At 44.4% G+C, this 209,487-nt stretch overlaps 7 protein-coding genes and 1 non-coding gene across 23 annotated transcripts; 5 read left to right on the top strand and 3 right to left on the bottom strand.

The window, feature by feature from the left end:
* Positions 1–5,504: 5,504 nt before the first annotated feature.
* On the top strand, positions 5,505–54,322 carry Ap3s2 (adaptor related protein complex 3 subunit sigma 2). 2 transcript variants are annotated; one of them, XM_027920347.2, is made up of 6 exons: positions 5,505–5,655; positions 9,105–9,196; positions 9,577–9,688; positions 21,352–21,423; positions 47,958–48,065; positions 49,785–54,322. In XM_027920347.2, exons 1-6 carry the CDS (start codon positions 5,587–5,589, stop codon positions 49,911–49,913), a joined length of 582 nt encoding a protein of 193 aa, XP_027776148.1. In that variant the 5' UTR covers positions 5,505–5,586; the 3' UTR covers positions 49,914–54,322. The 2 variants fall into 2 exon arrangements, with proteins under 2 accessions (XP_027776148.1, XP_027776156.1); XM_027920355.2 differs by lacking the exon at positions 47,958–48,065.
* On the bottom strand, positions 16,113–16,185 carry Trnaa-agc (transfer RNA alanine (anticodon AGC)). The gene has a single exon. It is a non-coding gene; the product is annotated as a tRNA-Ala (tRNA).
* A 26,675-nt stretch (positions 54,323–80,997) lies between the features above and the next one.
* Anpep (alanyl aminopeptidase, membrane) lies at positions 80,998–100,021 on the top strand. Its single transcript, XM_027919789.2, has 20 exons — positions 80,998–81,772; positions 82,245–82,387; positions 82,478–82,617; positions 83,067–83,193; positions 83,275–83,429; positions 83,669–83,782; positions 83,880–84,023; positions 84,205–84,270; positions 84,391–84,456; positions 86,146–86,321; positions 86,586–86,665; positions 87,344–87,480; positions 87,582–87,637; positions 88,829–88,976; positions 92,690–92,781; positions 93,214–93,324; positions 93,466–93,633; positions 94,553–94,693; positions 95,121–95,202; positions 99,440–100,021. Exons 1-20 carry the CDS (start codon positions 81,168–81,170, stop codon positions 99,590–99,592), a joined length of 2,904 nt encoding a protein of 967 aa, XP_027775590.2. The 5' UTR covers positions 80,998–81,167; the 3' UTR covers positions 99,593–100,021.
* Positions 100,022–105,885: 5,864 nt separating this feature from the next.
* Positions 105,886–109,408, bottom strand: Mesp2 (mesoderm posterior bHLH transcription factor 2). The gene is made up of 2 exons (XM_027920834.2): positions 107,472–109,408; positions 105,886–106,582 (listed from the first exon to the last, which is right to left on the bottom strand). The coding sequence occupies exons 1-2, from the start codon at positions 108,300–108,302 to the stop codon at positions 106,316–106,318; spliced, it is 1,098 nt and encodes a 365-aa protein (XP_027776635.2). The 5' UTR covers positions 108,303–109,408; the 3' UTR covers positions 105,886–106,315.
* A 19,209-nt stretch (positions 109,409–128,617) lies between these two features.
* On the top strand, positions 128,618–129,924 carry Mesp1 (mesoderm posterior bHLH transcription factor 1). Its single transcript, XM_027955473.2, has 2 exons — positions 128,618–129,316; positions 129,613–129,924. Exons 1-2 carry the CDS (start codon positions 128,618–128,620, stop codon positions 129,685–129,687), a joined length of 774 nt encoding a protein of 257 aa, XP_027811274.2. The 3' UTR covers positions 129,688–129,924.
* A 6,660-nt stretch (positions 129,925–136,584) lies between these two features.
* Positions 136,585–183,205, bottom strand: Wdr93 (WD repeat domain 93). Of its 9 annotated transcripts, none has more exons than XM_071608627.1 (17): positions 183,121–183,205; positions 178,171–178,511; positions 177,300–177,492; positions 174,845–174,909; positions 170,531–170,609; positions 167,964–168,079; positions 166,793–166,831; positions 159,559–159,643; positions 155,768–155,939; positions 154,410–154,483; positions 153,777–153,863; positions 152,001–152,120; positions 150,591–150,804; positions 149,088–149,151; positions 147,072–147,228; positions 146,560–146,764; positions 136,585–136,915 (listed from the first exon to the last, which is right to left on the bottom strand). In XM_071608627.1, the coding sequence occupies exons 2-17, from the start codon at positions 178,471–178,473 to the stop codon at positions 136,798–136,800; spliced, it is 2,091 nt and encodes a 696-aa protein (XP_071464728.1). In that variant the 5' UTR covers positions 178,474–178,511; positions 183,121–183,205; the 3' UTR covers positions 136,585–136,797. The 9 variants fall into 9 exon arrangements, 8 of the variants coding, with proteins under 8 accessions (XP_071464728.1, XP_027778075.2, XP_071464731.1 ...); XM_027922274.2 differs by lacking the exon at positions 183,121–183,205 and adding an exon at positions 182,898–182,983; XM_071608630.1 differs by lacking the exon at positions 183,121–183,205 and adding an exon at positions 182,711–182,727.
* On the top strand, positions 182,824–190,489 carry Pex11a (peroxisomal biogenesis factor 11 alpha). Its single transcript, XM_027921710.2, has 3 exons — positions 182,824–182,977; positions 185,801–185,916; positions 187,773–190,489. Exons 1-3 carry the CDS (start codon positions 182,901–182,903, stop codon positions 188,339–188,341), a joined length of 762 nt encoding a protein of 253 aa, XP_027777511.2. The 5' UTR covers positions 182,824–182,900; the 3' UTR covers positions 188,342–190,489.
* Positions 190,490–192,737: 2,248 nt separating this feature from the next.
* Plin1 (perilipin 1) lies at positions 192,738–206,032 on the top strand. Of its 7 annotated transcripts, none has more exons than XM_071608634.1 (9): positions 192,738–193,059; positions 193,760–193,818; positions 196,212–196,416; positions 198,673–198,755; positions 200,033–200,297; positions 200,749–200,921; positions 202,799–202,990; positions 203,596–203,841; positions 204,829–206,032. In XM_071608634.1, exons 2-9 carry the CDS (start codon positions 193,774–193,776, stop codon positions 205,171–205,173), a joined length of 1,554 nt encoding a protein of 517 aa, XP_071464735.1. In that variant the 5' UTR covers positions 192,738–193,059; positions 193,760–193,773; the 3' UTR covers positions 205,174–206,032. The 7 variants fall into 7 exon arrangements, with proteins under 7 accessions (XP_071464735.1, XP_027777778.1, XP_027777783.1 ...); XM_027921977.2 differs by having other exon boundaries at positions 192,738–192,988; XM_027921982.3 differs by having other exon boundaries at positions 192,738–192,917.
* Positions 206,033–209,487: the final 3,455 nt, after the last annotated feature.

The raw sequence follows: 209,487 nt of genomic DNA on the forward strand, positions 1-209,487 counted from the left end.
TCCCATACAATCCACAAGGACAAGGCATAGTTGAAAGAGCTCATTAAACTATTAAAATGTACTTATATTCTAACAGGATAATGGAAAGCTCCTTACCCAGTGATTGTCTGGAGTCGGAGTTCTGTTTGTGAGTTTCCACAGGGAGAACAGCAGCCGATTTGGATTCCAGGGAGACTAACCAAAACAATTTCTACAGACCAAAAAGATGATTTGACTCAAATCCATAACAGCTGATATCCAGAGCTCCAGCTTGGCTATTCTTATATCTGTGACAGTGATTAACCAGGATGCTTTTTTCAATATCTATTTTATTATTGCCTTTTCCCACATCATAAAGTTCTATTTTATTTTTTGAGCTCATACAAACCTAGGTTAATGTTTTTCTGATCAGTTTCATTTTTTGACTGTGGAGTTTTTAAACATTGCAATGGAGATTTAACCTGTGTAAAGCTACAAGGCCTTTACTATTGTCTTATGTGTTGTACGTTTGTGTGCACTCTTGTGTTTTGTGTTGTATGTCTGTGTGTGCGTATGTCCATATATCATATATGAGGAGCACTCATGAAAAAATGGATCCGAATTTTTTTTTATTCATGTGATTTAAATGGTTTAATTTAAATTAGGTAAACAGCTGTTAAGGATTGTTTTTAAAGGTGGTAAACAGATCTGTTTGTTTACTTTCACCTTTCCTTTTCATTATATTTAATAATTCTGTTCAGGATAATGTAAATTGTTCAGAAAATTGTTTTCTTAGTACCTGTTGGAATGTTACATATTTTTTTAGCATTATTACCAGAATTCCTATCTTCATCCCAGTGCCAGTGAAGACAAAGATAAAACCAAACTGCAGCTTCTATGATAGCTATCACAGTAAACTGTATAAACTGATGCATCAATGAATAATAACTCAACAAGAAATGCTCAATCAAGGAGTTGATTTACTTTGGGAGGAAATGGACATATTGATAGATTCCTCCGCTTTGAACTGCTTTCAGAACTTGCCTGGACTATGTATCACTTTTATGCATTGTGAACTATCTGTTGGTGCAGCGAATTGTGGTAGTGCTGGCCTATCTTTGCTGATGGTGTCACCGGTGATACAATTTTTCCAAAGGAGCCGTCAATTGGCTTGGTGTCTTGGCATTTCTGTATCCTCCTCCCTTCTGCTAGTGATGGTCTAAAATTTGGGGGCCAACAGAGGTGAGGCAAAGAACCTCACCCCCCCACTGGCACCAAGGCCAAATTTGGGGGCCAACAGAGGTGAGGCAAAGAACCTCACCCCCCCTCCCACTGGTGCATAGGCCTATCCACAAGTATGGCTGTATGCTGGACTGGTTGTCAGTGACGGGTATGATCCAATTGCAGTGGTACCAACCTAAGACAGGAGGCTGACGCCTAGAGGTCAGCTCATCCGATGACGGGTAAGTACCATATGTTGAATTGGACAACCTAACAGGCAGGGTCCCTAAGCCACATTGCTTGTTGTTTATTTAAACAGAAGGGGGGAGATGCTGAGAGCCATAGCCAAGTAGGAATGACGCATGGCATTTTTGGGTTGAAAGGTGACCCTGCTCAGGGATTAGGGTGGCTCTGGGTTTAGGGCGGATCCTGCTGGGATTAGGGCATATCCTGCTGCCTCAGGCGCCCGCTCCTTGAGTTCCCGTTGAGTTCTTGCAGGGTTCTGAGAGAATTGGTACGCAGAGCCTGGTGGAGGGAGTGTATTTTTCCTAGAACATGCGCGTGTAGAGTGTCGGTGAGAGTTCGGGAATAAAGAGTTGCTGTTGGAATCTACAAGTTTTTGTGGTGGCTCGGTTATTTTGTTTCCGGACAGACTGGGGCAACTGGACTATTTTGTTTCCACAGGAGAAAATGGGGCTCAGAGAGGTTAAGAACTTGCAAGTGAAAAAAAATAGCAGAGTGGGATTCAAATCCAGAGCTGTCAAAGGTGAAGCTTACATGCCTTCCACTGTGCTCTGCTTCCTGAACCTATAGAAGAGTTTTGGATATAGGGGCCAGAGGATGTAGTAGCCACCTCATTGGTGGCCTATATCTGAATGGAACTGGTTTATAGGCAACTCAAGTTGGGCCCTCAGCCTTGGGGGTGGTCAGGAAGGTGATTGAGCAGGAGGTGAACTGGGACATTGACTGAGGGTAGAAACACCCAGTGCAGGTACCCTGCTATCCAAAGCACTGTGGTTGATGGTAAACTCACAAGCAGGCCACCACTGCAAACAAGGAGGCCTTTTGTGTCAGGTTTCAAAGACCATATTAACTACTGGAAGTCCTGAAGCAACAATCAGGATTCAGGGTCTTGGAGGGGACTGAGGAAGGGAAAGACCATTTTTGCCAGAGCTCAGAGGGTGGGAGTTGGGGGTGTGGGAGGTATATTTGAACTAAGACTCTTGAGATGGAGATCAGGTATGGTCTCATCTTCAGGTGTTTCAAAGCTCATTTGGCTGCAGAGAAACTGGCAGTAATGAGTTCATAGGAGACCCTCACAATTGTCTAGGTGTGAGGCTGACAATTTGGGGTCTATAGCACTAATTGGGTGGGCAGAAGAAAATGGTTCCAGGGGCATTCAGGGGCAGAATCAATAGGACATGGGGAGAGGATGGGCCCAAGAATGATGTCCAGTGTCCGGGTAAATTGTATTGTGATACGAAGGTTCTGCAGAAGCCCAGCCTGTGTCTAGGGAGTGTAGGGGAGGAGGAAAAACCAGGTTCCAGGCTCAGAGGGTAGGGAAACTGAGGCAAAATCCTCTTCCCCAAAACTAGGGCAGGAGAATGAAAGCTGCTATGCCTCAGCAACTGTGTGGGGACCCTGGGTTCATCCTAGCACCCTTGGATAAGGGGTAAACAAAACAAAACAAAACCCAGAATTTTATTCATTCATGTTTATAAATTTTTTTTAGTATTTTGTTTTTTAATATGTCTACACATAAAATCTGATATTACTTTTCCCATTAATGTTACATAATCACTTTTCATACTGCTACATAGTCTTTATAACCATCACTTATAACATTGATGACTGTTGAATAGTTCTATCATGGTCCAATTTTGGGGTATTTAAGTCTATCTCTATTTAGCCAACAAAAAATGTTGAAAAGGCTATGCCCTCAACCCTCTTCTCCCCCGCCATACTCTTGTTTTTTTTTTTTTTTTGTTATTTAGGAACAGATTCCCAGGAGTCACATTACTGGGAATCTCAGAATCTTTTGTAAAATTCTTGTTATCTTGCCAAATTGCTTCCCCAAAGCATTGTTCTAAACTGTAATTTCACTAGCAATGTAGGAGAGAACCATTTTCATGCTTTTTTTTTTTTTTTTGCCAGAATTGGATACAAAACATTTTTTAAGATGATATTTGATAAGGTGAAAATACACTTTAATATATTTTAATTTGTCTTTTTCCCCATTTATAGTGAGCTTAAGCATTTTTTTATCTCCTGTATCTATTTCCTCTTTTGTTACTCAGTTTCTTTACTCATTTATCTACTGTATTTTAAATATGATCATTTGCCATATTTCAACAACTATTTTTCCACTTTCAAAAATTCCCTCTTCATGCAAAATTATAATCTTTATATACATACAGTTGTTGACATTTTGTGATTTTTTAAAAAATTGCTTCTAAGCTAATACAGTCTCTTTTCAGATATTAGATATTCAGTGGCCAGGCATTGTGGTGCAAGCCTGTAATCCTAGCTATTCAGGAGGTATTCCAAGTTCCAGGCCAGCCTGTCTTAAAATAAAACAATAATAATAATAAAAAAGCATTGGGGATGTCTTAAAATAAAACAATAATAATAATAAAAAAAAGTTCAGTGGTTAAGTGTACCTGGGTTCAACACCAGTATATACCCAAACTGAAAGTGAGGAAACTGCTTATTTTCAAATTGCTAATCGGTTACCTTAACAGTATTTACTAAATTTCTTAACAATGTCAAATTACAATTTTTTTTTGTTTACAATTTGTTTTTATCATTGATTAAAATTATATTATATCTAAATTATCTATTATATTTCAATAAGTCTCCCTTTAATTACAAGTTAAACCATTCTAGTAGGATTTAGTAGTTGGTAGAGCTTGTTCCTCTTAATTCTGTTTTAGAGTTTTCTTGGATATTCCTCCTCATCACTTAAAACATTTTGTTAAGTTTCAATGGAATTACCTTCTGGATTTTTATTTATTAAAAAAAACTCTTGACTACAAAAGTAATATATATTTATTAGAAAAAAAATCCACAATCTGATCACCCAAAGATGTTTTAAAATCACTTATCTAGTACTCAATTATGTTCCAAATACTCTCTTCCAAATACTAACAAATATTAATTCCTTTTGTGTCTGGGGTGAGTAGAATCATTTCCCAGTATTCCAGGTAAGGAAACTTGATATTATGCCTGTTCTACAAATGAGGACACTTACCCAAGGTGCCAGAGCCATAATTTGAATCAGGACAGTATGGTTCCAGGGCCTGCGCTGAACAAAAAAACCCGCTGACGCTGCCATTCCACCAGATACAATTATTATTCATATTTTAGTGTATTTACTTTGTCTTGTGCAAAGTGAATTGTCCTGTACATATTCTTGTAATCTTTTCACTTAATAGATCATGAACATTTTACTGTATCATAAATCATTCATAAAAACCATTAGAATTTCTCATGCATGTAGAACAATGCATTTAACCAACTTTTCATTTTGGAATAGCTTGCCTCCCATTTTCCCCTGTAATAACACTGCTGACACGTAACCTTCTCAAGTCTAAATCTTTTTACACATCCACATTTTATTATAAATTCTGTAACTGGAATATAATGTTATATATAATACATAAAGTCTTTTGATTCACATCAAATGAAATGGTTCCCCTGTTTGCAGCAGAATAGATATGCAGTCACCTGCAGTGTAAGGACATGCTCCATCTCATCCATATTAGGTCATTAAAAGAGAAAACAAGAACATTATCAATTTGTGATCTCCGGTACCTTTTACATAGAATTGCATTAAATTAAATTAAATTAAAGAGCACCATCTACCGTGGAGAAGCAGCCTATTTGCACGATGAGACATTTATATAAATCACTGCAGCATTGTCTGTCTGTAATACTGAAAAATAAAAATGAACCGAAGAATGGCTACACTCAGCGGCTCTCCACTCCGAGAGCACTCTGCGAGCGTTATGGGGAGGGCAGGAATGCGTGTTTGGTGCAGATGGTGAGAAAGGCAAGGTTCCACTGTCTCTTCTCCACGGCAGGAGCGGCTGCTTCTGGATCAGCTTTTCCGAAGTGCTCTGCTGTGCGCCGGGATTCTGGAGTCTGCTGGGGGTGCACAGATCCGGAATCCGGTTCCGGTCAGGCTCCGACTGGCCAACTGATGCAGGCCAGGGAGACGCCGGTCCTAGGCGCCCACACTTGCCCTCCCCAGAGAGGCGGGACCCTTGGATAGCCGGGCTCCTGGGCGCTGGAGCTGAGTTTCCGGGAGCGGCTCTTAGCAAGGCACCAGCCGGAAGTGCCTGTATTGTGGCGGAAGGAGGCGCTTTCTGGTAGCAGCAGATTCCGAGGGAAGCGTCCCTGGCAAAGATGATTCAGGCGATTCTGGTTTTCAACAATCACGGGAAGCCTCGGCTGGTTCGCTTCTACCAGCGTTTCGTGAGTGCCGCCCGGTTCGCCACGCCCCTTCTGAACGCCCGCGCGCTCTGACCTCCCCCTAGGCCACTAGCCTTCTCCCCGCACTGCCTGCTGACCCCCTCGGGCTACTGCACTGTGCACGACCCTCACGCTACTTAGCCTCTTTCCCTGAACTGGGGGGGTGTCAGTCCTTTGGTTTCCAGTCCCGCTGCCCCCGCTCTTTTCTGAACCCTTTCTAGACTCCATATTTTCTGACATTTGCGTCTCAGCACCAGGTATAAGAGACGGTGGGGAGTGTGTCTCATTGAGAGCTTAAATGGTTTAAGTCACTTTCTTTAATCTTTTTGGTTGTTGACCGACGATTCTCGAGAAAATAGACATTCGGCTTCTTACAGTTTTTGTTTTTCAGGGGATCTGGAAAAATTCTTTCTTGGAATTTTTTTCCCCCTGGTGGTAGCTGGGGCTGCCTAGGGACTACTACCTTTTACTCAGTAGGATTGAAGAAAATCACTTTGAAAATGGAAAAATGATGAGGAATTATACATGCTGCCACGTGAAGACTCAATAAGCATTTCCTTTGAATTTTCCAAAAATGTTCCTCTGGAAAAACAGAAATATCGTTATTTGCTGTCCTGACCCTCAACATTTTATTTCTTCGCGGCTAGGTTTCAAAATTGTTATATAACAGGGAGACTGAAACCCAAAACTTACATTCAGGCCTCAGCTCCACCTTTTCTATTCTTGTGTTTACTGGCAAGTTAATAAACCGATTTCAGACTTTTATTTTCTCTTTTGTCAAATAGAAATGAAAAAATAATTTACTTTTTTTTTAAAAAAAATTTTAAAAGCTAGGTTACATTTTATTGAGTAGATTACATTGAGGTAAAAAAAAATTATGAGCATCCAGTATAACTTTTCAATTTATATTTGAGAGAAGCCCGTGTGTGTGTGTGTGTGTGTGTGTGTGTGTGTTAGAGAGAGAGGTAAGTCACCATAACATACAGTTCACCTATTTAAAGTGTACAATAACATCCTTCACAGTCAAGTTTAGAACATTTTTATCATCTCGCCCACCAAAGCAACTCCTATCCATTAACAGTGATTCCCTATTTCTCCTTCAACACTCCCAGCCCTAGGCAACCTTTTACATACTTTTTGTCTCTCTTGATTTGCCCATTCTGGACATTGCATATAAATGGATCCATAACAATGTGTAGTCTTTCATTTAGTAAAATGTTCTCAGTGTTCTATGTTGTAGCACGCATGTATCAGTGTTTCATTCCTTTTTATTATCATAATGTTCCATTGTATGGATAATATATTTTGTCCATCAGTTGATGTTTCTACTCTTTGCTCTTGTGAATGATGCTGCTATCAACATTCACGAATAAGTTTTTGCATGGACATATATTTTCATTCCTCTTGGCTACACAGCCACAAGTAGAATTGCTGGATCATGTGGTAACTCTGTAGTGTATTTTTTTCAGAAACTGCCAAACAGTTTTACAAGTGGAAGAACCATTTTACATTTCCATAAGCAGTGTATTAGGATTCCTTTTTTCTCCACATCCTCACAAAAACCTGTTGTTTGCCTTTTTAAGTAAAGTCGTTTTAGTGGGTATAAAGTGATTTTCATTTCTATTTCCATAATGACTAATGATGTTGAGCATCTTTTCTTGTGCTTATTGGCCATTTCTATGTCTTTGGATATCATAGGATTTTTATAAGAACTCATGAGTTAATGAGTGAAAGTCCCTTGAAAACTGCAGAGTCCTAAAAAGATATGAGGGGTTGTTAAAAATAACTGAAGCATGGAGGCAATTGGTAGTTTGCCTTTTTGTTGAACTAGAAATTAGTTGGTCTCATTCTTTCATACACCTTCTCACTGCTGCCACTTCCCCTTAGAGTCAGATGAAAGGCTTTAGTTTAAAAGATGTTTTTGTCCGTTTCAAAAAATGCTGATGTTTGGCATGTTTTGTATTTCTGAGCACACAGAGTTAATCTTTTACAACATTCTAGCATCTGTGAGCTTTGTGTGTTCTTTAGGTAGAAACCAGGATAATAGTGATTGATTTACTCTAATTAGCAGTGACCAGTGATTAGCAAGTTTGTATTAATCTATTCAGTAAATACTGAGCCACTCTATACCCACATTGAGTCAAAGTAATTTCCTCATAATGACATTTTCCCTGTTTTCTTTTTCTACTTAATAACTTTTTAAAATTTACTTGATCATATTATCTGACTCTTGGGGCAGGTTCAATCTGAAGATTTTTTTTCTTTTTATTTAAAAATTTAAAAAAAAAATGCTTTGCTACTTACTCAGAGTCCCCAATTCAGCAGCATTGACATCACCTGGGAGCTTGTTAGAACTGCAGTCTCAGCACCTAACCTAAACCTTGTAAATCAGAATCTGCATCTATACAGTAGTCCTAGCTGATTGCTTGCACATTAGTAGATTTGAGAACTTGGGACTAGAGCTTTTCATTACTTTCTGTCTAATTGACCGGCTTCTCCCTCCTATTATCCTTTTTTTATGTTACCGTACTAGTAATATTGTGAAACACATATGTAGAAGTGGAAGTAAAATGTGAGTTATCAAGTGTGTAGTAATTGAATGGTAAGTGCAAAAAAATTATTTGTAGCTCTGTTCAACTGTTCTAAATTCTCAACTGTGCAAAGAACTTTTTCAATAACTTTGTTGATAACAGCTTTCTTTCTTTCTTTCTTTTTTTTTTTTCCTTAGCAGTACTGGGAATCGAACCCAGTAGCACTCTTACCACTGAGCTACACCTCAAGCTCATTTAAAACTTTTATTTTGAGACAGGGTTTTGCTGAGTTGCCCAGACTGGCCTTAGACTTGTAATTCTCCTGCCAGCCTCCCAAGTGCCTGGGATTACAGGCATTCACTGCTTTACCCCACTGGTAACATCGATTTTATATGTAGTACCTGTGTAACCACTACAAACGAGGGCAAATTTAGTTTCTTAAAACATGTAAATGATTACATCTTGATCTTCATGGAGTGTTAGAACCATCGAGGTTTGTTATTTACTTGTCATAGATGTTTTCCAGTTGAAGACAAAATACTTTAGGATCAGGATTTTGATTATTCTTTGCATGAGTTTTTATTTATAAAGCTGTGCTGGGATCAGACTTAAGGCTCTTTATATTGCTAAGCAAGCATTTTACCACTGAGCTATGTCTGCAGCCCTGCAGCTTACTTATAAGATAGTTAGTGACCAAGATACCTAGTACATATACCCTGTCTTAATTCCTATAGCAAATTCTGTTTTTCTATAGTCACTGTTTTTTCACTACCCATTGTTTTTATCTTTTTGGGAAACTAGTACTAAATGTTGTTCCCAATTTTGAAGCACTTGTTTTCCCTGGCCATCCTCAATGATGGGATGTAGTTTTTAAAATTTGTCCTCTGATTTACCTTGTTATTGTTGTTGTTTTGTCCATAGCCAGAAGAAATTCAACAGCAGATTGTTCGAGAGACTTTCCATCTAGTCCTCAAGAGGGATGACAACATCTGTAACTTCTTGGAGGGTGGAAGGTAAACTGTCAGCTTCACTTTTCTCTCCATATCACCACTTTTGGGTGGCCTTCATCATTATTGCTGCTTCTGTCATACTCTAGTATGTGTGTACTTGATGCAACTTGAACATGATTTACTCAAGAGCCCAGTTCTGTTTGTGAAGCAGTTGCATTATTGTGCTTCATGTATTACACAGGTAGATATTTGGTGCCTAGGAGGATTGGCAGGAAAAAAGGTGAGTTAAGGTGGCTTTAGGTATCTCTACCAAACTTGGTTGCCATTTACATGGTAGAAATGGTCTGCTTCTAGCATTTAGCTTTCCCTTTTTGATTGGGCCCTTTCTCATTCCTTGGCAGAGTTTAAAATAAAGACGTTTAAATGTTTCCCATCTTCCACAGTTTGATTGGTGGTGCTGACTACAAATTGATTTACCGGCACTATGCTACCCTCTACTTTGTATTTTGTGTGGATTCATCAGAGAGTGAACTTGGGATCTTGGACCTCATTCAGGTATGTGTAGTCAGCTAATGATGCAGCAATTTTTCAGAGATTGCGGGTATTTTTGAAAAGTCCAATCTGTAGTTCCTTTTGTCATTCTCCTTATTGATAGTGGTAAAAGTTGCTGGATGTCCACTAGATGGTGCTGTGGGAAAGCTCAGTAGCAACCCTAAAAGACAGCTTTGGGTTTTATTTGTTTCAACCCAGCCTTTATACTGCACTTGGTCTTCATGTTTTAAATTTTCTTTCATCTATCAAATTAACGTGCCTCCCCCTTTTTTTTCTCTTGATACTAGCGTTTGAACCCAGGGATGCTTACATCCCTAGCCTTTTTTATTTTGTGACATAGAGTCTTGCCAAGTTGCTGAGGCTGGCCTTGAACTCGGGATCTTCCTACCACAACCTCTTGAGTTGCTGGGGTTATAGGTATGCACCCCCATGCCCAGCTAACATTTATGCTTTTTATTTTCACCTACAGTGGTAGCCTAAAGCAAGAAACTTGACACTTTAGTCTATGGAGTCTTGACTAAGTAAAAATCATTTTTGTTGCGCTTTTTGAAAATTAGAAATTACTTGAAGATTGATTTCATTGCCTTCTTAGAAACTGAAACATGGGGTTGGGGGTGTAGCCTATGATAGGTAATATGTGCAATATCCTGGATTCCATCCCTAGCACCAAAGAAAGGAAAAAAGAGAGAAGTGTAGTTTTATAATTTAATGGACATTTGTTAAGTATTTAGTGTGCATTGGATTTAGGATGATCAAATCATTAAGGTGTAAATAGAAACTAAGAGGTTTAACCTTTGAAAAACAGTAAAAATCAGTAAATAGTTGACTTAATTGATAATTTATGATATAAGGAATCTGAAAATCAGAATGATAAAACATTTTTAGAGGCTGACACATAATTATGTCATTAATATATTTGAAATAGCTGAAACAAAAAAATAAATGCCCAAATGAGGTCAATACAAAGGTACCTGGAATAATTCTATATTAGGATGAAATAAGAAATGTTTAAAAAAGAAAAAAAGAAGAAGAAGAAAGAACTGACTCTAGAGGTTTTTAAACCTAGAACAGCAACAAACCCATACTGCTTTTATGGAGTAAATTGTTTATCATTCAGAAACCTTACTATAAAAGGAAAATGTTTTCAAATATTACATATTGGTATTGGTACAAAATTAGTTAAAAAAAAAAACTTAAGCCAAATATTGAGCCAAGGGGTTGTAAGTCTTGGTTTCTCGTCCTTCAACAAATCATTTAAGCTTTATTGGCTTTAAATGTTTTTGTTTGCATTTTGACTGTTCTGTGTGTGTAGGTTTTTCTGATTTACAAAGATACCAGATACTCTTTTCTAACCCTAAAATTCCTTCTCTATCAGGAATATTAGAAGAATATAGATTGAGCATCCTGATCCAAAACCTAAAATCTGATATGCTCCACAATCCACAATTTTTGAGCACAAGTAGAAAATTCTATACTTGATCTCATATGATGGGTCACAGTCAAAATGCAGGTCTGCTAAAAGTATTATATAGTTACTTCAGTGGTACATGTATGAGGTATATATGAAATGCAAATGAATTTTGTCTAGACTTGGGTCCCATTCCCAAGATATCTCAGTATGTTTATGCAAACATTCTTTTTTTTTTAAAGTCCTAATTCTGTAGGACTTTTTTTTTTTTTAATATTTATTTTTTTAGGTGTAGATGGATACAACACAATGCCATTATTTTTATGTGGTGCTGAGGATTGAACCCGGGTCCCGCCTGTGCTAGGCAAGCGCTCTACTGCTGAGCCACAATCCCAGCCCCGCAAACATTCTTAAATCTGAAAAAATTCTAAAATTTGAAGCACTTCTGGATCTGGGCATTTTATATAATGATTACTCAACCTGTTTTTTTTTTTTTTTTTAATATTATTTATTTTTTTAGTTTTCGGCAGACACAACATCTTTGTTTGTATGTGGTGCTGAGGATCGAACCCGGGCCGCACGCATGCCAGGCAAGCGCACTACCACTTGAGCCACATCCCCAGCCCCTCAACCTGTATTGATGGTCAAAATTATATTTATCCTAGCTAGGTGTGGTGCCACATGCCTGTAATCCCAGAGGCTCAGAAGGCTGAGGCAGGAGAAGTTCCAAACCGGCCTCAGCCACTTATCGAGGCCCTAAGCAACTTTGTGAGACCCTGTCTCAAAATTAAAAGGGGATGTGACTCAGTGGTCGAGCATTCCTGGGTTCAATCTCTGGTAACAACAAAATTATATTTATCCTAAGAATACAAAGCAATTTAATAAAGAAAAATTCTTAAAGAGACTATTAGAGAAGCTAATATACATGTGTCGGGAGATGCTGAGAAGTGATTATACAGATTCTATTCCTAAGTCATATTCTAAAATTGGAATAAGAAGCATTTTTATTTGATTAAAAAGTATATATGTATTTAATTGGTATAAACTTTATTTTTTTAAGAAATAATACGTTTATATGTTTCAGAATTCCAAAGGTACATATAAGTATACAGTGAAAAATATCCTCCTTCCCCTCTCTCCCAGTAACCTGGTTTACTTTATAAATGCAACCAATTTTAGTTTAAAACTAAGAGCCAGAGCCTGTGTTATATCAGGGAACATCTATAGGTATTTATGAAAACAAGGGTATCTCATACATTTACTCCAATTTTACAAAAACAAATGATAAAAGAAATAGAAAGCTGGGCATGGTTGTGTGCACCAATAGCCCCAGCTACTTGGAAGGCTAAATGGGGGGGATGGTTTGAGACTGGCCTGGGCAACACAGGGAGACCCTCTCTCTCTCTCTCTCTCTCTCTCTCTCTCTCTCACACACACACACACACACACATACACACACACACACACCCCTGATAAAAAGAAATCAACTAGAAAAAACAGAAGAACATAATGAATGATATGAGCAAAATGGCAGAATATGAGATAAATCCATCAAGATTGAATTTCCTATTTCTATGAAAATGGAGAAAATTTGCAAAGAAATTTTATTACAATAGTATTTCAGCATTTAGACTACTACTGATGACAGTAGTCTCAGAGGTACTAATCAGTATATCAGATGGGAAATCAAGAATTGTTCCATCAGAAGGTCTTAACCCAGTAAAGGGAAACCTTATTAAGGAAAATGAGTGACCAAGAAATGCAAAAGAATATTTTGAGAAAAAAAGGATGGTAATGGGGGATAGGCTTTATTATTAGGCTTTAGAATATGTAAGAGTTGGAGGTGAATTAATTACCTAGACAATCCAAATCAACTGGAAACAATTAGAACCACTAATAGAGTTCAGTAAGATTGCAGGATGCAAGTTTAACTTACAGAAATTAGTAGTTTTCCCTTAGTAGTAAATTTGAAAACGTAATATTAAAGCAGCTTATTCACAATTGCAAAAAGTTGGATAAGTTTGAAATGTAGAAAACGTGTAAGATGTAAATGAAGAAGACTTAAAACTCAGCTAAAAATATGAAAAAAGAACAAAGTAAATGAAAATAATTACATTCCTTTCCTGTTGAGAAAGCTTTAAAATGTCAGTGTTTCCGGATTATAAATTTGTGAAAACCCAATCAGAATCCTAGTAAGATTGTTATTCTTAAATTAATTTTATTGTGAGATATATATGTAGAAAAGTAAAGATATACCTGTACAGTTGTATAGTTTAAAGAATGCTAAGAAAATATACATCTGTATACCTGTCTATGTAGAATATTACTAGTACCTTGAAATCTCCTGTGTACCCCTACTCAGTCTAATTCCCTTCCCTGTTTGGATTCCTCCTCAAATTCTATTTTATTTGTTGTTTGTTTGCTTGCTTGTTTCGCAGTCTTGGGATTGAATCCAGGGGTGCTCTACTGTTGAGCTACACCTCCAGCCCTTTTAATTTTTAGACAGGGTCTTGCTTGGTTGCTCAGGCTGGCTTCAAACTTGCCATCTTCCTGACTCAGTTTTCTGAGTAGCTGAGATTACAGGAGTGTACCACTGTGCTTACCTCCTCATATACCTGAGTTGATGATCATTCTTTTGCTTCTTTTTATGGTTTTATGATGTGATGAATATCCCTAAGTGATATTTTGCTTGGTCTGGCAAAACCAGATGTCAAGCACAGACTTAGCTGTATAAGAAAAGAGCAATTGCTTTCACAAGATCATGGCTGTGTTCCAATTTGGCTTCAGTGTCCTTTGACAGTTTATAGAGCTTCTTTGGGAAAAGTCAGAGGGCAAGATCATGTAAGTGAGCCCAGGAAAACCTACTGCCTACTACAGGTTCTGGTGTTCAGCAGAAACATGGACTTCACATTTTCTGCTTCTGAGTTTGTCATGACTTACCTCTGTATTTTAAGAGTAGGTCAAAGCAGAACATTGTGGTAGGGATAAAATGAATGTTCTCAACTGAACCAGTCAGCAGAATGCTTAGGGAAACAAGCACTACATACTTTGCAGTTTACTTTTTTTTTAAATTTTTTTCAGAGTTAGGAATGGAACCCAGGGCCTCATATATATTAAGCAAGCACTCTTACCACTGAATGCTTTTTAGCATGTTTTTTTAAAAAATAACATTTTTAAAAAATGTTCTATTAAGACAGGATCTTGCTGAGTTACTCAGACTGGCCTATGTCATGCAATCTTTCTGCCTCAGCCTCCCAAATAGCTGCGATTACAAGCATGGACTACCATGCTTGGCTTGATTGATTCCATTTTACTATTTCTTTAAATTAATATTTCTCTAATTCTTTATGCATGTTATTGTTCCTATTCACACCTCGTAAGAGCAGAATATCAGAATCAAAGAGAATTAATATTTCTAGTTATAATACATATTGCTAGATAGCTATTCAGAAAGACTATTAATTTGTAATACCTCCAGCACTATATAAGTTTGTGTTCTGTCTTAGCTCCAACACAGAAGTATGTCTTTTTAAATGTCTACTCAGAGATAGGCATACCTCACAAATAGTTGAATTTTTATTAGTCATGCTTAGTTTTTTTTTGTTTGTTTGTTTGGTTTTTTTAATATTTATTTTTTAGGTGTAGATGGATACAACACAATGCCTTTATTTTTATGTGGTGTTGAGGATTGAACCCGGGTCCCACCGTGCTAGACGAGCGCTCTACCACTGAGCCACAATCCTAGCCCCATGCTTAATTTTTCAGTGTGTACTCTTACATTGTTCTTTTCATGTCAGCCTTCTGTGATATAATTGAACCACTCGTCCACTGAAGTCTAGATCCTGGTTTGTAATATTGTATTTCATTTATTCTAGGAATGAACATTTATCACACACTTCAATAACTCTAAAATCAGGCTGTGTATTACTGTAGATGACATCTAATGACTATAATTGACAGCATTTTTTCTGTTAACACATAAAACAGTGGTTTGCCTTATAATCAATGAAAAAGTAATTCTTGGGCTGGGGATGTGGCTCAAGCGGTAGCGTGCTCGCCTGGCATGCGTGCGGCCCGGGTTTGATCCTCAGCACCACATACAAACAAAGATGTTGTGTCCGCCAAAAACTAAAAAAATAAATATTAAAAATTCTCTCTCTCTCTCTTAAAAAAAAAAAAAAGTAATTCTTTTTGCATTTCGGTTTAACACTAACTTAGCTTAGTGATAGAGTGTGCATGAGGCTCTCAGTTTAATCTCTAGCCATCCACGAAATATGCAAACTTATTTAAAATTTTTTTTTTCAAATTGATTTTTTTGAACTGTTATGGTAAATGTAAATAATCCATTTTTATCTCCCCTTGTTGAAGAAACTTTAATATATAATTTATTAAAGTTTATAGTGAAATCCAGATTCTCTATCATAGCCTGTAAAGCCTGATGTGGTCTGGCTCCTTTGTCTTTCTGACCTCACCATATACATTTTGTCCATTCCCATACTCTAGCCTCATGCTCTTCTTCAAACTCAAGAAATTTTTTGCCTCAGGGCCTTCATATTCTTTCTGTCCACTAGCATGCTTTTGTCTAGGTTCTTTAATTATTGCTCTTTGAATGACTGCTTTTTATTTATCATGGCCCAGTACTAACGTTAATCCTTATAGTGAATTTTTGGCACTCTGTCTCAAAGTGTAACTCCCATTCCACACATTCTATTTACTTTCTTTAAAGACTTTTTTTTTTTTTTTTTTTTTTTTATATCAGGGATTGAACCCAGAGACTCTTAATCACTGAGCCATGTCTCCAGTCCTTTTTATATTTTATTTTGAGATGGGGTCTCTCTGAGTTGCTTAGGGCCTTGCTAAGTTGCTAAAGCTGGCTTTGAACTTTTGGTCCTTGTCTTACCTCCTGAGTCACTGGGATTAAAGGTGTGCGCCACCACACCTGTCTTTCAAAGTACCTTTTTTTTTTTTTTAAATTAGTTGTAGATGGACACAGTACCTTTATTTTGTTTATTTAGTTTTATGTGTTGCTGGGGATTGAACCCAGGGCCTCACACATGCTAGGCAAGCGTTCTACCACTGAACTACAATCACAGCACCCCTCAAAGTACTTTTGACAAATAGAAAAGATCTGATTTCTTTGCCTCCTGTTCCATACCCAGAATATTAGCCAGATGAAAACATGACTTATTCACTGTGGTTTCCCCAGAGTAGAATGGGATGAGCCCAGAATGTGTAATCATTCCCCAAACAGTGCTTGATAGACTTTGAATATATAGTCTGATTAAGTTTTTACTCTTAGCTTTGTTCTACTGAGTTATGTTTTTCTTTCTACACTAATTTCACCTTGTTTTATTTATTATTGTAAATATAGGTTCACATACCTAGCAAAATAATTTATTCCTCTTGGATACAGTTTTTTATTAACATATTCCCTGGTATTTATAACCATTTGTTCATCTATACACATTCTTATATAATTTATAAAGGTATCAAAAGTCCCTGTTGGATTTGTAATTAGAAGTGAATTAAATGCAGCATTACTCTCAATTTATTCATTTTTTCTTTTGAATCTTGCATTGAAGCTTCATTGTTTTTATTCAGAACAGGTCCTAATATCACATGATTATTCTCAAGTTTCAGGATGGTAAGCTTTTATTATTATTTTCACAGACATTTCTTCACCACCACGTAACTTTTCTTTTAATTCGTAATTAGTTACTATTCATTATTTACATCTCAGTATAGTTGAAATTATCTACTTTACACTTACCTTTTCTACTTCTTCAATAGTTAATTAATCTTCCTGTCACAATTGGTTCTTTTTTTTTTTTTTTTGTATCAGGGATTGAACCCAGGAGTGTTTAATCACTGAGCCACACCTTCATTTTTATATTTTATTTTATTTTGAGATAGGGTCTCACTAAGTTGTTTAGGGCCTCACTAAATTGCTGAGGCTGGCTTTGAACTTGGAATCCTCCTGCTTCAGCCTCCTGAGCCACTGGGATTAGAGGTGTGTACCAGGCCCAGCTTCCTGTCACAATTGGGACAAAATTCTAAACCATTTATTTCCAATTTAAAAAATATGTATTATTAATCTGTTAAACACAAATCAGATTTCTTTTCATATATGCTAAGATATGGATCTAATTTAATTTACATTCTGTCCATCCCTTTATCCAGTTTCTCCAGTAATGATTGTAAATTATTCAGTCTCCCATTGTTTTGCTACTCCTAATTAAAGTTAATTTCTATATAAATTTAAGCCTGTTTCTAGAATTTCAACCATTTTTAAAATACCTTTATTTTACTTATTTATTATATGTGATGTTGAGGATCGCACCCAGTGCCTCACACATGCTAGGCAAGCACCTGCCAGTGAGCTACAACTCCAGCCCTCAAGTATATTTTGTTTTTATTTTGAGTTTTTAAAGTTACACGGATAGTGTATGAATAATTCTTGCTGTAAAGATTCAAACAGCTCATCTTATTGGGTAGAATGGAAAAGTTCTCACCCTTAGTATTCATCCTTTTCTTATACACCATTCCCCTTGTGAAGGTAATTACTACCAAGTTTTTTAATGCACGAATACACATGTACTCTCTATATATATTACATATTTTTAAATAAAAAGTAATCATACTGTATGCATAGTTCTACAGTTTGTTTTTTATCACATTAATAAGTCTCAGAGCTTTTTCTACATTTATGCATTCTTTTTAATGTGCATGATTTCCCATAATATGGATGTATCATCATATTTTATTTAGAACCCTACTTGTGGGCATCTAGGATTTTCCCAGTTTCTATTGCAAGTGATACTGCAGTGACATCCTGCAAATATATCTCTGTGCACATGTATTAATTTCCTTAGAATAGATTCTTAAAATCGTAATCATTGCTTTAATAAGGGAGTGATTTTTATTTTTAGTTTTTGTAACTTTTTAATTTTATTTTGCAATGCTGAGACTCAAACCCAGGGCCTTGATGCATATTGGTCAGTATTCTACTGTTGAGCCACAGCCCAGATGGGCTTTCCAAGTTGTCAAATATTGCCACATTACCTCCTAAAAAGGGATTTGCCTTTGATATGCTTACTAATGGATTATAATGTGCTTGTTTCCCCATAAACTCACAGACTTTTTTGAATTTTAAGAATATTTTCAATTTTTTGCCTATCTGATGGGTGAAAACAGTCAATTCCTTGTTTTTTCTAAAACTTTCCTGAAAACTAGTGAGGCTATGTATCTTTTTGTGTTTACTGGCCATTGGAATTTGGAAATGTCTGACTGCACCATTTATCCACTTATCTATGGCTCATTAGTTTTATTCATTTTTTATTTTTTATTCACACACAACCCATTTGTGTGTATTGGGTTTTTTCCCCTAACTTCATGGATCTAAATCATTTTTTTGTTACATTTATTACAGATATTTTCTTCAATCTATTGGTTTTTTAACTTTATGGAGTTAAATTTCTTGATCTTTTGACTTACAGCTCCTAGGTTATAAAAATGTTCTCCAGTAGTTTTGCCATTGCTTGTTTTTTTGAAAAAAATATTTTTATTATCATTACTGCCCAGCTTATTTGTGCTGGATTATGTGCCGAAGGTAAGATCTTCCAAAGAGTATCTACATAACCTTCTTTCTTGTTTAGGAGGTGGAAATAACAAACCAGCAGATAAAAAAAAAATTGTACATACAGTAGTTGTCCTATCATATCTTCAGAGGATTGGTTCTGCTTATAAAGTGGCATACTATTTGCATTTAACCCCTACCCCACCCTTCCATATACTTTAAATCACTTATAGATTACTTACAATATCTAGTAGAGGGTAATACTGTGTAAATAGTTGTTATAATGTATTGTTGAGGGAATAACAATAAGAAAAAGCCTGAACATGTTCAGTACACAGTTTTTTTGTTTTTCCTTCCACAGTTAATTGAATTTGCTGATAGGGAACCTGTAAATACAGAAGGCTGACTATGTGAGAGTTTATTTTACTTGTAGCTTTTATATATTTGCAAAGTAGATTACCCCAAGGAAGCAGCAGAGGGCTTCTGAGCCCAAGGAAGCAGCTGACAAGGAAAGCTGACAGCCTACCTGATAACGCGTTACAGAGTCCCAAAAGGACATAGAGCTTGCAGCATAATCTCAACAGGGGTGTGGGTGTGGAGTGAACAGAAAAAGCTGTTTGGGAACCAGTTAGATCCCTAAGTCCTATAGACATTTCCAGTTGTCTGGGCAATTACCTTGCCCCAAGTATGAGTCTAGAGGTTTAATTCTTACAGAGGGTTAAAGAAAGTGTCTCTGGGGACTGGGGCTTGTAGCTCAGTGGCAGAGTGCTTGCCTAGTGAGGCACTGGGTTTGATCCTTAGCACCACATAAAAATAAACAAATAAAATAAAGGCATTCTGTCCATCTATAACTACTAAAAAAAGGAAGTTCTCTGGTTTGGGGGATACTAGGCATAATCAGTAATGCAAATCAGAGGGATTAAATGAATGTATGCCTCTGATACTAACTTTCCAGCTCTTTTCCCCCATTGGCTCCCAAATTTCTAGCAGCCAGTGCTTTGCTTTCCAGGCAGAAAATAGAAAGAATTCACTGAAGAATTTGACCAATCTAAGCAAAAATTTTAAATGTTTGGGGAGTGGTCAACAAGTAGCATGATTGTACAGCATTTCCAATCTGTTTTTTGTTTTTATGAATGGAAAAAAAAAGTTGATTAGAGGAAGATAATGTGAAATGGAAGAAAGAGATGAAATGAACAAATAGTAAGAAAGCAACTTAGAAAAAGTGGACACCATTCACAGAAAAAAAAGTGAAATGGTAAAATGAATAAAACCTACAGAGAAATATGACAGACAAAAATGAATGCTAAATAAATGAAAACACAGAACAAAATGTTCTCTGAGAGGAAATGGAAAAGAAATAAGAACCTACCTCAGTTAAGTGTTAGAAAATCAAGGTAAGTAACTTTGAGAATGGACAGAGATAGAAAATAGGGGTGGAAAAATAAACAAAACAAAAACAAAAATCCAGAAGACTGAGCACTGGTTAGCAATCCCAGGGCAGGACTTCAAAAGCTTCTCTGTTCCCTGCATCTTGATATCAAGAGTCACCAAGGAAAATACAACTGTTGAGCATTGGATGTAACCATACCTTTCATGGAGAAGAGACAGAGCAAGATCAACCCCAGCAGAGTGCATTAGGCCCTAGTGGATCTCCCTAATAGCCACCACAGGACAGTTTGCCTATGTCACCTACCTTGGGCCACAGCAGAAAGACATTCCTGATTTGGGTCAGTTGGAAACCTCAAGTAAGACCTGTTTTCATGCAGCACTGAACAACTAATGACATTGCTGACTACAAGGCTATTGAAATTAGGTTATTCTCTGAGAGAGAAATCAGAAAGTAAGGAAGGACTGAGGATGTAGCTTAGTGGTAGCCTACAATGTGTAAGAGCTATGTTTGTTCCCTAGCACTACCACCAAAAAAAAAAAAGTTAAGGTATCTGGATAGTAGTCACATGATTATTTTCATTCTGAAAATTAATTAAGACGTGCCTTTATCATTTGAACACTTTTATATTATACTAAAAAGTTAAATTAAAAAATAGCCAGGTATGGTGGTGCATGCCTGTCATCCCAGCAACTTGGGAGGCTAAAAGCAGGAGCATTGCAAGTTCAAAGCCAGCCTCCACAACTTAATGAGGCCATCTCAAAAAATAGAAAGGGCTGGGGATGTGGCTCAATAGTTGAGCACCCCTGGGTTCAATCCCTGGTAACAACCACAACAAAGTGAAAAGTAGTGTAAAAGTTAAATGTGAATATTGTTGATTCATCAAAATATATTTTAAAGTTAATATTAATTAAAAGGAACAGACAACTATTGTTAACGTTGCAATAATGAAATTTTTTTTGTAGAGGTGTATACTGAGGCTTAGGAAAAGGACATGGAATTATAAATAGTTGATATTTTAACTTGTTATTATTTTATGCAATTAGCATCTTATAATAAAAAGGAAAGAATGCCACATGTGTCTACTTGGTTGTACTGTTGTACCAAAAATAAGGTTTTCCTGTCTTAGGTTGTCCCCCTGAATTGGGATAAATACGGCTAATTGTGGAAACAAAAGGGAGGATTTCTTTGTTTTTGAGATTTATCGTTATGCTCCTTTTACTTTGAAATGTAATATTTATATTAATCTGTGAATATGTTCTCATTTCTGTTCTTTATTTCTCCTTGTTTTCTAGGTTTTTGTGGAGACTCTGGATAAGTGTTTTGAAAATGTTTGTGAATTGGATTTGATCTTCCATATGGATAAGGTACATTCTCTCTCAAACCAGGGTTACTGAAAAACTGTGAGCCTATAGCATCTTTAGCCACCTTTACATCTTCATGTTCTTTCTCTTCGTTTTACTCTGATATAGTCCTATGACCTATTTATGTTTAATAACTTTGGTTTAGGGCTTTTTTTTTTTTCTAAGATCTATCAATTGTTTTAACATCTACAAGATTATCACTGGGCCTATATTGTGGTTCATCTGTTCATAGGCTTCTTGGTGTAGAGCAGTGATAACTCTAGAGTAAGTGGCCACATAGTTTTATATTGCTTATAAAATAAGTTTCATAGGCATAAGCCAAAATGATAATGAATCTTTGGAATAATTATAATACCAGGGCTTTGACTTAGTAAAATTTATATCTTTCCTAAGGGGTAATGTAGTGACTAATATACCTGTGACATAATTTGAGGTCAGGCAATACTCTGTAGGAAAGCACACTCCGAGTCAGAATTCAGAACAAGTAGTGTTCTTAGATTTTTTTTCTAGCATAACTGGGACATGGCCTGTGTCCTAGCATGCCAAGTTAAACATAGATGATAGCCAGCAAGGGGATAGAAACATTTCATCCAGCTGGGCATGTGCTGTCCCTAGTGCTGTTTGTGGTAAATTAGCTAATTGTTGTCACTGTGGTTCATGGCCCTTGGAGCAAGTTAGAACTTTGGGGAAACTACTGCTCATTGGCCATGATCCTTTATTAATCTGTTTTTATCATGACAGAGCAGTTTTGAGGTCCATCTTTGGTAGCAGCTGCCATCTGGGGGAAATCTCTTGTTTTCCAGTAGGATCTTCTTAAGTCTCAGTTGACTCGACCAGGCTTTGCAGATGCCACTTTTGGGGCTGTTGCAGTCAGTGGGTTCTTGTTTGGATGTTGGAAAGGAGTAAAGTTTTCTTTGAACATTCAGCTTGACTCTGGCTTCGGCTTCGGCTTTATCAGCAACTTGGTGCAGGAGAATCATGGAACCCTATTCCTTAGATAGACCTGACTTGGAACTCTGAGAGTTTGCAAAGTATCCAGAGCTCACTGATACTTTTGAGGTAGTCACTCTCCCTTTCATTTGAAAGGATCTTGGAAATTTCAGAAATCTCTTGGCCCTTTCTCTTTGCAAATACTAGAATTATTTTGTGCTTGTCAGTTATTAAATGTGCTACAATGTTGTACACTTTGTTAAGAAGAGCAAATAGTCCAAATCTAGTTCTCTTCTATACTAGTGACAGAAAAAAAAAAAAAAGAATAATATTAAGAAACTTGAGAATATGAGGGGAATGGAGCAGTGTCTCCATATGCCTTGTCATTATTATTTTAAAACACCATTAAAATGTAAAATGGGGCTAGGATTTTTAGGCTCTGCAGTAGAGCACTTGCCTAGCATGGTGAAGTACTGGGTTCGATTCTCAGTACCACGTAAATAAATAAATAAAATAAAGGTCCATTGACAACTAAAAAAATTTTTTTTTGTAAAATATGAGGTATTACCTTGATGGTTACCACCTGGTGTGCAAAGTGAGTTTCTTTGTGGATACTACCTGATGTTTATTAAGCCAGAGATGAATTTCTTCAATATCTTGAGCAAAGATTAAGGGATAGATTTTACTGGGTGAAAGGGAATTTTTCCAATCAAGAGAAGAGAAGGTATAGATCCCTCATCCTCCCATTGTCCCCCTGGATGTTTGTTGGGGCTAGTTTCTGCTGGAGTGGCTCCTCCTTGCCCGCTCCCCCAGTGTTCTTTCTTTATCAGGCAACTGTAGGGAGTACAGAGATACACAAAGTTCTAAAGACTCCAGACAGTCTGCATTTGTATATCAGTTGTTTTTTTTTTTAAATAGGAAAGAACTCTTGCTTTTTTTTTTTTTTTAAGAGAGAGAGAGAATTTTTTAATATTTATTTTTTAGTTTTCGGCAGACACAACATCTTTGTTTATATGTGGTGCTGAGGATCGAACCTGGGCCGCACGCATGCCAGGCGAGTGCGCTACCGCTTGAGCCACATCCCCAGCCCTGTATATCAGTTGTTTATAGAAGTTTGAGATGCTAGATACCTAAAAACTTGGGGACTTATGGGTTGTTACACCTTGAGGAGACAGTGGTAGGTATTATGGAAAGTTGAAATTGAGTGTAGCCCTTCTCATTTGGAAGAGAGGGAGCCCCCCAGTCCAACCTAGTTCATGAGAATGCTTTCAAGGTAACTTTCAGAATTACAAAATACTGTTTTATGTCTTAACTCCTTTGCTTGATGTTGGTTATAAGAATCCAATTTGTCATGAGTAGCCTTAGAAGGTTTCATTTCATTCTGCATAGGATTCCATTATATGAATATACTATAATTTATTTATTCATTGTGTGATTTAGATTGTGTATGAAATATTCTGGCATGAATATTATTAAAAGTTTATGATATCATACATTTCACTTGTAACAGTTATAACTCTTGATAATGGAATTGGTGGGTCATAGGTGGGGTCCCTAAGGAGAAGAAGGGGAAGCACAAGAGGCCCAAGACCTGATAAGCCTCAATGTAAGCCACAGTACCTGCCCCTTTAGTAGGTATTTCCAAACTTTTCCAGAGTGCTTTTATTAATTTATATTCCCACCAATGGGCTGAGTATTCCCATGCCTCCATATCCTTACCCGAAATTTATTCTCAGTGTGGTCATCATCAGAACCATTAATCAGATATTTCTAGGTCTTTCTCCTTCAGGACATATGGTAAAATTATAATTCTGTGCCCTCTTAAATTAACTATAGCTGTGTGATTTGTTTTAGCCACCAAAATGTGAATTTAGCTAAGGATATGTGAGTGAAAGTGATGCATGTCACTTCTAAGAACAACTTTTAAGAGCTGTACACAAGTTTGTCTTGTTTTTCTGCATTGGTAATCATGGATTAAGCATGGCCACGGAAGCTTCCTCTGTCTTGGTCCTGAGTAAGGGTGAAGGAGAGTGAGTGCCCCCAAGTGGACAATTTTGATCAGTGTAGTAGATGTGTAGTGTATTGCATTGTGACATGCCTGGAATTTCTCTGATAATTCACAAAGATGAGCATTGTTTCTTATGTTTATTGGCCACTGGGAGATCCTTTTTGGTGAAGTATTTATTACCTTGGTCTTTGTTCATTTTTATATTAGATTATCTGTTTTAAAATTCTATTTGTAGAAGTTCTTTTTTTATTTATTTGTTTATTTATTTTTAATTGTAATTACCAGGGGTTGAACCCAGGGGTGCTTACCCATTGAGCTACATTCCCCTTTTTATTTTTTTTATTTTGAGACAGGGTCACACTAAATTGTTTAGAGCCTTACTAAATTGCTGAGGCTGACTTTGAATTTGCGGTCTTCCTGTCTTAGCATCTCAGGTTGATGAGATAATATGTGCCACCCTGTCCAGTCATAGAAATTCTTTTTATTTTTGTGCCAGGGATTGAACCCAAGGGCATCTAACCACTGAGCCACATCCCTGACTCTTTTTACTTTTTTTTTTCTTCAATTTTGAGAAGAAAGCAATTAAGACAGTGTGGTATGGAATAGAACTAGAAAAACAGGACAGAATATAGAAACAGAGCCACATAGATATGGATTCTTACATCATTATAGAGGTGGCACTATTTGCGTAGGTCCTTGCTAAGTTGCTAAGGCTTTGAACTTGAGATCCTCCTGCCTCAGCCTCTCTACTAATTGGGATTGCAGGCATGTGCCACTATGCTTAGCTCTTCTCTTATGTTTATAATATCATTCCACTTCTGATGAACACAAGTTCCTAATTTGAATTGGGGAAGAATTTATCAGTTTTTTTAAGGGCTTTCACGTCTTTTTCGGGAAATCTTTTTCTTTCCCTATGGTTATAAAAATGTCTTTGGTGCTGGGGATGTAACTCAGTGGTAGAGCACTTACCTAACATGCGTGAGACCCTGGGTTTGAGCCCCAGTAATGCAAAAAATAAAACAACAACAACAACAAAAAAAAACTTCTGTAAAATCTTTAAAATTGCAATTCACCTTGAGTAGATGGTAAGGTCTAATGTCACTTTCTTCCCTAATATAAACATCTGAGGATTCTAGCACCACCTTTTGAAAAGATCCTCCTTTCTCAGGGCTGAGGTTGTGGCTCAGTGTTAGAGCGCTTGCCTAGCATGTGTGAGGCACTGGTTTCAATCCTCAGCACCACATAAAAATAAATAAATAAAATAAAGGTATTGTGTTCATCTGCAACTAAAAAAAATATTAAAAAATAAAGATTCTCCTTTTTCCTCTAGTGCCACCTCTATAATGATGTAAGAATCCATATCTATGTGGCTCTGTTTCTATATTCTGTCCTGTTTTTCTAGTTCTATTCCATACCACACTGTCTTAATTGCTATAGTTTTTTAGGATGTTTTTAAAACTGTTGAGAGAGAAATTATACCTCATCTGATTCAAATGTAAAAAAAAAAAAAAAAAATCTTAAAGAGAGGAAAACATACCCACTTTCTTCTTTCTTCTTCTTTAAGAGTAGCTTGGCTGCTCTTGTTCTCTCCTTTTTAGAGTCTGCTTATAAATGATCTACACACATCCCTGTTGGGATTTTGATTGGAATTGCATCAAATCCATGGAATGTTTAAGGAGAATTTACATTTTTACAGTATCAGATTTTAGCCATAGTATGGTATCTCTCTCCATTTCTTTAGGTCTTTGAAGTTTTTCAGTGAACATTTATAATTCTATCCCCATAGAAGTTTTACATATGTTTTCATAAATTTTACCCTAGATATATGTGGGATTTATGTTATATTTGTCTTTTTTTGTGAGTGTGGCGCTTGTGATCAAACCCAAAGCCTCACATATACTAGGCAAGTGCTCTACCACTGAACCATACCCCAATCCTAGATACCTGTTTGGTTTTTTTTAATATGGTACTTGGAATCATTTTTATTTATTGGTGTTATATAGAAAATAACTTTGTTTTTATTTGTTATCAAAAACAGAGTTCATATTTAATGCTTACGCTCCTGACATTTTATCTGTGACCATTTTGCTTATTTCTTTCCAGTCCTTGTACCTTTTCATCTTTTTTTTTTTCTTTTCTTCCTTATTCTGCTGACTAGGATCTCCAGTGTTGTATTGAATAGAAGTGGGGATAGTGGTCATCATGTCTTATACCTTTTCAAAAAGAGCTTTCATCTTGTCACTGTGAAACATAGTATTTGCTGTAGAGTTTTTGTAAATATTTTTTATCAGGTTAAGAAAAAAAAATTTCCTTCTCTTCCTGGTGGGTTTTTAATCTTGAAAGGATGTTAAATTTTATTAAAAGCTTTTTTTTTCCATCTCCTGAGGTAATCATGATTTTTTTGCCTCATTATTCTAATGCTGCTTTTTAAACATCTATGAGGATATCTGCTAAGACATAAAGTAATTCCAGTTCTATTTTTATTGGACATGGCTTTTAAAAGGAAATAAAAGGCCATAAAATTGTTGCTTGTTCTCATATGTCTTATCTTCAAATAAGTTCCATAAAGTATTTTGCTGCTGCTGCAAATTTAGCTTACTGTTTATAAAACTGTTTATTTTTAGTTTATGTGGCACTGGGAAATGACTGTTCATATCTTCTGAGGTTTTTGAAAAATGATGGTGCAAGGAGTCAGAATCTTCTCTTAGTCAGCTTTAAAATGTCCGAAGGTGTTTTTCAGCAGGTGATTTCCTTTTATGAGATTTCCAGCTTATCTTTGCCCTCATATAAAAGCAGTTCCTAATTCAGGTATGCCTTCTACTAATAATAGAACCTGTGTAGTTGCATGTGCACACACATGTGTGGTTTTTAAATTTTTACTTATATATGCAGAAGACCTGTCATAAGACAACAGGAGTATCACTGTGAGCTCTATCTTTCTTAGTTGAAGACTCTCCCCACCTTAGGGTTGAAAGGTGGGAATCAGTCCTTAGCCATAGGATATCTGCATTAACTAGTCCTGGGTAACTGCCTATCACCTTATGTGGATGTGGCTAGAGTAGCAGGCCTATGTAAAAATCAAATAGGACCAAATTCTTGCTGCTGTGGCAGGTTGCTTATTTCTCATCTTGTGCTTTGTCAGTTTCCTAAATTGTTTTTGTTAATATTCTTTTTTTCACAGCTTTTATCTTCTTTTTTTCTTGTCTCTTCTCAATGTATATCATAATCTTGCTTTTACAACTGGTTTTTGAGGTGTTTTTGTTTTTCTGTTTTTAAATCCCCAGATCACTCTGACCTCTCATAGACTACAGCTCTCCCTATGCATCTGTTGCTCCCTCCTAACTGTAGTTTCATTTCCATATTTCATTTAAGATAAATTTCTTGACTGAGTGGTTTACATTCAGTCTTTTGGTTCTCTTTCATCTATTCTCTTTCTAGAACTCTATAACCTGGTTTTCACTCCTGCCCAAAATTCTTGAATAATTTCCTAGTCATCAAATCCTATAGCTGTTTCCTGGTCATCATAATATGTTGTGTCTAATTATGCACTTGGGAAATTTAACATTAATAAAACCTGTTTTCCAATATTAGTTTATATTAAAACTTCCCCAATTTTCCTGGAATATTCTTTATATACCATATTTTTTTAAATCCCAGTTTTAATTATGATTCAAGTATTGCCTTTAGTTTTCACGTCTCTTGATTTCAATTGTGTCTAACAGATTTTGTAACCTTATTCTCCATTCCTTTTTTTTTTTTTTTTTTGGACTCTACATACTAGAATTAGATTCATTTTCCTGAACTATTCCTTATACTACCTTTGACCCCTTGGTCAGATATTCAAGGCTCTCCACAGTTTGTTCCTATCCTGTCTTGGCTTTATGTAGCATTGCTTCTTGCCAGATACTCTCTGCTTCTGCCAGGTCTTAATCACTTTTCTAATTCCTACCTCAGAACTCTCCCCAAATTTGACTTCACTTTTTTTTTTTTTTTTTAAGAGAGAGAGAGAATTTTTATTATTTATTTTATAGTTTTCGGTGGACACAACATCTTTATTTTATTATTATTTTTTTAAAGTGGCACTGGGGATCGAACCCAGCGCCTCATGCATGCCAGGCGAGCACACTACCACTTGAGCTACATTCCCAGCCCAACTTCACATATTTTCATATGCTGAATCCTGCCTATCATTCCAGCCCAGCTCAAATCCTACCACTCTAGAGCTTGTCCTCATCACCTAGCCCATTGTGATCTTTTTGGACCCTTGTATAGTAAAATTTCTATCCCTATGAGACCCTAATTTATATGTTTAGATTTTTATCCTGCTTGATTACACTGTTATTTTTTTTGTTGATGTTGTTTTTATCCTCGTATCCCCCACCAACTCTAACATAGTGTCTTTTATTAAGTGGGGCTACTCTTCAGGGGAGTAGTGTTCCTGAAGAGTTCCCAGGATTCTAGCCCTATAAACTTATTTGCAATTTAAACTGTCAGAAGTTAAGGTCTGATTTTATGGTCTTGGAGTAGCCATCAACTCTTGGACTGTGCTGTTTGGAATTTATCTTGCCCAGGGCAATTGATTCCCCTTTGCTTTCTGAATTCCCCAAACATAGTTCAACATCATGACTGAGTTGGGTGTTGGTGTTAATTGTGGTAAATTGAATTTTGTTTGAAGAAAACTATGTGGATGACCTAATATTCTAATCTACCATTGTCTCAACAGCTAAGTGGGGCTTGGAACTCAATTGGGCTTTCAAGATTTAGTCATCAAAAGTCACAATTCAATGGCTATGTGGAGGGGTTAGGCAGTATAGATATCAGTCTGCAGTGGGCTGTCTCAGGAGAGTAGGACCTATACTTCTGGGTAGACTTGTTCAAGATAACCTTGTAGTATAGGATTAAAATCTCTGCAAAGTATTTTGCTGAAATGGGAAAATACCGAGGATTCCAAACTATACTTGTGAGTGCTGAGATGAAGGATCATAAGCAGTAATAATGGATTGTATTCATCAGATGTCCCTTCTCAGGACAGATCTAGTGATAACAAGGCTCATTAATGCTCTCCACACCCTAGTGATTTTGAAACAGGTGACTTGATCCCTAGTCTCCAGAAATGGAAGAGTGAAGGACACATATTTTATTTTTAATGAAGGTGGAGGAGTTGTTTTGGCCTAGAAGAAGAACAAGACATTCTGTTTGAGTTTCAGTTCTTGTAAAAGGTGCTGGTTGGCGTGTCTGACCATCCCTGACCACCTCTGTTTCTCTAATCCAAGAGAGAAGAGGGGAGCCGAAGCCAACCTTGTGTTTTGTGACATCTCCAGTCCTTCTCTGCTGATACTTGGTAGATAAGAATTTTGTATCAGGATTGGGTTTTTTTGCTTAAGCATGAGGAAATTTACTATCTCATGCCCAAAGGCCAGCTGGAGGGGGGAATTAAAGGATGACTGAGACAATAGTTTGATATTGTCTTCAAAGACCCAGATACCATCAAACCATCTGTTATCTTCACTCCTTCATGATGGCTACAGATGTTTATGTTTCAGAGGCCAGTATCTTATTCCCTCAGGACACCTAGAAATTAGAAATAATTTCCAAGATTTCTATAGTTTATTTAAAAAGAAAAGATTGCTTCAAACTATACCTAATATCTCCCCAGTATACACTGTTGTTATTTCAACTTTGCTCAGCCTCCATGCAAACTCTCATTGGTTGCCTGCTACTTGAAATAACAGGAAGCCTCTTTGGTTTGTTTGGTTATTCTTTATTACTGGTTAAGAGCAGTAGGAAACCTAGTGTACACAAAACAGCAAAATTTGACTTAAAGCTATAAGTCAGGCAGCCTTTTCAATAAAATCTGGTGGTTGTCAAACCAGTCAAGAGCAAAGCTAATTACCAGCGGTATTGCTTCATGAGTTGCACATGAAATAAACTATATACCATGTTGGCTGCTGCTTTGTAAATGTCCTTTAAGGCTGGAATTGAGATTCGATTCTACTGTTGTTGCTCTTATTCCTTATATTACAGAAGAGGGTGAGCCGACTCTGAGACAAGGAGCAGAACTTCTTGAGCCCTAGTGAAAAAACCCTATGCTAGGCTTGATTTTTCTATCAGTCAGCCTAGACTCAATAATACATAACTCCAAAATCCCAATAGCTAGGGAAGTACAGTCCTATCTTGTCCCCAGGAGGGAGGATTTATATGTATCACTCATGTTTAGTGTCCACTGTGTTGTGTCTATTTAGTATAGTCACCTGGGAGTTCAGGCTGATGAAAGTCCTCCTCACCTTGTGTTTCTTTTTTTATATATATACCTTTATTTCATTTATTTATTTTTATGTGGTGCTGAGGATTGAACCTAGGGCCTGGGACGTGCTAGGCGAGTGCTCTACCACTGAGCCTCAACCCTAGCCCTCTCACCTTGTGTTTCTACCTGGGTACTTGTGTGTTGGCTCTCATAGTGATATAGCCCATCACCCATTTCAGTAGTCAGTTTAAGACAGATTGACTATGCCCAAGGGGCTAGGGAAGTACAGTCCTACCTTGTCCCCAGGAGGGAGGAGAACCTGGAATAGTTAGGTTGTGTGTGGGATTTTTTGTTGTTGTTGTTGTTCTTTTTAGTTATACATGACAGAGGAATGTATCTTGACATATTATACATACATAGAGTATAACTTCCCATTCTTATGGCTGTACTTGATGTAGAGTTACGCTGGTTGTGTATTCATATATGAACATAGGAAAGTTATATCCGATTCATTCTGTCTTTCCTATTCCTATTCCCCTCCCTTCCCTTCATTCCCCTTTGTCTAATCCAGTGAACTTCGGTCACCCCCACTCCATTGTGTGTTAGTGTCTGCATATCAGAGAGAACATTTGGCTTTTGTTTTTTTGGGGGAGGGTTAGCTTATTTCAATTACCATGATAGTCTCCAGTTCCATCCATTTACTGGCAAAGGCCATAATTTCATTCTTCTTTATGGCTGAGTAATATTCCATTGTGTGTGTGTGTGTGATTTCCTTAATCCACTCATCTGTTGAAGAGTGCCTAGGTTGATTCTATAGTTTAGCTATTGTGGATTGAGCTGCTATAAACATTGATGTGGCCTTGTCACTATAGTATGCTGATTTTAATTCTTTTGGGTATATGCCTAGGAGTGGGATAACTGGGTCAAATGGTAGTTTCACTGGAATAGTTTTGAATACTACTAATGACTGCCTCAGTTTTTTTCATATGTTCTTTCAGAGGGAAAGCTGATGTTTGATTCAGTAACACTTTATAGGTGGGAACCTAGAAATTATAGTATTAACAAAAATAGAGGAATGCTCTTATAAGAAGGAGATGTGGTTGAATCTTAAGGAAAGGCATCTCTAACAGAATATTTAGTATTTATTTCTTACATACTTCCCACATGAATTTAAGGCTACTCAAAAAATTAAAATTCCCTGACATAATAAATTGTTTCCCTGTCTGAGGAAAGATCCTCCCTCCTTGTGTGTGCTTTGTACAAACCATCTCACCTCACCTTTGGCTCTCCGACCTTGGTGAAGTACTGACTTCTGTTGAAAATGTTTTTGATTTTTCTCTCTGATTATCAGATAAAAAAACAAACATTTATTAACCATTCACACTGCAAGAAGGGCATTGCTAAATATTGAGATACAAAAATAGTGAAGATAGAGATAAAATTAGTCTTTTAGACAGATTCCTTACCTGCAAGAAGCTCATAGTCGGACTAGAAAGATAGGTCACTTGGATCTCCCTTGGTCTCAGAGTAGATAACACCTTCCCACAACACCTTTTGGAAAGGCGCTGCAAACTGATTGTCTTGTATGAAGGAGCTCTCGTCATACACTGCTTTTATAGAAGTGTTTACAAGCACTGCCTTAGTCATATATGTATAGAATATCTGCATATTGCATTTTATATAGCCAAAGGGCATGTATATTATTTTTACAAAATGATACAATACCTAGCCACAACCTCTTTTATTTAATAATATTGGTAAGAATTGGAGAAAGAAAAATGGTACTTTGAAGAAATAGCTATTTTTGAGGCCAGGCTCAGAAATGGAGGAGGGTGAGATAGATGATACCACACCTGCAGCTTTTTGCTGAGAATTTGGGGCCCTAGGTATGGGATCATTCAGGCAGATCCTTGGCTGAGTGCCTAGCCCCCCAGGTGTGACTTGCCAGATAGCTGGAGAGAAAACGCTGGCAATATGAGGTAGAAAATCAGTGCCAAGTGAGAAGAATAATGAAGGCCGCATAAATTCTGGTAGAAAATAAATCAAGGGAGGGGCTGGGGATGCTATTCAGTGGAAGAGCAGTTGCCTGGCTTTGATCCCCAGTACTGCAGAAAGCCAGGGAAGGGAATCACAGAAAGGCAAATTAATGTTAATTGGCAGCTGCCAAGTGCCAGGCATTGTGCTGGGTACTTTGTTCTTAGTTATTTTTATAAGATAGGTGATAGTATTTCTGTGAAACAGATGAGAAAAGAACTTAAGTTAAAAGTACCTGAAATGTTAAAACCCATATTCTAAGCCACAGAGTTAAGAATTTTAAAGCATGACTGTTAAGATAGATATATGTGTAAAAATGTATATGATTTGTCAACTTCTTTTTCCAAAAACCAAAATTTTAGGAGACAAAACAGTAGGAACAAAGGTATAACAGAAGGTGGGAAGGATATGTGTGTGATGGGGATAAGGGCCACAAAGATTTGAAGCTGTGCATAAAACCTGGCTAGACAGTGGGTCTCCTGGCAGAAACACTGTTGGCATTTTGGGTAGTATGATTTCATTGAATTGCTGGTGTTTGGTATCCCTGGCCCCTCCTGCTAAATATCAATGGGGCACCCACCTGATCCATTTTCAAAGACCCTCTGGGGTGGGAGTGGTACTGTCTTAGATTAAGTGCAGTGAGTTGGAACACTGAGTGTGGGAGTTTTGAAGAAGTAGACAACAGTGTGGAGAGCCTTGTCTCTGTGTTGCTGAACACTTTCCAGGGCCCATTTTCACAGAGCATTTCTGACGCTTCCTCATTCTTAAAACATTCTTTGTTCTTAGTTTCCGTGACATACATTCCACTTGGTATTTTTTCTCTTTCTGACCATTCTTTCTGGCCTTCTGGGTTTCTTATCTTCTAAAGGGTTCCTTTCCTCTTTTCTTTTAGATACTTCCTTCTCAGGAAATCTCCTACAATCCTATGACTTCACTTATCTGTTTACTGGTTGACTCCTCAGTGCCATCTGAACTCACTGCACTTCATACTCCAAAATAGAACCTCTAACCCCTTCATCTCCAAACAGTTCTGGCTTACCCTTCAAGGAAGGTTTGTCCTTAGAAAGCGATTCCTGGCATTCACCTCCCATACATAGATAGAAGTAGGCAGACTTGTCTGGTTTCCCCAGCACTCGTAACTTTTGTTGTGGCATCTAGGATTTTTTTTTTTTTTTTTTTTTTTTTTTGCTTATTTGCATGGTTAAGAGCACACACCCCAGAGCCTACGTGGCCAGGCTTGAATCCTGATTCTGCCACCTGTGAACTATAGGACTTGTACCTTGTGTGTGATATAAAGTACTTAGAATGGTGCCTACACATAATATTTCATTATTGTGTTGGCTTTCCCCACTAGATAGAACTCTGAAGATTGGGATTGGACTGTCTTGTTCACCACCATATTTCTAGTTGTTTCCACCATATTTTCAGTTGTCTTGTTAACCACCATATATCCACTAGTTGACACATACTGATCATTTAATTACTGTTGAATTCATATATCTATCTAGGGAAACAGTTAATAAAACATCTTCATGAATCTTCCATATGGTGTAAGAGAGAAAATAAACATGATAAGTAGTGGTAACTTAGGGAAGAAAGCACAGTAAGATAAGGGTTGGATAGATATGACTTGATGTTTTATATAGGGTATTCAGGGAAGGTGTCTGATTAGATAGCATTTGAGCAGAAACCTGAACATAGAGAAGTAAGAAATATGTGGCTCTCCAGAGAACATTCCAGCTAGATAGCACAAAGTCCTTGAGAGGCAAGGAGTGTTTGAAAGACAGCAGGCAAGCCATTATGGCTGGATCTTAGTGAGCAAGGTGGGAAGGAATAGAAGATGGGGGGAGAGAGAGGGAGGTCACTATAGGTCATGGTTATAGAAGAAACTGGTAAGGGTTATTGACTGCAGAGGCAAACTAGAGAAGTTCAGGGACTAACTTTTCAAAAATGTTATAACATGCACATGTTGTCTGTGTATCCTTTTGGGTTTTTTAGGCCCAATGCACTGAAGAGTACAGGCATACCTCTTCCCCCCCTCCCCCCGTCCCCGCCCTCTATCTCCCTCCCTCTTTCATCTTTATTGCCTAGCATAGCAAACAGTCAAATCACTCTCTGCTGCTGTAAAGCAAAGTCTGAAATTGGGGCCAATAAAATGATTGTTTACAGATTGTCCCTTCCCTGGCCTAGGACCTGTGATTAACTCCCAGAGCACAGGTGGGGAGGGCCAAGGGAGTGTGTGCACAGTGAAGGTAACGGATCAGAGTCCGCTTCAGGACACATTTTGAATCTGAGTTGATAGTTGATAGATTTACATACTTGGTGAAAACAGTACACCACATTTATGTCTTGGTCACTATTAAATCTTTGTCACTGAATGTTATCACTTCAAGAGTTAAGGTTCACATTCTGTAGAGTAAGTTGTTGAACCTTCTTTTGAAGTCAGCCAGGGCTGAGAGGGATGCCAAGCTATCCTTCCTTATGACTCCTGATAGCACTAAAGGGGAATCATCCTGGCAAACTCGAGCTATTTCCTGGGTTTTGGAAAGTCAGTACATAAATGTGCCTCTTTGGATTTTCAGAAGACACATGCCTGAATTTACCCTATTGGTATTAGGTTTAATGTTGGTTATAGAAGTGATAGGGAAGGACTGTTTACCAGTGTTGGGAAAAGTATAAACGGCAGCCATACCCCAGAGAAAAAAACCCCAACATGGCGCCTAAGCACCTCTTCTTCCTACCTTCTTCTTTTCTGCAGTGGCGCGAAAAGTTCCCGCCCGTGTGAACTCTCCCGCCGGCGCCAATTTCAAACCTCGCTGGCGGGGAACCTTAGCCCCAATGAGAACTAATTCCTGGGCTCCGGAGCTGATATCTGAAAGAACTTGCCAATAAACGGGTTGCCTGCCATTTATCTAAACCCTACCATCTCCCCCTTAGTTCTATATAAGCACACTGCTTTTTGCAATAAAATTGGAATTCTCCCGGCGAAGTGTCTTTGCGTGGGGAATTCTTTCAACCAGCCCTTGGGCTTTTCCTTCATATAGAACAAGTGGGAGTGTGGGCATATTCCCCATAGCTGCTAGCCCTTCTCTTTAGTTAGTCACCCTTGATTATTCATCCACTTTGACTTAGGGTCACAAATCCACATCTGATTCTGACCCAGCCTAAAGACTGGAGCTTCTAAGAGTGTGTAGCACTTCTGCTTCTGAATGACCTGACACTGCTGTACACCAAATCACTCATGTCTCCTGCCTGCTCTACCTCAATTCCTGCCTGCCCCATTTGCCTACTTAACCCCCCCACCCATCTTCTTTCCTTAACTTCCTTACTTCTCAGAGATACCATTTTTCTTCAAGGCATGAAATGTCATGGAGGCCTGCTTGGCTTTCTACTTCTAAGCAGTCACCAGACAACCTTGCTTCTTTTGGTATTTTCTTCAGTTCCACCTCTTCTGGGTACTTGAGTCCAGGCACCTAACCCACTTACAGGATCTCTGGAATGTGGACCCTCCCAGCCCTCAGGTGCTTTGCTCTTGGACACACACCCTCAGGCCCATCAGCTTTTTCCTTCTGCTTTCCATATATCATGCCACTTCTCATTCTGAAACATCTTCTCTCCCCCATCAAGTTTTCTACCTCCAAGATCCAGCTCAGGTTCCAGCTTTGGCAAAGCCTTCTCTGAATTCCACTATTGTAGTTCTCCAAATTATTTGTCTTCTTGCTCATAGTCTAATGTTTTTTTTTTTTTTTTTTAAAGAGAGAGAGAGAGAGAGAACATCTTTGTTTGTATGTGGTGCTGAGGATCGAACCCGGGCCGCACGCATGCCAGGCGAGCGCGCTACCGCTTAAGCCACATCCCCAGCCCTAGTCTAATGTTTTTAATCTGAATTCTTCCCAGTGGATTGTAAACTCCTTTGGAGCAACGTCTGTATGTAACCCATTAATTAACCAAACACTACATAGTTTACATAGAGTTTACAACTCTTGTACATAGTTAGTTGATTGGGTGACTCATAATAGATATGTTTTCTCATTCTGTGAGTTTATTTTCAAAGTATTTTGGGGGTATAAACTTTGATTGGCATAGCTAGAGGCCTATTTGAAAAACTGGATTCTAGTTAGATCTTGACTTTCAAGGTTATGACCTGTGCGTACTCAAGAGTCTCAGGGTAGTAGGACTTGCTCTTTGCCTTTGCTCCTTTGAGAGATGACCTGTGGGTGGACACAAGAGGAGTTGTGTGTTCCTTGCGTGAAGTAGCTTTATGGGCTTCCAACTTCACCAGATTCTAAGAAGGCTATCTTTGTAAAGACATTTTGGTTCCTCAATTTCCTTCGGTTATAAAATCGGGATGTCATATTTCATCAATTCTTAGGCTTGTTCAGGGGATAACATTTATAATTTTAACATCTCAAATCAAAAATTGTCTTATCATAGTTTAATTGGCAGAATTTTCATTTTATAGTCATATGTAATGATATGTTTTACATAAATCAGTGAAGTCTTGGATTTGATGAAATACAGTAACACACCGTTTTTGGTTATTTTGAGAGTTGAACTTAGTAAGTAATTGCTTAGGTCAATAAATGGTGAATTGTCTTTATTTTTACTTTTTTCCTACCAGTCTGTGTCCAGAATTGATCCCTTAAATCTACCCTTTACACACCTACCTAATGACATATTTTAAAATGTGATCTTGATTGTCTACCTTCCTCTTTAAATGATTCAAGGACTCTATGCCTGCAGTGATCTTAAGAAGAAGGGGAAGATGCCCTACTTCTCTTTTCTTCCCCCACTTCCTTGAAACTCTTACAAATGTTAAATGACATCAAATGGTTGAGTGAACTGTGTTATGCAAGTGAATTTCCATGAGTATAGAAAAAAACTGTTGGGACCACCACCAGAAGGATGAAGCTAAGGCCCTCAACATCATATACTACAAGGCCTTCACGAGCTCTCCTAGCCTGCGTTTGTGTCCTCATCTTTTGCCATTTCCTGCTGTAAACTTTGTGCTTCAGCAATACTGAACTATTTGTATGATTTGTCATTAGGTAAGTTATAGTTTTGTAAGTTTTTGACCCAGGTTGAGGAGATCGAGGGAGGCCCTGGGGTATTCCATGGGCTGTGATGTAGAAGGACAGAAATTGTGGGGATAAATGGGATTGTGGCAAAGGTTTGTGGATCCAGGCATTGCATTTAGAATTTCTTTCAATGGTCAAATACATTGTAATTTACTTATCTGTTTGCCATTTGTTCAGATTGGGCAGAATGATAAAATCCCAGGGTAGAGGACAGGGACATTTCCTCAGAGGACACAGATAAGTCCCAGGGATGGGAATGGTTTGATGTGCATTGTAGCTCAATACAGTTAAGAACTATCTGACAGTTATTGTGCTCAACATTGAAAAGGGTAGCTCAGAAATAGTAATGAGCTCTCTTCACCAAGGTGAATGATCTATCACATTAGTGAAGGATTTATTCCGTTTTAAGAGTCACAGAATAGTTTTTAGCATTGAGAAGGAGGTTGGACAAGATGGCTTTGAGTATAACTTTCAAATTCATTAGCAGCTATCAAATACTTCCTATGTATCAGGCATGTAGTAGCTAAGTGCATTATATACTGTATAGTTTATTTCCTGCTTATCTTTTTTAATCCTTAGAGTAGGCCTCGTGCAGCTGGGGTTGTGGCTCAGTGGTAGAGCACTTGCCTTGCATATGTGAGGCACTGGGTTCAATTCTCAGCACCACATATAAATAAATGAATAAAATAAAGGTCTGTCAACAACAACAAAAAATTAAAAAAAAAAAAAGAATAGGTCTTATAACTAAGAACTCTGATTCTCCACATTTTACAGATGAAAAAAACTGAGATTTAGAGATAGGAAGCCTCAGTTTCTCCAAGATCATACAGCTAATAAGTGACAGAGCCAGAATTCTGAGCCTGGACTCTTTGATTCTGGGCCTACACTTTTTCTCCACCATGCTACATCATCTACAGTGTCCCCTTCTGCTTTAAAAGATCTAATTGGGGCCATGTTTTGTTAGCAGATAACCAACCAAGTCAAGGATAAAATTCAAGAGGACAAGGTCTGGATTGTTTTCTAAACTCAGTAGTGTTTGGCATTTGAATCTAGTTCTGCAAACAGGCAGGAGATGAGGGGAGATCTAGGGTAGACTAGAAAGAGAAAGTCCTGCTAGAACATTTTTTAAAAATAAAAATTAGGGAATGTAGTTCAGCAGTAGAGCACCTAGCATGTGCCCTGGGTTTGATCTATAGCATTAAAGAAAAAAAAAAAAAAAATTACAGAGAACCTTAACTAATAATAGTTAATAGTTTTTCAGTTGGTTTGAAAAAAATAATAACATGCAATGAGTGTACTTTGCTGCAGTCAGCTATATATATTCAATACTCAAAGAGCATAAAACATTAAGCCACTGAGTGGTAATCCTTTATTAAAGAAGATTCCTAGAACATGAAGAATAATGAGATGCTAGGTAATTTACCATTCCCTCTGCCTGGATGCCTTTGCCAGTTAATTTCAACCACCCCCTATCCTGTCCCTGACCTAATAGAGTATATTATACTTGGGTCATAGTACTTTTCACAGTCTTCCTTTTATTATAGTTGAATCTGTACATATTTTATCTCCCTTCCTTAATTCCACACCCTTTGAGGACAGGGTTCACATCTTATCTTTATTTCCTCCTCCCATCTCTTAACACTGATGTTAAACATATTTGAAAATAGATGTTGTTACAGATTATGTTCTTTTGGTGAAAATGAATTAATGCCTTGACATCTGGAGAAAACTTGAAATATATGGTAAGAAGACTAGGAAAGATCATAAACATAGTTCAGGAGAAGGTGAACCCTTGTAATCCAGTGACTGAGGAGGCTGAGGCAGGAGAATCACAAGTTCAAGGTCAAACTCAGCAAATTAGCGAGACCTTGTCTCAAAATAAGAAGGGCTAGAGATGTAGCTCAGTGGTAAAACACCTCTGGGTTCAATCCCCTGTATCTCAAAATAAATGAATGAATAAATACAAAGCAAAACTTAGGCAGGTGCACACCTGTAATCCTAGCATCTCGAGATGCTGAAGTAAGGGGACTGCAAGTTCAGAGCCAGCCTCAGCAAAAGCGAGGTGCTAAGCAACTCAGACCCTGTCTCTACATAAAATACAAATAGGACTGGAGATGTGGCTCAGTGGTTGAATGCCCCTAAATTCAATTCCTGGTGCCTCCTAAAATAAAAAAATCTTAACAAAACAGGTTGCCTTCTTGGCCTGTTTTCTGTGCTTCAGCAGGGCTGCTTAAACTTAAAACCCCTCAAAACAGTCAAGAGTAGTTGTGATCTCTGCTAAAATGTCAACTCCTCTGATAAGACACCAATCTACTCTCACATCTCTGTGCTCTCCTCCCCACATACCTGAACACCTGCAATCTTTCAGTTTTCTTTTCTGGGTAGCTGTCACATAGAAAGGAAGAACATGTCTGGTATAGATTGAGGATTCAGTAGTGCTTAGGGGCAACTTTGGGGTTCCTGGAAGGTGTGAATCTCTTGAAAATCTTAAATCAGAGCTGCTGCTTCTTTAAAACAAAGACCTGATAAGCAGTTCTACTGTAAAAATACACAGAAACAGGAAAATAAGACTGTAATTCTTCAGAAAAGAGTTAAATAACTGTCTAGGGTTGAGGGTGTAGCTCAACAGTAGAGCATATGCTTAGTATGTGCAAGGAAAAGAGATAAGTGAAACTGTATGGCAGTACACTGAATTAATTAAGTGCCTCAGTAGACAACCATACTAGGCACAGCGGTGTCACTGAGAGGAAGGTGATTAACTGAACTTAGAGAGGCCTTAGCCTTTCTTGAAATTGTTGGCCCAATCTTTGAGTCTTAGCCTCTTAACCTGAAAGAATGTTAGCATGAAGTACAGTAGAAGGTAGTGAGGATTAGGATTAGCAAATAGCAGCAAGTTGGCAGCACTGTTACCTGTGTTCTAATTCAGAGACATGCTTTCCACCAAGATGTCCCAGCAGGTTAGACAGGTTTAGTTTCGTTTAATTTACTTTACAGTACTGGAATTCGAACCTGGGGTCTCTCACTTACTAAGCACACACTCTAGCTACATTTAACTCTCTTCTGATAACTTCCATTTTTATTTTCCTGTTTTGTGTGTTTTTACAGTAGAGCTACTCATCAGGCCTTTGTGGGCCACAGAAACTCTGATGTAAGCTTTTCAGGAGATTCATACCTTCCAGGAACCCTGAAGTTGTCCCTAAACACTGCTGAATCCTCATCCTACACCAGATGTTCTTCCTTTCATCTCTTAGTAAACTGGGTCACTGAAAGCAAAAGTAAAAAATTCTGTGTCCCTGTCCTGATTGGGGCATTCATACTGCCTCTAGGGAGTGTGATGAGGAGGGTCTTAAACAGATAACTTCTGTTGACAGAAAATAAGTAGGGGGCCATTTTGGATGCCCAGTGGATCCAGTTACAAAAGCATGCACCTTCAGGAGAGGGAGGACGCTATAATAACTTCCCAGAAATGAAAACTGAAAGGTTGCAGATGTCCAGGTGTGTGGGAAGGAGAGCACAGAGATGTGAGAATAGTTTAGACTACATAGTCTAGTCAGGAGTATTTTGGCCAAGATCACTCCTACTCTTGACTGTTTTGAGGGTTTTTAAGAGGAAAACCTAAATAGGACAGAAATATAAACACCAGCTTTTACTCCTTAAAGCATGACCATAAATTTATGCTTTTGATCTTGAAAAACATCACAACAGAAATTTTTACCTCTTACAATTTCAGCTACAGAGGGGAAAAAGAAGAAAAAGAAGAAGATTTCAGGTTCAGGGCGGGGAGGCAGCTCAGTGGAAGAGTGCTTTGCCTAGCATGCTCGAGACCCAGCACCACACACATTCACAAAAGATTTCAGATACACCACCCAGTGTTTTCTACTTTTCCTTCTCCTTGTATCAGGCTATTCTGTTAGTTTATTGGGTTATCTTAATCTTTATGTTAGGTAAAACTCTTCCTGGTTGTGATTTTTTTTATGTCAGATTACTATTGGATTTGCCAAAACTAAGAAATGAATGCACTTTTGTTTAAATTCTGTTAGATGCTTCCAAATAAATTTTGCTGGTGTCATTATTTTAGACAATTGCTGAGTTAGCAGAAAACAGAATAACCACTTAATAATTCAAATTTGTTCAATGCACACTGTTAGGCTGGTTTTCAGGCTCGTAAAGACTTTTGCCTTCTTGCCCTCCTCTGTTCCTGTGGTTTTGAGTGCTATCATCTACATGACTCCAATTCCAGATTTCCTTTTCTCCCAGCCCTGCTCTGTTAATCTGGTACTTTAACTCTCAGTGTTCTTTCAGGTATTTATCTAGATTTCCGCTGGCACTCATCAGTCACTCCTGCTCTTTAATAGAACCCTTCTTTGTGCTCCGATTATATCTCTAGTTTTTTAGGTACCTGAGTTCAGTTTCGATTCCTGGCTATCTGCTTCCCACACCCATGCTTGGCAACCTCCAGTTTTATCAAGTATTCTCTATCTCTACTCAAAGAAATTTTACCCATCTGTCCTGGTCCAGTCCACTTCATATTCAGTAGAAAAGGTCATAACTGATTTACAAGGTCTCCATGGATAGCTGCTTGCTCATCCTCTGCTAACTTATAGCAGTAGACTCATTGTGCTTATGAACAAAAGGTGGTTGTGATGTTTTCAAATCTGTTTATGCCAGTATACTGGTGCTAGAGTTATATAATTTAATTAAATAATATACAGGTGAATCAGCAGTGAGAAGAAAAGAATTATTCTATGAAAACTAATATGGAGGATGCTTTAGGAGGACAAGTTATTTAAAAAGGAAATGACGTAGAATTACATTTAGGCAAAGGAAAAAAAACACTGGGTGATGCATCTGAAACCATGAGGGGGTGGTGGGAGATCCTAATCAGTCTTGAAGCATTCTATGCTTACTGCTTCGTAGGCATTGAAATTTTCCTTATTCAGAGAAACTGGATATTGTAGATGATCCATTCTGAGTGAGTTTGTGCAATAATGGCATAGAATTCTAATCAGCAGAGAAAATCTTCTTGCCCTTAATTGGTGACTTTCAAATTTTTGTTTATAGTAAATGATGGTAGGCTTGGACTTTAATGGGGAAAGTCACAATATAAGTCATAATAAGTCTTCATTATTTGAGTTGTAATACTCCAATGGAAGTCATTGAAAGTGAGGAAATCAGTGTTCTTAGTCTGCCTCCTTCCTTTTCCCCACTTTTCTTTCTGATTTTTGATAGCTATGGTTTTCTACATTCGCAAGGCAAGTCATGGACATTGACATTGTTCTGTTGCCCTGATCCTATGTTATTCTTAGTCTTCTCATTAAATAGCTTTAGCGCTCACTGCCAGTCTTTTCTTGGTGCCATGATTTTTTTCAGTCATCTTTGGGTAGATTGTCACAAGTATTTCTTTCTGTAGATTGCTCAAGAAAGAAAGACTCAGCACAGTATTTCCCATCCTGTTACTTTTATTGGTACTCAACTGGTATAAAATCCTTGAGTCACACATCATCTTCTTGAGATTTTTTTTTTGTACCAGATTGAACCCAGGGGCACTTAACCACTGAACCAAAACCCCATATCCCTTTTCATATTTTATTTTGACTCAGGGTCTCATTAAGTTGCTGGGGGCCTTGCTAAGTTTCTGAGGTTGGCTTTGAACTTGTGATCCTCCTGCCTCAGTCTCCTAGCCACTGTGATTATAGGCATGCACCACTGTGCCCATCTTCTTGAGAGTTTTGTGAGCAATTGTCCTTTTTCCACTAACGTTAAATATTAATGTGGAAATTTTCAAGATCTTGTTTCTCTTTCAAGTGATTTGATTTTGCCTGATTGCAGAAATCTAGAAACCTTACCTAAAAGATATGTTTTGGCACTGGCTATTTGGGTGTTTTCCCTGGCATACCTGTGCCCTTGTGGTATGTAGATTCCAGACCTCTTGCAGTTGAGAAACATAATGAACTCTGTCTTTTTGTGATCTTTATGAACAAATCTTTACATGTATTTTCCTTTTGGTGTTCATTTCCTTCATGCATATGCTGCATTTCCTTTGCTGTCTTCTCTAACTTCATTTCTCCTTATTCCTTTTTTTAATTTTTATTTTTTTTAGTTGCTGATAGAACTTTATTTTTATTTATTTATATATGGTACTGGGAATTGAGCCCAGCGTTTCACACTTGCTAGGCAAGCACTCTTACCATTGAGCCACCACCCCAGCCCCTCCTTATTTCTTTTAATTCTTCTGTTTCATAACCTTTTTTCCGCTCTTCTCTTTTTGATCCTTATTGTGTTGTTTGTTTGTTTTTTAATTTTTTTAGTTGTAGTTAGTACAATATCTTTATTTATTTATTTTTTTTATGTGGTGCTGAGGATCGAACCCAGTACTCACACATGCAAGTGCTCTACCACTGAGCTATGGTCTCAGCCCCCTTATTGTGTTTTTTAGCAGTGTCTTTTCTCCCTTTTGCTCTTTCCAGTTTCACCTTCAATTCTGTAGTAGTGGTTTTTCCTTCAGCTTCTTCCTTGAGCTGTGCTAGTCTATATCTTCTCTTCTTTTCTCTCTACCTCTGCCCTAAGCTCTTGCATGTCTGCTTTGAGCCCTTGCTTCACAGAGATAGCTGTTTCATTCATTATGTATTGTCTTTTTAATTTTGCAGAATACTTCATTAAAATTTTAACTGCTCCATGTTAGTATTTTTCCAGTGTCTACCATTTGTTTTTTCTATTTATTTTTCTTTCTTTGTTTTTGTATATGTATATAGATCCTGTGCATATTTCTCTTTTATAACATCTTTAAATAAATTAGTTTTTCAGGGACCAGCTATTTCTAGGATTCCTGATTCTTGCTTGAGGGAAATACCAAGACTGTTTCAGGCTGGCTGCAGTATTCCTGTGATTAGGGTTTTGTGTGAGTTGACTTACCCTAAATTTCTATTCAGCCAATGAAGATACACTAAATAATTTTCACAATACAAAGACTTTCTTCTCTGCTGCCATAGAGACCAGCTCTGTGGGGCAAATAAAGCTTATTTATATGGTTTCTCATATAGCTCCAACTCTGTTCCAGGGAAGTTCCTGCCCTCCACAAACAAGGAATTTGGTAACACAGGACATGTGCTTTACCTACAGAAAGTATTTTTCTAGGCCTTTCTGACATCTTCAGCTCCCACATCCTCTCTTTATAGCATCCTTTCTTCCTTTCCTTCTATGAAGCAAAAGAGGCCTGGCCTGAGTTCCCTACTTCTGACACCTTTTCCACTTGTTTGGGGTTTGGAATTTGTATTATCTTTTAGTTTTGTTGGAAAAATGAAGTTTGCATTTTAATTTCTTTTTTGCATTTAGAACACATTTGAATCACTTTTTTGGTGGGCGATGGGTACCAGGATTGAACTCAGGGGAACTCAACTACTGAGCCACATCCCCAGCCCTATTTTGTATTTTATTTAGAGACAGGGTCTCACAGAGTTGCTTAGCACCTCGCTTTTGCTGAGGCTGGCTTGGAGCTGGCTATCCTCCTGCCTCAGCCTCCCGAGCCACTGGGATTGCAGGCTTGCGCCAACGTGCCTGATTATCAATTAGAAATCTTTAACTGATTTTTTTCTTCTAACCCACTGCTAGTCCCCGTGACATCATATATTGGATCTTTTACTACATTTTCTCCATAAAGCCTTCACCACCACACTGTCATAGGTATCTAAGCCCCTAAAGTTGAAGAAATATGCCACTCTGACATATGGAAAGCTTTCATTCATTCAGCACACCTGTTCTGCATTGGGCATTGTTCTAGGCCTTGTGGAGAATCATACAAGATCTTTGACATATTAGAGGCATATTTAAAATGATTCTCTATGGACTAGAGGTCAGGAATGAATAGAATAGAAGACAGTTTGGGATTCTGAGGACGTGCCATCTAAAGGGCAGAATGTGAGCTTTTGAGGAAGGCAGACCTAGATTCAGCATTCAGTCCTGCCATAGGAATAGTTTTATTGAATTCCTTATATATAAAATGAAGATTACTTTACCTACCTTAGATGAACATCGTAAAATTAATATAAATAACACTAAGTACTTAGCACATGGTCGACAACAGGTACCATTTTCTACTCGTGAAAAAGGGGTTGGTTAAGTAAAAAATAATAAATATTAGAAGTACTAGGATAGAAGCCTGTTTCTTTTTAAAATTATAATTAAATATACATAAAGTGTACTGTCTTTACCATTTTTACTTTCGAAAATCAGTAGCATTAAGCACATTCATGTTGTTGTGCAGCCATCTCCACCATGTATTTCTAGAGAGCTTTATCTTGCAAAACCAAATCTCTGTACACCTTAAAAAACAATAACCATTTATCTCCCTCCAGATACTGATGGCCTCCATTCTACTTTTTGTTATACGAATCCGATCACTCTAAGTCCCTATCCTACAGTGTTTGTCTTTTGTGTCTTGGCTTATTTCACTTAGCATAGTTACATCAACATTCACCCATGTGTAGCATGTGCCAGAATTTTTTTGCTTTTAAAGGGTGAGTAATATTCCATTGCATGGATACATCACATTTTGTTTATACATTCTTACTGTCAAATGTTGCTGCTGTGAACATAGATGTCCAATATCTCTTTGAGTTCCTGCTTTCAGTTCTTTTGGGTGTATGCATTCAGTTCTTTTGCCGAGTCATACGGTAATTTTATTTTTCATTTTCTGTGGAACCGCCATGCGGTTCATACATCCAAAGGCTACTTTTTGATGGGGAAGTGCAAACAGTATAATTCCCTAGGAAATAGTTTCAAAACCAGTCTTGTGTAACATTGCCTAGAAAGTAACTTGGCACTTAACTCAAGACTAGACCTTTGGTACTCAGCTGGGGTGAATGTGCCCCCTGGGAGACAATTGGCAATGTTTGGAGACATTAGGTTGTTATAGCCGGAGGGTGCTATTGGCATCTACTGGGCAGACATCAGGAATATGCTATAGTGCACAGGACAGCTCAGCAGATAATAATGGATCCCAAAATGTCATTAGTGCCCAGGCTGGAGATGGAAACTACCTTCTCAGCCTTGATTTCACCCTCTCTGTTACTGAAACTGCCCTCCCAGCCAGATCCAGCAGCTCCCACACCTGTCCATAGACCATCTGAAGTACTTCTTCAGGACCTTTCACCTGAAATTCTCTTTCTACTTCTCTGATATAAGAGCCACCTGTGCTTCTCACACTGTCTCTGAAGCTCGGTGCTCTCTCCAGCCATTGTTTTTTTCCTTCTCTTGCCTCCTATGGACTACTCTAATAATTTGGCACTTAGCTGACAATAGAAGGTGGTGCTTGTTTCTTTCCAACGTGACAGAAAGTAAAGTAAAGGCTATGTTAATATGATTTGATTTGAAATATGAACTGCTACCCAGTGGGCACCTCTGACTTAGCCCACACAGGGTTTTTCATGGTAGCTTTCCTGACACCCTGGGCTACAATGACTGAGACAGCTCTGTTCCATCACAGCAGTTTGAGTACCTTGGGATTAAGCTTTGTTTAGAGAACAACTAGCTGGGTGGAACCTGAGCACAAATGAATGTATAATTAGAAAAGTATGTAGAACCTACTTCTTATTTCAGTTATAAGACACTGGGTGAGGATGGTAATTCAGGAATGGGCTGTAGTTTGCCTCTGATCACTTCCTTCCAATCGAGTGCAGGCTGGAGGATCCTTCTTAAGGCACTTGGGAGATATTCCATTTCAGCTGTTCAGATAGTGACTGATCCACCATAGCTGGACCTGATGACTGCAGTTGGTGTTGATGAAGATGATATTAGTAGTGAAAACTGCCATAGAATCTGGTGTGTGCCAGGCATCAGTCAAGATGCTTCATTCACTAGTTATTTCATCCAGCCTCCAGTATAGCCCTGGAGGGAAGCTGAAGCTCTGAAAGAATAATTTGCCCAAGGCACCTGGCTAAGAAATAGCAAGCTGGAGGTTAAACAAGATGTATCTGACTCCAAAGTGTCAGCTTCCATCTCACTGTCTTGAACGTAGCCAGGCACCTTTGCTGCTGCTGCTGCTGGAAGTTATTTATGCTGTGTGATATGCCGTGTTGGGAAGAGACCCCTGTGGTCTCCCTGGAGAGAGGGCTTAGGAGTCTTGAGTTGTGAATCAGGACCAGGTGCCCCACTTGACCACTCTGCTGCTGCAGGACAAGGAAACCTCATGGGCTGTGCCCTGATCACTGGAGTATGCGCTGACCTTCTGATTTTTCTTCCCTTCTAGGTGCATTATATCCTCCAGGAGGTGGTGATGGGTGGGATGGTGTTGGAAACAAACATGAATGAAATTGTGGCTCAGATTGAAACTCAAAACAGGCTGGAGAAATCAGAGGTGAGCTGTGTGCTTGCCTGGGCAGAGAAAGGAATGTGTGCAAGTGCCAATTTGTGTTGCTGTGGAACCTTAGGAAATGGTTTATCCTCATCTTCTCATTCCTTTGTATCCATCAAAACTTATTGACTTGGAGGTTGGTCCTGAAAATTCAGCAAGTCAGGAGAGTTGAAGTCTTAGACTTTCAGGATGGAAGTGTGAATGGAAAAGACAGATAGCAGAGGAAGGCACACAGCTTCTGGCTTGGGGGGTGATGGCCTGTTTGTGGTTTGTAATTCTTCTCTTAAAGCCACATGCTCCCTGGAGAGATCCAGAATCCCATTCTCAGTACATTGTGGTTTATGTGCTATATGACTCTAATCTCCCAGCAGCCATTTATCATGGAAATGTCATGTGGCAATAAACTGGGACACGTGGATATGCTGGGACAAACTGGGACAGGTTGGGGACTTTGATGTTGATATCGCCAATGTTGATGTTCCGTGGGATCTCAGGCAGGTTGATGTTTTTCACAGCCAATATCTTCAGAGTTTCCAATGTCCTCATTTCCAGCTAGCCTGTTACAGGGCCACAGCAGAGTTGGGGACACATTTGAAAATATCATTCCCAATCCATCCTCATGGGGCTGGGTTTGATAAGAAGTTCTCAGTGAAGTTAGTTCTATCCCCTTGACATCTTTCTGTCCCCTTCCTCAGTCTTACCAAAGACAAGCCGTCACCTATGCAGAAATAGCAGAACAAATTACCTCTTAAATTATCTGAGTGTCTTAAAAAAGAGTTTCTTTGCTTTGTATGATGGAACCTGATCTTGCGAAACAAGGAATTCTCTACGTGAGGATTGGCAGTCCTGCTGAGGAAGCTTTTCCAGACCGCAGCTCTTGTGGCAGCTTTAGTTCTTTGAGAAAGGCAGTCTGGGAAACTTCCAGAAATAGTGAGTGAGTCAGAGGCAAGGGGTTTGGAAACCAGAAGAAACAGAGATTTGCTGGGTGAGGGTGGAATTGGAGTCAGTATCCTGAAAGTAGTTAATAGGGGAAATAATTTAGAGAGCCTAAGTTAGCTCTTCCCCTTCCCACACTGGGAGTGAGCCTGTAGGCCTGTCACAGATGTCTCTGCTATTTTTGTTTGTTACCAGTCTTCTGTGTCTGCTACACTCCACCTCCTGCACGTCCATGTGTCCCAACTTATTGCCACATGACATTTCCAAAGCCAGCCCTTTTCCATATTACATTCTTAGTTGGCAAGCAATTGCCCTAAAGCTGTGACATTCCATTTTTGAATGAACCTGTGGCTTTGCCTTTATCTATAAGATTGTCTCTTGAGGAAAGGATTTCGTTTTGTAACCAGAAAAGCACTATTCTCAATGCTCTTTACAGCTTGGATATACCACTTCAAGTTATCTCAGCCAATATCTATTAACACCCACCACGGACCAAATGCTGTTAGATTCTGAGGCTCTGGAACTGCATAAGACACAGCCCTATCTTGGAGGAGCTTGCAGTCTGATATGAGCGCAGGCTTTGGGTCCCCTATACCAAGCCCCAGCTACCTTAACGATTGTTTTGTTGGCTGCCTTTGAGGAATAAGGATGAAAATTTTAAAATTCTGTTGTTTGCTCGGTTTGGAATTTTTCTAGGTCTCCTTCATCTGTATTTTGTTTTATTTTGAAAGCATTAAGCAGATGTCACTGAGAATGGTCTCACATTCACCTCTCATTTTTCCTCAGGGTGGCCTTTCAGCAGCACCCGCGCGGGCCGTGTCTGCTGTGAAGAACATGAATCTGCCTGAGATCCCACGGAACATCAACATTGGTGATATCAACATCAAAGTCCCCAATCTGTCGCAGTTTGTCTGAGGGTGGAGGGTTGGAGACCTTAAGACAGACAAAGACAGTCAAGTCTGGAAACAATCCATTTTGAGCCTTAGAAGAGTCAAGCCTCAGGACCTTGAACCTTTCTGACTGGGAAGACCATCTGGCCTGGAATGGGGAAGGGATTCAGATACCACTGTGTGGTGCGATTAGTTCTCGCACATACAGTCATGCCACTGTATACATGGCACTGGTGATGTGAGTGGGCAGTCAGTGTGGCCAGGCCACTTGCACATTTACCTCCTGCACACAGCTGCTCCCAGGGACTGAGGACTGTGTGGATCAAGCCCACCTGTGGCCCAGAACCCCATCACTAGGGCTGAGTACTTTCTCTGACTAAAATTTTCTTCTTCAGTACCACAGGTTTCTGAGGTCCTCTGGCATTTACTTGTGGCAAGCCACATAGGGAAGAGGACCAGCCCTTCAGACCTTGGGATGTGGCAAGTGGCAAGTAAGGGTAGGGTATATAAGAACCACAGGCTCTCCTAGGGTTACACCCAGAATCCTTTTGTATAACCAAGCTGTCTGGTCATCACCTCCTGTTAAATACATCCCCTGTGGCTTCAGTTCTGTTCTCATAGGTGTTTATATGCAGGATACAATCTAAATCATAAGCCTGGCTCATTTCACCATACTTCTGCTGGTAGAGGAGGTACCTCACACCACAGAGAGATCCTCCTCCCAGAGAAGAGGTTCTGTGACTGTTAGAGGTTAAAGCTGCCAATGTGTGGAATTTCCCAGGATTATGACTCTTCCCAAGTTTAAAACACATTCCCTTCCTAACAGCAGTAGCTGTGTTGTGATAATGAGTCCCCCCATCAGTAGGAGACCCAATGCCACCAGTGCCAGCCTCTAGAACATGCGATCTGGGGCCCCTTGCAGGGTCCAGACCAGGAACACACTGGTGAAGACTGGAGCAGTGCTGCATCTTCTCCCTCCCTGAGCTTGACTTTGGACACTTCCAGTTCCCTCAGGTGACAGTCTCCCAGGGCTTTGGAGACCTGTAAATGTTTACATGCAAAGAGTCTTTCTTCCTGTGAATAATTTGAATTTAAAACCGCTGCTCATAGTAGGACCTCTAACTCCACATTGGCCCACCACACTGTCCTACTGGCCAGGTCTCAGGAATGATGAGAGCTGCCTTGAGATTAGGGAGCTAACTGCACTTTGATGGAAGTCTCCCAGCCTGGCGACCCAAACTGGTTCCTCAGGCCTCCTGAAGCTGTTGCAGAGCAGGCCTGAGATGGTGCCTAGCAGGACTCTGTGTCAGGGCCATATCATTTTTCTTTTTTTGAACAGTACTTCCCATGGTTTGTGCCCATTGTTCCTGGCAGCCTCCTGTCCTCACTCCTTCAGCACCACTGTGGTAACCTCAGTGATAGGCAGTTGACCAGAAGGTAGGCCTCTTGTGGGAAAAGGGAAAGAATCAATCTGATGACAAACCCCTCACACCACTCCCCTAAGGGGTTTGAATTTTTTTTTTTTTTTAGACATTTCTTTTTTTTTTTTTTTTTTTTTTTTTTTTTAATTTTTTATTGTGGGTTGTTCAAAACATTACAAATTTCTTGACATCTCATCAACACATTGATATCCCTTTCATGTTTGCCAACTGTGAAATAGGAATAAAATAAGGCAACTGATGCTGGGCATCATGGCATATGCCTGTAATCCTGGCAGCTCTGGAAGCTTAGGCAGGAGGATCATAAGTTCAAAGCCAGCCTCAGCAACAGCAAGGCACTAAGCAACTCAGTGAGACCCTGTCTCTAAAAAAGAATACAAAAAATAGGGCTAGGGATGTGGCTCAGTGGCAGAGTGCCCCTAAGTTCAATCCCTGGTACAAAAAAACAAAGGTAACTGATATTTACTCTGTACCTACCATAAGGTAGAATAAACAAGATTCTTAAACAGTTCTTACGACAGACTTTCTTATCCCCATTTCGCAGATGAAGAAAGTAGACTCAGGTCCAGTAACCTGCTTTAAAATTACAGGGGGCTAAGGTTTGACACCATCTGCCTGCCTGACTATGGAAGTCCTTTTTCCCCCCTCATTGCTGAAAGTGGCTTCTCCCAATTTTATCATCTTTATAGATAAGGAAGCTCAGTCTCAAAGGGATTAATTACCTTCTCACAAACTGATAAAAACAGGCTTGGTTTTCTAAGGTAGCCAGTGACCACATCATAAACTAAGAGCTGAAAGGGTCTCTGTCTCCCTCAGTTTAACTGTGTAAGCCCAGAGTGTTAAGTGTTGTGTTGAGGGTCACAAAGCTAGAAAAAAGTCACAATTCTTGAGTTCATTTATTAGGTGGCTGAATGCATTACTGCAAGACAGTCACGTGAACCGAATTTCCTGGGATAGTCTTGGTTTCAAATGTTTTGCCTACCAGAAACAGTGGTTCCCAAAAATCATTGACTAGCCATGTGGATTATAAAAGTAAGCATCCGGGCAACCTCCCTCATACCACCTCTTAAAATGCATAAAACTGATTTTTTGCTTGGAAAAAAATCAATTCATCTGGACCAGTCACAATACTACTGTTCATTAACTACTTGAGGTTGCCTTTAAATCCAACTAGCTTTTTTTCCTGCTATCAGCAAAGCCATAAATATCTTTTTTTTCCTTTTTTCGTAGTTAAAGAGAAAATCTTCCTTGGCTTTTTTTTTTATAGAAAGGAATAAATTTTGCTGCTAAAAGATGTCAGTTATAAAAGTAGGGGCTAAGTTGGGTACGGTAGTGCGTACCTACTATTATAACCTTAGCTACACTGGAGGCTGAGGCAGGAAAATCACAAGCTTGAGGCCAGCCTGAGCAACTTAGTTCTTACAATAAAACAAATGTGGAAAAAAAAAAATTTTTTTTTTTTTTTAAAGGACTGGGCATGTAGCTCAGTAATAGAGCATTCCTGGGTTCAATCCATATTACCAAAAAAAAAAAAAAAAAAAATCTAGGTTTGGATTTACTTTAAGATGCCTTGGCCCTTGATGGTTGGTTTATAATATTGGACTTTTAATGCTCACTGACACTAATTAAAATCTGAAATTCTTCCATCATGCAGTTTCTAGTTGCCTATTGAACTTAGTTCTAGGCTCTGAAGATAGAGGGAAATGAGGCCTTGCCTTCTTAGCTGCCTATGATTATCTGAGAGTACAACTGGAGCTGTGGAGAAATCAGTGATTGTGATAATGTGGAGTATTTAAATTACTGTATCCTATTTCCTACCCTTGGCTGGGCCATTTCATCCTTGGCTGGCCACATGCTGGCTGGGCCATGCCCAGAACAGCCCATCTTCTGGGTCTGGCCTTGGCCCTGTGAGTGCCACACCCAAGATGTCTTGAGTTCTGGAAAGTTCCTGTTTATTCAGGCCTTTGCCATTTGCAGAGCCAATCCTCCCTGTATACCACCTCCACCCCACAGAGCCAGCCCAGGGAAGTTCTCTCTAGCCCTGGCTTAACTGGTGGGGGCAGGGAGTAGGCACAGGAATGTGGCTAAAACCAGTTTGCTGGCTAAATCTTAATCCGTTGCCCAGTGTTCAGTGGGGATTTCCTCAGTATGGCAATATGTTCATGGCTTTCAGATAAGATGCAGCAGTGAGTGGTACATGAAAATAAAGAGAGGAGTGGGCCTAGTCCAGGTTTAGCAATAACCAAGGTAGAGAGCTGTGGAAATATGGGAGAGACCCAGAGGAGCATATTGGTTCTTAGCAAATACCGTTTTCCACCTCCTGAGAGAAGCCATCTCACTGTAGTGGCTGTAGGTCTTTGGTCTACCCACACTTGAACACCAGCACATGGCCGGTGCTCACAGATACTTGAATAGCAGTCCTTAAGGTTCAGGCTAAAGGCTCTGTTTGGGCAGTGTTCCCACAGAAGTGGCAGATGAGAAAATGGGCCCCTCAAGGGAGGTAGTTGCATGGAAATGATTAATTCTTTCTGATTTCAGTTTTTCCCTTTGTAAGGGGAAATGACATACAGTTCAAATTTTAAGAAAAGATTGGTCAGCAAAAAGACTGATCAGTACTGTCACTCTACCACTTAGCCCCATCCCTGGAAGCAGCAAGTATTTCCAAGTACAAAGAAACAAAGTCCCTGGGTCTTTATTAACCAAAACTGAGGGCATACCTTCTTGGAAGTTATATTCCATCTGGCCCTGTTGGTTGACATTAGCCCACCATAGTCATGCCAGCCTCTTTGGGGAGGAGGGGCCTTACAGATAACCCAGTGTAAAACAGCACCCCCAGTTAAGCACTACCTGTCACTATTCAGCCTTACCTTTTCCAGGGCGCTCTGAAATGTTTGGTTTTAAGTTTTTTTTTTTTTCTGGGATTAAGTTTGGGGGGTAGGGCAAAGTTTGTCTTTTTTCTCCTAGCTGCTCAATAAATAACTGTTGAATGAGTGAATGGTTGAGGCAGATGGTAATTAATTCTTACAATCCTTCAGTTGATGCTCTCCAGGGCCCTATGCACACTGGAAAGGAGAACCAGGGTGATGGCATTGGGAGCAGGAAGTGGAGAGGGGCAGGTGATGGCTGTGAAGGGTGAGGGAAGGAGAAGAGTGTGAGAGAGGGAGAAGAGTGACATTGGTTGATGTTGGCAGATGGAGGAGTGGCAGAAATGGTGCCTCAGAGAAGGATGTGGTGGAGGTGGAGTGTTAGTGTTCAGGGGTTTAGATGTTAGGTTGCAGTCGTCTAGGGGCAGATGTCCACAAACAATTTAATGGACAGGAGAGGAAGAGTGTTCATCCCCTCATGAGGGTGAGTAATGTTACAAGGGATGAGAGGGCTGGGGACAGCCCATGAGCAGGGGAAGAAAGAAATGTCTAGTCATTGAAGTGACTTCTAGTCAAGGGAGGACTCTCAGTGAGAAGAGGTGACCTCCTGGGCTTGTAGCTGCTCAGCCAAGCCCCCCTAAGTGAGCCAGCAAAAATGGAGAACATTGAAGAAGTGGCTGTAGCTAGTGGTGTGACAAGGTCAAAACGATAAGGTGGCTGCAAGGGTCACCATCTATCTGTGTAATGCAGCCAGAACCTTCCAAAGGTCAGTTTCCTCATCCATCAAAAGGGGGCAACCACTAGGCACAGTGGCATGCGCTTGTAATCCCAGCAGCTTGGGGGTCTGAGGCAAGGAGGATCATGAGTTCAAAGCCAGTTTCAGCAACTTAGCAAGGCCCTAAGCAACTTAGCAAGACCCTGTCTCTAAATAAAAAATAAGAAGGGCTGGGGATGTGGCTCAGTGGTTAAGCACCCAGGGTTTAATCCCTGGTACAAAAAGGTGAGGGGTTGGGGGGAGCAGTAATCCGTGCTTCAGGGTTGTTATGAGGGTTCACAGATCATGATGCAGGACCACAAAGAGCTCCACAAACAGGCTGCACCTTCATTGGGGTTTTTGCAGAGGGAATGGAAGTTGAGATAGAGGAATATGTGAGAAGTTAGTGGTCCCGGGAAGAGAGATGCCATATCTTGTGCTCAAGTCCTGGCAGAAACAGGAGGGGACAAAAGGATAGTAATAATCAAGGGGCTTCAAGGAAGGGTGCTTCAGAGAGAGGACAGGAACAGTGGCCACTGACCTGGTCTCAGTGGGGTTCCAAGCCAAGGTACTGTCAAAGGTCACCCTTTGTCCTTAGCAGTGCCCATGTGAAGGTGTTTCCCAACCTCTCAGGTGCTGGGCTCCAGGTGCCTGACACCCTTCCAACCCTCCAAGTGGCTCTGCAGCTGGCTTCAGGCCTCAGGGGCCACAAGTCTTCTTCACTGAAGCAAGGTTGAATTTGAACTGCCAACTGCTAAACCAGCTTTTCTGGAATTTGCTTTGCATAACTGGGAAGTGTAGCTGACTCCTCAATTAGCCAGACCCCCCAACCTCCATGTTGGACTCAGCCCTTTGGGGACAGGAGTTCTCTGCTAAGAACCCGTCCTGGGCTTCCCAGCTTGTCTGCCTCTTTGCACTGGTTGCACCTGCCTTGGCCCAAGAAACTGCCACCCAGCTCAGCAGCTGTTTAAAGTTCACGATGACATTACAGGGTTGGAAGGAAATCCCGTCCAAACTCTGTGCCAAACAGACAGGTTCTTGTGACGTTGCCTGGCATCACTACCTGAGCCTGGCACAGGTAGACACCTGAGATGGGCCATCTTTGTCAGGCCCCACCCTGAGCCACAGAGCTTGGGGTTACAACCTGTTCTGGTTTTGTTGTTGTTGTTGTTGCTTGCTTGTTTGTTTTAATGGACACAATACCTTTATTTTATTTATTTAGTTTTTATGTGGTGCAGAGGATTGAACCCAGTGCCTCATGCTTGCTAGGCAAGTGCTCTACCACTGAGCCACAACCCCAGCCTCTACAACCTGTTCTTGACATGTCACTCACCTCACTCCCAGCCCAGCCCAGCCCTGCAGAGCTGCTCTGGACTCCCTTGGCTCCAGACCAGGTCCTGTCTTCGGACCACACAGCTCCCCTGGCTTCCACGTGTCCCCACAGGTGGCACTGTTGCTCTGGCCCACAGCCCCAGCTTTGTCCCTCATTGGGGTCCAGGCATCCCAGCCCCTATCTTCTCATCCCTTCATAGCCCCAAGCCAAAGTTCTCTGTCCCTGAGAACTCGCCACCAGCCACAAATGCTGTTCAGTGTCAGTGTCCTGGAGCCCATGCCCTGCCCAGATACCCCACAGCCTTCTGCTATTTCTCTACCTTCACCTCAGACTCCTATCCCCCATCTCATTGCTTAACAGCCAGCACGAACCTTCTAACGCATTGATCAACCACCTATGACCTGGCAGCATCTAGAGCTTTCTGCAGGCTTCCTGCCAGCCTCAAAACAGAATTCACGGCCTTGCATGGCTGCCTCGCTGCCATTATGTCCTCACGTCATACCAAGCTCTGCCTCACTGCCTCCCTCCAGCCTCATCTCATGCAGTTCCTTAAATGTGCCAGGCTCACGCCCACTGCAGGGTCTTGGCCCTTGCTCTCTGCCTGTCTTCAGCTCCCCCTCGCTCCTCCCTTTGTTTAGTGCCTGCCCAAGTGTCACTTCAGAGGACTTTACAGTCCTGCCTGGCTAAAATGCCACCTGTTACTATTTGGATATGAGGTGTCCCCCAAAGCTCCTGCATTGATGAAGCAGTGTTCGGAGGTGAAGTGAGTGGATCGTGAGAGCTGGAACCTGTCCGTCAGTCCAGCCTATGTTGAATGGACCGCCTGGGTAGTAACCGTAGGCAGGTGGGGTGTGGTTGGAGAAGGTGGGTCACTGGGGGCGTGCTCTGGAAGGGTGTGATTTCTTTAGCCACTTTCCCCTTTCTTCTCTCTGCTTCCTGGGCCACCATGAGTAGAGGTGTGCTCCTCCTTGAGGCCCTTCTGCCTTGATGTTCTGCCTCACCTTGGGCCCAGAGCTACACATGGGACAAGCTCTGGAATGATGAGCCAAAATAAACTTTTCCTCTTCTAAGTGTTTTTGTCAGGTATTTAGGTCACAGTGACAAAAATCTGACTAACATGCCACTCTTCCCTAGGTACTCTCTGTCCAGCGCCTCACTTCATCCTTCGAGGCCCTATTGCCTGACATTGTAGGCAATACCAGCTCTGGTTTTTCCTCTCTCTCTCTTTTTTTTTTTTTTCCTACTGTGTTGCTGGTCCCTAATATAGTATCTGACCCATGTTGTCAGTAAATAAGGAATTGTTCAAAAAATACATGAAAAAAATGCAACCCCTAGTACTCTCTCAGGCATCTTGAGGCTCCACAATCACCCTCCAGGGCAAGAACTTCTGTAGGGTGGGGAGTCACAGGGCCTGACTCATCTTCTTGTTTTTAGGTACTGGGGATGGAACTCGGGGCCTTGCACATGCTAGGCAAGCTCTCTACCAATGAGCTCTATCCCCAGCGTAGGCCTGGCTTCTTGATTCACTGTGTGACCAGGAGTAAGTCATTTAGTTATGTACTTATAATTTTTAGGGAAAATTATGAGAAATCACTTTATAGAGACAAGGTTCTGAATGAGATGCAAATTTAGTTTGAATCCTAGCTCTGCTGCTTTCAGTTGTGTGACCTTGAACAACAGACCCAAACTTTCTGTGCTTCTGTTTCCAAATGGGAACAAAATAGCATCCTTGTATGAGTTGCAAACCATTGACCCAACCCAGAAATGACATTAAAGGGAAGTTCTCATAAACTCAGAGGGAAAGTAGAAAGCCTATAACAAAACTAGCCAGGTCACAAGTAAAAAATCTTCTGGAACACTCTATTGGCACTGCCTACACTGGACTTCAGGGCCACAAACCTGCCAAGAGGCAAACTCCTAGCAGATACCTCTGGTGAAGCTTGGGTCATGGACAAAACCTTTTGGTGACAAAGGAGAGGGAGGCTCAGCCCCAGGATCACACAATGGGGAAGAAACAGGACAGCTGTCCTTGATACTGCATGCAGAGGGTGGTTGTGAGAATTAAGTGTTGATCCAGAACTCTCATGCACAGCTGGTAGAAAACCTGAGAAGTTGTCTGGTGGAACCTATTGGAATTAACACTTGCTGACCCTGTGACTCAGTGAGACCAGAGGAGTGCATGTGTCCAGATCTTTTATCCACCAAAAGATGTGGACAAAGAGTCAACAGCACTATGCATACTCACCAAAACCTGTAAACTACCGAAGTGCCACCAACGATGGAATACCTCACAGCCCAGAAAAAGAACACACCAGGGCTACACACAGCAACTTGGATAAATCAACAACCTTGAGCATAAGAAGCAGGTGCACAAGAAAGGGGATTGTAGGATTTCATTTATTTGAAACTCAAAGACAAGCAAAATGATTCTGTGGCATTAGCTGCAAGGATAGTGGTGCCCCCTTAGAAGGATAAAGACAGAAGGGGATGCAAGCAGGATTCCTGGGGTGCTGAGGGCTCACTTTCTTCATCTGCATGGTGGTTTCCCTTGTATGTTCATTTTGTGAAGCATCAGTGAGTTCTCCACTTAGAATTTGTATTTTTCTCTAGGCATGCTATACTTCATTAAAGCAAATAAAATGCAGGTTTATGAAAAAAAAAAGTAGTGCATGAAAAGCAGCCAGGATAATGGTATGAGCTGGATAAGCATTAGGTCATCATGCCGGGCGGGGTGGTGCATGCCTGTAATCCCAGCAACTGGAGAGGCTGAGGCAGGAGGATCACAAGTTCCAAGCCAGCCTGGGCAACTTCAAGAGAAAAATAATAATAGGGCTGGGAGGATAACTGAGTGGTAGAGAAACCCTGGGTTCAATCCCCAGCACCCCCCTTAAAATTTTTTTTTTTTGGTCATTGATATTCTTATCACTGTTTTCTTTGTCATGTTTGTTCTCTCCCCCAACCACTCCCCTTCCACCATTCTCACGAGGCTGGAAGAGACCAATGTGTTCTCCACTCTCAAACTCTTACAGCAGAAAGAATGGATGCCCTGAGTACAGGTGGCTCTGAGCTTGTGTGTGGGATCCTTACTCTTTACTTTTCCCAGGGAAATGAGGAAAGACCTTCTGGAGAAAGTATATCTCTGGACCATGGAGGAGATTCGCCAGTCCAACAGGCTGTGGTATGATGTTGGGGTGCCAGGGGACAGCGCAGCAGACTGTCATGTCTGTGCTGCTGTAAGGGACTGCCACAGACTATAACTTACAAAGAATACAAATTTATTTCTCACCATCCTGGAGGCAGGGAAGTCCTTCACCCTGCATAAATCCGCGGAGGAAGATGGAAAGGCACACTGACTCTTAGAACAAACCCATCTTGATAAGATTTTATCTATCCACGAGGTAAAGTTCTTGTGACCATTTCACCTATTAAAGATCCTGCTTCCCAACACCGTTGCACCGAGAGTTTTAAGTTTCCATCTCACAGACTTTGGGAGACACAGTCAACCACAGCACAGACTAAGGGTCCCCAAGGAGCTGAGAGCAAGAGTGGGGAATTTGAGGCTGGGGGAGGTGAGGGATTTGGAGCTTACCCCGAGGGCAGCAGTGGGCCCTGGAAAGGTCTGTCTGCATTTTGGGGGGTTGAGGGAATGGTTATGTTTTCATTTTGGTATCTGGTTTCAGTGTGAAGAGAAAGAAAAAATTCTCAGAGCTGGGCGCCGTGGCACACGCCTATAATCCCAGTGCCTCAGGAGGTGGGGCAGGAAGATTGTGAGTTCAAAGCCAGCCTCAGCAATGGTGAGGCGCTGAGCAACTCAGTGAGACCCTGTCTCTAATCAATACAAAATAGGACTAAGGATGTGGCTCAGTGGTTGAGTGCCCCTGAATTCAACCCCTGGTACCCCCCACCACCACCACCAAAAAAAAGTTATCAGAACCCAATTTGTAGACCCTTGATGATGACCTAGAGCAGGTCAGGGTGAGACATGGGGATGGAGAGAAGTGAGTTTGGCAGGACCTTGACTGTCACTGGGCATGGAGGGAGGTGCAGAGGAAGAGGCAGGAAAGACCTTGGTGGCTGCTTGGATAATGGGCCCCTGCACTGAGTAGGTCACTAGGGGGAACAAGGGGAGGGATGCCCTGAGTTGGGGAGCAGAGTAAGAAGGGACTGAAACATAGAGGTCACCACAGCCATGGGCAGGCCTGTGAAAGGTGGGGTCAGGTGGCGGGGCCGGGGCGGGGGGGGGGGGCTACTTGAGATTAGAGAGGCTGGAGAAGCCAAGTCTGGAGAATACTGGGAGCAGCATGCTCAAAGAGGCTCAGTTAGGAGAGTGTGGGATCATGGAATGGGAGTGGTGGGCTCAGTGGAAAGGGAAGGGACTGTCAGGGAGTAGGTATGCAGAGTGTGCCATGGTCAAGAGTGACAGTCTTGGGCCCAGTGGCTTTAGCTAATCCCTAAATGTCTAACACATTAACCACTCATATCACAAAGTGCTGGTGGAGGACTCTGCCCCTGGGGAGGAGCCAGCCCAGCCTGGGATGATAGCGCCTGGGACAACAGGCTGGGACAGCGTGGAAGCCCCTTGCATGATTTCTACCTCATAGAAAGTATGAGTAATAACAATGATAATAGCAAGGCAGCTGGGGTAGATGTTATCACTGCCCAGAACTGTTATTGCCCCTCTGGGGGAGGGGTGCACGCCCCATACCTTTGACATCAGGCTCAGCCCATTTGCTTTGGTCAGTGACATGTGAGCATAAATGAGGTGTGCAGCTTCTAAAAGACACCTTGGGAGTCATAGAATGATGTGGCAGGGTTCACATCATCTCTGCCTGGAGCTGGGCAGTGCTCCAAATAAGGACGTTTCCTTCAACCTGTATCTTGGCTGGACCTGTGGCCAACCCATGACAGATAGGTAGTGTAAGCAAGAAATAATCCTGCTATAAGATACTAAGACGAAGGACTCTGTTACTGCTGCACAACATAGCTTCCACTGACTGATACAGCAGCTTGTGGATTTGGAGTGCACTGTGTAAGGAATGGATTTCCTCTGTTAGTTTTAAAACAACTCAATGAGTGAAAGCAGCCAGACACAAAAAAGTATACACTGTGTGATTCCATTTATGAAAAATGCAAACTAATCTCTAATAACAGAAAGGAGATCAGTGTCTGCCTGGGGATGGAGTGGGGAAGGGAGGGTCAGGAAAGAAAGATTACAAAGGGGCATAAGGAAACTTTTGAGGTGATCTCCCAGAAAGAGGGTGTAGCATGGCACAGTTGGGTGCTAGGCCCAGTTTCTACCTGCTGGGGCGGGGGGAAACAGTTAAAATTTCAGGAATTTGTTGGGTGAGATGGCACACACCTGTAATCCCAGCTATGCAGGAGGCTCAGGCAGAAGGATTACAAGTTCTAGGCTGTCCTTGGCAATTTAGCAAGACCCTGTTTCAAAATTAAAAATAAAAAGAGCTGGGGTTGTGGCTCAGTGGTACAATACCCCAGGTTCAGTCCTCAGTACTGAAAAAAAATCAGGAATTTCACCAGTTATTAAACATAACCATTGTCAAAAGTTTGAGGTAAGCCTCAGCCATTTAGTGAAATGCTGTCTCAAAACAAAACCCTTGGGTTCAATCCACAGAACCAAAAAAAGTAAAGGTGGAGCTGGGGAGTAGCTCAGCATGTTGGAGGTCCTGGGTTCAACCCAGCACCCCCACCCCAAGAAAGGCAAATTAACATTCAAAAGACATCACCTTATAATTATTGTGCCACATTTGACACTTACTGAGGCCCTTGAGATTATCAGCCTGTTACCTCTGTCCAGTGGGGATTCCACACAATGGTGTGCTATTAGCAGCCCTTTTCAACTCCACTTCCTGCAGTAGCTTGAAATAGGACAGTGTGTGTGGGTGGGTTTACTTACTCCATGGCAATGGGCAAATGCTAAGGGCTCTAACCCCTCACAACACGCCCTGCCTGTTAAACATTTTTGCCATTACACCGCTGAGCCCTAGGGTCTTGAGCCACCTGCTGGGGTGGTGGCAGGATAGGGGAACAGGAAGTTCAGGTCTGGAGCTGAGAGGAAGGATAGAGAGAGCCAGTGGCCTGGTTGTCCAGGGCTGCCTGTAACCCTGATGATGAATGGCTGGTGCACACTGAGCGCTACGCCTGATGAGTTCTTTGTGTAGTCGCTCTACCCTATGAAGCAAAGCACTATTGCTGTCTGCAGATGAGGAGACTGAGACAGAGGTGTTATTTACCTAGGGTCATCTGCTAGTCTCCACAGTCACCTGAACACTGTGAAGAGGAGAAATTCCTGGAACACAGAAGCCTGAGGGAATTTGGTATGGGAACCCTCTGAGTACCGCCACAGCCATCTAGCCTGGCAGCAGGCATGTGCCAGACTCTTCGCTGAGCAAGTTCTCTGTTCCCACCCCAGGGAGGGACTAGATACAGTGTGTGGTGCCTGTCCATCAGCCCCCTGTCAGGGAACCACTCATGGTCCAGAAGGTGACAGATGCACCAAAGGTGGGAGATGAAGCAGACGCATTCATTGCCTGGAGTTTGACCCTGGCAATGGTTCTACTCTGAAGGATTATAAACAACTAAGGAAGGAAGAGACAGAGACATCTCTAAAAGGTCCACCCAGGGGCAGTGGGCAGAGGTAGTGATGAGGACAGGGGCCACCATGGAGGCCAAAAGGGCCAGTAAGGGAGTGCCAAGTGCCAAGGCCTCCCCTAAGGTAGGGTTCAGGGCATGGGGTGGCTGGTGCTGAATTGAGCAGGTCAGGGGTTGATTGAACAGGGAACAGGGAATGAAAGGCCTGGCAGCTGGTGGCTCCACTGGCCAAGGATGAGGATTGATGGCAGTCAGCTTAAGGGCAGGAACATGACAAAGTTTGTTTGGACATGTACTTGCAGAGCGTCCGGGGTGTTCCTCTGTCTCAGGAAGCTGGTTCCAGGGGTGGGGCGGGGCGGGGCAGGATATACTGGGTCATAAATGAAGAAGTGGGATGGTGTCTCCAGAGGCAGGGAGCCCTTGGGAGGGGTTGGGACATCCCTGATGGGAAGAGAGGGGATTCCACCCAGGCAAGATTGAAAGGGGTGCTCTGGTGGGCATGACAGAGAGATGACAGTGAGCAGGAACAGTGGGGTCAAGGGAGCTGGTGGGGGAAAGAATTCAGAGGAGTGGCTAGCAAAGCAGATGTTCCAGGGGAGTCCAGAGAATGAGGCCCCAGGTGGCTCAAGGGAGTGAAGAGGTCTGTGGGCTGAGGAGGGAGTTCTGGAAAAGGTCTCAGACTGCCAGAAGTAGAGGAGGAAGCATGGAGGGGAGCACAAGTCTCCTGGGTACCCAAAAGGATGCCTGGTGGTTTTCTCTCCTGGGAGGCTGCAGTGGGGTAGGGGGATGGGCGAGCCGCAGTGGAAATGGTCAAAAACTGAGGGGGGCTGAGGAAGGCCATTACACTGTCCTGGGGATAGTGAGCTGAATGGTGCCCACCAAAAGATACGTCTGCTTCCTGATCTTAATTTGACTTGGTGAAAGTGCTGGTAGAATCAAGGATCTGGAGATAAGGTCATTTTGGATTATCTGGGTGAATCCTAAATGCAATGGCAAGTGTCCTTACAGTAGATACAGAGAAGCCCTGGTGACCACAGAGGCAGAGACTGGGGCCAAGGAATGCTGGAGCCACCAGGAATTGGAAGATAGACTTACCCAAGGATCTTCCCTTGATCCCCAGGAGAGAGTACAGCCCTGCAGACAGTTGGATTCCAGATTTCTGGCCTCCCTGACAGTGGGAAGCTAAATTCCTGTTGTTCTAAACCCTTTCAGTTTGTGGTCATTTGTTCCTAAAGGCCCAGGAAACCAAAAATACAGGGATGAAAAATAAGTATATTACAGAGCTTCCTCCAGCAGCCCTGGGTAGCCAGGGCAGGAAGGGAGAGGGGCACGGACCGGCCCAGGTGGGTGCATTCAGGGAGTGCCAGGGCGGGCAGAAGGAAAGACTCAGAGGGGACAGAGGAAAAGGGCTGGGTGGGACCTTGGGGAGGGGCAGCAGCAGAGCTGGGGAAATTGCAGGAGATGGCAGGTCCCTGAAAGGGGCTGAGGGCTGCAGGAAGAGGCATGTAGGGAACCTTCCAGCGCTGTGGATTTATGGGGAGTGAGGCCATCAAGCCCAGGGACAGGTGTGTTTGAAGGGTACTAGGCCAGTTTCAGTCCTCCTGGGACAGTCTTGTCTTGTCCCAGGAAGAGGCTGGGTTCTGTTCTGCTCACTGGGTCACTTCGGGCAGGACTCCTGCCATCATGCCAGAGCTCTGGGTCTTCCCTTCTGGGAAACTTGACCTTCCTCTGTTTGCCTTTAGTATTGCTCAAGTGCACATTAAATGCCTGGGGAGATGCTCTTCATCTCAAGGCTAGCTACATAATTTGCAGGGCCCAGTGTAAATGAAAATATGAGGCCCCTTGTTCAAAAAATATGAGGAATTTCGAGTGCACAGTGTTAAACCATACTTGGGCCAGGAGGCGAGTGTGCATGGTCAGTCCTTCCTTGTTTTCCTCCCCCAACACCCAAGAGGCTTTGCTGCCCTGACCCTGCGGCAGTGCCAGGAGAGATCACGATCATGCATGCAGGGCACAGCATGTGCCAGAGTGTCATAAGGGTCTGGTGAATGTGAGTTATTAGAATTATCATTATGGTTGTGAGGTCAGCCTCCTGGCCCTCCCCCAGTGACCTCAGGCTAGTCACTTGATCTCTGTAGGCTTAATTTTCTCTGTGATGGATGATCTCCAAGCCTAGACAGCCTAGTGGGCCTGCCATTTGGCCTCAGTGTGGGAGGTACAAGACAGTGAGAAATAACTGCTGCAGACTCTTCCCCACAGTTGTTACTCCAGTTTGGCAGTCACTGTCAAGCACTGGTCCTCCTATAACTCTCTGAGGAACCTTCCATCTAAAGCCAACACCTTAACTCTGGACGGTCATTGCAGGTACACCGCCATAGAGGTTTGACCCTGGTCCCAGCTGGAACCTGCTGCCCAGCCCCCTCCCCAGAGGGAATAGATGCCTTGGAGGTGTGAGCCATGCCAGGCTGGTGAAAGACAGACTCTTCCCTTGAGATGAGATCCACCGAGTGGATCACTGAGTGCTTCTTATAAACACTACACAATCTATTTCATTTGATTCTCAAAACAGTTCAGTGAAGCTTTGTTCCATTTCACAGAGGAGGAAGCTGAAGCCTGAGGGAGCTCCAGGAATGTAAGTAATGACCCAAGACACGTTTCCCAGCTTCTAAGTGTCCTGAGCCACATCTGTGCTGGGCGTGGTGGAGCACTCCCGTAATTCTCAGCGACTCTGGAGGCTAAGGCAGGAGGAGCACAAGTTTGAGGCCAGCTTGAGCAACTTAGTGAGATCTTGTCTCAAAATAAAAAATAAATAAAAGGGCTAGAGATGTGGCTCAGTGGCAGAGCACCCCTGGTTCAATCCCCAGTGAGACACACACACACACACACACACACACACACACACACACAGCTACAACTGTGTTCCTGCAAAACTGGCCTCCTACTAAGCATCCTGGGGGCTCCTTGACCTGCCACTAGAGCCCTGGGAGAACCACAGTCTGTGGGAGCCTGTGCCCAGTGCGCAGGGGTGGGGTCCTGAGTATTCTGTAGGAAGGAAGCCCACCAGGGCTCCAGGGCTCAGCTCTGCCTTCCTGTCTTCCCTATCTTGTCGTGCCAGCCTCAGGGACTGTCCCTCCCACTGGGCTCTGGGTCCATTCTATCCCCTCCACAGCCCAGGACAGCAACCCCTTTCCCACTTCTTGCCTCTTAGAGAGCGTGTCCTCTAAGAGCTGCTTTGTCTTTTTTTTTTTTTTTAAATGTGTTTTTAATCAATTTCGTAATAAAATCCAAACCAAGTTCTTGAAAACAACAATAAAAAATAATTTAAAAAAAAAACTTAGCTCAGGAAACACTGACTCTCCAGCCTTCCCCTCCTAGCCCAGAAGTAGCCCTAGGGACCTCTCTGCTTGTCCCCTAGTTCCTGGTCACTGGGCTTCTTGTCTCCTAAATATCCCCAAACTGTACCTTCCTAAATCCCCCTTCCATGGCCTGGCCTGGCTACTGAGGCTTTTCCCTCTGGAGAGCCCCTTCCTGACCCATGCCTGCCTTCTATCTGGCTCCCTTATAAGCTGGTCCCAAACTCTCCCCAGGGGCTCTCTCTAAAAGACAAATCTGACTCATGAGGGTCCTTTTCTCAAAATCTACCAGTGCTCTCCAGGGATAGAGCCTGTATTTCCTAGACCAGCACTCAAGGCTCCAACATCTAGCCCCTGACCATCTCAGCCTCTTTTCCTACCACACAGCTGACCCCCCGGCCTTTGCACATGTTGGTCCCTTTGCTCCAGACACTGTTTCAGAAAAAGCTGGTGCATGAGAGCTGGCCACTGAAGGCAGAAGGTGCAGAAACATTGAAGTAAGACGTGGACAAATCCAGGATTACAGAGTGCAATTTATTAGGAGCTTATGAACAGAAGTGTATCTTGGGATAGGAAGACAGAAAGGTACCTTTACCCTAGGGCACAAGGAAGGGGTTTATATGCTAAGATAGAAAAAGGCGGGCTGTGGCCAACTGGAACATACCTGGGTTTTCTCAAAAACCAACATGTCCAACATCGGTGTCTGAGTCTTGCAAACACACTCTGCCAACTATCTTAACACCTTTGTTTATCCCATGAAGTTTTGGGATGCATGTCAGGGTCAACTGGTGGGCAAGATGGCAGTTAGGACCAAGATGGCCGTAGCAGGTCAAGATGGAGCTATTCCTCCCTGTTCATCTGGTCAATGCAACTCATTCTTCAAGACTCAACTAGGTACAGTGAGGGACCCCTTCTGCTGTCATGACCATTGTGTGGAACTCGGTTCATTGATCTGATATGTGTCAAGTCTGGGGGACACAGAACAGACAGAGTCCCCGAGCTTTCTGATTTATTATTCCTACACTTGTGGCCAGGTAGATCTGGGTCCCGAGGACAGCTACCACCTGCATCCACAGAGCCCAGCACAGAGCCCGCCGCAGTTAGGGCTCCCTAAATGCTCAGGGATTGACTGACCACCACCAAGCGGCTTTAATTAACCCTCTTCTTCCTCACTGTCTCTGGTCCTGGGCAGCAGCAGTGGCAGCAGCAGCCTTAAGTTGAATCACCAGCATGAGGCAAGTGCTCAGTTCTAGGAGAGGAACTCCTGACCCTGGGGAGAGGGAGGTATGTGTAGGCAAGGGACAGAGATGGGGGAGAAAGTGAGGGTTTAGTGTCCTAAGGCTGGGGGTGCCCAGGAGGGGAGACCCCTCTCCTGCTCCCACCATGTTATTTCTTAACTCTTAGGGGAGGAGGTCCCTGTGTCCACTAAGGGGCTCCAGCCTGGGACAGGGGACTGTGGGGAAACTTCCTCATGAGTACCTCTCAAAGCTGGCCCCTGTCACACTGACATCTGGCACCCCCCTACACCAGGTTTCACCTTGCTTGGCTCAGGGCACTGTGGCCAAGATCAAGTGGCACTGAGGGGCCCCATGTAGAATGAGCAGGTATAATTTCCAGCCCCATCACCCACTCATTCTCCCCTTCCCCAATACCTTGTCCATCAGCCCTTCCTTCCTTCCTTCCTTTCACTTTGGTGCTGGAGATGGGACCCAGGACCTCATGCATGCTGAGTACACACTCCACCACTGAGTTACACACTCCACCACTGAGTTACACACCCAGCCCTGCTTTTCCTAAAGAGTATTTATTTTTATTTACTTATTTATTTTTGTAGTTGTAAACAGACAGAGTGCCTTTGTTTATTTTTTTAATATTTTATTTTTTAGTTGGACATAATACCTTTATTTTATTTATTTTTATGTGGTGCTGAGGATGGAACCCAGTGCCTCCCACATGCTAGGCAAGCGCTCTGCCACTGAGCTACAGCCACAACCCTCTAAGTATTTTAATGGTTTGGATGGTGTACCTGTTTGCTACAAAATAGCATAATTGTTCTAACAATTCAAAGAATGCACAGGTGTATAAGGAAACAGCTGGTAGTCTCTCCCTTCTCTCCTTCACTTAACCCAACCCCTACACCAAACCCACAAAGAGGGTTCACAGTGTGTCATGTTTCCATTTTGTACCCACCCGTAACCACAAGCCCCATAGGGAGCCCTTTCTTATGAGAATGGGGTAATAGGAAATGTATGACGTCAGAACATGCATTTTTTTTTTCTTTTTTTTTGGTGTTGTTGTTGAACTTGCCTTTTAAACTTAAAAATATACTATGGATATCATTCCAGGTTGATCTATACAGTGGTGCTCATTCTAATTGCTGTAGTTTCCCTGTGGGCTACCAATAGCTTAGGGGCATTCTCTGGACAATTGGGTCTTTTTATCTTTTGTAACAAAGAATGCTGCAATAAACCTCCTCCTATACAGTCTGTAAGTATTGGCTTCCTTCTTCCTGGATTTAGGACAAATTCTTCAAAATAGGGTCACTGGGTCCAAGGGCATATGCATTAAATAGGTCTTGCCATTTTACTTTCTCAAGCTAAGTTCCCCTGAGGTACAGGGAAATTCCTCACACCTGGCCAAATCTGGATATGTCTAAACTTTTGTCAGGATGGTGGGCAAAATCTTGTTTTGAAATTGTGTTTGCTGAATATGATTAAGGACCAACATCTTTTTCTGTGTCAATTGGTCTTTCTTATTTCTTCTTCTGTGAATTTTTGTATCTAATCCTTTGTTCAGTTTTAATCATGTTGTTTGAACATTATCAGTATTATCTTCCCCCACCCACAGTGCTGGGGATCAAACCCAGGGCCTCATCACATATACTCTTCAAGTGTTCTACCATGGAGCTACACCTCTAGCCCAGGTACAAGTATTATTGTCCCAAGTAATATTTGTCTTCTGCCATACTGAAGTCGATGTTTGTATATACAGAATGTAACTTGTTCTTTACCTGTTATTGCAGATATTTGAAAATATACTCAGCTGGGCATGGTAGCTCACACCTGTAATCTCAGTGACCCAGAAGGCTGAGGCAGGAGAATTGCAAGTTCGAAGTCAGCCCCAGCAGCTTAGTAAGATCCTCAAGTATCTTAGCAAGATCCTATCTCAAATTAAAAAATAAAAAGAACCGGTGATGTAGCTCAGTGGTAAAGTAACACTGTTCAATTCAAAGAAAGAAAGAAAGAAAATACACTAAAAAATAATTTAAACAATATAGTGAATTTCCAATACACCTATCTCTGAGTTTAAACAATTACCAATATATGGCTGTGTGAAGTATTGCTTTTGATTTTGCTTGTGACAATTTTTGCAGTGAAGAGATTTTAGCTTTTACATAGGCACATGCACCAGCCTTTCTTTTGCAACTTCTGGGTTTTGTATCATACTTAGAAGGGTTTTCCTACTCCAAGATTAGTAACAGCAAAACAAAAAATATATTCTTCAAGTACTTCTGAAACATGCTCTATGCTGGGCGTGGTGTTGCATGCCTATAATCCCAGTGGCAAGGGATACTGAGGCAGGAGGATCATGAGTTCAAAGCCAACCTCAGCAACTTAGCAAGGCCCTAAGCAACTCAGTGAAACTCTGCCTCTAAATAAAAAATATAAAAAAGGGCTGGGGATGTGGCTCAGTGGTTAAGTCCCCCTGAGTTCAATCCCTGGTACAAAAAAAAAAATACACTATTACTTTTTAAATCATAGCATAGTATTTTTTCATATGGAACATCATAATTTTTTAAACCAAATTCCCAAATACTTAATATCTGGTTGTTTCCTATTTAAAATCATGCCATACAGAGCATCCCTGACTTCTCTACCCTGTTTGGACTATGTCAAACAGACCCCAGTCATCAAATTATGTCCTATATAAATATAAAAGCCTTAAATTTTTATATTCTAAAACATGTTATTCTTCTGGTCTTTTTATTTATCTGACATTTTATTTACATTTTGACTAGACAGGGTATTCACACGGCACAACTCTCAAAAGTATAAAAGAATACATTGGGAAATCTCTTTCTCCTCCTGCTCTCTGGGTATCAGTTTCTCGAGCATCACTGAGTCCTTATACATATATATAAAAGCAAATTATGTGCCTGTGTGCTTTTTCCCTTTCAAATCAAAGTACAATTGATAATCTGCCTGAGCACTACTCTACATCCAGCTTTTATTACTTAACAACAGGTCTTGGTGATTATTCCAAGACAATGTATATATTTTGCATTCTGATATATATATATATATATATGTGTATATACATATATATATATATTCGAAAGGGCAAACAATAATTATTCATTTATCTTGTCTCTACTGATGGACATTTAGGTTATTTCCAGCTACAAACAATACTGTAGTGAAAAGCAATTCCTCATCTCAATTATGTGTGAGTATTTAGTACAATAAGTTTCTAAAAGTGCTGAATCAAAGGGAAGACATGTTTAAACTTGTGGTAAGTATTGCCAAACTGCCTCCAATGAGGTCTAATCTGTTGACACACCAACCACCAACCAGCCAGGGGCTATCTGGAGTCCTTGTAAACAGCATGTTATCAAATTGTTTTTATCTTTGCTGATCTGATAAGTGATAAATAGTATCTTTTATAGTAATAATTTTCACTTACATTATTATAAGTTATTGAACATCTTTTTACATCTTTGTGAGGTCATTTGAATTTCCCTATTAACTGTCTCTCTATTCCCTTTGTCCTTTTTCCCCCCAGTTTGAGTCATTGCTTCACTTTTTAATGATCCACGGAAACTCTCTACATACTAGAGAAATTAGGCTTCTGCTTACATTAAGGGCTGTAGCTCCTTCCAACCCTCACCAAATAAGAGTTTGTCTCTTGACTTTAGTTTTGGCAATGCAGAATTTTGATTTTATTTTTGAGACAGTCCACTAAATTTCTCAGGTTGGCTTTGAACTCCTGATCCCCCTGCCTCAGCTTCCTGAGTAGCTGGGAGTATCATCATTAGTCACAGTGCAAGATGAGAAATTTAAATTTTTTTCTTTGGAGGTTTCAGGTTTTCTAAAATATTAGAAAGCCCTTCCCACTGAGTTGTTCTTTTTAATTCTCCTATGGTTTTCTCATTAAGTAGCTACAGAATGCTTTTATTGATTTTCTGTCCAGGGGATTGAACCCAGGGCCTTGTGCACATTAGGCAAGTGCTCTACCATTTGAGCTTTGAGAATATATCCTTTATTTTGAAATAGGGTCTCACTAAGTTGCTGAGGCTGGCCTCAAGCTTGTCCTCCTCTCTTAGCTTCTTGAATTGCTGGAATTGTAGGTGTGTGGCACCACACCGGATCACTTTTGTTTTGTTCCATTTTGTTGTTGGTTTTGGGGTATTGGGGATTGAACCCAGGGACCCTTTACCACTGAGCTACATCTCACTCCTTTTCTTCTTTAGACTGGATATGGCTAAATTGCTGAGGCTGGCCTTGAACTTGTGATCTGCCTGACCACTATTTTTTTTTTTTTTTTTAATACCAGGGATTGAACCAGAGGCACTTAACCACTGAGCAATACCCCCAGCCCTTTTTATATTTTGAGATAAGGTTACACTAAATTGCTTAGGGCCTTGCTAAATTGCTGTGACTGGTCTTGAACTTTTGATTCTCCTGATTCAGCCTCCTGAACTGCTGGGAATTACAGGTACATCCAACTAAGTCTGGTTGGTCACTTTAAATATACTTCAATTGCAAATGTATATAATTTAATTTTTGTGCCACTGTGCCCAATTATAGAACATAATATGCACACACACACACTTTTTTTTTCTTTTCCTTTTTTGGTGCTGAAGGTTGAACCCAGGGCCTTGTGAATGTTAGACACAGCTGAGCTGCACTCCCAGCCAAAACAGGAACTATGTTTAATGGTGGCATAGTGTTTCATCATATAGAAGGAGTATAATTTACTTAGTCAGTTTCCTACTGCTGAACACTTAAGCTATTTCTAATTTTCAAGTATTACAAAAAATACTACAGAAAAAAAGCCTTGTACATAAAGACTCACTTAGGCTAAATTCCTGAAAGTGACCTTTGTTCCTATCCCCAAATTGCCCTCCAGAAAGTTGGAATGCACTTCTGCCATAGCAGGATGACTACTCCTCCCAGTATCCCAGAAGTGCTGAGGTGAGACAGATGGAGACCAGGGTGGAAGGCCTGACTTAACCTTTTCTTTGCTGGTCAGCACAGGCAAGTTTATGCCACTTATGATGGAGTAGGTAGGCAGGCCTGGGACTAGAAGAAGAGAGAAAGCCTAGAATACTTGGGCTTCTGTCAGAGCCCACTGACTCTTACTTTGTACACAGTTCTATATTCCACTAACTTTGGCCTGGTTTTTAAGCCCACAGCATCACATTAGGAAGGGGAAGCAAGGCTGTGTCTCAGCAGCACCTGGACCACAGCAGTTTCCAAGGAAGCACAAGTTCAAGTGTGACCATAAACACAGTCAAAAAGAAATGAATCTTGACTCGCACAGCAGGGCTGAAAGTCTCATACGTTCCAGCAAGGAATGGGAAGAGCTGATTCAATCTCTACATTGCTTCTGAATCTGAGATTCTGGGGATTGTCTTGAATATTTTGCTAGGCACAAATCTCTCCAAAGATGCACTCGTCCCAAAGCCCAGAATCCATGATAATGTTGTGCTACATGGCAAAGGGGAATTAGAGCTGTACATGGAATTAAAGTTGCTAATCAGTTTATTTAAAATAGGAAGATCATCCTGGATTATCTGGGTAGACCCAATGTGATCACATGGGCGCTTAACAATAGAAGGGAGAGACAGAATAGTCAGTGTCAGGGTGATACAATGCCAGAGACTGGACCATTCACTCCTGGCTTGAAGATGGAAGCAGGGCATGGAGTGGCAGAATAAACGGCAAAGAAAACTCCTGCTTCCAGAGAGCCTCCAGAAGGAGGACAACCCACCACCACTCAAGATTTTAGTCCAATGAGACTCATTTTTGACTTTTGGTTTATAGAACTGTCAGTAATAAATCTGTGTCGCTTAAAGTTTGTGCTAATCTATTACAGCAGTTATGGGAAATGAACACAAATGTCATTTGGTACTGCTTAATAAAAAGATACCCAGAGACGGGCAATTCCCTGTCAGTGACCGCACAGTGCTTGGAAGTAGAATCAGGGTAAGAAGCCTATACTCCAGACTGCGGTCACTCCCCGCCCCCGCGACCCCTCCCCCGCGCAACCGTGACTTCTTAGGGATGGGCCCCAGGTAACACGACAGTTAAAGGATGTCCTGGTGAGCTTCAATTATCTCCAAAAGTTATCTCCAAAAGATGCGCTAGCTTTTTTTTTCCTGGAAGAGCGGAGACTTTGTGCCCCTCCCCTAGTGGCAGATGCGGTCCAGATGTGGAGGGGCGGGGGACCTGGGACTGTGGTGACAGGGGTCCTGGTCGGAGGAAAGGAGGCGGTCAGCAGCCTTATAGCAATCTCAGGCCCCGCTCGACAGCCGTCGAAGCAGTGGCCTCCCTGCCTTCAGCCCCGAGGCCCGGGAGGAGTCCGGGCGGAGCCGCGGTTCGGGGGACCGCCTGCTAGGGGTTAGCGCGGGCGGAGTAGTGGTCGGGTCAGATTACTTCCCTTTAAAAGGGCTGAAAAGGAGGAGTCCCGTCCTGGCGAGGCAGTGACCGTGCAGCACGGCGTCGGGCCGCGCTCGGTGCCTGGGGAGGAGGCTCGGAGCCGCGAGTCCCGCGCGTGGCGGCCCCAGGCAAGTGGGGGGCGATGGGAGAGGGGCGCGGGGCGGGGGAGCTGCGGGCCGTTGGTGGGCGGGAGCCCGAGGGGGCGAGCGAGCGAGCGAGCTTGAGACGCCGCGTGCGTAGAGCCGGACAGCTGCTGCGGACGACCCCCTTCTCAGATGGGTAAACTGAGGGCCAGGGAGTGCCAAGGATTCTCTTGGCCAAGTTCCCTCCAAGATCTCATGGCCAAGTGGGTTCCCCAGCGGGCTCTCAGAGGCTCTGAGGCCGTCCCCCTGGAGGGTCTCCAGGGTGTGGGGACAGCCGGAGTCTCGGTAGGAGCCGAGGGAGAGCGGGCGGGGCAGGGCAGTGCAGGGTGGAGACGCAAGGTGAGCGCCGAGCGGCCGGCGAGGCGCGGCTGGGAGGGCTGGCCGCGGTAGGTGGGCGGAGCCAAAGGCGTGGGGAACCCTCAGCTGGCGCTTGGGGTCTTCTAGCGGTGGCTCCGGGGCGGGGCTAGGGGAGGCCCCTGGGCCAACCTTGACTTCCTGCCTCCTTCGGAAGCCCTCCGCTCCAGCCCTCGACCTATAGGAAGGGCACTCAGTTTTAAATGCCCATTTTACAACCCTGGTGTCCCCTGCTCGGATCACAACCTCATGCAGGTGCCGAGTTTGTGGACGCGGAACTGAGTATTAGCGCCCTCCCTGGGGAGCAGCCGAGACAGGTGAAGGCTTGCATTGCGAACAGCGCTTGTTCTAGGGAGGTGTCCCCCAAATAGGACTCATGGGGTCCTAACCCGGTCACCTCCAAAGTCCCCAGCTGTGCTTAAATCCCTCCTTCTGCCTGAGCTCCTTAGGATCCAAACGGGAGTCATGAGGTTGGGTGCCTTCTGGGACTGACACTGGGACCCGGGGTCTGATGGTGTCATATCCGAGTCACAGAATGCCCCCAGGCTTCCCTGGGCCTCATTTGATTCTCCTATGCAAGGGGAAAGTTGGACGGGTGGTCCCTCAGGTCATGTTTTGAAGAGAGGAGGTAGACATGTAGGGCGGGGGTGTCCAGGAAGAGGTGGGGATGGGCTCGCATTCTACAGGAGGACTGGCCCTGCCCCATTACCCAGTGTGAGAGGAGCTGGGGGAGGGGAGGAGAGAGTTGCCCAGGCCCAGCTCTCATCCTCTCTAGCGGGCCTCCCTCTAGAGCCTGGGAGTCTGAGACTAGACCCGGACTTGTTTTGAGTACAACAAAGCTACTCAGAGATGGAAAAAAAAACAGGCTACACTCTTTGAGGCAGCCCAGTCCCCTGCCCTCATATTCCCCTAGAGCCTTCTAGGCCTTGGGGCCCACAAACATTTAAAGCAAGTCCCCCAGCATGTATGGCAGGCCAGCTACTCACACTGAGGCCCTAGTGCCCTTATCCACACTGGCCAGCAGCCATCTATCCCCAGCCTGAGCCCAATCCTGGGTTTCTGTCACCAGAGGCCCTACAGTGGCCCCAGCCATAGCTCTAGAGGCAGGGCCAGGGTCCTCCACAAACCTGTGTGTGAGCCCCTGCTTACAGGAAGTTTCACTTCTCAGAACTGGGCCCTGCTCGTGGTCCTGGCCTGACTAAAAGAATGTGTCTTCTATTTAGGTCTTTAACTTTTCTGGGCTCTGCCACTGTAGAAATGCGGGGCTGTATGGGAGGATGCTTTTGGTAGGCATATATAACTACCATTTATAGAATCTGATGCTAACTTGATGTGTGGCCTTGGACAAGTCACTTAACCTCTCTGACCTTCATTTCCTTATCTGTAAAAAAGGATAATTATCCCAGCGTGGTACCTAGTAGATGCTTTCATACTGATGAGAACTGCCAGGAAGGATCTTCAGCCCAGCATGGCCTCTCCATGGCTTCTGTACTCCCCCCACCCCACAAGGACCCCTCTGTTCCCTCCCTCCCAGGTGCCTTGCATTGGGCTGCAGGGGCTCCATGGAGCCTGATGGGGTTCTCACAGGATGGACAATGTCGAAGGCTCCCAGAGGAAGCACCCTGGGGTCTGGCCCAGGCCCAGCCAACGCAGCTGTGGTAGAGGCTGGAGCAGGGCAGGAGAAGGCCACGGTCAGAGTGTACCCTGATGGGCCCAGCCTTGTGCTTGCCCCCCTGACTACTCCTTTAGGACTTCAGGTTGTCCCCTCACTCCTAGCCTGCCCAGCCCCATATTCCACAGTGGAGGCACTGAGGGAGAGTGGCCAGGGGCCTATCCAAGGAAACAGTGGTCTAGGATGCAGCCTGGGTCACCCGGCGGTTTCCTTGACTACCCATTCGCTTTCAGGCCACAGCCCTTCCCAGCTCCTGGGTCTTTGTGCAACTTTACCCTCTGATCTGAGACAAGGCAGCTTCTTCCTTTCAGATGACATCTTCTGCACATGTGACCATGCCTACATCTTCTGTGGCACAACTGTTGGCAGTATGAGTGTTTTGTTTTGTTAGTTTTTTGTCTTCTGATCTCAAATATCAGCAAGCTGGAAATGTAAGCCTATAGAGAAGTGGTCTTCGTTGAGATGGGCTGGGGGTCTTGGCTTCAACTCCAGCAAGAAATGAACAGTTTGGAAAAGAAGGCATACATTTTACTCACCTGCAGAAAGATCCCATGCCAAAGACAGCCCTCAGGCGACAGCACCCCCAAATCATAAAGGGCACAGCAGTGGTTCCCAAGTGGGTGTAGCTGTAGAAGATGACTTTAAGTGAATAGGTTTGTTGTGGTGGTTGTTTTGCGATACTAGGGATTGAACCCAGGGGTGTTCTTCCACTGAGCTACACCCCCAGCTCCTTTTTAAAATTTTTGCTTTGAGACAGGGTCTCTCTAAGTTTCCCAGGCTGCCCTGGAACTTGCGATCCTCTGCTTCCCAAGTCACTGGGATGACAGGCACACGCCACCATGACTCACTAAGATGAACATTTTTTAATAGTCATGAGTTGATGTTTATCAGAAAAGAAATATAATTTAACACATCCAACCATGGTTTCATTGTCATTGTTACTCAAAAGGAAGCTAAGAAAGAAAAAAATGAATTGATTTAAAGAAAATATTAAGTAAACAATGTGCAGATAGATCACAAAAAGTGGTTCACATGCACCATCTAGGAGTTCGGGAAGGAGTGTGGCGACAGGACCTGCCCTAGCCTGGAGCTCCACCTTTAACTGCTGTCTCTTATTTTCCTATCGGTGCCTCCATTTTACAAGCCTGTCTGCTGTTGCTAGGTGCTGTGCCTGGGTGGTGCTTGGATGCACACCGTGCTACCCCTGTGGGGGCATGGGGAGGGCTGTGTTGGGCAGCACCACTGAAGGGAGACTCCAGGACCTGTAGGCAGGTGATGTGAGAAAGGCTGGCAGCTTTCAGGCCCTGAGGGCCCAGCTTGTGTGCACATTGGTTCAAGGAGGAAAGAACTTAGTAGGCTTGAGGAACCCAAAGAGGCCAGTGGGGTGGAGATGGGGGTGAGGGCTCTAGATGAGTCGAAAGAATCATCTGGGATGGATCACTGGACCCATAGGCCATGGCAAGGTATATGGGTATTGTTGTTCATTTAGCCAGCATTGACAGGTGCTTAGGTCTCGTGGCAGGCTTCTGAACACAATGATGGCCTTTTTGTAAGTGTTGTGATAGAGATGTGAACTGGACGCCAGGGAATACAGATGGGAGAGGGGCTGCCATACACGACAAGACAGGGACATTTGAACTGGGTTTTGAAGGATGAATAGGAGTTTGACAGGAAGAAAGGGCAAGACATTCTTGGCAAAGGTACAGAGGTTAAAAAAAAAAAAAAATTGCCCAGAGGATTTGGGGAAATGCTGGCAGCTAGAGCCATAGTGGGAAATGGAAAGACAGACAGGCAGGAGGGTCAAGCTCACAGAAGATCATGAGGCCCAAGCCAGAGTGAGGTTTCATTCCAAAGGCATTGAGGTCCTTGGGACATAGTTTGTGTGGGAGAGTCACGCCCAGAATCTCAGGCAGATTCCTCTACTAAATGTGGTGGCAGGGTTGGGTGACAGTGAGAGGCAGCAGGGCCACCTCTGCCTGATGGGGGTGTGAAGGTGGCCAGGCCTGGGCCCAGGCCAGGGGCTGGAGGAAGGGCTGCAAAGCCTGCCCTCCTTCACTGCGCCCCTAGCCTGGGCTGGCATGGTGCCCAGAGCAGGGACCTCTCACGAGGGGGTCAGCTCTGGGCTTCCTGCTGTGCCAGATTGGAAGACCAGAGGCCCCTTTCCAAGAGAGAAGATTGCAGCCAGCTGGGCCCGTGGTCTGTGTCCAAAGCAAACAGGAAGAGACCACGGTGGGCCAGGCAGGGCCTTTTTCTTTGTTTGGAGAAGGGATTAGGCTGAATGGACTTGTGGGTGTTTCTACTGCAAAGGTGGGAGGGCTTTGCACCATCTAGGAGTTCGGGAAGGAGTGTGGGGACAGAAGATCTGCAGCAGGCCCAGTCACTTCTCAGAATGAAGTGAGGGGCAGGGGGATGTGTGGCCCCTCAGCGGCCAGCCTGTGGGCACTGTGAAGATGGCCTTCCCTGAGCAAATTCCACTCTGAGCACATAATGAGTCACCCTTGGGGGCCACTATGCCCTCTGTCACTGTGCCCACACCAGAGCACTACCCCAGATGCTTGGCTTCCTGTCACTGCCCCTTGGCCATCAGCCCAGGCTTCATGGGAGTGGCTACAGGTCCCTGCAGTGGGAAGCCCACTTTAGTCCCACACCAAGGCTCTGGGGACGGGTCTCTGGAGGGAAAGGGAAATGTCAAATGTTCGGAGCACCCTCAGTCTGAAATGCGAACCTTCAGGATTCCCCCCAAAGAGCCTACGCACAGACTCCAGCCTCCATAGACCAGATGAGAGTGGCCATCATTCACTGTTCACTCCACATTTTGGGCCTGAGTGAGTTAATCTAGGTGGCCTTTCAACTAATGCACATGTTTATTTAACAAGACTTCGTGTGGCTGTGGGCTGGCAGGAGGTGGGAGATGAATGAGACCCTCAGGAGCAGACAGACGCGCGAGCCCTGGACGCTTGCGCCTGCCCAGAGTTCTGCACATCTACGGAGGCTGGGGAAGGCTCAAGAGGGTGAACCCTTCTCCTGGAGCATGTGTCGGACAGGGATAGGGTGGAGTGAAGGCTCCAAAGACGTCAGTAAGGAATTTCCCCTGGATTGAGTCATTCGTTCACCCATTCATCCATCTATCCATCCACCAGTCCATCCACCCATCCACCCATCCACCCACCCATTCACATACCCACTTCTCCACATGTGCATTCTCTCAATAAATGTATCCTGAGCACCTACTGCACGCTAGGCATCAGGCCACCCTTGGGGGCCACAGCCAAGGTCCTGCTCAAGTCATCATCACACAGATCAAGTGGAAACCTTTGCTGAGTTTTAGGGCTTTGAAGAAGAGATTTATGATGGTAATGGTTTGTCAGGGAGGTCGGCATGGCTTCTCTGAGGAAAACTTGAAAGATGAGCAGGGATTAACTCAGGCAAAAGGGAAGAAAATTCAATCCAGGCAGCTGGAACAGAATGTGCAAAGGCCCTGTGGTGGTAGGGCTGGGTGAAAGCCAGAGTGGCTGGAATAGTGTTGGAGGGGAGAGTGGTGGGAACCAGGTTGGGAAGTAGTCGGGCTAACTGCTTCTGGACTTGTGGGCCCCTTGAAAAGGTGTGGTCTGGGTTCTACAGAGCAAAAGGAAGACTTTAAGCAGTGGTAGAAAATTATCCAGTGTGTGTGGTGAAGAGTTTTGAAGGCCCTGGAAGATGAAGGGAGTCCATGAGGGTACAGCAGGGTCCACATCAAGGACGTGGTTAGTTGGGGGTGAAGTGGACACGGTGGTGAGTGTCGGGCTGTGTCGAGAGACCCGGCTGGTGGATGAGAAGGACAATCAGTGAACATAGTTTTCCTGTGTGGGCATATTTTATTAAGTACAAGTAATCTCTTCATTTTTAACAACAATAGAAAAAAAGGCAGCACTGAGCTCGGGCGAGAAGGATGGGCATGTCTGCTAGGTTCTACTATGGGGTGTTTAATGATTTTTCCTTAAATCTGTTGTACAAACCTGAGATATAGATACTGTAAAGGTCACATACGGGAAGAACTTTAGTTTCTAACTTGTTTATTTTATTTTTAAAAATTTTTTTAGTTGTAGATGGACACGGTACCTTTATTTATTTATTTTTATGTGGTGCTGAGGATCAAATCCAGAGCCTCACACATGCTGGGTGAGCGCTCTACCACTGAGCCCCAGCCCCAGCCCTCCAACTTCCTTACTTAAAAAAAAAAAGCAGCCAGGTGGTGCATACCTGTCCACCTGTCATCCCAGAGGCTTGGGAGGCTGAGGCAGGAGGATCACAAGTTCAAAGCCAGCCTCAGCAATTTAGCAAGGTGCCAAGCAACTCAGTGAACCCTGCCTCTAAATAAAATACAAAAATTGGGTTCAGTGGCTGAGTACCCCTGAGTTCAATCCCCAATACCAAAACAAAGAAACAAACAAACAAAACAAACAAAAAAACCCAGGAAAACAACTCATTGCACTTTATTCAGGGAGCTAATTGAGGGGAAGGTTTTTGACAGAAAAGAAAAGGGAGGGGAATCGGAAGAAGGCAAGAGAGGCTAGGACCTTGTCGCTAAGGAGCCCCTGGCGTCTTTCCAGGGATCAAACCTAAAGGGTGATTTCTGAGTGTTTGTGACAGGGAGCTGGGAATAGCCTTCATTCTTCTCTGTGCATGTTCCTGATCTTGCTTCTGGGAAGTCCTTCCCTGACTCTGACTTCAATCCTGATGCTGTGCCCACCATCTCTGTTCACAGGCAGATCAGTGCCACCTGGCGGCTCCCTCTTCCTGCTGGGCCCACAGCCTACCGCCTGTCCTTCAGTCCTCCAGCCCGGCTCCCAACTGCCTGCAGCCTGTAACCAGACACCCTTTGCTTCCGACAGGCACCCCTGAGCCGAGCTCCGCACAGGTTCCTGGATCTCCTCTCTAGAGCCCTAGGCAGAGCGTGCCCCTGCCCAGGCCAGTGACCTTCGCCTGTCTGAGCCTTGGTTAATCTTTGCCCAGGCCAGTGGCGGTGGGGCTCCTCCCTCTGCAGGATATAAGTCTGGCCCAAGGCTGCTCCATTCTCTGCCTGGACTGAGCCGCCCTGAGTGCCCTGCTGCCCTCACCATGGCCAAGGGCTTCTACATCTCCAAGTCCCTAGGCATCCTGGGCATCCTTCTGGGCGTGGCAGCTCTGTGTACCATCGTCGCTCTGTCTGTGGTGTACGCTCAGGAGAAGAACCGGAATGCTGAGAGCTTCACCGAAGCCCCCGAAATCCCTGTGGTCTCCACTACTGTCTCGGCCACCACTGTGGACCAGAACCTTCCATGGAACCAGTACCGCCTGCCCAAGTCTCTGATACCTGACTCCTACCAGGTGAAGCTGAGGCCTTACTTCACTCCCAATAAAGACGGCCTGTACATCTTTGAGGGCTCCAGCACCGTCCTCTTCACCTGCAAGGAAGCCACCAACGTCATCATCATCCACAGCAAAAAGCTCAACTACACAAGGAAACAGGAGCACATGGTGGTCTTGCGGGGCGTGGGTGACTCCCAGCCCCCTGCCATCGACAGGACTGAGCTGGTGGAGCGTACCGAGTACCTGGTGGTACACCTCAAGGGCTACCTGGAGGTGGGCCACAAGTATGAGATGGACACCGAGTTTCAGGGGGAGCTGGCCGATGACCTGGCAGGCTTCTACCGCAGCGAATACATGGACGGCAACATCAAAAAGTAAGTTCCCTGGGTTGGGCTGCCCCTGGGGGCAGACCTGGGTCCCAAGGCCCACCAGAGGGTTTGCATTCAAGGCCTTAGAAACTTCTGGAGCCCTGGGATGGCCCAACATTTATCTCCAGCTGTGTGGATCAGATACACACCATGTGACAGAGTGGGAGGGCTTGCCTACCCCAATTCAGGGAGCCAGGCATGAGGGATAGAGGGGTCCCTTGGACAGACAGGAAAACCAAGGCTCAGAGGAGAGAAGCTTGCTGCAGTCCCCCAGCTAATACAGGGATTTAGACTGAGTCCTCGAACCTTGATCTCTCAGCCTGCTGGCCTGCCAGGGCCCCTGGGCACCTGGGGGAGAGCGAGGGCAGGAGCCAGGCTGGAACAGCTGCCATGCACCCCTTCCCTGGTATGTCCTAGAGCACCCTAAAAACCCCAACATTGCCCCCCAGAATACCCTCTAACACCCTGGTTTGGGCAGAGTGGTGGCCACGACACAGATGCAGGCAGCAGATGCCCGGAAATCTTTCCCATGCTTTGATGAACCTGCCATGAAGGCCCAGTTTAACATCACGCTCATCCACCCCAAGGACTACGTGGCTCTGTCTAACATGCTTCCCAGAGGTGAGCAGATTGGTCCCGGGAGCAGGCAACATGGGGCTGGGGTGCAGGGCAGAGGGTGCACCGTCCCACACTCATATGACCCCTGCATAGGTCCCAGTGTCACATTGGATGGAGAGCCCGACTGGTCTATCACTGAGTTCGAAACGACGCCCAAGATGTCCACATACCTGTTGGCCTACATTGTCAGCGAATTCACAAAAGTGGAGACGCAGTCGCCCAATAATGTCCTGGTAAGAAGCTGTGCCCATGTGTTCTGGGCCTATACTGACCCAGGCTGGAGGAATATTTCCGTATCCTCACCCCTCTGCCGGCTTCTGAATGGTTAGTCCACTGTTTGAGTCCCAGCTCTGAGTGATCCCAGGCAAGTGTCTTAAGTTCTTTGAACCTTGGTCTCTGCATCGGAAAAATGGGAACAATATAATTCCTCATCATGAAGAAAGTTCCCGACCACAGGTGCCAGACAGATGATGGCTATGGCTCTCATTATCCCCAAAGGCCCCTCCCTAGGACCTAGGGCCCTCAGAGCACCCTAATTGTCCCTCTGCTGACCAGGCCTCTCAGTTTAACCTAGGCTTGGCGTCTGGAAACCCCCCAGCCCACTGGGTCCTGTTACTCTGCCCCCTGCACCAAGTTCCAAGAGGGCACTTAGCCTCCCACCTTCCACCCTCCCATTCTGCAGATCCGGATCTGGGCTCGACCCAGTGCTATCGATGAAGGCCATGGTGATTATGCCCTGAACGTGACAGGCCCCATCCTAAACTTCTTTGCTGGGCATTATGACACACCCTACCCACTTAAAAAATCTGGTGAGTCAGGGGCCTTGAAGCGGGAGGCAGTGGGCGCAGCTCCACACCGAGGCCACCCCACCAACCGTCTCTCCTCTGCAGACCAGATAGGCCTGCCTGACTTCAACGCTGGGGCCATGGAGAACTGGGGGCTGGTGACCTACCGGGAAAACGCCCTGCTGTTTGACCCTGTGTCCTCCTCCAGCACCAACAAGGAGCGGGTGGTCACTGTGGTTGCTCACGAGCTCGCCCACCAGGTAGCCAGCCCCTGCACAGAGAGGGCAGAGAAGGGATCAGGGGCTCTGGGAGCAGATGGCACAGTTCCAACTCTGCCCTGAGAAGCTGAGAGGGGAAGAGGGTAGCACCTGGCGCAGTGGCAGGAGGGGCTCACTGTGCTGCCAGTAGAGTGCCTGGCCTGTGCCTGGCAGCTGCCTGGGGCTTGGTAAAGTGCTGCTAGGGAGCGACGCAGATGAACCCCCTTTCTCTCCCCACTCAGTGGTTTGGGAACCTGGTGACTGTGGAATGGTGGAATGACCTGTGGCTGAACGAGGGCTTTGCCTCCTACGTGGAGTACCTGGGTGCCGACTATGCAGAGCCCACCTGGAATCTGGTGAGCCAGCCGCCCTGGGGACTGGGGGGGGAGGTAGAGGGATGCCTGGGTCACCCCGTCCCAGGCCAGTCTCCTGATGGCCGTCGGCCATCTGCAGAAAGACCTCATAGTACTGAATGACGTGTACCGTGTGATGGCTGTGGATGCCCTGGCCTCGTCCCACCCGCTGTCCACCCCTGCCGAGGAGATCAACACACCGTCCCAAATCAGTGAGCTGTTTGATGCCATCTCCTACAGCAAGGTGCTGCCCCAGCCTCCCTCTGGACCCTGAGACATGATGGGGTGTGGGGAGAGAGACAGGGATTCACCCTCGACAGGGCCTTTCCACACCTGGGGTCCTGGGGTTACCTGTCCCACACCCTTGGGGCACAGGGTCCTGGTAGCCCACAGTCTTCTGATTCCCCCCGTCACCCCTACCCCAGGGTGCCTCGGTCCTCAGGATGCTCTCCAGCTTCCTGACAGAGAACCTATTCAAGAAAGGCCTGGCGGTGAGTATGGCACCCCTTGGCCAGCCCCTGGAGTGGGTTTCCATCAGCCCCAGTGCCCCAGCCAACCAGAGGGGAGCCTGGGGGCACTGGTCCAGTCCTCACGGTGGCCTGTCTCCACAGTCCTACCTTCATGCCTTTGAGTACCAGAACACTGTCTACCAGGACCTGTGGCGTCACCTTCAGGAGGTGGGTACCTGCCAGCCCTCCCAAACCTTTCTTTTTGCCCAAAGTCCCTGGGGACAGCACATGCCTGAGAGAATGTGTCCAGATCCCCTGCTTTCCAGCCCAGGCAGGTCACTGGGAGCCTCAGTTACTCACCTATGAAATGGGTGGCTTGATGGCTTCTTGAAGGAGGTGTGTGATGTCACTGGTCATGACCCCTCCCCTGCAGTCTGCCTCAGGCTCCAGCTGTGGAGCTCCAGCGGGGGGAGACTCGAGTTCCCCCATCCTTAATGATTGATGAGGACTTGGGCCCTCAGAGTTCACAAGTCTGAACCTTCCTCCCCCTGGAACTTTGGAGCCAGCCATTCAACTAACGAAGCGTTGCCGTTCTACCTGGGGGGGAGACACACACACGTGCCTTAGTGTGGGCCCACACTGTGCCCCGTGGGCCCCTCCCAGTGCATCTTGCATACATCAGCACCCTCAGCACAACTCTGACCCCGTGCTCCTACCCATCTTGCATTCCAAACCTGAGCAGCCCCTGTCTGTGGGGCAGACTCTGACCACCACACCCTCTGGCCTTCCCAGAAGCCACTGCTTCCTGTCCTGCCGCTCCTTGTGCTGTTGTCCTTCTTCTCCATTGTCCCATCATTTCCTCTCTGTTACCACTGCCCCCACCCCTTCTCTGCAGCTGTCACCCACTGTAGCCTCCTCAACCCCAGGACAAGGCCTGTCCCCACACCGACATCCCCTCCAGAACCCCAGACCCGGGGCTTCCTCCAGCTCTCCCCTCATGGTTGCTGCTATCCTTCTAGTCCCCATGGTCAATCTCACCACAGTGGGAAGACCCAGGATCTGGTCACAGAGTCACAGCTTGGCTCTCTCCTGGCAAGTCTATGACCTAACAGAAATGGGCCCCAGCATGGTCCCCCTCCCTCATCCCCTGACTCTGTTGACAAGATGGTGCCACTGTTAGTTGTAGGTCCTCCCTCCACCTCCCTGTGCCTTCCTCCCCTCCAGAGCACATCTCCACGCCTGGCCCTGTCCAGCCCCCTCCCTCTGGCTTTCTCCCTGGGTCCCTTTCTGCAGGCTCTGGGCATCTTCTCCCCTCTCAGCCTTCCCCTTTCTGAAAAGCTCTTCTGCCCTGTTCCTAGGTGCTTCTGATTATCAACACAGATTACCACTTTATGTTGTGGTTGTAAGAGCAATGCATGAACAGGGAAAGAGGTTTTTTAGAAAGACCCAAGAAGACAACACCCCAGTGGCCCCTAACCTCCTCCCATTCCCTCTATGTGCACGTCCTTCACTCCCACCCCACCGCCGTCCTGTCCTTCACCCCGGCCTGCGAGCTGGTTTTCCTCCATCTCCATCTCCTCTTCCCTCTCAGCCTCTCCATGTTGTTCAGAAGAAGCCGTGGGCACCCTAGGCACCCTTCCCTGACACACACACACACATGCTTTAGTGTGGGCCCACAGTAGGGACTGTGTAGATGTCTGCGCTGATGTGAAAGGAACCAGAGTTAGGAAGGTTCTCCAGCTTGCCCAGCACCGGGCCAGCTATGGAGAGGCAGAACCAAATGGGGACTTTAGCTCCTGCCTCCCACACAGGTGGCACCATGGGGTAGAGGCTGGAATCTGCAGGGGCTACCCTGGGTAGGTGGGGACTGAAGAACGGCAGTCCACTGATGGCCATGCTCTTGCCTTCTGCCCACAGGCAGTGGACAATCAGACAGAAATCATTCTCCCTGACCGCGTGAGCAACATCATGGACCGCTGGATCCTGCAGATGGGCTTTCCAGTCATCACCGTGGACACCAGCAAAGGGGAAATCTCCCAGGAGCACTTCCTCCTTGACCCTGAGTCCAATGTCACCCGCCCCTCCCAGTTCAAGTGAGCCCTGAGGCCCAGGCCCAGTGAAGTGAGGTGGGCGGGGCAGAGGCAGGTTGCTGGGAAGGCCTCCTGACCACCGTAGGACCTGGCCTACTGTGCTCCCAGCCCTGGTGGCTGGACACAGGCTCGCTCTCTAGGGACAAGAGGATGGAAGTACTTTGTGCCAGAGTTGTGCAGAAGCTGGAAGCCTGGCAGGACCACTGTTTGCTAGCAATATCGAGAGCTGTCGCCTCTTGCCCCTAACCTCTGACTCTCTTGCTGCAGCTACCTGTGGATTGTGCCCATCACATCTATCAGAAATGGCATAGAGCAGGGTACATACTGGCTACAGAGTGTCCAGAAAGGTAATCCAGCCCTGCCCCAGTGGGAGGAGCCCCACCCCATACTTCTAGCTCCTGGCTCAAGTTCCAGGGATTGGAGTGCGACTAAAGTGGTTTCCATCGTTATTTCAACAAATGGAGCTGACTTCTTTGGTTATAATGTCTACTTCGCTGCTGTCCAGCTGTGTGACCTTGGTTAAGTTACCATCCCTCACTGGTCTCCATTATCTTGTCTATAAAGTGGAGCTAAGAATAGTACCTATTCCTTTAGGTCATGTGAAGATTAAATGAGAATTCACGGCTGGCAATGTAGCTCAACAGATACTTTGCCCCGTACTGCAAAGAGAGAGAGAGAGAGAGAGAGAGAGAGAGAGAGAAAATTCACATAAAATGCATAAACAACACCTGGTACATGGAATGAGCAGCACTACTTGGCCAGGCACTAAGGAAGTGAAGGTCAAGGCATGTCATTTTTGGCCTTAGCCAACTATAGGTAAAGGGAGGGCAGATGCAGTTAAAGACATCCTGGCACTGTGCTCAGGGATTTGCAGAGATAAGGTCAGGAATATGGGGACAGAGAGATTCAGTTTCCTGCGGAGGTTGGGGAAGGCTTCCTGGAAGAGGTGAGCTGTGTTGTAGAGGAAGAAGAGGGTCAGGTAGGCCCAGGGATCAGACCCTGCCAGCTCTGCTCTCTCCCTACAGCCCAGCATGAGCATTTTAGAACGTCATCAGACAATGAATGGGTCCTGCTGAACCTCAACGTGACCGGCTATTACCTGGTGAATTACGACGAAAGCAACTGGAAGAAGATTCAGACTCAATTGCAGACCAATCTGTCGGTGGGTATCTCCCCCGCCCCCACCCCAGGATGGACCGCCAGACCTGCCCCACCCCCTGCAGCTGGCAGTGCACACTGAGGGGGCACACTGTCTCCCTCCAGGCCATCCCTGTCATCAATCGGGCGCAGGTGATCCAAGACTCCTTCAATTTGGCCAGGTGAGTGTCCTCATGGGCTCCGCTGGGCTGAGGCCCCGTGGCTGACTATAGGATGGGAGCCATGCTCCCTCCACGGCCCTGGACGCATGCCAGGCACTGTGCAGAGGGCTCCCTGCACACCCTCCCTCTGTCCCCACATGCCCATTTCACAGATGAAGGATCTGATACTTAGAGTCGCACCACCTGGCTGCAGGTCACATGGTAGCCCAGGGTGGCCAGACTCAGGCCTGTGCAGTGCTCTGCTCATATCCTACTCCAAGACACCCAGCTTTTCCTGGGCACTGACTGTGTGCCAGACCACTATGCTAGGTGCTAAAGTAAACTTGAGATGGGCGGGACAGCGGGGATACAGCACAGATAAACAAGTACTTATTTAGCGTATACTCTGTTTGCAGCGGGTTGCTAATTCTTTGACCTGAGCCACCTATAGACATGGACATTTGTGGATCAATGTGCACCAATGAGGACCTAGAGGAGGGCAGAACAGAAAGCACTGACTTTGGGTCCTTTTTTTTTGGACTGGGAATTGAACCCAGGGGTGCTTTACTACTGAACTTTATCCCCAGCCCTTTTTATTTCTTTTTTTTTTTTTAATATTTATTTATTTATTTTTCGGTGGACACAACATCTTTGTTTGTATGTGGTGCTGAGGATCGAACCCGGGCCGCACGCATGCCAGGCGAGCGCGCTACCACTTGAGCCACATCCCCAGCCCCAGCCCTTTTTATTTCTAATTTTGAGGACAGGATCTTGCTAGGTCAGTTAAGACCTTCCTAAATTGCTGAGGCTGCCCTGGAAATTGTGATCCTCCTGCCTCAGTCTCCCCCGTTGCTGGGATTACAAGCGTGCACCACCATGCCTGGTGCTTTTTGTCTCACTTCTGTCTCTTATGAGCTGTGTGGCCTTCAGCAAGTCAGTTTATTTCTGTGAGCCTCAGTTTCTTCATCTGTAAAATGGGGATGATAAGGGAATGTGAATGGCACTGGGTCAGTGTGAGGGTCTGGTTTATACTCCCGTATCACTCCTCCCCTCATGGCAAGTACTTGAGCTGGCTTAGCTGGGACCCTGGGAGGGGACAGGGAGGGGGCAGGGGTCCAGGATCCAGGTGCATCTTGAGAGCTTGGGCTATGGTTCTCCAGGTGTGCTGGGCTGGGTAGGGGTGCTTACTTGGTCCCTTCTCTTGGTCCACAGTGCTGGAAGGATCCCTGTCACTCTAGCGCTGGACAACACTCTTTTTCTGATTCAAGAGACAGAGTACATGCCCTGGGAGGCTGCCCTGAGCAGCCTGAACTACTTCAAGCTCATGTTTGACCGCTTCGAGGTCTACGGTCCCATGAAGGTACAGAGTCAAAGGGTGGGGTTCAAGAACCAGTTCAGGGGCTGGGGATATGGCTCAGTTGATAGAGTGCTTGCCTTGCATGCACAGAGCCCTGGGTTCAATCCCCAGCACCATCAAAAAAAAAAAAAAAAGAAGTTACTAGAAGTATCACCTGGTCAAGTTCTTTCCTGAGAGCAGGCCTGGCCACAAGGTGAATGAGAGTGGGTGGGGCATAGGAAAGCAGACTGTGCTAGCAAAGCTTGCTTTTGGAAAGCACAGAATTAGCCATTGTGCTGGGAGACTGAAGACCCGAGTGGCCTTGGCAGCCCTTTCTCAGCCCCAGTTAACCCCTCTGTAAGGCGAGCAACCCTGCTTGCCCAGCCAGCAGGGCACACTGGTTTTAACAGGCTTTGATATATTTTAATTCAGAACACAGGGGCCTACTTTAGGGTTGATTCTCCCACCTAGGACATGAAAAAAGAAACTGGAGCTTGTTCAGGATGAAACTACAGCATTGCAGCATTGCTTATTAAAAAAAAAGAAAAAATGAACAGCTGGACACGTTGGTCCACATCTGTAATCCCAGTTATTTGGGACTCTGTCTCAAAATAAAAATAAAATAAAAAGGGCTGGTAGCTCAGTTGGGCATTGGTTCAGATAAACTAGAATATCCATTTGAAGGAGTATTACATAGTCACGAGATCATACTTGAAGAGTTTTTTTATTAAACATTTGTAAAATAATCTCTTAACATCCTGTTTTGGTAAATAAAGTTTTAACTCTTGCCTGCCTTCCCTGGGAATCTTTTATCCTTCTAACATAGTTGCATTACAATCCTTGGTGAAATCAATATTTGGCATTTGGTTTATTAAAATTATTTAAATATTCTCTACCTAGCCACCTAGAGTACTATATTTGTACTTCTTCTTTTTTCTGTACACCTTCACAGACCCGTCAGGTCGTTTGTGGGTGTTGTTTTTTCCTGGCCTGGTCAGCCCCCCTGCTCAGAGGACCCCTCTCCAGTGTTGCACCTTTTGCTTTCTGAACCCCATGGATTCTTTCCTGGGTTTTCTCTTTCCTAGGGGAGCACATTTTCCAGAAGTTTTGAGAAAGGGTCATGAGAACAGGTTTTCTGGGGTAGTTTGTCTGAAACATCTTTTTTCCAGCTTAGAGTTCAGCCAGGTTTAGAAATTTCTAGATTGGAAGTTACTCCTCAGAATGTTTAAGGTCTTGCCTTATTGACATCAGGTTCCCCTCATTGCTGCTGAAGAGCCCAGAACCTTTCCCATTTCTAGGTCTTGGAATGTGGCCAGTTTTCCATCGTCTGGAAGCTTCTGTGCTCCCCCCTCTCTGTCCTGGTGCTCCTTGGTTTGGGTCTTTTCTCATTCTCCTTTTTTTCCAACATGGACTCTTGGGTCCTGCGGTGAACATTCCTGCATCACTTCTCTAAACTCTCTTCCCTTGTTTTCCAGTTGTCTCTTTCTGCGTCCCATCAATACCTCTTACTTCTCTTGCATTGGCCTCTAGCTTTCTGATCTCTTCTCTGTTCCGGCTTGTTGACTTGAACCCTCTGGGAGGGTTCCCCTAGATTTTGCACATCCCTTCACCTAGAGAAAGTTTCCATTTCTTCTTTCATGTTCCAGAATTTCTGAGTGCTCTTTCTGGTTCCAGTGTCCTATGTGATGTGATGCCTTCTGTTCATTCTTGGAGGATATTTATTGTCATCTTTTTGAAGTTTTCTTTTTCTTCCCTTATTTCTGCTGAGTTTTCTGTTTGTTTTGGTCTCCTTTCAAGTTGGAGGCTGAACTTCCCTTTGGATTTCAGAGTGAGGCAATAAAAACTGATTGGAAGCCATGCTTGCTTTGGCAGCACAAATATTAAAATTGGAACAATATGAAGAAGGTTCATGGGGCCCCTGCACAAGGTTGTGAAATCATTAAGTGTTCCTTTTCTAATTTTGATATTGGTAATTAAACCCAGGGGTGCTTTACCACTGAGCTAAATCCTCATTTTTCTTTTGAGATAGGGCTTCTGATGGGGTTGCTGAGGGTTTTGCTAAGTTGCTGAAATTGCCCTTGAACTTGTGATCCTCCTGCCTCAACCTCCCAAATCTCTGGGATTATAGGCATGTGCCACCGTGCCCAGCAAGCAAGCATGCCGTGTTTTTAAAAATTGAAAAGAGATTGGAAGCTCCATGGAGAAGTGGGGTTTGTGTTCTGGGCAGGTTCTTATTGCAGGGTGACCTGGTGGAATTGGGAACCCTCAAAAATTAAGGACTGGGGGTTTAACCTAGAGAGGGAGCATGTGCTTAGTGTGCAAGACCCTGGGTTCAATTCCTAGCACCAAAAACAAACAAACAAATATATATATATATATAATTAAGATCTATCTGGTCTCTCAACACTAGTTTGTGCAGAAAATGGGCTTCTATTGTGTGTAATAGGGATAGAAATGCCCATCCTCTGGGATCTGAGTGGGGAAGGGAACTCAGATACCACCATTTAGTATGGAAACTTCCACCTCTGACCCTCTTTGCCACCCCTCCCACTGTGTCTCGTGACCCCACGTCTGGAGCTCCTCTGGCCCAGTGTCTTTCATAAGGAGAGTGGAGAGGTGTCACCTGCTACAAGGGAAGTGGGGCCTCGAGGTTGACTCACCCCTTCTGCAGGGTTTAGTTCTGTCTCCATGTTGGTCGTCCCTGTGTTATCCCTAACATGCAGCTCCCAGGCCTCCTCAGAACAGTCCCTTCGATTCTGAGCCTTGTCACAGCAAGTTCCCCTACTGCAGCCACCCAACTGCAAACTCTCCCTCTCTGTCATGCCTGGTTCATCTCCCTCTGAGCTTCTCAGCTGCCTCAACTCTGCGGATGTCATGCCCACCACTGGGTCTCCTGTCCTCTTTGAGGGTTGGTTCCTTTTACCTTTGGGTGTGGGTTCAGCTTGGCCCAGACGTCCATCGGCCATGTTGGACCAGAGTCTGCGAAGGATTTTAATGACTTGGTGTAGGGCTGACATTACAAGGTTAGGTAAAAAGAGCAGCATGCAGAATGATCGACGCACTAAGTCAAAATGAAAAATAATGTAGAAATAAGAAGGAATAAAGAACCAATTTGGAAATCAAAGTTTGGTGGGTTTCTGGGTGTGTTTTATTTTCTGCAAATGCTTTCCTTTCTTTTCTAAATTCCCCACAATAAGCACGTATCTGAGGGGAAAACCCAGACCTTTATTTTAAGAAACGACATTGCTTAGTCACACCAGGCATAGGAGGCACTGTAATCCCAGGATCTGGGAGGCTGAGGCAGGAGGATTGAGAGTTCAAAGCAGGCTCAGCAACTTAGCAAGGACCTAAGCAACTCAGAGAGGCTCGGTCTCTAAATAAATATTAAAAAGTAGTTTAAAGTGTCCCTGGGTTCCATCCCCAGTACCAAAGAAAGAAAGAAAGGTGGTGGGGAGAGGGAAGGAAAGAAGGCAGGAAGGGAGGGAGGGAGGGAGGGAGGGAACTCTGTTGCTTAGACAAAGAGGGTTAGAACTGGTTAAGACTGTGAGAAGACTGTCAGTGGAGTGGTTTAAACCTAGCCATGTGCCCGCCCACTGGGGGCTGTCCAGCTATGGGCAAAACCCTGACCCCTCTCCTTACCAGCCTCTCCTCTACCTCCTGCCCACCCGACTGAGGTCCTGGGGGCCCTGACTGGTCAGCGCCACTCTTCAGAGCTCTTTGTGTGTTCTTTTTCTCAGAACTACCTGAAGAAGCAAGTGTACCCCCTCTTCACCTACTACCAAAACCTCACCAACCTCTGGACCCAGCGGCCACCAACCCTGATGGAACAGTGAGTGTGACTCTCGTGGGTTTGGAAGTCAGGACTGACCTGGGGAGTCGAAAGCCATGCCTGGCGGGGTTCTCCCCTGGACCTCTGAACACCTGGCCCAGGCGAGGCCACCAGGCAAAGAGAGACACCTGCCCAGGAGCGGGGATCCTTGTGGCCTGTGAGCCCATCTGGCTTCATTATACAAAGGCTTGAACTAAACCTTCTGAGGTCACCCCACCAGCTTGGAGTCACCAGCTTCCAGGTGTTGAAACTGGCACTGGAGCCTGTGCCTATCCCTGTGGTTCCCCGGGCAGCTTTGAGAATCAAGGAAGCTCAGGGCCAAGGTGGAAGAAAACAGGGAGAGCCCCAGAAAGTCCAGTGGGCTGGGAGGTATGTCAGGAGTAACTTGCCAGCAGTTGGGCCAGATGTGCTAATCATGTTACCCTGGGACAGATACAATGAGGTTAATGCCATCTCCACTGCCTGCGCCAATGGGATCGAGGAATGTGAGACACTGGTCACCAACCTTTTCAAGGAGTGGATGAAAAACCCCACCATCAACCCGTGAGTGTCTCGCCCGCATCTCCTCGGCCAGCCCTTATCTGTCTCTCAAGTGGGTTGGGAGCCCACAGCCCTGTCCTGAGCTGCCCCTCACTCCCCCCTCCCTGCTGCTGCTCTGCATCTGACACCCCCACCCCACAACAGGATCCACCCCAACCTGCGGTCCACCGTCTACTGCAACGCCATCTCCCAGGGTGGTGAGGAGGAGTGGGAGTTCGCCTGGCAGCAGTTCAGAAACGCCACCCTGGTAAATGAGGCTGACAAACTCCGAGCAGCCCTGGCCTGCACTAACGAGGTGTGGCTCCTGAACAGGTGAGCTGGGAAGGGCGGGGCTGCTCCCCACCTGGAAAACCTTCCAGGTCTCTGATGTCCTCACAGGGCCCTCACACTGGCCTCACGAACCTGTGCAGTATTTCCCCCATTTTACAGATGAGGACACTGAGGCTCAGAGAAGCAAAGCAACTGACCCAGAGACCACGAGCTTTAATGAATGACAGAGCCAAGATTCAAACCCGGGTCTGGGCCCATGTCCTGTGCTTTTAATAGCTGTGGCCTTTTAGCCCTTACATGACAACACATCTTCCTCTCTGTCAAGGGCTCTGGCCTGGCTGATCCTGTCCTGGACATCCAGCCAGGCACCCCTTCAAGCCCTTGCATGAGTGCTTCTCACTCCCTCTGTGTGCCTCATCTGTCATAACCTGGACCCCCATCAAGAAGAGCCACCGTCAGTGTCACCCTACCTTGTGCCAGGGCTCAGTACTCTAATACTCCTTCCTTCATTTATTCATTGAAAAAAAAAAATATTTGCAAGCTGGTACAGTGGTGCATGCCTGTAATCCCAGTGACTTGGGAGGCTGAGGCAGGAGGATTCCAAGTTTGAGACCGACCTGGGCATCTTAGTAAGACCCAGTCTCAAAGTAAAAAATAAAAAGGGCTGGAGAGGGGGCTCAGTGTTAAAGCGCTCCTGAGTTCAGTCACCAGTACCCCCATCAGGCATACCTTTGGCATAGCCAGTGAGCCTGTGACCCTGCTTAGGTGACTCAAGTTTCCCATCTACAGAGAGAGGTAGGATCAAGGGGTCCATTAGTCTTTGACACCACAAGGGGATGTTGAGAGGACACAGGAGAAGGTGAAAGGTGTGAGAGCAGGGTGCTTTGCATTTGGGGTTCTCTCTGCATCGTCTGACTGCAGCCCTTGGAGTGGTCACTATCCTGGCATCCTGCCCTTCCAGATACCTCAGCTACACCCTGAACCCTGACTACATCCGGAAGCAGGACGCTGTCTCCACTATCACCAGCATCACCAACAATGTCATAGGGCAAACTCTGGTCTGGGATTTTGTCAGGAGCAACTGGAAGAAGCTCTTTGAGGAGTGAGTCTGTGGTGAGGGTGTCAGGGCAGCAAGTACCAAGGCTGGGGTGCCTGGGTGTTCTGTGTGTGTGGGATGCCCCAGGAAGAGGGGGCACTGGGCAGGAGCCGTCCACCATGAACCCAGCTTGGGGCCTGGGGTGGGAGGCAGGCATGGAAAGACAGTGAGGTATGGGTTGTCCATTTTCCCACTTGGAAATAAAATGTGACTGCTAGAAGTCTCTAGAAAGAGGAGAGTCAGGGACACTGCAAACAAACCTGTGTTCAAGACCCAACTCCCCAACATCCCTGTGGTACCTCCTTGGGCATATCATTTCATTTCAGCCATGCTCAAAGATTCCCAGGGCAGTCTTGAGGCTTCAGTCTTGGCTGCCAGGCAATGTGCCCTCATCCTGGGCCCCGCTCACTGCACCCTTCTCTCCACCCTGCAGTTATGGTGGTGGCTCCTTCTCCTTCTCCAACCTCATCCAGGCAGTGACCCGGCGATTCTCCACCGAGTATGAGCTGCAGCAGGTAAGAAGCTGTCCCCCAGCCTGGACTCAGCCGAGGCACTTCCCAGCCTAAGGTGGCAGCCACCACTCAGCCTCAATGTCTGTCACAGGGACCATGGGCTGAATGGCCAGACTTTGTGCCTGTCACAGGGAGCTCGGGCTGAGCGGCCAGACTTTGTAAATACTGGCAATTCTGTCAGAAAAAAAAAAAAGCATATTGGAATTTTAAAAATATATTTATTGGGGGCTGGGGTTGTAGCTCAGAGGTAGAGCACTCGCCTACCATGCGTGAGGCACCGGGTTCGATCCTCAGCACCACATAAAAATAAAGATATTGTGTCCACCTATAACTAAAAAATAAATATTAAAAAAAATTATATATATATATATATATATATATATATATATATTCAAATGTATGAATTGCCAAGATCATTGTAATGTCATGTGTAGCTAATATATAATTTTTTTTAACTGAGTGATTGAGACAAGGTCTCATAATGTAACCCAGAGTGGCCTGAAACTCATGGGTTCAAGTGATCTTCCTGCCTCAGCCTCCTGAGTAGCCAGGACTATGTATCCAGCTACCTTTTTTTCCAAAAAGTGAGATATAATTCATGTACCGTAAAACTCACCACTTTAAGAACATTTTTAGTATATTTGCAAGATTTATGTAGCCATTGCTACTAACTCCAGAACATTTTTATCATTCCCTCCCCCAAGAAACCCTGTTCTCATTAACACTGGCTCCCCCCACAGCTCCTGATAACCACTAATCTACTTTATGTGTCTATGATGGATTTGTCTTTTCTGGACATTTTGTAAAATGGAATCATATAATGATGACCATTTTCGTGGCTTCTGTCACTTGGATAATGGGTGGTTTCCACTTTTGGGGTTATCATGAATAGTACTGCTGTAAACATTCATGGGAATTTTTTTGTGCAAATACATGTGTTTTCACTTCTCTTGGGTATACACCTAGCAGTGGGGTTGCTGCTCAGGCAATTGCTCTATGCTTAGCTTTTTTAGAAACTGCCAAAACGTTTTTCAAAGCAACTGTAACATTCCCAGGAGCAATGCATGAGGGTTAAATTTCTCTCCATCCTTATCATTATGCCTTTGAGTTGCATTTCCCTAGTGACTAACAACATGATGTAGAGCACCTTTTTGTGTGGTTATTGACCATTTGTGTATCTTTGCAGCAGTTTCTATTCAAATCCTTTGCCCATTTTTAAATTGGGTTATAGCTGGGCATGGTGGCACACACCTATAATCCCAGTGGCTTGGGAGTCTGAGGCAGGAGGATTTCGAGTTCAAAGTCAGCCTCAGCAACTGCAAGGTGCTAAGCAACTCAGTGAGACCCTGTCTCTAAATAAAATACAAAATAGGGCTGGGGATGTGGCTCAGTGGGCAAGTCCCCTGAGTTCAATCCCTGGTACCCCCCCCCCCCCGAAAAAAAAACAAAAAAAAAAACCTGGGATACTTAGCGCAGGCCTGTGATCCCTGACTCTAGAGGCTGAGGCAGGAGGATCACAAATTCAAGGCCAGTCTCAGCAACTTAGTGAGAACCTGTCTCAAAATAAACTAAAAAGGGATGGAGTTGTAGCTCATTGGTAGAGAGTCCCTGGGTTCAATTGGGGGCCCCCCTGACAAAATTTTTGTGTATGTGTGTGTGTTTGTCTTTTTATTGTTGAGTTATAAGAGCTCTTTATATATCTTGAATACTAAATTCTTTTACCTGACACATGATTTGCAGAGATTTTCTCCCATTCTGAGGATTGTCTTTTCCCTCTCTTGATAGTGTCTTTTGAAACACACGTTTTTAATTTTCAGGAAATTCGATTAATCAATTTTTTTTTGGTTGGTTGTGCTCTAGGTGTCGTATCTGAGAAACAATTGCCTAACCCAAGGACACAAACTTTTATACCTATGGAATTTTAAAAGAGTTTTATTGTGGGCTAGGGATGTGGCTCAAGTGGTAGCACGCTCGTCTAGCATGTGGGTGGCACTGGGTTCGATTCTCAGCACCACATAAAAACAAAATAAAGATATTGTGTCCACCTAGAACTAAAAAAATAAATATTTTAAAAAAGTTTTATTGCTTTTACTCTTATATGCAGCCATTTGATCATTTTGACTTTTTTTTTTTTTTTTTTTTTTTGCATGGTGAGAGGTGGGGTCCAACTTCATTTATTTGCGTGTATGTGGCTAAGCCCTTGTCTCAGCACCATTTGTTAAAAGACTTCCCCACTGAATACTTTTGGCAAACTTGTTGAAATCATTTGACTATAAATGTAAGGATTTACAGCTAGAGTCTCAATTCCATTTCATTGACCTACCTTCCTTCCTTCCTTCCTTCCTTCCTTCCTTCCTTCCTTCCTTCCTTCCTTCCTCTCTCTCTCTCTCTCTCTCTCTCTCTCTCTCTCTTTCTCTCTTTCTTCTAGGGATTGAACCCAGGGGTGCATCCCCAGCCCTTTTTTTGGATTTCATTTAGAGACAGGGTCTCAATGAGTTGCTAAGTGCCTGGCTAAATTGCTGAGACTTCCTGTCTCAGCCTTCTGAGCAGCTGGGATTACAGACATACATCACGGGCTGGCTTTGATATGTATTTCTATCCGATGACAGCACCATACTGTCTTGATCATTGTGGGTCTGTAGTCAGACCTACAAAGAAATTGATGTGAGTGAAATTGAAATCGGTGTGAATCCTCCAACTTTGTTCATTTTCAAAATTGTTTTGGTTATTCTGGGATCCTTGCTTGCATTTCCATCTGAATTTTAAGATTGGCTTGTCAATTTCTGTAAAAAAAAAAAAAAGCAGTTGGGATTTTAATAGGGATTGTATTGAATTTCTTTATCAATTTGGGGATTATTGACTTTTTAAATTTTTACTTTTTTAATTTTAATTTTTGTCTAACACATGCTAGGCAAGCATCCTACCACTGAACTACTTCCCCAGCCCCTTATAGACATCTTAATAAGATTAAATCTTCCAACCCATAAACATAGATTTTACTTTTTGGTCCTATTTTCCTTTTATTTAGGTGTTCTTTAATTACCTTCAACAGTGTTTTGTAGTTTTAACCAAAGTTTTAAGTCTTGTGCTGCTTCTGTCAAATTTATTCCTAAGTATTTTAGGTTTTGATGCTGTTATAAATGGAATTTTAAAATTTCATTTTCAGACTTCATTGCCAGTGTGTACGAGTACAGTTGATTTTTATACATTGTTCTTGTATTTTACAACTTTGATAAATTGATTAGTAGCTCACTCTTTTTGGGGGGCCGGGTGCTGGGGATTGAACCTACGGCTTCTATCATGCTAGGTAAGCGCGTTACCACTGAGCTACATCTCAACCCTTCTAGTTCTTTTATGCATTCCTTAAAGATTCTGTGTATACAAAATCATGTTATATGTTATCTGTGAACAGAGAGAGTTTTACTTGTTCCTTTTCAGATATCTTTTATTCCATTTTCTTACCTAATTGACCTGGCTAGAGTCTCTAGTACTGATACCTCTTTAATGTGTAATAGTATGTCTGTCTGTCTGTTTTTGGAGGGTACTGGGGATTGAATCCAGGGCTTCACCCTACTACTGAGTGACACCCTCACCCCCACCCTTTTTTAAAGCTACATATTTATTGAGGCAACTGGAACACTTAAGGTTTAGAAATTTCCACATGTTTGAATTGACTGTTGCTTCCATGTGGCGTTTTTTAATTTGTCCCTTTCTCCCTTCTTGATTGGATTGAGATTATACAGGAGGATCAACTCAATGAAATATTGCAAAGAGAAGGCCCGATCCCTTCCCGAGCCAAGCTTTGCCTGAGGCTGTCATTTTGCAACCTCTGGATAGATTAGAACTTTGCCCCCGGAGAGGTGAAGGACTGGCCCTCCCTATCCAGGGATCAAGGTGTAGTCTCCAGTCCAGGCTACCTCCAGGTGGTAGTGAGAAGCCTGAGGACTGGGAGACCCTCTCCTGTCCTCCAGGCTGTTTTAGAGACCTGGCTTGGAACCTGGTATAGTGGCACTTCCCTGTAATCCCAGCTACTCAGGAGGCTGAGGCCGGAGGATCGCAAGTTCAAGGACAGCCTCAACAACTTAGTGAGACCCTGCCTCAAAAAATAAAAAAATAAAAAGGGTTTGGGATGTAGCTCAGTGGATGTAGCTCAGAGCACCCCTAGGTTCAATCCCCAGTCCTCCCCAACCCCTCAAAAAAAGATCCAGTTTGGAACTGACCATCTTTGTTTTCCTGGCAGCTGGAGAGGTTCAAGATGGAGAACATGGACACTGGGTTTGGCTCAGGCACCCGGGCTCTGGAGCAAGCCCTGGAGAAGACGAAAGCCAATATCAAGTGGGTGAAGGAAAACAAGGACACAGTGCTCAAGTGGTTCACAGAAAGAAGCCAATAATTGTTCCTGTCTTCAAGCCACCTGGCCCCTAGTGAGGTGCCCATGACTCTCTGTCCCACCAGTCTGTGGCAGGGCCTCCATTTTCAGAGCCCGAGACACCAGTGTCCTCCCCTCAATGACGAAGTCTCTGGCCTGTGGGGCCTCTAGTTTCTAATGGCCAGGCTGTCCAAGTACCTCCCAGCCCCTGCCCCTTGTGCCAATCCCACCCCAGGCCCGGCATGGCACCTGTCACCCAGGGCCCTGGGGATGATCTCAGGGAAGCCCAGCTCTAGGGCCAGATGAGCAGAAGCCCTTGATGGACAATGGACGGTCTTGAGGGAGCCGCCCTGAACATTCTCTCACCTTCCCCACAAAACTGAGGAATCAATAGGGCACCAGATCTGTATATTTTTTTCTAAGCGAAAATGTAAATAAAGGATTTCTAGATGAGCTTCCAGACATTACCAAGCAGGAGCACGAGTGGGTTAGCTGGGAGGCAAGACGCTGGGATGCACAGGATGCACTGTGGGGCTGGAACCCCAAAGAGCAAAGGAGGGGAGAGATGCCTAGCCTGCCAGCCCTCCCTGCACCTGTGCAACGGCGTCTGCCTGCAGGTGCATTTCTTCCCAATTCTGCTGGCAGGATTGCGGTGCTGAGTGCTAGGAAATTCCTCAGAGGTGGAGGTTGGACAACTGTGGACACAGTGGCTCCCACAGGTGGTGTGAGCTGGGGCTGCTGTGATGCCACGCACAGAGCAGGTCCTGGCACAGTGGAAGGTAAGCTTTTCTAGAAGCACCCACCCTACATGAAACGAGGGAACAGGAAGCCAACTGCACCACTTTCCCTGCACTTCCACAACACCAGGGGCCCTGGGATAGTTGGGGAAAGGGTCAATGCATTGAAAGCAGAAAACCCAGGGTCCCAAGCCTGCAACCACCACTCACTGGCCAAGGGCATGTCCCACCACCTCTCCAGACTCCATGGGGGGTGGGATATCAATTTGTCAACAGGCTGTTTTGTAGAGTGGAACGCAGAAGAGGGTTGGGAGTAGAGGCAGGCAAGCCACCAAGGGAGCTATACCTCACCAGGAGTCAGGACTGCAATCTGCAGGTCACCTCTGGCAGCTGGTGGTCCATGCTGAGAAGGTCTGAGGCTCCACGGTGCACACTGGCCCTGTGGGGCATCTCTTGGCAAAGGAGCCAGGTTGTAGGGAGCTCACTCTGGCCTCAGCTCCACTGGGCCCCGTGAACATCAAGGATGGTGAGAGGGGAAGAAGGAAGTAACAAGACAGCCGCAGGCCTTCCTTGGGGGTCACCTCCACTGACACCCACAAGCTCCCCAGCTGGAATCTTGAATGTCTGGCCTCAGATGGTGGCCCAGACACTCTTTAGGAGCAAGGGATCTAAACTCCTGAGCCTCGGTTTCCTCCTCCACACAATGAAGACAATAAAGGAGGCTGTTGTGGATTTAGGGAGCACTTGGCCTGACACATGACAAGGAGTGTGACATCCTTGGCTGGAGGCCCCAGCAGCTGTCCTCTCACCCTCTCTTCCTGGGAGTGAGAAGCAGGCCGCTGAGACCAGGAAGGCCCTGGCTCTCCACTGCCATTTGCACATCAAAGGGTAGGGCCGGCCAAGGGACAGAGGCCTGCCTGGGTGACGGGGGACTGTCCAGGAGGCTCCCTGGGCTGCTCCAGATTAACTCCTTTGGCCCCTCAGCTCTGGGCCAGCCCTTCCTGTCGCCAGTACCCAGCAGTCATGGCTGGCACTTGACCTTCTAAGGACCAACTGGGGAGAGGGCCAGCCTCGCCATCTTGGGTCCCTAGGGGGCTCTGTGCTCAGGGACATTGCAGGGGAGGGTTTGCCTGTAGAGAGACAAGTAATCCTATTACTCTCTGTGCCTGGCTCTGACTGAGCTGTTCTCGCATGTTTATCTGTCACTAAGTGAAAACTGTCTTTATCTCAGCTTTTTATTTTTATTTATTTATTGATTGATTGATACCAGGGGTTGAACCCAGGGGCGCTTTAACCCTGAGCCACATCCCCAGCCCTTTTTCAGAGACAGAGTCTCACTGAGTTGCTTAGGGCCTTGCTAAGTTGCTGAGGCTGGCTTCAAACTCTCCATCCTCCTGCCTCAGCATCCTGAGCTGCTGGGATTACATGCGCGTCACTGAGGCTGGCCAGCTTATTTCATTATTTATTTTTTGTGTTCTGGGTTGGAACCCAGCACCTCGCATGCTAGGCAAGCACTCTACCCCTTGTCCTACACATCCAGCCCTATTTTATTGATAAGGAAACTGAGGCACAGGGAACTTAAATCAAAAGGCAGTAGCACTGGAAGCCAGCACTTGACTCTGATCTTGCAAATCCTCCACTCAGAGCTGCAGCAGGTTCTGTGATAGCCACACTGATATGCTTATGTCACTGGTCCACTTAACAATGCTTGCAGTCAAAAGGCTCTGTGTAGCTGGAGGAAACCAGTCCCCTGGTATACAGGAAACCAGTCTCCTATATATAGCGAGGACACCCGAAGCCAAAGACCTGCTTGCAGAGCCTTGGTCAAGGTCATAGAGTAGAAACTTACTAGAACTCAGACTGCTGGCTCCTTGTCTGGCACTCTGCCTGCCCTAGGCCAGCAAGAATTAAAGGTGCTGGGCATTGGCAGACGGCAGCCCAGTGTCTTCTCAGACCTAGTGCTGGACACTGAGATGACATTTCAGCAAAGCCCTGGACCTGAGCCAAGCATTTCACTGTTCCCAGCCTCAGCTGTCCATGTGCAAAACTGGAGTGTCTGCTACACTGCAGGGTGGTTGAAAGACCTGAGCGAGGTACTCAGCCAGTGTCCTATCTCTTATGACTGGGGACTGGGGTTGCCAGGAAGGTGTGGATGGACTAGTCAACCTGTGCAGGACATAGGTGTCAGCCCCTCTCTCTACGCTGCTGGCACTTAGCAGACAGGTGCAGACCAGGGAGACCTGCCTAGGACACAGCCATAGACAAGGGACTGGATGGGGGTCAGGAGCAATGAGAGTTGCCACTTTGAGAGGTGGGACTGAGCCTTTCCTTCCAGTGAGGGAGCACGAGGGTAGAGAATTACCCTAAGCCCTCCTGGGCCCAGTTCTCCTCAATCCAGCAGCATCTTGGATGTCTCCCAGGCAGTTTTAGCTGGTGATGTTTCCTGCTTGGATGGCTTAGGGTCCTCTTTTCTGCTTTTGAGTGCCTTAGAAGAACAAGGCTGTCAAATTCCAGAAGATGCTTATATGGGGCTACTGCTGGTGGGGCTGGTCCTCTTGGACTCCACTAGGGCTTGCACACAGCCTGGGAGCGGGGAATCATGGCCATGGAGGGCCTCCCCTGCCTCTGCAAGACAACCCCAGGTTGGTGAGAACCCCTGTCTGGTTCTGCCTCTGGTGCAGAGTTGTGCGAGACTGTGGAGCCACGATCCTGAGTCTTTGGGGAAAGGAGAGAGCACTGGGCTAGGAGTTAGGGGTCTGAGGTCCACACCTAATTGGGGGATTATGGGAAGTTGCTCCTCTCCCTGGTCCTCAGTTTCCTCTGCAATGAAATTAAGAGGTGTAGAATACCTATTGCTTTCCAACCTGGCTCGTCCTTAGAATCCTCTGGAAAGGATCTTGGGAAACTGATGCATTGAATCACGCTCTCAGAGACGGACCCTGGACCCAGATGGCTCAATATGCAGCCAGGTTTGGGGTCCACTTGTCATCTCTTAGGTCACAGGACTCTGCTTAGTTACTCATTTTACTGAGTACTTACTATGTGCCAAGCCTAAGAACTCTTGAGAGGTAGGTAAGGTCTCTTAGCTCCATTGCACAGTTGGAAAAAACAAGTCTCAGGGAGGTTTTAAAGCTTGCTGATGGTTACACTTCCAGTAAAAGCCTAATGGAATGTCCTCTTAGGTCCACAGGGCCTGTCTCCATCTTTCTGCTCTAACCTTGATTAGGGTTCTCTCATCCTTTGAGGATGACTAACAGTCCCTGAGGACAAGAGGGACCTGGGCCAGAAACCAGATTCCTTCAAAGTTTGAGGAATAAGATACCTCAGTTCTTCCTTTAGGAGATGAGAAAATGGGCTCAGAGAGGAAGTGACATGCCCAATGTCCCAGGGCATCTCAGCAAGCAATGGGCTGTCATGAGAGCCAAATGCAAGGCCCTGAATGTGGCCAAGAACTCAGGTTAAGGAAATCAGGCAACTTCCTCCCTCCCTTTCTCTCAGCCTGAACTGTTACAGTGGCCTCCCTGCCTGCTCCTTTGGTGTGAAGCAGGCAACAGGCCAAGTGTACCCTCGGCCAGATCACCCCTACTCCAAACCATCAGTGCCTCCTGCCACCCAGGAGAGAGGCCAAATTCCTATAACACCCCCACAGAGCTCTGCACACCTTGGGTTCTTTCTCTAATTTGTTACTTTCCCCATCAACTGGAGATACCAGCAGCCTCTGTCTTCACTTGGCTCATGCTGCTCCTTCCCAAGTCTCTCTTCCTTTGCTTGGCAAACTCCTACACATCCTCCAACACCCAGTCCCAAGGTTACGTCTTCTTCAATACTCCCTGCCTTAGTCAGAGTAGATATAGAAGTAAGATACCATTTCTGTTGGCTCCCAAGTCCATGGCAACCTTCACGGATCATGACATCCTTTCTTCAAGATTCTCACAGTGCCTCTTCTTAGGTAAGACAGCCCAAATCAAGATAGTGAGACTAATGGATCAGGTAACTCAAGAATGAAAAGGTACTGCCAGGCTGAGGTTGTGGCTCAGCGGTAGAGTGCTCACCTAGCACATATGAGGCACTGGGTTCCATCCTCAGCACCACATAAAAATAAACAAAATAAAGGTATTGTGTCCAACTTCAACTAAAAAATAAATATTAAAAAAATAAGAAAAGGTACTGCCAATTGCCTTCCACCAGCCTGTCATCTCTCTCTGGTCCTAAAGCCTTTTGTATAAACTCTCATCCTTGCATTTAGGACCTGAATTCTGATCACTTATGTCCTTGCAATTTATCTCATTAACTGGGGAGTAATTTCTGACACTTATTATTATGAGCTAAACAGTAAAATTCATGCTTAAGCCTTGTTATTGTTCAGATTTTAAATGTCTCCCAAAGGTTGAATATTAGAGGCTTAATCCCAGGTGGTACTCTTGAGAGGTGGTAAAACCTTTGGCAGGTGGGGCCTTGTGGGAGGTCCTTAGGTCTTTGTGGGTGTGTTCCCAAAGGGGATTGTGGGATACCATCCCTTCTTCTTTTTGCTTCTTGGCTCCTGATGTAAACAATTTGCTCTGCACATTCCTAGCACAATGTGCTCTGCTCACCAGAGGTCCAAAGGAATGGACTGGAAACTCCAGAACCATAAACCAAAATAAATCTTTTCTCTTTATAGTGACAGAAAGTTAACACAAGCCTTAGCCCCTAGCACCCCAGAATGTGACTGAATATTGAGATAAATCCTTTAAAGAGGTAATTAAGATTAAACAGGGCCTGGTACACTGGTACATACCAGTAATCCCAGCAATTTAGGAGGCTGAGGCAGAATTGCAAATTCCAGGCCAGCCTCAGCAATTTAGCAAGACACTGTCCCGGAACAAAAAATAAATAGGACTTGGATGAGTCCCTAGTTTCAATCCCCAGTACTGGGGGAAAAAAAAAAAGATTAAATGGTGTGTGTGGGGGTGTCCTTAGGGTAGGCCTGATTCCAATATGACTGATATCCTTAAAAAAAGAGATTTAGGACACAGATAACACAGTGAGAAGGCCATCTGCAAGCCATGAAGTAATTCAAACCTGCCTATACTTCTTGGTCTTCTAGACTCCAGAACTGAAAAATGCATTTCTGTGGTATTTTGCTATGGCAGCCCTAGACACTAGTACACTGGGCCACGCACATAGGAGCCACTCACAGCATCCTTTGGAAAAAACTTTATATCATTGTGAAAGAGCCCTAAATCACAGGTCTCTGTATCTCAGGCATCCTCCCCTGGAGGCCCTGTTTGTTTATAACTGCATATGCTTACCCCATGGGTCAGCAGGACTGCAGCCAGAAGAATGCAAATGAGCTGCGGTGATGTGTCTGAGGTAAGTGAGCAGGCCCTAGTCTTAGCTTACCTATGGTCACCTTGCACAGCAGGCCAGGCAGTACTCTCAGCCCTGGAACCAGGACACAATAAATACCATCAAGATAATAAGCAAGGGCCCACATCTATCTTGGCAGGCCTGCACTCAAGGAGTGGAAGGGCAATAGGCCTTGTTCCCCAAGAATGGGAATATCCCCCCCACCCCAGAGGCAAGAAAAACCTATCTTGATAGAAAAACAGACTGTATCAAAATTTTATTGGTATTTTTTTCTTTTTTTAAAAGTTACAAAACATCTTAAGCATATCGGATTCTGGACAGCTGTCACCAAGAAGCACAGCAAGCAAGAGCCTGGCCTCCATGCCCACTCCCTTACCAGTCCCATCACGGTCTCCTTGGGGTCAAGCAGCCCCCTTTTCATAGCAGCTCAGACTGTGCTCTGCAGAATACAAGGCATGGTGTATGGGAGGGGGGTGCCTAGCAGTAGAGGGCACTGTCATAACCCCGCTCCAGCTAGGGAGGATACCCACAATCTCTGTTCCAGACAGTTTTCATGATAAGTATTTGGCTAGAAAGCTTTAAAACCACCAAAGAAACAGAAGAGGAGGACGTCCACATTGCAAGCCTGGATTCTTGGATGTAAAAAGGCCAGGTAGGGCCATTAGAAGATGCCCAGGTGGGTCTCCTCCAAATCTTCTTGCCAAAGTTCAGGGCAGCTACTGAGCCGTGGGCCTGAACTCTGGGTGAGGCTCACTTCACTGAGTTGGAAAACAGGGCCAGGTCCCTGGTCCTCTGAGCTGGGCAGCGCCTCTGCACTGTGGCTCCAACACCCCCACTGTGTCTGAGGCTGGAGTCTCTGGCATGAAGGGCGGGGCAGAAGGGGTGGACTTCCCAGAGGTAGACAGGATTCTGAAGACCCAGAGATACCCTGTAAGAAAGACAAGAACAGCTTGTTGCCCAGAAATCTAAAACCTGGATGCTCCCCAGGGAATGGCTGATGATGTCTTTACAGTCCTGGTGCCATGGATGCAGTGGAGCAAAGTGGTTAAAAGCACTGGTTCTGCAGACTCACTGCTGACCTTTAAATCCCAGCTCTGCTACACTGTGGGAATTCAGGTAACTTCTTTTTGTCTGTGTTCTCATCTTTAAAATGGGGATGCTAATATATGTTTCATAGGATTGTTTGAAGGGCAGAATGAATGAATACATGGAAAGTGCCCAGAATAGTGTGGAGCAGACAATAAGAATTTAATAAATTTGGTTACTAATATGATCGTTTATGAACCACGATTCATTCATTGGCCTCATAAATGAATGAAACTTGAAAAAAATATGACTGTCTCCAACTGCAAGCCCATCTATTCAGGATGTAGTGAATGGCCAGACGCAGCGTCTAGATCTTGGTCAGGCTCTGCAGGAGGCGGCACAGTTTGTGCAAGGCGCCGGCGAGGGTCCGCCGCTGTCCACCCTTTACCTTGGGTTCCCTTCCCCTCCTGAACCCTTAATGAAGAAGCACTTGGCCTTTCCTGAGAGTGCAATCTCCCAACTTCCACCCCCACCTCTGAGCAAGCTCGAAGGGAGCCTCTCTTGTCCACCGCTGTGAAGATTGCTGGGTGGCAGTGGTTGTGTCATTCACTTCCCAGGGCCTCATCTCTTTCCCTACAGATGTTAGGGTTCTTTCCATCCTTCCCGCCGTTAGATAAACTAGGATCTGAAAAGATGAGATCCTCCGCAGACTAGAAACTACCCACCCACTCCATTCCCAAATTAAACCTGGGGATCAAACCAGGGAAAGGGCAAGGGCCTCCATGGCGTACCTGGTACACTGCTGCCAGCTCCGCTGGTGGCGTCCAGGGTGCAGCGGGGTTTTGAGGCTCTAGGGATGTCTGCTTCCCGGGACAGGTTTGGGGTGGCGTCCAAAGAACCGGGTCAGGAACTCTCCCTAGGGGCTGGAGCGGGGGCGACTGTATCTTGGGGCAGTAAGGGGGTGTTACCCAGGAATCCGTGTTGGAAACCCTGCTCCCCGGGCTCTCAGCCAGGGCTCCGGTGGCAGGATAGGAGGGCGGGGACCCCCAGCACGGCCCGGTACAGAAAGCAGTGCCCAAACCCGGGCCAGGATCCCGGGTCTGCACCTGCACGGGACCGCCGTCGGGGCAGAGCGCGCAGTCCTGGGGAGACACTGCGTCCGCGCGCCACCGGCGCCGACACTGCAAGTTGTCCTCGTTAAGGCCCAGCATAGCCGACAGGTGGCCGATGTAGCGAATGGCCAGACGCAGCGTCTCGATCTTGGTTAGGCTCTGGCCGGCCGGCGCGAGGGACGGCGGCAAGAAGCGGCGCAGCTCGTGCAAGGCGCGGGCGAGAGTGCGCATGCGCAGCTTCTCGCGCTCGCTGGCGCTCCGCCGCTGTCCACCCGCTGGACCCGTCCGTGCACGTCTGGGCACTGTCGGGGTGGCCTCAGCTTCTCGGGCGCTGTGGGCTGGGTTTGCGGTCTGAGAGAGGCCGAGGGCGCTGTCACAGGGGCACGAGCTCGAGGAATCCGAGGAAGAGGCTGGGGACGTGGAGTCAGAGTGGCCCTCCCAGCCCCAACCCTGGGAGAAGATCCAATGGTCTAAGCCAAGGAAGTTCTGCTGAGGAGGCGACTGGGCCATGCCGGGGCTGTGGGCTCTGGGAGGCTGGACCTGCCACCTTCGGGCCTCAGCTTTTATCTGAACCAAAGGTGCGAGGTGGACCCCCACCAGGTTACAGAGAGGTGTCAAAACCCACAGAGCCCAGGGAAGGTCTGGGCAGGGGGGCCCTGGGAAAGCGGACCCATTTGCGGAGGTGTGGATTCTGACTCCTCAGGGGCTCTAATGGAGGCCCCCGCAGCCCGGGAAGTGTGGGAGGGACAATTCGCATCTGGATGGAGCTGCTAAGCTTCTCACCCCACACCCCCGCCCCAACCACTGCACAGGGCTGAGTGCCCAGGAGTCCCTATTAGAGAGTAAAGCCATGATCTGCGGACTGAAGGCTGCCCCTCAAGTGCCTCATGGACTCCTTGAGGATTGGCCGCCTCTCCTTATTGAGGTTGTGCCCAATAACTTCTACCCAGTGTCTCCTGTGTGCTGGACAAGAAACGAGGACAAGCCCAAAGAATCTGCCCACAGTGATGGGGATAGGGGTGTACATAGGTGAACCTTTCTTGGACCCTAGAACCTGCACTTGCTGATTTGCTGGGTGACACTGAGAAGGTCATTTTACTGCCCAGGGTCTGTCTTTACTGACCAGAAATGGAACCAAGCAGCCTGGAGACGGTTGGGGTACAGTTAAGCAATGAAGATCGACTACCAAACCCACCTTTTTTATTGTTTTGAATGATCTTAGGCAAGTCACTACTCCGTGGAGCCTCAGTTTTCCTCCCCATCATTCCAGTAATAATACAAGGTACCTCCCACCTGGGATGGTTGCTGGTAGCAGTGCAATCATACCTGTAAAGAACTTAGAAAGGGCCTGGCAAGTGGGCTAAATGTTTGCTACTACTATTACTCTATAAAGAAGGTACTAATATTTCAAATCACTATGTGCATTATTCATTTAATTCATATTTATTTAGCAACTGGTAAATGTCAGGCACACCAGGGTGAACCACCCCATTGCCATCTCTGGTCTCATGAGGTTCAGTCTAATGGGAAAGACATGTGGACACATTATTATATAACTAGTAGCTCTACCCCTAACTAGCTGGGGGCCTTTGGGCATGGTTCTTAACCTGTCTGATCTTGACCTTCTGTTCCACAAAACAGAAGCAATAATTATAGTATCTACTTACAGACTGTTGTAAGGAATAATTTTGAGATAATAAGATTGCAAAGTAAGTGTTCTCAGCAGCAATTACAGTTAGGAGGTATCCATGTCCCTTGTGATTTCCAGAGAAAAGGCTGAGCCTGGAGGAAGAGCCAAATGAAGGCCAGGACAGTTGGGTTCTGGCCACAAAGGTGGGCAGGTCACAATTGGGCCTTGAACTGTGAGTAGGATTTGAGTAGGGAAGAGAGGAGTGTGGAGAACATTCTGGAAGGGGATTGCAAAAGCAAAGGCTTGGCAGCAGGACCCCTCCGAGGTGCTTCAGGAGTAGGATGCTGCTAGAGGACTACTGGCGCCAGGCTGAAGGAGTTGGATTTTATTCTCAAGGTCATGGGGAGCCACAGAGACTTTGAGCAGAAGGGTGACATAGTTAAAAAACCAACAATCAATAATTAAAGGTCAACACGATGACAGTGTTCAAGAATATATTAGCTTGCATCAGCCTGGAGTACTGTAAATGGTTCTGTAATTTTTTTATGACTGTTTTTAAAAATTAACTTTGAATTACACAAATTATGTAACCAGTAGGTTTCACTGTGAGAAATGGAAACATGACAGATAAAATTGGAGTCCCTTTAAACACCACTGTAACTCTCCCCGAAGGTAATAGCAGTTGTTAGGTTATATATTTCCTTCTAGCCCTGTCAGTAAATTTACATACATGTGTGTTCTTAGAAAGCCCACAGTACTTACCATGGTGTGGGTCCATCTCCCTGGAATGCTTCCCAATGCAGCAAGAGTCACAGTGGGAACTTTGGGGGGGATTGGATCAATGGGGTGTTAGGGGAGTGGTTTTGTTATGAAAGGAGCTCTCTCTAACATGCTGCTCACTCCATCTCACCTTGAGATGTCCTTGGCCATGTTATGATGTTGCTTATGCCTTGCTCTTGGACTTTTAGCCTCCAGAACTGTAAATAAGTAAAGTCCTTTATAAATTACCCAGTCATCTGGGTGTGGTGGTGCACATGTGTAATCCCAGCAATTTGGGAAGCTGAGGCAAGAGAATCACAGGTTAAAGGTCAGCCTGGGCAACATAGCACATTTAAGACTATCTCAAAATAAAATAAAAAAGATACTGGGAACGTAGCTGTGGTAGAGGGCCCCTGGGCTCAAGCCCCAGTACAAAAAAAAATTTACTCAGTCCATGGTATTCAGGTATGGTAACAGAATAATGGATTACGTACTCATGAGATTACATTCTGCACATTGTACATTGTATATATCAACTTGAAACTTGCCTGTCTGTTTTTTTTTGAGGGGTTTTGTTTGTTTGTTTCATTAGACAGCATTTCTTTGATCATTCCATATCAGGACATATTTAGCTGACTCTTTCTTTAAAAACAATGAATCAAATTTGTATTGCTTATGAATGCAGATTTAAACTATTGATTATGTACAAAACAAATCCCTGACCATAATTGATTTAAATGTTCATCCATTTAAAAAATGTCAACTTGGGAGAAATGGTAAAAGGGCAGGACATACAGGTAAACCTTCAGTGATGAAATTATATCACTTTCTACTTTACAGAACTTAAAGTATATTGGGGGAAAATATGCCTAAATTTCTGCTCTGTTTTAATGAAGTAATAGTTGATGCTAAATAACACTGGTGGTTGGGATGTAACTAAGTGCTAGAGAATGCACTTAGCATGCTCAAAGCTCTGGGTTCAATCTCCAGTGCAAAAAGGGGAAAAAAATGGACCAGGCATGTCATTTGTTTTTTATCCTAGCTGATATGAATGAAAAGGAGAACTTTATGTCCATAACTTGAAAAAAAGATGGACTCAATTTCAAACAGGGTTGGATTTATTTTGTTTGCTTGTTGCAGGGAGCAGGGTAGGGGAGAAGCAGCCAGTTAGGCAGCATTTTATGACTGTGGCTTGAGTGGATGTGGCTTGAGTGCCCCCCCAAGGGTTCCTTAGTGGGAAGTTTGGTCCTCCATGTGGCAATGTTAAAAGGTCATGGAACCTTTAAGAGATGGGGTCTAATGGGAGGTGGTTAGGTTACTGGGGGGCATTTCTTTAGAAGGGATTAATGCAGCTCTCATAGAGCCCTGGTTAGTTCCTACCAGGATGAGTTGTTATAAATAGAGCAAGATTGGCTGCTCCTCAAGCCTCTCGCTTGTGATCTCTTCCATGTGATCTCTTCCACACATGCTCCAGCCATTGTGATATCATGGCCATGAAACCCTTACCAGAGCCAAGAAGAAGCTGGTGCCATGCTCTTGGACCATTAACACTGTGAGCCAAACATAATAATGGAAAACAGACTAATACAATGATGTAAAAATGATTTAAATCAAGATTTAAAAATTGCCAGTGATTTGGGAGGCTGATGCAGGAGGATTGCAAGTTCAAGGCCAGCCTGAGCAACATAATGAGATCCTGTCTCAAAGTTTAAAAAAAGGTGGGGGGCTAGTGGTATAGCTCAGTGGTAGAGTGATTGCCTACCATGTTCAAGACCCTGGAATTCATTCACTATTAACACACACACACACACACACACACACACACAAATACCATTTACTGGTGGAAGTGGAGACTTAGAAAACAGACAATCCTAGACTTTTTAGGTTAAAATAATGGCAAATGTAGTATAAGTACATATTTATTGATCCAAGACCACATAAAATTCTTGATATATTGTCTAATGAGGAAGTTACATACATGTATTTGACAGCTATAAACAAAATCCATCCAGTTTCATAGACATGGCTTTAATTTTTTTTTAAATCAACACTTAACTGTATATATTTATGGGTTACAGTGTGGTATTTCAATACACAGTACAATGTGTAATGATACATCAGGGCAATTGGTGTATCCATCACCTAAAACATCATTTCTTTGTGTTGGGAACATTGAAAATCCTCTCTCAGCTATTTGAAAACATAAAGTTAATTGTCATCAACCACAGATCCCTACTGTGCTATAGACCATTAGAAGTTATTTCTCTTATCCAGCTCTACCTTTTACATAGATATCTTAATCTGCATTCAGAAATTTCAGATCCATGTATTTTACTGATGTTTCTGACTCACACCTTTTAACTGCTATATGATATTCCACACAGTCCCTTATTGATGCCCTTTAGTGTATTTTTAGTTTTTGCCACATAGTGCTGTCTTGTGTGTGAACAGCTGAATGGGCAGTGGTGGAACGACTTTGTAATTTCCAGGAAGGTTCTGAATTTCCAGAATCATTTCTCTACCCCCTACCCTCCCACCCCCTGTATCCTATAGAACCAGCATAAAGGAGTTTCCTGGGGAGGGATTTGGTGAGGAGTGAGACCCCGCCCCCAACACAAGGCCATGTGCATGGTACGTACTACCCTCTCATCTCTAGACTATCCTGGCCCACTTACCTTGGTTTGGGGTAGCCCTAAAGCCCAGGCCCTAGGCTGTGGGGTGTCTGAGTGTAAGTTCTGGAAGGTGGAGTCCTGGTTTGCTGTGGCCTCTGATAGGCCCCTCCACCAGCTCTTGAAGCATAGGGAACACTGTCAACTTCATTCCACTCCCTGAGACTCCACTTGGCAAGGGAGGCAGTGTGGCTAAGTGGCTAGTGCTGGTCTGTGGCATCAGAAAGGGCTGGTTTAAACTCCTAGTTCCACCCCTGAACAGTTCTAGGAACTTGGATAACTCATTCAACCTTAGTTTTCTCATCTATAAAGTAGAAATTCTGATCACGGGATAATTCAGATGGTGTGTGCCATAGTATCTAGCACAGAGCTGACGTTATGCTGATAGCAAGTTCGGGGGTGGCAGAATGAGGTGGGTAAAGGAATGGATTGGATTGTAAAGGGGCTGATACCCCCAGCACTGTTCCCAGCAGAAGGAAAGTAATCCGTCCTTCTATGACACTGTCCAGCACCAGACCCTGGGCATCCACCCCACCCCCTATCCATCTGCAGCCTGAACTCGGCACAGGGCCATCCTCCACAGGTGCCTCCTCCTGTCTTATGGCGAGAGTCACCAGACCTGCAGTGCAGAACTCCAGTGCTCGGAGCTGGTGCTGGCCAACCAGCCTCGGAAGACTAGACATAGAGGTCAGAACCAGCTCCTCCTGGAGGGCAGGGTCCTGGCCCAGCCAACTTACCCACCTGCCTGCGTCCCTGCAAGCTATTCCTCTGGATGATGGGTGTGGAGCCAGGTACTTACTGTGGGCTATAACCTGCTCCAGGTGCAGGACAACTAGTTAGGCTTGAGTCCTGCCCTCCAGCCTTCATCTGACATTGTCGAGAGGGGGGAGCATGGCTGTGCTGCTGGGCAGGGTGGCTGAATTCTGGGCCTTGGCCTGCTGGTAATGCCAGGATTACCTCTTCCTTCCTGTGACAGGAAGAGGCAGTGGCTAGGTCAGGGAAATGTGGTTGTGAAATGTGTGGATTTCACCAGTGTGACTGACACAGCTAGTTTACCCGTACTGCATCTAGTATGACCTCTGATTGTCTTGTTTTCTTAAAATAACAGTACTCTGTTTTGTTGAGGGTGGTGATATGCCCTGCCCAAAACCTACATTTCTTGCAGTTGGAATGACCAATGAGATGTTATTAGGTGTCATTTGTCATTATTTGGGGCTTCTGGGAGACCACTGTTTTTTTGTTTGTTTGTTTGTCTGTTTGTTTTAATCTTGAGCTGGGGTCTCACTAAATTGCCCAGGCTGGCCTCAAACACCCAATCCTCCTACCTCAGTCTCCCAAGTAACTGGGATTCTAGGCACCTGCACCAATGCTTAGCTTGGAGAGTTGACAGGCACAGTCCTGTGGCTCTGTACTGTATCTTTTCTTCCTACCTGAAAAACACGATGGGTGGAAATTCAGCTACCCTCCTCTTACTCTGAGGCAGTCCTGAGGACAGAAATCATACACTAAGGATGGTGAAGCAGAAAGAAACCCTGAGGCGTTGGTGACAACATGGAAGTACCACAGGGGCTCTGGACTCTCCATCCCTGAATTTCTTTAATGTGGAAGAAAAATCACCATCTCATTTGTCATCGTGAGTTTATTCTATGAGCAACCAAACACAATCTCTGTCCATATAATAAGGAAATTCCGAGGATTTCCTTGTCAACAAATGACATTCAAGTGAGCTGAGTGACAGTTCATGAATTATTGAGTGAATTCACAAGAGACAGTTTCCAAAAGATGATGCATGGACAGATGTTCACCTGGAAGATGGTCTCTGGAGGGAAGTGCCTGCCTGGGGGCAATGTGATTTTGAGTGAAGATGGGGACTGATATATTTTGGGGTAAGACCTGAACCCAGGAAGTGAATTGGGCAACAGCCAGAATCTAAAGAGACTCTGATGGGCTGGGACAAACCCATCAGGTGTAAAAAGATAGAATCCACAAAGCCGTATGTACCCCTCCTGCGAGTTAGGATGTAGAGGCCTCAGGTAAGCAGCAGTACAGGTGGGAAGGGCGTGGCGGTCATTGTCTTCCAGGTGTCAAGTGCAGGAAAAGCCAAGGTGCATTCCAACTGGCAAGAAGCAGCAGGTCTTGAACCAAGAAGGTGATGGTTCCCATTCCCAGGCAGGGTGGATACCTAGAGTAAGCAGTGAAACCTGGAAGCCACAGTGAATTGGGCTTGGGGACAAACCCGAGCTCAGGCGGAGGAGGTTTGAAGCCAGGTCACCAGAGAAACATCTCAAGGACTTGGTGGGGTGTTTAGTCCAAAAAGAAGAAGCTAATAGGATGTGTTAGTAATCCTGAGAGACCTGGCCCTAGGGGAGCACTCCAGGGAGAGTCTGAAGAACTTTCTAGGGTTGGAGGGACTATCTTGTGAGAGAGGGAGTGGCCTGTTCTTGGAGGCAGATGAGAAGAGGCCATATCACTACTACACATTAGGTGCATGCCAGACAGGAGTGGGCAGTTGTGATGGCCCTTGCCAAACACCACACAGCAGAAAGGTTGGGGCTAGTGATCACTGAGGTACTTCTAGATCCCAGATCCAGGGGCCAGTCCCAGGATAAGGGAGTGCAGAGCGAGGCTCCCAGGCCCTTCAGCTCAGACCACCTCCACCCCTGCTCTCTGTGCCTGCAGCTTGTGGTTCAGCTGGGCCTGCATCCAGGACAGGAACCAGAAGGCCACTCTCACCGCTGGATGGACATGCCCACGTGGTATGGGTCAGCTTGGTACTGTGAGGCAGGCAATGCCGTGTTGGTGTTTCTGTCAGACCAGTGAGGAGACCGAAGCCTCCATCCCACCACCCCCTTCTCCACTTCCCCAAACCACCAGTCAGGAGGGGAGAGCAGGGTCCCCAGATTCTCCCCCATTACCCGTGCTCAGTCAGCCCTGGCCCTGAGAGGGGCGTGGGAGGGCAGTGACCCAGGTCCTGCCTGACTGTGGGAGCTGAGCACAGGTCTCCAGGTTTGCTCACGCCTGGCCCCAGCAACCCTGGGCTGCCCACAGTACTGCGCCAAGAGTCCTCTACAGCATTCCCCCTTGGGAAGGCGACACAGGGCCCCGGAGAAGGCCTCTGACCACAGGTCTCCATCCCTTTCTTCTCGAGTCCTCTCCAGGCCCTGGGGTGTCAGATATGGGATACTGGAGGGAAGGGGGGGGCATGCAGGGGCCGAGTGGTATTCTCATTACCAGCAAACACAGAGGTCCTTGCCACCGTGCCTGCCTTCACACCTCTTGGCTGCCTGTTGACACTGCTGCTGCCTCCCTCAGGGCAGAAGGTGTCGACTTGGGAACCAGAATGTGGAGGGGCCTCCAAAACAGTCAGGCAGCAGGCCCCCTCAGAAGCCCCAGAAAGTATTCCTGGGGTGGGGGTGGGAGGCCAAAGTAAAGATAGGGCATGTGTCCCTGGGCCAGGGATGGAAGGAGTATGGGGGCAGGTGTCTGAAAGGGGCCCCTCACTTCAGGAGCCCCGAGTCAGCCTCCCGGGTCCCAGGGAAGCCTAAGGACAAGGCCCTGTCTGACAGTGGACCATGAGTGTTATCAGGAGGCCCAGAGACTTACAACCACCAAAGCAAGGTTGCAAAGCAGTCCCTGGGACCGGGGCTTTCCCTGACCTGACCTCAGACCGGCCTGTCTTCTGAGCACTTCAGCACAAAGCAGGGCTGAACACTGTGCCTATTGGAGCCTGCTCCTTTCTCAAACCCCATGCACGGCACAGATGAGGAAACTGGGCCCAGAGAGGTCCTGTCACTTGCCTAAAGTCTTCAGAGCCAAAATTCTATCTCACTGGTATCTGCCTTTGAGTCAGAGTCCATGCATTGAGCCTGGTGGGGCCAGGGCTGAGGTTCCCAGGAGGTCTGAGCGGCCTGCTAGTGAGTGGAGGGAGGAGGAAGACTGCTCTGCAGCTGGGATGACCTGGGGTTCAGATGCCTGAGGAATGCTGCTGTCTGGGCCATCAGGATGAGTCCCGGGGGGAAGGGAGCGGCCTTAAACTGTGGGTTTCTTCACATGGAGGGATCCTGCAGAGGAGATGTTGCAAACCTAAGTCCCAAAACTCAGAGCTCACTGGGCCATGGCAGGGGCTGGAGCCCCACTAGGGCAGCGGGAGATGGTGTGGACAGGCAGGTGGGCAGGGGTTGGCTGGGGACGTCCTGCTGAGCACGGAGCTTGGACTTTTAGGGAGGCAGTGGATCTACAGGGATTTTGAGGAAGAAGAGGAGATGGAAGTGAAGAGCTGGAAGCAGGAAGCCAGGCAGAAGGCTGTGTTTGCATCAGGGCAGGGCTGCCTGGGGCCCCGGGAAGGAGGGGGTGGGCAGGCAGGGGCTGAGTGGCAGGGGCAGGGGTGCCACAAGGGGACCCCAGAGCCAGCAGGGAGAGAATAGAGGAAAAGGAGGAAGGAAGCGACCACTATTGACTGGGAAGTAAGGGAGGCTGGGGACACAGGCATCCCTGGAGCACCCGGGAGGCTGAGCATGGAGGCTGAAGGCTTCCTCTACTTTTCCTCCAACAAGAAGATTAAGTCAAGGAGGCCCCAGAGCTTCTAGGACAGCAAGGCCCAGGGGAGGCAGCTCAGGCTGGGGCCGGTCTCCCTTCCTAAGGCTTGGTCTTCTTCATTAAAGGGTGTCTCTGTGAGGATCAGATGGACACCTGTGTACAACACCTGAGGCCCTGCTGCTGTTGGGAAGACAAAGGGGAGAGTGAGAGGTGCCCGCCCTACAGAGGCTGCAGGACCTGGGGCGGAAGAGCTGTTCCCCCTGGCCTTATCTCCAACAGCCACAAGGGAACTTGAGTCCTACCTCTTGGGGTGCAAACTAACTGGGGAGGGGGCTGCAAAGTGTTTTTGCCCTCCTTTCTTCCTTTCTTATCTTCCACCAAAGTAACACGTGCCTGTTACCAAAATAAGATACAGACAAGCAAAAAGAAGGGACTCTAAAGTGCCCCTCCCTGGTTCAATTCTAGAGAGAGCAGCATCCTAGGGCGGGTTCACCTTTGCCAGGCAGCTTTGCTAATACCTGCACGGGACAAAAAGGCATTGAGACAGAGAATGTCACTTTTTAAAGTTGTTTTTCTGTATTTTGAAGCTTCTGGTATATTTTTCTTTCCTTTCTTTTTTTTTTTTTTCTTTTGTAGCACTAGGGATTGAACTCAGAGCCTTCCAAGTGCTAGGCAGTCATTTCATCACTAAGGTATACCCTTAACCCATATTTTTCTTTTTAAAAACAGCTTTACTGAGACAGAATTCATAAGTCAAGATTTTTGTGCATTATATATTTTAATTTTTTTTAGATGTTGATAGACGTTTATTTTATACATTTATTTATATGTGGTGCTGAGAATTGAACCCAGAGTCTCACACATGCTAGGCGAGTGCTCTACCACTGAGCCACAACTCCAGCCCATATATTTTAAATTTTTTAAAAATCATATAACACAAAATTTGCCTTTTTTTTTTTTTTCACACACAGGGTCTCATGCATGCCGGGTAAGTGCTCTGTCATTGAGCTACATCCCCCTCCCCACCCATCATAACCATTTTTTGGGGGGTAGTCTGGGGATTGAACCCAGGGCCTTGTGCATATGAGACAAGCACTCTACCAACTGAGCTATATCCCCAGCCCCTATCATAACCATTTTTCAGTGGCATAAACTACATTCACAATGTGAGCAACTGTTACCACTGCTGTTTCTAAAATGTCTTCATCACCTCAAATAGAAACTTGATATCTATTAAGCAATAAAGCCCTCTTACCCCTTTACCCCAGCCCTTGATAATCTCTAATCTGCTCCCAATCTCTATGACTCCAATCTCTATAACACACAACCTTTGTCCTTAGTGTCTGGTTTATACTTTTTTTTTTGGCAGCACTGGGGATTGAACCCAGGGCCTTGGGCATGCTGGGCAAGTGCTCTACCACTGAGTTATGCCTCTCATAGAGTCTAGCTTATTTCACTTAGCATAATGTTTCTGGGGGTTCATCCACATTGCAGCATGCATCAGCACTTCATTTCTTTATATGGTTGAATGATATTCCATTGTATTGTAGACCATGTTTTGTTTATCCATTCATCTATTGATGGACGTTTGAATTGTTTACACCATTTGGCTATTGTGAATAGTGCTGCTCTTAGCATTGGCATACAAGCATCTGTTTGAGTCCCTGCTTTCACTTACTGTGGGTATACAGAAAGCACCTTCTTTTGTGACCAGCTTCTCTCACTGACTTATTGAGACCATCACTGATGTTTCCTCTTATCATTCCTATTTAATATGGTCTTAGAAATTCTAGCCAGAGCAATTAAGCTAGAGAAGGAAATAAAAGGGATAAAATAGGAAAGGAAGAAATCAGATCATCACCATTTGCAGATGCTATAATCCTATACTTAGAAGATTAAAAAAAAAAAAACTCAATCAAAAGATTGCTAGAGCCAAAACCCAAATTTGGCAAAGTAGTAGGTTACAAAATCAACATACAAAAATCTGTAACTTTCCTATATACAAACAATGAATTTGCTGATTAGGGAAAAAAAAAACTCCATTCAAAATTCACAGTAGCCTAAAAAAATCTGGTAATGAATCTAACAAAGGAGATGAAAGACCTCTACAAAGAGAACTATAGGACTGGAGATAGAGCTCAGTTGGTATGCATGCACAAGGCCCTGGGTTCAATCCCAGAACCACCAAAAAAGAGAAGGAAAACTATAGAACACTGAAGAAAAAAAATAACTGAAGAAAACATAAGATAGAAAGACCTCTGATGTTTGTGGCTAGGCAGAATTAATATTGTTAAAATGGCCATACTACCAAAAGCAATATACAGATTCAATGCAATCCCCATCAAAATACCAATGACATTCTTCACAGAACTAGAAAAGAAAATAGTCCTTAACTTCATTTGGAAGAAGAAAAGACCCAGAATAGCCAAAGCAATTCTAAGCCAAAAAGGCAACGCTGGAGGCATCCCAATACCTGACTTCAAACTACACTCCAGAGCCATACTAACAAAACCTGCATAATACTGGACCAATGGTCCAGAATAGAAGACACAGTGACAAGTCCACACAGATACAGTCATCTGACCCTTGACGAAGGTGCCAAAAACATTGGAGAAAAGACAGTCTATTCAATAAACGGTGCTGGAAAAACTGGTTATTCTTCTGTAGAAGAATGAAACTAGACCCTTTCCTCTCACCCTGCACAAAAATCAACTCAAAATGAATGAAAGACCTAGGCATCAGGCCCAAAACTCTGCAACTCCTAGCAGAAAATGTAGGCTCGCACTCCAGCAAATAGGCACAGGCAGCAACTTTTCAACAGGACCCTCAAAGTTCAGGAAGTAATGCCAAGAGTTAATGAAAGGGGAAGCATCGAATTAAAAAGCTTCTGCACAGTAAAGGAAAAAAATAAGAATCTGAAGAGAGAACCTACAGAATGGCAAAAAAATATCTGCTGGCTACTCTTCTGACAGAGTATTAATATCTAGAATGTATAAAGAACTCAAAAAAAACTTCACACCAAAAAATCAAATAGCCCAATTAGTAAATGGGCAAATGAATTATACAGACACTTCTCAAAATAAGAAATACAAATGGCCAAACAAATATATAGAAAAAAAATGTTCAACACCATTAGCAATTAGGGGAATATAAATCAAAACTACACTGAGATTTCATCTCACACCAGTCAGAGTGGCAATCATCAAGACTACAAATAATAGCTGGGTGCAGTGGCACAGGCCTGTAATCCCAGTGAGGCAGGAGGATCTCGGTTCAAAGCCAACCTCAGCAAAAGTGAGGCACTAGGCAACTCAGTGAGACCCTGTCTCTAAATAACATACAAAATAGGGCTGGGGATGTGGCTCAGTGGTCGAGTGCCCCTGAATTCAATCCCTGGTACCAAAAAAAAAAAATAAATAAAATAAAAATAATAATGTTGGAAGAGAGGATGTGGAGAAAAAGGAACACTTTTACACTGTTGATGGGACTGTAAATTAGTACAACTGCTATGGAAACCAGTATGAAGTTTCCCCAAATGATGGAACCACCATATGACCTAGCTATACCACTCCTTGGTATTTATCCTAAAGAATTAATACTAATATTAATCATCATACTATACTGATACATGCATAACTACATTTATAGCAGCACAGTTCACAATAGCCAAACTATGGAACCAGCCTAGGTGGCCATCACCAGACGAATGGATAAAGAAAATGTGAAATTTTATTCAGCCATAAAGAAAAACGAAATTACGTCATTTGCAGGAAAATTGATGAAACTAGAGACCATTATGTTGAGCAAAATAAGCCAAACTCAGAAGGTCAAATGTTGTATATTGTGTTTTCTCTCATATATGGAAGCTAGAGATGAAAAAGGAAAAGAAGTGGGGTGGTGCCTTGGGGATCTCATGAAAATCAAAGGGACCAAGTGGAGGAAGGAAGGGAGGAGTGGGGGAAGTGCTGGGGAGTGATATTAACCAAATTATATTGTTATATTGGGCACAGGTACAATCATGTAATAGCAAATCCCATCATTATGTACAACTATAATGCACCAATAAAAATGTGGAAAATTAACAAGAGTTTTGCAAAAAAATGAAAAAAAAAAAGAAAAGAAAGAAAGAAAAGATAAATGTTTTTTAAAAAATCACTGATGTATTTTCTGTATCAGTGATTGTATTTCTGCAACAAGATTTTTAAGTCATGATTGGTACTCCACAGTACAATGGCAATGGTTTACTTAACAAAAGGCATATACTGAAATTCCTTAGTTTTCCACATAGGTACATCCTTATATGTATATTTAAAAGTCATTTTTATTTATTTATTTTTTGTTTTTTTTAATTTTTATTATTGGTTGTTCAAAACATTACATTATTTTTATGCAATTTTTTTTCTTTAACAAAAGTTTCCAAAGCTTATAAAAAAAAAAAAAAAGAAAGAAAGACAAAGAAAAAAGTTGGGAAGTGCATTGTCAGCTTTCCATTGCTTAAAAATTATTTTTTTAATATTTATTTTTTCAGTTTTAGGTGGACACAATATATTTTACACTATGTGGTGCTGAGGATTGAACCCAGTGCCTCGTGCATGCTAGGTGAGCACTCTACCACTGAGCCATAACTCCAGCCCCTGAAAAAATATTTTTAAACTGCATATTAATAATACATGAATACAGTCTCCTTGTGAAAAATGTAAACCTAACAGATAAAAGTCTCTCTTTCCAATCCCCAGCCTCAATATGCTATTGTTTAAAGATGTGAGGAGGGGGGTGATCTTTGTTGGAAGGGGCTCCCCTGGGAGCTCTGGGGTGGGGGGCTTGGCTAGGGCTAATGGGAAGGAGGTACAGACAGGAGAGCCAAATGACAAAGTTTTGGCCAACAAGGGGGAGTGCATATAAGTCCCTGAAGGTTACATCACTAGTGTGAGCTTCATCCCTTTCCCAGGGTTCTCTAGCCTGTCCAGGGACGCCTCTCACAAAAGACCCACAGGCACACACTGCTGGCTCCTTCCTCCCCTAGGTCCTGCCCACACATTACAGTTCAATCGTACAAATCCTTACTCTGCATTTTATGGGTTTTAATGTCAGGTACCTTTGCTCTGGGGACAGAGGACCTGCAGCTGGCTGAGGGCCTAAGCTACCCCACCAACTTTGTGTGGAATCCCAGGCCAGGAACCCAGCCCTGTGCACTTCCTCCTGCCAGGCAGACCACTCTCCTGGCACCTCACGGTGCTGTAGTGAGCAGTATGTGAGAGAAGGGATAGGGACAGAGTAGGCTTGACACCCAGGCCCCCTGCCTAGATATAGCTCCATCCATGCTTTTCTGGAGGAGCTGGTGTGGGAGGGAGAGGAGGAATCAAGCAGGCTGGACACTGACCCAGTTTGGCAGCTGAGGTGGCCCTGCAATTCCTCATGCAGCAATTGGCAGGGCACAGAGCCTGGGGCAGCCCCCACCTAGAGTTTCAGTTGGCTTGGGTTCTGACCTTTTCTACAGTAACTGCACCCAGAGCAGTAGGTCAGGGGGGTGCTAAACTCTGCTTGGCCCCTACCCTCCTGAACCTGTCTTGCTTCTTCTCATTCTTTTCCTCTGGGCTCCCTCTCTGTACATAAATGCATGTTTTTCCTGGTGGATAGATGAAATGAGTAAATAGATTCAGAGAGGGCCAGTGGCCTATTTGGGGGTCACAGTCCAACATTCCTGCACCAATCCAAGCTGCACCCATTTTTTTTTTTGCTGAGGATTTAACCCAGGGGTGCTTTACCACTGAGCCACATCCCCAGCCCTTATTACTTTAAGACAGGGTATTGCTAAGTTGCTTAGAGCCTCCCTACATTGCTAAGGCTGGCCTCAAACATGTGATTTTCCTGCCTGAACCTCCAGACTTGCTGGGATTACAGGTGTGCGCCACTGTGCCCAGCTGCACTCACTTCTGAAGCCAGCCCCAGCATTCCCCCGGTCATCTACACAGTTACCAGTGTCCTGATGCCTTTATTCTCTGGTAGGGCCAAGCCTCTGTTATGGCCCTAGCTCCAGAAAAAAAAAGTCCTGTCTAGTGGAGGAAGGTCTGTCCTGTGCAGGTTCAAAGCTCCCAGGCGGCTGGGCAGCGCCATCTGCTGGCTTTGTCTGGGAATGCAAGGACCTTGGAAAGTCTAGGGTCAACCTTTGGGCTGTTTTCCTCCAAGAAATACAGGAGTCTCTGCCCCATTTTACAGTTAGAGAAACTGAGGTGTGAGTGATAAAGGTTTCCCCACCTTTACATGTCTGCATCTTTGTTTTGGGTTACTTCAGTCCTTAATCCCTTTATGCCTCAGTTTCTCCACTTTTCACTCTAAGGCTCACTCCCACTTACCTGGAGGAAGTGTAGGAACTCACATGTGGTGCTCTATTGAGAGGTGCTACCTATTTACTGGGCATTATCAGAGCCCTCAAACCCACAGGGCTTCTGGCACTTCCTCTTGAGCCTTTCAGGGAATCTGCCAAATCTCTCTCCTCCCTTCCCACCCCCTCCCTCCTGTCACCCCTCTGATGCCTGTGACTGCCACATCCACTGCTGAGCATCCAACTGCTCCATGGCCAGATAATCAGATTATCATGGATCCAGAATAATCTATTCCATATGGCTTGCCAGCTCAGTGGCTCCAAGAGCTAAAGGTGTGAGGAGGGGGGTGATCTTTGTTGGAAGGGGCTCCCCTGGGAGCACTGGGGTGGAGGGCTTGGCTATGGGAAGGAGGTACAAGCAGGAGAGAAGAAGGTGGGCCTCTGTCGCTGGGCCTTAGGACCATTCTGGGTACTGTTTTATCTATCCATGACGGGGGCTTAGGATCTGTTAGGGGCTGCTGGGTACTCCCTAGTGCCATTTCTGCTATTCTTCCATAATTCTGGGGAGATTTTATTTTTATTTTATTTTTTATTTTTTTAAAGAGAGAATTTTTTAATATTTATTTTTTAGTTTTCGGTGGATACAACATCTTTATTTTATTTTATTTTTATGTGGTGCTGAGGATCGAACCCAGCGACCCGTGCATGCCAGGCGAGCGCGCTACCGCTTGAGCCACATCCCCAGCCTGAGAATTTATTTTTTATACCCAGATGGTTAAGCTTTATCCTCCAGGGGTTCTGGATCATCAAGTCTAGGCTGAGCCTGGAAAATTTTCTTCTTATATCCCAAGGCCTCTGTGCTCTTGGGGGCTTGAAGGTTCCAGGGCCCCCTCAACCTCACAGCATCCCTCCAGGATGAAAGGAGCCACTTATGTCCTCCAAAGGAGATGGGGAGGACATGGGCTTCTGCCTAATGGACCCCAGCTCTTCCCCTCTACTATGTGACATGGGACATACTCTCTGAGCATCTATCTCTTTTATTTATTCATTCATTCTAATTTGTTATACCTGGCAGCAGAATGTATTTTGATTCATAGTACACAAATGGAGCACAATTTTTCATTTCTCTGGTTGTATACAAAGCAGAGTCACACCATTCGTGTCTTCATACATGAGCATCTATTTCTTTAACTGCCAAGTAAGACAACAACACCTACATCACAGCATGTTGTGAGTGTGAGCAGTGACCTGGCCAAGCCCCAGCAGAGTGCCAGGCTCAGAGGACAACAGTGTACATGCATATTCTGTGCAGTATGATTCTACCCTCACCCCAGGGCACAGAAGATAGGGACTCTAACCCACATTGGCCTCCACTGCTCATGGGTGGAGACTTGGTAAATGACAACCTTCTCTGAAAAGAGTGGTGTGGAGTGATGACAGGAAGATCCCTGGCTATTTAGGACACCCAAATTAGGGGCTTCCTCTGGTGCTAAGCAGGCTGGCAGCAGGAGTAGTGCTGCTTCCTTCTCCTGGGGTCTCTGGCTCCAGTGGGGTCTGGGATTAGGTCTGCAAGGGGAGTATTTACATAGCACCTTTGATTAGCACTCCAATGTCAGAAGGGCTGGCTGGGAAATGAGGGCATGAGGAGCAGGCTGGCTGCAACCCGAGCTAAGAGGGGGCCAACCTGTCCTGCCTGCCCTCCCCCCCCCAAGGCTTGAACTCTCACCTCTACTCCAGTGGGGCTGCCCAGGAGCCTCATTTCCCAGCCTTACACGTTGGCAGGCAAGGGTAGGCTGGGTCCAGGGGAGCAGGAGCTCGGCACTTGTCAAAACACAGCCTCCAGAAGTGTGAAGGCCCCATCCCAGTGGGAGGGCGTGTGGGCCTTGCCGCCTGGAGAACTCATTAACTGGGGCAGCTCCCAAATGAACCAACCGGAGAGGCTGGCCACGATAAGGAGATCAAAGGGGAGAGGGACAGGCTTGGGGACAGTGAAGAGGGAGGGCGGCTGATGGCTACTCTGTTGGGGTCCCTGTCCCCCCCACGTGGCTCCAGCAGGCCTGGAGACCACAGCCTACACCAGCTGGGCCCCTGTGGGGGCTTCCCAGAGACCAGGGGAAACAGGTGAGGGAGGGGCTCCACGTGGCATTTCCAAATTGTCAGCCTCAAGGCTGAAGATCCAGGGATGGGGTTGGGGCTGGAGCCCTCCCATCTGCCTGCCTTTCCCAACCTGCTGTCCCACCGCCTCTCCAGCCATCTTGGTAGGTTGTTTCCTTCATCCTTGTCCCTTGTCTTTTTAATCCTCCTCAGCCTTGACACCAGAGGTCTTCTCATGTTCCACTCATGGTGTCCTCTCCTGCTTTAAATCTCTCCATGGCTCCATATCCAGGATTAATGTTAACTATTAGGTTTCAGATGAGGAATCTTAAGTATTATGTTTTCAACATAAAAAAATGCACCTCCCACACATATGGTCTCTTTTCCAAATATGTACAGTTGATTTTGTGCTTAATAAAATACAAATTCATGTAAAAGCATTGTTGACAAAAAGCTAGTTAAGACAGTTTCCTCTGGGGCAGGCCATTGGAAACTGCAAAGGCAGTCTAATAAAGAGACTTGTTATGCCCTCTGTACCTAGTGATATGACTATATACACATATTATATTCTTACATAAACATAAACAATAAAACATGAGTGCTGGGCCACTCTGAATTTTCTCAATTATTGGCCATAATAATTGAGGGGGGTACATTCAGAGGATTGGCAGTCCTTGAATAACAGGGTGCTCAGAGCCTACGGAGATCTCACCTCTCAAGCCCACGTGGTCTTTTCTCTGCACCCCCTCCCACCCCAGCACACCACACACTGCCAATTCCCAGCTGCCTATTCCCTCAGCCTAGTGTCATCCAAGAGGCCCAATCTCTGGGTTCCAGAGCCAGGTTTTGATCAGAGACCCAGGAAGACATCCATCTGCCAGGATCCACAAAGGGTAGACCCTGCTGACAGCTGCAAGCTAAAGAGGGGCCTCCTGGACCAGGCACTCCTAGGAAGTGGATGGGCCTCAGAACTGTGCAGAGGGAGTGGACTCTTGCCTTCTTCCTCCCCAAGGGAGGTTGATACTGTTTCTCCTCCATGTGGTTGTGGGCCTGAGCATTCTGTGCCTGCTGTGACAGACCGCTGGGGAGGGATGTAGAAGATACCAAGGGTAACAGGAGACAGAGAGACAAGGGGAGGGGATGGTGTCCACAGAGATGCCCAGGAAATAGGCATCAAGCCACTTGACCTTCATTGCTACAGTCTAGTTTGCCCATCTGTCTCATGGAACTGGAAGCCATAGAGGATGCAAAGCATCAGACCCTAGATACCATTCCTCTTAAAGGAACAGGCAAAGACATATTGTCAGACACCAGGTACTAACTAGGTGGAGAGTAGATAGCCATGCATGAAGTACTATAGGACAAGTGTGCAAACTCAACCCATAGGGACAGATGGGCAAGGTAGATCCTTGGAGACTTTTTATGTGGGCAATCATTCTTACTATATGTAAATACGGAAGGTTTTATTTTTTCCCCTCCAAATTTATTTAATTTAATAAAATAAATTTAATAAATTTATTAAATTTATTTTCCTTTCCTTCTAGACTCTCCACTCCACCAAAACAATGTTGAAGTGGTGTTGTAAGAGCAGACACTGTTCCCCATATTAGGGAGAAAGATTTCAGTCTTTCACTATTTAGTACAATGCTATGTGTAGGTTCTTTGTAGATGCCTTTTTTAAAACATGTTTTTTTTAGTTGTTGACAGACCTTTATTTATTTATATATGGTACTGAGACTCAAACCCAGTGCCTCACACATGCCAGGCAAGTGCACTACTGAGAAGCCACAGCTCTAGCCCCCTGTAGATCCCTTTTATCAGGCTGAGGAAGTTCCTCTCCATCCCTAGTTTGCTGGAATGTTTTATTACAAAGGGGTATTGAATTTTGTCAAATGCTTTTTCTGCACCATTTCCATTCGCGTTTCATTGGCAAACCCATCATACCTCCTCCAAAGCGGCAGAACATCAGCAAAATAGGACAGTGGTGGCGGTGGCGCTGTGGCAACTGACCAAGCTCCTGATCCTGCCAGGCTGGGGTGTCCTGGGGGAAGGGGCAGCAGGCTCACCCCTTCTCTACTCAAATGGTCCTGCAACCTCCCCTGATTCTGCCAGCTTGCTGGGTTTGCTTGCAGTTGCTTCTTCAAAGTGCCCCTATGAAGGGACAGCCACCTAGGGACAGCCACCACCAAGGGACAGCCATCCAGGTCCAGCCTGTCTCTGAGGAGGAAGAGAGTACAGTTATCCCCACCTCCGGAGGAAATCAGGGCCCCACTTCTCTTGGTCCCTACTTTATTCCACAGTCCGCTGGTGCATCCTGAGGGGATCCCATTATACAAACTGGAATCAAAAATGCAAGAAAATTAAGAATTTGCACAAGGTCCCCAATAGATGAAGGTGGGCCTCAAACCTAGGAACTGGACTTTCAGTTCTCTGATTCTTCCCCATCCCCTTTCCTTTAATCCGCAGAGAAGGGTTATAGAAGACAACAAGGGCAGCAGGCGATAGAGAGACAAGGGGAGGTGATGGTGTCGGCGGAGATGCCCAGGGAGTGGGCATCAAGCCTATTCAACGCCTCGGGTACCACCAGCCACGGGGCATGTCACAGGCAGGAGGCCCAAGTCAGAGCCCAGGTGGGGTGAACCAGGCACAGTTAAGGGGCAAGCACCTTGGCCCCACTCTCTGCTGGTTCAAAGAGCGGGCCCCGCCCCCTCCAGACCCCAAGCCAGCTTTGATGTGCAGATGCGCTGGAAGGGGCCACTTCACACCTCAGGCTTGGGATAAAGCTGCCGCCAGCCCCAGACGCGCCTCCGCCGTCATGGCCCATTCCCTGTGCCCGTCCCTCTCGCTCTCCGAAACCTGGTTAAGGTCCACAGACTGCGCCCCTGCCCGGCCGCTGCCGCCTTCTGACAGGGGCAGCGGCTGTTCCCCTGCCTCGTCCCCGGACTCGTGGGGCAGCGCCCCGGAGGGCAGTCCCGTGCCAAGCCCAGCCCGCCCGTGCGTCCGCCCGTGCGTCCGCTCGGCCCCGCGCGCCCCGACGGCGGGTAGGCGCCTGGGCAGCTGGCAGCGGCGGAGCGCTAGCGAACGCGAGAAGCTGCGCATGCGCACCCTCGCCCGCGCCCTGCACGAGCTGCGCCGCTTTCTGCCGCCGTCCATTGCGCCGGCGGGTCAGACCCTGACCAAGATCGAGACCCTGCGCCTGGCTATTCGCTACATCGACCACCTGTCGGCCATCCTGGGCCTCAGCGAGGACAGCTTGCAGTGCCGGCGCCAGCGGTGCATGGGCGCGGCGTCCCCTCGGGGCTGTATGCTCTGTTCGGACGGCAGCTCCACGCAGGCGCAGACGCGGGATCCTGGACCTCACCCGGACCCTGCCTCCAGCGAGGGACCGTGCTGGGGGTCCCCGCCTGCGTGCCCAGCACCCGGGGCCGCTCCGGAACCGCGCGCCCCGCCAGTTATGTGCGTCGAGGCGACCAGCCCGCAAGGGCAGACAGTGGAGCCGAACCCATCTTCTCCGGTTAGTATCACTTTTCTCGCGAACCCCACCCGACCCGACTGTCCGTGCCACCTGCTCACGCCACCACAGGGACCAGCCACCCTGTCGCACCCTCGCGACAGCCTGGCCTCATCTGCTCGTTCTCAAGAGCAACATCGCGTGTCCTGCGTGTCCAGGCGGCAAGGGGAGGGAGAGGCCAGGCAGGGGACAGGGATCTGTTCCTCGCCAGAAGTTCCCTGACAGTGGACCCCTGAGCGTGGACGCTGTGTTCCACGGCAGGTAATGAGGGCTACATTGTTCTCTCTCTCTCCCTGCAGCTCTTTCCCAGCGAAGTGCTGACCCTGCTGGAGAACTGGATGCCCCTCTCAATCCTGGAGTGGCCGCCGGCCTGAGCCTGAGGAGTACAATGACACCGAGTCTTTTTTTGGCCTCAGGACCTTTAAAGAGGACTGTCTCTCCTGGAAGAGGGACCAGCAAATCTGGCATGGCATTCCTGGGGTGGGAGCCTGTCTTCATCTAGGATGAGCCTTCCCAATCCCTCCCTCGAAGGAAGGACTCATAGGGTAGATGATCTAAAGCAGGCAGGAGCTCTGCCTAGCATGTATTTATTTATTTGTGAATAAACTGTGTTGGTGTCATTTGGCAGTTCTTCTTATGGGTGGACACAAGACTCCCTCCCTGCCCTCCAAAGAATGATAGAGGAGAGTTGTGAAGGTTTCTTGTTATCTTCGGCCCCTCAGATACACAGGCCCAGACCCCTTCCTCCTTGTGGCCACGCTGGCTCACATCTATTCTGCATGGGTCAGCCTGGAAGGGGTGGAGTGGGGAGCTTCCTACAAGAAAGTGGAAGGAAGTTGGGAACTAGATAAAACCAAAATGCCTCTGGAACAATACAACTCCAGTCTTATGTATGATGCTCCAGTTACTTTACCACATATGCCTCAACTATAATTTTGTAGAAGAATCAATACTCCAACCGAGATAGGACTTGGGAGTTGGAGCTGTCACCCTGGTCGGATTTTGCCAGCTCCATTCATTGCTGCTCTGAGGAGTTATTTCATTGTGCCTGAGTCTTTGTGCTGGAGCTTCCTGATGTGGGACCTAGGATTTTCCCTTCTACCTTTCATGTGGCTTGGGGAAGCAAAATCAATGGGCCAGCCCCAAATTTATGTAACCATGGTTCCTGGAAGCCTAGCTAGGATGAGAGGAGAGGCCCACAGGGTTGCTGATCAGCAACCAGACTCAGTGGGATTCAGATTAGGGAAGCACTGTGGGGGAGAGGAGACCCTGTGGGTGGGTCCAGAGAGCAATCAAGCTTGGGGGGTTTCAATGCAATGTAGCCTTTGCCACTATGAACATCCAGTCTCCCCTCCTCCCCTTCAAGAGTCTGAAATGCAAGCCTTAATGTTTTTTATGGGCACATTATTGAGATATAATTCACATCCACAAAATTCACCATTAAAGTACAAGATTCAATGGTTTTGGTATATCCATAGAGCTGTGCAACTATCACCACTAATTTTAGAATATTTTCATCACCTCCAAAAAGAAACTACCCATTAGCCCCACTCCCCATTCATTATCAATCTGCACCACCACCACCCCCGCCCGGCCACCACCAGTCATCCCCTTTCTGTGTGGATTTGCCTATTCTGAACATTTCATATGAAAAAGGTTATACAATGTTGCCTTTTGTGTCAGGCTTATTTTTGAGCATGGTTTATCCATGTTGTCACTGTACCAGAACTTCATTCATAGCTGATGCCCTGGGTTTGATCCCCAGCCGCCCCAAAACAAAACAAAACAATACTAAAAAAAAACAAAAAACACTATTGATTGCCCAATAATATCCATTGTGCATTCAATCGTTGTTGAGTTTGCTTTTAAACCAGCTCAGAAACCATTCCTAGCTCTCCAGACTAGGCCAGGAGGGGCAGAAATGCATCTGCTCTGTAGTTCAGGGGTCCCGGCCTAGGTGGGGCTTACTTTGGCTGTAGACAGTGGGATCCAAAGCTGAACCCTATGGAGGTAGGGGGACCTCACACCTCTGCTGGCACCCCCTTTCCTACATCTCCACCCCTCTATCCTGTACTCCTCTCCTAGCACCCTAACTAGGGTGGAGTGGGAAATCTTCCTTTCCCCAGGAGTCCACCCAGTTTAGAAAATCTATTTACATGGCAAAGGCCCAGCGGTTTAGGATAGGGAATTAAAGTTATTAGCAAGTCTTTTCACAGATAAGTGGAGCTCATTGGCCAGCCCCCTTCCCTGCAGAGGGCCTCTCCCCTGACTCTGAGCCCGGGAGCAGCCCACTGTTTATTAGCGCCTGGGTGCTAATTTTCATTAACATGTCCCTGTTAATAGTGGCCTAGACCTAGGATTGGAGATAAGAAAGGGTCACTTCCCACTGCTCTGGTGGCCTCATTCCCCCCTTCCTGGCCCAGCCCTATCTGCACCTGGAGGAAACCCCTTAAGTGAGGACAAGAGTGGCCCGCACCCAGGAAGGTGAGATACCCCAGTTCCAGGGCCATTTTAAGGCTGAGCAACTTAAGGAAGACCGACCTGGCCCCTATAGATACCAAGTAGCATCACTGGGATTGGGACCCAGGTGTGACTACACCGCCCCTGTGTGCTCAACCCCTGCATGCACTGCCTCTGCTGAGTGCCAACTTGTCTCTAGGTAGTGGTTTACCATGATGGGTATTCCCGGGAAACTGAGGCAGCACAAGGCTCCTCCTTCACCCTGGGTTCTTGCAAACAGTTCAGAAAAATTTCAGACACGTTCTTCAGAGTTATAGGCATGAGTTTATTGGAAGAGATCAAGAAGAAAGGGGACACTCTGGAGAGAATGGGTCTTCTCAGAGAGGAGAAAGATGGCATGCCTCTCCTGTCCTCTAGTTTTATGGGGATCCCAGGGAAGTTTCCAGAGAGTCCTGCCCAGGTCCACCTCTTGATTTTTGACTGACAGCAGGATGACCTCAGACTTTCAAATCCCTACTGCCATGACAACTTTACGTCACTTTGGCCCATGCTGACTGGTTCTAATTGGAACTTGTTCCTACAGATATTATGGTTGGGAGGAATTATCCTTATCTCCTTGAGTTGTGGGATCTGGTCTGTGTAAGGGTCACAAAAGTCACCCACTTCAGGGTAACTTGTGTTCCTCTTATCAGCATGATTTCAGGGCCTGCATTTCTCCTTCAGATAATAGGTACTTTCCTGAGAAACTTAATAAATTCAATAAACGTAAACCAGCAGGGCTGCAGATAAATTACTTTTTAAAGGTGAAAGCATGGGCTGGGGTTGTGGCTCAGCGGTAGAGCACTCGCCTCGCACGTGTGAGACCCTGGGTTTGATCCTCAGCACCACATAGAAATGAATAAGTGAAATAAAGGTATTGTATCCAACTACAACTAAAAAATAAATATTAAAAAAAAGTGGGAAAGCATGTGGAGGGTCAGCACAGTGGGCCTATTTTATAGAATTATCCCCTTAACCTCATGTTCCCACCACTCATGTCTGCCTGTCCCCTATCAGTGAGTGGCATCTCAACTCATCGGAATCCCTGGCAGCGGGCCCCAATCTGGAACTGTTTGGGTGTAGGCCCGCTGGGAGGCAGGCAGGCGAATGACAGCATGGCCATGGGGGTGCCTGGCAGGGGCCAGTGGCTCTCTTCTCACTGCTGGCTGACGCCACCTCCTTCCTCCAGAGAGAACTGCTTACACAATCAGAAACAGCAGAAAAACATACAGAGCAACTGTGGGAGCCAGGCTGTGGCTGTAATCTAGCCCCGATTTCAAGTCACTTCAGCTACTGAACCTCCGGTGAAGATGGTAATGTGTGCTTGTCCCAGTCGTGCAGATCAGGAAACAGAAGTACACAAAGTTAGTATTTGGCCATTGGGGTGGGGGACCAACCTAGTCTTTGGAATGGCCCGGAAGGCAACTATGTGCCTCAGGACAGGTGGATGGTACACCCAGAAGGTGGCCAAGCTCACATCCTGTTGTCCTTGGAACAGACCTTGGATCTCCGGTCACATGCTGCTAATGAAGTCCATGCTAGGGGACTCTGGAGTGGGCTGGAATTCTGAAATGCTCTCACCTGGAGAACTAGAGAGGCACAGGGCTGCAGAGGGAAGGTAGCCCAATGTAACTGCAAAGTCCCAGGGCCAGGCCAGAGACCACTTTTTCCACCCTTCTCAGATTCTGACCCTGCATTTGCATAGTGCCAAGAGCGAGTGTCTCCTTAAATTTTGCATCTGGGCACTTGTCTCAGCCTAGCCTGGCTCCCCTGAGTTGTTTTGGGTTTGTTTTGTTGTGTTTTGTTTGGTACTGAGGAGTAAACTCAGGGGCACTTAACCACTGAGCCACATCCCCAGTCCTTTTTTATATTTTATCTAGAGACAGAGTTTCACTGAGTTACTTAGTGCCTAGCTAAGTTGCTGAGGCTGTCCTTGAACTTTCGATCCTCCTGCCTCAGCCTCCTGAGCCGCTGGGATTACAGGTGTGCACCACCATACCCAGCACAGGTTTTTGACATTTCTGAGGGGATTTATCACCCAGGAGGCTAGGCTGTCCTTTGGGATCACTGGCATGGCCTACTTAATCTGATGGTGATCTGCCCTGAGAATGGCTAGAGCCCCAGCAGCCCAGTCTCCCAGTTGGGGATCCCCAGCAGAGAGTAGGCTTGGTCAGGCCCTGGTTCTTTCTCCCTCATCCCTCTGTGGGATCTGGTACATAGGTTTCTTGTGAATGCCTCAGCTCCCCCTTCTTCCTCTCTCCCACACACACTAGGGAAAGAAGAGGTGGCTTGGTGTCACAGCAGGTGACCCCAGAGAGGGTAGAGCTGAATTCCCCCAGTCCGACTCTGCTGGGGCAGGGCACCTCTGCCATCTTTGCTCAGCATCCCTCTGGCCTTCTTCCCTCACACTCTGTCATTTCCCTTTTATCAGACAGCTGTCCCCTATGTCAGTCCTTAATTGGGGTGGGGGTGGGGAACCTCACTCTCCAGGGATGAACGTAGCTCATGGTTCAGGAATGTGACCACATACAGACCAGTGGGGAGCAGGCTCAGGAATTTGCTGGAACCATTGAGAAAGGAACATGCACTATGGGTGCCATGGGTGCTCACCCAGGCAGAAGGCCCAGCTTGCAAGGGGATTAGAGCCAAGAGAAAGAGGGAGATTCTTAATGCCCAGATCCAGGATATGGAGAGTGCTGACAAATGTCTCAGGTCACAGAGTAGAAAGAGGGCATAACTCTCCTGCCCTCTTGTTTCACTGGGAGTCCCAGGGAAGTTTTCAGTGTGGTCTGTTGTCTGTGTTCAGAATTGGAGGAAATGCTAAATTGTGATTAGAGGCAGTAAAAATTAAAATGTAATAATTTATTATGCAAGGTCTTGATCCCTTACATTTTATTCAATAGACCTCAAGTTAAAAGCTTGTGATCTTGGAGCTGGAAATGTAGCTCAGTGGTGGAGTGTCTGCCTACTCTGTGCGAGGGTCCATCCACAGTGTTGGAAGGCAAGGGTCAGGGTCTGCGGGGTAGTTGAGACCGCCAGCAGTCCTTTCTCATTGGTTTTTGTGATCACACCAGAAAGATTTCTGACACATTCCTCAGAGTGGCAAGCATGAGTTTACTAGAAGGGATAAGAAAAGGGAAAAGGGGACACTCAAGAAAGGGGGGTGGCCCTTTCAGAGAAGAGAAAGATGGCATGCCTCTCCTGCCCCTAGTTTCATTGGGAATCCCAGGGAAGTTTCCAGAGAGTCATGCCCACCTCTTGACTTTTGACTGACAGCAGGATGACCTCAGACTTTCAAGTCCCCACTGCCATGACAACTCTAAGTCACTTTGGCCCTTGCTGACTGGTTCCAATTGGAACCTGTTCCTACAGATTTTATGGTTAGGGAGAAATTATCTTTATCTCCCTGAGTTGTGGGATCTGGTTTGTGTAAGGGTCACAAAAATCTCCACTTTCAAAGTAACCTGTTTTCTCCTTGTCTGCTTTCAGACCTGTGATTCTCTTGTAGATAACAGGTAGTTTGTTAAGGAATATAACATATCCTGTTAAATTAACCCAGGCAGGGCTGCAGGTAAATTGCTTTTTTAAAAATGAAAGCATGTGGGGGGGCTGGGGTTGTGGCTCAGCGGTAGCTCAGCGTTTGCCTGGCATGTGCGAATCCCTGGATTCGATCCTCAGCACCACATAAAAATAAATAAGACACAGGTATTGTGTCCAACTACATCTAAAAAATAAACATTAAAAAAAGTGAAAACATGTGGGGATCAGCACGATAAACCCAGTTTACAGGATATCTCCTTAACCTCCTGTTCTCACCTCTCATGTCTGTGTGTTCCCTATCACCCAACACTGAAAAAAAAATTAATAAAAAACAAAACACCTGAATCCAAAAAATTACTCTTAACATTTAAGTTATTTTAGCCAACAAACTCCTTTTTTGTTGAAGGTAATTTGAGTTGAGTTTCTGGACTTCCTGTTGAAAAAAATCCATCAGGTCTTGTTTCAGGCTGATCTCAGTCATGCAACCTGAGTCTCCATTTCCCTCTCTGTAAAATGGGGATTATGGTAATATCCACATTTTTCAAGGTTACTTAAGGTTTATGTGTAAACACACACACCAAGTAAGTGTCAGTTCCTCATCACCTTTGGGTGCTGGGTAAGGCCAAGAACATCCTCCTAAATTCTGCTCCTTCATTCTAAAGAGCTTCCACACACCTGATATGAGGAGGAAAGAATTATTGGAAAGAGCTGTTTCTGCCATTGTGTTTTCATTCCCTTAGTGGGAAGGAGAGAGGGCAGATTGTCCCAGGTGGGGACCCCTTCACACAGGGGACATTAAACCAATCAATGTTGGCGCCATAAGAGATGTTGTGCCAGTGAGGAGCGAATGGGAGCACAAAGGAAGGAATGGGAGTCACAAACCCTGCAGGCAGCCAACCTCCAGGGCAGTTTATCAACCACAGCGAGGCTGGGTGAGCCTCTAGGGCTGGCTGAAACAACTTCTGCAGTGCTTCAAGGAATCACATGGTGTCCTCAGAGAGGCAGACATTTCCTTACCACGGGGCCATAACTCAGCCCTTCAAAGGTTCTGTAAAGGTTAGGAGTCCACAGGAAGGAGAAGGGGTGGAAAGGGCCACATAGTAGCTGCTTGGTGTTTTGATCATTTGAGAAAATTGGCTCTCCAGGCCAGGGAGGGCCACTAGCTGGGCCCTGCTGGAGTCTAGGTGGGGTAGAAATGATGGGACACACACTACAGCAACTTAGAGGCTGGAAACACTATCACTGTTTATTTGGGTGACACATCTGCCCACTGGAGGGCACTGACAAGAGGCTTAGTGTTCAAAGGTTCCAGAATATACCTTTCCCCTGGCCAGCTCTGAAGAGGTCCCAGACCCCAAGTCCAGAACCCTCGAGTTGTGTCTTTTTGTCACTGTGTCCTTTTACTTCAGGGCATGCTGGGGAGACCCTGCCTATTTGAAGCCTCTTCAGAGAGTCCCTGGAGTGAATTTCTTGGTGTTCTCTTTCTGGAGAATCAAGGAGTACTTCCGAAGTCGGGCCCAGTGATCGTGTCCTTTCATCTGGTTCTTCTTCAGTGTCTGGAAGCTGAAGACCACACAACCAGAGATGAGAGGCCTCCCAAGCCTCCCAGCTTCCCAGCCCCAGGGCAGGGCCTGGTCACACTGGGCTCAACAGAGAGGCCCTGGGGGTTGGTACACTGCTTCATTACAGTAGCCCCAGGAACCAGAAAGCCTTTACCCAGGAGACCAATGACAGGTCTAGTGCTCTAGGCCATTTGTGGCCAGGCAAGGTGGGGCACACCCGTAATCCCAGTGGCTCCTGCAGCTAAGGTAGAAGGGCTGCAAGTTCAAAGCCAGCCTCAGCAACTTGGCAAGTGTCTAAGCAAGTTGGTGAGATCCTCTCTCAAAATAAAAAATAAAAAAGACTGGGGATGTGCTCTGTGGTTAGGCGCCCCTAGGTTCAATCCCTGTACCAAAACACAAACACACTAACCAGAAAGTCCACTTGAAAATAAAACAGGGTCGACATGCACAATGGAGTATTATTCAATCTTAAAAGGAAAGGAAATTCCGACACATGCTACATATTTTAATGAACCTATAGGACATTATACTGAGTGAGTCACAAAGGACAAACACTGTATGGCTCACTAATCTGAAGACATTGGGTTTAGTTTTTTAAAGAATAAAAGTTTAAAAATCAAATCAACCCATGGTCACCACAGCACAAACTCCTCATTGTGCGTGAGGGGTGGACTTTTTTACCCAGTGCAGGGGCTATGTGTACACCTGTGGCGGGTGTACAGACTCTGGCCAGGTTTCTGTCCCGGGTGCTGGGATGAAGTTAGGCAAATAGGAAGAGGGATACTTTTGAGAGGAAAGACAATGACTGTGTCTTTGGAGTTGTTTTAGGTTCTACATGGGAAACATGTACATGGAGATGAGCTAGTTCTAACTTTAAAGTGTAATCTATAATTACTTCTTCTTTGTACATTGCTTCCTCTTTTTTTTTTAATTTTTTTTTTAGTTCTAGGTGGACACAATGTCTTTACTTTATTTTTATGTGGTGTTGACAATCGAACCCAGTGCCTCACACATGCTAGGCAAGCGTACTATCACTTGAGCCACATCCCCAGCTCCACATTGTTACTTTTAAAGAAATAAAAATCAGCCATTTGTGGTGGCACACACCTGTAATCCCAGCAAGTTTGGAGGCTGAGGTCAGAAGATTGTAAGTTCAAGGCCAGCCTCAGAAACTTAGCAAGGCTTTAAGCAACCGGCAAGACCCTGTCTCAAAATAAAAAGGCTGGGGATGTGACTCAGTGGTAGAGCACCCCTGGCCTCAATCCTCAGTATCAGAAAAGAAGTAAAATAAAAAATGTAAGTGGAAGTGTGTAACCCAAGGTTATCCACCTGCTTTTTACACTTCAGATCTTATCCCAGAAGTCATTTCTGGGTGGCAGATCACAGATCTGCCTTATTTCTTTTCTCTATTTGTGACACATTGGACAGTCACTCTTCTACTAGGACCATCAGAGCTACAATGCACATACATGAAGCATCCATGTGTGGGAGAAAATGGGCCAAATAAAAACTCAGGTTTTGGACTCAAATGGCTTGGATTCAAACCCCATTCCTTTCCTTACAAGCTGGTGGCCTTGAACAGGTGAGTTGACCTCTAAAAGCCTCAGCTTTCTCTCTGTAAGTGGGGATAATGATGACGACATCAATGATGATGAATAAGTTATACCCATAAAGCACCTAGCCTGGGACCTGGCATAGAGTAAATGCTCAATAAAAGTTAATTATAATAATACATATGCTGCAGATAATAAATAAGTGGAACTGAATTTGCTGGGCTGAAGAGATCAGAAAAACAAAGCATTGATGAGTGACATGCAGGAGACATGAACAAATGGAACTGGAACCAGGATTTTTGTTTGTTTTTCCAGTGCTGGGGGTTAAACCCAGGTCCTCATGCATGCTAAGGCAAGTATTTACCACTGAGCTATATCCTCAGCCCTTTTAAATTTTGAGACAGAGTCTTGCCAAGGTTCAGAGGCTGGCATTGAACTCGTGAACTTCCTGTCTCAGGCTTCTAAGTTGAAGAGATTCAAGGCATGCACTGCCTCACCCCACTTTAGAACAAGTTTTAAAAGGCGGATCAGCAGGGCCAGTTGGACAGTGGCACATGCTTGTAATCCTGGAGACTCAGGAGCGTGAGGCAGGAGGATCATAAGTTCAAGGCTAGGCTCAGTAACTTAGTGAGACCTTCAGCAACTTAGGGAGAACTCATCTCCAAAATGAAAAATAAAAATAAAAAGGACTGGGGATATAGATCAGTGGTAAAGCATCCCTGGATTTAATTTCCAGTACCAAATAAATAAGTAAATAATAAGGAAGACCAAAATAAAAACCATTAATGTGAGCATGGGTGATTTTTAAAATATAATACTGGTGTGTGGAAGGGATTTCTCTATGGATCTAGCAATAAATAGTGGCTAATCTTTACTGAGTACTGGAAATATACTGAGACACAGGATACTGTTTTCATCAAAGGTAACCAAGATTTGCCCTGGTCACACCGCTAGAGGGCACCAGAGTCAGGACCCCATCCTCACATCTCCCCTCTTCCTCCCAACAGCCCAGAGGTTGCCCTGGGATTCTGATGCTCTTGACCACCAACCTCCACCAAACCTAAGGGAGATGACGGACAGTTCACATTTACAACTTCTGTTTGGCTAAACAAGCAATAAAATAACTTCACTCCAAAGACAAACCAGGATAAATTTCTTGCAGCATCAACAATGAAATCTTGGGCTGGGGATGTGGCTCAAGCGGTAGCACGCTCGCCTGGCATGCGTGCGGCCCGGGTTCGATCCTCAGGACCACATACAAACAAAGATGTTGTGTCCGCCGAAAACTAAAAAATAAATATTTAAAAAAATTTTCTCTCTCTTTAAAAAAAATTAAAAAAAAACAATGAAATCTTAAAATTCAAAGAAAATGAACACATCTATAGAAAAGAGAGGGCAAATTGCAGAGAAGAAAGAGAAATTTACAATACTGGACATGTAACTAAAAGGCTAAATTTTAACCCTTACTTTCCAAATTAAAATAATACCAAGCTATTGATTTTCTGCTTCCATAGCCAGTGTGGGAAGTGCTGAGGGACAGGAGGGCGAGTTAGAAAACCATCATCATTCCAACGTGCCTACTCAACCTCAAAGTCACCTCCGAGAATTTGCCCTATAGGAATTAGGGAAATCTCACCAACATGGAGACGTGGTATGAGGGCTGCTTCCCAGCAGCCCCTGGGGCTCTGGCTCTAGACCTAGGAAAGTGCTTATTTGTTTGCTGACATGGGAACTTGGTGACATTAGCCCATGATTAGGAAAAGCTGGTGGAGGGGAGGAGACTGCCAACCAGATGGAAGAGAGCATGGTGGAGGAAGCAAGATCTGGGTGTCATGGGGAGCGGGATGGCTGGGACTCCAAATCCTGGGGTATGAGCAGCGTGCCTCTGTCTCTGAGTCAGGAGGCAGGTGAAGTATAGGGGGACAGGAGGACAAGAAGGAGAGGGCAGCCAAGGGACCAAAGCCAAGGCAGAGATGGGGGCAGAAGGCTGCTGGGAGAGTGAGCAGAGAAGTGGGGCCGAGCCCTGGGTGGTACCAACTCGTATCCACAGTGGGATTTCCTCTGACTGCTCAGCGGTGAGGAAGGAGAGGGAGGCAGCCTGGTTCATCTGATGCTGAGCATTAACTGACCAGGGGGGTATGGAAGCCCCCTAAAAAAGGCCTTTAGGGAGGCATGACACCCTCTCTCCATCATCAGCTCAAAGTGAGTGCTTTCTATTGTTTCAGGAAACATACTGACAAGGGGTGTGTGTGGGTGTGGGTGTGTGTGTGTGTGTGTGTGTGTGTATGCATATGTGTGTTTATTCCACAAAGACCAGTTGCCTATTTGAAAAGAGGGAGAGAAGCTGGAACAACTTCAAGTCCCTGCACAAAGCCTTTGAATTCAACAGCCTGGTCTGAGCTCTCTGACTCTACAAATAACGCTGGAAGAGGTTCAGCCCTTTCTCAAGAAAGGCAAAGGACTGCCAGGTGAAATCCTAGCAACTCAGGGGCCTGAGGCAGGAGGATCACCAATTCAGAGCCAGCCTCAGCAACTTAGTGAGCCCCTCCGTCTCAGAATAAAAGATAAAAAGCGCTGATGATGGAGCTCAGTGGTAAAGTGCCCCGGGTTAAATCCCCAGTACCAGAAAAAAAGAAAAAGAAAAAGAAAAAAAAAAAAAGGATTGTTAGGGGAGGTCCATAATGTTGGCCTTCAAGGATAAAGGGAGCCATTCCTCACCTTCCTCCTCCCACCTTGATGACCATGTCACCTGGCCTCACCCAGCACTTGCTGCCTCCACCCCCTCCCCCCAGTGAGAGAGCTGTGTGCTGTGTGAATTTGGGACTGTTAGGTCATTCAGGAGCCCAGTTTATGGCAGAAAGCTAGTGTGAGAGTCTGGACCTTGCAGGGCCTTGTATACTGAAGAATATGAGGTGACACTAATTTTGTCTGTTCCCTGGTGTCCTCAAAGTTCTGTCCTCTTGTGAACAGCCAGAGATGGTAGACACTAAAACAGAGTGTCCAGGCTGATGGAAATGGTGCCCCGGAGGACCTGAGTTGAAGGGAGCAGAGGTCTATAGGGCGGGTGGCACATTTGGTGCCAACTGGCCTCCTTTCAAAGCCCTAAGACAGGCTCTGTTTCACACTGGTTGTTAAGTCCCAGTGCGATTTTGTGAAGACCATTTGGACAGACTAGAGCAAGTTTGAAACTTTGAGTCTATTGCCACATGAATCCTTGCAGTTTCACCTAGTTTTAAGGCCAAGGGAAACTAGAAACAAGGAGTAAACAGGAGAGAGAGAGAGAGAGAGAGAGAGAGAGAGAGAGAGAGAGAGAAGGGAAGCCAGCACATGCCTGTAATCTCAGTGACTTGGGAAACTGAGGCAGGAGGCCTACGAGTTCCAGGTCAGCCTGGGCAACTTAGAAAGACCCTGTCTCAAAATACAAAAAAACGAAAAGGGCTGGAGATGTATCGAAGTGGTAAAGTGATCCTGGGTTCAATTCCCAGTACCAAAAAAAAAAAAAAAAGAGGGCATGGTCCCAAACCTCGTGGCCTGTATGGGATAAAGTGAGGCGAGTGGAGCATTAGTGAAGGCATCTGGATGGTGTGTGTGGAAATGTATCTCAAAGCTCCTGCAGGTTTGAGAAATCACACAATGAAATTGTAGGGCATGCTCCTTGGGAAAGCCCTGGACATCAGGCCTCAGAGCAGGTAGAATGGGGAGAAACTTCTTGAAGTCAAGTGTTTCCCAATTAATCTGTGGGCCCAAACTAGAAGATGAGATGCCTGGAGGCATGTGGTTCACCAAGTAAATGCCTCAAGTCTGATCCCTGAGGCATTGGAACTGGGCCTGCCACCCGCTGCTATGTCCCCTCCAGCTTCCCCTCGGCTCACACTACTGCCAATCCCAATCCCTGCCCCTGGCCACCCCATTGGTCAGCTCTGCTGACTCTAGCCGTCTTCCCTATAGAAGGTTCCAGAGGATCCAGTCCTCTGCATCCTACCTAGCTGCTGTGGGCCTTCCTGGGGAGGAGCTGGGACTGGGACCTAGTAGCTAGTGTGGACACAGAGAGAGGCAGTTGTGAGGAGGGAAGTGGAAGAGTCCCTTCCACTCCTTGTTGGGGGACCAGGATGAGCTTCAATATTCCAGTGATGGGGAAAGTCAAGATAGAAAGGATATTTTTCTCCTAATCCAAGTAGTCCAACTATACAGCAGTGAAGTAAATTAATACACAGCCTTCCCATGGAATATTATACAGTAATGAAAAAATATATTCACAAATGTTATAGTTTGGATTTTGAATTTTCCCAAAAGGCCCATGTATTTTAACTTGGACCCATGTGTTTTAACTTGGTCCATGTGTTTAAGGTGCTATTAGGAGGTGGTGGCCTAGTGGGAAGTCCTTAGGTCTCCTCTGAGGGAGTTGAGGAACCCCAGACCCTTCCTCATTTTCTTTTTGCTTCCAGGTCAGAAAGGGAGTGGTCTTCATCTGCTATATCTCCCACCCCATGACTGGGCTGCCTTGCCACATACAAAGCAACAGGGCCCATCAATTATGGATTGAAATTGCCAAAATCATGAGCCAAAAATAACCTTTTCTATTTATAAGTTATTTATCTTGGGTATTTTATTACAATGACAGGAAACTGACTAGAGATGCTTTTCTCAAAATTGAAAATATATTAAGTTATATTCTGGAGTGACAAAGTCAGATAAAAAGTGAACATGTGACACAATCTCAACTTGGTGACAATGCCAAGGTAAAAGACCTGGAAGGAAATATTAATAGTGGTGCTGCTGATATTTGGTGGTAAAATTATGAATTATTTAAACTTCCCTTCTTGGTTTTTATTTCCCTGTTCTCCAAATTTCTACAAGTTTGTGTTTATTTATTTATATTTATGACTTTTACCAGAAATAGTGAATATATCTTTTTTTTTTTCCCAATGGGAACTTTTTCAGAGTAGTAGATTTACACTTGAAGCAACTTCCATGGGCTGATGTAGGGTTCAGCAGGTGTCGGAGGGACTAGGTCACCTCAGGTGAGGTTGAGAAATGTCAGCCTAGGGTCAGGTGGGAGGGGAGCTGCCTGGAGCTGGAGTTGCAGCCTTTGTGTAAAGTCGGAAGGCTCACCTTTTCCAGACCAGTAAAAGGAGGGGGTCAGGCTCAGTGGCACTTGCAGTGGTGGCGCACACATATAATCCCAGGTACTTGGGAGGCTGAGGCAGGAAGATTCAAATTTGAGACCAGACTCAGTAACTTAACAAGATCCTCAACAACTTAGAGAGACCCTGTCTCCAAATAAAAAATAAAGAGGACTGGGGTTGTAGCTCAGTAGTAAAGGTTCAATCATGAAGACCCTCCCACCACACAAAGGAGAACAGAACAAAATAAAAACAAGAACATTAAACCAGGAATTCTCTGAGCTTCCAGTGAGAAAGCCAGAAAGTCCCAGGCCATGACTCCCCTCCCCAAGAGAGCGTCTCTTCACAGCCTGGGTAACCTCAGGCTCCTGGCTTATTTCTCCACCATTATTTTAAACCTATTTGCTAAAACAATGCATACATATTTTTGTAAAAAAGTTGCAAATAAACAAAAAGGAAACGATCACACATATTTCCACCACCCAGATATAACAAAGTTTGTATTGCTAAACACATTTCCCATCTTCTTTCCTACTCAAGGTCAGGATTATATGTAAACAACATTTTATAACCTCTCCCAACCTTTTTATTTTGAAATTTTTCAAACCTGTAGAGAAGTTGCAATGAACTTTCCCCTAGATTCACCGCTGTTAATGATTTACCTCTCTCCCCGCCCCAATAAATATTTTTCTAGATTTCACCATCTGTTAAAAATTTCACTTTCTTTCTGTCTCTCTCTGTAAATATTTTGCTAGGACATTTGAAAGTAGTAGACATCATGATACTTCCTCCTAAACTCTTGGCGGGATTGCTTACATGCCCTAGTCATCAAGGGTCACAATAAGAGACCTCCATACAAGGAAGAGCCGAACATTACTGTCCATCTTTAATTGGGGCAGAGTCAACAGTCCCCTTGTTCATTGTCCCTTTCCCTCCCTCTTAATGAATGGGCATGCTTTCCTCCATGAGATACTGAGAGTCACTAGAGCAACCCAGCACAACACAGCAATAACAATATATGTAGCAGGTAGAGGACTCAGGGCTCTGGGTTTGATCCCCCACACCACAAGGAAGGGAAAGAAGGAAAAAAAGATGGCAGGTAAGGGATGAAAGCAGAGTGGTGCTGCCACCTAGTGGTGACATTTGGAATTTCCCCAGGCATTTTGCATTAACAGGAACCAGACACATGCTCATCGTGCCCACCATTTACAGAGGAATCAGCGTGTGTCTTCCACTTTACATGTACTGTCTCACTTAATACTACAAACCCTAAAAAGTAGGCATAATCAAAATATCCAGGACACAGCCTGTCACCATACATGTGTTTGAAAGAATAAGAAAACTGAGACTCTCAGAGGTTAACTGACCCAAGGCCTTATAGTCAGTGAGTGGTAGAGTCAGAATTCAAACCAGGTCCGTTTGGCTCCAAACATGGAGTCTAAATAGAGAGGAGAAATGATCCTGAAGAGATCCCCAAAGCTCAAAGGTGTTATGTAAGGTCATGGAGGCTCCGGAAGGGAACTGACCTGCCAGTCCAGTCACCCAGCTCTGAAGCGCCAGGCCTGGGATGAAGATCCATAGCCCACTGAAGACCCCATTCCACCAAAATTGAGTGGTCGGATACTGGTGGGAACCACCAATGACTTGAAAATCCCCAGAAATTTATTGAGATGGATTAGAAGAGAGTTCTGTTTTTCCAGGGTGGACTGAGTATAGTTCATTGTGTTTTCAGAGAAAAAAGGAAAGCAAACCAAGAACTGGGAAGAATGGGAAGGGGAAGAGGAAGAGGAGAAATTCATACATTAACTTTTATCTAGATGATGGAAGTGGCTGGCAAACACTGAATAGTTTAAGGCTTTTGGTGGGTGCATGTTTCCATCGTTAACTATTCAGCTCTGCGGTTGTAGCACACAGCAGCCATAGATAACTTGTGAACAAACGGGCATGACTGTGTCCAAATACAACTGTTTTTAGAAGGGGCTGGGACTGTGTCTCCATGTTAGAGATTTGCCTAGCATGCATAAGCTTTAATCCCCAGCATGCAAACAGCAACAAAACCCTTTATTATTTTTTTTTTGAGAGAGAGAATTTTTTAATATTTATTTTTTAGTTTTCGGCGGATACAACATCTTTATTTGTATGTGGTGCTGAGGATCGAACCCAGGCCACACGCATGCCAGGCGAGCGTGCTACCACTTGAGCCACATCCCCAGCCCAATCATTTATTTTTAAAACAAACAGTGGGCTGTATCTGGCCCATGGGGCCATAGTTCATCAACCCAACTTAATGATGTGCCTTTTTTTAAAAAAATATTTATTTTTTAGTTTTAGGTGGATGCAATATCTTTATGTTTATGTGGTGCTGAGGATTGAACCCAGTGCCTCATGCATGAGGCGAGCACTCTATCACTTGAGCCATAACCCCAGCCCCACAAATGTGCTTTAAAAAAAAAGGAATTTAGGGCTGTGGATATAGTTTGGAGGTAGAGTGCTTGCTTGGTATGTATGAGGCCCTGGGTTCAATCCGCAGCCCCTCAATAAATTAATTGAGAAAATAAAAAGATGGTCATGACAGAAAGAAAACATCCAACAAAAGTCTTCCTCTTCTACCAAACTGAATTAATTACTCCTTTCCTACTAAAATGAATGGGGAGTATGGCCTATGTGGTAGCAACCTTCATTCAGGGAAGAAATATTTTATTCTTTATTTTAATTTTGATCCTGGGGATTGAATGGGGTGGGGTTCCACCACAAGCTCCATCCCCAGCCCTTTTTATTTTATTTGGAGAGGGCCTCACTAAGAGGATGGCTTTGAACTTTCAATCCTCCTGCCTCAGCCTCCCAAGTTGCTGGAATTACAGCATGCACTCATTTAAAAGCTGAAAGGATCTTCCACAAAACAAACTCTACTGTCTCTTGACCCAGAGACAACCCAGCTGCCGGGAGGGATAAGACGCAGAAATCTTTACCTCTTCTGGAGGAAACGCTGGCATCTTTCCTCCAATGGCAGCACGCGGGAGAACACCTTGTCATCTACCAAGTCCTTCAGAGGAATGGTGCAGTTTTTGGAGATGTTTTCCAGGAGTGGATAGGTCTCAAAATTGAAATAGAATACAGAATTCCAAGGGTCATTGGCGTTATCTGTGGTGGCTTCAGTTTCAGCTGGACAGCCCCCTGCCATGAAACAGGAACACCATGGCACCAAGGATACCATGCTTTCTCCATGGCACTGTGGCCCAGTGTGGGTGGGTGGGTGTTGCCCTCTGCTCATAAAGGGCAGGGTCATCTGGATTGAGCTGAGAGGAGCTGGTTGAGCTGGTAGAACAGCAGTCCAGAGCAAAGACCATGCCAGCATTTGATCAGAGAACTCTGTGCAGACCAGGCTGCAGGGTCCTTTGGCCCAAGGTGGAGTGGGAGGCAGCGGGGAGGATTGGGGGGTCAGTGAGGGCCTAGATCTGGGCAGCAGATTCCCCTTCCATACCGTGGAGCAGGAAACATGGATGGTGTGAAGACACAACAAATAACGGCTCCCAGGGCACCTCCAGATGGTAGGATCTTGGGGGAGCAAAGGCACAGATGACTTCAGCCTTGGTCACATCCATGAGGTTCACAGAGCCATTCTTGGAAAAGATCAGCACCTGGGAAGCAAAGAGACGGTGAGGGGACTCTTACTGGACTTGGTCCCCCACAAAGCAGAGTCTGAAGCGAGACAATACAATGTGGAATACTCTATGAGCTCTTGGGCACCCAGCCTCTGGGTCCACCCCAGGCTGCAAGGGGAAGTGCAGGTGTGAGCAGCTGCCCCCTCAGGGCTAAGCTTGGCAAACCACCCTCCACACACTGTGGGATCCAGGGCACTGCTCCTTCTCTGCTGGCTTGGCTCCTCCTTCTATCTGGCCAGCATCTTTCTGAAGAGCTCCCCCTCCTCATGGCCAAGTTCCAGCTCCTCAACCAAGCCCCTCTGGTGCTCTCCTCCCACCCCTGGGAACCTGCTCAAGCCAGCCACCCTCCTGGCCTGAGATCTGAGATAGTCCCTCCTGCCTGGGCTCTTTCTCCCCGGAGTAGACAACTCACCCAGGTCTTCCAAAGCCCCTCTTGAGCCCACATCCCCTCCTGCAGCCATGCGTTTCCCTCCCACAGCAGTGGAGGGCCTCTCGCCCTCTGTACTCCACCTCCTGCTGTCTGTCCCTCCCTCAGACATGTTCCCATGAGGAGGTGTTTGGCTCTCTTCAGCACAGGAGCTGTGCCCTCATCTCCTTCATACTCCTCCCCAAGCTTGCAGGTCACCCCACAAACTGGAGGGATCTCTCTCAGTCACAACGTGAGCTCATTTTTCTTGTCCCATAAGGGATGGCAGTTCCCCTGGGAAATGACTCTCCCTATTTACCTCCCCTGTAACTTGGGAACCTGCTGGTACCTGGCCCCAACCGCCACTGACTCACTAGTTGGCTGGTGACCACAGAACGAACAGTTTTATTTTATTTTATTTGCTGTACTGGGGATGGAATCCAGGGCCTCACATATGCTCAGCAAGTGTTCTACCACTGAGCTACACCCTCAGGCCCCCAAATGGACATTTTTTGCCCTGAGCTCTCTCAGAGCCTCCCCTGGAAATCCTGTAGGCCCTCACCCTCTGAAGGGCCACACTGGGAGTCACAGCTTCTCTCTCCTGGCCTGTGTCTCCTTAGATGGGCCTGTGGGAATTAGGAATTGGTTCTCTGCTCAGGATAAGCCGAACCCCTCTCTGTCCTCAGCCTCGGTCAGCGGCAACCCACCACGAGAGCTCCATCTCTTCACATCTCTCCAACTCACCAGCCCTCTCAGAACATGCTGCTCCCTGCTCTACCTCTCCATGCTTCAAGCCCCGTCCCCTAGAAGGGCACATCTGTACCTTCTGCCTGGAGCACAGGGCACTCCATGGGCTGGTGCCTCCACCCTGGACCCTGCCCCAGCCTGCTCCCTCCTCACACCCCATAGAGTTCTGATGTTGTAGTCCCCTCAACTTCCTGCAGTCCGAAGACCTGCCAGCGCTCTCCTGCCTCCATGGTGCTGCCTCAGCCCCAGCCCAACTCAGTCTTCACCTCCCCTCCCTGCTCCCAAACTCTGCAGATCAAGTAGGTGAATCCTGCTCTATTCCATGTGTTCATTACAAAATCATCACAGTTTTTCCTTGTGTTCTAGGGAAGCTGCTTGGTGATTTGTCTGACCTTCTGAATTAAACGTGAGCTCCATGAAGTGACTTTCTCTTATTTGTTAGTCTTAGTCTTTTTTTTTGGGGGGGGGGGTGCTGGGCCTCATGTCACAATGGCCCATACTAAGCATATGTTCCCACTGAGCTACGCCCTCAGTCTTGGATTGTCTTTTTTTTTTTTTTTTTTTGTCTGCATATCCAAAAGCTAGTCCAGGTGCCTAGCACATAGTAGGCCATCAACAGATAGGTTTTGAAGGCGGAATGAACACATTCATAGAAGAGAAATGAAAGGCATAAGGAACCTACCATGCCAGGTAAGGTTGGGACTGGGGCCACTGCACAGATGGCTTTATCTATATGCTTTGTGGGCCTGTAAGGGGAAAAAAAATAGACATTCTCCCATTTTAAAAGTTTCAAAATTTGACTTTCCTTTCCTGGGCTCATATCCTGGGGAACCTCTTGACATGTACACCAGGAAATATGTGAGGAAATTGTTCATGGTAGCAAAAAAAAAAAAAAAAAAAATACAAAACATAGGAACAATTTCAAATTCTGTTAGCAGGAGGATGCTGAAGTAATTGTGGTATATATACAATGAAAATAAAAGAACTGAAGCCAACGTGTGTAACTCTCAGGAACAATGTTGTAAAGCGAGTTAGAATAAAGACCATTGAAAAACAAGTTGGAGAGTACCTACAATATGGTTCCATCTATAAGTTTCCTAAACATGCACAGTTAAACACTAAGTTGTTTAGACACACAATCATACATACCTGGTTAATTCTTAAAGGAAATCAAAGGAATGATGAATTTAGAAAAACAATATGATAGATTGAAAAAAAAAAAAAACAATTGGCCATCAAAAGGCAGTCTATTTTTCTACCGCTTGAACACAGGAGTGGCCTGGGGATATGCCTTGACAAATGGGACAAGTAACATAAGCAGAGGCTTGAAAAACATTTGTGCATGGGGCTGCTCTCTTGCTGCTGGGCAGCCTTGGGCTAGCATATGAGGAAGCAGGAGAGACCATGAGGAAGAGAACTGGGGTGTCCTGGCCGTCAGCCCACCAACAGCCAGGTGTGTGAGTGAGGCCACCCCAGAACTCCCAGCCTCAGGCTGAGCTGCCATCCGCCTGCAAGCACCTGTGAGAGTCCAGGCAAGGCCAGTGGAAGACCTGCCTGACTGAGTCCAGCCCAGATTGCTGACCTACAGAGGCCAACAATGACTGTTTTCTTCAGCCATCAAATTTGGGGGTGGTTGGATAAAGTGCCAATTGGTAATTGGCACTGCTTCACTAAACCCTGATTAAGTACCAATTGGTAATTAATCATCTTTGATGGGGAGTAGCAAGGATATGACCAGGGAGAAGCACAGAGGGAGTCTTAATGGAACTGGAGATGATTCCTTTTCAGTGGGCAAAGAATGTTTTTTTTATAACACACACACACACACACACACACTCTCTCTCTCTCTCTCTCTCTCTCTCTCTCACACACACACACACACACATATCATATAGATTCATTTGCATGCATAAAATACTTTTTAAAATTAAAAAAGAGATCCTGGGGAAACTGATGAAAGGTTATTTTGGCAGAACTAAGCTTTTTCTTGGTCATATGGGATATGAAAGATGCCCTATGTGCCATCAAAAAAATTCATTTAGACAAATTTGTCACATGCACATGACACTTTTGATCTGAGCAGTCACCAGTAGAGTGGATGACCATACAGAGTAGACTTTAGTCAAGGAGGCTGTCAATCTTCACTATGAAATTGTGTCACATGTCTGATCCCAGAGCCACCAACCTCTCAACAAGCATACTGATGGTAGGTTCTTGGGTCCCACTGGCCTCCACCAGATAGAGGGAAGCATCTGTGCACAGCACCACACATTTCATCTGGGATTTCACTGGTCCCTCAGGAAACATTTTCTGTCCTTTGTGGATCAAGAAGTATTTTAGGAAGTGAAGACTTTGGCAGGTACATCCTTCAGGAAGAGCAACGACCCCAAGGGGGAATCCTAGAGAAAGTAACCACACAAGTCGGTCAGCAAAGGGCCCAGGAGGGCCACAGGCATTGGTCATGTGGCCAGCAAGTGTAGGAGAGATTTGTGGAAGGTGAGGCAAAGTCAAGCCATGCACATTCTCTATCAGTGAACCCAGGAAACCCAGGGCCCAACAGGCAAGAACAGCCCCTCCAGGGAGCCCTTCCCTTTATGGAAAGGAGCTGGGGAAGAGGAGAACCAATCCCATGGAGTCAGCAGAAAATGAAGGGAGGCCACAACCCAGCCAGAGGCTGAACTGCACTGAACACAATGTGAAGGTGGATGGGCCGGGTGTGGTTTCAGAAAGAGAGCAGGCGTGCGTCTGTGTAGCCAAACAAGACTTTATCAATATCTAGAAAAAATGAGAAGAAGCTGTTGGTCAAGGACTTATGAAATGGCAAACCACTGCTTCACTAATCCCTGTTAAGTCTGGTTATAGGGAGCCCCTCCCCTTGAGGCTGATCCATCTAGGGGAAATGGACAGCACTGATTTCTGCACTTTTGGAGCTGGACCCAAACCCTGGGACTCCACCAAAGTGCCCCCTATTCAGAAGAGCTGCTGGTCTTGCTTTGACTCTCTACAAGTCTCTTTATCCAATATCAGAGTTCCTGGTGCTTGGAGCATAGGTGGAATAGCACAGAAAGAAGACTCAAGACTCACTATTTTGAGAACCTGGGAGATGGGAGGAGGAGGGCTGAGGCTGCAGGACTCCCACTGTGCTGGGGTGGCCTCAGCAAGAGAGCAGTAATAACAAAGTATAATAACAAAGGCAAAGGTCACACTCCCAGGGCTTGGTACAATGTCAGGCACAGAGCATGCACCCAGTAAATACATGAGCAATGGGAAGTGTTGGCACATATAATGTTCAGTAAGTGTTTGCGGCATGAATGAGGAGAAAGCAGGACCAGCTGCCCAAGGAAACTATGAACTTACAGATAACAGAAGGTCCAGAGGCTCAGAAACAAGGTGGCAAAGCAAGTTAGAATAAAGACCATTGGAAAACAAGTTGGAGAATATACAGAATGTGGTTCCATCTAAAGTTTTCTAAATATTCATAGCTAAACACTCCACATGTTTAGACATACAGACATACAGTCCAGAGCTGCTGAGTCTCACTGCCTAAAGATCCACCAGGTGGTCTGTAGAGAGGTGGGGGATGGTAGGGGCTCACCTTCAGCCAGGTCCCACAGGGTGAGCACACCATCCTCACAGGCCAGCACCAGGTAGGAGGAGCAGCAGCTGAGCTGAGAGACAACAATGGGCGCAGCACAGGGCCACACACCCTCAGGGTCTAGAGGGAGGACACCATTCATCAGGCTACCCCCAGACCCGGCCCTGCCTATCTCCCCTCCTTGACAACCTGAGACCCAGACTGATGCCTGTGCCCCAGGAGCACCTGCTTGGACTCCACCTCACTCCTCTCTAGATAGTACCACTCTTCCCTAGGAACAAGATACTGAGTCACAGCTAAAGTTTAATGAAGGCTTCCTAGGTGCTAAAATTTGTATAAGGCACCCTACAGGAATTGTTTCATTTAATTTCAAAGAGGGTTCTATGAAGTAGGTCCTATTAGTATCCCCAGTTTACAGATGAGAAGACTGAGGCAGAGGAGTAAGTCAACTGCCCAAGGTCACACAGCCAGTCAGGAGAGAAGCACAGATTAGAAGCCAGGCTGCTTGGGAGAGTGATAGAAGGAAAGAAACTCCTTCTTTGAGGGTTTTTAATGTGTGTGGATTTTTTTGTTTTTGTTTTTGTTTTGACAATGTGAAAATATAACATAAGTGTACAGCTCAAGCACTTACTGAAGCAAACTTGCTCACATAACTGTCCTCATGGATTTGCCTAACAGCAATCGTCACCCAAATTTCCTTAGTGCTTTTCAATTTCAAAGACTTTCACATACAGAGATTCTGGAATTTGTTCTACACAACACACACATGTAGTAGATCGTGATGGTGTAATGAATTAGCTCTGTATTTCAGGTGAGAAAACTGATTGGGGTATGAAGTGACTGGCCCAGGACTACACAGTTTTCAGATAGCTGGGCAGGGATGAGCCGAGACCACCCTCCTTCTGTAACAGGGGTCCCTTTCATGTAACAAGGGTCCATTTCATGCTTTAAATACAAGCCTTGCTGCTGCTTGACCCCTAGTTGCTTATTTCTAAATTGACTTTTTTTCCCTTTCCTTTTCTCCCCTGTCCCCTCCCTAACAGTGGGGGAAGTAAAATTAACATTCTTCCTATCCTAAGTCAAGTTATCTGTCCTTCCACCCCTGACCATAAGAATAAAGAAACTCTGGATCTGTAAACAGAAATAACAGCTCTCTCAAGGATGCATCTTCCAACAATGCTACGTGGTATATACCCCACCTTTTTTCCTATGGTGGTGAGGATTGAACCCAGGGGTTGCTCTACCACTGATTTACATCCCCAGTCCTTTTTATTTTCATTTTAAGACAGGGTCTTTCTAAGTTGCCAGGGCTGGCCTTGAACTTGGTCATCCTCCTGCCTCAATCTCTTGAGTTGCTGGGATTACAGGTATATACCTCTGTGCCCAGTTGTCGTTCCCCCTTTTAAAGCCCTCTGTTCCCTGTGACATTTAGAATCAAAGCCTGAGACCTGAGTCTACTATGTTTCTCAATTGCTAGCAAATCAGTAAAACCTCTTTTTCCTTTTTCTCAAAACCCTGTCCTCATTATTGGATTGGAATCAGGGAAAGGACTTAGATTTCAGTATCACTTTCCCTATGGACCTGCCTCTGGGCTTTGTCCCTGTTGTCCTGTCATCTTGAAGAAACATGACAGTTTAGGGACAGATCCCTGAGGCCACACCATAGCTCTGGCTCCCTAAAGCAACAATGATGTATGGACCTCACACCCAGCTAAGCTGGAGAAGGAGGTGTCCTCAGGCCCTGAGCTTAGGCCACTCCTGTCACACCGTAAAGTACCAGCTTTATCCTTCAGAGTTCGGTTGAGTGAATAGAGGAAGAAGTTGTGACTTCTGGTCCAGTGTATGCCAAGGATGCAGGCTACTCCTGGGAATGAAGAGAAGAAAGAGGTATTACATAAGAAGCCTGGTGGCCTTCTGCTCATATGAAAGGTGTCTTCTGCTCAAGAGGAAGCTGGTTGGAAGTCTGAAGTGTTTTTTTTCTATTGGGCAGCAAATGACAGAGGGGTGAGTTTCCTGAGTCAGAAGGACTGAGCACCCTGGGGGCTGTTTCTAGGGCCACTCGCCTTCCTGGGCAAGAAGGACATTTTAAGTGCCCCTGAGCTGTTTGCACATCTTAAAACTGATGTCCGCTTGCTTCTAGGTGAATTCACAACTGAAACAGTCCTCAAACATGTGCCCACATCCTCAGCTCTGGCAGTCATTCCCTGAAGGCTGTACTGGCCTCCTGATCAGAGAATCTGGGCTGAGGAGCTACAGATTCAAACAGGAACTGTTAGGCTCCAGTTGTCAAGCTAATTTCCGCCTTCATTCCCTCTTACCATAAAAGGTCGGCGTGTGGAACACCCCCTAGAGCTTATTGAGGGATTTCCCTGCAGTGACTCCTTGCCAGGGCAACCACCTGCTCACCTACCTGAGGGGCTCCTCCTGACTTCTGCTGGCATTGCAGTGAGGCAGCTGGGAAGGAGGAAGTGGAATGTGGCCGAACTGGGAAAGAGAGACAGAGTCAGAGACACGCAGGCTCCTCGGCAAGGAGGATGGCAGAGTCCTGACATGACCAGACATGCACACATGAACCTTCCCAAGGGCACAAGCCAATCATGGTCTAGATGCTGGTACTGGGAGGATGTGTAGACCTTGGAGGAGGGTGAGAACAGGTAGAACTGTGGATCACCCCCAGACCAGTATGGTGTTGGGCAGCTCCCACTAGAGCAGGCTCTCCTTTGGTGAGCCCTCTGTTGTCCAGAAAGATCCTTTAAAGAGCAGTCTTGGGTGATCTGCACAAATGCTCTCTTATCCTGGGTGCAAAACAGCCACAGGTGTTCTGATAAACTGAGTCTTTTTTAAAAAGGCCCTGATTTATAAGGTTTGTAGATTTTCATGTTATAGACATTCCCATCAAGTTACAGCATTTTAACAGCTGTCTGCAAAACCCCTAAATGTCTCCCTAGGCAGTAGGAGTGGCTGCAGCGCACCAATGAGCCTGGCCAGGGTTCTGGGTCTGTCACAGAGAGCCGCCAGGTAGCTGCCATTAGGGTGTGGTCCCTCAGACTTTATGTCCTGAAGTGAGGAAATCTGAGGTCTACTTGGCAGCAAGATGAGACCCACAGCAGCTGTGAAGAGGGCTTATCCCTAAAACCAGCCCCACTATAGCTACTTCAGATACCTTGGCTCAGTTTTTACCCATACAACATGGAGTTAATGAGGCCTAACTGCTGACAGGTGAACCCATTAAATGTATTGTGATAATTAAACAACTATATACCTAAACTACATTACATTTAGAAAGGCAGGAAGGATATGAAGAAAAAATGTTAACAGTGGTGACTTTTATTTCCATCTTTAGAATCTTCAGTGTTTTTCTTTAGAAAATCAGGAAAAAAAAGAGGAGTCATACAAAGAACTTAAAACTTATTTCTCATCTCTGTAGGTATATATTCTTTTTTATTTCCTTCCCCTGCCTCCTCCAATGGTAGTGCTGGGGATGGAACCCAGGGCCTCTCGCACATTCTAGTAGGAAAGGGCTCTACCACTGAGCTAGGCTCCTTGCTATTGCTCCTTTTAAATCCATGCTGTCTGCCTTTGTTCTCATTAAGTTAAAGCAATCTCCATTCAACATTTCAAAAAAAATCTGCTGAAGTTCCCTACATTTCTCCAAACCAAAATGAGCTTATTTGGGATTAGTTGGGTCCTTGGATTGGTCCCTGTGTGTACCGAGACAGCTGAAGCTCCAGGGGCTAATTGGGGAGCAGACGGCTCCTCCGGGCTTACCTGAGTGGCTCCTCCTCCCATTCCCCATCCAGGAACTTCCTGTAGGAGGTGTAGAAGATCTCTGCTTGGTGTTCCCACTGACTCTCCTTGATGAAGTGATTCTGCCCAGAGCCCAGCCCATAGCAGTCTTCTATCTTTGCAAAGACTTCTAGAGGACTTTTAAATGTCGTGCCTTGGGTTGAAAAAATTCCAGGATTAGTCAAATCACCTGACTTCCTCTTCCTAATCTCCCCCAACTTTTTTTATGCTTCCCACTTTCCTGAAGAAGCCCCATCCTTGGAAATCTTGCTCTGCATCAGGTCTGTGAGCCCAGGAATTCAGTCTCTGTGAGCCTTGCCCCTGCTCCACCTGTCACAGAGCCCAGGCAGAAAGCAGTGCTCTCCCTCCTATGTCTCCTATGACCATCTTTCTCACCACTTCTGGATTATAGAATGTCTCCCGAGAAGCCAGGGAAATATTCACAGTGCTGCTAGATCACTTTAGATCACTGTCGCCATCTCCCCAGCTAAGCGGGGCCCAAACCTGCCAGTGACCATGGCTTTCCAGTCGATGCTGAAGACCCACATCATTCATTTGACTCGGCTTCTTCCTATGCTGATGTTTATCCAATTACCTTCCTTGAAAAAGTCTCCTTTCTCTGTCAATCATTTTTTTTCCACCATTTCATTTCCCAATAACCTTTCATTTCTTTCTTTTTCAATGGTTCCTATTTCACAGTAACACTGGGTGATTTATTCTGTGGGTCTAAACCTTGAGTTTCAGCATTCAGTTCTCTTTGGAAAGTGCCTGGGTCCCTTGAGTTGCCCCAGAAGTTTCACAGTGCCCCAGGCTGCTTCCCCAGAGACAATTATCTTCAGTTTCTTCAATAACTTTCTGAGGTTTTTATAAACACACAGTATCATATTATACTGGAGTAGTTCTCAAAGGGTGATATCAGACCCCCCAGGGTCAGAGTCACCTGGGACAGGAATAGAAATGCTGATACTATTGGAACAGAAACTCTGACAAGACCCCGCAGTCTGGGTTTACTGGGTCTTCCAATTGAGTCTAATAGAGCCAAAATTTGGAAATTGTTGTTATGCCCAAACCTTCTGTATTTTCACTTAACACAGAATCTTGGAGACCACTTCACATTAGTAGTATAGATTCTTCTCACTGTTGCTTATTTTTATTCATTAAGCCTTTTTCTTATTGTGAAATGTAACACACAAAGAGCATGTAGTAAATTATTCTAAAGCAAACACCTGGTACTGCCTACTCAGGTTAAGATAAAGAATATCACCAGCTGCCTAGAAGCTTCACAGGGCCCTTTTCCAATCACAATCCCCAGGAAGAGTGGCAAGCGCTCTCCTGACTTTTAAGTAGCCACTTCATTGCACTTATTTATACTTTACCTATCTAAACACACATCCTAAATGCTATATCTTTGTTTTGCCTGATTTTGAACTGTACATAAGGAGAGCCATATTGTATTAACACTATCTGCCCTCTTTTGCTCTCTATCGTTTGTGAAATGTATTCACGTTTGTGTAACTGCATTTGCATTGCTGTATTGTAATATGTTGAATGAACATGGTACAGTTTTTCTGATAGACAGTTGGTCATTTCTTATTTGGCGCTGAGAAAGGAATTTAGGGATACAGAGAGAAGACTGACTCTTAAAAGAGAAATGTCCATAAACCATTGGTATGCACAACAAACCACTTAGCCCATGACCTTGTGCTACCATCTTGCCTGAGACTCACCTTGATGAAATGCAACTAAATTACAAGGTAACACAGGCATCTGGAGGGGCCGCTCCTTTACGGAGAATGTGCATTTGAGACTCTGGTGACTGAGAAATGACCCTAGCCTCATTATAATAGTAAAAACACAACTCTGGGTGGAGATTTAAGATAATAATGAGACACGCAATATATGAAGAAGCATGATCAGAACATGCATAGGCAATGTACAAGTGTAAGGAAAGCTGGCGAGAAGTTTTAAGACCCTGTCCCCACTCTACCTCCAGTCCACTACTCTTCCTAGATACTGTCTTTTGCCAGAGTAAGACAAGGTGACTCATTCTGAGATCTGTCCAACTCCCTCTTTCTCGAGTGTATACTTTCTGCTTTCCAATAAAGCTCTTCCTTTCTTTCTCTACAATCTGACTCACCCTTACATTCTTTTCTGTGATGGAGTCAAGGACTTGGAAGATTTCTTCTGCCTCTGGAGAGACAAGTTTTTATCTCCATATGGACAACTGGAACAGGGGGCGGTGACATTGTTTATTGAAATGACCACTTTTTGTCCACATCTCAGTAGTGTGTCCACCAAGCCTCAAGTGTTCATTTATGCATGGCTCCATTCATTTATGTTCTGGCCTGACAAAATGCAATTTGTTGCATTTCATCAAGATGCCTTTCAGGCAAGGCAGTGAGCACAGGAACACAGGCTGGGTTGTTTGCTGTGCATACCAATGGTTCATGGGCATTTCTCTTTTGAGATCCAGTCTTCACTCTGAATCCCTAAATTACTCTTATGTTTTTGTTTATCGTCCTTGTTTTGTTCATCCATTTTTATGTTTACTATTTCTTTTTTTTCTTTTTCACTTTTTGCCAGTGTCAGGGATTGAACCCAGGGCTTCCCACATGCTAGGCAAGTGCTCTACCACTGAGCTACACCCCAGCCTCTATGTCTATCATCTTTACCTATCACTAGTTTTATATTTCATTTATATTTTTATTATTCACTTACCTTTTCTTTTTTTATATTTATTTTTTTGTTTTAGGTGAACACAATATCTTTATTTATTTTTTTTTATGTGGTGCTGAGGATCAAACCCAGTGCCTTGTGCATACCAGGTGAGCGCGTTACCGCTTGAGCCACATCCCCAGCCCCAACTTACATTTTCTTAATAAAAGTGAATTGGCTATTCTTGGCCCTTTGCACTTCTGTCTTTGTTTCTTATTCCTTGTAAAATGTTCCTTTTTATGAATGTGCCAGATTTTATCTAACCAATCTGCTGCTCTCCAAATAATGCTGTAGTAAATTTGGGTGTGGGGAGGTGCTAGGGATGGGATCCAGGATTTCATGCATGCTAGGCAAGTGCTCTATCACTGACCTACACCCCCCCCACACACCTCCAGTGATCATGCTTGTGAGATCCTGAGAAGATACACTCTGTATTCTCTGCCTAAGATGCTTATCCCCTCTGCTCCTCTTGACCAATGCCCACTTAATCCTCAAAACCTTGCTCAAATGCCCCTTTGTTTACTCTCTAGGCAGAGATAGCCTCTCCTTCCTCTGTGTTTTCATGGGCCTACATGTTCCTAATTGCTGTACTTCTCCCTTGGTGGACAATCAGCCTCTAAAGTTGCAGGAGATGTGACCTTCTCATGTTCATGCCTGATGCACTATAGGCACTCAGTAAATACTGATCAATGCATTAATACAGGGATGCAGGAATAACGAACTCCAACCCACAATTAAATCAACTAAACGAATTAATACAGGCATGTAGGAACTAACAAATTCCACCTAGCAACTAGAAACAATGTCTCACCTCACATTCCATTTCTGTTACTGTATCTTTGTAACATATATAGATGGATTAATAGTTTGTTTGTTTTTAGGCCCCAGAGCATAAGTTCATAAGTGTTTTTAAATGTCCTCTTTAGAACTATTCATTTCATTAGACATTGCTGCTAATAAATAGAAAAAAAATAGGAAATATGGAGACAGACCAAGGAGTGGGAAAATGGAGAAATCAATAGCAAAAGGAAAGAAAGTATTAACTGAACTGTAATTACCTGTTATAGGTTTAGGTGGTTTGATCTTCATTATGGGAACTGGAAAACTCAACTTAATATCACCTCTAAAATAAATGTTCATATCCTAAAACAAGGAAAAGGATCCGTCAGTAAGCCAACAAAGGAGACAATATGAAATCATTAAAGACTCTCATTCTTAAGAAGGCAGAAATAAACTGAAAAGAAAGAACAGATGGAACAAATAGAAAGTAAATAGCAAAGTAGTAGATTTAAACTACAACATATCAATAATTATATTCAATGCACATGGTCTAAACACCCCCAATGAAAAGGCAGAGATTACCAGATTGTATAAAAGAGTCGCTTTGAATTTTTTTATACAATCAAAAAGAAATTCAGTTAAAATGTAAAGAAGTAAATGTGGCCGGGTACTGTAGCACATGCCTATAATCCCAGCAGCTAGGGAAGCTGAGGCAGCAGAATTGCAAGTTCAAAGACAGTCTCAGCAGCTTAGTGAGGCCCTAAGCAACTTAGCAAGACCCTGTCTCAAAATGAATATAAAAAGGACTGGAGGCAATTATCAAGAATATAAATAACAATAAATGTTGGCAAGGATATGGGGGAAAAGGCACATTCATACGTTGCTGGTGGGACTGCGAATTGGTACATCTCCTCTGGAAAGCAGTATGGAGATTTCTCAGAAACCTTGAAATGGAACTACCATTTCACCCAGTTATCCCACTCCTGGGCATATACCCCCAAAATTTAAAATCAGCATACTATAATGATGCGACCTCATCAATGTTTATAGCAGCTCAGTTCACAATAACTAAACTATGGAACCAACCTAGGTGCCTTTAAACAGATGAATGGATAAAGAAAATATGGTATATAAACACAATGGAATATTACTCAGCCATAAAGAAGAATGAAATTATGGCATTTGCTGGTAAATGGATGGAACTGACGTCTATTATGCTAAGTGAAATACACCAACCCCCAAACTAAAGGCCAAATGTTCTCTCTGATAAGAGGATGCTAACATGATAAGGGGGGCAGGGAGAATAGAAGTTCATTGGATTAGACAAAGGGGAATGAAGGGAAGGGAGACGGGGATAAAAATAGGAAAGACAGTAGAATGAATCAGATGCAATTTTCCTGTGTTTATAGATGAATGCACAACAACCATAAGAACAAATTAAAAAAATTAAAAGACTGGGGATGTGGCTCACTGGTTAAGCACCTCTGGGTTCAATCCCCAGTACCAAAAAAAAAAAAAAAAAAAAAAAAAAGAGCAAGTAAGTAGGCAGGCACAGTGGCACACAACCATAATCCTAGTGGCTCTGGAGGCTGAATTAGGAGGATCTCAAGTTCAAAGCCAACCTCACCAAAAGTGAGGTGCTAGGCAATTCAGTGAGATCCTGTCTTTAAATAAAATACAAAATAGGGATGAGGATGTGCTCAGTGGTTGAATGCCCCTGTGTAGAGAATCAGATGTAACTGCGTTACTATTACTGTCCTTGGGAGGGCCTGCTCGCAAACAAGAGGCTCCTTCAAGGTTTAGATAAGGTAACAGCGGACATGCTTGAAAACGAGGTGTCTGCTGTCCTTGGGAGGACTCGCCTGCAAACGGGATGTTCTGCCAAGTGGGCTAGGAGGGCGCTGAGAAAAATTTTATTATCTGTTCTTAACAAAGAGCAGAGCTCAACATACTCCGGGCCGAAAATAGATTAGCCATGAGAAGTGGGTCACTTCTGATTAGAAAGTAAAACTTCTGTATGCTATGTTTAATTAGCTGAAAGACCTGATTTATTGATGTTGGAAGGCTGCCTTCTTTGTTCACAATACTATAAAAAGATTGCTTGTACACAATAAAGGACTTTTTTTCTGCTGCTGCTTCGCTTGCTCTGCTTCTTCTTTCTTTTCCCATGCTGACCTGCAAGTGAATTACTGCAACACCCCTGAGTTCAATCCCTGGTACCCACCACCGAAATAAAGGAAGTAGTAAATGTGTTACAAGTATTTAAAAAAAATTTTTTTTAGTTGTAGATAGACACAATACCTTTATTTTGTTTGTTTATTTTTATGTGGTGCTGAGGATGGAACCCAGTGCCTTATACATGTGAGGCAAGTACTCTACCACTGAGGTACAACCTTAGCCCCAAAAGTATTTTCAAAAGGTATATCTTACTAAAACTAATCAAAGGAAGGCTGGAGGCTATATTAGTATCTGACTTAGAAGATTTCATTCAGAACAAAGAATATTACCAGGAATCAAAGGGTCAGTGAGTAATGATAAAATGGTCCATTCATTGGAAAATATAACATTCCATAAGATTATACATCTAACAATAGCTTCAAATACATGAAATAAAACTCATAAGAGTGAAAGAATAAGGGCTGGGGTTGTGGCTCAGTGGCAGAGCACTTTCCTAGAGCAGGTGAGGCACTGGGTTCAATCCTCAGCACCACATAAAAATAAATAAATAAAAATAAAGGAATTGTGTCCACCTACAACTAAAAAATAATATTTTTTTAAAAAAAAGAGTGAAAGAAGAAATAAAACTACAATCTTAGAGATTCCCCTTTTAATAACTGATAGAATAAGTAGAAAGTCAGTAAGAATATAAAAAAGACATAGAAGACTCGAATAACTTGACCAATAACAGCAGAAAACACATTCTTTTCAAGTACACTTACCAAGATAAACCATATACTAGACATAAAACAAGTCTCATTAAACTTGGGGTTGGGGTTGTGGCTCAGCAATAGAGCACTCACCTAGCATCTGTGAGGTGCTGGGTTTGATCCTCAGCACCACATAAAAATAAATAAATAAAAATAAAGGTATAGGGGCTGGGGATGTGGCTCAGTGGTAGTGCACTTGCCTAGCATGTGTGACACACTGGGTTCAATTCTCAGCACCACATACAAATAAATAAAATAAAGGTTCATCAACAACTAAAAAATATTTTATAAATAAAGGTATTGTGTCCAAATGCTATATATATATATATATATATATATATATATATATATATATATATATATAATTTAAATTACACAAAATATGTTCTCTGATCACAATGGAATAAATTAGAAACCAATAAAAGAAAGATATCTATAATATAGCTAATAAATATACACTAAGTAATGCATTGGTTAAAGGTGAAAAAAAGCAAATTAGAAAGTATTTTGAATTGAATGAAAATTAAAACATATCAATATTTAAAGAATGCAGCTAAAGCAGTTCAGTCATCAATTTTCTAAAAATATTTATTTTTAAGTTGTAGTTGGACACAATACCTTTATTTCATTTATTTGTACATGGTACTGAAGATTGAACCCAGGGCCTCGCATGTGCTAGGTGAGCACTCTACTGCTGAGCCACAACCCCAGCCCCTAGTCATCCCATGGTATCCATGAAGGATTGGCTCCAGAACCCTTGGATACCAAAATCTGTGGATTAGCTTAAGTCCTAAATGTAAAATGGCATTGAATTTGCATATAATCTGTGTATATCCCTCCATGTACTTTAAATTGTCTTTACATAATACCTAATAATAAATACTATTATATTTACATACCTAATATAATATAAATACTATATAAGTAGCTGTTATACTGTACTGTTCAGGGAATATGACAAGAAAAAAATCCAGTACAGACTCAATATTTTTAAAACATGTTTGATCTGACATTGGTTGAATCTGCAGATGTGAAAGCTGGCTGTACATATATAGGTTTATAGCAGCAAATGCAAGAAAAGAAGAAACATCTCAAATTGATGATCTAGGTTTCTTTCTTAAGAAGCTAGAAGACAAGCTAAAAAAAAAAAAAAACCTAAACAGAATGAAGAAAATAATAAAAATCAAATTGGAAATCAGTGAGATAGAACACAGAAAAACAATAGAGAAAAGTTTATGAAACCAAAAGTTTGCTCTTTGAAAAAATTAATAGAATTGGCAAACTTCTTGCCAAACTGACTAAGAAAGAAAGATAAGACACCAATTCCCAGTATCTGGAATGAGTGAACTGATACCACAACAGGTTTTAGAAACAGTGAAAGAGTAATGAACCATGTTATGCCAATAAATTTGACAACTTAAATTAAAAGTGAACAAATTCCTTGATATACACAAAATATAAGAGCTTCAAAAAGCTTTAATTATCTCAATAGAAATTATTAAAAAGCTTCTCATGGCTTAGACATGTAATAAATTTCCTGTGTTCTTTTTCCTATTACAGGGGAAAAAAAAGAAGTAGGTAACCTGAAGAGCCTTTATCTATTAAATAAATTAAATGTGTAGTTCCACAAACAACAACTCAGGGCCAGAGGGCTTCTTTAGTAAATTCTATCAAACATTTTAGGGGGGCTGGAGTTGTGGTTCAGTGGTAGAGCACTTGCCTAGCATATGTGAGACACTGGGTTCGATCCTCAGTACTGCATATAAATAAATAAATAAAATAAAAGATACATTTACAGCTAAAAAATATTTTAAAAAATTTTAGGAGGAAATAATGTCAATTCTACATCAATTATTCAGGAAATAAAAGAGGCAGAGCATAGCCCTGATGACCACAGCCAAAGATGTTACAGGAAAACAAAACTACGGATTGTCTCTCATGAAGACAGGTGCAAAATTTATCAAATTTTAGCAAACTGAAATCAGCAAACCATTAGAACTTACAACAAAGTTCAGTAAAGAGACCTGCCGCGCTGGGCCTAAGGTTAGTGTGGGTGCTTCTGGGGCAGTCACAAAAGCAACAAAATGTAAAAAATTGGAAAGGAGGTGGCGAAATGATTTAGCAGACCCAAAAACACTAGGCTAGTGCAGTGAGGCTACTTGGGAGGCTGAGGCAGGTGGAACACTTGAGCCCGTGAGTTCAAGACCACCCTGGGTAACAAAACGAGACCCCATCTCAAAAAAACAAAGAGCCTCATTCAGTCTACTAATCACCTGATTTATTCTGAAAAATTCCTAAGAAGCAAGAAAATAGCAACCTCAATTATCTCTGGAAGTTGCTGGGCATAGAGGTGCACATATGTAATCCCAGTGACTCGGGAGGCTGAGGCAGGAGGATCACAAATTCAAAACAAGATTTAGCAATTTAGCAAGGACTAAGCAACTTAGCGAGAACCTGTCTCAAAATAAAATATTTTTAAAAAGGGCTGGGGCTGTGGCCCAGTGGTTAAGCACTCTGGGTTCAATCCCTGATACCAAAACAAACAAACAAACAACCACCAAAACAACTTCTCATATGAAGCATAAAATGTCAAAAGCAAAACTCTGAAAGTATTAGAAGAAAACCCAAGAGAACTTATTTCTAACAGGAAAAGCTTTCTTAAGTGCAAAAGCCATGAAGAATAAATTTAATGTTTCAACTATGTCAAATTTAAAACTTCTTTATAACAAAGAGCATACAAATAAAGTAAAAAGGGAAGTTACAGATTAGAAAAAATGTAATTGAGCAAAGGTCACATACAAGCAATTCACAAAAGAGAAAACCTCATTGTCCGATAAAAATATGAAGGAATTAATGAAAATTAAAATGAGAGGCCATTTCATCCCATTAGTTTACAGTAAAACAAATTCATTGATAATATCAAGTTCACTGAAGCTGTGGGAAAATATTGATTAAAAGTAAATTGTCAGGCCATTTTTGTATGAGTATTTCTTAATATCTATATAAAAACTAAAAATACACATACCTTTGAGAGGCCCTCACTCAGGTATATAAAGAAGAATATATGAAGATTTGCATGGCTTTGTTTAAGAGCCTTAAATTGGGGACAACCTCAATATCATCAATAGACTAGTAGCCATATAAGCTACAGTACATCTGTAATAAAGTTTATTTGACATGCAAAACTATACTAATAAATCAATGACAAAAAATATAAGTTTGTAAGAAAAAATTTATGTAATTCAATGGCCCTTATTTAGAAAAAATTCGCATAAGACATAACTACACTTTTTTGAAGCAAACAAGTATAAAAATATAAATACACACTAAAGATCTAGAAAACACACACCAAGCTGTAACAGAGGTCCGCTTCACACTTTGAACATAACCCTTGATGCTCTGCCACTCTGGATTATTTTAAAATGGACATTTTTCCCCTTTCTCTTCTCCTCACCCCCTTCCTATCCTTAGGGGAAGCAAGATTAACTTCTTCCCATTCCAGGCTGTTACCTGTCCTTCCATTCACAGGCCACAGGAATGAAGAGCCCCGACTTAAAAGCTGGCACCCGTGGACCTAAGAAAAGCTACCTGTGAATGACGACAGGGCGCAGCTGGAGCGTGGTCTTGGAATCCTTAAAAGTCCACCCCCTAGGAGTTAGAATCACAGCTTCTGGGACAGGAGTCCCCTGTGTTTCTCCTTTGGTAGTAAAGCAGTAAACTTCTTTTTCTTTTTTCCCAAAACTTTGTCATTTTGGGATTGGCAGTGGGGACAAGGACCGAGTTTTCAGTAAGATCTAATATGGCAATTACCTCTGGAGAGGTTCATTTACTTGAATGACTTGACTTTTCCAAGAGTGACGGAGTCATATATTAGTTGTATAGTTTGAAATATAATGTAACTTAAAAAGGAAACAAAACAAGGGCGCTGACTGAAGGCTTTCACTTCAGGAGTCGCCACTACTCTACTGAGATCCCAAGTTGTCAAGGGCTAAGAAGATGGTGTGGTCCATCAGATGGAGAGTGGGGTGCTTCAGGGAAGCTGCACCATCCTCCAGGGTATTCTAAAACAAAGGTGAAACCCCTGAGTTATTTGTCTTGGTGGATTAGGCTGTTGTTTTTGTAGGGGGCAAATCCAGGTTTTATGGGCCCTCTTTAAGAAGAAGAATTCAAAATTATGAATACAAAATGCCCATGGCGACACTCATAGCACCCAAGATGGGGGACTGTAGCAGAGGGAAGTTAGAGTGAAAAGCTAACAATGATCTTAAGTGATTGTAGTTAAAATATGTTATTTTTGCCAATTTTACAAAAATACAAGACCATGTGAATACATTGCTAGGGCCCCTTCCAGGCTCTTGGAAGAAGCCAATGTGAGGGGCCCTGAAATTTAAACTCCCTTTACTCAAGGACAGGAGGTCATCTTCAATGGATATGAGACACAAGACAAAGTCACAGAGAATCTGTAAACAGTGTCCTGGTGGGACATTTACCAGTAATTTGATATTTAAAGTATGTTTCAAGTAAAAATAAGAATCTTTAAAATATAATTTAAATCTCTCTGGAGATTTTCTTTAAAGTTTCTTACCATTTCTAAGTTATCTACAGGAGTGGGATCGACAGAGTTCTGAGGAGAAAATGAAAAATTAATTCACAATGCATTTGATATATTTTCCCCTTACCCTGTAATCTCCTGAGATGCCCGCTCCCCCTACACCATTTCCTTTCGTGAGAACTGAATTCATGCTATAGACATGGAGGACCAATGTATGGGTGATCCTCTGACCTGCAGGATTTTAATACATGATCCCTCTTCTGTAGGATCTCAGAATGTAATTGGGAACAGGCATGGTGGCATGTGCTTGGAATCCCAGAGACTTGACAGCCAAGGCAGGAGGATTGCAAGTTGGAGGTCAGTCTTAGGAACTTAGTGAGACTCAAAATAAAATTTTAAAAAGTTTAAAAAACTTAGTGTGGAGTGCTTGCCTAGCATGCCTAGTTCAAAGCCAGCCTCAGGTACTAAGCAAGTCAGTGAGATCCTGTCTCTAAAAAAAATACAAAATAAGGCTGGGGATGTGGCTCAGGGGTCAAATGCCCCCTGAGTTCAATCCCTGGTACCAAAAAAAAAAAAAAAAAAGATGCAGGACAGGTGCTTGGGATGTGGCTCAAGTGGTAGTGCGCTCGCTTAGAATGAGTGAGGCACTGGGTTCGATTCTCAACACCACATAAAAACAAAATAAGGATATTATGTCCACCTAAAACTAAAAAAATAAATAAATGTTATAAAAAGATGCAAGACAAGTCTCAGGCATCATATAATTAAACTGAAATGGTAGTGTTCCTAATTTGGAAGAGAATATACATATTTCTATTTATTAAGGACACGCCCCAATTATACGTAGTCTGAGAAATGTAGTGGAATTTCAAGGCATGAAAGGATTATTTCAGCCCAGGAAGGAAAAAGATTACCAGTGGGGGCAGAAATCAGAACAAAAGATCCTCCTTCCAGAGAAATATCTGTGTGGAGTCTCAGTGCAGAGCAAGTCCCAGACAAGTGAAATACTGAGCTCCCACTACTAAATCCATCTCTACCTTTTAATATTTTATTTCATCCAAAGCAAATACGTTGGGGAGACATAGACATTCTTCCTGTTGTATTTTATAGCCGTCAGAGGCCTTGTTCATCTTGAAATTCTAAGGCAAGATGTGAGCCCAGGCTGGGAAGAGACATATTGGTTGAAAACAAAGATGTTCCCTACCAGTTGTGTCTGTCTGGCTTTTTTCTTTGCATTTGAAGTGACTTGGGGATGCTCCACTTCCTTGAGCCAAGACTCCTTGGGCAACTTATACACATCCAGCCAAACATCTCCAACTCCTGCTTGGGAAACCAAACAGCCATTGAGCAACTGCAAGCAGGCCAAGAGTTTTGTCTGAGGAATGGCCTGTCTTCTCAGAATTGCTGGCACTTCTGCAATAGGTACCCATGAAACAGCAACTTTGATAGATTGAAGGCAATATAGTTTTGCAATGATTATTGCAAGTCCTCGCTAGCCAAGTAACTTTCCCATAGAGAGTTGAACGGTCAAGCTACTGCCATCGAAGGGAAACGGGCTTCTCACACAGCACTGATGCAAGACAGTTTTTTTACCAAATTGTGTGCTCCAGTTCACATGCTTTATATTTCACCACAGAAAATTCTACTGACATTTTGCCCTATAGTTAAAGCCATCTGGGGAAAAAGTGGTGTATCTGGAAGCACTGGAGAGGCCCTGGGCAAACAAAGGGTTAGAATTGGGAAAGATGCCCCCAAAGAGTTCTTCTAATAGTTGAGGAGATGACAACCTATGGGGTGGTTGTGGGACTACTATCATGTTCTAGAAACAGGTTCAGTTTCTGTACAGAATACCAACCAAATTGGGAAAGGTTGCTCTCCCAGAATATAGAATCCTGCCTAAATGTTTCCTTTAAAAAGTAATTAGTAGTGGGCACAGTGGTGCATGACTGTAATCCTAGCTACTCAGGAGGCTGAGGCAGGAAGATGACAAGGTTAGCTAGCCTGGGCAATTTAGTGAAACCCTGTCTCAAAATAAAAATAAATAAATAAATAGATAAATAAAAGGGTTCTGGATATAGCTCTGTGACAGAGCACTCCTGGGTTAAATTTTTTTTTTTTTAAATTATCTGGAAACCTTAATTTCGGACCCCAGAACTCAGAAAATGTCTTTTGTTTTAAGTCACCAATGGAATTTGTTATGACAGCTAAAGGAAATGAATATAGATAAAACAAAAATTTCTTTTGATACAAAAGCATTATAAAATGTATCTTCCCCAAGCATCCAACATTTGAGGGCCCTTGGGAAACAGTATAAATAGAGTTCCATATACTATATGTAAAAATAATTGAAATTTGAAAATCAAGATGACAAACATTTACATAAAATATGTCCATTAACACAGTGCTAATTGCAGCAGGCAAGATTAGATGATGAGTGCGAAGATTGATGAGTGAAAGGAGAAATAGGATATTCACATCACGTCAAAGTATCTCCCCCAAAATGTTAATTATTATAATGGATTTAATGTATGTCCCAAAATTCTTCAATTCTCCTTTCTCCAAAAGGTGCCTAAATCATCTTCTCCTGAGTGTGATCTTGACTTTGTGACTTCCTCCTTACACAGTAAAGACAGGGAGAAACAAAGCTGTGCAGGCGCGTGCCTACAGTCCCATTACTTGAGAAGCTGAGGCAGGAGGACCACCTAAACCCAGGAGTTTGGGGCCAGCCTGTGCAACACGGTAAGACCCCATGAGTGAATAAATGAATGAGAGAAAGAGAAAGAAAGAAAGAGAGAGAGAGAGAGAAAGAGAAAGAAAGAAAGAAAGAAAGAAAGAAAGGAAGGAAGGAAGGAAGGAAGGAAGATGGTGGAGGAAAGAGGAAGAGGGAAAGAAGGAAGTAAATAAAGAAGGAAAGAAATAAAGGAAAAGAAAAGGAAAAAAACAGCAGGTAGCACTATAATGGAAGAACCTGGCAAACACCATGATACCACTTTAATTAAGTGATTGAGGTTCATATCAGCCAAATGAGTCACACTGCTGTCACATACCCCTAGATATGATGCAATGACAATGCTTTGCCTCGGCACATCTTCCCCAAATCCTTAGCCCCAGTTGAATCATAAGAAAAATAGTGTACAACCTAAAATTGAGGGACATTCCACAAAATATCTGACTGCTACCTTTTCCAAGTGTAAAGGCCATGAAAACAAGGACCTATCAAGGAACAATCACTGATATGAGAAGACTAAGGTGAGGGCTGGGAATGTGGCTCAAGCAGTAGCGCGCTCACCTGGCATGCGCGAGGCGCTGGGTTCGATCCTCAGCACAACATAAAAATAAAATAAAGATGTTGTGTCCACCGAAAACTAAAAAATATTTAAAAATTTAAAAAAAAGACTAAGGTGATATATAACTAAATGCAATATGGTAACCTGGATTGGCCCTTGGGGTAAAGAAATTATGTTAATGAAAAAACTTATGAAATTGTGAGAAATAAAATTAATAGTTATTAATAGTACTATATAGTGTATGTTGATGCAATACTATTAACTATCAACCACAGATTATTTGCCTTCTATCCACAAATATATCATCACCATGTTAATGTTGGTATTAGGGGAGCTGGGTGAAGGGCATAAGGGCAACTCTGTACTATGTTTGCAACTCTTCTGTAAACCTAAATTATCTCTAAAGAAAAGACTTGAGGAGGGGGGAATAACCATATGGAAGAGCTGCAAATCTGAGTCTTCTTCACACTCTGGATAATCTTGCCTTGTAGGAGGAAGGCTGCAAAGTCCCCACCCTGAGAGATCGCCATCTTTACACAGGTGTTATGCTTGCTGGTATCCTCCTGAAAAGAAAAAGATGCTGATAGAGTAAGAACAGTCTGGTAAAAAAGAAGAACATATTTCAGGACCTTCTGTGGTTCACAGCCAGAATAGAGATCCTTTGAAAGCTTAGAACGTGAAAAGATGCTTCCCACTGCTTCACACACTTCATCTTAGTATAAGAATCAGGTAAGATTGAAATGTAAGGAAATGGAACTAACTTTTCTGTCTAAAGGGTTTTAGACGTATTTCCCAGGAATTTGTGGCATACATCAGATCTCCCAGTCAGGTTTGCAAACCCTCATGTCTATGCTGGCACTCAGTTATTCAAATGAATTGCAATAAGTTCTTTTTGACACTGAAAACTCTGCTAGCTGCTGAATGAAAGGCTCTATCTACACTGTAGCCCAGCCTGGATATAACCCTAGTATAAGACTTATTCAAATTTTGGAAAGTTGAGATGCTCAGTATGTATGGTTATGTTATCCATTTAAGGAGCTTGAAGACTACTAGCAAAATAAGGTGGCTAGACTAGTTTGGTTGGTAAGCTCACTAATTAAGGAAAAGTTTTTAGATGCACATAGTTTAATATCAATTTGTTAGGAAAATTTTCAAACATAACAAAAAGAGAGAGAATAGCATAATGAACCCCCCAGTATCCTTTTCTCATGATATGACAACTCTTGTTTTATCATCCCCTAAACTCAATAAATTACTATTTTTATTTAAGCCTAAATAATTTCTAAATATCACCTAATATCTAAATAATTTCTAAATACCATCTAGTGTCTTAATCAGTTTTTCAATTTCCTCAATTGTTTCACAAACTTAATTTATTTTTTGCAGTTGCTCAAGCCAGGATCCAAATGAAGTTCACAGGTTGCATTTAATTAACTTAGTCTCTTAAGTCTCTTTTAATTTATAATAGCTTCCCACTTATTTTTGTTGTTGTTGTTGTTGTTTGTCATTTACTTGTTAAATAAACCAGGCCTTTTTCCCCCACATTCTGAATTGGACTAATTGCATCCCCATGGTGCTGTTTAATAAGGTGGGAGTGGAGTGGGCAGACCAGTGTTCCCTGTAAACTGATAACTGGATCTAGAGGCTGATTGTATTTAAGTTCAATTGTTTTGGCAGGAACAGAATCCTTCCTGCTGCAGAATATCAGGAGGCTCATAATAGCTGCTTGTTTCTCTTCTAGTGATGGTAAGGTTGATAATTGAGAACAGACAGGTGTCATCCTGGCTCATCAACCAGGAAGCTCCCCATCAGCCATTTGTGTCATTGCCTAGACAATTTCTCTGCAAAATGGCTTATAAAATTAAGATAGTTGGATTCTATTATTTCTTCTGCATTTGTTAGAATTCTTCCACAAAGATCTATCACCCACTATTTGGTTACCTTGAAATACAGCTTATATGGGGGAAGTGACTCCTTTATTAGTTTTCAGAATACTAAGTTTATACCTTAGAAACTTCAGAAGGTGACAATGAAGTTTAAAAAATCTTCTGAATTCGTGTTTTTAACATTTTTAGTATTTTTAAGCCCACCAACAGTACTTTTTTTGGTAAAGTCCATGTCTAGTTTAGGTATCATAATTATGCTGATTTCATAAAATGAGTATTCACTATATATTTTTCTTTAGAGAGCTCTTTTTAAATTTAAGGACAGTTAAAGGCACAGGTGTTATTTGCATAACTTTAAATTTTAACAAATGCACACATCCATGTAATTGACAGCCTGTTCAAGGCATAGAACATTACCATTACCCCAGAAAATTCCCACCTGCCTATTTTGTTCAGTTACATCCTTATATGCAAACTATGTTATGATCTCCTTCACTAATAGATTAGTTTTGCCTGTTCTTAAATTTTGTATAAACAGAATCATGCAGAAAGCTCTGTTTTGTGTCTGGCTTCTTTCACTCAATGTGATGTTTTTGAGTGTCATTTACTGCATTATGATCACCAGTGGTTCACTGTTTTGTCATTAAATACTGTGTATTCCATTGGATTATTATGCAGCATCACAACTTTTTATTTGTTCTGTGTGTTCAGTTTTTTATTATTAAGAATAAAGCTTCTGTGAATGTCTTATACAAATCCTTTTATGGATATGTATTTTCATTTGTCTTCGGTAAGTATCTAGGAATGGGATTGACAGGTCATTACTTAACTGGAAATTACTCACCTGGTTTTCAGTTTTCCACTATCAATATATGAAAGTTCCTATTGTTCTACATCCTCCCTAGTAGTTGGTATGGTCCATCCCTTTCATTTTAAGCATTAAAACAGAACTGTAATGCTATCTCATGGTAATTCAATTTTCATTTCTCTGCTAACTAATGGTATTAAGTACTTTTAAAAATTGGTTACTCATGTCTTCTTTGTAAAATGTCAATTCATGTCTTTTGCCTATCTGTTGGTTTTCTCTCTCTCTCTCTCTCTCTCTCTCTAATATATATATATATATATATATATATATATATATATATATATATATATATATATTATATATGTGTGTGTGTGTGTGTGTGTGATAGTTGGACATGATACCTTTATTTTATTTATTTACTTTTATATGGTTCTGAGGATCCAACCCAGAGTCTCACAGGTACTGGGCAAGCACTCTACCACTGAGCCACAACCCAGCCCTGTTGATTTGTTTTTTTAATTATTGATTCTGAGCTTTTTATGTGTTTTAAAGATAGATGCATGTACGTGTATTTGCATATGTCCAGACAGATATGTACTCCAAGTCTGTGTCTTGTTTTTTCATATTAATATCTTTATTACTAAGACTTTTAAAGTTTGAAAGTTGCTAATTTGCGGGGGGGGGGGGGGCAGATTACAAGTTAAAAATGAGGGAGCTGGAGATGTAGCTCTGTGGTAGAGAGTGTTCTTAGTGTGAGGCCCTTAGTTCAATCCCCAGCACCAAAAAGGGAAAAAAATATATAGGGGAAAAAAGGTAAAAAATGAAGTTCTTGCAGTCTCTTGCAGTAAGCATATAAGTAAACACCATATAATTTTTCAACTTTTCTGCAGTTTTGAAATTTTTCATGATAAAATGTTGGTGGAAGAGACCACTATGTTGTTTAGCTAGATCCCTCAGCAAATCAAAGGCTTACCACACATGTCCCCCAACCAAAGTTTTTAAAAATTTCAACTTGGCCAGATATAAAATTGTTTTAAAACCTGTAAATGCCATACTGAGGAAAACCAGACGTTTTTACAAAACACATTTGTCATTACCAAAGAAAAAATACAGAACAGATGCTACATAGATATATAATTCTAGTTATCGGGTCAACAGGCAAAAAGCAAGCACTTAGGCTCTTGGGCTTCAATCCTTTGTTCATCTTTCACTGCTGGAAATTCATCTCTTGTTGGAGATCATGCCAGTGATGGGAGAGGTGGCGTGCCTGCACTCAGCCCTGCCCTGGCAGCCTGGGGAGTGGACCAGTGTTCAGCTGGTGGATCGGCAGCTTCTGTCTCTTTGCCACCTTGGTCTCTTTGCCACTTTGTGATTTAGGGCTTTCTGGGCATCTACATCTATAAATTGGAGTTGTGTTGCAGACCTCAGGTCTCATCTCCTTGACTTCCCTTCTCTTCACTGCTGACCTACAGCATGGAGTGCAGCATGGCGTGCAAGGAGCACTCCATGACAATCATGGTCTAGAACCCTGATGCATGTTCTGTCACTGGTCTACCTAGTTCTCTTGCACTCTGGTTGTCAGCCCCCTCATCACTTCTCCCTGTGCACAGGAACTATCATCCCAAGGTGCCCATAAGATCCCCATTTATAGTAAGCTGGGAACCACTGCTTGAGTCTGGCTTTGGGGAGCACTGTCCAAATTTCAGTCCTTTCCACTCTCAGGCTTCTTATAATTCTCTGGTAAGTGCATGGAAGACTAGCCCTATGGCAAGGACAGCATTCATAATGTTAGAGCATTTATAACAGTTGCAGTTTGTGGAATATCTACTGTTGCGCTTGACCACCACCAGGCCCTGTAACATTCCCTGCCATTGCACCCTTTTCTTCAACATCTTGTGGCTCAATGGTAGAGCTCTTGCCAGGCATGTATGAGGCTCTGGGTTTGATCCTCAGCACTGCAAATAATAATTTAAAGAAAAAAAATCCATTGACAACTAAAAAAAGTTTTTAAATGAGATCAACTCTCCAGCTCATACTCTGCAGGGGCACTTCCTGAAGTTATTCTTCCAAATATCCCCAGTAAAGGGAAAGAACAGGAACTTACCACTTCATTGATGGCTTTGATTAGGAAAAGGCTATCCTTATAAAAGTAAAACAGTCTAATGATACCTGAAACAGAAAAACAAGTGAGCATGTAAGACAAGTGAGCCAAAGAAGGTTGGGATTTGTATCTGACCTCTGAACTTATCATGCACTCTTAGCCTCCTCCCTGGCCCCCACTCTGCCTGTTCTGCCCTTGATCTCTCCACCTTCCTCAGCCTTCCACTTGAAATGTTGAGGTTGTTATCTCTCCTGGGCCACCTCTACTTAGCTGGCTTTACCCACAGAAGTCTCCTGTAGGACCCTTAGTCACACTAATACACCCCTTGACCAAGCCACTCTTTGATGTGTTTTGTCACATCATCCCCTACTGTTTCACATCGTTGTCCATGTGGCTTCTGTGAAAAATTCTTTTTGCCAGGTCATAGATTCTTCGAGGGAACACATCATATCTTACCCTTCCATGTGCCTCAGCCCCAACAAGCTTCTCATGTGGTTATTTCATTGAATTGATAAGTAATTCTGTCATTCTAATTCCCAATTAGCCCAAGGGCTCCAGTGTATGATCATCACCCCCCATGACCTCCTACCTCTTTGTTTAGGTACCTCCCAGAACTCATAACTTGCCTTTGTACTCATGATATAGACCTCATAAAGTATCTGACCAGGTGAAAGTCTAATTCAACCCCATAAACACTCATGAGCTATCTGCTCCAAGCCAACGCTGGGGATACCAAGGTGGTTTGCCTTCAAATTTATCATATCGAGGCTTACACAGAAATGAAGCACAAAAATAATAAATCTAAACCTTTCTTTGAACCAAACTTCTTCTGAGAATTATTCCCACCAACATCCTCCAGGTGCCTCAAATTGTGCATGTTCAAATGGAATTTTTCACCTCGGACCCCTAAAATCTTATTCTATAATTGTTCTCAAGGAATTACAATCATCATCCTGCCAGTTAGCTAAGATAGAGTCATTTTTCTTTACTGCCCCCTCATACCTACCCATCCCCCACCTCATACACATACTCCCTCACTCCTGTTTCAACATTATATTTCCATTACTTAAACTTTTTATTTTCAGCTAATTTTAGACCCATAGAAAAGTTTCAAAAATAGTACAAAGAACTAAAATCAGCATACTATAGTGATACATGCATATCAAGCTTTATAGCATTGCAATTCACAACAACTGAGTTATGGAACCAGCCCAAGTGCCTGTCAACAGATGAATGGAAAAAGAAATGTGACATATAACACAATGGAGTTTTTATTCAGCTGTAAAGAAGAATTAAGTTTATGTCATTTGTCAGTAAATTCAGAGAACTGGAGAACATCATACTAAGTGAAATAAGCCAGACTCAGGAAGTCAAGGGTCAGAGTTTTCTCTCATATGAGAGAGAGAGAGAGAGAGAGAGAGAGAGAGAGAGAGCGAGAGCGAGAGAGCGCAGAATCTCATGAAAATAGAAGAAAGACAAACAGAGAGCATGGGGAAGTACTAGGGAATGAAATCTACCAAATTATGCTATGTTCATGTATGATTTATACCACAGTGAATCCCACTTACAATATACTAGTACCATTTTTCTTTCTATTTTAACAGCCCCTGCCTTGGCTCAGACCTTCCTCATTTCTCTCCTCAATGAATACAATATTTCCTGATCTCTCTGCCTTTTATTTTCAAACTCCTGCCGCAATACCCCTCCTACTATGCCAGTCTGGTCAGGCCATTCTCCAGTGCACCTGTGAGGGTTGAACAGAGCCTGTCATTTAGAGAGATGCATGATTGCATAGATGACTCAAAGCAAGCAGGAACATTCTGCCCTGTTTGCCCCAATATCATAAACCACTTCCTGATTTCCTGGCCAATGCTGACACTTGCCTTCTCCTGTTTTGCAAAATAGAGAAGCTCCCTAATCCCCGGCAGTGGTGTGGGTTGCCCAAACATTAAGGACAGGTTAGAGGGAGCCCAGCCTTTTGGAGGCAAACAATAGCAACAACTCACTGATGCAGGACACTGTCTAGAGTGTTCTATACCATACACCCCAGAAAGGCCTGGTCCATCCTAGAACTAAAAGAAAAAAGCAAGCTCTGGTTTACATGGGTGGCAGAACTGCTGAGTACTGAAATTGGGTGGACTCTGGGGCTATACCACCTGGTTGAAGCCTGCCTGTGCCATTTACTTTGCACATTAACTCAAGTAAGTTATTTAACCTCCATGCCTCAGTTGCCTCTTCTAAACAGTCCTTCCTAGGACTGCTGTAAGGATTAAATGGGCTAATGTATATAAAATATTAAAATAGTGCCTGACACACCATTCTTGAAGGTATTAGCTACTACTGTATGACCAGGGGTAAAAATCCATGCTTGGCCCCACTCATGCCTGGAAAGGAGCTCAAATTAAACTGCAGATACCTATATATTAAGCTAAAAAGAAAGATGAAGTACAAATAATACCCATTTCATCCAGGAGAGCAATCAGTATTTCATTTCCTAAATCTGTGGCCCAGATGGAGGTGACATCAACCTTAAGTTTCTCCCAAGTACATATCCGTTTAGTGTTGTACAGATTATAGATGAAGAATCCTTTGCCTACTCCAATAAATACATAGTCTTGGGAAATAGCCATACAATTGGGCATTTTGTTTAGCTGGGGGAAAAAACAAAGAAAACAGAATTATTTTCATTCTCACTGTCTATCTTCAAGAAACACAAGGTACTTTTCAAAGGTTTAAGAGCTTTTCCTCCAAAGATCATCCCCAGACACAGTGCTCATCTAAAACTCTTACCCATATATTAAGAAATTCATAGCATTTCACTTTCAGGGGAAAGAGGCCAGAGAATACAAAGAATAAATACACATTTGCAACACTAAACATGACCACGGCCCCACACTTTTTCTAGTGCACTATGGGAAGAACAACAAAAGAGGCACTGGCTAGTTGCAACTGTCAAGCCAGAGAGCAGATTAACTCGTTAGGGAAGATTTCTCAGTATCAATAACAGTTACCTGAACTATTTTAATCAACATCAGCATGCATACAGCCTTTCAAAATTGCACCTGTCTTATTAAATGAAGGTTTCTAGTAGGAAGACCTTCCCTGGATCAGGTGTTTTCACATATTAACATTCAACAGAGGGGCTGGGGTTGTGGCTCAGCGGTAGAGCGCTTGCCTAGCGTGTGCAATGCCCTGGGTTCGATCCTCAGCACCACATTAAAGTAAATAAATAAAACAAAGGTATTGTGTCCAACTACAACTAAGAAAAATGTCAAAAAAAAAAGTTCAATGGAGAAACAGAGACTTCTGGTCAGCCGCCGGTTCCCTACCTGGACTTCTGTCAGTGGAGGGTAGATAGTGAGCTGGATGCAATCGCTCTCAGATTCCTTCAAGGTATCCCTCTCTTCAATAAGTTCCCATGCCAAGTCAAACACAAGATTCACCAGCTTATTGATCATTCGATAAGGCTGAGGCAGGGAATCCACCCCCTGATCTAGGTCCTTGATGACATAATCCTCTATGTTATCCTTAGACCAGTCCTTCTCTGTTGGGGATGGCACCTCCAGTAGTACCTTTTGAGTAAATGTAGGCAGCCTCATCTTCTGGGTCTGACTTCTCTTGGTAGACATCATAGAAGGTGATACAGGAAACTTCTGTGAAACTCTGAAAGCTGAGAAGGGAAATAAGCAAAGGAAATTTGAGAAAAATAGGGAAGCAAGAAGTCAGCACACCACACTTCTCTAGCACAGTGGCCTCTGGGGATTATTTATTCCAGATACTGGCACTTTCCTTATTTAATCACAGGATTGCTACTACATTCCTAAGATGTGGTCTTCATATTAGAAGGATATCATAAGAGACAGCTAACTTCTGACCAACCCAGGAAGATATTTGATATGATAGAAGGAGGGGAGTTTGGCACCCTGTTGCCTTTTGTCACTGATAGGACAGTAGCTGTCATTTGTCCCAAATGGAATTCACCATCTCTCCTAGAACAAAGCCTTCTTCTGCTTCTCTGTATTGATAAATGACTGTGCTCAAGTCAGCCTGGTGAGAAGCCATGACTATACTCTTTCTTTCTCTTCCCTCAACCCCAATGAGATTCAGTTCAACATCATCAGTCCTCACTGTCCAATCTGTTGCCTTCTCACTTTCCCATTGCTGCCACACAGGAGATCTGCAGGCACAGGGCCCAGGACCCACGAGATTCTTCAAGGGTTTATAAAAATGTCTGCTAGGCTGGGGATGTATAGTGGTACAGCACTTGTCTAGCATGCAAGAGGCCATGGGTTCAATCCCCAGCACCACAAAAGCAAAACAAAAGTCTGTACAAAAAGAAATGTCCGAGACCTGAAAAAAATTACTGACTAAAACGCTCCTACAAAATCAAAATAGTAATTTTTTACAAAAATACTTATAACTTATCAACTCTGGTCTGTATGTGTATATAAAAATTCAAAGAGAAAACAAGTAATCTGTACTTCAGAAAACTCAAAATTGTGTTTAAAAAGGACTCCCAATGCTACAGTTGAAAAAAAAAGCATTTAATGGGGAGCCTGGGACACCTGTAACATGTAGTGGAGTAGAGTTGCACCATGAGAGTGTCTGAGGACCAGGGGAGTCATATAAAGGCCCTAATGCTATCATCATCTTTTCTTCCACACTGGAGTCCACTTGTGATGTTTCCCTCCAGTTGAAAGAAACACCTGAAGTAATCAGTGGGAATAGTAACCTGTTCATGCCACCAGCCAGGAAGGAAATCTCATAATTGCCAGCTGGCTTTTGGCGTGGGGGGGTGGGTATTGATGTGGCCACTGAGCCACATCCCCAGCTCTTTTTTTTTTTTTTTTTTTTAAGACAGAGTCTTGCTAAGTTGCTGAGGTTGACCTTGAACTTGCAATCCTCCTACCTCAGCCTCCAGAGTCACTGGGATTACAGGCATATGCCCTCCAAGCCCAGCTGTATCCAAAGTATTTTAAAAACTCTCAAAATAAGAAAATAAATACTTCAGTTTTTAAAAATGGGCAAAAGACAGACACTTAACAAAAGAAGGTATGCAGATGGCAAAAAGAACATTCAAAGATGTTCAGTGTCATAGGTATTAGTGAGATTCAAATTAAAATCATAAGATGCAATTACATATTATTGGAATGCCTAAAATTTTAAAAAATAGACTATACCAAATATTGTAAAGGATATGAAGGAACTGGAATGCTCATATACTGATGCTGAGAAAGTAGTACAGTTTGGAAGAGTTTGGGGGTTTCTTAAAAAGTTAAATACATAGTTACCAGGGCTGGTGTTGTAGCACAGTGAAGGAGCACTTGCCTCACATGTGTATACATTTATATACATACATACCATAATATCCAGTTAGTCCACTCCTAGGGGTGATAGAAGGGAACTGAAAAATGTATGCCTAAGACTTGCCCATGTCATTACAGCTTTGTTTGTAGGCACATCACAGTGGAAACAATTCAAATATTTACCAGTAGACAAACAGATAAACTCTTGCACATTGTTAGTGGCCATAAAAATAGTACAACTATTTTGGAAAATTTTAGCAGTCAGTTAAATGTATCATATAATTCAGCAATCATATTTCTATGTATTTATGCAAGAAAAAATAAAATTTATATTTCATATATAAATCTGTACTTAAATATTTATAACAGCTTTATTTGTGATTGCCCCAAACTGGAGACAACATGAATGTATTTCACTTGGGTATATGGATAATGAGCTATGGCACATTCACATTATGGAATCTTTCTCAGCAATAAAAATTACAAACTATTGATATGAACAACATGAATGAAACTCAAATGCATCATGCTAAATGAAAGAAATCAAGATAGAAAAAGCCAGATGCATAGAAAACAAAAGATAAAAATCTGTTTAAAAGGGCTGGGGTTGTGACCCGGCAGTAGAGCACTCGCCTAGCATGTGCAATGCACTGGGATCCTCAGCACCACATAAAAATAGATTTAAAAAATAAAAGTATTGTGTCCAACTACAACTAAAAAATATATACTTTAAAAATTTGTTAAATGCACCTTTGGGGGGCTGGGGTTGTGTCTCAGTGGTACAGCGCTTGCCTAGCATGTGTGAGGCCCTGGGTGAGCACCACATAAAGATAAATAAAGACATTGTGTCCATCTACAACTAAAAAATATATATATATTTTTTTTAAAAAGCACATTTTCCTCATCTCATCATCAAATACATTAATGTATGTACTTATCAATTTACAGTGTAACTTACTAACCTGTTGCCCTAGGCCTAGACTTAGCACAACAGTTGGTACTATGTGGCCAGAAGTCAACAATTCTTATAGTTTTCAGCACTGCTGGTCCTGTGCTATGCAGGGAGAATACATGTGGCTTTCTTTTTCTTTTTGTCATTAGGATTGAACACAGAGGTGCTTTACCATTGAGCTTTATCTCCAGCTCTGTTTTCATTTTGAGACAGGCTCTTGCTAAATTGTTGAGGCTGGCCTTTAACTTATGATCCTCCTCCATCAGCCTCCCTACTTACTGGGAATACAGACCTACACCACCACACCTGGCTACTTTTATCCTTCTTAAAGGCATGTCCCTCTGCAAACCATGAGTAATCCATGAGGCTGAGAGAATATACTTACCCAAAGTCTAGTTTCCCTCTTCTAATTAAGACCAGGTTCAGGATACCCACACCTCTAAAATTATGGCCCAAAAGATGCCAGGACCTGAATGAGTCTTTCTGATTTCTTCCTGGAGGTATTCTCCGTTGTTAAGCACCCCTAGACCTGAAAGATGCCCATAGCTGCATAGGGCATGGGCAGAACATGGATGTGTCTTGGAGTATCCACACCCTATATGCACCCTTTTAGCGATGTAGGTGGGAGTAAAAGACCAGAAGAGAAAGGGGGGTGGGAAAAGTCAGGGGTCTAGTTGTGGCTACATTACCACATTCCAGTTGTGTTTCCAGGTTTTCAAGGAGTCTAAGAAATCTAAAAGTGAACCTGGCCTTATACATATAAATGTACATTTGCCAAAGCAGGAGAACAAAAGATTTTATCTAACAATTTGTTACTCGATTTATACTTTTTAAATATTTAACCATATGATATGGCTTTCCATTTGTAAGCTTACCCCAGACCTGAAAATGTTAGAGGAAGAGGATTACAAAAACAGAGGGCCTTGGGCTGGATGTGGCTCAGCGGTAGAGAGCTCACCTAGCAAGGTTTCGACCTGGGTTCGATTCTCAGCACCACATAAAAATAAAGGCATTGTGTTGTGTCCATCTACAAAAAAGATTCTCTCTCTCTCTCTTTAAAAACAAAACAAAACAAAAAACAGAGAGCCTTACTTTGTGGCTGTAGGGGATGCATTTTACAAAATTAAGACCCATCGAATGAAGATTCAGTGGTGTAACTTCATTGTAATCTACTTTGCCTCTACTTTGTGCATGTCGACCCTTTTAAGGCTTCCTCAGATAATCATCTTTCAGTGTTCAATAATCCTCACATAATTTACCCGGCTCTCAAGTTAGAAATACACTCCAAGTATTGGCTCAGCTCTAACCATTATCTGACCTGGAGCGGGGAAGGTGGCGGGGGGGGGGGGGGGGGGGGGGGGGGATGGGGGTGTGGAGGCACTGCGCTGAGAAATGATGCCCTCCCCAAGCAAAGGCCCAGGGGAGACCCTTGGGATTCTCCCTGGGATTCCTGAGCGCCTGAGATCTGCCGGGAAGCAGAGCCCTTGGAACGCCTGAGAACGGGGAGACGGGCCCCTCACGGTTCGGTTTGGAGACCCAGCTGGCAATCCGAAGTCCTTGAACATCAAGAGAGCCGCCACACCCGATCCTAGGATCCGAGGTTGAGCTCACCGGGCTAGGCGTCCGGGTGTCGCCTTAGTAACCGCTACTTCCGGTTTCGACCGGAAACCCGCTAGCAGCTCTTAGGAGGCGTGTCGGCCTCACGTGGGCACAGAGACTCAGCCCCTCCCACCCCGCAGTTGCCCGGACCCGGACTCCCCCCAGGGGCCAGCTGAGCCCCAGAGGACCCACGACCGACCCCATGTTGCCTCGGGCCGGTGCCATGGACGCCTTCATCCGCTTCACCAACCAGACCCAAGGTCGGGACCGACTCTTCAGGTCAGTGCCGGCGGCCTCCATCCCTTCCTCTCTGGGTTCTCAGCACCCGAGAAGGAGGAGTGAGCTAATAACCCGGGAAATCGAAGCAAGCAGGATGCCTCCAGCTCCCGCTGAGGAAGTTTGGTACAAGAGCCCCTCTTCACCTTCAATTCCGAGGGGCTGTGCACCCCAGCCGCCTAGAGGCCGCTGGCTGTGTGACACCCCTCCACCAACCCTCCTCGCTCAGAACTTTCTTCTCCTGGTAAAGGAAAACCGAGTTCTCCCCACCTAACATTCTTCCAAGGGATTTCTTTTAACTCATTCTGTCCCATAGCCCTATATACAAAACCTGTTTTTAAAACTTAGAATTGTAACTTTGAAATGGGCATTTATAGTCCCTTTGAAATAAATATTATATTTTAATTGTTCTTTTGAGAAAAGTAATAGGTGAATGAATAGAGTGTTTGAATATATATGAAAATATCTATAAAGGATAGATGATCTTTTCCAGCGTATTTTAATAAGCCCATGTCGATTTAAAAAATATATATATATTTGCAGAATTGAAACTTTGGGACTTAGTGGGTTAAAGAGAAATTTTGGGTTGGCATTTGTGACTAGGGAAGCAAACCACTTGTTTCAAATACCCCCTCAAGGGGGTATTTCAAAATGCTTATGAAGAAACAGAAGTTTTATTTATTTTCTTTATCTTACACTATTGCCCAATCTGTGTGATTCACATACCGAGTGTGAAATAATTGTATAAACTCTAAAAACACAGTGGAGAGAGCCCTTAGAACTAACTGCATCTACAAGGCACATGCTGTGCCCCTGAAAATTCAGTTTGTTTTGATTATTAATCCTTGCTCATGATGTTTCTTTTAGTATTTTAGTTCATTCCTGCAGAATAGTCACAATAGTTACTGTTGCAGTTTTACTTAACAGTATTCAAGTGCTAACACAAAAACACACCAGTAAGAATAGCCCCAATGAGACTTTGGTAAGCAAACTGTATCAAGTTTGTTCTCAATGCTTTGCCCATATTAACTTATTTAACCCTCATGACAACTCTGTGAAGTAGATACTTTCACAGATGGGAAACTGAGACGGAAGGAGGTTAATGGGTACTAAGCAGCAGAGTTGAGAGATACAAATCCACAAAGATTCCAGGGCCCACCTCTTAAGTGCTAAATCTTTCTAATTAATTTGATAGCTTTTCAAAATAGTTGCAATATATACAACCTTTATTAAAATAGAAAACTATAATTCCAGTATACCCAGAATATATCCTGCAATTTTATCAAGAAGGGTGTTAATTAAATAATCACTTAGGATATATTTATTCAGCAAGATCAGATCTCTAGTGTTCATTTCCCAGCCCTCTTAATGATCTATATAACCTCCATGAACAAGCTGGTATTCATCAAATAATGCCATTTTCAGACCTACTCCTATTGTCAGATCAAATCTGACATGAGTAGCTTGAGCCCTCTGATCAGAAAGCACACTTTTAAAAAGGCAGAGTGCCTGGTTCAGTGACACACCTATAAGCCCAGCGACTCAGGCTGAGGCAGGAAGATCCCAGGTTCAAGGCCAGCCTGGGCACCTTGGCAAGATCCTGTCTCAATAAGAAGAGCTGGGGATGCAGCTCAGTGGTAGAGCATGCTGGGGTTCAATCCCCAATATGAAAAAAAAAAAGAGGAGAGAAGACAGATCTCTATTTCCCCTATTTCCCCCTCCTCCTTCTCCCTCTCTTTTTTATGGTACTAGACTCAAACCCAGGGTGTTGTGCATGCTAAGGGAGTGCTCGGCCACTGAACCACACCCCCAACCATTTCTTTTCTTTTACTTAATTACTAAAATTTTGGAAAATGTGCCACTTTTTTGAGATTAATATTTATATCATAAAAAGGACTCAAATGCAGTTATACGACAATAGGAACTGGCACTTAATTTTATTGACTAGACTGCCAGATGCATTTGGATGTTTCTGTGATATCCAATTTCTCATTTGTTATATTTATCAGTAAGTCATTGTTAAAGTAGGCACTCTCTTTATTGAGTATATAGTATTATTAAACAGGATTCTGTCTGTATTTTATATATAATACTTATAAGTTTTGAAAGGCAAATATAAAATATGTCTATACTAATTTGTGTACTGGTGTGTATTTTGTCCTTAATTTTTAAAAGATTAAACAATATTCAGACTGTAGATTTTCATTTGGATCTTGAATTGTGAATTTTGTGTCCTCTCACATAAATAGTAGGTTAACTATGTGGTAGAATGGTTAATTTAAGAAATCTGAATGTGGGCTCGGGATGTGGCTCAGGTGGTAGCACGCTCACCTGGCATGTGTGAGGCACTGGGTTCGATCCTCAGCACCACATAAAAAAATAAAATAAAATAAAGATATTGTGTCCTCCTAAAACTAAAAAATAAATATTAAAAAAAAGAAATTTGAATGTATAGAATGATTTTTTTCTACACTGGAGAAAATAACATGTATGGATCTTTGCAGACTTCACAGGGAGACTTTGGGGCAATTTCCACTTTGACTACATTCATTTTTCTGTGCCAGTAAGGAGCCTTCTGGGGAGCTGTTCACTGCATTATTGCAGAGTCCTTTTTCATAATAACCTTTGGTTTGCATTTCCATTACATGTTCTACCCTTTGGCCCTCTGCAGAATGACTGTTGCAGAATTTTGCTCTTGGAAGAGCTGCTGAGGAGAAATCCTCTTAGAAACTTTGTCTTCAGAGAGATGTTTCTTTTTCCTTTACTTCATGAATTAAGTTTTATTTGGCTGGTCAATCATTTTCCTCATTTTTTTTTCCATTTCAGAGCCACTCAATACACATGCATGTTGCTTAGATATTTGTTAGAGCCTAAAGCTGGCAAAGAGAAGGTGGTAATGAAGCTCAAGAAATTGGAGTCCAGTGTGAGCACTGGGCGTAAATGTAAGTACTCTTTCTCTTGAGGAACAGTGGCTCCTGGTTTAGAATCCTCAGCTTCAGACACTGTAATTCACAGTGCGCTTTCAAGGTTTTAATTTCAAGTCAACCAAGTTTATTGATGAAGTTGACCAGTAAGGCTGCCTCATGGAACTCCAGGCCCCAAAATTTGAATGTTTGCCTGCAGACCATTCATATACATCATCCTGTGTTCACGCTTGGTGCTATGCTAGATCCTTCTGCTTGATCATAACAAGTGGGACATAAAATGTGTTAGCTCATCTTTTGTTCTTACAACCACAAAACATCTTGGCAATCCCTGGCATGAGCTTCTAGTTCCTGTGAACCTTTGTTTTATAGAACAGAATAGCAATGACCTAGGCCACCTTCTTCTCTTGAGGATTGCTAGAGGATTGGAGGAATACATTTTCTTAGACAATTTACAAGGTAGTTTCATTTTAAAGGCAAAAAAATGAAGCAGTGTTTTGCATTCATTTAACTTAACTTTCATAATAAATCATCCTAGGAAATCCCATATTTCATATAGCAATGATATGTCTTGCTCCTCACTGTTGACAAGAACCAGAAGTTGTCACAGCAGGCTAGCAGAAGCATTAGAATGGGATGTAGACCATCACATATTGATCAGTTGTTTTTGAGCACCTACTTCATAAAGAGACAGTTCTTAACTTTGTAGGAAAAATAAGATCATACTATAAACATTAAGACGAGTGCTGGATATGGTGACCAGGGTAAAGAAAGATGTTTTAGAGAAGGTAGAAAAATTGAGGTGTGTTTGGAGAGGCAGTTTCCTCCAGCAAAGGCTCAGAACTGTTAAAAGCAAATCATGTGTTGGAGGATCAGTGTCAAACTAAGAAACTGGTTTGACAGAGAAGACTTAAGCTGTCAAGCAGAGCCTGGGAAGGGTGAGGTGAGCTTTTCCAGATTTGGCTTGAAGCCACAATTAGAAATTCTGTTTTAGATTCTTTAGATTGGTGGAGCTCAGAGGTCCTTTAGAGGTCCAGAAGGGGTTTCTTCAAGGTCATTCAGCCAGTTAATGCAAGACCAGAATCAGAACCCAAATCTGTATACTAAAACAGTCATGACATGCCCTGTTTTGTGTTATTTTTGGTAAAATAATTCCAAGCACTCTTGAGATTCTTAGTGTTCTGAGAGTAGCCACATCTGAGCCCTTACTGAGTAGTTCTGTTGTATCTTTCATAATATTTAGGACCAGAACTCATTCTATAGGTACTCCATAAATACTTGTTGACTCATTAATTGAAGTGCATGCTTTCATACAGACATGCAGTTGCAGAGGTTAGTTAATTCATCCAGAGCCCACATTACGATCTTACCGTCTCCACTTTGTCTTCTTGACCATAGGCAGTAAAGAGGGTTTGGACCAGAGAAATAGCAAAATGATAATGGTGTTTTTTCAAAAGGCAGTATTTTTGTCTGGAAATTAAATAAAGTGTAAGGCATTAGATTCCAAGAGAATGTTGTACATGGATTCATATCATGATTGTCCTTCCTTCAGAAGAAGTGGAGGTAGTAATGTTCCATTGTAACAACCCATGCTCATGATTAACCAACCATGCCTGGAGTGGACTAAAGTGAATGTTAAGATACTCACTGGAATGGAGGAGATAAATTTTTAAAAGTCACTGTCTTTTTTGCCTTCCAGCATCATTTTAGGTGTCCTCAACATACTATAAAGTCCTCCTTTCCTAAACTAAGACTGAATTTCAAACAATCATCAATTATTAAAATACCATGCTGGATCCTCATGCTGACACAGAGATTCTGCAGCCCAATACCTAGAAATGAGTAACTGTTAACTGTGTGGGTTCTTTTTGCAGGGTTCCGATTAGGCAATGTGGTACATGCTGTCCAGTCGACTGAGCAGAGCATTCATGCTACCGACCCAGTGCCCCGCTTATGCCTAACATTAGCCAACCTGAACCGTGTGGTTTATTTCATCTGTGACACCATTCTCTGGGTGAGGAGTGTGGGTCTCACCATGAGCATCAACAAAGAGAAGTGGCAAACATGGGCCACCCGCCACTACTACTATTTTCTCCTGCTGAGCCTGGTCAGGGATCTGTATGAAATCTCCCTGCAGATGGGACGGCTTGCACATGACAGGGCAATGAGAGAGAAGTCATCCCAGAATCCTTTTGGGTACAGCTTGGCTGATGAAGAAACAGAATGGCTTCAGTCCTTCCTTCTTCTTTTATTCCGATCTCTGAAGCAGCATCCTCCCTTGCTTCTGGACACAGTGAAGAACTTATGTGACATCCTGATCCCCTTGGACCAGATGGGGATCTATAGGTCCAACCCAGGCATCATTGGGCTTGGAGGTCTTGTATCCTCTGTGGCAGGTATCATCACTGTGGCCTATCCTCAGATGAAGCTGAAGATCCTCTAGGGTGTTGGTAGGCTCAGGACCAGTGACTGTTTAAAGAAGACATCTTCATGAAACAAACATTTACATCGGTCACAAATCATGTCATATCTTGCTTATGTTTTTTGTTCACATGAGCATTTATGACCTGTAATGTGAGCTGAGGTGGGGCCAAAAATGGAACATGAAGATTTATGGTGTTTTTAGAGTGCTGGAATGACTTCTGAATTTCTGAATATTTTCCATTCACCTAACATTTACTGAGCATCTCTTATGTGCATAGTAGGCACTTAGCATTTGCCACATGAATAAAAATTGAAAGGAAAAAAATTGAAAAAGACCCGATAAAACTAATACGTGAACACTAATATACGTATAGATTGGGTTATATGGATTATTGGTTTCACATGATTGTCATAGATCTGATTGATGCACAGCACCTTCAGATTTGATAGCGAACCGCTTCTATCAGCTATACCTGCCTCCAAGATTGTCAGTAGCAGGATGGAGGGGAGCTGGGCTGAAAGCCTCCTCACCTGTTGGCCTTGACCATCATTGTACTTTTTTTTTTTTTTTTAATATTTTTAGTCGTAGATGGACACAATAACCTTTATTTTATTTTATTTTTTTCATGTGGTGCTGAGGATCAAACCCAGTGCCTAGCATGTGGTAGGCAAGTGCTCTACCACTGAGCTACAGCCCCAAACAACCCCATCACTGTATTTTTGTCCTTTTGTTCATAAGTAGAATCAGAAACATATCAGGCACCTTCATTGTGTAAATATGTCTGTGGGTAGAACCCTTTAATAATGCAGTGAGTAAGCAGAAATCAGAAGTAAACAAAAGAGAAAAATAGGTGGAAGGTCACATCCTGCCTATTATGTAGATTGTGACAGATAAGAAAATTGACCCTGAAAAAAGCAAATAAAACCTGGGTCAGGACATTCCTTTGACCTTCTAGAGTGAGTTCTGTGACAACTCACTGCCTTCATGATTGAGTACAAGTATGAGACTCCAGAATCCTGTGCTTTTGACCTCTACCCTTCTCAAATTTGGAACTTTTGATGATGGTCTATATTTTGTCCTACAAAACTAAAGCTACCTAGACCTATCATCCAGATTATTTTATTTAAAACCATGTAACAGTTTGGGCAATTCCACATTAATTTTCATCAAAACGTATGCAGGCTAAAATTTCATGACTATTCTTGTGAATGTAGGAAAACCATGATTTTCTTAGATCTTAGGGTCATTGAGGGAGCAGTAAGGGGCCAATAAAGAGGACACAGAAGCATTTACTTGTGTTCCTATTTATTTATAAATAATGTTATCTTATTTGTAAATCCAGGTCCTTTAGTTTGAGGGAAGAGAAGTGGAGAGATAGGGTGCCAGTAGGTAGGAGGCCAACACTAAAGTAAAGCCATGTCATTTATCTGAATGGAAATCAGAAAAATATGCACTGAGTAAGGTTCCCAGAAATATGATCGAGTTTTTTGAAAAGTAGACTCTGGTCCTTGGCTCTCTGTTATTCGTGTGTGTTTGTGTGTGTGTGTGTGTGTGTGTGTGTGTGTGTGTGTGTGTGTGTGTAGTAGGGCAGGGGTGCTAGGGATTGATCCATCCTAGGGTCTTGCACATCTTGGGCAAGCACTCTACCAGTGAGTCACATCCCCAGCCCTTTTTAAAATTTTGAGCAGTGTCTTGCTGACTTGCCTAGGCTATCCTCGAACTTTTGATTCTCCTTCCTCAGCCTCCCAAATAGAGATTACAAGTGTATACCAGTGCACCCAGTGACTGGCTGTTTTTAATCTGATCAGTCAAAATAAGAGATTTGAGCTGGGTATGGTGGTGCCCACCTGTAATCCCAGCAGCTCAGGAGACTGAGGCAGGAGAATCACAAGTTCAAGGCCAGCCTAGGCAATTTAGTGAGGCCCTAAGCAACTTAGAATCTGCTTCAAAGTGTGGCTCAGTGGTTAAGTGCCCCTGGGTTCAGCCCTCAGTGCCAATAAATAAATAAATAAAGGAGGTTTGACAGAATATTTTGGGAGTTTTAAGAGAAATGAAAGCTGCTAAAGCAGGGCAAATAAAAAAGTTTAAATAACTGTTTTTTAATCTTGTCCAGATTCCCTGCTGTAAGAGATTAATTATGCCAAATAAATTTCTAGACAAAACTGATTCATGTATCTGTGAATGTGTTCTGGGATTAGAAAAGAGTTAACAGGAACACAGACAGTCCCTGAGCTCTGGCAGGGAGATGAAAGCTGAGAAGGTGGACTGCAGGGAGGTTTAGATGTGGAGGTCCTGGGTTGAGAGGTTCCGTCTAAGAAGCTCTAGCCACATTGCTATCCTGGAGCGGTGCTTGAAGCAGCCTGGTGCTATGGCCTCTGCCTGAAGCACACTGCCTTGAGCTCATGGGGGCATGTTTCATTGATTTCAATCTTGATGACTTTGTCCTCTGCAAGGAGAGTGGGTGGTGGGGAGTTGGAAAAAATGCCATGTCTTCTAGAATTTGCGTGGACCGTGGTGTCCTGGTGTCCTCCCTGTGCATCTTTCTCCTTCCAAGGTAGCCTCCACATTCATGAGGGTTTCCAAATACCCACAATTTCCCTAATAGACATACAGGCCACCACATTCACAACTGACATTGTTGCCTGAAAATTTACTTATTCAGCAACAAATATTTGAGTCCATGCTTGCCTTGGAGTTGGAGGATTCACCTGTGAACAAGATTACCAAGGTTCCAGCTCTTGTGGTGGTGGAGAAGAAAGCTAGAGCTCCATGTCTTGACAACTGCTACTGGAGGCTGGCTCTTCTTCCCTTGGGATTTTCCTCAGCCCTTTCACCACTCTTCACCTCTCACCCACATTCTAGAATCCAAGCTGAAGTGGCTAAAAGCCCAGCTTTGTCAGCAGAGCTTTCAGGCACAGAGCCCTCTACTCCCTCTGGCCCAAAGCCACTACTCCTGAGGCTGAAAACTGCCCTTTGGCCCAGGTTGTCACCCAGACACAAAGCCCCAGATAATTTTTCCTGAACCTTGAAGTGAGGACAGAGTGTACCTCTTTAAAACACTTCCTGTCCTCTCCATTACTATCTTACAACAGAGATGTCCAGGTTGGATCAAGAAGTATTAAATGTATCACAAAGTTATTACTCCTTTCAGAGCCTCCCTGCTTGATTATCTTTTCCTTTTTATAACTTCCCATTCCTACTTTATTATCGAAACACCCTTTAGTACCAAAGATCCATCATAAAGTACTGTTTCACTCCACCCCTGCCCCTTTCTCCTGTTTCCATATCATACAACTTAGCAGAGTCAATACATGTATTTCTACCAACAATAGGGAAAATAAGTGCTGTCCTTCTATTATCCTATTATTATTATTAGGTCTTGCTAAGTTACCCACATTGGGCTTGAGCTTGCAATCCTCCTCCTCTAACTTCTGAGTTGAAATTACAGGCATGGGTCACCTCTTTGGGCCCTATTATCTATTTTTATTTAAGGAGCCCTTCTTAGACAATCTGAAGACACTGGCTTGCACCCTGTCCTCCATCATCTTGGAAGCCAGGAACTAGAACTTGAGTTCTTGCTGAGGAAAGGATGACCCAGTAATAGTTCTTGGTTGTCCTAGTGCTGTTGGTTGGTGATAGAATCTTGTCAATACTGTCACTCTCTAGACTCAGGAGAACAAAACCTCTCTCCCACTGCCCATTTTGGTGGCATCTTAGGCCAGGTAAAGTTCAACATGTTTCCTTGGACTCTAGGAATTTACAGAGGTTGAAATTGCTCCCTCAAAGCCCATATTCTCAAGGACTTGACCCCAGCTCCATCTCATTTTTACTGAGAGCATTTATCTCCCATAATCAAAGACTAGCACATTCAGTCCCAAGAGGCCTTTGCGTCTCAGTGCAGGTTTAAGTCATACTTTTCAATATTCACTTTTTTTTCTAAAGAGAGAGAGAGAGAGAGGAGAGAGAGAGAATTTTTTAATATTTATCTTTCAGTTTTCGGCAAACACAGCATCTTTATTTTTATTTTATGTGGTACTGAGGATCGAACCCAGCGCCCCGCGCATGCCAGGCAAGTGCGTTACCGCTTGAGCCACACCCCCAGCCCCATCAATATTCACTTTTGAAGTAAATAAGAAAGCATCAGACAAACTGAAAATTGTCCAACAGGACCCTCGTGGGGAAAAGGATCAAAGATTACAGAATAATTGGAACTTTAGAGCTTATGGATTTAATGACATATGTGTTAATACCTTGTTTATGAAAAGCAAAAGTTTTGTCAACTGAGGACTGATGTTATAGAATTATTCCTCATGACTCTGGAATAATGAATTCTCTGAGCCTGGGGTGTCCTTCAGCTCTGCAATCTACCTTCTCATTGGCTAACTATCCTTATAGAAGTTAGGATGAGCCCAAGGGACCCTGGGTCAGATAGCCATGGCAACAGGCTGCTCCAACTTTCTCTTCTTCTCTGCCCTCCTCTAGCTGAGAGGCCTGGTAGCATTGCCCAAGACTCCCTGGAGTGGCTGGAAGTGTTCCTGCCGAGGAGGCACTCCACAGTGTGGGCTCTGTGAGGCTGAGGTGGTGGTCGGTTGCAGTGAGTGTGGGGATCCTGGGGGATTCCCCTTACCTGGCTTGTTTATGAGTATTAAAAGGAAGGAGTTGAGGGTAAAGGCCTCTTGGGACTTTTACTGGGGATGAAGAGACCTGCAGGGAAACTACTGAGGGAAAGATTCAAGGTGAATTACCAGGACTCTAGAGTAGCTGTTTGGTGGTCAATAGTTTTTACAGAACACAGCTGAAATAGCTAGTTTTATGAGTGACTGGTTACTTGCCTAGCTGAGTTATAGAGGGACACGATGCTGTCTTAGAAACAGAGGAATTAAACCACAGTTTTGTTTGTTTGTTTGTTTGTTTTTATAAAGGAGAGTAAACCTGAAACTAATTCTTTTTTTTTTTTTTTTTAGAGAGTGGGGGGGAGAGAGAGAGAGAGAGAGAGAGAGAGAGAGAGAGAGAGAGAATTTTTTAATATTTATTTTTTAGTTCTCGGCAGACACAACATCTTTGTTTGTATGTGGTGCTGAGGATCGAACCCGGGCCGCATGCATGCCAGGCGAGCGCGCTACCGCGTGAGCCACATCCCCAGCCCTGAAACTAATTCTTTTAGTCTCTTTTGGATCTTCATTTAAGAGCCCAGTACTTCATCTAAAACCTTTTATCTCTCATGGCCACCTGCATTTTTTCATTTCTTATCGTAAACCTTTATAAGAAACATGGTGTTGACCAGTAGGTGAGAAGCAACTTGGTGCTCTGGAACTCTAAGAAATGACAATCTGTGCCCCCAGACCGCCTGGGTCCAGTGGGTGGCCATGGGAGGTAAGGAACTGTGGATTGCAAGCCTGCGGGCCTCTGACGGACCTGGGACTTTCTGCTTTGCAGCGTGAAGAACTAGGATGGCAGTCAACAAGGGCCCAACCTTGCTGGATGGAGACCTTCCTGTGAGTAACTTGGGCTCTTGCGGGGTGGGGAATGGACACCTGATGGGAGGAAGGAGCCAGGAGGGAGATTCGGGGGAGCTGGAGCAAGATATGTCTAAACTATAAACTAGGTCATTGACCATGTTTCAGTTATTCCTGCTCTCACTATCTTTTGCAGAGGGCTATGGGAGGCTCTGGAGGGGGAAAAAAATGTCAATTAAAAACTAAGCCCTTGGGCTGGGGTTGTAGCTCAGCATTAGCACACTTGCCTGGCATGTGTTAGGCACTGGGTTCGATCCTCAGCACCACATACAAATAAATAAAGATATTGTGTGTCCATCTCCAACTTAAAAAAAATTAAAAAAAACAAAAACCTAAGCCCTTGGGGGGAAAAAAGGGCACAAATCCTGGCTGGGGGTGGGGAAGAATAGAAAGGAAGGGAACTACCATATTCTAAACCCTGCTGCATAAGTCCCTGTTTTGTTCACCACCAGCCAGCTGAATGTATTCATGCAGAGCCACTAAAGTTTGTGACTCCAGCATCATTTATACTATGAATGGTTCATCTAGTTCACAGCTGTTGCGATTTTCACTGTGACTTGGAGTGATTTTGATCCTTTTAGGTGTGCCTGATGCCTCTTGGCAAAACCTCTATTATTTGGGCACAGTTTAAATGGTTAGTGAAACTTAAAAATTATAAACCTATCTCGTCACCAAGTAGGCTTCAATTAACCTCTGCACAAGGGTTCACATGCTAAGTTTTATACTGAAGCCCACAACACAGAGAGGCGTAAAATGGTCATATGCAGTAATATCTTAACAGTTTTCCTCCTTTCCCAGCATCTGCTTCTCCCTTTGGTTTTGTCTCAAATAACCCTTTAAGACTCTGTCCAAAATGTTAAAGAAAATACTTTTTGTGTCTTATCCAAGTCTTTTTCTAGTTCCAGTTTACAACTCACCATCAGGATGAAAAGCTAAAATACTGTGGCCTGCTCTGTCCAGTGTGTCCTTGATGGCCCTGCTAACTTAGCATTAGGTCCTTGCTGCTAGGACAGAAAGAACCCTGCCACAGCGGCACATTCGAAGCTATGCAGAGTTTGAGCATGAGTCACACCTGGGGTGTTTTTAATCTGGAGAATTCTTGTGATCATAAGACTAGGTAGAAGAATATAGTAAGGCCCTATGCACCCTTCACTAGCATGAATCCACAGCCAAACTACTTCATCCTCACCCCTATCAATTCACCTTACATTATTTTAAAGCAAATTCCAGATATGCCATTTCAAGTCTGACTTGGAATCCTGGCTCTGTCAATTACTAGCTGTGTGATCTTAGGTAAGTCATTCACATCTCTGAGTATGTCTCCCTGTCAGCAAAGTGATGGTGATAATGCTGACTCACAGAGTCACTGGCAAAAAGGACAGTGCTAAGCTGTAGCATATCCAGAGAAGGAGGTCACCAGACCATGGTGTGGACCAAGTTAGGAACTGGAGCTATTTTATTTAGTACAGAGAAGTAACCTTCAAAGGGAGACATATTTGACTTCAGATGTGAGAACACCAATCCATGAACGATGAAATAGAATAGTTCAGGGTTGTTTCAGAATGAAGAGAGAATAGGATGGGGAGAGGGTGAAGATGGATTGCAGTTACAATTGCAAATGCAAGACTAGCAAAGAAATTCTGGAAAGGCTTCTTGCCACAGAGCCTCCTGGAGGCCAAGCTTCCCATTCTGGGCGCCCTGAAAACTTAGGCATTCTACAAGGTGCAGCTCTGTGATCCATTTTTTTTGGCTAGGCACTGAGAACACAGAGTGCACAGTCTACTGGGAGAGAGAGTAACAAGTACCCAGGGAATCACAGCACAGTGACATCAATACAGAGACAGCCCAGGGAAGAACTCAGAGGCTTCTGATGTGAGGGAGGAGAGTTAGGAAACTTCAGAGAAGACGTGAAAGGCAGAAATAGATGGGAGGGAAGGAGAGCGTATTTAGCACTGGACCAGCTTCCACGAGCAGGGAGGCAGGACCTCAGAAAGACCTGGATGGAATAGGCCTAGATGAAGCCACCACTCAGAGGTGGACTAAAACTCTGGACAGGCACTTTGACAACACATGCTCTCTACCAGTAAGTCTAGGAGGGGTGCTGCAATTCAGCTTGGCTCCTGGGAACAGATTGCCTCAGCAGCCCCCCAGAGATGGGTTATGGCCAGAAGGCCACGGCAGGCTGGCTCTTGTTTTCCCTGTGGGCTCCCTCAGGCTCCCAGGACCAAGGCATCCAAGACATTTTTGGCCTTGGTTCCTCCCAGGTTTCTGGGACTCAGAATAGTTTTGCCAATGGCTGCCCAGCCCTGGAGTCACCTTCCCGGGAGGCTAGAAAGGAGATGGTTAACTTGTACACGTTTCTTCCCTGCCAGGAGCAGGAGAATGTGCTACAGCGTGTCATGCAGCTGCCTGTGGTGAGCGGCACCTGTGAGTGCTTCCAGAAGACATACACCAGCACCAAGGAAGCTCACCCCCTGGTGGCCTCCGTGTGCAATGCCTACGAGAAGGGCGTGCAGGGCGCCAGCAGCTTGGCCGCCTGGAGCATGGAGCCAGTGGTGCGCAGACTGTCCACCCAGTGTGAGTCCTCGTGGCATTTGGCCACTGCCCACCTATCCACTGACACTCACTACCACGTGTCAGCCTGTCTAATCATCTGGTAACTTGCCCATCTATCTGCCTGACTGCTCCCCATCTGCCTCACCCCAACTCCAGGTCTTCTCATCTACCAATAGAAAGATATAGATACAAGCCAGGCACAGTGGTGCACATCTGTAATCCCAGCAACTCAGGAGGCTGAGGCAAGAGGATCTTAAGTTTAAAGCCAACCTGGGCAACTTAGCAAGAGTCTGCCTCAAAATTTTAAAATAAATAAATAAATGGGGCTGAGGATGTAGCTCAGTGATAGGCTGTCCCTAGATTCAACCCCTAGTACTGAAAAAAAAAAATACAGTTCTTTTTCCAGCTATACATGCCTCAACTACAGCCAAGCTGGCATCTTCCTAAGATGGCAATGATGGGCCAAAGAATTTTCAGGGAAAGGGATGGGCAGAGCTATGCCAGTTGTGGTGAAGGTGGGGCCTGGTGACAGACCAGACCCACCCTAGATCCAACTCCAGCAGCAGCAAGAACTGACAGAGTCTGGAACAGAGACAGGGATAGCAGACACTAGGGCTGACCTGGAGAGGGAAGTCCACCCACCCACCCACCCACCGCTGATGGTTCTGGCTGATAACAGGTGGGGACAGCAGAGAGCTACCCACCAGAGACCTAAAGGTGGAAAACAACCGTTGATGTGAGTCTTAATGGACTTGCCCCATGCAAATTTCTACCCCATCTAAAAATATGATCTCTTAAGGCACGGCTTTTGATTGAGCAGAGAGAAATCCCAACAGTGCTGAGAAATCTAGCACCTTCCACTATACTAAGTAGAGAACTGTGGGTATCGGAGGATTCCACACAACAAGCAGGACAGTTGTAAAGATGACCCAGGCCCTGGGTTAGCCTCCCCTCCTGCAAACTCCTAAAATACATTCCCTGAGTCTCATTCTGTCCAATGAGAAGACAGCTAAGCTGGGCACACTGGTACATACCTGTAATTGCAATGACTCAGGAGGCTGCAGCAGGAGGATAGCAAATTCAGGCCTATGCCCTTTGCTTCCAGTCAGAGCTGCCAATGAGCTGGCCTGCCTCACAACTCGATAAGACTATCTCAAAACAGAAAAATAACAAAAGGGTTGGGGTTGTAGCCCAGTGGCAGAGTGACTCTGAGTTAAATCCCCAATACCTAGCCAGGCATGGTGGTGCATGTCTGTAATCCCAGCAAATGGGGAGACTAAGGTAGAAGGATCATAAGTTCAAAGCCAGCCTCAGCAATTTAGTGAGGCTCTAAACAACTTAATGAGGCCCTGTCTCTAAATAAAATATTCAAAGAGCTGGGGATGTGGTTCAGTAGTTAAGTGCCCCTGAGTTTGATCCCCAATACCAGAAAAAAAAAATACCACCAGTAAAAGGAGGAGGAGAAAAGAGCCAAGTCATTTGGGCTGTCTGCTGCTTGAGAATTCTGCAAAATTAATTAATTAGTTGATTAATTAATAATACATTGGGATAAAGAATAAATGAAAGAGCATGTATGAATACCCTTGAAAACTGGTATCTAGAACTTATGTCCTTGACAGCCCCTGAGCAATATTCTCTGAAATGTTAGCATCCTCTGGTATTTGCTCCACTCTCTGGGGGAATTCCTTTCTCTTCCCTGTGACCCTCTTCACACTGTCCACCATCTTGACACCTAGTGGTTAAAAGCAAGGCTCTTTGGGCAATCTAGAGCCTGCACCAGCTGTGACTGGGAGTTTTTCGCCTCTAGAGCTAAGCAGGCCTATGCCCGGCTCCACCAAGGCCAATGCCAAGGCCCCAGAGTTCTGCCCACCTGGCATCTCTGTTCTCCCTCTTCTTCATGCTCACCCAGAGCCTCCGAGCAGGAGAGGAAGGTGAAGAGGGGAGGGTAGTATTAGTTCCTTCCCTTGATCCACCCTGCGTTGTAGGCACCACATTTTACAAATGAAGAAGCTCAGGCTGCAACAGGTGTGTCTTGCCTGGAGCCATGTAATACAGGAGCTAAGCTTTGAGTGCATGTCTGAGCAACCCTGAAACTGGCCCTGGTCTCAAGGAGTCACAAGCTAAAGATGGCAAAGGGCCTTGGGTTCATGGGTGCCTGGGAGGCGGCAGAACTGGGGATGAGAGCTGGGGATCTGAGGGCTTTCTTTGGCACAGAAGCCACTACTAGATTTCACAGTGGGGGGCAGGGCTCACCCCAACACGGCCCTTTCCTTCCAGTCATAGCTGCCAATGAGCTGGCCTGCCGAGGCCTGGACCATCTGGAGGAAAAGATCCCGGCCCTCCAGTACCCTCCTGAAAAGGTGAGCCCCTTCCTCTTCCCCAGTGATGCCTATACTGCTGTCACTGCCTCTCAGAAAGGAGAGCTGGGAGTCTGAGTATCCATGGCAAGCGGTCTGCAAGGCTGGTGGTGGCCTCCTGTACCTAAGGCAGCACAACAGGTTCTTCCTCTTTCTATGAAGCCAAATGGGAGAGGGGTCATGGCACAAATCCTGGGAAAACTCAAACAGGAGCTTGGTTGGGTCCCACAACTTCCTGATATCTGGCCCTGGGACTTGGGGCTCCATGGGTCTGCCTTGCACCACTTGGTGACTATAGTTACCTAAGATCATGGGTCACACTCATCAGGATCCCAAGATTGCAGCCCCATGTCCTAGAGATCCAGCTCTTTATGGGCCATGACATCGAAAAAAATCACTTGACCTGGCCACATGTTTATTGGCTGGTTGCGTTAGGCACTTTTGGGGAATAAGCTTCAATCTTTGGCCTCATCCATTTAATTGATCAACCACCTACCATCCCATAAACATTCACTGAGCCCTGCCCTATTCAGGGACCATGACATGATTCACAGAGCTCTCTCACTTTATCTGCTTGTCAGTCCTCTGGGATGAGACTTGTTACCCACATTGTACAGATAAGAAAACCAGTGACACTGCCCAGCCACACAGCCTAAGCAGAGATCACAGGAGGACAGGCCAGTGCTCTTTACTCTCATTTTCCACATAAAGGGCAAAAATGGATGACCCCTACTAGGGTCCCCTCTTGTCCTTGCAAGAGTTCTGTTTCTATTCTCCACACTTGAATAAATCCTACTCCTTTCACTCTTCCAAAAATAAATAAATAAAGGCATCAGTGTCTTTTCACAGAGGAGCTCCCAGGCTATTTAGGAGGAAGGTAAATTTTTTCAGTGAAGAACTTAGAAGAAGTCAACTATCTCTATAAACCAATATAAATGCAGATGGAACCAGCCTTCTGAGGGAGGGACAGAGGAGTCAGGACAGAATTTTGCCTTATTTGCATAAGGGTATCAGAATAGATGCCACCTGCAGGGAGCCTTTGGGGCTGACCTCAAAGGATGAGCAGGACCCTGACAGGCAGCATAGTGGTGTAAGGAAGACTGGAGGTCAAAGTGACTGGCACAGTTTAATCTGGGTGCCCACACATAGATGCCAGTCCCCTGGACTTTAAATGATGCCTTCCAGGGAGCTGGCCTCAGGGCCTGAGGCTCTGAGAGGGCAGTTCTCACAGGGGCTAGGAGGAGACCCATGTGTTTGACCCTCTCTCCACCTTTTCCCAGATCGCCTCTGAGCTGAAGGACACCATCTCCACCCGGCTTCGAAGTGCTAGAAATAGCATCAGTGTGCCCATCACAAGCACTTCGGACAAGGTCCTGGGGGCCACTCTGGCTGGCTATGAGCTTGCGAGGGGGATGGCCAAAGAGACTGTGGAGTATGCTGCTAACACCAGAGCTGGCCGACTGGCCTCTGGAGGGGCCGACTTGGCCTTGGGCAGCATTGAGAAGGTGGTAGAGTACCTCCTCCCTCCAGCCAAGGAAGAGTCAGGTATCTGCCATAAGGCCACCCATGTTCCCTGGGGAGCCATGTACTTGGGAAAGAGTGGGAGACCAGAGCTCATCCAGCCACTGCTCAAGAACAGGAAGGCCCAGAGGGAGTTTCAGAGTGATCCATAGTCATCGGTCTACTCTCCCCATCTGTAAAAAGGGAAAGTGAAATACCAGGGTCTCAGGAGGCTGAGGCAAGAGGATTGCAAGTTCAAGGCCAGCCTCAGTAAATTAATGAGACCCTGTCTCAATTTAAAAAGGGGGGGGGGGCTGGGAATGTGGCTCAATAGAGCACCTCTAGGCTCAATGGCAAGACCACAAAAAAAAAAAAAAAAAAAAAAGTGAGTTTGTGTTAGAATTAGGGCAACTGCTTTTTGGTCCAAGACACAACCTAGCTTCCCCCAGCCCCTTTCTCATCTTTTTTCCCTTCTTTCTCCCAAATTTATACCCAGCCTCTGTTCCTGGACACCAGGGGGCCCAGAAGCCTCCCAAAGCCAAGCCAAGCCTTGTGAGCAGAGTGGGGACCCTGGCCAACACCCTCTCTCGACACACCATGCAGACCACAGCCTGGGCACTGAAGCAGGGCCACTCCCTGGCCATGTGGATCCCAGGCGTAGCACCCTTGGTGAGTGTCTGCCCTGAGCACTGCCTGAATCCTGCCTGGGAGCACTGAGGGCCCCCTGGTCCCTTCTGTCTTGGGAATGTTCTCCCTTCCAACTTGGGCTGGGACTTTAGGTCTAAGAACAAGGGGTTTTAAGAGGAGAGGAGAGCTAATTGTCCAAGCCATGAGTGAGAGAAAGGGCAGGATGTGTGAAGAGGACAGGCCCTTTTTCTGGAGTGGTCCTGCCCCACCACCCACATCTGTCTCCCTCTGAGTCCCCCTACTTCATCCCCTCATGGGTGTCTTGCTGTGAGGCCTCCCACCTGCAAGGGAGCAGACTCCATCTGCTATCCAGGTAGTAGGAAGTATCATCCTTATAGCACAAAACCCTTCTGTGAGGGAGGCAGTCCAACTGGCCCTGGTCTCTGACTGTCCCCTGGCTTCTGATTTTCCTTCTAGAAGCTTCTAATTCTACTCCCACTGTATCCAAGGCAAATCTAGCTTCCCCCAGCTTTTTGGTCCAAGACACAACCTAGCTTCCCCCAGCCCCTTTCTGGGGGCGTGGGGGAAGCTAGGTTGTGGCTCACATGGGTTAGCTCCTGAAGCTCCCACCCCACCTCTATGTGTATTTTATCTCAGATGGCTGGATTTTTTCCCCCATTGGGAACTTTAGTAAGAAACTAAGGCCAAGATTGGAAATAAAACAACATTAAAGCATGAGGGTCAGCAAGAAGATGACCACTTTCGGCCATCATGAGAGTGGTACTTCTAAAAGTATTCTTAGGCCTGGATTGTTCATTAAGCACGTGTATGCTAGGAACCTGCTGTGCACCAGGTGGTTTGGCTCCATTGGGATACAGGAGTAGTGGTTCCCCTCTGTCCCCTGCATTAAGTGTCATTTACCAATGAGAGCTGAGACTGATCCACATAGCTGGTCCAGCTATTGGAGTGAGTAGAAGCTCAGGTGCCCCCATTCATGGCATCCCCCAAATCTATACAATATGGACTCCCTTGGGGAATGACCGCTTTTGTCTCCCAAAAGACAATGTCAAAAATGTTCCTATCAGCTTTATCCTTAGCCAAGAACTTGAAACTACAGAGAGGTCCATTCATACCAGAATGGGCAAATGGTGGTGAATTTACATAAGGGAATATTATACAAGGATGAAAAAAGGAAAGCACTTGTATATGCAGCAAGGATGGCTATCACAGCATTATGTGGAACTAAAGAAGCTATTCACGAACAAATACACATTTATGTGAAGCTGAAAAATAGGTATGGAGCTGGGTGTGGTGGTACACACCTATAATCCCAGAGACTCAGGAGGTTCAGGCAGGAGGATTGAAAATTCAAAGCCAGCGTCAGCAACTGAGCAACTCAGTCAGACCCTGTTTCTAAATAAAATATAAAAAAGGGTGGGTGTGGCTCAGTGGTTAAGTACCCATGGGTTTACTCCCTGTACCCCCTCCCAAAAGGCATGGAAGTCAGAGGGGCAGCTCAATGATATAGCATGAGCTTGCTATGGTGAGGCCCTGGATTCAATCCCAGCACCAAAAAGAAAAAAAAATCGCTGAAACAAATGCATAGTGATAGATATCAGAATAGTGCTCACTCTTAAAGGACTTGGTAGACTAAGTCTGGGCCCTGGGTGATCCTCTGAGGTGTTGAAAATGGTCTCTATCAATCTATGGTAGTTACACAGATGTGTACTTACAACAGTTTAAGAAATGTATGCTAAAGATGTGTGCTCTTCAATGGTATAAGTTACCCTCAATAAAAAGTGCTGAGAAATGTCTGCTGGGACCAAGTGGCTTTGGGGGGAGGGACTCTGGCTGTTGGGGCTCCCCTTGGCCTTAAGCAGGGCTGCTAGGCCAGCCATCTGCTACCATCTCTCCTTCAGAGTAGCCTGGCCCAGTGGGGTGCATCGATGGCCACGCAGGTGGTGTCCCGGAGGCAGAGTGAAGTACGAGTGCCCTGGCTGCACAACCTCCCTGCTGCTCAGGATGAGGACCACAATGACCAGACAGACACAGAGGGCGAGGAGACAGAGGAGGAGGAAGAATCAGAGGCTGAGGAGAACAAGCTCAGTGAGGTGAGCAGGAACCTGAAGACCCCACAACCCACATGGGAGTGAACAGCAGAGACACAGGGTGAAGAAAAGGTCTCTGTCCCCATCCCAGGGACAGGGTACATGGGTGCAGGACTCTCCCCCACCCTCAAATGCACAAGTTTTTCCATGTCACTCAGTTGACTCTCACAAAAACCCCCTAAGAGAGGCAGGGTAGAGATTATGCTCTCATTTTGCAGATGAAGAAACTGGGGAGCTGGGTGTAGTGGTGCACGCCTGTAATCCCAGTGACTTGGGAGGCTGAGACAAGAGGATTGCAAAGTTCAAGGCCTTGAACCTAGCGAGACCCTGTCTCAAAATAAAGTAAAATAAAATAAAAGGGCTTAGGATGTAGCTCAGGGGTACAGCGTCCCTGGGTTCAATACCCAGTACTTCAAAAAAAGAAACAAAAGAAAAGAAAAGAGAAACTGGAGGGTGATTTGCCCAAGGCTACACAGCTAACGGCAGAGCCAGGCTTAAACATTCTTTGGTTTGGTGTCCACATTCTTCCCCTCTAGTTCTGGGACTGGTGGGAGGGGAAAGGTCAGGAGAGCCACTGTAGGAGGTGCTGACCCTGCTCTGGTCCTCAGGAAGCAGCCCTGCCCAGCTCCAGAGGCCTCCTGGGCAGTGTGGCACACACCCTGCAGAAGACTCTCCAGGGCACCATCTCAGCTGTAACTTGGGCACCTATGGCTGTGCTGGGCACAGCAGGGAGGATACTGCACCTCACACCAGCCCCTGCTGTCTCCTCCACCAAGGGGAGGGCCATGTCCTTATCAGATGCCTTGAAGGGTGTGACTGACAACGTGGTGGACACAGTGGTGCACTATGTGCCGGTGAGTCCCATCCAGGGCTAACCTGTCTCCCAGGGAGGTCTGGAGAGGACAGATAAAGGAGGGTTGATTGACATGCTGCAGTCTCCCACCTTTCCCCCATCCCTGGAGAACTGCTCCAATTCTCATTGCCCCAGAAACATTGTGACATACTGAGGCCTTTCCCAAACCCAAGAATATAGAGGCCTAGGGCCCTGACCAGAGGGCTCTCCCTGACATGCCCGCTTCTCTCACCAGTGGAGGACTTACACTATCAGTCTAGGGATTCCCAGTGGCTCAGCCCTCACCCCTTAGCTACCAACTGAAGGACCTGACAGAGGCTTCCCTGCTGGGAGGCTTCCAGGACACCCTGAGGGGTGGGCCATGAATTCCAAAGAAGGCAGCTAGCCCAGTCCCAATTCTATCACCTATCCCAACAGGAAAAACCCAAGAGACACCAATGCCATCCCTTTGGGAGCCTCTAGGCCCCTTCCCAAAGTAAGTTACAGATTGAGCAGGTGCAAGGAGGGCTGGGCAGGGCAGGACAGGAGGTATATGCTCTTCAAGCTGGCCAGGGGCTGGGTTACTCAGTCACTCCCACAAAGAGGCATTCAGTGGGGGTTGGCAGACAGCTTGTCCTCCTTGGGCTCCAAACATGCCCAGGCAGGTACCCTGATCCTGGCTGGGTCAATGTGTGGGTTGCATTTAGCCTATAATCCAAGGGAGGGTTTCTAAAGACACTGACTTCTTCTTGAAAGTCCCCCTTAGAAAAGCCCAAGGGGTCTGGAAACATTGGAGACATGGCTTGCCTTGCCTGAGGAGTCTGGCTGATGGAGATCAGAGTTGTCAGAACCTCGCGGGTCACCCTAGTGACCCCCATCCTGCTGTCTCACATTCCAGCCTGTGGCCACTCCTGGGGGAATGAAGGCGAGGACCCCAGAAGGGGTGGTGGACCCAAGGCGTAGTGACGAGGGCCAAGTAGGGAATCTAACGTGGCTGCCGGGTTCTCAGCTCCCCAGGCTGTCTCTGATGGAACCTGAGAGCGAATTCCGAGACATCGACAATCCCCCAGCTGAGACAGAGCATCGGGAGGCGGAGCGCAAGGGCTCTGGCGCGCCGCCTACTAGCCCGGAGCCGGCCGCGCCGCGCTTGGCGCAGCACCGCGGCAGCCTTCGTAGCGCGCGGGGCCCGGGCCTGGAGGACAAGATCGAGACGACCTCCGTACCGCGCTGCGGCTTCCTGGCCATGCCCCGCGAGAAGCCGAAGCGCAGGGTCAGCGACAGCTTCTTCCGGCCCAGCGTCATGGAGCCCATCCTGGGCCGCACGCAGTACAGCCAGCTACGCAAGAAGAGCTGAGCCCCGGACGCCCGCGCCCCGCCCTGCCCCAAACGGCTGCGCCACCCCCATGGGCTTGGGCGGGTTTCTCTAACAAATCCTCAGAACCTACACTTTCAAGCGAGCATTGACTCCTTCAGAGGAGTCCTCCTGGGAGCCCGAACCTCACCACAACCGTGCTGCCAAGGCACACATCATTTTAAAAGCATCCTTTTGGGGCTTGACCATCAGAGCAGATTTTTAAGGGGCACTAGAGCAACAGCATGCTCTGATTGTCTTTTCAATCATTCTTTTTGTTTTAATTATAAAACTAATTGCTTAACTTGATATCTCACATTTTTAACGGAACTTGTAACCAAATGACATTTGACTGTTTCCAAAATTCAGATCCCTCCTCTGTGGACAAATATTTTGCTTCCAAATGAGTAAAAATGTCACCACCCTGATGTGGTGTTCTTGACAGGAGTTCTTGACACATTTTTAGCCTTCAGCTCAGAGATCCTCTGATTATCTAGGCTCTCAGCAAACTACTTTGAAGGGAATAATAATCAAGTACAAAAGCTCTGTGTGTTTATTTAAAATATTGGCATCACTTTTTGAGGACACAGACCAAGTGCCTGGTCTGTCCTCTGTAGTGCCACCTTCTTGCTCACAGCCACATTTCCATTTGCATCATTACTTCCTTCCACTTGCATAGTCACTTTTAAATGCTGGGGGACTACAATGTTAACGTTCCACCCCACGTAGTCTATATCATATAGACCGTATATATGGACTCTATAGCCACTGTTCTTTCCAGATCCTGTTTTGGGAAATGTTAATACTTGGTAAATCTAGGAAATGCATAAGTATAATTTAAAAATTAAACATTGCAAAATGCTGTGTGTTTTCCTCTGTGAATCTCCCACTTCTGTCATGTATTCTTCCAGTTCTATGCTGTGCACCGCAAGAGCATGTGCACATACCCCACATATATGTGTACATGTGGGATAGTATGCTCAGGTGCTTTTCTCTTTTCTCACTGAACATACATTTTGGAGATCTATTTATAGATATAAATAGATCATATACCCTGTTTGCTTTTTTTAATGGTAAGTACTTTATAACATGATTGTGCTACATTTGGTTTAACCAGCTCCCTAATGACAGACTTTTGGGTTGTTTTCAATCTTTTTGAAATATCAGTAGTGCAATTGCAATAGCAATCAGTGCTCTAATAAATATCCTTATCAAAAATGTCTCATGTAGGCCTGGGGATGTAGCTCAGTGGTAGAATGAGTGCTTACCATGCTTGGGACCCTGTGTTTGATTTCCAGCATCACCCAAATAGTGTTCTATACATGTGTGGATATATCTATAGCATAAATTATATGGGTATGTGAAATTTAAATATTGATAGATAATGTCAAGTAGTCTTCCAAACAAAACCCTATTTTCCTAGTTATTTTAATCTGCAGCTACAGAAATATACACAGATAATTTTGTCTGTCATTCCTTTTAGACATCCATAGACATCAATCCCCTATAAATCCTCTTCCACTCATAAGAACCCTCTTGAACCCTTTTCTATTGCATACCTGAGAGCCCTGGGGCCTTGGCAGGTCTTTGGTATAATGAGTCACAGGCTTCCATCCATAGTTTTGGAGTCTTAGGATGCCAAGAATGGGGACAAGGGAGTGGTTGGTGGACATATACATGTGGACACGACTGACCATCCCCCCATACATCGCACAAGCAGCAGCAATTCCCTGGGGGGCAGGGAGGTGTGGATCTGACAAGAGGGACCCTTCAAAGCTGATATGACAGGGCTGCAAAGGCAGAGTCCAGCCTAACTCTGGCAAGGCTCCAAGGGCATCTGCTGCAAAAGAGACATCAGGCCTGGAAGTACAGAGAGAAGAGCCAACCATCCAGCCCCTCACTAATTCATGCTGCTTTTCTCTTGGGGTTCTGGAAACACACTCGAAGCTATCCATTTCTCCATATTTCCATGATCCTTCTTGCTAGGCCATATTCCCAAAGGCAGAAAAGTCACCCTCTCAGTAACCCATGAGAGCTGGGGCCTGGGCAGGGCTGCAGTTGTTAACATGCCTGCTGTCCAGGTTCAGATCCCTCACCCAGCCCTGGACCTTAGCTGGGATGTTAGGGGCCAGTATATAGAATAGGACAGCACAGGAAATAGTATATGATATAAAAGTCTCTTTTTTTGTGCCCTGATCCTGGCCAGAAACAAGAACAAAATACCTCCTAAGTACCTCCTCAAACTGCAGAAATTTGCTTCTTTGGATCTAAACCTGATGAGGGCCTTTTCTTTGTTCTGGGAGGCATCGCCGTGGTGATAAGCCTTCTTGGTCAAGTGGATGTGAAGTCACATCACACTCAGTATCTTTGTTAACTCAGGACTCAGGAAAGACCTCCACTTCACCCTGGGATGCTCAGGGTCCCTCTCCAGAGGAATACTCCATGCCCTGTATTTCAACTTAAAAACTGCACCTCCAATTCACCACACTCCTACTCATAACCTGTTGAGCAGAACTTAGTCACATGACCCCACCTAGTGGAAAAGGGAGGCTGGGAAATATAGTTTTCATTTGGAGTAGATATGGAGCTAGTTAAAAATCAGGGGTCCTAAAAGGAGGATTAGAGGACAACTTGAAATCTACCACAACAGTCTCCTTTCAATAGACATTTGAATTGTTTCTATATTTTTAGCTATTACATACCTTGTGGCAATAACTATTATTTTAAGAGTTTCTTAGGGAATAGGCTAGGAGAGGAATTCAAGTATGTGCATCATCAACAATTGATAAATTGTCTTCCAGGGTGATGTTTTGACTTACATTCTCACCTTCAATGTCTTCACCCAAACTTGATATTGTCTATTTTATCTTTTTTAAATCTGATGAATGTAAAATCTCAACGTGGATTTAATTCCCTGATGAGCAATGATATGGAACTTTGCATTATATTTCTTGAATATTCATATTTCCTCTCTGAACAATGTCTGTCAAAACTTTTGAGCATCTTTCTATTGGTAACTTTTCTTATTCTCATTAATTCTTAGAAGTTCTTTTATTTCCTGAACTCTAATCCTTTATCAACTATGTATGTATCTTCTTCCAGCTGTGATTATCTTTTCATGGTTTCTTTCAATGAGCAGAAATTCTTAATTTTAACCTAGTTAAATTATCATTACATTTTTCTTTTTACTTTGCAATTTTAAGCTCTGTTAAAAAAACTATTCTATGACATGAAGTCATCATAATATTCCTTTGTATTATCTTTTAATACTTTCAAGTTTTGCTTTTTACATTTAATTACTTTTTTGTTATGATTTAAGTAGAGATCCATTTTTTTACATCCATGTGGAGAACTGATTGTCCTTTACTCTTCCTTCTTGCTTTGAAGTTTTAGTTTCTCCCTAACTTAATACTGTAGGAAATTTAAGAGTGCTCTTAGAAGTCAGCTGGAAGCTTCTGATCTATTGATGGCTAATGCCTATATAATATATCTTTTTTTCCCCAGCACTAAGGATTGAACCCAGGTGCACTCTACCACTGAGCTACATTCCCTGCTCTTTCAATTATTATTGTTTTTTAATGGGATCTAGCTAAGTTGCCCAGGCTGGCCTCAAACTTGTGATCCTCCTGCCTCAGCCTTATGAACAGCTAGAATTATAGGCATGTACCACTGCTCTCAGCCTAAATAATGTTTTCTTGCATCTAGTTGGAGACCACAGATTCTGACTGATATATTGCATAGTCCAGCTTTCTACTAATCAGCACTGAACCTTCTGTCATAAATCTAGCTTCCAAACATGGATTCATCTGTTTCTGTAGCATTAACACATTATCTGAATTACAATAGTTTCAAATACATTTTCTTATCTGCTTTAGCAACTCCCCCCACGCTGCCCACCTGCAGTTTTGCTATTTCTGATGCTTTGCTTTTCCATGTAAATAATAAAATCAGCTTACCAAACTCAATACAAAAGGAATTTCTATAGACTCAACTTGTTTCAATTTCTTATAATTATAATTTGCTCTTTTAATGCCCATATTATTACTTGTAGGAACCCCTTTTAGTTGGGGACTTTGTCCTTTCAGGAACATATTACACATTTTAAAAGCACCTGAATTTTCTGATCCACACCCCCAAATATTCTAGTTCTTGACCTAGTAAGTGGAACCAATTATTTTTTATAGGGAATAGAGATAAAACTCCAAATTTGGACACTGGGGTATGCATACCATATTTTTCCATATGGGTATTGGTGATAGACATAAAAGAATTACATATTCATGGCTAAGGGTTAGGAAAAGTGTACTACTTTCTAAA

The sequence above is a fragment of the Marmota flaviventris genome, chromosome 2, assembly GCF_047511675.1.
Source record: "Marmota flaviventris isolate mMarFla1 chromosome 2, mMarFla1.hap1, whole genome shotgun sequence".
NCBI classification, from domain to species: Eukaryota; Metazoa; Chordata; class Mammalia; order Rodentia; family Sciuridae; genus Marmota; species Marmota flaviventris.

Excerpts from the sequence above, each read along its gene's own strand:
- Mesp1 (XM_027955473.2), top strand. The coding sequence starts at position 128,618 with ATGGCCCATTCCCTGTGCCCGTCCCTCTCGCTCTCCGAAACCTGGTTA. Across the intron at positions 129,317-129,612 it reads AGCCGAACCCATCTTCTCCG|CTCTTTCCCAGCGAAGTGCT; the intron begins GTTAGTATCACT and ends CTCTCCCTGCAG.
- Pex11a (XM_027921710.2), top strand. The coding sequence starts at position 182,901 with ATGTTGCCTCGGGCCGGTGCCATGGACGCCTTCATCCGCTTCACCAAC. Across the intron at positions 182,978-185,800 it reads GGTCGGGACCGACTCTTCAG|AGCCACTCAATACACATGCA; the intron begins GTCAGTGCCGGC and ends TTTCCATTTCAG. Across the intron at positions 185,917-187,772 it reads TGTGAGCACTGGGCGTAAAT|GGTTCCGATTAGGCAATGTG; the intron begins GTAAGTACTCTT and ends TTCTTTTTGCAG.
- Mesp2 (XM_027920834.2), bottom strand. The coding sequence starts at position 108,302 with ATGGCCCAGTCGCCTCCTCAGCAGAACTTCCTTGGCTTAGACCATTGG. Across the intron at positions 106,583-107,471 it reads AGCTGGCAGCAGTGTACCAG|GGTATCTCTGGGTCTTCAGA; the intron begins GTACGCCATGGA and ends TCTTTCTTACAG.
- Plin1 (XM_071608632.1), top strand. The coding sequence starts at position 195,764 with ATGGGAGGGAAGGAGAGCGTATTTAGCACTGGACCAGCTTCCACGAGC. Across the intron at positions 195,923-196,211 it reads ACAACACATGCTCTCTACCA|GAGCAGGAGAATGTGCTACA; the intron begins GTAAGTCTAGGA and ends CTTCCCTGCCAG. Across the intron at positions 198,756-200,032 it reads TCCAGTACCCTCCTGAAAAG|ATCGCCTCTGAGCTGAAGGA; the intron begins GTGAGCCCCTTC and ends ACCTTTTCCCAG.
- Anpep (XM_027919789.2), top strand. The coding sequence starts at position 81,168 with ATGGCCAAGGGCTTCTACATCTCCAAGTCCCTAGGCATCCTGGGCATC. Across the intron at positions 88,977-92,689 it reads AGGTCTACGGTCCCATGAAG|AACTACCTGAAGAAGCAAGT; the intron begins GTACAGAGTCAA and ends TCTTTTTCTCAG. Across the intron at positions 94,694-95,120 it reads TGGAAGAAGCTCTTTGAGGA|TTATGGTGGTGGCTCCTTCT; the intron begins GTGAGTCTGTGG and ends TCCACCCTGCAG.
- Wdr93 (XM_071608625.1), bottom strand. The coding sequence starts at position 182,112 with ATGCCTTTATTTTTATGTGGTGCTGAGAATCGAACCCAGGTCGAAACC. Across the intron at positions 178,512-182,057 it reads CCAGGTCGAAACCTTGCTAG|CTTTCAGAGTTTCACAGAAG; the intron begins GTGAGCTCTCTA and ends TTCCCTTCTCAG. Across the intron at positions 170,610-174,844 it reads TCAAAGCCATCAATGAAGTG|GAGGATACCAGCAAGCATAA; the intron begins GTAAGTTCCTGT and ends TTTTCTTTTCAG.
- Ap3s2 (XM_027920347.2), top strand. The coding sequence starts at position 5,587 with ATGATTCAGGCGATTCTGGTTTTCAACAATCACGGGAAGCCTCGGCTG. Across the intron at positions 9,689-21,351 it reads GGATCTTGGACCTCATTCAG|GTTTTTGTGGAGACTCTGGA; the intron begins GTATGTGTAGTC and ends CTTGTTTTCTAG. Across the intron at positions 21,424-47,957 it reads TGATCTTCCATATGGATAAG|GTGCATTATATCCTCCAGGA; the intron begins GTACATTCTCTC and ends CTTCCCTTCTAG.